This window comes from Rhinoderma darwinii, chromosome 2 (assembly GCF_050947455.1).
Source record: "Rhinoderma darwinii isolate aRhiDar2 chromosome 2, aRhiDar2.hap1, whole genome shotgun sequence".
Taxonomy (NCBI): domain Eukaryota; kingdom Metazoa; phylum Chordata; class Amphibia; order Anura; family Rhinodermatidae; genus Rhinoderma; species Rhinoderma darwinii.
The window spans coordinates 182,336,367-182,611,658 of record NC_134688.1 but is presented as its reverse complement, the minus strand read 5'-3'; the positions used below and the strand labels follow the sequence as shown (position 1 = coordinate 182,611,658).

Genomic DNA, 275,292 nt, shown 5'->3' with positions numbered 1-275,292 from the left:
ACAGGTTCTGTATCGACACCCGGGGTTAATCAGCCCTCATCAGCTCCAAGGTCTGCTAGAGTGACGCGATCTGTTACCACTCAGGCTTGCAGGCTGAGGAGAGGGAGAACCTATCACAGCCTGGCCTGACTGTTCTAGCTCCCGCCCTTGGTCTATTTATACCCTCACTTGCAGCATGCTCCTTGCCTGTGATTGTCTGGTTTCCTGGCTCTGCGATTTCTGCTATTCACCCGATTGACCGCTGTTACTTATTGACCCTGACTTGCCTGACTATTCTCCTGCTCTGATTTTGCTACTACGTACACCCCTGGTTTGATTCGGCTCATTCACCACTGCCTGTTGCTCACGGTGTCTCTGTGGGCAACTGCCCCTACCCCCCCTTGCTTCTGTGTGCCCTTGTCTTGTGTTGTCTGTCTTGCACTTACTGAGCGTAGGGACCATCGCCCAGTTGTACGCCTCACTTAGGACGGGCCGTGCAAGTAGGCAGGGACTGAGTTGCGGGTAGATTAGGGCTGACCTGTCCGTCTCCCTACCCCGATTCATTACAATAAGGATGCTATCTCCCTCCAAAACGGCTGAATATTTGCGCAGGCCCAAAGGCCATAATAGATGTCCGTTCTTGGGGTATTGCACCTAGGACAGAATGTTTTCCTATGTGGTTTGGATATGGATGGGGTTAAAGTGAATGCATATATTGCTTGATGGATGATCTTCAATTGGGTTTCCCTCCAATTCTCATTGTGAGCCCTGAAATCCACCAGCCCCATTTCAATATGCTTTTCAATACCTGGCAAGCTAAACAGTTTTTCCCATCTCCCAAAGGCCTGTGCAGGGGACATCTTCAGTAGTAACGGTCTGAGAGTACGATAGAGTTGTGAAATGGAGCGTCTGTGAGTCCCCCCGAGAACCACGAGTCAAACAAGTTAGAAGGAACCTCATCAGCTATATCTACAAGTTTAGTTTTACAGTGAGTTAGTATTTGCAAATATTGTAAATGCTGATGCTGTACCAAATTATATCTGGTTTGAAGCTCCTGCAGGGTCAACCACCTCTTCTCCTGTTCATGAAACATATCCCCCAAAGTTGCTATCCATCCCTCGCTCCATTTTGACAATAGTTTGTTAGATCTTCCCGCTTCAAACTCCGGGTGCTGCCATAAGGACATAAGTTTTGATATACGGTAAGAAAGATTATAATGTTTGCGCAATATTTTCCAGGCAATGATGGTATCTTGTAACAGAGATGACTTCTTAACGGTCTTCGGGAGAAATGCAAATTTTGTGTGCACCAGAGCCATGAGATCCCAAGGTTCTGCTAGCTGTCTCTCCAATCTAGTGTTAGAATGAAACCCTGTGTCATGCTTCCAATCTAGCAGGTGTCTGCTCAAACACGCCAGGTAATACCCCCGGATGTTGGGAAAATTCACCCCTCCCTCAGCCTTCAGCATCATGAGTTTTGTGAGCGCTATTCTCGGTGTATCCAAAAGAGGGATGGTCTGAAGTGGATAAAGCAGTTTCGCAAACCCCGACATTTTGACCAAGCAACACCTTCCCAAGAGTGAAAGAGGTAAGCTGTGCCATCTCAGGAGATCAGCTTAGATGTCATGAATCAGAGGAGGATAATTAAAATCATAAAGGGAGTTAGGTACCCGACCCACCTTGATACCCAAGTAGGTTATATTAGATTTCGCAATCTCAACATCTAAGGTGGCTAGGGACCACCTAAATTTGGAATCCTGCGTACCTAAATCCAATAACTGACATTTTGACGTGTTAACTTTGTAACCTGAATATCTCCCAAAGTCATGCAATGCCTGGAAAATACGCGTAACATCCTGTAGGGGATTTGAGAGAAATAAAAGTATGTCATCTGCACATAACGTTTCCTTGACCTCCATCTTCCCTACCATTATACCCCTATACAGATTGGAAGACGCCAAGTAGCGTGCCAGAGGCTCCAAAGCCAGATTGAACAATAGAGACGACAGCGGACATCCCTGCTTAGTACCCTTGTACAAACGCAATGGTTGAGATAAAGAACCTAGGGTGGAAATTCTAGCCTTAGGGGCCTTGTAAATGTGGTGTAATAAAGCCCTGAAAGTCCCAGTTATTCCCATCTTATCCAAGACCGCATCCAACCATTTCCATCAGACATTGTCAAAAGCTTTCTCCGCATCTAGTAAAACTAATGCTGGATGTTCCTTAGGAAAAGGACTATGATGTACTCTAACACTGCAAGGACCGTCCTGATATTCGTGACCGCCGACCTGCCATTAATAAAGCCTACTTGTTCCCGGGCTATGAGATGTGGCATTATAGTCGCTAACATATCCGCAATAATTTTAGAAAGGAGCTTGGCATCTACATTAATAAGCGAAATGGGCCTATATGACCCTGGCAATAGGGGGTCCTTTCCAGGTTTTAACAATAATTTCACATAAGACATGTCTGCTGATGGTGGTAATCCCTCCTCTCCCAAAGCATTGTTAAATAAAGAGACCAAAGTCTCAGTCACCTGTTCCCTCATTGCTTTAAAAAATTCTCCAGTCAAACCATCGGGGCCAGGCGCCTTCGCATTTTTCAAGTTCCTAATAGCCCCATCTACCTCCTCCTTAGTAACCCTGGCTTTTAGGAATTGTAATTGTTCCGTGGAGATGACCGGTAAGGTGGCCTTGTCTAACAGTGTGTCATCTAACTGAGGGGAAGATTCATCTGAGTATAGTTCCTCATAAAAATTTGCCAGAACAGCATTAATACGAGAAGGATCGCATGTATCTCGCCCGGTATGATCTTGCAATTTCGCTATGTGTTGTGTTGGACGTTTTCCCTGAGCCACAGTTGGCAGTAACTTTCCCTCCTTATTACCAAACCTGTGTACATCGTGTTCCAAATTATTATGCACATTGGATTTAAGTGTCATAAACATTTAATTATTAGTTTTTCAATTAATCTCATGGATGGTATTGTGTCTTGGGGCTCTTTGGATCATTGTAATCAATTTCAGACACCTGTGATAATTAGTTTGCCAGGTGTGCCCAATCAAAGGAAAACTACTTAAGAAGGACGTTCCACATTATTAAGCAGGCCACAGGTTTCAAGCAATATGGGAAAGAAAAAGGATCTCTCTGCTGCCGAAAAGCGTGAAATAGTGCAATACCTTGGACAAGGTATGAAAACATTGGATATTTCAAGAAAACGTAAGCGTGATCATCGTACTGTGAAAAGATTTGTGGCTGAATCAGAGCACAGATGGGTTCGTTCAGATAAAGCGATAATGAGGAAGGTTTCTGCCAGACAAATTAATAGGATTAGGAGAGCAGCTGCTAAAATGCCATTGCAAAGCAGCAAACAGGTAGTTCAAGCCGCTGGTGCCTCTGGAGTCCCGCGAACCTCAAGGTGTAGGATCCTCCGGAGGTTTGCAAGTGTGCATAAAGCTATTATTCGGCCACCCCTAAAAAATGCTCACAAGCAGAATTTGTTGTAGTGGGCTCAGAAATACATGAAGACTAATTTTCAAACCGTGTTGTTTACTGATGAGTGCTGTGCAACCCTGGATGGTCCAAATGGATGGAGTAGTGGATGGTTGATGAATGGCCACCATGTCCCAACAAGGCTACGACATCAGCAAGGAGGTGGCGGAGTCATGTTTTGGGCTGGAATCATGGGGAGAGAGCTGGTAGGCCCCTTTAGGGTCCCTAACGGTGTGAAAATGACCTCTGCAAAGTACGTAGAGTTTATGACTGACCACTTTCTTCCGTGGTACAAAAAGAAGAACCGTGCCTTCCGTAGCAAAATTATCTTCATGCATGGTAATGCACCATCTCATGCTGCAAAGAATACCTCTGTCATTGGCTGCTATGGGCATAAAAGGGGAGAAACTCATGGTGTGGCCCACATGTTCCCCTGACCTCAACCCTATTGAGAACCTTTGGAGCATCCTCAAGCAAAATATCTATGAGGGTGGGAAGCAGTTCACATCAAAACAGAAGCTCTGGGAGGCTATTCTGACATCCTGGAAAGATATTCAAGCAGAAACTGTCCAAATACTCACAAATTCAATGGATGCAAGAATTGTGAAGGTGATATCAAAGAAGGGGTCCTATGTTAACATGTAAATTGGCCTGTTCAGTTTTTTTGATTGAAAGAGCTTTAGATTTCTGTAAATATGACCTCCTGATGCTGCAAATTCAACAAATTACCACTTTAGTTCTCTTTACAACCTTTAAAATGTTTTGATCTCTGTTGTGCATAATAATTTGAAACCGTGCATTTTGCGTTTTTTACTTCTAACAAAAAATCTGTTATCATTAGGAGATTTGTTCAATAAAATTTGCATTATACTCCAACAGTTGAGGGCTTGAAGATTATACTGACTGTCATTTGCATAGACTATTTAGGAAAATCAGCGAAAAATAACATTTGCATAATAATTTGGAATGCGGTGTAGAATAGCTTCAAAATCACTGTTATGCAACATTTCTTTCTTAGAAGCCCATTCGTCAAAGGATTGTTTAGCCTGAATCCAAGCCTGTCTAGCCTCTAATGTAGAATGTGTCAAGTATGCTGTATAAGCTGTCCTCAATGCAGCATTAGAGGAATTACATTTTTGCGTTATCTCCCTTTTTTTTTCTCACTGAGTATGCAAGTATGCTCCCCCCTCAGCACAGCCTTGGCCGTATCCCAGAAAAGTGAGGGATCATCCCTGTGCCCTGAATTAGTTGAGGTGTATTTTAACCACCATCCCCGCAACAGTCTTACAAAAGTGTCATCAGACACTAAATGGGCCGGGAATCGCCGTATAAAATCTGACCCTCTGGGATAGGTTTCCTGAAAAGATATCCGTAACGGGGCATGATCTGAGATCACTAGATCTCCTTTATCAGAGGACCCAAACTTCGGTTTTAATGCTGGAGACATTAAAAAATAGTCTATCCTGGACCAAGACTGTTGAGCAGGGGAGTAATGAGTAAATTCTCTGGCATCAGGGTTACCTATTCTCCAAGGATCTATTAAGTGCGTGATTTCCAGCAAAGTTCCTAACACTCGGTCATGTTCTCTGGGGGCCCTTGTAGGAATGGACTTAGGGTTGTGTTTGTTGTATGAGCGCCTATCCTCTCTGATCAAGAACAGAATTAAAATCTCCTCCCACTACTTTGCGCTGGACAGTATCTGACAATAAGGACCTTTCCAAACTGTTAAAGAATGAAACATTATCGCTGTTCGGTCCATACACATTATAAATGCTTAAAACCCTGCAAGGTGTGCTTAGAGCAACATGGAGCAGACGTCCTTCCGTATCCAAATCTGTATGTGTACCACCAGGTTTTCATTAATCAAAATAAGTACCCCCGCCTTACGGCCACAAGCTGAAGAGCCGTACACGGAGCCCACCCACAATTTTTTCATGAGGTGGAAGTCACTCTCCTCCAAATGAGTCTCCTGAAGGAGAGCGATATCTGTATGAAGTTTTTTTTAAGTGGCGGAGTACCATCATTCTCTTATTAGGGGATCGAAACCCTTTACATTCCAAGAGGTCAGCTGCATAAACTGTCACCGAAAGGTTCAATAATGACCGGTCATAAATATCTATGGCTAGGCAAGAATGCCTCACTACTTTGGTAGCCACTCGGTGGTATCTGCTCCAGTCTGCTCCCAACATTACAATAACAACAAAAACAATCAACACAAGAAAATTGACATAACCCATAAGAACAAAATACCCAACCAGGAATGTCCACATCAATCCCAGTGAAATAAGCATCAGTTCGGCATACATGACTTCACTTTTTTCTGATCTGTGACCCATCCCCGCCTCTTGCAAGTTCCAGACGTAAACAGCATATTCCAAAACAAGTTGGTCAATCTAAACAGTAGAAGAACAAATGCCTATGTCTAATAAAGCAGGAACCTCTTCAAGTAATGGTCATCCAACCCAGTGACCACATGTATGTAAGGCACAATCAAATGCAGTTTTTCATCACACATGATATACTTAACAGTCCGGGATGTTTGCAATCAGCTTGTCCAAGCATTGTCGATGTAGAGTCTTGGACGATTCTGCCCGTTGTTGCTTGGGTGAGGAAGCACGAGCTATATCAGACCAAGTACAGTCCCATGGACGAGAAACTGATGAAGGAGGACCATTCCCTCCAGTGCCTTGACTCGTAGTCTCCGCTCCCGACACTCTCTAGGGCTCAGAGAACCAGGGATCTTGTCCACGTATATTGCTGCTTCCTCAGGCGTGTGAAATGCCTTGATGGAGCCATCCATCTGTGTGATCCTCAGGGTAGCCGGATATTGTAGCTGAAATTAGATTTTGCGTTTGTAGAGGGAGGTGCAAATCCCTCCAAAGGCTCTCCGACGCCGCGTGACCTCTGCTGAATAATCTGCAAACAGGATAATTTTTTTTCCCCTTAAATGTAAAGGGGTATTACGATTACTGAAAGTGTGCAAAAGTTCCTCTTTATCATTATAATCCAAGTAGCGCATGATCACCTGACGTGGTCTGGTTTGCGGCTCTCCTTTTGCATTGGCAATCGGACCCGGAGGGCCCACTCGATGCGCCTTTTCCACTCTGCATGATCTAGTCAGACCCAACGCTTCTGGCAGCTCCGTCTCACAAATCCCCTGGAGAAGCTGTGGTCTAATATGCTCAGGTAGTCCGACAATCCACAAATTTATTCCTTGTGGAACGATTTTCGAGATCTTAAAAACGATCCCTGAGCTCTAATGCAGATATGGGCCCCTGCAGATTCATCTTCCATGAGACCAACACGCTGTTCCAGCTCATCTAATCGGGTGCCATGAGATATCACCTCATTTTGAGGTTTCTGGAGTGTCGTTGTTACTGTGGCTATTAGGGAATCCTGAATATCAGGGGCCAGCTGAGTAGCAACCTCTATCGCCAACTTCCTGTAATCCAGCTGTGAGTCAGTAACTACCGACCGCATTATCACCTCCCCAGGGAGTACTGGGCTTTGGGGCCGGCTCTGTGGGAGTGATGGCTGCAGCGGTGCCGCCATATTGGATTGCGCCTCACCTCGTGTGCTGTGTTCAGCCGGGCGGGAAACCTCTCTGCTGCCGCTCCAAAGAAGATATCTCTCCATAAACTCTCCGGTTCCTCTCACTGAGCCCTCAGCTGAATGCTGAGGCAGTTAAATCCTGCGGGTGCGTGGCGGCGAAGGGTCAGGGGATCAGGGCTTCAGGAGCTCACGTAACCCCGACCTCACATCCCAGCGCCGGAGCCGGAAGTTCTACTTCCACCGTTCTTTTTGCAGGTTTAAATTGGCATGGTTTACCATGTGGTATAGATAACGACATAATAATTTTATTCTCTTGATCAGTACGATTATAGCGGTACAAAATGTATATATTTTATTTCTTTTATGTTTAACAACTTTTCTGCAGTAAAAACGTTTTTTTTTTTAATTATTTGTTTTCGTGTCGCCGTATTCTAAGAGCCTTAACACGTTTTTTTTTTTATTTTGCCATTGATGTAGCTGTATGAGGGCTTATTTTTTGCAGGACGGTACCATTTTGAGATATGTACGACTTTTTGATCACTTTTTATTGCGTTTTTTGGAAAGCGGGATAAACGTAGAAATTTTGGCATTGTTTGGGCACACTGCCAGGCTCAGTTGGACCACCATTTGGCTTTTGAAGTGCAGATTTTGCTTGGTGTTTTACTGATATTTCAGTTTATAATGTGGGGGCATATGTAAGCTGGGCGGAGTACATCAGGGTATATGTAAGCTGGGCGGAGTACATCAGGGTATATGTAAGCTGGGCAGAGTGCATCAGGGCATAATAGCATGATTTAATGATGGGGTGAATGAATAATCCATGGATTGGTGTGGTACGCTTTGAACCAATCCTTATGCGCAGGCTGGATTTATTGGGTATTATACAAAATATCTGCGCTCCAGTATTGCCTAATCTTTGACTTCTTCACTAGCCCTATAAGCAGCACAAGGCCCTAAAGTTTCCTCATCTCCGCTGCATCTACAGGGTCCACCTGTGGGGTCCAGCACATGACGATGTGGGGTATTTAGTGAAATTCTACTGGACCTAAAAAATTTGTCTGTGCCGTCATTTAGCATAACTTTGCATCATTGCGTTTTGAGAGTCATAACGTGTTATTTTTCCGTTAACGAAGCTGTGTGAGGACTTTTGTTTTTTGTGGAACGAACTGTAATTTTTATTTGTTCCATTTTCGGGTACATGGGATTTTTTTTTTTTTTATCACTATTTTTTAAATTTTTTGGGAGATGAGGAAACCAAAAAACAGCAATGCTAGCACGTGTTTTTTTTTTTTTTTGTTTTTTTTACAGTGTTCACTGTGCAGTAAAAACATGTTAATTTTATTATGCAGGTTGATACGATTACAGCGACACCAAATTTATATCGTTTTTTTACGTTTCACTACGTTCCGACAATAAAAATACTCTTTTCTAAAAAAATCATGTTTTAGTGTTGCCATTTTCTGACAGCCATAACTTTTTTCTTTTTTAGTTGATATCGCTGCGGGAGGGCTTGTTTTATGCATGACAAACTGTAGTTTCTATTGGTACCATTCTGCATTACTTGCAACTTTTTGATCACTTATTAAAAATTTTTACGGTGTTCACCTTGCAGTAAAAATAATGTGATCTGTTTATAGATCAGGCTGTTCCGAACGCGATGATATCTATTATGTATATATTTTCATGTTTTCATTTTTTTTCTAATTATAAAGGAGTTGATCAGGGATACAGGGCAAAACTTTTTATTTATTTATTTTTCTTTAACATTTTTTTTACCTATTTCACTTTTTTTTTACACTTACCTGGGGACTTGAAGATCTGGTCTTCTGATCCTTATGTAGTGCAGTGTATTGTAATCTAATAGGCTTCCATACCTGGGCAACCAGGAAGCCTAGCAACGGCTTCCTGGTTTCAATAGCAACCATCGCCACCCGCGATCCATCGCCGGCGGGGCACAGACGGAGCCCCCTCCCTCTGTCAACCACTTCAATGCGGCGGACGCGATTGACAGCCACATTGAGGGGGTTAAACGGCGGCGATCGGCGGTAACTGCCACAGCCGCCGTTGCAGCGGGATGTCAGCTGTGTATTACAGCTCCTGTGCCCGCTTCATCTACAGGGTGTAACTCTATGCCCTATTGCGGGAATGCACTTTGAATCTGGACGTACAGTCACGCCTAATAGCGGGAAGGGGTTAAGGGTAGGAACACACACAGCGTAAACACTGGATTTTACGCAACGGATTTGTAATGACGGGGTGGGGAGACAGACAAGTGAGCCCTAATCTACCCGCCACTCAGTCCCTGCCTACGACCCGCTCTAGGCGACGGGGTACAACTGGGCGACGGTCCCTACGGGCAATAAGTGTACGACAGACAAACAGACAAGGGTACACAGAGCTAGGGGGAGAAAGGGGCAGTTGCCCACGGCAACACCGTGAGCAACAAGAGAAGTGAACAAGCCGAGTCAAACCAGGAGAGTATGAGGTGCCAAACGCAGAGCAGGAGAGTAGTGAACAAGCCGAGTCAAACCAGGAGTGTACGAGGTACCAAACGCAGAGCAGGAGAGTAGTCAGCAAGCCGGGGTCAATATGAAGCAAGGACAAATAGTACAAGAAGCTACAGCAGGGCCAGGAAACAAAACGAGAAGAATCAGAAGCAAGGAGGAACAGGAAAGGCAGGTATAAATAGACAGAGGGCGGGAGCTAGCTCCGTCTGGCCAGGATGTGATAGGTTCTCCCACTCCTAAGCCTGCCACCCTGAGTGGTGGAAGATGGAGTCAGTCTCACAGACATATAAGCAGGTGCAGACTGATTATCTATGGGCGTTGACCCCGAAGCTGTGCCTGGCAGATCCTTTACAGGATTAATTGCGGAAAATTCGCAGCGTTTTACAGTAGCAGCAGTGTGGGTGAGATTTCAACAAAACTCGTCCCCGCACTGCGGAAAAATGCTGTCTATAAAAACGCACAGAAATTGACCTGCGGTGCGGTTTCTTAAATCGCAGCATGTCAATTAATGCTTTGGAATCGCAGCTCTTCTGTTGCAGGTTTACCATTTAATTCAATGGGGTGCTTAAACCCGCAACAAAGTGGAGTGTGTTGCGATATGTACGAATAAAAAAAAATAAAGTCATACTTAGGCCGGATTCACACAAGCGTGTGTGTCAGCAGCATATGATGCGTGGCTGCGTGATTTTTGCGCAGCCGCCATCATTATCACAGTCTGTATGTTTGTAAAAAGAAAAGCACGTGGTGCTTTTCTGTTTTCATTCATAGTTTTTACTGCTGTTGCGCGAATCACGCGCGTCACACGGAAGTGCGTCCGTGTGGCATGCGTGATTTTCACGCACCCATTGACTTCAATGGGTGCGTGATGCGCGAAAAACGCACAAATGTAGGACATGTCATGAGTTTTACGCAGCGGACACATGCTGCGTGAAAATCACGGACTGTCTGAACGGCCCCATTGACTAACATAGGTCCGTGCGAGGCGCGTGCAAATCACACGCGTTGCACGGAAGTATATCCTGTTCGTCTGAATAAGCCCTTACCCAGAGTTGCCTGTTTCTTCTCCAGTCCGACCTCCCTGGTTGACGTAGCAAGCCATGTGACCGCTGCAGCCAATCATAGGCTGAAATGGTCACATGGCCTGCAACTTCATCCATTTGCGAATTGACAGTGTGGTGTGGGTGTTCGGACAGCATTTCCTGCGGTCTTCAGGGCAGATACGCCATGCAGCTTGATGCAGTGTATCCACCCTGAATACGCTGTTTGTGTTCCTACCCTAAAAGTGAGCTTTTGACCTCATACTCAAGGCATTCAATGGAGCATAACACAATTAATTTTTCTATCAGATTCTGTGTGAATCCGATACACACAAAAAATTTGTATTAAATCTGAGGCATACATGCAGCATGGCATTACAAACATCTAGAAGTGCCATATTGGCTCCGTAGAATGCATAGCTTACGCAGTGATAATACATGCATAAAAATAGGCGCCACACCTAATCAGGGCCGGCCTTAGGTTGGATGGCGCCCTGTGCAGGACTCTATTGCCGCCCCCTACACAAACAAAAAATTAACCACATATATAGACACGCACATACTAGAACATATATACAGTGCATACATAAAGACAGATATTTAGACATACAGGAAAATATACATACACACATTCTGGAATATACACATACAGGTAAATATATAGACATACAGACACATATACACACACACTGGCTGATAAATACACAGACGGGACATGTACAAATACATTAAAGGCACATATATACCCACACAGGTACATATACATACAGTACAGATAATGTAGTAGATGTTACCTGCAGTCCTATGTAACTCCACAGATAACACATTGATAAGTCTCTGACTACAGATAATGTCGTGATTTCACGTGCAGCCCTATGTAACACCACAGATAACACACAGTAATAACTGAGTACAGACAATGTAAAATTCTTCAAGCATATAAATGCAAAAAAGCCCAGGTCTGAACATGTAGGACCCTTAGATAGTGGTAATGGGGAGTTGGTCACAGGGGATCAAGAGAAGGCAGAGTTACTAAATGGGTTCTTCCGCTCTGTATATACAACAGAAGAAGGAGCAGCTGATGTAGCCGCTGCCGGTGCTGTTAATATATCAGTTGATATACTGAATTGGATGAATGTAGATATGGTCCAAGCTAAATTAAATAAAATAAATGTACACAAGGCACCGGGACCAGATTGGTTACACCCTAGAGTTCTTAAAGAGCTTAGTTCAGTTATTTCTGTCCCCCTCTTCATAATATTTAGAGAGTCTCTCATGAGTGGTATAGTGCCAAGGGACTGGTGCAGGGCAAATGTGGTGCCTATTTTCAAAAAGGGCTCTAGGTCTTCGCCGGGTAATTATAGACCAGTAAGCGTTAACATCAATTGTGGGGAAAATGTTTGAGGGGCTATTGAGGGACTATATACAGAATTATGTGACAATAAATAGTATTATAAGTGACAGCCAGCATGGTTTTACAAAGGACAGAAGCTGTCAAACCAACCTGATTTGTTTTTATGAAGAGGTAAGCAGAAGCCTAGACAGAGGGGCCGCTGTGGATATAGTGTTTTTGGACTTTGCAAAGGCATTTGACACTGTCCCTCAGACATCTAATGGGTAAATTAAGGACTATAGGTTTAGAAAGTATAGTTTGTAATTGGATTGAGAATTGGCTCAAGGACCGTATCCAGAGAGTTGTGGTCAATGATTCCTACTCTGAATGGTCCCCAGTTATAAGTGGTGTACCCCAGGGTTCAGTGCTGGGACCACTATTATTCAACTTATTTATTAGCCCCTTCGCGCTCAGGTCAGTAATAGTACGTCCTGCTAAGTAGAACGTTCGCGCTCAGGTCAGTACTATTACTGACCTGAGTAAACACGGCGCCATTTAATCCCGGCGCGTGCTTGAGCTGTGATACCTGCTGTTTCCGACAGCAGGCTATCACAGCTTAGTGTGCAGGGACCGATTTGCGGTGGTCCCCGCCGATTAACCCCTTAGAAGCCGCGTTCAATAGCGATCGCGGCTTCTTAGGGGTTAAGCTGCCATCGCCGGCCTGCTACACGATAGCGGGCCGTGATGGCTACTATGGCAACCAGAATCCTAACAATGGACTCTGGCTACGCCATCGACGGAAGCCTAGTGGGTCCCGACAAAGTCAGGACCCACTATGCTTGCTGTCAGCGAACAGCTGACAGCTCTAATACACTGCACTACGTATGTAGTGCAGTGTATTAGAATAGCGATCAGAGCCTCCTGCCCTCATGTCCCCTAGTGGGACAAAGTAAAAAAAGTGTAAAAAAGTAAAAAAAAGTTGTGTAAAAATAAGAAAATAAAAGATTTAAAAGTAATAAAAGTAAAAGTCCCCCTTTTTCCCTTATCAGTTCTTTATTATTAATAAAAATCTATAAATAAACAAATAAACTATACATAATTGGTATCGCCGCGTCCGTAACGGCCTGAACTACAAAACGATGTCGTTATTTATCCCGCGCGGTGAACGCCGTAAGAGAAAATAATAATAAACCGTACCACAATCACAATTGTTTGGTCACTTCACCTCCCAAAAAATGGAATAAAAAAAGATCAAAAAGTCGCATGTCCCTAAAAATGGTACTGATGGAAACTACAGTTCGTTACGCAAAAAATAAGTCCTCGCACGACTTTCCTGATGGAAAAATAAAAACGTTCTGGCTCTTAGAATAAGGTAACACAAAAAGTAAATGATATTTTACAAAATGTATTTTATTGTGCAAACGCCATAAGACATAAAAAAAAACTATAAACATAGGGTATCGCCGTAATCGTATCGCCCCGCAGAATAAAGTGAATATGTCATTTATAGCGCACGGTGAACGCTGTAAAAAAAATTGAATAAAAAACAATAGTAAAATTGCTGTTTTTTTAGTCACCACGCCACCTAAAATTAGAATAAAAACTGATCAAAAAGTCGCATGCACCCCAAGAAAACTACAATGGATTCCTCAAGGTCTCTAGTTTCCAAAAAGGGGTCACTTTTGGGGGGTTTCCACTGTTTTAGCACCACAAGACCTCTTCAAACCGGACATGGTGCCTAATAAATTAAATTAATTAAATGTCACCTCTACTTTGCTCTAAATTCCTGTGAAACACCTAAAGGGTTAATAAACTTTTTAAATGCTGTTGTGAATACTTTGAGGGGTCTAGTTTCTGAAATGGGGTGTTTGATAAGGGTGTCTAATATATGGGCCCCTCAAAGCAACTTCAGAACTGAGCTGGAAACTAAAAAATAAAATAAAAATGAGGCAATGCTTCGCTTCTTACATTATACTCATAATGAGCCGCGCCCACCCCGAGATGACTCCAGTTTTGACCGTTTGTATAAACGGAGACCCCTATTAGACCGTTTCAGTGCCCAGTTTTCCCAGCATTCACCCCCGAGAAGTGTATTTCTATAGATGAATCCCTGGTACATTTGAAAGGGAGGCTTCAATTCCGCGAGTACCTGCCGGGTAAGAGGGCAAGGTATGGCGTGAAGATGTATGAGCTGTGCGAGAGTGCATCAGGGTATACCTACAAATTTAGGATATATAAAGGGAAGGACACCAGTACTCAGCCCCCAGAATGCCCCCCCCTTACTGGGAGTTAATACAAAAATTGTGTGGGATTTGGTGCACCCACTGCTGGACCAGGGTTACCACCTCTACCTGGATAATTTTTATACCAGCGTCCCACTCTTCAACTGCCTCGCTTCCAGGAGTCCTGCGGCATGCGGCACTGCTAGAAGAAACCTGAGAGGCCTCCCTAAGACTCTGCTTGGGCAAACACTCAGAAGGGGTGAGAGCAGGGCACAATCTAGCAGCAACATATTGTGTGTCAAGTACAAGACCAGGGAGATGCCACACCAGTACCCATGTACCTGTACGAGGTACCAGTACAGAGACCCCCAAACCAGACTGCATCCTGGACTACAATAGGTACATGGGAGGGGTGGACTTGTCAGATCAAGTCCTGAAGCCTTACAGTACTTCTGGAAGCGGGGCCACAGGCATCGTACCAGGGCAACACTTTTTAGGAGAAGTTCCCCAAACTGGCAAGAAGGGAAAAAGTCAAAAGAGGTGCAGAGTCTGCTATAAGAGGGGGATAAGGAAGGACACAATATATCAATGTGACACGTGTCCCGAAAAACCAGAGCTCTGTATGAAAGAGTGTTTTAAAATTTATCATCCATCCCTTTATTTTTAATTTACCCCAGTTTTACTCGCTCTGATCCACTTCGCACAGCTTACCCCTCCTCATCTTTCCCCTCTGAGCCCTGCTGTGTGCCCAGGCAGCTGATAACAGCCACATGTAGGGTATTGCCGTACCCGGGAGAGCCAACATTACAGTTTATGAGGTGTATATCTCTGGTGGCGCATGCTGGGCACAATATATCGGACACTGAATTGGCATATATGTATAGAAAATTGCAAATTTCACTCTGCACCAACTGCTGCACATTATCTTTTACACAATACCTGTGGGGTCAAAATGCTCACTACACCTCTAGATGAATGCCTTAAGGGGTGTAGATTTTAAAACAGGGTCACTTCTTGGGGGTTTCAACTGTACTGGTACCTTAGGGGCTTCTGCGTACAAGACTTAGCACCAGAAAAGCTCCAGTAGGCCAAATGGTGGTCCTTTCCTTCTGAGCCCTGCCGTGTGCCCAGGCAGCTAATAACAGCCACATGTAGGGTATTGCCGTACCCGGGAGAGCCCACATTACAGTTTATGGGGTGTATGTCTCCGGTGGCACATGCTGGGCACAATATATCGGACACTGACATGGCATATATATAGAAAATTGCAAATCTCACTCTGCACCATCTGCTGCGCATTATCTTTTACACAATACCTGTGGGGTCAAAATGCTCACTACACCTCTAGATGAATTCCTTAAGGGGTGTCGTTTTTAAAATGGGGTCACTTCTCGGGGGTTTCAACTGTACTGATACCTCAGGGGCTTCTGCACACACGACTTAGCACCAGAAAATTTCCAGTAGGCCACATGGTGGTCCTTTCCTTCTGAGCCCTCCCATGGGCCCAAACGGCAGTTTATCACCACAAATGGGCTATTGCCGCACTCAGGACAAATTGGGCAACAAATTGGGGTATTTTATTCCTTGTGAAAATAAGAAATTTTGAGCCAAAACTACCTCTTATTGGAAAAAATTAAATTTTTTTGAATTCACAGCCCAATTCAAATAAATTCTGTGAAAAAACTGTGGAGTCTAAATGGTCACAACACCCATAAATGAATTCCTTGAGGGGTGTAGTTTCCAAAATGGGGTCACTTCTGGTGGGTTTCCATTGCTTTGATACCTTTGGGGCTCTGCAAATGCGACATGGCACCCGAAAACCAATCCAGCAAAATCTGGGCTCCAAAGAACACATAGCGCTCCTTTCCTTCTAATACCTCCCATGGGCCCAAACGGCAGTTTATGGCCACAAATAGGGTATTGCCGCACTCAGGACAAATTTGGCAACAAAATGGGGTATTTTATTTGTTGTGAAAATAAGACATTTTGAGCCAAAACTACATCTTATTGGAAAAAAGTTTTTTTTTTTAAATTCACAGCCCAATTCAAATAAGTTCTGTGAAAAAACTGTGGGGTCTAAATGGTCACAACACCCATAAATAAATTCCTTGAGGGGTTTTGTTTCCAAAATGGGGTCACTTTTGGTGGGTTTCCATTTCTTTGATACCTCTGAGGCTCTGCAAATGCGACATGGCACCCGAAAACCAATCCAGCAAAATCTGGACTCCTAAGAACACATAGCGCTCCTTTCCTTCTGAGGCCTCCCATGGGCCCAAACAGCAGTTTATCACCACACATGGGGTATTGCCGCACTCAGGACAAATTGGGCAACAAAATGGGGCATTTTGTTCCCTGTGAAAATAAGAAATTCTGATCAAAAATGACATCTTATTGGAAAAATTGTCATTCTTTTAATTTCACAGCCCAATTCAAATACGCGCTGTGAAAAAACTACGGGGTCAAAATTGTAACAATAACCATAAATTAATTCCTTGAGGGGTGCAGTTTCCAAAATGGGGTCAGTTTTGGGGGATTCCTACTGTTTTGGCACCTCAACACCTCTCCAAACCTGGCATGCTGCCTAAAATATATGCTAATAAAAAAGCACCACCAAAATGCACTAGGTGCTTCTTTGCTTCTGGGGCTTGTGTTTTAGTCCACGAGCGCACTAGAGCCACATGTGGGACATTTCTAAAAACTGAAGAATCTGGACAATACATATTTAGTTGTGTTTCTCTGGTAAAACCTTCTTTGTTACAGAAAAAAAAATTGAATAAAATTGAAATTCAGAAAGAAAAACGAAATTTGCAAATTTCACCTCCACTGTGCTTTAATTCCTGTGAAATGCCTGAAGGGTTAAAAAACTTTCTAAATGCTGTTTTGAATACTTTGAGGGGTCTAGTTTTTAAAATGGGGTGCTTTATGGGGGTTTCTAATACATAGGCCCCTCAAAGCCACTTCAGAACTGAACAGGTACCTTAAAAAAAAGGCTTTTGAAATTTTCTTAAAAATATGAGAAATTGCTGTTTATGTTCTAAGCCTTGTAACGTCCAAGAAAAATAAAATAATGTTCAAAAAACGATGCCAATCTAAAGTAGACATATGGGAAATGTGAACTAGTAACTATTTTGGGTGGTATAACCGTCTGTTTTTCAAGCAGATGCATTTCAATTCTGAAAAATGCTATTTTTTCTAAATTTTCTCTAAATTTTGCAATTTTTCTCAAATAAAGACTGAATATATCGACCAAATTTTACCACGAACATGAAGCCCAAAGTGTCACGAGAAAACAATCTCGGAATCGCTTGGATAGGTTTAAGCATTCCGACGTTATTACCACATAAAGTGAAATATGTCAGATTTGAAAAATGGGCTCTGAGCCTTAAGGCCCAAACTAGGCTGCGTCCTTAACCCCTTCCCTCTTTAGCCACTTTTGACCTTCCTGACAGAGCCTCATTTTTCAAATCTGACATGTGTCACTTTATGTGGTAATAACTCCGGAATGCTTTCACCTATCCAAGCGATTCTGAGATTGTTTTCTCGTGACACATTGGACTTTATGTTACTGGCAAAATTTGCTCGATATGTTCAGTATTTAATTGTGAAAAACACTAAAAATTAGCGTAAAATTGCAAAAATTAGCATTTTTCTCAATTTAAATGTATCTGCTTGTAAGACAGGCAGTTATACCACACAAAATGGTTGCTAATTAACATCACCCATATGTCTACTTTAGATTGGCATCGTTTTTTGAACATCCTTTTATTTTTCTATGACCTCACAAGGCTTAGAACTTTAGCAGCAATTTCTCACATTTTCAAGAAAATTTCAAAAGGCTATTTTTACAGGGGCCAGTTCAGTTGTGAAGTGGCTTTGAGGGCCTTATATATTAGAAACCCCAAAAAAGTCACCCCATTTTAAAAACTTCACCCCTCAAAGTATTCAAAACAGCATTTAGAAAATGTCTTAACCCTTTACACTTTTCACAGGAATTAAAGCAAAGTAGAGGTGAAATTTACAAATTTCATATTTTTCTGCAGAAATACATTTTTAATACAATTTTTTTTATAACACAGAAGGTTTTACCAGAGAAATGCAACTCAATATTTGTTGCCCAGTTTCTGCAGTTTTAGGAAATATCCCACATGTGGCCCTAGCGTGCTACTGGACTGAAGCACCGGCCTCAGAAGCAAAGGAGCGCCTATTGGATTTTGGGGCCTTATTTTTGTTAGAATATATTTTAGGCACCATGTCAGGTTTGAAGGGCTCTTGCGGTGCCAAAACAGTCAAAATCACCCAAAAGTGACCCCATCTGGGAAACTAGACACCTCAAGGAAATTATCTAGGGGTGTAGTGAGCATTTTGACCGCACAGGTTTTTTACAGAAATTATTGGAAGTAGGCCGTGAAAATTAAAATCAACATTTCTTCAAAGAAAATGTAGGTTTAGCGATTTTTTTTCTCATTTCCACAAGGACTAAAGGAGAAAAAGCACCGCAAAATTTGTAAAGCAATTTCTCCCGAGTAAAACAATACCTCACATGTGGTAATAAACGGTTGTTTGGAGACACGGCGTGGCTGAGAAGGGAAAGCGCGCTATTTGGCTTTTGGAGTTCACATTTAGCAGGAATGGTTTGCGGGGGCCTTGTCACATTTACAAAGCCCCTGAGGTGACAAAACAGTGGAAACCCCAAACAAGTGACCCCATTTTGGAAACTATACCCCTTGAGGAAATTATCTAGGGGTATAGTGAGCATTTTGACCCCACAGGTTTTTTGCAGAAATTTTTGCAAGTAGGCTGTGAAAATGAAAATCTACATTTTTTCAAATAAAATGTAGGTTTAGCTAATTTTTTTTCATTTCCACAAGGACTAAAGGAGAAAAAGCACCATAAAATTTGTAAAGAAATTTCTCCCGAGTAAAACAATACCCCACATGTGGTAATAAACGGCTGTTTGGACACACGGCGAGGCTGAGAAGGGAAAGAGCGCCATTTGGCTTTTGGAACTCAAATTTAGCAGGAATGGTTTGCGGAGGCCATGTCACATTTACAAAGCCCCTGAGGGGATAAAACAGTGGAAACCCCCCACAAGTGACCCCATTTTGGAAACTACACCCATTGATGAAATTATCTAGGGGTATAGTGAACGATTTGACACCACAGTTTATTTGCAGAAATTATTGGAAGTAGGCCCTGAAAATAATAATCTACATTTTTTCAAAGAAAATGTAGGTTTAGCTAATTTTTTCTAATTTCCAGAAGGACTGAAGGAGAAAAAGCACCACAAAATTTGTAAAGCAATTTCTCCCGAGTAAAACAATACCCCACATGTGGTAATAAACGGCTGTTTGGACACACGGCAGGGCTTAGAAGGGAAAGAGCGCTATTTGGCTTTTTGAGATCACATTAAGCAGGAATGATTTGCGGAGGCCAGGTCACATTTGCAAAGCCCCTGAGGGGACAAAACAATGAAAACGCCCAAAAAGGGACTTCATTTAGGAAACTACACCTCTTGAGGAATGCATCTAGGGGTGTAGTGAGCATTTTGACCCCACAGATGTTTCATAGAATTTATTAGAATTAGGCAGTGAAAATAAAAACAGTCCTTTTTCTTCAATAAGACGTAGCTTTAGCGCAAATTTTTACATTTTCTCAACAAATAAAGGAAAAAAAGAACCCAACATTTGTAAAGCAATTTCTCCCGAGTACGGCAATACCCCATATGTGGTCATAAACTGCTGTTTGGGCAAACCGCAGGGCTCAGATGGGAAGGACCGCCATTTGGAGTGCAGATGTTGCTGGATTGGTTTCTGGGCGCCTGTGGGCCCAAAACAGTGGAAACCCCCCAGAAGTGACCCCATTTTGGAAACTACACCCCCCAATGCATTTACCAAGGGGTGTAGTAAGCATTTTAACCCTGCAGGTGTTTTGTAGAAATTAGTGTGCGCTCAATGTTGCAGAGTGAAAATGGGATTTTTTTCCATAGATATGCCAATATGTGGTGCCCGGCTTGTGCCACCATAACAAGACAGCTCTCTAATTATTATGCAGTGTTTCCCGGTTTTAGAAACACCCTACATGTGGCCCTAATCTTTTGTCTGGACATATGACAGGGCTCAGAAGTGAAGAGTACCATGCGGAGTGGAGGCCTAATTTGGCGATTTACAAAGTATTGGTTCACAACTGCAGAGGCTCAGATGTGAAATAATAAAAATAAACCCCTGATAAGTGACCCCCACTATGGAACTGCACCCCTCAAGGCATTAATTAAGGGGTGTAGTGAGCATTTTCACCCCACAGGTCTTTTCCATAAATGAATGCGCTGCGGATGGTGCAAATTAAAAATTTATATTTTTCCCTAGATATGCCATTCAGTGGCAAATATGTAATGCCCAGCTTATGACGCTGGAGACACACACCCCAAAAATTGTTAAAAGGGTTCTCCCGGGTATGACGATGCCATATATGTTGAAGGAAACTGCTGTTTGGGGACGCTGTAGGGTTCAGGGCCGAGGGAGCACCATTTGGCTTTTGGAGAGCGGATTTTGCTTGGTACTATATTTGTTTGAGTATTGCTGGTGTTTTATAATGTGGGGGTACATGTAAGCGGGGCGGAGTATATAAGGGGCATAGTCAGGTGGTATAAAAAAATAAAAATAATCCATAGATGTGTGTTACGCTGTGAAGCAATCCTTTCCGCACAGGCCAGTGTCGCACTGATAAATGGTGTCATTTCTTATCCCCCTTTTGGTCCACACTCCGCGCCTTTGTAGTTTGGGGAATTTTGCTGGGAAGTGTTGTCCTGGTATAATACGGGCACCGTCGCTTCCAGCGGATATGTTTGGGCCCTCCCCTTCCTGGTTCCCTAATTTTAGGTCCTTGATAAATCGCCTCTTGAAACAGAAGAAATGTTCCCCTCGGGCACAACTGCATATTTTTTTATTTCCTGACTTATTGGAGCCATAACTAATTTTATTTTTCATAGACGTAGCGGTATGAGGGCTGGTTTGTTGCGGGACGAGCTGTAGTTATTATTGGTACCATTTTGGGGTACATGCAACTTTTTGATCACCTTTTATCCTATTTTTTGGGATGCCAGGTAAACAAAAAAACGCAATTCTGGCACAGCTTTTTTAGTTTTTTTTTATACAGCGTTCACCACGCATTATAAACTACATGTTAACTTTATTCTGCGGGTCAGTACGATTCCGGCAATACCTAATTTATAGCACTTTTTTATGTTTTACAACTTTTTGCACAATAAAATTACTTTTGTAAAAAGAATGTATTTTTTCTGTCGCCAAGTTGTGAGAACCATAACTTTTTAATTTTTTTGTTGACGGAGTTGTATGAGGGCTTGTTTTTTGCAGGACGAGCTATAGTTTTTATAGGTACTATTTTTGGATACGTGCGACTTTTTGATCACTTTTTATTGTAATATTTGTAGGGCAAAGTGACCTAAAAACAGAAACTCTGGTAAAGTTGTTTACGTTTTTTTTTACGCTGTTCACCGTGTGCAATAAATAATATAATATTTTGATACCTCCGGTCGTTACGGTCGTGGCGATACCAAATACATATGGTTTATTATTATTTTTCAATAATAAAGGACTTGATAAGAGTAAAAGGGGGATTGTGTGTTATTTGATTACTTGAAACTTTTATTGTTTTCAAACTTTTATTTTTTGCACTTTTTTTTACACTTTTTTTATACTTTTTTTACACTTTTTCTCAAGTCCCACTAGGGGACTTGAAGGTCCAACGGTCAGATTTATTTTTTTCTAATACATTGCACTACCTATGTAGTGCAATGTATTAGATCTGTCAGTCATTCACTGACAGCAAGCCGTTTAGGCTTCGCCTCCCGGCGGGGCCTAAATCGGCTTCCGTAATGGCAGAGCAGGAGACCATTGTGTCTCCTGTTGCATAACAGCAGTCGCCAGTCCCGATTGCCTATCAGGGCTGGCGATCTGCTAGTAACCGCTACGATGCAGCAATCGCTTTCGATTGCTGCATCGAAGGGGTTAATGGCAGGGATCGGAGCTAGCTCCTGTTCCTGCCGTTACAGGTGGATGTCAGCTGTACAGTACAGCTGACCTCCACCGCTGATGACGCCGGATCAGCTCCTGACCCGGCGCCATCTTGCCGGCAGCTACGGAAGCCGATCAGGCTCCGCCGCCGGGCGGATCTTGACCGGCTTCGGTGCTAGGCAGACCGGGAGGCCAGTATTAGGCCTCCAGTTGCCATTGCAGCCACCGGAACCCCGGCAATTTCATTGCTGGGGCTCCGATGAGCTGCAAACACCTTAAGTGCAGCGATCGCGTTTGAGCGCTGCACTTAAGGGGTTAATGGCGGGGATCGAAGCTAATTTCGGTCCCCGCCGTTACAGTCGGATGTCAGCTGTAAGATACAGCTGAGATCCGACGATGTTGGCACCGACTCAGCTTCTGAGCCGGTGCCAAACTTTTGACGTACATGTACGGCATTTTGCGGGAAGTCAATGCTTTCCATGACGTACATGTACGTCAAATGTCGGGAAGGGGTTAAGGGGTTAATGATATAGAGGATGGGATTAATAGCACTATTTCTATTTTTGCAGATGACACCAAGCTATGCAATATAGTTCAGACTATGGAAGATGTTTGTGAATTGCAGGCAGATTTAAACAAACTAAGTGTTTGGGCATCCACTTGGCAAATGAAGTTTAATGTAGATAAATGTAAAGTTATGCATCTGGGTACGAAAAACCTGCAAGCATCATATGTCCTAGGGGAGCTACACTGGGGGAGTCAATTGTTGAGAAGGATCTGGGTGTACTTGTAAATCATAAACTAAATTTCAGCATGCAGTGTCAATCAGCTGCTTCAAAGGCCAGCAAAATATTGTCGTGTATCAAAAGAGGCATGGACTCGCGGGACAGGGATGTAATATTACCACTTTACAAAGCATTAGTGAGGCCTCATCTAGAATATGCAGTCCAGTTCTGGGCTCCAGTTCATAGAAAGGATGCCCTGGAGTTGGAAAAAATACAAAGAAGAGAAACGAAGCTAATAAGGGGCATGGAGAATCTAAGTTATGAGGAAAGATTAAAAGAACTAAACCTATTTAGCCTTGAGAAAAGACGACTAAGGGGGGACATGATTAACTTATATAAATATATGAATGGCGCATACAAAAAATATGGTGAAATCCTGTTCCATGTAAAACCCCCTCAAAAAACAAGGGGGCACTCCCTCCGTCTGGAGAAAAAAAGGTTCAACCTGCAGAGGCGACAAGCCTTCTTTACTGTGAGAACTGTGAATCTATGGAATAGCCTACCGCAGGAGCTGGTCGCAGCAGGGACAGTAGATGGCTTTAAAAAAGGCTTAGATAATTTCCTAGAACAAAAAAATATTAACTGCTATGTGTAGAAATTTTTTACTTCGCCTTTCCCATCCCACTTCCCCTTTCCCATCCCTTGGTTGAACTTGATGGACATGTGTCTTTTTTCAACCGTACAAACTATGTAACTATGTAACTATGTAACTTTACCTACAGTCCTATGTAACACCACAGATAACTCAGTGATAACTCTCTGAGTACAGATAATGTAGTAGATGATAACTATACCCATAGACACATATAAACACACACCCAGAGGCATATATATGTGTGTATATATATAAAAGGACAGCAGAGTTTATAAGGGGCAGCAGAGTATATATAGGGGAAGCAGGGTATATAAGGGGCAGCCGAGTATATAATTGGCAGCAGGGCATATAGGGGCAGCAGGTTATATAAGGGGCAGCAGAGTATATAAGGGGCAGCAGGGTATATAAGAAGCAGCAGGATATATAGGGGCAGCAGGGTATATAGGGGGCAGCACAGATATCTTCGTTTTATCTGATCTACTCTAATATTGAACACACACTTTTACAAAGAGACACACACACACACACTGTAACATATACACATACTGTATACACACACAGACATACTGTATACACACACAGACACACACACACACACACTGTAACATATACACATACTATAAACCTATAGAATATAGGGCACAATTAACACAAATAACTTGAAAAATGTATACATTTTATTGAATATTACAACCTTAAAAGATGAGTCATACTGAGCAAAAAACACAGAAGACGTCCGACACATACAGAGAACATACAGAAAAAATGGTAAATGACAATATCACGGGTATCAGTATATATCTGTCCTTAGGTAATGTTGGCCCTATAGCTAGTAGTTAAAGCCTCTATATATTTAAACAACCACTTTTGCCAAGTGGAAAAAATGTGTGTATACAGCTGAAAAGAGGCTGGAAAGTCAGACCCATGTGCCCAATGCACAGATATAACAAAAAAACTGCAGGCTTGAAGCTGAGGACTGGTGTAGAGAACACAGCATGTCTGCAATAATGATAAAGGCAATTGGAATGAACAAATACCTAGGGAGAGAAGATGTGTAACATACCCATTTGTAGTCCTCTGCATGGAGAGAACGTCAGTACCCGACGCGTGTTTCGGCGAAATGCCTTCGTCCGGGGGTGCCGTCTCTCCAGCAGGAACCTCCCCTTTTGAAACATATAGCCGTCCAATCATGTCAACATTTAGAGATCACATGGGGCAGTGAATGTGTAAATACTGGCGTCATGTGTCGGAAACGGGAAGACTCGTAACAATCCCCCGACTGCGCGTCATCAAGGGGGCGTGAACCAACGGCGACTGACGCCGTAGATACACGCCCACCCAGATGCAGACACACGAGTCAGAGGGAAGCCGAGGAAACCCTCCCGGCGCAAGTGCACGAACAAGCACTGCTACGAAAAAAATGTATCCCATGAGATATACAGAGTGCAGAATCAGACAGCAGATATGAAGTCGGTAGGGCATGAAATACAATGTTTAAACAGTAATGACTATACATTGGATCAAGTGCGACAGCTATAAGCATATTTAACATGCAGTTGGACAGTATGAAGTTCAATAAAGAGCAATGTAAATAAGACCAAACAACATATTTAAAAATGTTACAAAATATATGTCAATTTACACTGTATACAAAAAGGCAAATATGTCATATTAGAGATAGATCATATGTCTCATACATAACCACTGTGACAAAGATAGTAGCAACATCTATTTGATCAAACTTATATAGCTATATATCCAAATAATTATAGATAAATAAGACTACATATACATTAGTTGTTATATATATATGACAGAGATGTTTAAACAATAAATAAAGAATAATATATATGAAATATATATAAAAAATTGGTCTAAAAGACCTGAATAGATAACATTTAGAGAAATATATACGTACAATATCTATGTGAAATGAAATTATATAATAGATAGAAGAAATAATAAAAAATAAATGAATAAGAAATAAAAAATATATATATGTTGTACATGTATATGTGTAATGAGAAATAAATTATATACGTATCAAATCTAAAATACAACAATTTAATAATTGTGAATTGTGAACCGAAAAAAAAAATATATATATATATATATATATAATAAATAATAAAACGATGTAATGTGTGTAGTATAAAACAAATAATTATGTATATGTATAGTGTATACTTATAAGAGTGATAAAAAACTACATATAATGCTATACAATGAAACAAAAGTGTAGTGGATGTTGCAAAGCACCATATTAAATTTTATTAATATATTAATTCGAATGGATATCACAAAGCATGTGAAACGAAAATAAAAAAAGTGATGAAGGAATAATGAAATAAATAATAAAAAAGTGCATATGTGTGAATATTAATGGACAATTACCCATAATAGATATAAATAAACCGTGATAATAAATGGTTAAAAAATAATAAAGATAAGATATAAATAAATGTAATTAAATAATTACTGATTAATTGATAATTGTGCATTTAAACGAAATAAAAAATGAGTAGTAGAAAGTGTGTGGTGTAAAGAATGTATATTCATATGAATATGACGTACATGAATATAGAATAAGTGTCATAGACATGCGATGAAATAGGAGCGTTATGTTGGTGAATATACAAGGACGCACTATATTGTGTATAAGAGATATATATATATGTAATTCGAATATATATCAAAAACAAATAAACCAACGAATGTAATATAAGAATACTAAAAAAGAAAAGAAAAAGAAAAAATATATATATTGTAAATATTTATAGACAAATAAACACAACAGATATAAAGTAGATGAATGAAAATAGTAAATAATAGATAATACATAAAGAAATAAAGAATATATATAGTGAGTATATATATATATATATATATATATATATATATATATATATATATATATATATTTGACTACATAAGGTCATAGTAACGACCATTAGGCAAGGAAAATACATAGCGTTCTTCATTGGATGTAAATACATGTTCATCGCACTGTATTCACGACCTCTCATTCTTCAAAGTGTATCAGGACATAGTAAGTTCTATAATGAAAGGGGAGGTAATTAGACACATAAACAAGTGAAACATATTTAAAATATTGAAAATAACCCACTGGAGGTTAATGGTCAAAGGAATGGGGTGAAATTAAGGTTCTCATTGAGCCCAGAAGGAGACATAGTCCCCAGAGTCCAGATCCACTTGGATTCACACTTTGCCAATCTTTTAGATATGTCACCCCCTCTAATATGTTTTTCGATACAGTCGATTCCTCTAACCCTAAGTTTTGTTGAATCGCATGCATGGTATGCCTTGAAATGTCGGGCGACAGGTTTCAAGGTTTCGGGGTTCTCAGACGTTTCAGCCAACGTGATGTCACGGATGTGTTCCCTAACTCGAATTTTGAGTTCACGTGTAGTGAGTCCGACATATATTTTGGGGCAGGGGCAGGTGGCATAGTAGACAACTGCCTTAGTTGAACAACGTTTGTCGACTCAATGGGCAAACGTACATTCACTATTACCCACTCTATCACTTGTTCAACTAAGGCAGTGATATCCATTCGAATTAATATATTAATAAAATTTAATATGGTGCTTTGCAACATCCACTACACTTTTGTTTCATTGTATAGCATTATATGTAATTTTTTATCACTCTTATAAGTATACACTATACATATACATAATTATTTGTTTTATACTACACACATTACATCGTTTTATTATTTATTATATATATATATATTTTTTCGGTTCACAATTCACAATTATTAAATTGTTGTATTTTATATTTGATACGTATATAATTTATTTCTCATTACACATATACATGTACAACATATATATATATTTTATTTCTTATTCATTTATTTTTTATTATTTCTTCTATCTATTATATAATTTCATTTCACATAGATATTGTACGTATATATTTCTCTAAATGTTATCTATTCAGGTCTTTTAGACCAATTTTTAATATATATTTCATATATATTATTCTTTATTTATTGTTTAAACATCTCTGTCATATATATATAACAACTAATGTATATGTAGTCTTATTTATCTATAATTATTTGGATATATAGCTATATAAGTTTGATCAAATAGATGTTGCTACTATCTTTGTCACAGTGGTTATGTATGAGACATATGATCTATCTCTAATATGACATATTTGCCTTTTTGTATACAGTGTAAATTGACATATATTTTGTAACATTTTTAAATATGTTGTTTGGTCTTATTTACATTGCTCTTTATTGAACTTCATACTGTCCCACTGCATGTTAAATATGCATATAGCTGTCGCACTTGATCCAATGTATAGTCATTACTGTTTAAACATTGTATTTCATGCCCTACCGACTTCATATCTGCTGTCTGATCCTGCACTCTGTATATCTCATGGGATACATTTTTTTCGTAGCAGTGCTTGTTCGTGCGCTTGCGCCGGGAGGGTTTCCTCGGCTTCCCTCTGACTCGTGCGTGTGCATCTGGGTGGGCGTGTATCTACGGCGTCAGTCGCCGTTGGTTCACGCCCCCTTGATGACGCGCAGTCGGGGGATTGTTACGAGTCTTCCCGTTCCCGACACATGACGCCAGTATTTCCACATTCACTGCCCCATGTGATCTCTAAATGTTGACATGATTGGACGGCTATATGTTTCAAAAGGGGAGGTTCCTGCTGGAGATACGGCACCCCCGGACGAAGGCATTTCGCCGAAACGCGCGTCGGGTACTGACGTTCTCTCCATGCAGAGGACTACAAATGGGTATGTTACACATCTTCTCTCCCTAGGTATTTGTTCATTCCAATTGCCTTTATCATTATTGCAGACATGCTGTGTTCTCTACACCAGTCCTCAGCTTCAAGCCTGCAGTTTTTTTGTTATATCTGTGCATTGGGCACATGGGTCTGACTTTCCAGCCTCTTTTCAGCTGTATACACACATTTTTTCCACTTGGAAAAAGTGGTTGCTTAAATATATAGAGGCTTTAACTACTAGCTATAGGGCCAACATTACCTAGGGACAGATATATACTGATACCCGTGATATTGTCATTTACCATTTTTTCTGTATGTTCTCTGTATGTGTCGGACGTCTTCTGTGTTTTTTGCTCAGTATGACTCCTCTTTTAATGTTGTAATATTCAATAAAATTTATACATTTTTCAAGTTATTTGTGTTAATTGTGCCCTATATTCTATAGGTTTATATTAGTCGTTTAGGGCAACACACCAAGGGTTACTTGGCACACTGAGGTCTAGCTTTTATGTACAGGCACTAGTATAGTGTATATTTATATGTATACTAATTAGACCCCTTTCCTGCATGTATCAATAGGTTTACATATACACATACTGTATACACACACACAGACATACTGTATACACACAGACATACACACTGTATACACACAGACACATACTGTATACACACTAGGGATGTCACGATACCAGAATTTGTACTTCGATACCGTACTATGTGTAGTATTGCGATTTCGATACCAAAACAATACTTTTGCCAACAATAATAATAATTTAAAAAAAGTTCTTTCGTTTTCTGATGTAAGGCACGTGGTGTGATGAATTTTGAACCTCCACGTGCCCCACATTAATAGTAATTGACCCCATCATGTTCCTCAGTCATAATGGACAACATTGGGTTAATGTGTGAGGTACATTATGGGGTTAATTACTATTAATGTGAGGCACATGGAGGTTCAAAAGTCATAATACCTCGTGCATCACATTAATAAGTGAAAGAAAGAAGTTTTTATTTTTTTAACAGCGTAAACATGAATGACACTATAAATGTGTTATTATGGTCGCGACGATACCGAATATGTGTATATTTTATGTATCGAGACTTATTTTAATGTTTATTGTAATGTGTGTTTTATTTTAAAATGTAACATTACTTTATTTTTTTACGTTATTATTTTTAAACTTTAATGTACTGGCATATATCTATATGCCAGTACATTAGCCTGTGTACTAATAGTACACAGGCAGTTGTTAGGGCATACCTCAGTATGCCCTAACAACAGGAAATATGGTCAGACAGCCCTGGGGTCCTTCAATGGACCCTGGGCTGTCTGCCCATATATGGTATGGCCCTCGACCGCGTCACAGGAATTCCCTGTGACGCGATCCAAAGGGCATCCCCCTTCTCATTTTCCTCTGAATGCTGCGGTCAGCTTTCATCGCAGCGTTCAGGGGAATAAAGGCAGAGAAGAGAGGTTTCTCTGATCTCCGCCGTTACAGCGGGACTGTGGCTGTGTAATACAGCCATTGGCCCACTCCTGACAATAAGTGTGCGCACGGCCAGCATGAGGTGATGCGGCAGGCGCTGCACTAATAAGCGGCGGGGCAGCATCGAAGACAGAACGTGGGGTGTGTTTTGTAGTGCGCCCATATGTTCTGTCTTCAGTGCCGGCAATCATTAGTGCAGCGCTGTCCGCATCACATCATTCTGACCCCGCACGCACTTGTCAGGACTCAGGAGCGGGACAATGGCTGTATTACGCAGCCGCAGCCCCGCTCTCATACAGTCATGTGTTACTATACTGAGCTGTGCGGCTGCACAGCTAAGTATCGAAATACATGAAATAACGGTATTGAACCGTTTGAGGGTGCACGGTATCGGAACAGTATCGAAGTTTCGATGCATCGTGCATCCCTAATGCACACAGACACTGTATACACACAGAAACACATACTGTATACACACACAGAGACACATACTGTATACACACACATACACATACCGTATACACACAGAGACACTATACACACATATACACACAGACACATACTGTATACACACATATACACACAGATACACATACTGTATACACACAGACACACATAGATACTCACCATCTCTACATGCTGACAGGATCACAAGCTTCTTGCTGGACGGGCTGTGGGCGGAGCTTCCTCCTCGTCTCTTGTTCCTCGGCTCTTATTTACTCTGTGTGTGTAACTAAGAACAGAGCACAGAGTAGAGGCAGAGCCCAGTGGCGCCCCCTACATGCTGGGAGGGTGCAGCGCCCTGTGCGCTCGCACATCCCTAAGGCCGGCCCTGCACCCAATATATATGCATTGGGGGCACTGGTGTACACTAACCATTTCCCTGTGTAAACAGGTCAATGATTAGCTGATGAACAAGCTCATTGTTGTTTCAAACAGCTGACCCCATGCCTGCAACAGCTGGGATAGGAAATAGCTTCAAAGCTGGTCGTTTAACTCCTCAGATGCCTTGGTCAATAGCGACCGCGGCATCTGAGCAGTTAGACAGAGGCAGGGGACTCCTTCTGTCGCCCATATTGGCTCGTGAGGAAATAGTGGGGAGCTGATCAGTTGCCATGGCAGCTGGAGTCCTTTTGATGGCATCTTGCTCTGCCATCAATGATGTATTATCAGGCCTTGCCAGAGGCTATGCTTAACCCAGAGAAAGTTGAGCCAGCGCTGTTGGCGTGTTTAAAAAGGAATCATGTTCCTATTTTTATTTGGTATGAAAAGCAAAATCACACGAACAAAAAGACGTGGTAACACGGCAGTTTCAGGTAGGTATTCGGAGCCTACGCGTTTCGAACACTCGCAGTGTTCTTAGTCATGGCTATTATTCCATTAGTCTGTTTGTTCGTCTGATTTTACTTTTCATACTAAATAAAAATAGGAACATGATTCCTTTTTAAACACGCCAACAGCGCTGGATCAACTGTCTTTGTTTTTCATTGCTGCCTGCCATGGACCGTCGCGGATATCCGAGCGAGTCAGACGTGGGACTGGTGAGCTGGAGGTTTCCTCCCCCTGCTTCTTTGCTATGCTTAACCCCTTAGTGACCACCAATACGCCTTTTCACGGCGGTCACTAAGGGGCCTTAGGCTAGGCTGTCGCCTTTTCACGGTGGCCCAGTCTAAGTCCTGCATGGGTGTCCCAGTAAAAAAATGTATAAAACCATTTTTTTCCATAAAAAGTGGTTTTATTTAGTAAATGTGTAAAAAATAAATAAAAGTACACATATATGGTATCGCCGCGACTGTAATGACCCAAACAATAAAATTAATATGTCATTTAAACCGCAAAGTGAACACCGTAAAAAAAATAATGCAAAAAAACCATGGTGAATGTGCTTTTTTTTTTTTTTTAAATTGCCACCCAAAAAAGTCATTTTAAAAGTTAATCAATAAGTCCCATATACCCCCAAAACAGTACCAATCAAAACTACGTCTTGTCCTGCAAAATACAAGTACTCATATCACTACATTGACAGAAAAATAAAAAAAAAGTACAGCTCTTGAAAAGCGATGATGCAAAAATAAATAATTTTAGTTCAAAACAGTTTTTATTGTGCAAAAGTCTTAAAACATAAAAAACCTATACAAATGTGGTATCGTCGTAATCGTACCGACCCATACAATAAAGGTAACTTGTTATTAATGCCGCAGAGTAAATGGCGTGAATTTAAATAAAACGCATAGAACTATGGCGGAATTTCAGGGCTTTTTTCTATTCCCCCCCCACACAAAAAAAAGTTAATAAAAGTTAATCAAAAAATGATATGTACCCCAAAATTAAAAATTACAACTAATCCCGTAAAAAACACATCCTCATACAGTTATGTCGACAGAAAAAGAAAAAAGTTATATCTCTTTGAATGCGACTATAGAAAAACTGAAAAAACTGAAAAAATAGCGTGGTCACTAAGGCCTAAAATAGGCTGGTCACTAATGGGTTAATAGTAGAACACGGATAAAGGGAATACACTACCATGCAATACTTGTGTTGCAAAGTCCCCTAGAGGGATTAAAGAAAAAAAGTCTAAAAATGTTTAATACATTTTTAAAATTTTTTAAAAAAAACTAAAATTTTCAATGTAAGCAATAAAAAAAGTAAACATAAATGGTATCGCCTTGTCCGTAAAAGTTCAAACTATTAAAATATCACATTATTTAAAGAGTAACTAAACTTTCAAAAACCTTCTGACATGTCATAGTGACATGTCAGAAGGTTCGATCGGTGCTGATCCCCCACGATCACTAAAACAAAGCGCCAGAAGCGCTTGGGTGAGCGCTGAGCCGCTTCTTTTCTAAACGGCTTTTCTCACAAAGCCGAGGAATTGGTGTACGAATTCTTTCCGAGAAAAAACGATCAGAAACTAAGCGGCTCAGCGCTCACACGAGCACTTCTGCCGCTTCGTTTTAGCGATCGGTGGGGGTCTCCAGTGTTCGGACCCACCAAGATCAAAACTTCTGACATGTCACTATGACATGCAAGAAGTTTTTTGAAAGTTTAGTTACGCTTTAACCTACTAGGTGAACGCTGTAGGAATAAAAATTCACAGTGACAGAATTACTGGGGTTTTTTGGCCAATAAAAACTACAGCTCGCTCCACTAAGAACAAGCCCTCACACTGTTCCATTGACAGAAAAATATAAAAGTTACGAGTCTCAGAATATTTCTTTTTTTTTTTTTTTTTTTTAAAAAGGGAGCTTGTCATCTCCAAAAACAGACGCTGATTCCAGTGGTCTGTCACTTATGTGCTAATGTGAACCCTCTACCGAGAACTTACATATAGAGGCTAGGCAGCACAGCCAGAGACGAGCTGCCCCTCGCCCTGCCCACTCTCTGCTGTTTCCACCTACTCTCTGTTGATTGACAGATGTCTCCCTAATACTGTACATAGCGAGATGTCTGTCAATCAATGGAGAATGGGAGCTAGCAGAACTAGTGGAGAGTGGGTGGCGCTTGCGGCGGCTAATAGATAAGTTGGACTCATCTAGATGATTGTTCCCTTTTAACAAAGTGTTTTTACTTAGTAAAAGATAAAGAAAAGTATATCTATTTGGTTTCGCCCTAATTCTATTGACCTGTAGAATAAAGTTACCATGTAACTTTTAGCCCGGGTTCCCACGTAGCATAAACGCTGTGGAATTTTCTGCAACAGAATTCTGTGCGGAAATTCCGCAGCATTTACAGTAGTAGCAAAGTGCATGAGATTCAGAAAATCTCATGCCCAAAGTGCGGAAAAAAACACCTGCAGCATAAACGTTAATAAATTGACCTGCGGTGCGGAATTTAATTCCGCAGCATGTCAATTTATGCTGCGTTTTTGTTGCTTTTCTGCTGCGGGTTTTCCCCATTGAATTCAATGGGGATGCAAAACCTGCAACAGAAAGCCAAGCATTGTGACTTTTGCGGCGTATTCGCTATTACACTGCAAAAATCTTAATTATGGAAAAAAAACAAAAAAACATACTCACCCAGACTGGCAAAAAAACATACTTCCTGCAGTCCGGCCGCCTGGGTTGACGTTACAGCCAATCGCAGTGCAACGTTAGTCATATGGGATGATACGTCATCCCAGAAGGCCAGCCTGGATTATGTCAGAGGCCGGCCTCCAGGGACGATGTTACATCCCATGTGACCACCGCTGCAGTGAATCACAGACTGCAGCGGTCACGTGGGCTGCAGCATCATCCAGGGAAGCTGGACCGGACTGCGATGGAGGGACGCGTCGCCATAACAACGACCTACGTAAGTATGAGCAGTTTTTACCGCTGCTCTCCGCAGCGGAGATTCCGTCCGAAAGAACGCACCACAATGTGGTGTGGTTTTCGGACGGAATGTATTGCAGGCTCCGGGTCGGATACGCTGCATGGTTTTTACGCAGCGCATCCGTCCCGTGGAAACCCGGACTTACTTCCTGCACATTGATCACTGTCAAAACAAAGCCCAAAAAACAATGGAGGAATTACTGGGTTTTTTTTCCATTTCATTTAAAAAAATAATTTTCAAAAGTTTGTCAGTAAATGATATGGTACATTAAGGGTATGTGCACACACACTAATTACGTCCGTAATTGACGGACGTATTTCGGCCGCAAGTACCGGACCGAACACAGTGCAGGGAGCCGGGCTCCTAGCATCATAGTTATGTACGATGCTAGGAGTCCCTGCCTCGCTGCAGGACAACTGTCCCGTACTGAAAACATGATTACAGTACGGGACAGTTGTCCTGCAGCGAGGCAGGGACTCCTAGCATCGTACATAAGTATGATGCTAGGAGCCCGGCTCCCTGCACTGTGTTCGGTCCGGTACTTGCGGCCGAAATACGTCCGTCAATTACGGACGTAATTAGTGTGTGTGCACATACCCTAAATAGTACCACTGAAAAATACAACTCGTCCCGCACAAAACAAGCCCTCATATGGCTATGTCGATGGAAAAATAAAAAAGTTATGGCTCCTGGAATGTGATGATGGAAAAACGAAAATGAGAAAAATAATATTGGCTGAGTCTCCAAGGGGTTAAAGGGAATCTGTCACCAGCATTTCACCTATTGAACTTTACTTATCCCTCACTGGCCGCTGCTATCAAAAGTTCATTGCCGTTATCCCCTCTCCTAAACTCCGCCCACCCCAGGATAGGACATCAATGCACAAGCGCAGGATTTAGTTTGCTGGGGGAAGGCGAGGAGCTGTCAATCAAAAGTAAGGAGGCGGAGTAAACTCGGAAAGACTTGAGGAATGAAGATATGACTCTTTTCTGCTCATCAGCATACGGTGCGGGAACACTAAAAAACTGAATGCTAAAGCTACAGAGCCGACTAAGAAGATTATGTAGAAATGATTTTTCACCCTCTATCACCAGGTATTGCTGGTTTAATAGGTGAAATACTGGTGACAGATTACCTTTAAGGCCAAAATCCGCACCTAAAAGGCTAAGTTCGCACATGGCGGATACACTGCGTAGTAGCACGCAGCGCATCCGCCCTGTCTGCTGCAGGGAATTCCGGGCAAAAATGCACACCAAACCGTGGTGTAGTTTTCCGGCCGGAATGTCCGCTCCGAAAAACTGCAGCACTAAAGCCAGCCGGCCTACTGAGATGACGTTTTATCCATGTGACCACCGCTTCAGCCTGTGATTGGCTGCAGCGGCGGTCACATGAGATGAAGCGTCATCCCAGGAGGATGAAACACAGACTCCTAGGTAAGTTTATTTATTTTAGTTTTTTCTGAGTCCCATTTTATGTGGCGGGATCGCTGCGAATCTGCCGCAAAAAACAGAACTGCTATTTGAAGCAGGATTTACATCCCCATTGAATTCAATGGGGAGATTCCGCAACATATAATCAGCATTTACATAAAGACAATTGACATGCTGCGGAATGAACTTCCACACCGTAGGTCAATTTCTGAGCGGTATTTCCGCTCAGTATTTGCGCAGCGTGTGGATGAGATTTGTTCAATCTCATCAACTTTACTGCTACTGTATTTGCTGCGGATTTTCCTGCAACTAATTCCGTTGGGGAAAATCCGCAGTATTTGCGCAACGTGTGACCTGGCCCATACGAAATAGGTCCTTTTTTTTATGTTGTGTATTTGGGTGCCTTTTTTTTTTGTTTAAACTAGTCAGATTTAATTCGTAAGCGGAAACGCAAGATAAATTGATATGCTGCGTGATCATTTGGCCTCAAAGGGAATGTGTCGTGACTTTAATTTCTTTTTTTTTATTAAAGAGGCTCTGTCACCAGATTTTGCAACCCCTATCTGCTATTGCAGCAGATCGGCGCTGCAATGTAGATTACAGTAACGTTTTTATTTTTAAAAAACGAGCATTTTTGGCCAAGTTATGACCATTTTTGTATTTATGCAAATGAGGCTTGCAAAAGTACAACTGGGCGTGTTTACAGTAAAAGTACAACTGGGCGTGTATTATGTGCGTACATCGGGGCGTGTTTACTTCTTTTACTAGCTGGGCGTTAGGAATGGGAGTGTATGATGCTGACGAATCAGCATCATCCACTTCTCTTCAGAACGCCCAGCTTCTGGCAGTGCAGACACACAGCGTGTTCTCGAGAGATCACGCTGTGACGTCACTCACTTCCTGCCCCAGGTCCTGCATCGTGTCGGCCACATCGGCACCAGAGGCTACAGTTGATTCTGCAGCAGCATCAGCGTTTGCAGGTAAGTAGCTACATCGACTTACCTGCAAACGCCGATGCTGCTGCAGAATCAACTGTAGCCTCTGGTGCCGATGTGTCCTCGCTCGTCCGACACAATGCAGGACCTGGGGCAGGAAGTGACGACACAGCGTGATCTCTCGAGAACACGCTGTGTCTGTGCACTGCCAGAAGCTGGGCGTTCTGAAGAGAAGTGGATGATACTTCTCGTCAGAACGCCCAGCTAGTAAAAGAAGTAAACACGCCCCGATGTACACACATAATACACGCCCAGTTGTACTTTTACTTTTCAACACGCCCAGTTGTACTTTTACTTTAAACACGCCCAGTTGGACTTTAGAAAGCCTCATTTGCATAAATACAAAAATGGTCATAACTTGGCCAAAAATGCTAGTTTTTTAAAAATAAAAACGTTACTCTTATCTACATTGCAGCGCCGATCTGCTGCAATAGCAGATAGGGGTTGCAAAATCTGGTGACAGAGCCTCTTTGAGTTACTTTTTTTTTAAATTGTTGGTGTTCTTTTTTTCTTCCAAGTTAGGAATTATTAAAAAGTAAATAATAATTTGTAATGTTTCCTATGTTTGCTACCAGAGGGAGCATTTCCCATAATTACTGCAAGGTGAATCAGACAAAGCAACCCGACTAATGGTTGCTGTAAGGGCGGATTTACACGAGCGTGTGTGTTTTGCGCACGCAAAAAATGCGGCGTTTTGCATGCGCAAAAGGCACTTAACAGCTCCGTGTGTCATCACATAGGATGTACGGCTGCGTGATTTTCGCGCAGCCGCCATCATTCTGACATTCTGTTTGGATGTTTGTAAACAGAAAAGCACGTGGTGCTTTTCTGTTTTCAATCACACTTTTTACTGCTGTTGCGTGAATCACGCGCGTCCCATGGAAGTGCTTCCGTGTGCTGCGCGTGATTTTCACGCACTCATTGACTTCAATGGGTGCGTGATGTGCGAAAAACGCAGAAATATAGGACCTGTTGTGAGTTTTACGCAGCGGACTCACGCTGAGAAAAATCACTGACAGTCTGCACTGCCCCATAGACTAGCATAGGTCCGTGCGACGAGCGTGAAAAACACGCGCGTTGCACAGACGGATTACACGTTCGTGTAAATCCGCCCTAAATGTGGGAGGGACACTGTCCCTACTAGTGACCACACACAACATCTGTCCCTATATTTGTCTACAAGACAGGAGGGGTGTCTTCAAATTGCCTAGAAGGCCGAGTTCACACATAGCATAAACACTGCGGATTTTCCAAAACGGATTTCATTGCGGAAAATCTGCAGCATATTTGATGCTCAAAGTGGATGAGATTTGAACAAAAAAAGTGTAATGATAGGGGTAGGGAAACGGACAAGTGAGCCCTAATCTACCCGCCACTCTGTCCCTGCCTACTTGCAACGACCCGCCCTAGGCGACGGGGTACAACTGGGCGGCGGTCCCTACGCTCAGTAAGTGCACGAGACAAACAGACAAGGGTACACAAAGATAATGGAAATGGGGCAGTTGCCCACGGCAACACCGTGAGCAACAAGAGAGGTGAACGAGCCGAGTCAAACCAGGAGTGTACGAGGTACCAAACGCAGAGCAGGAGCGTAGTCAGTAAACCGGGGTCAATATGGAGCAGGATCAAATAGTCAGAAGTTGTAGTTGGGCCAGGAAACCACACGAGAAGAATCACAAGCAAAGGAGGAACAGGAAAGGCAGGTATAAATAGACAGAGGGCGGGAGCTAGCTGAGTCTGGCCAGGCTGCGATAGGCTCGCCCACTCCTAAGCCTGCCAGCCTGAGTGGTGGAAGCTGGAGTCAGTCTCAGAGACATAGACTGATTACCTATGGGCGTTAACCCCGAAGCTGTGCCTGGCAGATCCTTTACAAAAAGATTTTGTAAAAAATGGACAGCCCAATGTGACCGGGGCTTACTAGAGGTCACGTTGAAAGTAGGTCACTGACCTACTTTCAATGTGACCACTAGTAACCCCAGGAAAGTTAAAGAGTTAAGGAGGCGGCGATTCAAGTGAATTGCCGAGTGGTCCTGCATTCACAGCAGGCGTGGCCGGACAATTCATATGTATTGGAGGCAGCTCTTTATTAAAGTTAAAACAGCGCCCATTTTCTCTCTAGAAGCGAGGGTCGCTGTGAACAGCACATGCCACAGTACACGCGCAGTTCACAGCTAGAACGGCTCCGCTTAGGAGATAAAGTCGGCTCCCCTCCCTAGTCTCCTATGCTCTGGGTATGCCATATAGCACCTGTTTATGTGTCGTGCAGAGGCATACAGATTCTAATAAAGATGGATGCCCCCACAAAGGTAAACACATATTAATAAATACAGATAAGTTAGGGAACACACTAACATTATTTGAGAAAATAGGCCCATATCTTAAGACACATCAAATAAAATAAAAAAAAGTGTGACATCTTAACATTCTATCTGGCACTAATTATAAAGGCCCTCCAGTTGTCATTATGAGCATACCTCCCAACTTTTGAATTTGGAAAAGAGGGACATTTTAAGCCACGCCCCCTAACAACGCCAAATATTCAGCATAAACACATCAAATCACGGCCAGATCCTTCTTCAAATAACACGCGCACATTCTCACTGCGGATCTCTAGACTGTCTGGATATCACAGATATTATATTTCAGGTTATATCGTCTTTGTGTTACTTTTCCTATCTTGGGTATAACATTTGCTCATCACGGCGGCAGCAGGACAAAACAAAAGGCTGAGAACAATGAAAGTCAAGAGGGAGACCCTGTGGTGGATGACTTTTCAATTGACAGGTAGCAGGGATTTTTTTTTCCAGTTGTGTAACTCTGCTACTGGTCAATGGAAAAATCATCCACATGAGCTCCCTTGTAGATAGCGCAAGACACAGCCCCCCCTGTAGATAGCTCCACACACAACCCCCTGTAGATAGCTCCACACACAGCCCCCCTGTAGATAGCTCCACACACAGCCCCCTGTATATAGCTCCAGATACAGCCCCCCTGTACATAGTGCCACACACAGCCCCCTGTAGATAGCGCCACACACAGCCCCCTGTAGATAGCGCCACACACAGCCCCCCTGTAGATAGCGCCACACACAGCCCCACCTGTAGATAGCGCCACACACAGCCCCCTATATATAGCTCCACACACAGCCCCCCTGTAGATAGCTCCACACACAGCCCCCTGTAGATAGCGACACACACAGCCCCCTGTAGATAGTGCCACACACAGCCCCCTGTAGATAGCGCCACACACAGCCCCCCTGTAGATAGCGCTGCACACAGCCCCCTGTAGATAGCGCCACACACAGCCCCCTGTAGATCGCTCCACACACAGCCCCACCTGTAGATAGCGCCACACACAGCCCCATGTAGATAGCCACACACAGCCCCCCTGTAGATGGCTCCACACACAGCCCCCCTGTAGATGGCGCCACACACAGCCCCCCTGTAGATAGCTCCACACACAGCCCCCCTGTAGATAGCGCCACACACAGCCCCCTGTAGATAGCTCCACACACAACCCCCCTCCCCCTTGTACATAGTGCCACACAACCCCCCTCCCCCTTGTACATAGTGCCACACAACCCCCCTCCCCCTTGTACATAGTGCCACACAACCCCCCTCCACCTTATACATAGTGCCACACAACCCCCTTATACTTTGTGCCACAATACCGCCAGAGCGGAGAGCGGCAGAGGTAGCCGGCCCTACTGCTGCCACTCTCCGCTCTGCTTTGATGTCACTCACGGTCAGAAGAAGGCAGGAGTCTTGCAGCGGCATTCTCACTGGTGTCGATGCCGGCTCGGGAGTGGACCAGTCCAGTCACCTGACCTGTCCAGTGAGGTCAGATGACAGGTCATGTGACTGGACTGGTCCACTCCCGGGCAGGCATCTGTAAAGGATCTGCCAGGCACAGCTTCGGGGTTAACTCCCATAGGTAATCAGTCTACACCTGAATCTACGTCTCTGAGACTGACTCCAGCTTCCACCACTCAGGCTGGCAGGCTTAGGAGTGGGAGAGCCTATCGCAGCCTGGCCAGACTCAGCTAGCTTCCGCCCTCGGTCTATTTATACCTGCCTTTCCTGTTCCTCCTTTGCTTGTGATTCTTCTCGTGTGGTTTCCTGGCCCAGCTACAACTTCTGACTATTTGATCCTGCTCCATACTGACCCTGGCTTACTGACTACTCTCCTGCTCTGCGTTTGGTACCTCGTACACTCCTGGTTTGACTCGGCTCGTTCACTTCTCTTGTTGCTCACGGTGTTGCCGTGGGCAACTGCCCCATTTCCCTTAGCTTTGTGTACCCTTGTCTGTTTGTCTCGTGCACTTACTGAGCGTAGGGACCGCCGCCCAGTTGTACCCCGTCGCCTAGGGCGGGTCGTTGCAAGTAGGCAGGGACAGAGTGGTGGGTAGATTAGGGCTCACTTGTCCGTTTCCCTACCCCTATCATTACAGCATCGATCCCAGTCAGAACACCGCCGCAAGACTCCTGCCTTCTTCTGATCGCTGCTGCAGACGTCCGGAATGCAGGGCGCCTGTCAGCAGCGATGAGCTGTTTTGATACAGCTGCAGCGCCCAGCGGGATATTTTGCAGACCGCTCAGGACGGCGGGACAGCGGTGAGAAACCAGGACTTTCCCGCTGGATCCGGGACGGTTGGGAGGTATGATTATAAGGATGTGGTCAATATTTGAGGAAGGGGCTTATTAATAAATATATATTTCCGTACCCACCACATCTACAAGACCATTCATAATAGTTGACAAGAATGATTTTTAGCATTGACAGTACTTTTTAAAAGGGGGGGGGGGGTGAGTGAATGGAGTAACTGCAGGATGCGACTACACAGGCTGTGCTTGTTGTCTGTAACCTAGGAGACAGAGCTCTGCAGAGGGATATTTTCAATCGAGGCTATTTGTAAAGTTGTGTCATGTTTTATTTTATATGCATTGGAGCGATGTAAAAGCCACATAGCCCAGCTGCTGTTTCTTTTCCCTCAGGTGCAGTATTGGTGCGGCAAATGACCCGCTCTCCCTCTGATCCTTCCCCTCTCTCATGTGATTATCTTTTTGATAAAGTTGGTTGAAAGAGCCTGTCACATGTCCTTGCTCCTGACAACATCCTTATGCAGCGGCGGTGGCGGAAGCAGGAAGCTGGCAGAGCTGGAGTGACGTCAGGCTCGGACTTGCGAGCAGCCCGCTGGGGACCGATGGAGATAGCGGCCCCGCCAGCAGGAAGGCGAGTGACGGGTCGCATAGGAGCGGGAGGCAGGTAATGTGCCGTCCTATGTCACTACATATGAAGTTTACAGCCGCCACTGTAGCGTCCTGCACTATGTACCTGCATACACGGTACGACATGGGATGTAAACAGTTACCTGACACGTGATTATGTGGAACCTATGGTGCGTGACGGGAGAACTTTATTAATGAATGACCTCCAGCTGTGGATCCTGGGGTCGGGCTCGGTGCGGTTTTTGGCAAAGTGTCAAGAGATCTAGTCGCTAAACAGCCCCTCTTTTAATGTGGAGATCTTTTAGGTGATCAGGTACATTGTATTTGGCTGATTGATCACATGAACAGCTGCTTTGTTTTTTTTTGTAAAGGTACTGTCCATGTGATCCCTGTCAGCCAATGGGAATGTTCTCATTACAACATAGTGCCCTCTCTGACTTTGGGTGGTTACAGTAGCACCCACTGGGTCATGTTCATTAGAGCAAGTGAAAGATCTGGTCACTTATAGAGGTTCTGTCCGCTGTCAGTCAGAGGTGCTCTGCTATGAAGCTGAATGCCAAAAAGGGTGCTGTATAGTTTTGGAAATTAACAAGGGTCTATCCTCTGCCAATGTGATCATCTAACATGGGTTAGAAGTGGGCTTGAATTTGTATGGAACCTGACCTATGGACAGAAAAATGTTCTATGAAATGGTAAGCAAACATGCGTCTTATAGCGCAAAGGTTATCCTGCGGCGTAATCCGGCCGCGTGCATGAGCCCTAAGGGTATGTTCACACGGCAAACTAAAAACGCCCGTAAAATACGGAGCTGTTTTCAAGGGAAAACAGCTCCCGACGTTCAGCCATTTCTTTTTTGTGGCGTTTTGGAGCTGTTTTTCTATTCAGTCAATGTAAAACGGCTCAAGGAGTGCACTTCTTTTTACACGGCTGTTTTTAAAAACGACCACGTAAAAAAACGCCCCGTTGGAACGGAACGCCGTTTTTTCAGTTGAAATCAATGGGCAGATGTTTGGAGGCGTGCAGACCATGCATTTTTTGCCGTTTTTCAGGGCGTTTACTGCTCGAAAAACGTGTGAACGTACCCTTCCAGTGCTGTCAGCCGTAGTATTAGCGGTATGCGCTACCAGAATATACCTCTGTTGTTTTCTGCTGGTCCAGAAATGAATGTAATGACTAACCTATAAATGACAGTAAAACAATTACGTGGCGTCCGGGCTGATCTGTTATTCTGCCAGCGTGTGGTAATAACTGTGCTGCCAGGGGAGGCTGTATTAATTAGTCAGCTGCCTCATTGTGGCGCTCCCCGGAGGTCACGCTGCTCCTCCAGGATCTACTTCCTCATAATGAGCTGGTCACCGGAGAGATCCCCAGCATGGTTTAGTCTTGTAGAACCAGGAGGACATATGTGACTGTGATGACGGTGTCTGCTCTGTGTTCTTGTCATACTCTGGTGCAACAACGGGATCATGATTATACTACTGCACTTGTAAATCTTCGGACAAACTGATGACATGTCCCCCTGAGATAAGTGAGACCGCCCTAGATTTTATTGTTCGCAATGGGGCACCTGCAAATTTTCTTATTAGTGCCACCGCAGGGGAAGGAAGGCATTACAGGTTGTATATTATTTTCCCTAGAGATAGACTCAAGGCAGGAGGATTTAGAGGGGGGGGGGGGGGGAATCTACCTTTTTAGATCAACATACCCCAGTGTGTCATATAAGGGCATGGCCAGACGTGGTGTATTTCTGCAGACACTGTCCGCATCAATGCCGCACATAATCTGCGTTGCAGATTCCGTTGCGCCTTTGCCTAAAATGTGAAGTAAAATACTGCGGATTAGTAGTTGCGTATTCAGGTGAAGAGTTCATCCTGCTCTCTTTTTTTACAACATTCCATCTCCGTCTAGCTATAGACCTAGAAATGCATAGGTCCAGCCAGAATGATGAAATATCCTGTTCGCGAAAGCAATCCGCAACACACATAACATCTGTGGCTTTCATCGCAGAATTTTTCAACTCCATTGAGAAATTACGCCACAAGTACGCATCAAGTCCGCAACAGCCAGTGTATGCTGCGAAAACCAAATTCCGCACCGCAGTCTATGGTCCACAGCGGAGTTTTCCGCAACGCGTGCACGAAGATAACTAAAAAGGTGTGGAAACCAATGGACAAACTGTCTGCTGCGGATTTCCACAGCAATTCCGCCAAGTGTGAACGTGCCCTAACAAGACTGTCTGGAGACACCTTTCTCTTTGTGTTTGTTTACATCCTCCCATTACTATATTTATGTGTATTTCACTGAACCCCCCTGAATACTGGCAGCAAAGTATTTAATTTGACATCAATGGCACTTTTTTTTTGCACCAATAACACATACTGATACCTGCAGCTCACAATGCAAGGTCGCATGACGTTTTAGAAATCCGATACATATGACAGTGTCAACTCCTTTGTGCATATTGAAGTGTGGTAAGCGCTGCAATGTGCCTCTCCCTAAATATTGTGAAATATTAACAATGAGCTCTGTTTCATAGTTACCTTTTATAGGATGTTACAAGTTTGTCTGAATATTCTCCATCTGCTTTTCCTCTTATTATCCACTATCGGCCCTACAAATAGCTGTACAGATCTACTATTGCTAGAGCGCTCCATATAGTGCTAATCTATAATCTGAATTCCCTTGTGGGACTCTCGTAGTCCAGGTGAGTACACACACACACGAGCTCTTGCTGCCAGGTACAGTCGGGAAGTCATTGATTTACTCCACCATGGCTCATATCTAAGTAAACAGACGTGTCAATGTAAATACCGCAGAGCACACGAGTGAGAATGTACTTTCTGGTTGCTGAATACAAAACATAATGCGGCAGATGAAGTCATAGTCTTAAGTGAGAAATTGAAGTAAGACGGACCTGAGGACTGTTACATGTCATCTGCGTAATATAGTTGCGCTCTTTTTGGGACTGTTAAAAAGAAAAAAAAAAAAAGCCCTGTCTGCTTTCCGATTTTTCGGGATGTTTACGGCACAAAAAACGTCTGAAAACACTGTGTGTGAACATACCCTTAGGCTTTATTCAGACGAACGGGAAAAACGTCAGTGCAACGCACGCGCGTTGCACGGACCTATATTAGTCTATGGGGCCATGCAGACATGTCCGTGATTTTTACTCACCGTGAGTCCGCTGGAAAAAAGTCACGACATGTCCGTTCTTTGGGCATTTTGCGCGAATCACGCACCCATTGAAGTCAATGGGTGCGTGAAAACAACGCATGCCGCACGGAAGCAGTTTCGTGCGAACTGCGTGATTCGCGCAACACCTGTCAAAAGGATGAATGAAAACAGAAAAGCACCACGTGCTTTTCTGTTTACAAACATCCAAACGGAGTGTCATTATGATGGCGGCTGCGCGAGAATCACGCAGCCGCGCATCATATGCTGCAGCCACACAGAGCTGTTAAGTGGCTTTTGCGCACGCAAAAGGCCGCGTTTTTGCGTGTGCAAAAACGCCACGCTCGTGTGAACCCAGCCTTAGAATGATGAAAGTGAAGTGAATGACTTTTCAATTGACAGGTTCACACGGTGTGTATTTGACAAGGTTTTTTTGCGCATTTTACGTGCCAAAAACCGCATCAAAAAACTTTTGAGTACGCTTTTTATGTACATAATTGGTAAAGTGCGCGGTTAGTACATACAATGTGCTTTTTTACACGTGTTTTTAAACGTGCGTGCACAGCCCTTCTGCGCGCGCGCACAGCCCTACGAAAAACAGCCGCGTTAAAAAAGTCTGCGAAAAAGTGCATGTCACATCTTGAACCGTTTTTCATTGATGCTATAGAAAAACAGCTCTATAAATGGCCGTAAAAAATGGCGCAATAAATACGAGTTGCTTAAAAAAACGTCCGAAAACCGCTCCGTATTTTCAGATGTTTTTTGCTAAGCGTGGGATCATACCCTACACTGGTGTTTTATATGCCAGTCTTAAGGGGGTTTTACACAGGACGATTATCGTTCAGACGAGTGTTAATATAACGCTCGTTGCCGATTGTTCCCCTGTTTACACGGTAATTATCAGCAGATGAACGAGAAAACGCTCGACCATCTGCTGGTCGTATCGTTTTAAAAAAGTTAAATATTATCGTTGTCGGCAGCACATCTCCCTGTGTAAACAGAGGCGCTGCCAACATGATGATCGATGGTGACGAGTGATCGGAGTAATGACCGCTCGTCCCCATCCATAGCTCCGTGTGACAGGAGTAAACGAGTGCCGATCAATGATGTCTCGTTGATCGCCGCTCGCTGCATCAGACGCTTATCGGCCAGTGTAAAATGGCCTTTAGTATGAAGCCCGCAAAAGTAAGATGTGGCTGATTTGTTAAGAGATACCTCTTAAGTTTTTCGCATCTTCTGCTGTCTCTGCACCAGAAAGGGAAACCTACGTCAGCTACGAACTAGCGTAGATTTCCCCCTATAGTTTACGCCGCTAAGCCCCATCCATTTTTTTGCTAAAAGTGGCGTAAATGCGTCAAAAGTTGCAAATTGCGACTTTGCTGTTGTAGAAAGTAAGCTTGTCAAACATATGCCATAGAAGCCTAAGGGGAACATTAGAAATAGGTATACAGTATTTTGGTGGCATATGGACATATATGTCAAACGTGAACCGAGCCTTAGAAATTTATAATGCTGTCACGTTCTTTGCAGAAAAATTTACATAATGCCAAATGTTATGCCTTTGACCCAGGGCTGGACAACTAATTAAAAAAAAACGAAATTTAACAGACGTCATCTTGTGGATTTCGTTTTTGTTTTTTTCTCCTGGTTTCAACTATCTGCGTCCTCAGGACAAAGATACAGGTGAATCCAGTGGTAGAGCGGGGAGTCGTAAGGTCCCTGCTCTACCATTTACTATGTATCGCCAGACGCTCATGGCTCAATGCAGACAGGTGTGATGCAGTGATGCCATCGCACCTGTCTTCTGAGCCACACAGACCAGAGGAGCAGATAGATCTCCTCCACTCGTCGTTGGAACGGGATATGTGAGTATGTATTTTATTAGGCACTATGGGGCATTATACTGTGTGGGGGGGGGCAGTTATGGGGGCATTATACTGTGTGTGGGGGGCAGTTATGGGGGCATTATACTGTGTGGGGGGGCAGTTATGGGGGCATTATACTGTGTGGGGGGGCAGTTATGGGGCCATTATACTGTGCGGGGGGCAGTTATGGGGCCATTATACTTTGCGGGGGGCAGATATGGGGGCATATGGTGCAGGGGGCAGATATGGGGGCATTATACGGTGCGGGGGGCAGATATGGGGGCATTATACTGTGCGGGGGACAGATATGGGGGAATTATACTGTGCAGAGAGCAGCTATAGGGGGCATTATACTGTATATTGGGGGCATTATAATGCGTGGGGAGCACGATGGGGGTAATATACCATGTAGTGTCAGTGTGTGTGTGTGTGTGTGTGTGTGTGTGTGTGTGTGTGTGTATATATATATATATATATATATATATATACACATACACTACCGTTCAAAAGTTTAGGGACACTTAGAAATTTCCTTATTTTTGCAAGAAAAGCACAGTTTTTTTCAATGAAGATAACATTAAATTAATCAGAAATACACTCTATACATTGTTAATGTGCTAAATGACTATTCTAGCTGCAGACGTCTGGTTTTTAATGCAATATCTACATAGGTGTATAGAGGCCCATTTCCAGCAACCATCACTCCAGTGTTCTAATGGTACATGGTGTTTGCTAACTGTGTTAGAAGGTAGAGGTAGAAGGTAGAAACAGTTTTGCTTTTTAGAGGAGCTATAAAACTGACCTTCCTTTTGAGCTAGTTGATATTCTGGAGCATTACATTTGTGGGTTCGATTTAAACTTTCAAAATGGCTAGAAAAAGAGAGCTTTCATGTGAAACTCGACAGTCTATTCTTGTTCTTAGAAATGAAGGCTATTCCATGCGAGAAATTGCCAAGAAACTGAAGATTTCCTACAACGGTGTACTACTCCCTTCAGAGGACAGCACAAACGGGCTCTAACCAGAGTAGAAAGAGAAGTGGGAGGCCCCGCTGCACAACTGAGCAACAAGACCAGTACATTAGAATCTCTAGTTTGAGAAATAGATGCCTCACAGGTCCTCAACTGGCAGCTTCATTAAATAGTACCCGCAAAACGCCAGTGTCCACGTCTACAGTGAAGAGGCGACTCCGGGATGCTGGCCTTCAGGGCAGCGTGGCAAAGAAAAAGCCATATCTCAGACTGGCTAATAAAAGGAAAAGATTAATATGGGCAAAAGCACACAGACATTGGACAGAGGAAGATTGGAAAAAAGTGTTATGGACAGACGAATCGAAGTTTGAGGTGTTTGGATCACACAGAAGAACATTTGTGAGACTCAGAACAACTGAAAAGATGCAGGAAGAGTGCCTGACGCCAACTGTCAAGCATGGTGGAGGTAATGTGATGGTCTGGGGTTGCTTTGGTGCTGGTAAAGTGGGAGATTTGTACAAGGTAAAAGGGATTTTGAATAAGGAAGGCTATCACCCCATTTTGCAACGCCATGCCATACCCTGTGGACAGCGCTTGATTGGAGCCAATTTCATCCTACAACAGGACAATGACCCAAAGCACACCTCCAAATTATGCAAGAACTATTTAGGGAAGATGCAGGCAGCTGGTATTCTATCTGTAATGGAGTGGCCAGCGCAGTCACCAGATCTCAACCCCATAGAACTGTTGTGGGAGCAGCTTGACCGTATGGTACGCAAGAAGTGCCCATCAAGCCAATCCAACTTGTGGGAGGGGCTTCTGGAAGCATGGGGTGAAATTTCTCCCGATTACCCCAGCAAATTAACAGCTAGAATGCCAAAGGTCTGCAATGATGTAATTGCTGCAAATGGAGCAGTCTTTGACGAAAGCAAAGTTTGAAGGAGAAAATTATTATTTCAAATAAAAATCATTATTTCTAACCTTGTCAATGTCTTGACTATATTTTCTAGTCATTTTGCAACTCATTTGATAAATATACAGTGGAGGAAATAAGTATTTGATCCCTTGCTGATTTTGTAAGTTTGCCCACTGTCAAAGTCATGAACAGTCTAGAATTTTTAGGCTAGGTTAATTTTACCAGTGAGAGATAGATTATATAAAGAAAATCACATAGTCAAAATTATATATATTTATTTGCATTGTGCACAGAGAAATAAGTATTTGATCCCCTACCAACCATTAAGAGTTCAGCCTCCTCCAGACCAGTTACACGCTCCAAATCAACTTGGTGCCTGCATTAAAGACAGCTGTCTTAAATGGTCACCTGTATAAAAGACTCCTGTCCACAGACTCTATTAATCAGTCTGACTCTAACCTCTACAACATGGGCAAGATCAAAGAGCTTTCTAAGGATGTCAGGGACAAGATCATAGACCTGCACAAGGCTGGAATGGGCTACAAAACCATAAGTAAGACGCTGGGTGAGAAGGAGACAACTGTTGGTGCAATAGTAAGAAAATGGAAGACATACAAAATGACTGTCAATCGACATCGATCTGGGGCTCCATGCAAAATCTCACCTCGTGGGGTATCCTTGATCCTGAGGAAGGTGAGAGCTCAGCCGAAAACTACACGGGGGGAACTTGTTAATGATCTCAAGGCAGCTGGGACCACAGTCACCAAGAAAACCATTGGTAACACATTACGCCGTAATGGATTAAAATCTTGCAGTGCCCGCAAGGTCCCCTTGCTCAAGAAGGCACATGTACAGGCCCGTCTGAAGTTTGCAAATGAACATCTGGATGATTCGGAGAGTGATTGGGCGAAGGTGCTGTGGTCAGATGAGACTAAAATTGAGCTCTTTGGCATTAACTCAACTCGCCGTGTTTGGAGGAAGAGAAATGCTGCCTATGACCCAAAGAACACTGTCCCCACTGTCAAGCATGGAGGTGGAAACATTATGTTTTGGGGGTGTTTCTCTGCTAAGGGCACAGGACTACTTCACCGCATCAATGGGAGAATGGCTGGAGCCATGTACCGTCAAATCCTGAGTGACAACCTCCTTCCCTCCACCAGGACATTAAAAATGGCTCGTGGCTGGGTCTTCCAGCACGACAATGACCCGAAACATACAGCCAAGGCAACAAAGGAGTGGCTCAAAAAGAAGCACATTAAGGTCATGGAGTGGCCTAGCCAGTCTCCAGACCTTAATCCCATCGAAAACTTATGGAGGGAGCTGAGATCCGAGTTGCCAAGCGACAGCCTCGAAATCTTAATGATTTACAGATGATCTGCAAAGAGGAGTGGGCCAAAATTCCATCTAACATGTGTGCAAACCTCCATCAACTACAAAAAAAAGTCTGACTGCTGTGCTTGCCAACAAGGGTTTTGCCACCTAGTATTAAGTCTTGTTTGCCAAAGGGATCAAATACTTATTTCTCTGTGCACAATGCAAATAAATATATATAATTTTGACAATGTGATTTTCTGTTTTTTTTTTCTTCATATAATCTCTCTCACTGGTAAAATTAACCTAGCCTAAAAATTCTAGACTGTTCATGTCTTTGGCAGTGGGCAAACTTACAAAATCAGCAAGGGATCAAATACTTATTTCCTTCACTGTAAGTGTGTTTTCATGGAAAACACAAAATTGTCTTGGTGACCCCAAACTTTTAAACGGTTGTGTGTGTGTGTGTGTGTGTGTGTATATATATGTGTGTGTACACACACACACACACACACACACACAGGCTCGGGATAAATATTAACTCTGGCATAGCATGCACACAGGGCGTGGTATACAAAAAGTAGTGTGGCCTAAATCTCATTCATTAGTCGTAATCGAGGTTACATGTTCGATTAATCTTGATTTTGATTTAGGTCATAATCGTCCAGCCCTACTCTGACCGTGTGTCATCTGATCTATCAAAATATTCACTGTTACATTGACTGTCAGTAGATTGTCATTAGTATGACAGGAAGATCAGACATAAAAGCTTTGGTAGGAATCCCTTATAACGTAAATCACTCTGTTTTTATACCCTGAATACTGACCGCTGCAACATTTCAAATTTTTGCCTTCAAGGGGTGGGGCTAGGAATTGACGCTTTTGAGACAAACTTATCTCCAATCAAAAACGTCTCTACCTGCTGTGCACCGTACCCATGTCTGATGGCAGTTCAAGGTGACATATAGCGTAATGTTTTATATTTTCCTAAATGTGTTGCAAACTCTAGAACTTTGATATCCGCAAAAAAAAAAAATCATTGGCCTCATTATTTGGCTCCCGGTCACAGCCTGCGTTGTGGCAGTAGTGGCTTTTTAGTAAAGTCAGGAGCACATTGGCCGAGCATTCAAGGTCATCCATGATCGAGATTAGAAATTGCTGCAGTCACTGGTTACTCCCATGGACTACTGAATGGTTTACGTGAAAGGTTATAGACGGGCTCGACAATTCCTATATTGTGCTGGTCGTGGGTGTTTATGAATTCACATTTACTCCTCTTCTCTACAGATATAACAGAAGATTCCTGTCAAGAAGTTAATGAGTGCGGAAATCCATCTCCGTCTACCCACATCCGCGTCTGTGATAAAAACTAACAGCAATTCAAGATGGGTCAAGACAAAGGAAAATATGACTTTTATATTGGGCTCATACTGGCGATTAGCTCAAGTATTTTCATCGGTGGCAGCTTCATATTGAAAAAGAAAGGGTTGCTGCGACTGGCAAGGAAGGGTTCTATGAGAGCAGGTATATAATGGGTTTTGTACTGGTCGCTGCTCATTGCTGGGCAATTCTGCCACTTCTTTATATGTGGAGCCAGTGTTGGGGTATGTTCACACGCAGTAGCAAAATACGTCTGAAATTACGGAGCGGTTTTCGCCTGAATACCGTTCCTGATTTTCAGACTTTTTTTGTAACTACTCGTGTTTTTTGCGCCGTATTTTACGGACGTTATTGGGGCTGTTTTTCAATGGAGTCAATGAAAAACTGCTCCAAAAAATGTCCCAAGAAGTGAAATGCACTTCTTTGACGCGGGCGTATTTTACGCGCCGTCTTTTGACAGCGACGTGTAAAATTACACCTCGTGGAAACAGAACATCGTAAAACCCATTGAAAGCAACGGGCAGATGTTTGGAGGCGTAAAGCGCCCGAATTACGTCTGAAAACAGTTCGGGTGAACATACCCTTAAAGGGAACCTGTCAGCAGTTTTGAGTCCTTTAAAACTGCTGACGGCTATATACTGAGATGGGCGTGCAACATAAGGGTATGTTCACACAGTTTTTTGCAGGCTGAAAATTCTGGCTCAAAATTCTATCTGGAATTTTTAAGTCAGATTTTGATCTGCCTGCACGCCGTTTGCTGTGGTTTTTCGTGGCGGTTTTTGCCCTCGGCCATTGAACGCCGCAGGCAAAAACGCCACGAAAAACGCTTTCTCCCTACCTCCTAAGTCAGAGACGTAAACCCCCTGAAGATAGGACATGTCGCTTCTTTTTTAAATCAATGGGAGGCTTTTTTGGTGCATATTCCGACGTGGTTTTTGCGTTAAAAAAAAACGTGTCAGAACACTGTGTGAACAGGGCCTAACTATACCTATGCTGTTTTGAAGTCCCTGAAGCCGTGGTCGCAAGTTCCAATCTCTGCTCTGAGTGACAGCTCTAGCGATCACCTGATTGGATGCTAGAGTCTTCACTGAGAGGGGAGTGGCTGGCAGCGTTCAGTGCAGGGGGCCCGGAACAATGAACAGGAAGGGACTGCCTCCGTGGCACTTGCGATCGTGGCACTGGGGACATCTAAACCGATTTCTCAGTCATGCAACCTGATCAAAGTGATCAAAAAGTCTTATGTACCAATATAGATACCAATAAAAACCACAGGTCATCCAGCAAAAAACAAGCCCTCACACGGCGTAGTCGACCGAAAACTAACTTAGCGGCACAAAACAATTGAATTTTTTTAAGTGTAGTTATTTTTCAAAAGTAATAGAACAGAAAATATATACATTTGGTATTACAGTAGTCTTACTGAGCCACGGAATAAAGGTAACATGTCATTTATACCTCTATAATGTACGCTGTAAAAACAAAACCCCAAAAAAGTCTGTTTTTTTTTCCATTCCCCCTCTCAAAATTTTTTTATATGTATTTCATACATTATATGTACCCCAAAATGGGTGCATTCAAAATGTAAAGCTTGTCACGCAAAAAAAAACCAAGCAGTCATACAACTACGCTGAAGGAAAAATACGAGAAATTTTGGCTCTTGTGATGCAAAAAAAAAATGCTGCGTCATCAATGCCCAAAATAGCTATGTACTTAAGGGGTTAAAGAAGCGGTTCTAAAAAAAAATCCCGGAGTTTCTACAGAAAAGTGCATCATGGTACCGAATGTAAACCACAATCATGTTTTTTTCTTTAACTCCTTCCCGCTCTACGTCATACTATTACGGCACAGTGATGGTGCGGTCATGGGAGCTGGGCCCGTGCCATCACTTGTGACTCAGCTGTGTTAGTGAACACGGCACCCAAGGAGTTTGATGATCGTAGGGTACCCATGGGTTATCATGGCAGCCATGGGTCTAACAAAGGCCCCTAGTTCTGCTGCAGGTAGATATCTATTCGGCATTGCCAGAGGTCACAGGGCATAAGGCTTTGAAATGCTAAGTATTCCAGTGCATTATATAATCTATTAACAGATTGCCGCTTGAAGCCCCCTAGCGGGACAGAAAAAAAAATGTGCAATATAAAAAAATGGCCAAAATAAAATAACCCCCTTTATTCAGTAAAAAAATATTTTATTTACTAACAATAGTTCACCATAAAAAAATACATATAAGGTATAGCTGCATTCACAATGACCTGTAGAAGAAAGATCCCATATCATTTAAACCACGCAGTGAATTTCATAAAAAACAAAATGTCCCACAAAATTATGCAGCTACTCAAAAAGGATTCTTTCCATAAAACATGCTTTTATTGTGCAAAAGTACTAAACTATAAATACAGTAATAATTCTAGATTTGACGTTTGCTGGTTACCCATTTTAGTGAAAGATTGAGCTTCACTTTAATGTGATGTTTTACTGTATTCTCTTTGTAGGTCAAGGTGGTCATGCGTATCTGAAAGAATGGCTGTGGTGGGCGGGGCTTCTCTCAAGTAGGTGTCTTAAGAAATAAATGACTTGCTTCTAAGGCTATATTCACACGAAAGTGGCAAAAAATGACCTTTAAAAACTGATCAACTCTGCGTTTTTCATGGCCGTTTTGCATCAGTGTATCTCCAAATTTTCATCTAATTAAAGTCCTTCTGATAGTTTTTAATGGCCGTTTGCCATTTTTTAAATTTTTTTTATGCCCGTTTCTCATTGTAACACTCTGGCCGGGGATTCTGATCCTGGAGGGAGCCCCTGACATCACTGTCAATACATGGGCATTAATGTTAGGGGCACCCTCCAAGAGGAGAATACCCGGCCAGAGCGTCGGCAACGCTTTGGCCTGGGATTCCGCTCCTAGAGGGAGCCCCTGACGTCATTGTCCATATATGGACCCTGACGTCAAGGGCTTTCCCAAGACAGAAGTCCATAGTTGAAATCCCAGACATCACTGTCCATGTATAGACAGTGATGTCAAGGGCTTCCCCAGGCTCAGCGTTTAAAGTAGCACTGTGTCCAGGGTCTCCTCTTGTGAGGGCGTGGATCAGTTTTTATCAGCTGTCACAAGGATTGATTTCTGAAAAACTGTGCTTAAAAACTGACTTCTATGGGGGCTGTCGGGCCATAAAAACGGCCAAAAATAGAACATGTTCTATTTTTATTTTTTTCGACGGCCAGTGTTCATGGGCCGTTAAAAAAAATAAAAAAAATTATAATTCAAAAAAGCGGCCATGTGAGTATACCCATAGAACTTCAGAGTTCTAAAACCATCCGTATGACAGGTGTTAAAAAAAAATAAAAATATCTCTTTTCACTGTGTGACTGTAGCCTTATAATTTTACTTGCATCACAACTCTCTTCAGCCATTTGTATAATTGTGTTTCTCTATTTTTCTTTCAGTGGGAGCAGGTGAAGTAGCAAATTTTGCTGCATATGCCTTTGCACCAGCAACACTTGTGACCCCTTTAGGAGCGTTAAGTGTATTAGTAAGGTAATCTTCCCAAAAAGTATTAATGTTCTGAATTGTGAAATGTTAGGCTTTTCAGATGCTATGGATTTGCTATAGACAATGGTTCTAATATGCAGCTTAATGTGTGATGTATTTTAAAATATTTACCTGAACTTGTAAATTGGGTTTCAAATCTGTGGCGGAACGGCATTACTCAATTATTTGTTTATCGCGTTGTTGTTTTTTTTATTTTTATTTTTTAAGTCATATGGTTTCCATAGACTTGAATGACATCTTTTCAACCTTGGTGATTGTATTTTAAAGGGTTGTCCTATTAGGGCAAACCCTGTCCATATGCCCTATTGACACATATGAATGTCCGGATTCCAAGACTGTATATATGCAATGTTCTGCATTTAAAATTCTGCATATCATCATGCTCCCTGACAAAAAGAAACATTTTAATTATTTCCCTTGTAAAAGCACTCCATCTCCCTGACCCGTTACTTATCTTTGTCCCTGGTGAAGTGGAGCGGGCGGGCAGCAAAGAGCAATGCTACAGTGCTGGCTTTACATCCTGTTATACAATCCTGAGCCTGGCGCCAAGGTTTATCTATACGAATACATCTTTCCAGTCACTGCTTGTCATTAGTGCACATGGTATCTGTAGTTGCCAAATTCTTGGGTGCTACATACAAAGTGCCATAGAGCGTCTTGTGGCTTGCAAGTCACTGGTTAAATAGTTTATCCGTACCATGAATAAGTTCTATTCTTAAATTCCAGAAAGGCCTTTAACCCCTTAATGACTGCCGATATGCCTTTTCACATCGGCCACTAATGGGCTTTATTCTGATGCATACGCCTTTTCACGGCGTTGCATCAGAATAAATAAACTGAGCAGGGAGCCGTTAAATCTCCCTGCTCTGCTACCAGAGGTAGCTAAGGGCTGGTGGCATCCCTGCTCGAACGGGTGAGATCGATATTCGTATAGATCTTACCCGTTTAACCCCCTCAGATGCGACGCTCAATAGCGAGCACCGCATCTGAGTGGTTTTGGAGAGAGGGAGGGAGGGAGGGAGGGAGCGAGCTCCCTCTCATCCCACTGACACCTGACGATAAGGTCGCCGAGTGTCTGTGTCTCTGATGGCAGCCGGGGGCCTAATAAAGGCTCGCAGGTCTAAATGTATTGAATGCCTGCTAGGCCATGCCAGAGGCATGTCCTAGCAGATGCTGTCAGTTTTAAATGGACAGGTAGTAATACACTGCAATACAAAAGTATTGCAGTGTATTATAAAAGCGATCGGAAAAAAGTTCAATAAAGTTAATATAAAAAAATGTGAAAAAAAATTAAACCCACATTTTCTCCTTACAAAATGCTTTACTATTAAAAAAAAAACAAACAAATATGTGTAACTTTTTTGCTTTATTTTTTATCGCTGCGTCCGTAACGACCTCGACTATAAAGCTATACATTATTTAACCCGCACGGTGAACGGCGTAAAAAATAAAATAAGACAATGGAAAAATTGTTTTCTGTGAATCCTGACTTATAAAAAATGTGATCAAAAAGTCGCATCTACTCCAAAATGGTACCAATTGCATCCGCGGAACAATAAAAAAGTTATGGCTCTTCAAATATGGAGACACAACAACAAATAATTTTAAAAAAAGTGTTTTTACTGTGTAAAAGTAGTAAAACGTGCAAAATCTATACAAATGTGGTATTGTTGCAATCGTAACAACCCGCTGAATAAAGTTATTGTGTTATTTATACCACACGGTAAACGGCGTCGATTTAGGACGCAAAAAAAAGTGGCGAAACGTCAGGGTTTTTTTTCTTCTATTCTCCCCCCCCCCCCCCAAAAAAGTTAATAAGTTAATCAATAAACATGTACCCCAAAATGGTGCTATTAAAAAAAAAAAACTTGTCTCGCAAAAAACAAGACCTTATACAGCTATGTCGACGCAAAAATAAAAAAGTTCTAGCTCTTCAAATGGGACGATGGAAAAACTATAAAAATTGCTTGGTCATTAGGGCCCAGAATGCAAGCAGGGGGAAGGGGTTAATAGTGGTTAAAGTTTTTCGGAGTGTTTTTTTGTTTTTGTTTTTGGCATATAAAAGTACATCTCAGCTTTATTTGCTTCCCTTTTTCCTCATTTGTGCTGCTGTTAATCTTCTGGGGATGCAAAATCTTTTTCCTTCCCCCTCTGGCAACTGACAATATAGTCCCTTCTTACTTTCCCTGCAGAGAGAAAATATGGAATCCAGAGTAGTGAACGTATATATATATGTGTGTGTGTGTGTATATGTATGTATATATATATATATATATATATATATATATATATATATAGTAAAACGAAAAGATTCCACAGCACTGGACTGCAAGTGGGTGCACGCCTCAAATAGACCTGGTCTGCGGTCCTGGATATCAAGCAGACAAAAAATGGACAGAGGCAGCACTTCCAAAAAGAGCAAGAGCTATTTATTCACCCATGCGACGTTTCAGTCCAACTGGACTTTTTTCAAGCATCAAAAAGTCCAGTTGGACTGAAACGTCGGACTGAAAAAAGTCCAGTTGGACTGAAACGTCGGACTGAAAAAAGTCCAGTTGGACTGAAACGTCGGACTGAAAAAAGTCCAGTTGGACTGAAACGTCGGACTGAAAAAAGTCCAGTTGGACTGAAACGTCGGACTGAAAAAAGTCCAGTTGGACTGAAACGTCGCATGGGTGAATAAATAGCTCTTGCTCTTTTTGGAAGTGCTGCCTCTGTCCATATACTGTGTGACATCTACCGTATGCAATTCCTTAGAAACCAATGAAAATATAATAAACTAAAACAAATACATAAAATAATAAAAACATAAATAAAACAATAAAGGGCTTGTGCAGGATTCATATCCGCTGTCACAATGCAGAGCTTCACAATCCTAACAAGCTGAGAAGTCTTCTCATGAATTTTACCATTCTACTGCAGAGGCTCCGCTCCTTCCCTGACAAGAAGGTTAGAAAGCTATTTCTATTGACTACAGTGAAGAGGGGATCACTATGCAGAGACCTGGCTATGGGAAGTGGGACTGATCAGGTGTGTCCATCAGCACTACGTTCATTAATGATCTGTGGGGGTCCGACACGCGGACCCCATACCGATCAGCTGCTCATGCTGCCTCCGGGCACCGCACGTCCATTCCGGAAGCAGATGGCTCCAGTCACAGAATAGCAGCTGAGCTGCAGCTCTGCTCCTATTCAAGTGAATAGGGGCAGAGTTGCAGTTCCGTAGCATGGCCGCTGTGCAATGGACGGAGCCAACTGCTTCCAGCTCTGAACACTGCACACCGTGCGTAACATCTGGTATATGGAGGCAGCCGGAACAGCTGATCGGTGCGGAGTCTGGATGTCGGACCCCCACAGATCATAAACTGGTGACATATCCTGTGGATAAGCCATCAGTAGTCTGTGCATGGACAACCCCTTGCACATTGCTATACACTTTGAACACCAGGTGGCACCCTACTCTAAGTAAATATAACTTCACTGGTTTTTTTTTGTTTGTTTTTTAACAGCATGTAAATGGCAAACATTGATCATTTCAATGAACCTGATATTTAGTGGAGATACAACTCCTTTAAGAAACTATGTATAATAGTTGTCGTCGAGCCTCTTCCTAGTGGTTTTGTGAGACATTTTTTAATGTTTGGTTGACCTCTCATCTTTTATATTTCAGCGCGATCCTATCTTCATATTTCCTAAGTGAGAAACTAAACCTCCATGGAAAAATCGGGTGTCTGCTGAGTATATTGGGATCAACAGTAATGGTCATCCATGCCCCTCAGGAAGAGGAGATTGAAAATTTAAATGAAATGTCCATCAAGTTAGCTGATCCAGGTAATATGTGGGTAATGTAATATTAATAGTTAAAGGATCTCCGCAAATGAAGCTGGTTCTTAATATAATCTAAAAGTTCTAAACATTTGTCAAAATCTCTGCTTTTTTTTTTTTTTTTTACATCCAATAAAGCTCTATTTACTTCCAGTGGATAAAATCTGTCCTGGTCATGGGATCGGCACACCGGTGCAGGATTGAATAGTTACAGTAGTTATCAGTGCTGTCTTGTCACGAGCCCTGCACCTGTGTGTCCAAGACAGAGCTCTGATAATTGTACTGTAACTAATCAGTCCTGCACCTGACCACTCATCACATGACCAGGACCGTTTAAGAACCTGGAAGTTAATATTTCATGACTGCAAGCAGAGATCTTCGAAACAGTGACGAGTTGATACCGAAAGTAAATAAAGTTCAGCTGTCGCTGCACGCTGGACTTCAAATGAAGAATGGAAAGTTTCCTTCATTCATTGTACCAGGAGCCATAAACTGAACCTTATGTACTGAATGCGGAGCCTAGGAGAGAGAGAACAAATGCTGTCTCCACTTCTCTATTTTATGTATGGCAAGCATCAAAAACCATAGGCAGTCTGCTCTGCTCTATATCGCATGGGAAGAAAATGGCTAGAAGTAATATTAGGGTATGTTCACACGCAGTGTTTTCAGGCGTATTTTGGTGCGTTTACGCCTCGAGAAACGCCAGAAAAAAACGGAAGCTGAACACCTACAAACATCTGCCCATTAAAATCAGTGGCAAAAACAGCATTTAGTTCACGTGGCATCTTTTTACGCCTGTTTTAAAAAAAAAAAAAGAGAGCGTAAAAAGTAGCGCATTTCACTTCTTGAGGCATTTTTTGGAGCTGATTTTCCATTGCACACTATGAAAAACGCCTCAAAAGTAGCTCAAAATTAAAAGAAGCTTCATTTTCAGCTTCAAAAACGCCTGAAAATCAGAGGCTGTTTCCTCTGAAAACAGCTCTGTTTTTAGTTAGAGGCTCTGTCACCACATTATAAGTGCCCTATATTGTACATGATGTGATCGGCGCTGTAATGTAGATTACAACAGTGGTTTTTTTTATTTAGTAAAACGATCATTTTTGACGGAGTTATGACCTATATTAGCTTTATGCTAATGAGTTTCTCAATGGACAACTGGGCGTCTTTTACTATATGACCAAGTGGGCGTTGTGGAGAGAAGTGTATGACACTGACCAATCAGCGTCATACACTTCTCTCCATTCATTTACACAGCACATAGCGATATCGCTATGTGCAGCCACATAAACACACTATAACGTTACTGCAGTGTCCTGACAATGAATATACATTACCTCCAGCCAGGACGGGATGTGTATTCAGAATCCTGACCACTCTGTAGCGTCTGTGTGATTTACAGCACAGCGAGATCTCGCTGTGGATGACTGTTTACAGCGGAATCTCGCGAGACTACGCCTGCTATGCTGTAAATCACAGAGACGCTACAGAAGTGGTCAGGATTCTGAATACACATCATGTCCTGGCTGGAGGTAATGTATATTCATTATCAGGACACTGCAGTAATATTAGTGTTTGTGTATGTGGCTGCACACAGCGATATAGTTATATCGTTATTTGCAGCGTAAATTAATGGGGAGAAGTGTATGACGCTGATTGGTCAGCGTCATACACTCCTCTGTACAACGCCCACTTGGTCATATAGTAAAACACGCCCAGTTGTCCATTGAGAAAGTCATTAGCATAAAGCTAAAATAGGTCATAACTCCGTCAAAAATGATCGTTTTTCTAAATAAAAAACACTGCCGTAATCTACATTACCACTCCGATCACATCATGTACAATATAGGCCACTTATAATGTGGTGACAGAGCCTCTTTAAGCGTGTGAACATATCCTTAAGTCACTGCAAGGGAATCCCAGCTCTTAACTGTTGATACATAGGTGCACTTATAAATGTAGCTCAGTAGGTTTTAAATTGAAAGTAAAGAGATGCCTTGTTTTGTTTCTCTCATTTTCCCGATTTCCGAACTGCTGCAGAAATGTATTTATTGTTCTTGCCATGGGCGTGTCCGTTGACTAAGGGCTCATTCACACGAACGTGATTCTCGTCCGTGTGCTGTGCATGGAAATCACGCACAACACACGGATCCTTTGATTTCACACATGCAGGAGTTTTCAGGCAGCGAGAGTCCGTTGTGTGAAACTCACTGCAGGTCCTATATTTGTACGTTTTCAGTCAATGGGTGTGTGAAAACCACGCATAGCACACTGATGCACATCCGTGTGCTGTGCGTGAGTTGCGTAGCAATTCCATTTAAAAAAAAAACAAAACTGCTTTACGAGTGCGTGAAAACACATCCCACTCACAAAGCACAAAAAAACGCAACGCACACGGACCAGATTCATGTGCGTAAATCTGTCACGCTCGTCTGAATGTAGCCTAAGGCTCTGTCCACAGAGTCATGGCTTTCATGTATAAGTGAGCCATGACAGACCGCATTGACTTATAATGAAATGCTACCAGTACCTGTTGAGGTTCTGGTATTTTTGACCGGATGACCAGCGCTGACAACTTTTTGCTGTCAAAAATACTGGGAAAAAAAACCGAATGTAAGGAATGTCTATGTGCACAGAGTCTAACTCTTGTGTGCAAGGGCATGCTTTCATGTGATCGCCACCCATAAGAACACATTTATAAGGATATATAGGAGTGAGGAGATGGAAACCGAACAGTGGCTATATTATGTATCGTTATTCTACCACAAAGAATCCATGAAAATACACTACACTAAGACAGTACAGATTCCTTTTTACCACTAGGGGCAGTGCATGCGGTTTATGGTAGAGATTAAAGAGTCTTTGATTAATGCCAATTTCTTGTTGTTCTTGCAGGTTTTTTGCTCTTTGCTACAGGGGTGGTTATTGTCTCACTTATCCTAATCTTTGTGGTCGGACCAAGTCATGGACAGTCAAATATATTGGTCTATATCTCCATATGCTCTGTGATTGGAGCGCTGTCTGTCTCGTGCGTTAAAGGACTGGGCATTGCTATTAAGGGACTATTTGCTGGAGAACCCGTTCTGAGGAATCCCTTGTCCTGGATCCTATTGATCAGCCTTATTGTGTGTGTGAGCACTCAGATTAACTACTTAAACAGAGCTCTGGACATATTCAACACCTCATTAGTGACACCCATTTACTATGTGTTTTTCACCACCTCAGTGCTTACTTGTTCTGCCATTCTATTCAAGGAGTGGCAACACATGTCTGCCAATGACATGATTGGCACATTCAGTGGTTTTATGACAATTATCATTGGAATTTTTTTACTGCATGCCTTCAAAGATGTATCTCTAACCCTATCCAACCTGCCCGTTTCTCTACGCAAAGATGAGAGACTGGTGAACGGGAACCTCTCTAACATGTATGAGCATTTGAATGGTGATGAGGAGCGCCACCTTGACACTGATGTGCAGATAAATGAGAACATTGCTTCTCGACGCAATGGAAACCTAACATCATTTTAAAGTACAATGATATCATCTTCGCTGCCAGCAAAACCACACACCTGATCCTAAACTGTTCTGATGGCTTACTGGGTGAAAATTTAAAGTCGTTGAGGCAATTCACATATTAAATGTATTGCCTTCTGGGTATCCACGTGACCATTCTGCTCCTCTTGTTCTGGACCAATATGATTGCTGGCAGTGTGTCTACAAAACAAATATAAAGATTCAGTAAAACCAAAATATTTTCATATTCTGCAGCTATGCCACTGAAAGTATTTATATTTAAAGGGGGTTTTCACTATTGCTGTGTCCGTGCTCCGCTCTGGCGTTCCGTCGGAGCGTCCCATCAGAATGGAACCCTGACCGAAACAAATGGAAATCGTAGGTTTCTGTTCATTTGCACCATTGAAATCAATGGTCATACAGTTTCCATTTGTCACTGTTCTGCTGTTTTGACATTTTCCATTGGATCCGTCACCATTGAAGTCAATGATGATCCAAACCCAAACCTATGGTTTCTGTTTGTTTGAGTCTGGGTTCCGTTCTGATGGGGAAACGCCGATGGAATGCCAGAACGGAGCCCTGGTGCAGATGTGAATGAAGCCTTAATCTTTGGTTTTCCATTTGTGAATAGAGCAGCGGTTCCACGTAACTTTTCTATTACTTATGCCGGTGTGGATGTAGCTGCATAGGCTTTATCCAATAAAGACCCAAAGGTTTATGTCAGCTTCACACCCAAAAGCAGAGAATGTCTTCAATGAGATATTTCAGCAGACGTTATTGCCCTGAATGAGTCCTACTTTTGTAGGCACTAGCTGGCAGACAATGCTGGGACTTGTCCTTATCCAGCCTCTGGGAGACCTAAGTTTGTATTATACATGGAGGCACTGCATGTTGATGTCTATAGTGGAAATCTCCTTTAAGGTGAACCATCGTTGATTTAAGGCAGAATTACACGGCTATGGTCTTGTATTCTGTGATGGCACAGCACATACGCTTGCTTTTTTATTTCTTTACCATAGAAATCATGAATCCTCTGACAGAGAAGATTATACATTAAGGGCAGACCTGGATGCAGATATAAGACCAGTATTTGTCAGGTGGCCTATGACCAGTAGATGACAATTATGAGGCCATACCAGCTCTTTTTCTGAACTGATAGTCTATTGTTAAAGGCCTTGTACACCTTTGAAATTGATCCGCTTTCTCAGAACCAGTCAGTGCCGCTGACCTCACAGGGACAGGATTCAGCTGCTCTGTATACAGAATACAGACCAGCTGTATCTCATAAAGTAAAAAAGATTTTTAATAAAAACTAATTTGAAAGTTGCACCAAACACAGATATATATATATCTATCGATCTCAAACAACACTTTTTTAAAGGTTTACATAGTCTTTAACCTTTCATTTTGAGAACTGGTATGTATTTGGTAGTGGCCTGCATGACTGACTGGATCATCACTTGAATACTTTTGCCATCTCAATAAGTTTTCATATCATTAGATTTTTTTTTTTTATTCCACCCGGCTGTGTAGACAATCATTTTAACCTTGATTTTGGTTGGACCAAATTGAGTGCAGTTTTATTTTGCCTTACATGTTCATTTTCATTTGTTCTTGATTTGAGCATGAGAAACTACAGAATTTTGAAGGTTTGTTCTAAAATATGTTGCACTGGTAAAAATGTTAATTGTATATAAGTATGTGGCTAGATTTTGCCTCTTGATGTATAATGCTGTAGATTTGTCCTCTGTATGTTAGATTTGCTGCGTTTGTATAAAAGGGGAGTGGGTATTAACTTGTAAAACATAACTTATTTTGAAATAAAATGTTTCAGAATTTACTATAGGTAGAATGTATTATTTTTTTTTTTAATTGTGTGGGTAGTTGATAACCGCTAGCAACGGTCACCCCTTAATAACTACATTTCTCGAAGCTCCATGTTGTGTAGTGGAACATAGGCATGTCAGTTTTGGGTGCCTAGTGTAGCTCCAACAGTAAGTACTGTTCAGTGTATTTTAGACCCTGATGGTTTTGATCACTTTTGTAACAAAAACAGTCAATCGTGTGTGTGTGAGTGAAGCATCTCTATTGGGCCACATAATACAGCAGGAGGCATCTTATTTTCATGGTGGTTTAAGTCCAGCAAATTACTGAATGTTCGAGAATGAGATCTAATCTTACAAAGCACTGCACTTTTTTTTACTGAAGATAATCTTGTATGGAGCTACTTTACAGCCATCTCAATACCGCACAAGTGATGGTGTTTCTGGAAGGAAGTAGTCATGTTTTTTTAATTTCATACATCCCAATTTAAGGCGAGGGTGACACGGAAGTCGCAGTGATGCAGTGCTTTTACGCAATGTTTCTCTCTGGGATAAAAAAAATAAAAGCTGTGCGTGACCTTCCGCAACGTATTTCATTGCTGAGAAGCCGCAGGGTAATACAGTAAAATGCAATTGTAATGTATCAAATATAAAATGTATAAATTTTATTGAAAATACTAAAAGAGTATATAAAAAGGTCCACAGACCTGTAAATGTCCTGAACAACAGTTGAAAAATCGGAAGCAGAACGCCTACAAACATCTGCCCATTGATTTAAATGGGAATGACTGTTCTTTTTGACAGGGCGTTATTTTACGCCTCTTTTAAATAAAAGTGCGTAAAAACACGTCCCGTAAGAAGAAGTGCATGTCACTTCGAGCTGTTTTTGGAGCAGTTTTTCACTGACAATAGAAAAACCGCTCCAAAAACAGCCGCAAAAAATGCTAGTTTAAAAATGTCTGAAGATCAGAGACTGTTTCCCTTGAAAACAGCTCTGTATTTTCAGCTGTTTTTTTGTTAAGCGTGTGAACATACCCTCATACATTGCCATGACTATGGCCGGGGTAAGTAAACTTTTTTTTTTTCCCCTCTGTATTCCTGTAGGATTTGGTGCACAATTTGGTGGAGTTTTGTCCAATGGAATTCTCTGTGGGTTTCAGGGCAGCTACGCTATGTAGTTCTAAGCAGAGTATCAGGCTAGGAACGCACTAGGCAAAGACTCAATGTGGTAAATCTGCAGCATAATACAGTACCAGCAAAGTAAATGAGATTTCAGGAAATCTCATGTATACGCTGTATTTTTTTTTCAACACGTAAATTGACCTGTGGTGCGTATTTTAAGATCTGCAGCATATCAATTTATCTTACAATTCGCAAGCGGAAACGCATCTGTCTAGTTCTGAGAAAAGACGCACCAAAAAGCAATTAGGTGTGTTTTTTTTCTGCCGCGAAATACACGTGTGCATGTAGCCTGAGGGTATGTTCACACGCAGTGTTTTCGGACGTAATTTGGGCGGTTTACTCCTTGAATTCCGCCTGAAAAAACGCTCCTAATACGCCTACAAACATCTGCCCTTTGCTTTCAATGGGTTTTACGATGTTCTGTTCCCACGTCGCTGTAAAAAGACTGTGTGTAAAATGACGGCTTGTCAAAAGAAGTGCAGGACACTTCTTGAGATAAGGGAGGAAAGGCAGAAAAAGGATGATCCTGGAAGGCGCTGCACCATGTGGCGCCATGCTTTTTGTTATTTCCAGGACACTTCTTGGGACGTTTTTGGAGCCGTTTTTCATAGACTATTAAAAACAGCCCTAAAGACGCAGCGAAAACGCGAGTTGCTCAAAAAACGTCTGAAAATTAGAAGCTGTTTTCCCTTGAAAACAGCTCCTGATTTTCAGATGTTTTTTTGTTAAGCGTGTGAACACACCCTAAGGGTGGATTCACAGACAAATTTCTGCTGTGACTGAAAATCAGTTCCATTGATCTGAATAAAGCTCGCAGAAATCCATACACCCGCTACAGAAACATCTCCCTTCAGATGAATGGAACGCTTTTTCAGAAATTTCTGCAACAAAGTTTGCAATGTGTGAATCAACCCTAATGCCATATTCACACGGCATGTATTTTTCAGGCTGAATTAGAGAGAAAACGGGCTTTGAATCCAGGCATTTTTGATCATTGCAAGCGTTCTTAAAAAGGACCTGTCATTAGGTCATATAACTTGAACTAGTTAACGGTCCTGAATAGCACTGTCTCCAGCACTATTTTTCTTTTTTTCCTGGACCCCGCATTCCAGAGATATGGCCCAGTTGTGTTGGCTCCCTACATTTGCTAATTTGTTGTATTTAGCCAATGGGGTGGAGCTAGCTTCCCTGTGTCTGATGCGGACCAGGCAGCTCGAGGGTAGTTCACATGCAGCAAATTAGCATATAGGGAAGCAACACAACAGTGGGCCATATCTCTGGAACGAGGGTCTAAAAAAAAAAAAAAGGGAAAAAAACCCCGCTGGAATCAGGGAAAAAGCTATTCGGGTCAGTAAGCCAGTTCAACTTAAAAGGACATAGTGACAGGTCCTTTTTAAAGCATATTTTGATGTTTTTTTTAAAGTGTCACTGGGAAAAATCAGGTAAAAATACGCTTCAAACTACAGTATATTTCATAAAGCATTTTACGCTCAAAAAATAAGCAGTGAACATGCCCTAAGAAGAATGGGTCAGATTTACTACTGTGTCTAGAATGCGTCGAAAAAACGTTTATGCTGGCTAAATGTTAGCTTAGGAAATCTGCACCAATATTTTTAGGGAAACCTGTCACTATAGTAAATAAAGACAGAATGCAACACACTGTTATAGACAAAAGGATAGAAGTGGATCCAGCGCTGAGTTGTATGTGTCCGTTAAAATAGGAAGCTTCTTCCAAATTTTATTCGAAGACAATTAAAAAATATTGAAAAAATGTGCAAGTGTTTCCCCAGTACAGAGAGTGGTTTGGTGGCATCGAGCGGTGCCTACGCGTTTCAGGCGCTTACTGCATCCTTAATCATGGCTGGTTGACAATGGTTTCAATATTTTTTAATCATCTTCGAATAAAACTTGGAAGAAGCTTCCTATTTTAACGGACACATACAACTCCGTGCTGGATCCACTTCTTCTATCCTTTTGTCTATGCTGCCCGTGTGCCGACACGAGGACCCGTGCGCTATCAAACAACTCATGCCTGTGATAAGGTGAGCTGCAGGACCACTCCTATTTCTTTGTTCTAACACTAAGGTTATGTTTACACAGGGCGGATATGCTGTGTAAAAGTGCACAGCGCATCCGCCTTGGTACACGCAAATTGTGGTATTTTTTTGGTTGGAATGTCCGCAGCGGAAAACAGATTAAAAAATTACGCACTTACCCGTAGCCATGGCGACACATCTCTCTGCTGTCCTGCAGCCCAGCCTCCTGGGATGACGTGTCATCCTATGTGACCGCTGCAGCCTGTAATTGGCTGCAGCAGTCACATGGGATTACATTTCATCCCTAAAGGCCGGGCTGGACGCATAACCAGAGAGATCTGGGTAAGTATAAAATTTTTTTCATTTTTTTTTTTTCTTCAGTGAGTTGCAATTTTTGCGGCAGAATCGCAACATCTATTTGTTGCGGGTTTTACCTGCCCATTGAATTCATTGGGAAAACTTGCAGTGCCTAAATTGACATGCTGTGGACAAAGGAAAAAAAAAAAGCACTGCAATTTTATTTTTCAGCTGATTTTTTTAACGTGATGTGCTGCTACTGTATTCTGCTGCAGATATTCCACAATGAAATCAGTTGTGGAAAATCCGAATTGTTTATGCTACGTGTGGACGTATCCTAATTAGGCTGGGTTTACACGACCTATTTTCAGACGTAAACGAGGCGTGTTATGCCTCGTTTTACGTCTGAAAATAGGGCTACAATACGTCGGCAAACATTTGAATGGGTTTGCCGACGTACTGTGCAGACAACCTGTCATTTACGCGTCGTCGTTTGACAGCTGTCCTCGTCAAAAGAAGTGCAGGACACTTCTTTGGATGTTTTTGGAGCCGTTTTCTCAGACTCCAATGAAAACAGCTCCAAAAACGGACGTCAAAAACGCGAGTTGCTCAAAAAACGTCTGGAAATCAGGGGCTGTTTTCCCTTGAAAACAGCTCCGTATTTTCAGACGTTTTTGGTCACTACGTGTGCACATACCCTAAGAGTTATAGTGGGTACAATTAATCTACTAAACAGCCCACCAAACTGCCACACAAGAGGGGGTGAAAAGGAAGTACTAACTAGTCTTGGGGAAAACAAGCCGGTATTACATTAGTAGGATTTTTGTGACACTATCGGACTCTTTATTTTGAATAGGTTTGTCATTGTGTTCTTAGCTTCACATTATGTACACAAGAGCCATCTGGTAGGTGGCTCATAATCTAATATTCTCCAATAATTAAAAAAAACAAAATTTTATGCAATGGCTGTTGCTTTTGGTGATTGTTTGGAAGGCTCTGCAGTTTACAGGTACCCAGTCCTATTACTGACCAGCCAAACCTCAAACCATAACCTTAAAGAGGCTCTGTCACCAGATTTTGCAGCCCCTATCTGCTATCGCAGCAGATAGGCGCTGCAATGTAGATTACAGTAACGTTTTTATTTTTAAAAAACGAGCATTTTTGGCCAAGTTATGACCATTTTCGTATTTATGCAAATGAGGTTTGCAAAAGTACAACTGGGCGTGTTGAAAAGTAAAAGTACAACTGGGCGTGTATTATGTGTGTACATCGGGGCGTGTTTACTACTTTTACTAGCTGGGCGCTCTGATGAGAAGTATCATCCACTTCTCTTCAGAACGCCCAGCTTCTGGCAGTGCAGATCGGTGACGTCACTCACAGGTCCTGCATCGTGTCGGCACCAGAGGCTACAGTTGATTCTGCAGCAGCATCAGCATTTGCAGGTAAGTAGCTACATCGACTTACCTGCAAACGCCGATGCTGCTGCAGAATCATCTGTAGCCTCTGGTGCCGATGTGTCCTCGCTCGTCTGACACGATGCAGGACCTGGGAGTGACGTCACAGCGTGATCTCTGGAGAACACGCTGTGTCTGCACTGCCAGAAGCTGGGCGTTCTGAAGAGAAGTGGATGATACTTCTATACACAACGCCCAGCTAGTAAAAGTAGTAAACACGCCCCGATGTACGCACATAATACACGCCCAGTTGTACTTTTGCAAGCCTCATTTGCATAAATACGAAAATGGTCATAACTTGGCCAAAAATGCTCGTTTTTTAAAAATAAAAACGTTACTGTAATCTACATTGCAGCGCCTATCTGCTGCAATAGCAGATAGGGGTTGCAAAATCTGGTGACAGAGCCTCTTTAAGAAAAAAAAGGAGGGTATAACCGTTACAAAATAAATCGTACAGATATGGAGTATCAGAATTGCTCCCTGATGGTTGCAATAATAGAAAAGGATACAGACCATAAAATTACTTATTCCTTGACCCTTATAATAAAGCAGAGCAATCAACCCAAAAATGATAGCCCAGCATTTAGTTTCCCCAAAATTGGCATGGTTGAGAGAATCCGCTAAAATACAACTTATTACATATATATTAAAAATGAATAGCTTAGGGTTTCACTTGAGAAACATCAGGATAAACGTTCCTTTGCTTACAACGGATAGCAGTGAGGTTGAGTTTGGGAACACTATTTGTCTGCAATGTTCGAATACCCTGTTAATGGCCCCGCGTTTGTGGGTAAAACAGCCCTTTACCTGCAAAATCGTGTGGGCATAAAGGGTGTATTAATTAATGGCCACACGATTTTGCAGATAAGGGCCATTTTACCCACAATAACGTGCGGCCATTAACAAGCTATTTGACAGCCGCGCAGAACTCGGTGACGGCGCAGTTGTTAGCCGCATTGTGGCCGGGTCAGGGCAGCTCTGTGTGGCCTTACCCTAAGGCCTAATTCATACGAGCGTATTTCACGCCCGTGTTACGCGCGTGAAAATAACGGACGTCACACGGACCTATGCAAGTCAATGGGGCCATTCAGACATTGTGTTTTTCACACAGCGTGTATCCGCTGTGTGAAACACTGCATGTCCTACACTTGTGCGTTTTTTGCGCATCACGCATCCCTTGAAGTCAATGGGTGCGTGAAAAATCACGGACAGCACACAGACGCACATCAGTGTGCTGTGTGTGATTCACGCAACAGTTGCTAATGGAATGATTTTGAAAAAGAAAAACACCTCCCTCAGTTCATTTTGCTGACGTGAAACGCGTGACATACGCGTGTAAAAAACGCAGACACACCATACACTGATGTCACACGGAACTGCAACGCAGCGTTTTTACGCGCGCAAAACTGACACGTTTGTGTGAACAAGGCCTAAGACTGATGGGCAAGAGATAGATTTCAGACTAAAATGTAGCTAATCTGCAGTCACTGATCATAGTTGTACACTACTGGAGCAGAGCTAAAGCAGCCACCACTAAAAAGTGTATGTATGTGTGTGTGTATATATATATATATATATATATATATATATATATATATATATATATATATATAAAAAAAAAAAGCAAGAATCACCGATGGGGTAGTGGCGTAAATATAATTTTCAGATGTGCCTTCTTAGCAGCCAAAAAGGAGTTCAGAAGAAAATAAATAAAATAAAGTCATACATGTTAATATAAACTTTTATTGAAAATGACATAACATGAAATTCTTGATTATTGGAGATTACATTTTTACAAGTCAGAGATACATGGCTGTTAGAAAGTACATTCTTAAGAACCCAATAATTACAGAGCGTTATGCATCCTTATCCCAGAATGTGAAAGTGATTTCTAAAAAGAGATTTATGGGTGGGACTGGTAGTGTTATACAGCAGTAAATATAGAATTGGAAAAATAATTTAAATTGCAGACAATGCAAATCTATGCTAAGTGTACTAGCCTTGTATAGCATCCCTTTTCCTACCTTTTCAGAGGAAACACTTTTGCGGATTATTTATAAGATTTCATTCTTGATCATAATTATGGCTGCCTAATTTGCAGTCTCTACCAGTGAATACAGTATAAAGGGTCATTATACAGTGGTAATGCCAAGTGTATATTACAGTGAGAAACACCTTAGTTGCTGGCCAGTGACTGGTGAATGGGAGGCTGAAAGCATCGGACATGTTCCACGGATGTATTTTCTCCATCTCCAGCCTTCAGGTACTTATCCAAAATGAAAAAGATCTCGTCATTGATAATCTGGAACTTACGGATACGTTCAACCATTTTCTTCAAAGGCTGCATACATTAAATCAAGATGGTTAATTAAAGGCACACTAACAGGTAAATGGCAGTAACATCAAATACTACACTTCCTATCTTCTTCCCAGAAATTCTGTGAAGAGCACAAGACCAGCATTTTTGCAATCATTCTGTAAGCCTTCCACATGAACCCTTTCACCGCCAAGGACTTATTTGATACGTCATGACTTTAAACACTTGCCACGACTAGACTTACAAAGCTAAGTCTTCGTATTATATTAAAGCCCAGAATCTTTGCTTTCAAATGCTACAAAATCTCTAAGTGCAATATCAAGGAGCAGAAGTTGTATGAAGTTCTAGTTTTGTGCTTGTATAAGGGAGGGGTGGGAAAGAGGAAGCTACAAGTGACAGCATGAAGAATGATCACAACCTGTTCCGGTCATCCCTACCCCGTACAGCCTTCAGTGACCACAGGGAGTAATACAGGAACTTTTCTTCATGTTATCACTCTTACCAATGAGAGGAGATATGTGCTGTCAGTCTAAGGTTAAGTGGCATGTAACTTTTATTTTTAGGAGGTGTTGTGGGTCTCTCAGGCTTTGCTTCGATCAGACTTTTAGCCCCAAACAGGACTAGTCATTTTTTGCACGTTACGACAATGCGAAATTGCACTTAAAGCACCCAAGAGTGTAAAATGGGGGTGGCATTTGTACGAAGCGTAAGATGTCTACTTTCACAAAATTACCACCAGAATGCCCACGGTGGAGAGAGTTGTATGGAGTGGTGGGCAAGCCTGCACGCTGATGCTCCATACAACTCTACAGGAGGTACAGAAACAGCTAAGGACTATCGCGTTTATTAAATATAGGCAACTTTCATTGCTGCTGGTTACTATGGTCAGGGGATGAATTGTGTCACGGCTTGCCAGTTATCATTCTCGAACCTCATTTTCCAGAAGACAATATGATGATCATGTCAGTCTTACTAGACAAAGATCAATATAAAACACCATAGCATGTACAGCATTTAAAGAAAACACTTGGGAGTATGGGAGCAATTTAAAGAAAGGATTCAAAAATTAATTTGAATAATTTTTCAAACACATTTATAAGAACAATGGCTGTAAAAAGTATGTTGGGGGTGGGGTAAACCTTGGGATATGTCAAACTGGGGATGTCATGATATCAGAATTTGGACTTCGATGTCGATACTTTGTGTAGTATTGCGATTTCGATACTAATTCGATACTTTGCCAACAGTAATAATAAAAAAAAAAGGTTCTTCCATTTTCTGATGTGAGGCGTGAGGATGAATTTAACCTCCACGTGCCTCACATTAATAGTAATTAACCCCATCATGTTTCTCAGTCATAATGGGTTAATGTGTAAGGTACATGATGGGGTTAATTACTATTAATATGAGGCACATGGAGGTTAAATTCATCACACCACGTTCCTCACAATAAGGCCGGATTTACATGAGCGTGTGCGTTTTGCACGCGCAAAAGGTACTTAACAGCTCCTTGTGTCACCCTCGTATGATGCGTGGCTGCGTGATTTTCGTGCAACCGCCATCGTTATGACACTATGTTTGCTTTTCTGTTTTCCTTCATAGTTTTTACTGCTGTTGCGCGAATCACGCGCGTCACACGGAAGTGCTTCCGTGTGCTGCGCGTGATTTTCACGCACCCATGGACTTCAATGTGTGCGTGATGCGCGAACAATGCACAAATATCGGACATGTCGTGAGTTTTACGCAGCGGACATACACTGCGTGAAAATCACTGACCGTCTGAACGGCCCCATAGACTAACATAGGTCCGTGCGAGGCGCGTGAAAATCACACGCGTTGCACGGACGTATATCATCGTCTAAATAAGCCCTAAGTGAAAGAAAGTAGTTTTGATTTTATTTTTTTTACAGCGTACACATCATAAACGACGCAAAAAAATTGTTGTGCAGGTTATTACGGCCGCACCAATACCGAATATGTGTATGTTTTATGTATTGAGACTTATTTTACTGTTTATTGTAAAAAAAAAAAACAAAAAAAAAAAAAGGTGTATGTGTATTTTATTTAATTGAATGTTACTTTATTTTTAAACTTTAATGTACTGGCATTTATCAGATCTGTGCCAGTACATTAGCCTATGTACGTATAGTACACAGGCAGTTGTTAGGACATACCTAAGTATGCCCTAACAGGAAATATGGTAAGACAGCCCTGGGGTCCTTCAATAGACCCTGAGATGTCTGCCCATATATGGTATGTCCAAGGGACATCCCCCCTCATTTTCTCCTGAATGCGGCTGTCAGCTTTGATCGCTGCATTCAGGAGAAGAACGGCGGAGATGAGAGATTTCTCTCATCTCCACTGTTATAGAGCGGGGCTGCGGTTGTGTAATACAGTCATTGCCCCGCTCCTGACATTAAGTGCGCGCGCGGTCAGCATGAGGTCATGCGGCCGTCGCTGCACTAATGAGTGGCGCAGGCACAGAGGACAGAACATGGGGGTGTTTTGTAGTGCGCCCGCCATGTTCTGTCTTCAGTGTCGCCGCTCATTAGTGCAGTGCTGGCCATATCGCATCATCCTGACCCCGCGCACTTGTTGTCAGGACTCAGGAGCGAGGCAATGACTATCACACAGCTGCAGCCCCGCTCTCATACATTCATGTGTTACTATACTGAGCTGTGAAGCCGCACAGCTTAGTATCGAAATACATGAAATAACGGTATCAAACCGTTTGGGGATGCAGAGTATCGAAACAGTATCGAAGTTTCGATGCATCGTGCATCCCTATGTCAAACCATTAAACTTTGGTGCACAGGATTGTTCCACAACTACCACCTCAATTGTTTACGTACCACGCTCTTGATGATTTCATCCTTGCTATCATGCTTCTGAACCTTTAGTAGGTGATAGCAGAAGTCCAAGACATCAAATCGTCTGTGTTGTCCCAGGAGCACAATGATCATACAACCAGCCCAGTGCAGTCCATCACCAAAGCACTGCCTATTACCCAGGAACAAGTTTCAGTCAATCAAGGATGTGCACAAGTCAATGCTGTACATTTTTAAGCCATGTCTTCCAAGCTCCTAATATAATGTATTCATACATAGTTTTCCTGGTTATGGGGCTGATATTTTAAATATTAACATGTAAGTATTAGACTGGATTCACACATGCCGTCTTTTGTTGTTGTTTTTTTTTTTTATAGCCAATGCCAGGTGAAGATCCAAAAGTATAAAAGAAAGGCTTAGGCTACATTCACACATTGCAATTTGTTGCAGATTTTGATGCAGATTTTTTTGAGCCAAAAGTGGATCCAGGAAGAAGTTCTTATATTTCCTTTTGAAACCACTCCTGGCTTTGGCTCAAAAATCTGCAACAAATTGCGATGTGCGATTATAGTTTTCTAGAAAAAAACTGCATCACAAACATACGTGTGAACCCAGCCATACGGCTCCATTTGAGAGACGTATATTTAGTGCAAATAACAGGATCAGATCAAGGGAAAGCAGAAAAATCATTTCCAAGGTTTCTATTGGGACACCTTTAGGCTGGGTTCACACGTGGCGGAATTTCACTTAAATTCTGCTGCGGACACTCCGCAGCGTTAATCCGCAGCGGAGCCGTTTGTCCATTGACTTACACTTTAATTTAGCAGTGTTCGTTTAGACGAGGCGTAAAATTCCGCTGCGGAGCATAGGCTGCGGAGCGGAATTTGGTGTCCGCAGCATGCTCTGTCTGTTGCGGAGCAGTGGCGGACTCATGGCGGAATTTCTCCATTGACTTCAATGGAGATTCTAATTTCCGCAATGAAGTCCGCAGCTGTCATGCACATGTTATGTGTGCTGCGGATCCGTCTTGCTTTTTTAACTTGACATTTCTTCATTCTGGCTGGACCTATGTATTTCGAGGTCTACAGCCAGACTGAGGAAGTCAATGGGGCTCCCGTAATGACGGGAGCGTTGCTAGGAGACGTCAGTAAATAGTCACTGTCCAGGGTGCTGAAAGAGTTAAGCGATCGGCAGTAACTGTTTCTGCACCCGGGACAGTGACTACCGATCCCAATATACATCTATCTGTAAAAAAAAAATGAAGTTCATACTTACCGAGAACTCCCTGCTTCTGTCTCCAGTCCGGCCTCCCAGGATGACGTTTCAGTCTAAGTGACGGCTGCAGCCAATCACAGGCTAATAACAGGCTGCAGCGGTCACATGGACTGCCGCGTCATCCAGGGAGGTCGGGCTGGATGCCGAAGGAGGGACGCGTCACCAAGACAACGGGCGGTAAGTATGAATTTCTTTGACTTTCACAAGGGAAAGTGCTGTTCCTTCTCTCTATCCTGCACTGATAGGGAGAAGGGAAGTACTTTTACCGCAGTCCGCAGCAGCTAGTCCGCATCAATTTACTGCACATTTTGTGCAGATCCGCAGCAGAATCTGCAACGCAGATTCTGTGCGGCATTGATGCGGACAGTTGCGGAGGAAATCCGCCACGTGTGGTCATGCCCTTATCATGTAACAAAAAACATTTAGGACAGTTCTGAGAAACAAAGGGGCAGATTTACGAAGATTGGCGTTCCATATGCCAGTCAGTCTGAAGCCTGGAGGAGTAAGATGTCACAAATTTGTTAAGAGGGGAACACCTCTTAATAAATTTGTCACATCTTGTGCTGTCTGTGTGCCAGAAAGGGAAATCTACACAAGCTACAAGCGGACGTACCTTTCCGCTCCAATTTCTGGTGTAAATGAAAGTAAATTTGCTGACTGTGGTGGCCCCGCCCCTTCCGCTAAGCCCCACTTTTTTTTTTTAAAGTGGCATGAAGTGCAAACTAATGTGCTTCAAGTTGCAATGCATTTCACTAATATTGTATACGCCATAATCAGCAATTTTTTTTAATTGCCAGAAAACTGTTGTAAAGCCCTTCATAAATTCCCCCAAAACGGTCTCTGCCGGTGCTCCACTTTAAAAGAAATTTTGTCTGACAGACATTGATAAATACCCTGTACAGGTGAGAATAACAAGCCTCACCCCATGTCAGACCCATTGTGAAATGCAAAAGTCAACATGTCCCAGCTCTTGATAAATATGGAATAAAGAACCTCAGAGAGTTTGCAGGACATTTTTAGGCCAAATTCACATTTCAATAGTTTTTCCTGCAGAATTTTTTTTTTTGCAAAAGAGAAAACTGCAGAAAGACCTTATGTAAAGTCTGTATGCTGCAGTTTCTTAAAAACATTGCATTCCTTTTCTGCCATGGCTTTACCACAGATTACTCCCATTGGGGAATAGGTTAACTATGTATTATACACAGTTTTGCTTCCATAATAGGTGTGAGGCCATGGTGTCCCCTGTGACACCATGTTCTGCTGTATGGTGCTCCGTCAGGTGCTGTACGATATGCTCCCCTAGAAGCAATGCTTCTAGAGGATGAACGCTCCATACATACGGCATCAGATAGAGCATGCCACAATTTTGTATCTACTGGATCCGTACAGAATCCAACAAAAAAAACAAAAAACCTCTGTATGAAATCTGAGGCCTCATACACTTCTATGGATAACCTATTACAGCTCCGTAAAAACTGGAGCAGTAATACGGCCATGTGCATGAAGCTTTCATTCCAGATTTACAGCGGAGACACAGTATAGAGTAGAATGGATATAAATGCTGCTTACTCTACAGTGAATTCGTGTGTGCCCACAGGGATACAGTAGACAAACTGCATAGCACTCCAGAGCCGATGGAATTCTACACACTCATCCACATGCATCACACCATTGCTGGGCAGTGGTCCACGCCAGATAGGATCATCAAGGAAGGTGCGAACTCTGGTAAGAATCACTTCAAACATTGACAGGCCACAGCAAAGTCGCTCTTTGGTCAGCAAATCTCCTTCCCTAGCTATGGCAATTTGCTGAAAAAATACAATAAAATTAAAACCATCTTGTGTCCAATGTTTCCTCTTCAAATAGCAGTCTTGCACAATGTATAGGACTACACAAGTCAGAGAGGACCCTTTGTTTTATTCAATGTATATGTTACATGTAATGATCCTTCACAGGATTTATGGGACACCTCTTAAATCATTTTCTCATACTTATGCCTTTACCAGGTCATTCACTATGCGAGCAACAGGTCTACTGCACCTCAGCAACAATGTCAAATGGGCTCTTAATAGAGGATAGGAGACAAAACATGGCAGCTTTACTGAATGGGTATGGAAAGCAGATGCAGGACTAAAACCCTTTAATATTTACTATAGTGTGTGTCCATGATGGATCATAGAAAACAGCAATATCCGATATTAATCAGCACGTACCTGAGGAGTCCCCAATCTCTCTATGAGAGGCACCAGATGAAGTGGAGCATACTTTGATTCTAACCTCTTCATCTTCGCTTCCAGCCGTTCTCCGTCTTATGTCAAACAATACAAAAATGGAAAGAATCATATGTAAATGTAACTTCAGGCTAAATATTGCCCAAACCATACAGAATCATTGTAATAAGATTCTTACGAACAGCCTGATTTTGCTTATGTTGTAAGTTTTTCCTCAAATAAAAAACAGAGCATGGACTATGGCTTTAATGCTTCCTGACACTCCTTAGTTTAAAGCTTGAGACTAAAATAGATTTAAAAAAAAAAAAGACCAGAAATAGGGAACCCAAAAAAAAAAAGCTCTACTGCATATGTGTATTGTTCCATATATAAATCTCTGTTATTTAATTTACACATGAGTGATTCTTCCCATCAGAAGAATACAGGTGATACAGTACAAAATACATGACAAACAGCGCCAATATCTCGCTGTCAGCAGCTACATATAAATAGTAGGATAACAGATTTCCTTGCCGCCTTTAATGATAACTATCTATTGAGAAATGATTCACAATTCTGCTGTATAAAATGTAACATGGCCCCATACCAGGGTTTTACAGGGAATGGTAGCAGACCAACGCCACTTGTCACACAGAGGCATACCTTTAACATGGACCCTGGGAAGAATGTTCTGGAAAGGTGCAGCATGAAGCAGGTCACACACCTCTTCTAGGGACTAAAAATAAATAAATAAAACCGGTAATTTCACTTCCAATAAAGAGGTTATTTCGATAGATCCTTTACAACCATTTTTCATACACGTCCCAAAAATTGCTGTCACATTGAGCTTTTAGTTATTCTGTGCTTGTTAAACTAGCAGCCAATAAATAATAACATCTTACAATTAGTGTCTAATGTTCCAGCTAAATTGCTGCACTCCAGTGACTCGGCTAATTCTGTTGCTACGAAACAGTGAGCTTTGAAAAGCAATGTGAGTAGCCCGTCATTTTACAGGACTATTCAGCCCTAGAATCATAAATCATAACATCTCTTGTAATCCCACAGCAGGAGTGCTCTCAGATTGCCGTGATTTAGTAAATGCAGAATAATGTTCTGCCAAGGTGACCAAGCCACACGTCATACGGTCACTTATGTTTGCACAAGAACCTTGACAAGGTCACCAGCTGACATGGTCATATAGCGGAGAGATCAATGGAGAATAATAGGAATGATATCACCATTATATGCACGATTATAAAAGGTTTATTGAAGATGGCAGACCATTATCAGAATTGCAATTATTTCTATACCAAACGGGCTGTTCTTTCATGAAAAGAATCAAACATGATTAAGCACTGTAAAGCAATAATAAGTAAAAACAAAAACAGTCAATAGTGCCATATCATACGTAAATAGATGTATACTGCAATGTGATTGGACCCAAAAGACCTATCATGTGTTTATAAAAGACAATAAATGATTACATCAATGAGGCAGACAATTGGATTTTTGTACCTGTAAAGTCCGGTAGATCGGTAGAATCATTGAGAAACAACACCATGAATGAGCGGAGAGGTAGATGCGTACAGCCCTCACCACAAAGTCTGTAAAGCATGCACTCCTGCGGGTGGAGCAAGACAGAAGACAGAAAGAACAATGTCCTTGTTGATATGAAAGGCGAAAAACCAAAGAAAATATGGGACATAATACCACCTTATAGTCGTGAAGGACAAGGAAGGAACACTTACAGGAGCGAGCTTCCAGTTTCAAAACCCTTCTAATGGAGGTAATAGTCACAAGAATAGCAACCTTCCAGGAAAGAATACTTGTAGGAGGATCATATAGGGGTTCAAACGAGGAGCTTTGCAGAGTATCCAGGACCAAATTAAGATCCCAGGGAGTTCACCGGAGGGTGAATGGGGGTACGCAGTGTGCAATTCCCGGAAGGAAGGTCTTTTATCGGAGCATGAAAAGCGAGGGTTTGTTGGAACAGAACAGATAAAGGAAGATTTGCCTCTTCAGGAAGGCCAAGTGGAGAACCTGCTCTAAGCAAGACAGGAGGAAGGACAGGCTTAGGAGTGGAAAAGAGGAACTCACGCCAGTGAAAGTAGGCCTTTTAGGTACGATGCTATACCTTTGCCGATTGGGGTTTCAAGCTCTTAACATATTCTGTATAACAGACTCAGAAATTTCCCAAAACCTCTAACGAAGCTACTGTTAATGCTGCTGTTCAAACACAGCGGAGGTAAAAGTCTGGTGGAATAGTGGACCTTGGGATAGGAAATGGGGACAATGTACCTGCAAACTCCAAGGGGCTTCCACCAGGAGATTGATGACCCTGGCATGCCAGACTGGGCATGGCCTTTCTGGTGTGTTGAGAATGGTAAGGCCCTCTGAGAAGATAAGGGGACAGATATAGGAAAGTGAACTTGTCCTACAGGGTGTAGAGAGAGACCACGGTGACCGTAAAATGTTTTTGAATCCTGGACACTAACCGTAGAACTTTGTGTTTCAGACATGAAGCAAAGAGGTCCACGTCTGGGGTCCCCTGCTAGCGTCAGAGTTGAAAAAAAACCAACAACTCTATAAAAGGAGACCACTTACCTGGATTGAGCTACTCCGGTTTGAGAAAATCCACAGCCCAATTGTCCATGCCAAGAACGTGGAACACGGATATATCCAAAATGTGGGCCTACGACCAGAGTAGAATCCGAGGATTGCTGGATGTGGTTTATCCCCTGGTGGTTCAAGTATGCCACAGACATTCAATTGTTGGGATTGACATTCAATCCCAGAAAGTTTAATCCTGAAGACGACGACCCTGGAGTCTGAGGGCCGAATAAGTTAAACAAACAAAAAACCCCAAAAACTATCTTTGGGATCCCTTAGGAGCGTATAATCCCAAAGGCGATTTTGGGGGAGAAAAAAAAAACAACTTTTTCTCTGTCACCTCAGCAATAATTTCTTCCAGGCGCTTTGCAAAGAGCCTACTCCCAGCAAAGGAGAGACCGGTGAGGGTCTTCTTATAAGAGGATTGCCAAGATAGCTGCCATGGCTTTTGTGAAAACTCAGGGCGAGGTAGCAAGTCTAAACACAAGATGTAGATAAATCCAAAATGCTGAGGCATAGGTACCGCTGATGTACAGGGTAATAGGTGTTGCAAATGTTAATGGAAGAGGAAAAACTCACCCTTTTCCAGCAACCGGACTTGGATGTGAAAAATTCTTGAATCGTTTTAGAGTTCTGGACTTGGAAAGGGAGTAGCGAGTTCCTGAGTAGAAAGGGAATCTATGGCAGAGTAAAGCCATCACATGAGTGTGTTGAGTAGAAAAAAAAATAGGAGGAAGGGTGAAGAATTCTATCGTATAACTGAATGACCTTACAAACTCTGGCGTTGTCCACATGAAAAAAAAACAGACCTCGTGGAAAAGAAGATGTAACCCCCATCCTACACCACACGGGCCAAAGGAGTTCTGGAAGTGTTCCATTTAGTGGTACATGCATGCAGCTGCCATGATAATTTAAACTAGAAAGATGGCCTTCCAGAGTCTAAGGGTAAAGGGGACGACTTCTCTGCCCACAAGAAGTTGACGCCACAAATAAAAATAGCCCATGGTGCAGCTGCCTAGCCCAGACAGTGCAGGCTTTGCTAACCCAAAAGAAAGCAACAGTTTGCCAACTCAGCTCTCTGGCCGTCACAAAAGCTAACTTTGAGAGAGAATCCAGCTTTTATCAAGGGGGTTACTGAGCGAAGCAACATCAGATAAGGAAAGCATGGTTCTTTTAATCACAAAAATGGAGGATCCACAGGAGGGAAGATGTAACACCTGGCCACCAGGTCTCCTAGATAAGAAAACTGTAAATATGGACAAACGACAGTATGGGCACATCCATTCCTTGGAAAGAATATCCTAAAAATCTTCATAAAATGTGAACAGCAGCAGGTGGATACCAGGGACGACGGAAGGAGACCTCCTTCTGGACAGAAGATGGATCCGTCCTTAACTTAGTGTGTTTCATACTGACCAGATCCGATCCTGCATAGCAGAGACCAACCTGGAGTCCGTGGAGTCGTCAGATGAAGCAGACAGATGTTGACCAGAGAAAACCTTCTCGCAAACAGATCTGCAGAGAACATCTCAGCCTCAGCTGAGGAAGACGACAAAGACCAGACTGGTGAAGTCCTGGGTTACTTTGTGTACTAGCCTTTGGAGAAGTAATGTAGCAGACTTGCTAAGTGGGTGGTGTCTGCCTCCTACAGACACTATGCTAAACTGATAAGCCTGGTGCCCGCAGGAGGGGGTATAGTCAGCATAGGAGGCAAAAACTTTTTTCAACCCAGTGTCAGCCTCCTAGTGGCAGGGACTATTCCCATGGTGCTTAGTCTCCCATTGATATGAACCAGATTGTATTACAATATACTGTATAAACATTAAAAAAAATGGACACATTTACTCATTGCGGTGAATGTCACATCATATTAACTAGTCTGTAGCAGAAGTGACCTTAAAGTCTATGGACACATTTTGTGCAACTTCTTTTTTTATTACAAGCATTCTAGGCTTGTAAGAGGTTATTTTTAAAAATGGTGACATGTGGAAACAGGAACACAGGACAATACTAGACATGAAATTTGCATCCTACATTTACTGGCAGCAGCAGGCAGGAAGGCCATAGTACAGGTCTGGAATCACACCCAGGCCCCGCATCTCCATGCTTTCTTGGACAAATTATCTTTTTATGATGAATGTGGATTGGGTGGAGGCTTCCTACCACAAGGCGAAACGGGTCCAGACGTTCTTTCAGATATGGGGGGGGGGGGGTTTCATATCTTTATTATCTCAACGCATAAAGGATAAAATACGTACATGCTTCCAACCCACGACATGGTATCAGGAACAGAGGTTAGTGGGGGAAACGCCGCTTTTAGGCTTCCATTTATACCAATACTGTGAGTCAAATGGTGATATGTAGGTAGTTGGGGACACGGGATGGATGACACAGACTTCTAAAAGGAGGAATAGGGGGACACCACATGGTAACAGGAGAGGCGGCGGGCAATGGAGGTTTAATTTTTTATTTTTGATATTAACTTATGTTATTCTGTTTGTTTTCTTTACTTGATTGTCGAATTTGGCCCACAGTTGTGTGGCCGATACGCAGGCTAGGCTGCATGACTATTCCCTTTCTGAGACGAGATATGCACGGAGGCGACAGTTGTGTTGATGGCCGCACTGGAATTTCCTTTCCACTGGGAGGTCTGAGTAGAAGATCTCCCTCCTAGTCTGTTGCTTTGCTAATAAACCATCTTGAGGTCATGTAGAAGTACTCGTTCTGCTTATAGGCAAATAGAGCATACTGTTTGAATGTATCTACTTGCCTGACTTGCATGTCAGTATATGCTTTTCAAATGCGCTGGGTCGCTTGCAACAACAATATGTTGTTACTTTGTTGTTTTCGATTGCAATAATAAAAACAATAAAAAATAAATAAAAAGCCATCTACTGTCCCTGACCAGCTCCTGCGGTAGACTATTCCATAGATTCACAATTCTCACAGTAAAGAAGGCTTGTCACCTCTGCAGGTTGAACATTTTTTTTCCAGACGGAGGGAATGCCCCCTTGTTTTTTTAGGGCATTTTACATGGAACAGGTTTTCACTATATTTCTTGTAGATGCCATTAATATATTTATATAAGTTAATCATGTCCCCCCTTAGTCATCTCTTTTCAAGGCTAAATAGGTTTAATTCTTTTAATCTTTCCTCATAACTTACATTCTCCATGCCCTTATTAGTTTCGTTGTTCTACTTTGTAAACTGTCCTTCATGTGAGATATTCCCCTTAAAAGGAACACTCCAGAAAAACGGACGCCCTGTGTTTTGCCTAGTGAAAGGCCTGGGAACTACACAAGTCTAAGCTTAGTGTATAGGTTTTTGCCAAGAGTGTTACCCATTAACAGTCAGCTGAAAAATCTTCCTGGTCAGTATTGGTAAATGTTAATGCCACTCATGGCAACATTTACATTTGCAATGCCTAGCGCACGGCTGTCGGCAGAGTCGTTTCTAAGCAATGATGATGATGCTTTTCCCAGATTATTGTTGGGATAACAAATGTCCATCAGACACTCTGGAGACCAAATGATCAATGGTTTTAAAAATCTTTCAGTGTCAGTCTGAGATATTTTGTTATCTGAACTACTCGATGTAGCGTAACTAGAAACATGGCATTAACTTATTAAAGAGGTACATTTTCCACATGTAGTTTTACCTAGATTACTATATATGAATTCAAAACGGTCTTACAGAATGTGTTATTGGAGACTCAAGAAAGATGTGGTTATTTCTGTAAATGGGCTATGTATAGAGATTCAGCTTATTCTACATACCAGGCTTTGTTCTATCAGAAGGCAGAATAGGAGGGCATTGCCTACTTCCCTCAGATTTTGAAAGCACACAGTCTTCAACTCAGCATATTCAACTATATCCTTCAATTGATGATGGAAAAACTCCAAGATACCTAATGTGCAACACAAAAAAAAATAATTTAATTAATATTACGTAGATCATCGAAATAGAGGAAACACCAGTACCAATTACGGATTGTCACACGTGAACAGACCCAGATTTACACTAAGTTAATAACAGGGGAAAATAAATCTTGGGTGACCAAGAACACCCCGTTACCATATTTATAACATGCATAAAAGAGTGAAACATCTAAGTATAAAATAGTTTGTATATTTTATTACATCCTGCCAAACCTTTAAGTAATTTGTGGACAGGTAAGTCGCACACTATAACTGCTTTTATTTATTTTTATGACCATGTAATTAAAGAGGCTCTGTCACCAGATTATAAGCGCCCTATCTTCTACATAATGTGATCGGCGGTGTAATGTAGATTACAGCAGTGTTTTTTTATTTAGAAAAACGATCATTTTTGACGGAGTTATGACCTATATTAGCTTTATGCTTCTGACTTTCTTAAAGCCCAACTGGGAGTGTTTTACTTTTTGACCAAGTGGGAGTTGTACAGAGGTGTGTATGACGCTGACCAATCAGTGACCAATCAGCGTCATACACTTCTCCCCATTCATTTACACAGCACATAGTAATATAGCTATATCACTAAGTGCAGCCACATACACACAAACTAACGTTACTCAAGTGTCCTGAGAGTTAATAGACATTACCTCCAGCCAGGATGTGATGTCTATTCAGAATCCTGACACTTCGGTAATGTTTGTGTGAGATTTACAGCAAGGCAATCGTAATCTCGTTTTAAATGACAGTTTACGCTTGCCTTGCTGTAAATCTCACAGAAACGTTACCGAAGTGTCAGGATTCTGAATACACATCACGTCCTGGCTGGAGGTAATGTCTATTAACTCTCAGGACACTTGAGTAACGTTAATGTGTGTGTATGTGGCTGCACATAGTGATCTAATAAGATCACTATATGCCGTGTAAATGAATGGAGAGAAGTATATAATGCTGGTTGGTCACCGATTGGTCAGCGTCATACACTTCTCTCCACAACGCCCACTTGGTCAAAAAGTAAAACACGCCAGTTGTCTATTAAGCAAGTCATTAGCATAAAACTAAAATAGGGCATAACTCCGTCAAAAATTATTGTTTTTCTAAATAAAAAACACTGCTGTAATCTACATTACAGCGCCGATCAGATTATGTAGAAGAAAGGCCACTTCTAATGTGGTGGTAGAGCCTCTTTAAATGCCTACAAATAGGTGAGTGAACAAATGGACAATGTGACAGGAAGTGTCAGAGCGCAAGAGACACCCTGCACATTTGCCAAGAAAAATTAGGGGTGTTAAAAAAATTGTGTGGCTGATTTGCATTTTTTTTTAACTTTTGGAATTGGTTTACATCCTGCAACATCCATGGGCATTGTTTAGTACGTTCAGTGAGAGATTCAAAGGGGATGACTGTATCCATGAACCTTCTAGATTCCGACTTTATAATTGTGAAAGCATTGTTATTGATCAATGTTTGAGCGGCATCAAATCGATGAACTTACATCATGTACCTTTGCCTCAATGTCAAACGATGTCCTACCTAGCAATTTAATACTTTGGTTTAAAAAGGATGGGGAATATTTATCAATATATTTATTTACACCAGTTTTCTTGCATATATACTCTGTCCACATTCTGTATTTACAAAGGCCCTTTGCCACTTATTCCGATGTTGGGATGTGTTGGGAAAAATGAAGGGGACTTTAGTATCACACATAGTATGACTTTTATCAGCAATCTGTTAACTAGCATTGTTTTTACCCTATGTCACATTCATCAACATGGCGTGTGCCCAGTTGACAAAGGTGGCGATCACTGCACGAGGAGGTACACGGTGTGCTAGCATTAATAAATCGTCCCCAATATTTCAATGGAATCATTTCAGTATGTTTACTAAAAAGTATACGGACATGTTCAATCTACATAAGGAAATCTTCTGGAATGTACTACACAACTCAGACTCAACGCAGACTAAACATCATGAAGTTCGGCAGATGAATTATCTAAAATCCAGAAGTGTTACATGCGAAATTCATGCGAGTGATTTCTCCTGTAATGTTTATTTCAGATCTATGCAAAAAATATATATCCAGAAACATGTACAGGATTAGTACAAAGGATTAGGACCTCAGCCCCATCTCTAGATCACAAATCCCCTGACACGACAGATGACACATTTTAGCCCTGTATCGCTGATTTTCAGTAAAGCCCAAAAAACTGTTTAAAAACTGGCCTTTATAAATTAACAGCACTTTTTTTTTTTTTTTTTTTTTTTTTTATACTAAAGTGTGGGGCCAGTAACTGGGATAAGTGGCAGATTAATTTGCTGAAAAGGCTTCATCCATAGTATGCATGTTGTGAGGAACTACTCATTTCTGCTTGATAAGAATAACATTACACCTTGACTTCCAGACCCCAAAATTTCACAAAGCATCTGCATAGTTTTTCTATCATGCTGGATTCTATGTATTTCTGGACCGATGTGAAAACAGTTTAGTATCTGCAGTTTGCACCCTTAAAAAAAGCACTGTCTTTCTACATTGGTAAAGGTAGCAGCATGTGCGAATCTTGCCATCCAGTTCAGAAACTAATTTAAGGTTGTCTAAATCACATTGGACAAAATCCAAGCAATAAGAATTCTGGCTGATAAATTCAACTGTTACCATCATCACTTTGGCCGGATAGTGAAGGTGAGAGGGCACTGCACACTGGATTGAAGAGCACGGACCTTTTCATATAAAATCCATATATACCGAAAAATAATACCTCCGATATATCAATTTTTGAACACTATGGCAATGATTATTATCCATTCAGCCACTGACGTGGGGGTGATAAAATTTAATTCCCAGAGCTCTCATCTTTGATGCGTTCAAGGATGTGAAAACAGGGCTTTGTGCAGACTAGTCAAGCTCGAACACCAAACCTGGCAAACTGCATGCTCCTGAAATAAACTAGCTATGTCAAAATCTTGCAGAGGTCACAGGTGCTCATTTTCAGAAGAAGGTTTGTAGGGCAGGCGTATTCTTCTATTGTGGACAGCCAAAGGCAGGCTGGCGAGATAGAGATGGAAAAATTGACGATCTCTTACAGAAGAAATAAAAAGGAGACATTTCTAGATCTATTTTTTAATTTTTGTGTGTATTATTTACAGTATGAATTTGGCTTGGCATGGGGAATGGCATTCCTTTTTGGCTATGGCTTGGTCATGGAAACCCAACCCATGAAGCTCCTGAATGATGCGTTCACAGGTAGTTTGGAACTCAAGTGTTACAACAGAGAATAGACAATGTACTTTAACAATTTATAGTGGAGTAGCAGATTTACATTTTGCCTAAGATTTTAGTTGGAAATCAAAGATGGATTATTGAGTTTTTATTGTATTTTGTTACTATGGATATCAGACTGTAAAACCAACCTTTCAACACAATAGGTAAAAGATCCAGTTTTTGCACTCTGATCAGTGTATAGACTCGTCCACCCACCAGCATTCTCTGGAAGAATAGTCACTGACATTCTGTTTTGTTCAGTGCTGCATTACATCCGTGCCGACATGAAGGTTAATGCTGTGCTATTTTAAGAAGCAGCACAATATGACAGGCAGCTCAATGTGGAAAACACAAATGTGAAATGAAAATTATTTACCCAACAGCCTTCTAAATGAATGCCCTCAACAGGCATGGAAGAAAAAGTCTGATGAAACAATTGTGACATACATATGAGGCAGCAATTTACGTTTTGTCCAATAAGCTAGTTCTGCATTTTTCCACACAAATGCTTAGCTGCATTTTTATTAGTCCAAGCCATGGGGCATTTCACACAATTTCAAAAGCTAAGCAAACAATGTCTATTAATTGTTAATAAGGAATTTGAAAACAAAAGAAAAAGCAAAGGGGATGTCTGATTTTAGCCCACCGATTAGAATAGGAACAGACTTCTGTCCCACCGATCTATCAAAAAGGAATCGTCCAAAGAGGACCACCCATTTAACGTCACAGTAAAGAAAATGGAACAACTTGATTCATTACATACAAAATACTTTTTACCTTCTGTGGGCAACTTTACAAGCCTTATTTTCTTCTATAAATACTTCAGCCCTTATTTGTAGGAAAAACTGGCCTTGAATGGCCGCAATTATTTTTCCGAATAGTACGAAATTCAACACTGCACACACAACATTTTCATTATGATAAGCATACAAAACAGGAACACAATGTCCTCATCTGAAGTGAGCTTTTTTGACAAAATTACAAGAGAACAAACCTGGGGAGCCATACTCGTGTCTGGGCAGCCTGCAGATCTTAGGCATCACTTCCATCAGCGTATGGACATACTGGAGAATGGTACCTTGCAACTACAAGTAATACAGCCATTGTTAGTCACATAATAGTTCATGCATGAGTTCATATAAATAAATGAATAAAATATGAGATCCTTCACATGTCATTCATTTTAAACATGCAATTAACTGGTCTGTGTAACATTATATGTTTTCTTTAATGCCGCTGTTACAGGAATGCACATATAAATAAAAACGAAGGCCCTGTGCGTAACAAGTTTATGCCCTATGTTTAGCGGAAAAGCACGCATAAGGTTCATTCAGTTCGATAGAGGCCAAAACCTTGTCCTGAAGGTAGGGTGGCCTCTGCTGCATCAGGAAGCACCAGTGTAACTTTCAATATAGGGACCGCTACGTCACTTGGTTCTTCACAACGTATTCGTTAAACAGAGGCCAGGGACGGGAATTTGTAGGAGCTGCACACATCATAATCATGTCCATTATTTTTCTAGCCATGTCTAGGTTAGTAAAGAGTTTTAATCAGTTCTCACAACATGTAAACACCATCATGCAGTTTATTACACAGTATAGTGCATTTACTACATGCGTTCTTATTCTATAATTATCCCTGGCCTCTATAAAAATTACACTTCCGCCATTTATATAAATAAACGTTCCTCCATCAACAGAAGGCGACATTTCGGCTATACACAGGATGAGGAAAAGCCCCCAGAAGTATGGAAATATCTGCCAGCCTCCCTTGGTGTAGCATCACTGCGGGCTCAGGCCACAGCATCCAGGGTCCGAATTCTAGGACTTTTCTTATCTGCAAGCGCATGAGTCCAAGTTCAGCATGGGGTTTGGCAGGCAAACAATGTGCAGCGTGTCCGCTAAATAATAAAGCAATTTTTTTTAACCTACAGTGCAAATTAGCGGTTGCCCAGGCTAGTCACAAATGGAGACCAGAGTATAAATTGATGTCCCTATTTGCAAATTTCTAGGTTTACAATGGTTTGGGATGCCATCTGGAGCCCTGACTGAAAGAATATCAGACAACCAACTTGTTGCAGTAGCATGCTGCCACAGGATAAGGTCAGGGCTTACAGACTAGAGTCACCATGTATACCAGCACAATAAAAGTGACTCCCAATCTGTATATGGCTCCTAGAGCAGATAACAATCAGACTACTCCTAATTGGGTGCTCAAATGTAAAGTTCCTGAGGGTGTAGTAAACCGCTGTACAGGACCATGGAGGAGATAACGGTGCATTTGATGGAGGAGATATATGTGCATTGGCACTGCTGTAGCAAAAACTACTCTGTGGACACTGCTATGTCATTATTTTTTAAGAACTTTCAAAAATTGCATCCATTAATGATGATACAAAAAGAACTACTCACCAGGCTCTTCACAACTTTCAGCAATTCTTCCATCACTACAGCAATACCTTGGTATCCTAAAAGACGGCAAATCACTTTAAAGTGTGGAGGACCGACAAAGTTCCGGTAGTTACTAAAGATGCTGTTGTATGCCAGGTTCAAATTCTGTGAAGAAAAAGTTTTGCGGAGATACGGACACTAAGATTAAGTTGTAGACGTGCAAGAAAAGGACTGCTCAACAGATCGCAACGAGATAATAGTAAACTATAAATGGGTAACACTTGCTTTGGGGTGAGAACATGGGTGACATTTTATTAGTAATAACGTTAATAATGATAATATTCTAGATGTTTCTGGTGAGCGAGAAAAGCAAAGAAGAATAAATAAAACATTGGTTTGGCTCCTATGGATATTAACAGAGTTTGGTGCAATAATGAACTGTCCTGATTTTTTTTTTCTCAGAACCATTAAAAGATAAAATTATCTGATATTTACACCCCTTAGTAAACATATAGATTTCCATCTATATTTGTCTCTCGCCCTCTTTATACATTCAAATCTATATATATACTAGACATAGGGTGAGCAGTTACATGTGCCTGGTTTTCTTTAATTTCTAATGAACGCTTAATATAGCAGATGCTGTACAGATTAAGCATGACCCTGTTCTGAAAGATTGCTTTGGCAAACGGAGCTTTGATTGTATTTAATTAAAAGCCTCAACCATGTCAAATCAAGCCTCAGCAGAAGAAGAGACTGAGTGCGTAAAGGAGCGGATCCTTGGCCATCTCACCTCTTATAAACTCTAATTCTAAATATAATATGTGGTAAAAAACAACAACATCCAATCCACAGCTAATTGCGGTATCATAAAATACAGAAACTCAAATATTAAAACAGAGCTGAAACAAACTTTACATATCACAGCTGAAAAGAGGGGAGAACCTTTACCCAATTATGTAAAATCGCCCACTATTTCCACAATATGAAAAATGATACCCAAAGTATGATGTCACCTAATAGTTATTACATGTATATAAGCTGTACGGTGGATTCATGTACATAATTATCAATATCAAGTGTGCAGGCACCGTGAAGTTTGGATGGTTCTATCTTTTCACTCTTATTTCGTTTCCAGACAAGTGGCACCAGGCCAACACTACCTGGAGCCACATGACTGGAGACCGTGCAGTAGATGTTTTATCTATTATACATGGCAGCTGCCTGAAGAACTGTGGATGTACACTGGCAACAGGGAAACGCATCGGGAGGAAAAGAGCAGGTGTAAGTCGAGTCCAGTCATCGTTTGGTAAGGGCACCCATGTCGGTGTGTAATTTTTGGCAGTTAGGAAGGGCATAATAGATGTACAAGAATAGGGATATTTAACGTTCTATTGTAAATACTGGAACAGCAATTATAATTTTGGCCCTGACGACTGCCATGAGAGAAGCCGCATCTGAAACAAATCATGTACACATGGGAAAAAAAACAAAAACACACATAACTACTATGGCTGTTGAAAATAAAAGGGAAAAGAAAGGAACATCCACATCAGATAGTGTCCTGGACATGTGAACTGATGTTGGGGAACAATGGACATGACCCAACCCTATACCTTGTATACATCTAATAACTATTAGGTGACATCATACTTCAAAATCACCCAAAAAACAAAAATGGATATGCAAAAGTAAGGCTCAGTTCACAAGTTGCGTAAATACTGCGGATTTTCCGCAACGGAATTCATTACAGAAAATCCGAAGCAAATACAATAGCATCAAAGTGGATGAGATAAAACAAATCTCATCCACACGCTGCATAAATACAGAGCAGAAAAAAAACGCTCAGAAACTTACACGCAGTGCGGAATTTTATTCTGAGGCATGTCAATTTTATTTGCGTGAACGCTGCTCACTTGTTGCGTGTTTTCCCCATTGAATTCAATGGGGAGGTAAAACCGCAACAAATAGCAGTTTTTGTGGTTTTTCCAGCGATTTCACAGCACAAAACACAACTCAGAAAAAAAATAAAAATCTGATACTTACCCAGGTGTCTGTGTTTTTTCCTTCAGGCCAGCATCCTGGGATGATTCATCCCATGTGACCTCTGCAGCCAATCACAGGCTGTAGCGGTGGTCACACGAGATGAAATGTCATCCAAAGAGGCCGGCCTGGATGACGTCAGAGGGCCGGCCTCCTGGGATGACTCTTCAGACACTTCATCCCATGTGACTGCCGCTTCACCCCAGGGAGCACAGGGCAGATATGCTGTGTGCTTTTGCTTTGCCTATCCGCCCCGTGTGAACTTAGTCTAAAGCTTATGTTTTAGCCTTTTTTTAAAAAATATTTTTCATCTATTCAGCTGTGATACATAAATACATTACTTAAGCGTTCAGAAAAAAATAAAAACTATACTTCAATGCGATGTATCTGTAGTTTGCATGCTTCGTCTGCTGACCAAACGACATAAGGTCATAGGACGGAAAAGGATTATTTAGATACAGATTTTGCAGCACTCCAAGTTCAAAGTATAAATTGTGGATTATTCAGACATCAAAAAGGTGCAACGTTTCAATCCCACATGCTTGAGAAAGATCCCAATGTGGGATTGAAATGTTGCACCTTTTTGATGTTGTCTCAATAAACCACAGTTGTATACTTTGAACTTTCAGTTCTGCAAGATCATGTTGAATGAGAAACAAAGTTCCTGAATATTCATATTAAAAAATAAGAAAACATTTTGACTCACCATTATATGTTTGTGGAACAGCGCCTGAACTGGTAGTGTCCCATTTAAACATTAGATTTAATTATGTAACCTTTAGGCCAAATGCACACAATGCGTATTCGGATTGTAATACAGAACCAGGAAAGTAAATGAGATCTCAAGTAATGTCATCTAGACGTTGCAGAATTTTTCCACACGTACATTCACCTGCGGTGCGTATTTTAAAATCCACAGCATGCAAATTTATTTTGTGTTTCCACTTGCAAATTGTATGACAATTTAATAAAAAAAAGCACCAAAATATGCAACATAAAACCATACCTACAGATTTCCACATCAATATGTAAAAACCGCACCTAAAAAAAAAACCTGCACTATTAGGTATGGATTTTACCTGTTTTGATGCAGATTTTCTGCACCAAATTACACAACGTGTGCATGTTTTTATGACATGTAAAACCGTTTATTTTGTTTTAGATACTACTGCACTATGAGGGGCCCCGTGTTTGTGTGTCCTTTTTCATAAGTTTAGCAACGAGGACGTTTCAGTCCAGTCTTGAACTCAATGGTCATCAGAGTGTGGTGGAGCCCGAAGTATTGGTCTAGAGCAGGGGTCTCAATCACGCGGCCCGCATGCGGCCCCTGGGGCTGTCATCTGCAGCCCGCGGGACACAGAGTCGCTAGTATCGGCTCTGCTCCGAGACTCTGGAATTCCCTGACATCGCTGTCCACATATGAACAGCGATGTCTGGGGCTTCCCCAGAGCAGGAGTCCCGGGCAGAGCACTAGTACAGGCTCTGCTCCGGGACTCTCTGGAATTCCCTGACATCGCTGCCCATATATGGACAGTGTGTCAGGGTCTTCCCCAGAGCGGAGTCCCGGGCAGAGCGCTAGTATCGGCTCTGCTCCGAGACTGGAATTCCCTGACATCGCTGTCCACATATGAACAGCGATGTCTGGGGCTTCCCCAGAGCAGGAGTCCCGGGCAGAGCACTAGTACAGGCTCTGCTCCGGGACTCTCTGGAATTCCCTGACATCGCTGCCCATATACGGACAGTGTGTCAGGGTCTTCCCCAGAGCGGAGTCCCGGGCAGAGCGCTAGTACAGGCTCTGCTCCGGGACTCTGTGGAATTCCCTGACATCGCTGCCCATATATGGACAGTATGTCAGGGTCTTCCCCAGAGCGGAGTCCCGGGCAGAGCGCGATTATCGGCTCTGCTCCAGGACTCTGGGGAAGCCTCTGACATCGCTGTCCATACATCGACAATGATGTCAGGGGCTTCCCCAGAGCAGGAGTCCCAGTGATGTCAGGAGAACAGCTGGAGTCCCAGGAAGAGCCTACTAGCGCTCTGCCCGGGACTCCAGCTCTGGGGTTGCCCCCGACATCTGTCCATATATGGACAGTGATGTCAGGAGCAGAGCTGGAATCCCAGAGTGCCAGAAGCGGCTCTGCTCCGGGACTCCAGCTCTGGGCAAGCCCCTGACATCACTGCGGCAGCACCCACAGAGGGCACTGCGGCAGCACCCACAGAGGGCACTGCGGCAGCACCCACAGAGGGCACTGCGGCAGCACCCACAGAGGGCACTGCGGCAGCCCAATCTTGACATGTGTGCTAACTGAGCCGCCGGACTGCATTTAGCGACACTTAAACTGGATTGTTGAAATAAGCACGTGGAGAAATATCTCAAATTTTAAACCTAGCGGTATTATTATAGTAATGTAGTATTATTATTATTATTATTATTATTATAGTAATATAGTGTTATAGTAGTTCAAATAACTAATTGATTAACAATAATTTTGTATTGTATCAAATTTGAAAGTAATGCGGCCCGTCAACTTCCCATTTTTTCTATATGCGGCCCACTTACCCGGCTGAGTTTGAGACCCCTGGTCTAGAGCATTAGTATTACCATAGTCCACTGGTTACCTATGGTTTTTGTGTCACCCCACTGAATGACACATCCTTCCCCTTCTCCGCTCCAACGAATCTGGAGCAGAGAAGGGGAGTTCTTCTGTTATAAGACGTAAATATTATGTAAATATGTAGTGCCTCGACATTTTGGAGACAATATTTGCAGGCATATATTGGGGGGGGGGGGGGTGAAAACCTGTTAAAGAATTTTAGTTTAAAAAATTTATTGTAAATGTTGAGAAAATTGTATAAATACAGCTTGCGGCCAAAACACGCTCATTCTCTGCTGGATGAAACGTCATTTTTATCATCTAGAGCTGAGGCACCTTCTGTATTATAACAGAAGACCGCCCCAAGACCTACCCATGCTCTTCATGCTAAACCATTGAGCAATATGTTGAACCGTAGAGCTGTTTATGCACAAGGGGTCATATTTAGCGATCATGTAAACCCACTATGCACAACACGGACAGGTTTAATTTTGAAATTAAGAGTTTAGCAAATAAACCTATACTCGCCTTTTAAATCCCTAGTGCCAATATATTTTCGAGGTTCCTGCCAGGCTTTGTTTACATTGTTGCGGCGATGACGTGCCATATCGTTACGTGATCAGTGCAGACAATCACTGGCCTCAGTGGTTATGTCACTAGGTAAGGCACGTGACAGCTGCAGCGATGTAAACAAACCAAGAAGTGAGGATAGATGTTATTTTTTTTAAACTCTGAAAGAGATGGGGGAAACCTAGTGAAGCTGTTAATACACTTAGAAAACAAAAACCAGTAGGTCAGTGCAGACCATTTTCTCTAAATCTAGGATCGCAGGTTAATGCCTGTCAGTTAGAATAGGTTATTTATTAAATCACCATCATATCCTGCAGCGCTGTACAGAAACTAATGTGAATGCAATAGGGCTGACCTTCTAATATTCCTGCCTCAAATCTGTTGTCACTTAGAGGACATGGAAATAAAAAAGATACAAGCATACAAAAAAATTAGATAAGAAGATAGCAATAAGGGATCACAAGAAAATGAGAAAGTCATTTGTGGCACTGCTCATGAATAGCCTGCAGTGCCTGTAGTAGTGATCTGCCTTGGAAAGAAAATCTGTCCTATCCTAATGACAGCTAGCTCCTGTCTGTCTAGTGATGATCTCAGAGAGAGGGGGGCAGTTCCAGAGTTCAGTGCTCTCCTCTCCCTAAATAAGAGGACATAAGGCGATGTGAGAGAGGAGCTGAAGAGGGGGAGGGTTAAAAAGGAAAAAAAAAATCTTTTTATGTCTTTTAAAAACCAAGGCAACCAAGCACTTAGAGAATATGCGCTCACATGTGAATTCATACAGCAGAGACAAAGGAGTCGTTTCACCAGTGTCCCTGGAGAACGAGAACACAAGTGATGGGCACAGGGAGCTGGCAGACTGAGGAATGCAGGAACGGATAAGCCACAGGTGCAAATCACATCAAATATATTACAGCGAGCAGTGAAACCAGAGCCATCCATTCTGAAGACGACAAGTTCACGTCTGAGGTAGGCAATTACTTTTTAACTTGGACCATGATAATTCAAGAAGGATTGAGTATCCCACCAAGACTGATATTTTCCCAATATGTTATCATTGTGTTATTATAATCTGCTCATCTGCTGGAATCATACATTCCATTTAAAAATCTTTCAAGCGATCATTTGCGCTAAGCTCCTCATTAAGAAATGAAATCTGTCTGTTGTGCATAGCGAGTTTACATTATCGCTAAATCTGACCACCTTGTGCAATGGTGCAGTCACCAACGCACAGAATAATTGGACCATCTAGTGCTTGTGACATCTCCATGTGTATGGAAAGAATATGTCTACCAAACCAGTACCGAACTAATAAGAAATGTACAGAGTATATCATTCGGAGCATATATTGATTTTATTAATAGCAGACAACCTCTCAAACAGCAGACAGGATATTATAAACCAATAGCAGGTTCACAAACCTTAACTCTATAACAATGGTATTTCATTTCTGTTATTTTCTTCACACAGACATGCTGTACAGCTGTGTCTGTAAATAATTCGGGAGTTAAAGCCTTTGCAGCTTAGCCCCCTATTGCAGCTGTCTGAATATAACTTTGTCTCTGACATAAGCATGTTGGATCTTGAGAGAATACTTAGCATAGATTAATAAAGCTCAAGTGGTACATTAAGTATAATGGATCTATTTATACAATGTTGAAATAAGATGTGGTCCACGAGATAACGATTTACAATAGAATTCCAGATCTAAGAACACAAGAAAAGCAATTCAGGTCAAAAGGACCAAAATTACCCTTAAAAAACCCCCCCCAAAAAACAAACAAACTATAAGTTTGTATTTGTTTTGATATATTTTGCTCCTTTGATCTAAATAACAATAGTAGAAATTGGCAATTGTAGGGAAGCTGGTTAATTTTGGTGTTTTTTTTTTTTATTGGTGAGATAACGGAGGCACAAAAAAATCTATATAATAATTTTTTATCAGCAACACAATCTAGTTTGCTCAAGTGACAGAATGAGCATAGCTTGTTGAATTTACCGTAAGACTGGAGTTTGGAAAAACTTTTCAGAGAACAGCTCGTTTCCTTGCACAGGAACAGAAGAAGTGTTTTTTTCTTTAAACAAAATTACTCTATAGTCACAGACGCTGGATAACTAAATTGTCTCAAAATGATTATCTGCCAATTTATAACAAAATACCATAAACTAGGAGACTATCTTGCATGTTGATATATAAAATTATACACAGATCGTGGACAGAAGTTATTTAATTTTTTTTTCTTTTTCTAAAGTTTTTAGCTGGCGCCCCATTATTGAGCTCATCTGAAAGCATTAGAACACTACAATGGTGATCTCGGTCCAGAACATCACTGCTAACACAGCCATGGTCATCTGGCCAACAATCCCTAGCTGCGTCGACAGCTTCTACAGCATCATGTACCAGTCTAACTGGAACACAATGATGTCTGGATACTCCAGAGAACACTTTCAAAAGCAAGAGAGGATTCCAGCAAGTCGGACATTCTATATTGTTGAAAACCTCACCCCTCTCACGACATATATTCTGTGTGTGACCTGTCAGTCTGCCAACCCCACCAGTGACCAATGCAAGATCTTCCATACTTCAGCACAAGATCCAGCATCAGTCAACAGCAAGAAAAAGGATCTGGCTTTAGGCATCTGGCTCACTAGCAGCATCATACTCCTTATTATAGCCTGCATCCTCCTCTATGGATGCCTGCATATATGGTGGCGCAAACGTCAAGAACGTGCAAGAGCACAGAATGCAGAAAGCAATGACAGAGACGACAAGAGGCAAGCATGGGTGAGAGATGAAAAATCTGTTGAGAATTATGAAAAGCCAGTCCTGCTACCTGTGAATGAGGACAAGAGAGAAGAAACAAGCATAGATGGGACCCTTGTGGCCCCCACTATCAAAGATCCATTAACTGCTGATGAATTTAATAGCCTTAGCCCTACTGATGATGAAGAAGTAGCTGTACAACCAGCTGCAGTGAACTGATCTTTTAGTAGAATCATATACCATAAAATACAATAATCATATACGTACATATATTTCCATACATGTATGGATTAAAAGCAATGCATGCCAGTATATCTGTTATGTGAACAAGAATATTTAATTATGCTCCAAGAGTCATTCTGTATTTAGCTTTACACTGGTATATATTCTAGTCGGGACTAAGGGGCCAGAAACGTATAGTACTAGAAACTACTTTCTGAGCAACAGAGACATTAAAATATGCATTGAAGAAGTGGTAGATATTGTGGACTCTCTAGTTTACTCAGCAACAGATTTTTTTTTTAATAAAAGTGTATGAATGTGTAAATGGCTGACAAAACAAAATATTTTTTTTTAATTCACATTGGAACAAAAATGGTCCCAAAGCTCAAAGTCAAGAGCATCGATTGCAATTGAAAGAGGACAACTGATGCCGAGATGTTATTGGGGAAGGTACTAGAAATTTCTTCTGATCATAGTAAAGCTGGCCCATACAGGATTTTTAAATACTAAAAATAGAATAGTCCCTTCGTGCGAACAAATTACAATTAAAATTGAACATCTGATGAAATTATTTCCCAACCCGATGGTATTTCATCAGGTAATTGATGCTGGGAGAGCATGGTGTGTTGTTCTTTGGCTTAGCAAGCAGGGTAGCCCGCTCTATGAACTATCAAGGCGTCACAAATAGGCTTCTACCTGGCTATACACGTTGTGCCTCATGATGTACACACTATCCCTCCATGTTTCACACACTTGCACCCCATTATCCATTTATTTCTATTGAGGCACTTCACTCATTACTGCCCCCTATATTTCACTTATAGTATTACACTTGCACACAAACCATTTATTATTTCTTACTACACATCCCATGCACCACACACCACTCCCCTCAAGACTAGTGGGAGTGGCTATTCTTATTTAAAGCACCTGCTCACACTCCATCAGTGTTTCTGAGCTGGCTGTGTCCATTTGTAAGTATGGCCTTTTTCGGTGTTTTTGTATATGTCCCCTTGTTTTTATCGTTTTAATTGAAAAATGGTTGTTTGTACTATTCCAATTATAAGATAATCACACATTTTCATTAAATCTTCCTTACACCTGACGAAATATTGTTGTGTATGGCCAGCTTAATATCCAGTAATCCAAACAATAGGTCTGTAGTTAGAAGAAGTAAATCTGCTCAGGATCACCCTCTATGAGCTAAAGTGAAGAGCCGCTGAGTATCATATAGCACATGGAAGGACACGACCGCCATATAATATTTCAGCTGATTTCCGCGCTGGCTACACTGTCAGAATGGGTTGTTGTGATGGGAAAACCCCTTTAAATGAAAGGACCTAGCAGTGTACAAACCTCTTTCCAGTCACAGAAACTGGCAGTAAGGGCCTGTTCACAACAGCGTTCCGGGGTTCCGTCGGGTGACACTTGCCAGATATGGACTATAATATCTTATATTACTATTATATCTAAGGGCCTATTCACATCAGCGTTGGCTTTCCGTTCCGGGGTTTCTTTCGGAGGTTTCCGTCGGGTGAACCCTGCAACGTAAAGTCAAACTGAAACCACGGCTTCCGATTCAGTCACCATTGATATCAATGGTGACGGAAACATTGCTAATTGATACCGTTCGTCACCATTCCGGCAGGTTTCCGTTTTAACAACGGAATCAATAACAGATATCGGATAATGGAATTATTGATATCAATGGTGACGGAAACGGAAGCTGTGGTTTCAGTTTGACTTTCCGTTGCAGGGTTCACCCGACGGAAACCTCCCACGGAACCCCGGAACGGAAAGCCAACGCTGATGTGAATAGGCCCTTAGATATAATAGCAATATAAGATATTATAGTCCATATCTGGCAAGTGTCAAGCAAACTTCAACAGAAACCATCAGTACAGAGAGGCACAGATAAGTCTGGCAATATCATCCTCATCATTTATGAGAGTGTGAGAAAGCAAGAGAGCGACTATTAAGGGTTTTGTGAAATTACCCTTTACCCTATTCTTAATAGTTCAGACTAGGCTACGCTGACATACATTCATTGATAGAAGTGGCTGTTAAAACCTTCACCTTTTGACAATGATCACACTATTCTGTTTTGTTCTTTGAAAGTTTTGATAAACTATTAATTTCTAGGGTGGTAGAGTATAATTGTCTGATTGTGGCCGTATATGTCGGATGTGTATAAACAATGCATTACCATGAGCCACCACAGAATATATTACAGGTGATAACGGTCGAACAGTGCAATAATGACTGTGCGTTTTATCACATGGAGCCCGTGCCTGATAAGATTCTTGCTTCTATCCTAATATGAGATTGAGGACTAGCCTGCAGTATAGGTGCAAAAACGGCAAAAATATTGGTTAGGGAAAGAGAGTCCAATAAATAAAGGAAAGACAACAGCAAACAACATTTTTCAAAGAAGAAAGGTGAATTTCTTCTGTCAGCAGGCAATTTGCTACCCTGCATTAATATAACCGGTCCTTATCGAAACGTAAACAAAAAAAATATGTGTGTAATTATATACACACACACACACACACACACACACACACATATATATATATATATAAAATTATTTATTACACACACATTAATTTTTATTTCTGTCTCTTGCAATTCTTTGATTTATAATTTTATAATAGGATTTGTTCTTTTTTTATCTATGTGTTATTTGTTTCCCTAGATCACTGTAGCAAAGCGATGGCAGAAGGCTTTTGTCAATTCACTAAGATAATTAACGTTGCTAGGTACAATAATTAAAACCTGTAGGGAAGCCCCGGGCTGCAGGCTATAAATATTCAAGAGACTGGGCAAATTAGAAAAAATAAAAATCGATATGGTAATTGTGTAGATAAAGAAAAAAAAGACCGTGGTATACCAGCAGGCTCAATGTTATGAATGTGTACATAATACTTTCTTGTGACTTGTAATGAACAACATTATCTTTTGTACCTCTGTGCATACATACATACATACATATATATACACAATGATTCATAAGGACTGTGTTTTACACCGTAATCGGCTGCCAAGTTGAACTTCAAACGCTTTAGCCATGGCATTAGAAAAAGCTATTAGTTATGAAGTTGAATATTCAACATTTGTAGCAATACTGCAGGGATGATTGTGCATCATTCCTAAATATCAGACCCTTGACAATCATTCAGAGGATTAAAGGGGTTGTCGGACATTAAAAAAAAAAAGAATTAACCTCCCCATCCGGAAATAGCATCACACTTGTCCATGGGCTGTATCCGATATTGCAGTACAGTTCCATTCTAACGCATGGCTCTGAACTGCATTACCAGGCACAGACCACAAACAGGCGTGGTGCTGTTTCTGGCGAAAAAGTTGTTGTCTAATCTCAGACAACTCCGTTAAAGAGACTTTTCAGCTAATAACAGGTTTTTGCTCATTTAAATGTAAAGGGAGACTTACATATAGATGGCAGCTCTGGCGTTCAGATGCACCATTCCACCGATATAAGCGCCAGTCACGTGATCATGGAACTCTGTTTTTCTTTCAGAGGGCTTTTCAATGGGTGGGTCAATTACATTCCACGCCGCACGAACCCCTCCCTCTCCTCTACATCTTGCTGCTTGCAAGCAGGATACATTTGGTATAGTATGATGCGCTGACCACTGGGGGCGTGTTTAGGATAGAGACAGGTGGTCGGAACTACTGACTCCCAATGAAAAGGCAGAGCGGATGTAATCACGTGACTGGTGTGGATAACGGGAAATGGGGTGGAACGGCGCATCTAACCACTGGAGCAGCCATTTATATGTACGTAACTCTCGCTTTACATTTAAATAAGCAAAAACACGTTATTAGCTGGAAACCCCCTTTAAAGATGCTCTGTCACCAGATTATAAATTCCCTATCTCCCACATAATGTGATTGGCGCGGTAATTTAGATAACAGTGGTTTTTATTTTGAAAAACGATCATTTTTTAGCAAGTTATGAGCTATTTTAGATTTATGCTAATTAGTTTCTTAAAGAGGCTCTGTCACCACATTATAAGTGGCCTATCTCCTATATAAGGAGATGGGTGCTATAATGTAGGTGACAGTAATGCTTTTTATTTAATAAAACTATCTGTTTTCACCACTTTATTAGCGATTTTAGATTTATGATAATGAGTTGCTTAATGCCCAACTGGGCGTATTTTTACTTTAGACCAAGTGGGCGTTGTACAGAGGAGTGTACCAATCAGCGACCTGCACTCCTCTCCATTCATTTACTCAGCGCATAGGGATCCTGCTAGATCCTTATGTGCTGTCTTATACTTACACATTAACAATACTGAAGTGTTTAGACAGTGAATAGACATTCCATGGAATGTCTATTCACAATCTCTGCACTTCATTACTCTGTCTGTGGTAGTTACAGCAGAGGAAGCGTGAACTCGCTGTAAATGACAGGTTACAACGAGATCACGCTTCCTCTGCTGTAACTACCACAGACAGAGTAACGAAGTGCAGAGATTGTGAATAGACATCCCGTGGAATGTCTATTCACTGTCTAAACACTAACCTACTGGTACATGCAGGAGAAGTCTAGTTAAAATGTGTATATATTATATATATATATATATATATATATACATATCATATCAATACCTATATCTGAGGCTAGACTTTAATAGAGCCAAGTAAACCTTGGTGTCTTGCCCTATACACATGATAAAGAACCTATAAACTGTAGGGTACAATTAACACAATGTAATTTCGGCGAAATGCCTTTGTCGGGACTGACGTTCTCTCCTTGCAGAGGGCTATTATGTGTAGGTTATGTGTCCTATCCTCCATGTACTACTTTGTTTAAACTGCCTGTACCATTACTGACTGCACTTGCATTTATCTGTTAGTCACCACATGTTGATTCCCAGCAATAGGCTGGTGTTTGATGCTATATTCCAGCTGACTGCAGTCGGTTTCAGCAGAGTTCCTCTTGCTTCTATACACACGATGCACTTTGCATGTTACTATTTACATAGAGGCTGCAACTATTCTCTTGGTTAGGCCAATTGGGCTTGTAGTACACCAATATACTCATTGTATTGTTATTTATTGTCATTTGTATGTCCTCTGTAATTGACAGACGTTTTTATTCATGCTCAGCATGACTCATCTTTTAATGTTGTTATATTCAATAAAATGTATACATTTTTCTCTAAATTACATTGTGTTAATTGTACCCTACAGTTTATAGGTTCACTGTCTAAACACTTCAGTATTGTTAAAGTGTAAGTATAAGACAGCACATAAGGATCTAGCAGGATCCCTATGCGCTGAGTAAATGAAGGGAGAGGAGTGCATGAGGCTGATTGGTCAGCGTCATACACTCCTCTGTACAACGCCCACTTGGTCTAAAGTAAAAATACGCCCAGTTGGGCATTAAGCAACTCATTAGCATAAATCTAAAATCGCTAATAAAGTGGTGAAAACAGATCATTTTATTAAATAAAAAGCATTACTGTCACCTACATTATAGCGCCCATCTCCTTATATAGGAGATAGGGCACTTATAATGTGGTGACAGAGCCTGTTTAATAAACAACTGGTTGTGTTTTTACTTTTTACCAACTGGGTGTTGGTAAATCAGCCCAGCGTGATTGTGCACAGTGTGAAAGAAGCTGGGTTGGAACAATGAGAAGTGTATGACGCGGATTGGTCACTGATTGGTCAGCGTCATACACTCCTCTGTACAACGCCCAGTTGGTAAAAAGTAAAAACACGCCCTGTTGTCTATTAAGAAACTAATTAGCATAAAACTAAAATAGCTCATAACTTGCTCAAAAATTATCGTTTTTCAAAATAAAAACCACTGTTGTGATCGGCGCTGCAATGTAGATAACATTATGTAGGAGATAGGGCACTTATAATCTGGTGACAGAGCCTCTAATGTTTGGACGTGTAAATGAACTAGTAGCCAAGACCAGCAATTATGTAAAAATCACATCACAGACTTAACCCACTTTCCTTCTTTTTTTTTAAAGCTTTTATGTAGTGCATTTTTGCATCAAATAAAAACATCAAACTTGAGTCAGCAATGCGTATTTATTTGCAAGTAATCAAGGACAACCCTGGGATTGAAATAATATCCAATTACTAAAAATTAGAATGTGATAGATTCAAATAATTCAGCCTAAAATATGCAAGCATGCATGCCTGTGTCGAATATACGGACAACAAACCCATCCATTGGGAGTTACATTTTGATACCCCAAATAAAATTTTGTAAAATGCAGTACATCAGTGACACATCCCTGCACTTGATACACTCACACAGGTGTTAGGATAGTGATCGTATATATGAATAAAGGGCAAAAATTGTAAATTTAAAAAAAGAAAAAAAAACACATAGCAAAGGAAGCACTTCAGAAGACCGTTTTACAGTCATAATGCCTGACTTGGCCAACAGTCATCTGCCAAGATTTCCCCATAAACACGCACACTGAGATCAGCAAAACATTCATGTTGATTTCTATATATATATATATATATATATATATATATATATATATATCCCTGCTCACCACCTCCTAACTACAGCAGCTATGATGAATGTTCCACCACATTTTTATTGTTGCTACACCATTTTATACGGTTACTGACTACACTAGGCCTTAAAAGTTTCCATAAGAATAGAAAAGAATCTGTCCAGAGAAGTGTTTCACTGGTGTTCAAGTATTTTGGTAATTTCAGTTCTATTAAAACCTGCTAGTAATGCCAATGCAGTCAGAGTGAAAGAATTCAAATAAAATATAATCTTCCATTTTTAGTGTACTCATCTAAAACAAAACTTTATCCGGAGTGGTGATGACCATTTAAACTTGACCATTTAAGTCTGCAACATTCCAAATTACTGGACTGTTCCAAACAGAACATTGTATGGATCATGTACAGACTTGCAGAAGTACTTACTTTAGAGCCATACAGATACTGTGGCTGGGCGTTTGGTTGCTTGTCACGCTGAAATTCCTGAGAAAAAGGTAGAACTGTACGAACAAACCTGGATGGATGAAATGAGGACGTTATTGAGCAATGACATACTATCTACTGGCATGTGCGGTTTGTCATTTAAAGTTTGTTTCTATTACTTTAAAATAATTACAACGAAAATCTTGAATTGTGCCATTGTGCCTTAGCAAATAAACGCCAATATATTGATGAGGCTGTGTGACAGTCCTGAGCAAAAAAGCTGATGGGAATTACATTTTAAAAAGTTGATAATCTGTCTGACTACAAAGAAAGGGAGTGAGTCCTTAGTAAACCTCCATTGGCAGTCTATGGACAGCAAAAACATCCTAACTGGCATTATATTCTAATGCTTTGGTTAGGGGTTGGTTTTTTCATTAATAAAGAGGAAAATATTGAGTGGTTAAAGCTAATAAGCCCACAGATCTCCAGTATAATTTATAACAAAGCCAATGTAAAAACTTTCTGAAAAGTGGAACACCCCCCACCATGTAAAAAAAATATTCACTAGTTCTCAAAAACTGCAACAAAAAATAAAATTCAGTGCTACAATGACATTTTGAGACCATTCTTAACATAAATGTGTACATGAATTAAACAAAAATGTATTTGAGATTAAAAGAATATTTCTCACATTTATTATTCCCAACTAGAATACACGGATTATTATGTAATAATCAGCGGGGAAATGTTTCAAAATCAAAAACTGGAGACATTTCCGAAAGTAACCAATCAGGTCGTTGCTTTAATTTCCAAAAAGCCTCTGAAAATGAGAGCTGAAATCTGATTGGTATTCATTAGTAATTACTCCACTTTTCCCTTGCACTAGTAATGATAAATCTAACACATAGTCTTTTAAAAAGTTGTATTTATAACAAGATATACTGTGTTGCAAGCAAAAAAATGTTGGTGACCCATTGATGGTAATTATGAATTTATAAAAATAAATAAGTACCTGTAGGTAGAACCGTTATAGCAATAGTTGGGGAGGAAATCATAGTTGAGCTCCCAGAACACATGTAGGGTGATCCTGCCATAGGGAGCAGAAACGTTATGATTGGCTTCTCGGAACATGGCATCAAAACTATCCAAGGTCAGGTATTTGCTCAACAACTTATGAGTCATTCGGTTCACCTCAATAAGGCCTTCTAGCTCCTAAGGTGTAAAGAAATGAGATGCAGTAGTGAAAGTAGTATATTGAGCCTGGTGTATTAAAGCTTAAATTCCATAGAGAGACAATTCTCATAACTCACAAAAGGTTATTTTATGATAATCTTTTTAAGTAGATCTGTCACTTTGTACATATGCCACACCATTTGCAGCAGCACGTTACAGATTCAGGAACACGTATGGTCTAATTAAAAAAAGAAAGAAAAAGAAATAACACTGTAGTTGAACCTGGAAACATGCAGGCTTGGTATGCAAACTAGCATGCTTCCAGTGCCAAGTTTGGGCACGAGAACTACCTCCGCTCACCATTCGATGATTGACAGCCTTCTAAGGTCAGCATGAACATGGTGACATGTCCGCATAAACACAAAATTCATCATGTTAAATCCAAATCTTAACAGATGTATATCGCAAATTTACAGTATTGCAAAAGCTCTTTTGAATGAACATTTTGTTAAACCCAAAGCCCCTTGAATAAGAAACTAATGACATTTTTAATATTTTCTATTTGTAACTGATCTATTAAAATCTCAGTTGGGTTGTACATAACAGGATTTTTTTATTAAATCCTTTTCTCGTCCAGTCCATTGGGGGACAGAAAGAATGGGTATATGCTCTTGCCACTAGGAGGCGGGACACTAAGAATTAAAACGTGTTGACTCCTTCTACAGTATATACACACCTCTCCTACAGGCACAGAGCTAGTCTGTACAGAAGCAGTAGGAGACACAGAATACAAGATAATAGAACAACATCAGAACTAGATAAGAAAACCATGTCTGACGGACAACCTTAACATTATAACGAAAAAAGGGATGGGATTTGTGTCCCCCAATGAACTGGAAAAAAAGGGATTTTAACAATGAGTACTTAAAATGTCTTATTGGGAGACACAGACCATGGGACTTCCCAAAGAAGTTCACATGGGTGGGAACAGACAGAAACGGATGTAATAATTTACTCCACAGATGAGCAGAGCACCTTGCGACCAAGGAAAGTATCTCTGGAGCACCACCCTTTTTGATGGACGGACAGACACAGTGCGACAAAACAGAGCGGTCAGCTTGGTAACCCCTCCATACAGAGGTCACCGCCACATGAACACTAGCCGCAACAAGATGTTCGAAAGAGGCTCAAACGGAACTGACTGGAATCTGTCTTTCGTTCTCTCTGCAATGCAAAGAAGGATTTGGTGGCTGATAGGGGCACTGCATGTCCAGACCCTTGCAATAGAATTTTCACATCATACTTGGACGCCAGAGGCCTATTGAAAAAAATAGACAATGTTGACATCTCCCCTTAAGAGCGCTAAGGGCAAGTCCACAATCCAACCTCCTCTAGAGGAACGCCAGAAACCAGGGCAAGGGAAAAAACAAAAAAACAAACAAGGGAGGAAGAGGTTTACCCCCACCAAACTTAAGATACGTCTTCGAAGTACGGTGATAAATGCGGACAGAAGGTGATTTCCGCGCCTTCAACACGTTTTTAATCATCCACTGCGATCAGCCTTGAGTCTTCAGTACTACAGGTTTAACAGATGAGCCGTTAAACACTCTGGTGGACAATAGGACCTTGGGAAAGCACAGGTCGTGCCAGGGAGGTAAGTAACAGGCAAATTCGGCTAGTAGAGCCACCACGTCAGCGTACCAACACTGGCCCTGGATGGGCCAGTGACCCTAGGCTGAGAGAATTCCAGGAGGCACCTTTCCAACCCAAAAGACTAGCGCACAGGCAGAGGACTTGCCAGCAGAGCGGTAGGAAGAAGCAGCTCTGGGGGGAAAAAAATCGCTGGGCAGGAGAGCCACCCGAGAAGAAACCAGTGGAAGCAGGATTCGGTGGTCCAGGGAATCCAGGAAGCGATTCCGCCGGGAAACAAATTTCCCTTTGTAGGGGACGTGTACAAAACTGGGTAAGACTAATGGCCTCGATGGAAGCCACCATGGTGCCCAGCACAGTCATGTAAAAGCAGAGATAGGTGGGAGTGCCCAGTCATTGGGGAAAGACCTGTTGCAAGGCGGACAGTGTATACGAGAGGAGGGACCCCCGATCAGAGTCAAAAACAATTTACCGGAAGACTAGTCTACGATAAAGGGTCAGATAGGACATGGACTGGTTGACAATCCAGCGGAAGTAAGCCAGAGTGATCTGTAAACAGGTTAAATTAACTTCTCGGGATGAGGAAATGATTAGGTGCCGATGACAGGCCAAATGGGAGCACTACAAGTTTTGAATGAAAAGGGAGAACTGCAAAGTGCAGGAAACGTGGTGGGACGGGCAACTGGGGACATGTAGGTACTCATCCTTGATGTCAACTGAGGAGAGGAAGTCTTCCTGTTCCATTCCATGGAGGCAATTACTGACCTGAGGGACTTCATGCAGAAATGACTGACTTTGACAAAGGCATTCAACTGTTTGAGGTCGAGGATAGGACAGAATGATCCGTTCTTTTCGAGAACGATGAAATTGTCATAAAATCTGTGAAATCCTTGTTCTGAAGGAACTTGGATAACTCCTTGACTCAAGAGTGAGTCCACTGACTAAAGAAAAGGCGGCTGCCCTAGAATGCGACGGAGTTGGAGAGGACTAAAAAAAACACCTGTTGGGTGGAAGGTGTCCAAAATTGGATCTTGTACCCTGAAGAGATTATGTCTCGCACCTTGATGTCCGAGATGTGAAAGGCAGATGTATTTGAAATGCAGAACCCTGCCCCCACTCTTGACACAAGTGGGGGCACTCTTTCAGGCAGAAGTTGTCTTTCCCACTGGCTTAGAGGCCTGGGGTATGGGCGCCATGAGGAAGAGTGCTTGAAGCAAGGCCTGTTATCGGAGTCCACATGGGACTGCTGATCGGATGTCTGAGGCCAGAGGAATCTGTGAAAGGGATGGAAACGAAGGCCTGGTTTTCTCTTTTTAAAAGGTAGGCAAGTGCTATTCTGCCTGTCGCTTCTATGATAATCTCATCCGGACAGGCTCTAAAGAGATGAGAGCCAAAAGGAAACTTTTCGAAGTGGACCAGCACTTTAGCCACGCCATTCGGCAAACAACGAACCGGGGAGAGAATGTCAAACTACAAGGTCACCTGCATTCAGGGAAGCTTGCTGGGGGTGGCTGATTGGGTCACAGGGAGTGCGTCCACAGATGTTGAACCTGGAGGCCGGCATGCATCGCAGAGGAGTAGGTTGACTACATGTCTAAAATGTTGTCACATGTGAAACAAGCACAATGTGTTGCATAAGGTAGCTGTCAGTTGGTTTCTCTTCTTGTGTTTGACATGGCATCACAAGGGTCACCACGTTCCACAGTTACCCTGGGAGAGCTAGTAACTATAGGTCCACACAATACTGCAGAAGGCAAGGCTTGACTCCCTTGGAAGGCTGCGATGGTAGTCTGATGGTACCTAGTGACTTCGGTATCTGCTTCTTTACTGTCCTGATCTCATTCCAGTACAGTGCCCATTAGGGAGGAAGGTGAGGTGTGCCAATGGCAGATCCTATCTATTTGGAGGAGGTGAAACACGCGTTCCCGGTGCCAAAAGCAGCAGGTCCTCTAAAGGTCCTGTGATACTGAGTACACGTTCTGTGTGCAGCAGGGTAGCGGGAGATTGAACTTCCACACCCTTGTGCAGCGATTGGCTAACAGCAGTCACCTGATTGCCACCTCCCCAATAGCAGCTAGAGGAAAGGACAAAAATCCCACACCATGTAAGGAGCCTGAAGATGGCAGCCCACACAGTGAAGAAAAGTGTGGTGCATGTCGCCAAATACCTGATCCAGATGAGGGGGACCGTGTCCCTACTAAGTATCTCCGTGGGGAGGCGTCCGCAGCCCCTCGGCAGCAGTGCTGCAGTGAGATCGACCAAGAAGCGCGATTGTGTGCCAAGCTTGTGTGCCTTCTACAGACACTATGCTAAAACTGACTAGTTCAGGAGGAGTAAACACTTTTTTAAATTCTTAGTGTCACACCTTCTAGAGGCAACAGCATACACCCATGGTCTGTGTACCCTAATGAGGCGAACAAGAAATAACAATTTTCGAAAGGCAAAACGTACTGGATACTCCAATTTTCACATTGTATTGCTTATGTGAACAACCTAAAACTGTATTCTTGCTGCAACTAGTCTTTAATCAAAGTGGATTGAGAAGAAAAGCAGACTTCTGCCATGATGTTCATATAGAATTATCTATTAAGCAAAACTTTTAGCAGCCTTAAAACACCAGTGTAAATATATTGTGGAATGTAATAATGATTTGAGTTATAGACCTTACAACAGCATAATCACAATTGTAGAATTTGTAATCATTCCACCAAGTAGAGATTTTTTTAAAAAAAACCTCTGACATTAGAGGCACTCAAAATGTTATTTACGTATTATGACTGGATACAAAAGGTGATCAACTACTACAGACTTAACAGCCAAAGCAAAATGAAGATATGACTAAGGCCCCCTTAACATCACGTTTCTCCCCTACCACCATTAGCTTGTACGTCGGAAGAGCTCCTGGCGTACACGTAAACGTGTACATAAGGCTTCATTAGCCCGTCAAAAGCCAAAAGAGCGTCCCATTTGCCTCCATCAAATATATATGTTAGTATATCTTTGTTTTTATTGAGGTATGAAATAGAATTCCTTATGTCATTGATGAACAGAACGTTCTTATGCGGATAAATTTAGACATGTAGCAAGTGTGCAGTTTACAAGTACACACAATCCCATTCACAGCAGACTTAAAATTCCAAACGTCTTAAAAACAAATACAACCCAATGGCCAAGGCATGGTAAGACTTTAGGTTTACATTTCAGCTAAAGCAGCTGTAAAAACAACTGCTATGTAACCCAATATCATCCAGTTGCGAAATACACGTTGGGAACGAGTCGTTTATATATAACTTAGGGCTTCACAAACGTTCACAATGTAATTAAGACTCTGAATATCCGGACAGCAAATTGATTGAAAAATGGGACAATTCTACTTCTTTTAATGGACATCCTTTGTTTCACAGCGTGCACCAAAACACCAAGTGCAAGCACTTATACAAAGCTTGTGTCATTACCTTCCAGGGATGTATAGGAATAGTGTTGCTTTTTTTTTTTTTTCAACTACTACTTTTCATTTTGTGAAGTGTTTTGGCCCTAAATGATCAGACATTTTTTTTTAATTCTTCACGTGTGATGGTTTAATGGCACTAACTAAATCATTTGTTGGGCTACCAAAAAATGTCCTCCCTTTCCTTTTGTAATTTTTATTTTAAAAGAGACAAAATGTAATATATATATATATATATATATATATATATATATATATATAAAATTTTGCCTTTTTTTCGGTCATTTTGATCGTATGGTCTGGATTGGTTTAATTTGTATTACATTTCATTTTTCACACACTTACACGACAATGGCAGAACTCCCAAATAGAAAACCCCCCAAAACACACTACTTTATTCACCCATATGTTCACATGAAACCATATGGGTGAACAAACAATCTTTTTTTTTTTTTCTTCAATATCTGGGAAAGCGGTCATCTATTTCAAGTTGGATTCTGGAGCTAGATCCTACGGTCATGCACCCCTTGCTTCTGAGTTTGCTGCTGCTTTAACCCCTTCCCGTCGTATACAACTTTCAGATTTAAATGTTCGTTTTTTCCTCCCCACCTTCCAAAAGCCATAATGTCTTTATTTTTCCGTCGATATAGTACTATGAGGGCTTGATTTTTGCGGGACGAGTTGTAGTTTTTCGTAGCACCATTTATTTATGCCATATAATGTACTAGGAAATGGGGAAAAAAATTATTTGTCGGGTAGAAAATGAAAAAAACAGCGATTCCTCCATGGTTTTTGGCGTGACGTTTTTATGGAATTCACTGTGCAATTAAAACATATTAACTTTATTCTGTGGCTCAATACGATTATGGCGATACCAAATATATAAAGTTTTTTCTATATTTTACTACTTTTACAAGTAAAAACCTAAGTGTAAAAAAGAAAATGTATTTTGTGTCGCCAAATTCCGAGAGCCATAACTTTTTTATTTTCCGTCAATTAAGTGGCATGAGGGCTTATTTTTTGCGGGATAAGCTGTAGTTTTTAATAATACCATTTTGGTGTACATGCGACGGTTTGATCACTTTTTATTTCATGTTTTGTGTGAGATTAGGTGACAAAAAAATAGACATTCTGGCGCTTACAATTTTTTTTTACGCCGTTCACCGTGCGGGTTGAATAGTGATATATTGTAATAGTTCAGACTTTTATGGATGCGGCGATACCAATTATGTTTATTTATTTTTTTACTATGCTCTAGGGGGAAAATGGGAAAAGGTTTTTTTTTTAAATTTATAATATTTTTTTACACCAAAAAAAAAAAATACATTTAATTAAATTTTTACTTTTTTTTATTAGTCCCCCTAGGGGCCACAACCAGCAATCGTTAGATCGCTTGAATGATATACTGCAATACTAATGTATTGCAGTTTATCGTGATTCTGACAGGCATCTATTAAGCCCTGCCGGAGGCCGGGCTTAATAGGTGCACAAAGATGGCGGACCTGGGGGCCTTCATTAGGCCCCCAGGCAGCCATATCAACCATCCCCCCCGCGATTGCATTGCAGTGGGCGCGATGAGCTGTTAGAGGGGGCCGCCCCCCTCTTTCTAACGATTTAAATGTTAAGGTTGCTGTTGACCGCAGCATTTAACGAGTTAAACGAGCGGGAATACCGTTTGTTATTCTGAAGTGTCGGCTGTAACATACAGCCGACACCTGCATCGTATGGAGCGGCTTCACTCCGTGAGCCCGCTCCATACTTCCCCTACCCGGCTATGACGTAACTGTAGGTCATATGTCGGGAAGGGGTTAAAGCAATTTCTGAAGTGCTACCTGATCTTTGGAATCATATTTTTTGGTTAAATATACAAACATCGCTCCCCTGTGTTGGAACCGGAATCTAAAGTTAAATCTTTCAATCTGTGCCTAACGTATTGTTTTAATTCAGGATACTTTCTGAAGGCCTGATCAACAAACGCTTGTACAGTGTCTGAGACTAAATTTAAACAGTACTGTTTTTTTATATTTTTATTATTTGTAAATTCTTTATTTTCAGAATTTTTAGTTGACATCAATAATACAGTGAGTTCATATTTTGCTGGCCGGGAGCATCATACCTTACTGGACACAGAGGATTGACATCACTAGTCATAATGATTTTTATTGCAAATCATTTAAATTGTAAGTGACATGATTTTGTCAGTAACAGCAATGTTGATCTTCTAAAATCTTTATTGCCAGCAAGGACAAATAGTCTAAAAATATTTTTCCCTAAACTTGGTTCTGGTGGATAGAAAATATACTTACCACTATGGATGTCAGGTCTTCACTTTCAAACCGTCCAATTGCCAACTCCAGAGATTTATACATAGCAGCAGTAATTCTTTGAGTGATCAAACGGTTAAGATCAATAGATCTGCCCAATAACTGAAAGCATGTAAACAGAATAGGAGTCACTAATAAACACTTTCTGAAGAAGGTTTATGTATATATAACAACGCGGTGAAATCACATTTGTCAGACTCTGTTCACATGTGCATTGGAGGCTCCGTTATCTTCTTGCCCGGAATCATGGAAGTTGAATTTCTAAAGTTTAAAGAGGACTTGTCAGGTGACATGTCTGTTTTAGTAAGGCCATGTTTACATTTGCATTGCAGGCTCTGTTTGGACCCTCCATCAGCAAGCCTTTCAGACTTGACAACAAGAATAACATAGCATGCAGTATTCTTCTTGCGGTCAAAAAGAAAAAAAGACAATGGAACCCCCGACAGGCACCATTTTAAGTCAATAGGGTCCATCAGGTGCTGTTGGAATCAGTCATACGAATGGATTATGAACAGAAGCCAAAAAACACATTATCTGAACAGTGCTTCAAATGGCTCCGTAAATTAACAATTCTGGAACATCTTTTCTTAGAACTTTGCTTTGTGCCATTCCTCTGTCTCTCTTCCTGTAAATTAATGAATAAACTGACAACTGGAGTCACTTTTCCTGAAAAAGGACCCTGTGCCCACATAGCCTGAAACTGTCCAATTAGTGCTGACAGTGTCAGACTGTGTAGGGACATACCCTACTGCCAAGGGGAATTTTAACACCCAGTTTTGCATTTATTGATATACTTCCAGGAGGAATAAAAAGATCAATGGCAAAAATGAAAAATCTAAAAAAAGATGCTCCAGAATTGGTATTTCGTGGAGAACATTTAGTATAACAGATATGTCAGGAGAGCGAACTAGTCCTTTTTAAACGTAAGAAATTCAACTATTATTCAGGCCAAGAAGATTGTGCTCCACAAATGTGATCTCCAACTCCACTCTGAAAATAATCAAATTCAAGAACGTATCCCCTACCTCAAAAAAAAAAAAGGAACATCTCTTGAGCGCTTATGTATTAGAAATCACAGCTAGGTTATTATGGGAGCAGATAAACATTGATCACATTTTATGCTATTTGCCCTGTGGATATGTCAATAATGCCCCTCGTGGGAAAACCCCTTTAAGTAATGTTCATCAATAAATTGCAATTTCAGACTGCCTGCAGTGCTTTATTAAATGGCAGATATAATACATTGACTTCTTGTTTCACTACAATTTCATTCTAGCCTACCAAGGTTATGCAACATGTAAATGGATATAACCTAATATTAGTTTATTATATTGTGAATTTATTGTTTAACATGTCCCTCCAATTATATGTTGGATCAGTGCTGCCGTTTTAAGTCAACATGTCCTGGGGGAGACGGAGCAGGCGGTTCTGTATTCAAGGTAGCTAGAAGCCTCTCCTTATAATTATTAGGAACCTTAATTGGCAGCCCTGAACCATAAGGGTATGTGCAAGCAAAAACTACAATTACGTCTGAAATTACGGAGCTGTTTTCAGGAGAAAACAGCTCCTGAATTTCAGACTTAATTGCATGTACTCGAGTTTTGCGGGGCGTCTTTTACGGACGTAATATGGAGCTGTTCTTCATTGGAGCTCCAATTACGGCCCAAGAAGTATCCTGAACTTCTTTTGACGAGGCTGTAATTTTATGCGCCGTCTTTTTACAGCGACGCGTAAAATGACATGTCGTCGGCACAGTACATCGTAGAGCCCATTGAAAGTAATGGGCAGATGTTTGCCGACGTATTGGAGACGTTTTTTCAGACGTAATTAGAGGCGTAGAACGCCTCCATTACGTCTGAAAATAGGTCGTGTGAACCCAGCCCTACATAACAGCGGGTACATTATTCATGTAGAATATAGGCTCAATTCAAACTTACAGGAACTCTATACAAGCCCTTAGATTTGATGTAAAACCACCATACATTAAGCATTGGTGAAAAAACACAAACCTGAACATGGCGCTGCTTCAGTAACGTATCATAACGGTTGGATGCCGGTTGCGTAATATTGACTCCCTGATTTTTACAATCTGCTCGAAGTCGCTTTTCCAAGAGTAAACTGCAAAAAAGAGGAACAAGTCAGCACCCAAATTAACCAACATTAAGCGGCACTAGAGTTCAATGGCAAAGTACGTACCTGCCAGCTACAACTTTATAATGGGCAAATATTTGGTCAGCTAGTTTGTACACAAATTGGTCAAAACAGAGATTTACCTGCGGGCAGTTAAGAATAAACAGTTACATTTTTAAATTATAGTGGAGCACATTTGTTAGTTTGAAGTTCTGCTATATTAAATTATGCCTACAGGGTCACAAATAATTGACAGGGTTAACTTACTTCAGCTTCAATTTCATCATAAAGAAACTGTTTCTTAAACTTTGTGAGGGCATAGTGTGCACTGTCATTATACAGATCCAGAGAATAAAGAACATACCTGGAAAATCATCCAAGAAATGCAGTAAATTAACTTGAGTTTAAACATGTTGTATAAATGCAAAAAGAAATATCAGTGAGCTAAATTACCAGCGCCAGTGATACAGTGCAGGAGCGGTCAAAAAGACCTGTATGTGAAAAATAAACAAACAATGCTTACTCCATCATTGATGCTTCTTTTGTCTCTAGAATGTGATCAGTCAAAATCCAAGGCATGGACATCTCGATAGGGAACTGAATTCTTCGACCCATAGTCAGCTCCAAGAAGAACTCTCTGAACCACAGCTGGGACAGATCGCAGCATTGCTGTAAGGTCCCTTTAGGAAGACGCAAACATGGTATTAGACACGGAGACCCCTAAACTAGTAATAACACGGGTATACTAGCAAGGGCTGCAAAGAGAGCAGTGAACAGTCAGGAAGTTACTCATACTGAATTATCACACAGTAGGGAATTATTGCAAAGGAACAGAGGACGTGACAATGACAACAAATCAGTTATTTAACCCCTTTAGGACGCAGTCTGTTTTGGCCTTGTGGACACAGATGATTTTTTTCAATCCTGACATGTGTCACTTGGAATTAGTTTGTGAAGATGAAAATCGACTTTTTAGGAATAAAGGAGAAAAAGCACTCCAACATTTGTAAAGCAATTTCTCTCGATTACGGCAATGCCCCATATGTGGTAATACAATGAGGTTTGGACCCACAGCAGGGCACAGAAGGGAAGGAGCGCCATTTGGATTTAGGAGCGCAGATTTTGCTGGAATGCTTTTCGGTGCCATGTCACGTTTGCAATGCCATGGAGGGACCAAAAAACAATGGAAACCCCCCATTTTGGAAACTGCACTCCTCAAGGAATTTCTCTAGGGGTACAGTTTGCATTCTCACCCCACAGTTTTTTTGTTGAATTTAGTGGAATTAGGCCGTGAAAATGAATATCAATATTTTTGTCCACTAAAATGTCGAATTTTTTACGTTTTCACATGGGATGAAAGAGAAAACGCACCCCAACATTTGAAAAACAATTTCTCCCGAGTACGACAATACCCATATGTGGTCATAAATGTTTATTAGAAATTAATTAACCCTTTCAGGACTGATCCTTTTTTGCTTTTTCATTTTCGTTTTTCACTCCCTGCCTTCCAAGAGCCATAACTTTTACATTTTTCCGTCAATAGAGTGGTGTGAGGGCCTAGTTTTTGCGGGAAGAGTTGTATTTTCTATTGACACCATTATCATATAACATACTGGGAAAAAAATTATTTGCGGGCTGAAATTGGAAAAAAATGGATTCCTCCACTGTCTTTGGGGTTTTGTTTTTAGGTCTTTCACAGTGCGGTAAAAACTACAACTTAATTTTATTCTGCGTCTCAATACGATTACGGTGATACCAAATTTATATTGTTTTTTTTATATTTTACTACTTTTACAGAGAAAAGATAATTTGTTACAATTTTTTATTGTTTTGTATCATCACATTCTGAGAGGCATAACGGTTTTATTTTTTAGTCAATTGAGTGGTGTGAGGGCTTATTTTTGGCGGGACGAGCTGTAGCTTTTATTGGTACCATTTTATGGTACATAAAACCTCTTGATCACTTATTGAAAATTTTTTAGGGCTAAGGTGACCAAAAAAACTGATTTTGGCATTTTAAATTCATTATTTCTTACGCCGTTCACCGTGCGCAATAAATTACGTTTTACTTTATTCTTCAAGTTGGTATGATTACGGGAATACCATATGTATATAGGTTTTTTTTTATGTTTTGCAGTGTTTGCACAATAAAGTCACATTTTGATAAAATAATAAATTTTTTGTGTCACCATATTCTGAGAGCCATAACTTTTTTATTTTTCAGTCAAAAAAGCTGTGTAAGGCCTTTTTTTTGCGGGACAGTTGTTAGTTTTTATTGGTACTATTTTGTGGTACATGTGACTTTTTGATGACTTTTTATTCTATATCTTGGAAGGAGTGGTGACCAAAAAATAGCAATGCTGGCATCGTTTTTCATTTATTTTTTTTGGACGTGTTCACAGTGTGGGAAAAATAACATTATAGTTTTATAGTTTGGGTCATTACGAACGCGGTGATACCAAATATGTGAACTTTTTTTAATGTTTTTATTTTTTTCCTATAATAAAAAAACTTATTGTAGGAAAAAAACCTACTTATTTTTACACTTTTATAAAACAATTTTATTAACTTTTCACACTTTCTTTTTTGACCTGTAGCACTGATCGCTGCTAGAATACATTACACTACCCAGTAGTGTAATGTATTCCAACTGTCAGTGTGACGTCACTGACAGCAAACCTATGAGGACTAGCCAGAGGCTGGTCCTCATGGGCTTCCATACATGGCAGACCCGGAGGTAGTTGTCTGGCCTCCGGTTGCCATGGCAACCCCCACGATTACATGTGGGCTGCCGATGTGCTACAAACCCCCTAAATGCGATGATCGCAATCGATCGCTGCATATAAGGGGTTAATTGCCGAAATCAGGCGTGATGAGCCGCTGATCGGCAACACTAGAGTGCCATCTGTCGGGAACAGCTGTCCTCCCGGTTACCGACGCACACTGTCGCCGACAGTGTGCATCGGGAATGAGACAGTGACTTCCAGGAAGTCTATCAGTATTACCCGGAGGCTGGTCCTGATAGGCTTCCGTCCATGGCAGGCACGGAGGCCATCGTTTGAAAGTTTTGATAAATCTCCCCTATTATTTTATAACAATACTGAGCAGCACACTAAATTGTCACTAGAACATGCCACATGCAATAGCAAAACATGCAAATTGGACGTACAACTTGCAGAAAGGTCTAGAGGCCCGAATTCCTAGACTAGGGCTGGTTAACACGGTGGGATCAAAATCTTCAAGTAATAGTGGCAATTGCTTCATTAATACATTTTACCCCTTATCCCAATATTTCAGCAGAATGTAAAAGCCCATTCATACAAAAAGTCAGTTTCCCCAACAAATTAAATGTACGTACCATAAAACCTTTTATGTATTAAATCGTTAAGTTCTTTCATATTAAAGTGTATCTCCTCTTGTGATTTCCCACCCGAGTTGATGTGTGTGTATGTATGTATGTATGTATGTATGTATGTATGTATGTGCGTAAAGGCGCTCCTGAATGCTGGGTGCCACAGTTGCCGTGGCAACTGTACGACTCCGAAGAGTAGGGTGCACGGGTCCAAGTCTAATTTATATGCACAAGGTATACTTTAAGGAAAGAACACTTAAAGGGAAGGTGTCACAAATTTTTATTTTTTTTATATAGCTTTTAATATGATATTTACATACATTTTATTTATTTGCGATCTCATGTTCTACTTTTTACTCCTCTATGGGGGCTGCCATTTCAATTAACGACACATACAGAGATGGAATACGGCACATACAACCCCATAGAGAATGCGAACGGGAGCCGTTCCGTTTCTCTGAAGCGTACGCCGTCTGTGTGGGAATGGCGCATACGCCGCTCCCACACAGACCAAAATGGAGCTCGTTCGCAGAGCGAAATCCGGCGCCATTTTCATGTGGACCGGAAGCCGCGGCCGGACAGTAAGATGACGGCTTCCGGCCATATGTTCAAGGAAGCAAAGGCGCAATGAATAGAAGCGGAGGCAGGAGAAGGTAATTTATGTTCGTGTATGTGATGTGTGTACTATGTTCGTGTGATACTGTCTGCTAAGCACTGTATCTAACCCACCTACACTGTGCAGTCGGTCAGAAAATGGCGACATACAGTGTAGGTTTGAAGATTCAAACCCCTCCTTCTCCTGGCACTAGCTAGAAGAAGGGAGTGGGGATTGTGTGTGGACACGAGAGAGAGAGTGTGTCTACCCCAAATTTGCAGCATAAAGCAATGAGGTTGCTTTTCCACATTGACCATGCTGCAATTTAGGGAACTGCTCCCTCTAGTGGCCAGCACATGGAAATGTTATAAATTAGAATCTAATTGATAATATTTCCTGATTTTTGAAAAAATTAAAACAATGTGTAATCACTTAAATAATAATTGTTTAAATAAAACTGCTTTTTAACAATCCTAAAAGGTGGCCATACACTTTAGATAGATGTTGGCCATACACTTTAGATAGATGTTGGCCAAACACTTGATGGCCATTTCTCCCAACACAGAGATATCTGGCAGCTGCTTATTTCCCTCTCCCCATTAAAAAAAACCTTTACGCTCGGCCATTTGTGCACGTTTATCTGGACCATAAACATGCACAAACGGCCGAGCGTAAAGGTTTTTTTTAATGGGGAGAGGGAAATAAGCAGCTGCCAGATATCTCTGGTAGTGGCTTATCTCCCGCAAAAAATAAAGGATCAGAAATGTTGACATTTAACATGTTCGATCATTCCACCCCTCCCCCAACATATGCCGTCGAGAGGAGAGTCGTGAGACCCATATATGTATTAGATTGTCGGCCGGTCCCGGTGTGTTAGGCTGACTCATCTAATGTGTATGGGCACCTTAAGGAATCGGGTAACTTGGCTATCATACTGTAAGGTTGAAACCCTCTGAATCTTCCATTGGATCATTTGGTGTCTAAACGTATGCCTTAGCAAATGCATAAATGACTTTAATTCAGTTGTACCCTGCAGTATCAGCACATCTCCTTTGTGCCATATTCAGGAACAAGCAAAGCAAGCAGCTACAATAGAATGAACCCACTGGGATTAGCGACAGGAAACACACTGGCCATGTGGTTAGGGGACTAAAAAGGACATATTCGCAGCACACCGTTCATTCCATAATCTTACCACTGAAATTAAGCAAGTGTGTGTAGAAGAATGATTCACGGTGAAATTTTTCTATATCCAAAATGGTAGGGCCTTCTAGGCTACTTCTCAGCGTTTTCTTGGAACCACTTTTATCAGCAATGAGTGACTCTAGCATGGTTCTCACCATATAAAGCTGTGTCATTTAAAAGGAAAGGCATTCACAGAAGAAGAAATAAAGAAAGAAGAAAACAGACACAGTACATTAAAACAGTGGCATCATCAGACAAACAAATTCAATTTTACCACCCTCAACGTTCAGTCCCATACCATTTATATATCATACTTTGGGAAGGCCAAATATCACTCATCCATGCACTGGGGACCAATGGTTCAAGACTGAGTGCCCATGGCAACAAATCACAGCCCATTTATTCACGGAAGTTTTTCAACTCTGATACGCAAAGGTCCTTGTGAATGGATCGACTGCAGCAACATGTTAAGGGAAAAAGTGGAAAGCGCTTTGTGAACCATGCAAATACATGGAAATGTTATTATTTTATAACTCGTAACAAGTAAATGGCAGACTGGAGGTAAGAGGGTTGGAAAATTGAATACATCTTTCACTACAATTTGCATTTGTTTTAAGAGAAGACCTGCACACGCATATGGTGAACATTTTCTAAAAACAGGGTAATATAAATATCGTCTTACCACCAAAGTTTAAAAGAGTTGGATAGGAGTAGGACTGCCTCAGAAACTTTTTTATCACAAGCAACAACTTTTCCATCCCCATAGACTTGAGCTGTTTGAACAGCTCTGCAGAGCTCAGGGATTCTGCCATTGTGCGCACCATGAAGAGCTGGAAACCAATGTGAAGGGAAGAAAGGAGACCAAGTACATACGGAAAGAAGAGGTAGGAGGAGAAAATCCAGAAAGGAAAGATTAGTGTGTTAGCGAAACAAAGCTATGTCCAATAGTTTTTGTTTTACTCAAATTTGGCTTTGTGTAGAAAATAAACTCTAAATGTTAATGAAACGGACTTGAAGCCACTTTTAACATTTTACATCAAGGAACCGCATTAAGAGCAATTTCCCAAGATACCATTACCAAAATGTATTGTTTTCCATATCAGAGTGGGGAAGGAGCCATCAAGAGCAGAAAATTTAGCCCAGTTTTAGGCAAGTTCAGATGCAACGGACGCTTTTTCTGCAAATTCAAAGCAAATCCATACTCCAAAGTGAAATCCACAGCAAATCCGCAACTTAACCCGTTAGTGACCGCCAATACGCCTTTTAACGGCGGCCACTAATGGGCTTTATTGTGATGCATATATGTCTTTTTACGGTGCTGCATCAGGATAAAGTAAACAGAGCAGGGAGCCGTCAAATCTCCCTTCTCTCAGCTGCCAGAGGCTGGGGGTGTCCCTGCTCTGCCGTGTGAGATCGATATTAGTATCGATCTCATTCGTTTAACCCCTTAGATGCGGTGCACAATAGCGTGCGCCACAGCTGAGTGGTTTTGGAGAGAGGGAGGGAGCTCCCTCTCTCTCCCGACACCCGGCGATAAGATCGCAGAGTGTCTGTGTTTCCAATGGCAGCCGGGGTCCTAATAAAGGCCCCCAGGTCTGCCTGGAGTGAATGCCTGCTAGATCATGCCGGAGGCCTAGCAGATGCCTGTCCGTTTTAAACGGACAGGCAGTAATACACTGCAATACAAAAGTATTGCAGTGTATTATAATAGCGCTCGGAGAATCGCATATTAAAGTCCCCTTGTGGAACTAGTAAAAAAGTTAAAAAAAAGTTTAATAAAAAGTTAATTAAAAAAAAATTTTAAAAAAAAATTAAAAACCCACCTTTTCCCCTTACAAAATGCTTTACTATTAAAAAACCAAAATAAAGTAAAAAAGTTACGCATATTTGGTATCGCTGCGTCCGTAACGACCCCGACTATAAATCTATTACATTATTTAACCCGCACGGTGAACGCCGTAAAAATTTTAATAAAGAACTATGGAAAAATGGCTGTTTTCTGTGAATCCTGACTTTAAAAAAAATTTGATAAAAAGTGATCAAAAAGTCGCACCTACTCCAAAATGGTACCAATAAAAACTACAAGTCTTCCCGCAAAAAAAAAAGTCCTCATACAACCGCATCGGTGGAACAATAAAAAACTTATGGCTCTTCAAATATGGAGACACAAAAACAAATAATTTTGAAAAAAAAATGTTTTTACTGTGTAAAAGTAGTAAAACATACAAAAACTATACAAATTTGGTATCGTTGCAATCGTAACAACCCGCTGAATAAAGTTATTGTGTTATTTATATGACACGGTAAACGGCGTAGATTTAAGACGCGAAAAAGAGTGGCGAAATTTGTTTTTTTTCTATTCCCCCCCCCAAAAAAAAGTTAATAAAAGTAAATCAATACATAATATGTACCTCAAAATGGTGCTATTAAAAAATAGTACTTGTCCCGCAAAAAACAAGACCTTATACAGCTATGTCCACGCAAAAATAAAAACGTTATAGCTCTTGGAATGCGACGATGGAAAAACTTAAAAAATGGCTTGGTCATTAAGGTCTAAAATAGGCTGGTCATTAAGGGGTTAATAGGTAATCCGCAGCATGTCCTGATATGCACTGGCTCTTTTTTCCGCTACGTGTGAATGAGGTTTTAAAAAAACCCCTATCACACGTAATGTACTATACTTCATGGCAGTTTTTTTTTATGCAGAATCGACATAAAACCATCTGCAACAAATCCACCATATCTGAATGTGGTCTTACAGTAGGCCGTCAGTGAACAGAACAGAGGGGCTGTGACAATATTCTGATATTTTTACATCAACAAGCTGTAAACACATTGATGGGGCTCGGGAGAGCCAGAATGGAAAAACTAAATTAGATTAGAAAATTGCTCAGAAATATTTAAAGTTTACCTCCAATTATACAGAAAAAGAATTATAGCGCAGGATTTAGTAAAACATTTTTTTCCCTATATAAAACTTGTTTATCAGATTTGTTCTAAATAGCAGCACGGCTCACATTATACACTCCAGCAGTTCTGGCTCCCGTACCGGAGAGTTATGAGTAGCCCGCAGCACGGACCGCAGCCCTTTTCTACTGTTATTTAGAAGCAGAATCTGCTTAACAACTTATATAGAAAAGCTATTTTGCAAAACCATGCACTAAAATGGTTTCTCTATATACGCTGGAGGTACACTTTAAAAGTGGCTTCAAACCTAAGTGTCACTTTGTTTTGAGAATCTCCTACTGTAAGCACATTAGGAGGGCACGGTTACGTGTTAAATGCAGTAATTATCGTATTAAAAACGTGTGAAACATGGATACGTTTTTATTTGTATCTGAAGTGTAACATTTTGTATTCAATAAAATGACTTCTGTTTCTAGAATTAGGTCATTTTGAGTGAAAATGACATGAGCATGCAACAGCGGTTATTGATAATTTGTAGAATTTGCATATTGTTTAGTATAGTTACCAGATGAAAATAACAGCACAAGGGTCGTTAGCGGTAAAGCGACAGACAGAAGATTGCAGAACAGTGCCCAGAGAGATGCACATCCCTTCTTTCAGCCATCAAAAGCAAAGCAAGAGGAAAAAATAAAATAAAAGAAGAAGAAGAAGAAAACATTGGTGGTAACCGATTGGTTCAAATGGAGGAATTAACCTTTTCACCCTTGTATTAACTGAAGCAGCTGAAATCACTCCATCCCCATTTCCCATCCATCAATTCATTAAAAGTGCAAACCAAAAATACAATTAAGTAAAATTAATTGAAATTTATATATTTTTAACACACCACATACAATTACATAATGGCTAAGACTTAAAAACATGTATCCCAAATAACAAATGTAACATGAACTGGAGCCATTAAAATTAAATTACTAGTTTCTATTGTTTGAGGGGTAATGATCTATATGTCATTACATAAGTATAACTTAATAGTAAAAGTATAATTGCTATAATTTATATAAATAAATGTTCATTCCTGTCACTACCAAAGCTACAATGTTTCTAAAATCAACTCAAAGTGGAAAATGAGTAAATATGTAAAAACAATATAGTTTTATTAATAACATAACTATCTGCTATATAAAAAAAAAGGTATCAAATACTGTCCTGGGCATCAGTAAATCCTAAAAAAAAGTGTGTACCTGAGTGCTGGATGGTCCTACAGCACGCCTGGGAACTTTGATATCAAAACCAGTTTTAGGATCTTTCTCTCCTCTAAGAGCAGGGTCGTTAAACGGTTCACATCCTGCGCCCCAGTCACAAACCGTTTTTCTAATTGCCTGAAGGACACTAAAATAGATATGTATATTATTATGCAACTCAGTGTCAACATCTGCATGGAGTTTGTATGTTTTCCCTGGGTTTGCATGCGTTTCCAACCTCCTTCCACACTCTAGTCACATACTGATAGGATAACTAACTTGAACCTATGAAATTGGCCCTAGTGTGCATGTGTATACTTGAGATGTGGATATTCAATAGCGAACCGCACTGCGGACAGGGACTGTTAAGGCCCTTTTACATTGGACGATCATGCAGAGGAGCGTTCATATATAACACTCGTTGCCGATAATTGCCTTGTGTGAAAGGGCAGCGATCAGCAGATAAACGAGCAAACGCTCGATCATCTGCTGGTCGTATAGTTTAAAAAAAGTAAAAGATAATAGTTGTCGGCAGCACATCTCCCTGTGTAAACGGAGAGAAGCGCTGCCGACATGATAATAATGGATGGGGACGAGCGATTGGAGTGACGACCGCTCGTCCCCATACATGGCTCTGTGTGACAGGAGCAAACGAGCGTCGATGTCTCGTTGATCAGCGGCCGGTGTAAAAGGCCCTTTACCAAACTTTGTACAGCACTGTGGAATATGGCGCTATATAAGCAACAGGAAATCAAACAAATAAAAGGCAATTTTGGATGAACTGTTTGATGATTTAACCCCTTAATACCAGAGGTATTTTAAACCTTAATGACAAGCCATTTTTTTAAGTTTTTCCATCTTCTCAGTCAAAGAGCGATAACTTTTTTATTTTCCCGTTGACATAGCTGTATAAGGGCTTGTTTTCTGCGGGACAAGTTGTACTTTTAACAGCAGCATTTTAGGGTACATATAACTTATTGATTAACTTTTATTAACTTTTTTGATGGGATAATGGAAAAAAACTGAAATTTCACCATTCTTTTTTGCTTCTTAAATTTACGCCGTTTACCATGTGGTATAAATAACGTTATTCAGCAGGTCGTTAAGATTGCAACGATACCAAATTTATATAGTTTTTTTATGTTTTACTACTTTTACACAGTAAAAACACTTTAAATTATTTGTTTTTGTGTTGCCATATTTTAAGAGCCATAACTTTTCTATTTTTCCGCCAATGCAGCTGTATGAGGGCTTTTTTTTTTTATTGCAGCACGGCTTATAGTTTTTATTGGTACCATTTTTGAGTAAATGCGACTTATTGATCAAGTTTTTTTTTAAAGTAGGATGAACAGAAAACAGCAATTCTGGAATTGTTTTTTATTTTATTTTTTTATGGTGTTCACCATGCGGGTTAAATAATGTGATCGTTTTATAGTTGGGGTCATTATGGACGTGGTGATACCAAACATGTGTAACTTTTTTTATACTTTTTTTTTCTTAATAAAGCATTTTGTAAGGGTTTTTCATTTTTATTTTTTTCACTTTACAATGCGATCTTTTGATTGCTTTTATAATACAGTGAAATATACTTGTGTGTAAAACGGACAGGCATTTGTTAGGCCATGCATCTTGGGCTAACAGGCATTTACTAAAAGTAGACCTGGGGCCATTTGTTAGGCCCCCCTGGCTGCCACAAAAACAATCTGCACCCTGCAATTGCATCACAGGGTGCCAGCGGGGTGAGAGGAAGCCCCTCCCTCTAAAACCCCTCAGATGCGGCGGTCACTATTGTGCTCTGCATCTGAAGGGTTAAACATGATCAGAGACCACTGCTATTGGTCTCCGATCGTTGCCCAAAAGCCCAAGGCTGTTAGCAACAACCTGTGCTTCACAAGCAGAGCACCAGATTCGGGTGCAACATGTTCTGAAGTGCCGCAGTGAAAAGGCAGCGCTTCAGAAGAACTACCCTGAGTGGCCACCCTAAAAACACTATACAGCGGTCGTTAAGGGGTTAATAGCGTTTAATGGGGGACATTGATGACCGATCCTGAGAGCGCTGCATTCCATTTGATGTTTATATAGGCACAGGGGTTGTGTGATATATAAAAACGTAACTTAATTCTTCTATGAAACAAATCCTCTACAGAAAACTAAAAACGCAGTGTAATGCATGTGGTTTTCCACACAATGTTGAATTCGGTTCTCACATACCATGGACTTCCTATATAGGGAGCTCTCACCTTTGGATGACATTCTTCTTTTTCTTAATAGCTTGTCTCAGTGGTTCTCGTAAGGTAACCTGAGCAAAATCCTGCAATGCTGCATATATAGTATGACGAATGGCATGGTTAAATACACTCTCCATCCGGCCCATCAGAACTTGCAAGCCTTTTATCATGGCAATCACCTACAGACAAAAAAATTGCCAATTAAGTCATACAAGACACTGCTCCAGCAAACCCTTTATAGCTGTGAAACATCCATTTTCTTGACAGCAAAGGGGTTTTCACGGTTATCTTTCCCCAAGTTACCATGTTCAAGAACTGTTTAGGGGGGGGGGGGGTACATGTGCTCTACGGTGTGAATTTAGGTTTAACTGCACCCCGATCTATCCCTCTATACCAAAAGCAATACTTTCAAGTGCCGAGGAAGCCGAAAAAAAGGGGAATTGTTTGCAAAGTCGTCATGCTACAGAGCTGGCGGCTAACTAGGATTTTGTTTTCCTGACTAACAAAATAGTTGTTCTGCAGGGAAAGGAAGTCAGAGGTGTATTATTTTTGACCCTGCAAAGCCATTAATTGAGAGTCAGAGATGAAAAATAATCTCTGCAGCACAGTAACCCTACTAAAATGCCTAGCCATATCTTTGCTTCATGGACCCATGTCAGTGTAACCAGGGTTTCGCAAAGGGAATATTGATGTAAAAGCATTTACATCTGAATCTTTAGGTTTTAAGTGTAGAAAGGCTGTAACTACTTCTCCCTGCTTATATTCAGGTAGTTAAAGTAAAAATAAATAATGAGTCAGGTTTTCTTTCCGCATAAACACAGCTTGCGTGAGACAAGCAAGGTAGAGAAATGCAATTCGGTGTTCGGGTTAGTTCACCACATGTGCATGGACACAGATCTCTGGCTTCTGAAAGAAGAGAAAACCATGAACCTTTCTCCTCCTGTGCAGCGACCAACAGTAGAGAAGGTGAGAGGGATCCAGTTGAGGCACAAGTGATGTGACTAGAAAGACTGTTTCCTACAAGCCCCATAATGCCTTGCGTGTGCCTCTTCCTGATTGGTTCCTGCAGTTTCTAAAATGTGCATAGATATGCAACATAATATTGCAGAGTGCATAACAGTGGCCAGCAAACTACTGTTGATTTCTTGTTTGCAGCCCTTTCTAAGTCATAGAAAGTAAGCCAGACCTGCTTTGAACCTCCCTATATTTACATGGAGAATGGACCTCTCATTTGTATGAACGCACTGTCTCTCTCTGCCATATATCAGCTGTAGGAGACAGCAATGCGTGACTTACAGCTCCCGCTCTATTATTGTAAGGCTTCATGCACACGTTTGTAGTTTTCATCCGTAATTATGTATCCGTATTTGCAGATAAAATACTGACACATTCAAATCAATCGGCCACGGACACCTTACCGTATATTTACAGGTGTGTCCAGGCTGTAGAAATGAGCCGCAAAAAAACAGGACATGTCCTATTTTTCGCATTTACGGACCGTGCTCCTTTACTTATAACTGTGATAACAGTCCACATATGCGGATGAATCTCCACGGCCTGTTCGTGCGGTATTTATTGACCGTAAATACTGCATGGACGTATGCATGGGGCCTTAATCTGTGCAGTTATTTTCTCTAATGCTATTAGCAATAAATTCAGTCCCTATATCCCTGCCAGGACGGCATCCAAGAATGTTTTCCCGGTAGTTGTAAGCTTTGTCAAAGGGTCAGGCAGATGAGTATAATCTGTTTTCTGGGCAATGGGATACCAGCTGTTAAAAATGTGTATCACTATGCTGGGATTGCGGAGATAGTTCCGTGTCCCACCACAGCCTCATTGTAAGGACATGCACAGACCTGCAGCTGAGGCAGAGCAGGGGCCGCCAATCACCGCTTGTAAGTTCGATATCAACTTTTTTTTTTTTTAAAGCTTCCATTGGGGAGTTATATAGCTCCTCTAATGCTTACTCTGTAATTGATGTTTTAACATATTTACAAGATCTCACATTCCCGACTCTTTCATATGAGCAAATTTCTAGATTAGAATCCCCATTTACACGGACAGAAGTTCAAGACGCAATAAGAGATATGGCCTTGAATAAATCTCCTGGCCCCGATGGCCTGCTGATAGGAGTGGGGCTATTGTGTCTAAATATCTTCTGTATACTTCTATTAGATACGCTCCCTTCCATCTACATTCTATGATGCTACGATCATAGTGCTACTAAAACCTGACAAAGACCATCTTGAGTGTGGCTCATAAAGACCCATATCACTAGTTAATGACTATAACATTTTGACTAAGATACTAGCCAGAAGACTAAACAAGGTTATTCTTTCTATAATCCATTCGGATCAAACTGGGTTTATGCCGGGAAAGTCCACAACTGTAAATATCAGGAAAGTGCAAACTATTATACAGTTAGGCAGAGCACATGATATGCCATGGGCGATTGCTTCTTTAGATACAATGAAGGCATTCGATTCTGTGGATTGGTTGTTTTTATCGGCCTGCTTGACACGTTTTAGTCCCCAGTTTCAAATGTGGATTCAGCTAATATATGCATCCTCTATGGCCAATGTGGTTGTTAATAACATCTGCTTCCCTCCCTTTCCCTCTGGCCCGTGGCACAAGACAGGGATGTCCACGGTCTCCGGCTTTATTTGCTATAGCCATAGAAGCGATTGTAGTGGCTTTATATGCCGATGACATGGTCCTTTTTTTGAGAAATCCCTCTGAATTATTCCACTTAGCTGTCCGATCACTTAATACTTTCTCACAATACTCAGGACTCGGGTAAATTGGCAGAATTCGGCCATACTATACACGGCCAGAAATCCCACTCCTGACCCATTGCTATTACAATATGGTCTTGAAACAGTTTCCGTTTAAATATCTTGCAATCCATATGGTTCTTGATCATAAACTGTTGCCCCATTATTAGGACAGGTAGGAGCTAAATTTAGATTATGGTCCAAATTACCGCTATCCGTTGCAGGCCACATAATTTTAGTTAAAATGGTAGCACAACCAAATGTACTTATGTATTGCAACATATGCCTGTCACAGTGCTTATGTCTTTCTTCCGATCCCTTAATTCTTTAGCTATTAAATACATATGGGGTTCGTCCAGATCAAAACAAACTAACTACCTTGCAACGTCCTAAAACTGATGGAGGTATGGCTTTGTCAGACTTTCATTTATATTACTTGGCTGGTCAACTCCGTAATATACTAATTTAGTCCACGATACCCCTCTTTCTGATGCAGATTATTATTTGGCTTCTCTGGTAGCAGGTCATAGTTTGCTTAGAATATCCAGGATCCAAGCGAACTACCTTACTCCCTCTACACACTCTTTGCATTAGAAATTTGGTGTACATCTAAAAAAATACTTACCTATAAGGGACACCATTCCTGAATTGCCTTTGTGGCATAATCCTACTTTACCCTCCATCCAAATGCTAGCGGACTCACAAGTCTGGCAAGACCTGGGAGTAGTTCGACTTGGTGATGGTTATGACAACGGCTCCTTCCTTACATTCACACAACTGCAAGATACTTACCATATCTCAGGGTTACAATGGCACAGATACTTACAACTTCGCCACGCCTTACAGGTACAATTTCCACCAAGCACAACCATTATATCCAAATACCCCGTTATTGGCGAATTGAAGTCTCAAGGCCCCAGAGGTCTTATTTCGGCCTTTTATACTCATTTGCTCTCAGCCAGGATAAACTCTACTCCACTCCCAGTACTTGATAAGTGGAAAGTACAAATTCCGGATCTTTCCCCCGATGACGTAAATGACTTGTTATATTCACATTTGTCGGTATCTCCGGCAATTAATAATAGACTTCTTCAGTTATATTATTATCCACCAGACTCATCTTACTCCTATACGTCTACATCGAATGGGTAGAACTCCCAAATCTGATTGCCACAGATGTTATCGACCTGAGGTGGACATCTGGCACCTCATTTGGAAATGTCCATTTATCTCGGCTCTTTGGAAACTAGTACATTACACTATTACACCAATGCTACCATCCCCTTTGCCGTTTATCCCGAAAATAGCCTTGTTGGGTCTTCTGAATGAAGAACACTGGGCACATCACACTTGTGCTTTTCTGAAAGAAACTTTATTTTTAGCTAGGAAAACGATAGCTATGCACTGGATGGCAGACACTCCACCATCGCTATCGGCTTGGAAAACGCTTGTTACTACTGTTATTTCATACGAGCAATAAAAATATCACCATCGGGGCTGCTCTAATAAATGTAACTAAATTTGGGGTCAATGCTTGGCTAGGTTTGATGTTTCTGATGAAAACTCTCTTTCAATAACATAATCCTGTTCCTGAATGTGTTGATAACCTGACGTATACCTGTTATACATGACAAAGAATATGACATAGGCATTATGTTCTGTTCAAAGGTCTACTTTTGGTTTTGTAGACTGTTTTCACTCCTCTCACTTTATATAATTACGTTATGTAGATTTACAATTGGATGACTTATTCATATTTGTTATATATGTATGTATCATTATTGAACATCGCTTATCTGATGATGATGATGAGATTATTGTTCTCATGAAATACTCTCCAACTGCTTTTCATACTGTATTTGTAAAATGTTGAATAAAACGAATAAAAAAAAAAAAAAAAAAAAAAATAAAAAGAGCTTCCATTGGGGAAAATTATTAACTTTTTGAAAGGAATGAGGTCATCAGAATATGCATTCGTGGGACAAACCCTGTAAGCAATTAGGAAGAAAGCCCTAAAAGGTCTTCAAAACAATAGATGCTACAGAACAACTCCAACTTATATGATTCCTTTGAGATTACAGTTACTTCAGATCCAGTAAAGCTCATTCTGCTTTTTTATATATACACACACACACATAAATATATACATACAAAAAATAAAAACTGCATACTTCCACAAGAGCAAACTTCTCTTCGCTGGTGTAGTTGTAACGTGTAGCTCTCTCATACTCCTCGGCATTGTCTGGGCAGTCTTTGTTGGAATACTTATCAGTTGGGTGCACAAGCTTCCATGAGTACTGTTAAACAAAACACAGTAAAGCCATTATTTTAATATAAAGTTTCATTTTTTTTTTTTATATTGTTGTTGAATCTACCTAATGCTATCAAATACACAATTACACCAAGTAAGAGGTGAAATGAACGCATTCGCTATGGGCCCACCCTCTAGCAATTAATCAGGTCTAATTTGAGGGATTCCTTGCTCAGTACACCAAAATAGTTTGATGCATTCACAATTAATAAAAAAAACATTCTAAAAACACATTTTAAATGGGTAGCCTTACCATACAGCTCCCATGACAATCAATAGGAGCACTACAGCAATGTTAACCATACAGAATGGAGAAGACTTAGAAACAGAACTCTGTTAACATTTTTGCAATGTGCGCTGCACAAACTAAAAGTTGTGTCCAGCTGAAACTTGCAACTTACATGGAGAGAACAAAGTTCCATAAGTGCAGGAAAGCATATTTACATCCATGTGTTGACACTATATTGTTGAAAAGGCTCTTTAAGAAGTAACAGATCGCATACCTTCCAACCGTCCCGGATTTATCAGCACAGTCCCGGATTCCTGGCGGTGTCCCGCTATCACGGGTGGACGGTGGTATGTACCTGTGCCTACTGTGTCTGCGTCCTGAGGACGCACTTACAGTTCAATCGAATGCTAAAGCAAGGAATTGTCAGCTCCCTGCTTCAGCATTCAATGTGTAAAGCGGACATGGGCCACTCGGCACAGACAGGCGCGATGCAGTGACGTCATCGCGCTTGTCGGTGCCGAACCATTCATAGTATAGAGCAGAGGAACAGAGGGATCTCCTCCACTCATCGTGGGAAGAGGGCTAGGTAAGTATTTATTTTATTATTTTTTTTATTAGGCACTATGGTGAATTATACTGTATGGTGACAGCTAAGGGGGCATTATACTGTATGGGGTAGCTGTAGGGGCATTATACTGTATTGGGCAGCTAAGGGGGCATTATATTGTATGGGGAAACTAAGGGGGTATTCTGTTGTATGGGGCGCATCTGTGTTGGATTTATACAGTATGGCGGCATCTTTGGGGGCATAATAGTGTGCGGGGACCGCGAAGGGTGCATTATACTTTGTGGGAGGCACTATGGGGTATTATACGGTTTGGCGGGTAGCTATAAGAGCATTATACTGTGTGGGGTTCTATGGGGGCATTATACCGTGGGGAGGCATTATAGCAGCATGTTGCCGTGTGGGCTGAACCGAGTGTGTAAGGGCAAAGATTGGGCGGGGCTAGAAAGTTGGGAGGTAAGACACTAAGCGTGATGTGACCTTTTTCCCTACAATGCAGTTTTTTTTATGAGGTGGTAGAAGGGATTGTTAAGTTCTTTTGTAGGACTTACCACTTCCATAACATGTGCACTCCATTGTGACAACAGCTGAAGTCCTTGCAAGGACAGGTCAAACAGTTTACGGTACTCTGCATCAGTCTTCTGCGCTTCTTGGCGACCAGAACCAGTTACCACCTAATGAATGGGGGGAAAAATTACTAAAAAATTGGAACGTGTGAAAACTATTAAATATTTACCAATAACGATACAATTATTATAAATGTTTTTAATGGGTGCCAGGATTTTAAGGAAAGTGTTAATTTTTTACTAAAAACAAAGACAGCCAGGACAATTTTCACACTTTTGACCTATGCAAACCTGTACAAAAGATAAAAATAAAATGACAAAAAAGAGCTGGGCGATTATGACCCAAATCAAAATCACGATTTGAACATGTAACCTCGATTACGATTAATAAAAGATTTAGGCCACACTTTTGTTTTACTTGGCAGCAGCACTCTACACATTTGACCCAGCTGATTTTAATTCAGGAATGACCTCATAAGTGTTCCTGCTCTTGCTTGTGCTCTCAGTTGGCCACTGGGGGCACATGGTAAGGCGAGCTCATTCCATCTGTTCACATGTTGTGGTGCTGTATGGTGGGGTCTGTTGCTGTAGTGCTGCACTTGTGGGGGGACGTGGCCCAGAGTGAAGGAGGCTTGGCACGTTCTGAAAGCATGGGTGCTTTTGGACCACTGGGTTGCTCCCTCTGCGGGAGCGGTGCTGCGGTGACGGGGGCCACCATGCGGTGCTGCAGCCCATAGAGTAGGGACCCACTTTAAAGGACAGGTGTCGCGAAAAAAAATTTTTATATATAAATTTGCTTTTAGTGTGTTATTAAAATACATTTTATTTATTTGTGTTTTTGCGTTTTACTTTTTTTCTTACTTTTACTTCACTATGGGGGCTGCTATTTTTTTTTCATCTCTGTATGTGTTGATTAACGACACATACAGAGATGGAATACGGCACATACAACTCCATCGAGAATGCGAACGGGAGCCGTTCCATTCACTATAGTGTACGCCGTCTGTGTGGGAACGGCGCATGCGCCGCTCCCACACAGTCCAAAAAGAAGGTCTTCGGCCGAGCGACATCCGGCGCCATTTTCATGTGGACCAGAAGCCGCGGCCGGACAGTAAGATGATTACTTCCGGTCGCAGATTCCGGACATATGTTCAGAAGCAAGCGGTGGCAGGAGCAGGTAAGTTATGTTTGTGTTTTACTGTGTGATTACCACTGTATGCAAGCCTACTACACTGTGTATTCGCACAAAAAATGGCGGCACACAGTGTAGGAGGTTTGAACATTCAACCCCCTCCTTTCTCCTGGCACTAGCCAGGATAAAGGAGGGGGATTAATTGAGCACACTAGAGCGAGTGTGTCTTCTCCAATTTTGCAGCATAAAGCAATGAGGTTGCTTTACCACATGCCAATGCTGCAATTTTGGGAATTGCTCCCTCTAGTGACCAGCACATGAAAATGTTATAAATTAGAATATAATTTATAGTATTTCCTGACTTGTGAAAAAATTTAAAAAATCAGAACAATGTGTAAACATGTATATACTAACTGTTTAACTAAAAAAAAAAATGTTCTAGCGACACATTCCCTTTAAAAAGAGGTCGCCGTGTAGTGGCAAGTGGGCTTATACAGTTTGATTAAAATGTTTACAAAGAACCTCATGTTCATGTTTCTAAATTATGCGGCTCAGATCAACGTATATATTGTTGATGTGCGGTCCATGTCTAGTTTCTCACAATGTTGAAAATCTGACAACTGCAATTGTCTTGACATGCTATTGGCAGTCATCTCCAAGTTCATGTAACTTTGTGACAAACAGGAATTATTTTTAAAAAATTGCATTAAAATGTACATTTGCGCCTAAAACTCACCTACAAGCAGACGTCTGTACACAAATACAATATAATAATAGATCAAACTGTGCAAAGTTCATATACAACACATATCCTCATAAACAAGAGCTTGCGCTCTAAAATACGCTGAAACAGAGGCCATGCAATATTTGACTATTATCCACAAATGTGTACAGAAAATATATTATTGAACATGGCAAACAGCTCCTGTGCTACCAATATCTAGATTTTGAGAACATAGACTATTGTGTATAGAAACACAACTTTGGCTCAAACAGCGATTATAAGCAAAAATTCCATTAAATTCAAATTTACGACTAAAATGTTTAATCAAGTAGACTCCTTATACAAACAAAATGTACTCTGAATTGTAAGATGTTAGGACTTCACGAATTCCACACAAGTCTATGTTCACAGGTGTGTGTTAAAAATACGCCAAAAACGGCAGGAATGAATGTTCCAATTCTTCCATGCAAATTAAAATTGGGGATTATATAGGTATATCATTTTCCATCCCCTTATATAAACACTAATGCGGTGTTCACACATTGCTGTTAAAAGGGGTTGTCCAGGCTCGGGGTTTCTTTCTTTTTATACTCATGACCTATCCACATGTGCCGGAAGCAGATAGCTCCGACCACTGTATAGCACGCGTGCTGGGTTACTGCAGCTCTCCTCCTACTCGCTTCAATAGGAGCAGAGCTGCAGTAATGCAGCACGGCCGCTATAGTGCGTACGAAGCCTTCTGCTTCCGGCATTGACCCTGCATAGCTTACGGCGCCCGGAGGCAGCCGGTACAGGGTCAGGGTGTCTGACCCCCACTGTTCATATACTGATAACCTATCCTGTGGACAACCCCTTTAAAGCATATTGGTAGTTACTATTTGAAAAATGTAAAAAATTACCCGCGATATGTGAACAAAGCCTAACCCTAATCAATAGTGTGAAGGGCCGGTTCACATCAGCGTTGGCTTTCCGTTGAGGGGTTCCGTCTGAGGTTTCCGTCGTGGAACCCCTCAACGGAAAGTCAAACTTCCGTTTGCATCACCATTGATATCAATGGTGACGGAAACATTGCTAATGGCTTCCGTCTGTCACCGCTCCGGCAGGTTTCCGTTTTTTCGACGGAATAGCGCAGTCGACTGAATGTTCTACAAACCCTAGCAGTACATGCTATAGGAGAGGTTTTAACCAAACATGTGGAAACAATGTAGTTGGTATTGAAAAGTAGTATTCATAATAAGACATGATAAAACCACATTACTGACCCATAATGTATGGTGAAATGTATAGGTGATGTCCGCCCACCTCACCCTCTAACTCGACTAGACTAGATCGCACCTAAGAATTTTAGATTTAAAACAGCACCTAGAACTCTAGCTGCGATCTAGTCTGAACTAGAGTCTTTAGTAGCAAGGATGCATCAGATATGCCCTTGGCTACTGAAGTATCCATCTGCTAGGAAATATGAGATACATCCTTGGCAGGGAAAGGGTTAAAAAGTGCAAAACTCAATGGGGCACCTTTATTATTACGGTCAAACCAAGACAGCTTAAAACTAGACCGGGCAGATGTCCCAAATTTAATCACAGCAATGCATGCTGTATGATAGATTTGGCACATCTCGCTAGACCTGTTAGAAACTTTTCTCTTCCTTGCGCCACCTCTTGGGTTGGCTTACTTTAAATTAATATTTTGCACCAAAATTTTGTGCATTTTAAGCTCTCTTTTCTAGACACTTTTCAAAATGGCCTAGTGAGGCACAGAAATTTTCCAAAACACATAATAGATCTTGCGCAATGCATGTATGCACTAAATCATACCTGTGCTTTACAATGTGTAATTCCTTTAGTTATTGAACCTAGTTAGCTCTCCAACTATTAAGAACACAGAGGGCTGGGTAAGGAACGTACCTCACTATTGCTGTAACGTGCCAGTTCCGAGATAAAGCGCATGTGGTCTTCTTTAATCTGGATCATCTGCTCACAGATGTTGTACTGAGGACTGCTGCTGGACGACGTACATGTCCATCTGTTTGACAGTACGAATAGGAGCGTTACAAAAAAACAAAACATGGTATACTTAGAAATCGAGAGAAATACAGTTCCTTTACAGAAATAATTTTTTAATTAGTTTACTATAATTAATTGGACCCATGCACGATACTCCCTGGGTGTCATAAGGTTGACACGGCAACAGTACTGCCCTGCGTGCAGGAGCGTCTGTCCACGGCCGATGTTAGTTTGGGCAGGAGAGTATAACTGGACTGACACTTTAAAATAATACTTAATGATAATAATAAAGATGATGATGAATTATGATCGTAAAATACAGAATATCAAGGCCCCCTGTACATCACATTTTTTCCTTATGCTTACCGTGTAAGTCGGGAAAGCTCCTGACGTACACAATAAACGTAGATCGGGCTATATTAGCCTGGTGGAGGGATAAACAGTGTCCTTGTGGTCTGAGTCAAGCTGGTTTACGTAGGTATACCCCCCTTTTTTTTTTTTTTTTTAAGGTAGGGAATAGCGTAATAGACTACGATATCTCATTCTGAGAAATCCCGCAATTAAAAAAAAAAAAATGTATACCACGCAGTATATATATTTTTTATTTAACATGGGAGCCTATGGATAACTGATGCCACTGTATGGCATCAATCACAAGTATACGTATACGTCGGGAAGCTGCAAGTGACGTAACCGTCCATATATGGACAGTCTGCCACTGGAGCTTCATGCGGTAGCGCTCTGCCTGGGAAGCTCATGACGTCAGACATCAGCTTTCCCAGGGCCGGTGTCGTCGGGCAGAGAAAGCATCAGGTAGTGCTCTTTCCGGTGACTCGGACCCTGGGGAAGATCCTGAAGTCACATGGACAGTTATGTCACTGGAGCTTCGTGTGGTAGTACTCTGCCCGGGCATTCCAGCCCTGGTAAAGCTCCAGTGACATAACTGTCCATATATGGACAGAGTCATCAGGAACTTTCTCAGGGCGGTTGTCTTAAGGCACTCTGCAAAAGGCTCCAGACTGTTTGGATGAAGTATCCCACTGTATGCAAGTACAGTCAACTACATTGCAGCCTCCCCTTGGAGATATACATAGGGAGTCCTCCTAGCTTATACCTCTGACGGAAGGCAAATAACGCGATGTGATGGGGACCTAACAAAATATTTATTACTAGACAAAAAGCAAAGAAAAGATAGTTCTCTAAGTAAAAACAAAAAGATATAAAAAATAAACATTATGGTACAATCAGAGATGTCCTGTCTACCTAGTTACAAACAGCGATATAAAGCATAGGTTTATAATTGCAAACTCACCAAGAGTTACCAAACATATGTTTATTAATGTTCTTTCACCCTTTAGGACTATTCTTATCATACAAGCAGGTTGGCATGTATATGAATTGATTGAGAGAAACTACAGAAAATTTTAATTCCCCTAGCATTCATTTGCAATGGCCTAATATGTAAGTATATGCGCAATGGACAAGTGAAAGATTATTACAAATCTCCATATTACATTATTAGCATTATCGCTGGAAGGCACTAGGAACCCTTACCTAGATTTATTCTCCTCGTAATGTGCACTGGTTTTAATGTATCTTGCAAGTTCTATTTGCATGTCCCCAAATAGTGGCACCACCTGCAGCTGCTGTACTCATGAAACGGATAACAAAAAACAGTAGGATGATTGACACTGAGAAAGCATGGAAGGATTGCTCAACAAATATAACAACTGAGTGAGCCTCTGCTGGACAGGTCGACACAATAGTACATATAATTACTATTAACCCTTAGAAGACATCTAGCATAAGCAGTTATGTATTTGTGGCTACACATAACTAGATCACAGCAATATGTCTATTTAACTACAAATAAGAGGATGTTACATTAAATATATGCTTAGACTAGGGGACAAAATCAAATAGCACAAGCAGGCTTATAAAAGCTACATATGGAAAGTTATTTAGAACCACACAAGTTATTTCAGTTCATTTTTGTTTTCCACTATTTGGTATTGCATGAAGTTTAAAGGCTGACGCCTTCTAGGGCATTTAAAAAAAAATATATATAGATTAGTCAGTGTGTTTAGTGTAGCTTTGTAAATTGTCTTCATTAAAAAATAGTTTTACTTTTGGAGATACAGCTGTTCTGTATTCTCTATACAGAGCAGCTGTATCATTCGTTTTTACACTGAATCAGTCAGTCCCTCGGATCCTCAGACACGCAGGATCGAGCGGTTATCGATCACATCTAAGTTGTGAACTTAGATGTGATCGATTACAGGTGGATCTTGCGTGTCCACTGATACTGACGGATTCGGTGTAAAACGAACAATACAGCTGTTCGTTTATTAAATTTAAAAAAAAATGCCCTCAAAAGGTGTCCATAGCTTTAAAGAACAAACATTTTTAAAGGATTGTCTTGGACTAGAAGAAAGGGTCTGCTTTTTTTCCCCTTCAATAAATAGCACAACTCTTGTTCATGGGCCGTGTCTGATATTTACAGCTCATCACTATTCAAGTAAAAGTGGGCTGAGTTGCAATACCAGGCACAGCCCATAAAGTGTCTCTGCTTATTTAGGAAAAAAATAAAAAATAGACCAATTTCTAATCCTGGAAAAACCCTTTAATATCAAGTCATACAGATTGTCAAAGGGGCTAATCAATGTCTATCATGAGTTTTACACCAATGCTGTAAAAAGGAATCTTTGCTGAACATATTAAAATCTTTATTGTTTATATTGCTACCTTAAAGAACTTGTCTATTTTCGTCAGATTAATTCTCTTCTTAGCATCCAGTTTGTAGACGTTACTCAAGCTCCCATCCATGAGATACAATCCAAATCCCATAACCTAAAAAAAATAAAAATAATTTAATACGATGAGACGTCAAGATATTGGTTTTCTGAAATTCAATAAACTAATAGAAACAGGTTTTCCATTTTCAGCAAATACATTTTATTTTTTTGGTATAAATGAAAAGTTTTAGAATTTTTCAAATATACTTTCTGTATCAATTCCTCACAGTTTTCAAGATTCCTTGAGGTCATGGTTTAGTTCTAGTAGATACAAATTTGTATTGTCCTGTGATGGACACACATGAGCTCGTCTAGTTACAGTATGTGTACCAGAGTGGTGTCCTCTAATGAGCCATGCACTGGAACAGAATTTTATCTACTGGTAGTAGACAATAAGTGTATTCTTCAGACAGGTAGGACTTTATAGAAATTACTGTAGAATAAAATGGTGGTTAGCTTCTGAACTGTTGAATAAGGCGGTATTCACTTTTCTGGTTTTCCGTTGTTCTGCTTAGTCATAGGAGCATAACAAAAAAATGGCAGCGCCGGATCCGTCGGCTCCAGATGGAACACTTTGACTTTAATATGGACTTCCACCAGGTTTTAGTTATGGTGTCCTTCGTTTTGCTGAACAAACTAGCGCAGCATGTTGTGCTATTTTTCAACCATTTTTCCTAATGGAGCCCCCAACGCAGATGTGAACAAGTCCTAAGCTGAAGAGAACACTGTACTTTTGTGGGTTGCACTCTTTTGCCAAATGCCGAAATGATTTACACAGCCAAGATTTCTAGGTGGATACAATCTCCAACTACTTAGTCCCCCGCAGGAATATTCACAACACTAAGAACATTACTTTTGATGCGGGAATATTCACAATAGATGTGAATAAGATAATTTGCTCCATATACTATTTTCTGAGATAATCAGAAAGTTATACGTTTTATACCACAAACCCAATACACTTGGACACCAAACTGGCTTATTTTTTTTATACAAAATGAATAGAGTGAAATGACTCTTCCATTACCCACTCACAAAGTAAAATACAGTACGGCAGCTTCCTTACTTTTAGTAACATGTGTTTCTCTCCAGGCGTCAAGTACATTTTGTTGTCATAGTAGTCAACACATAAGTTCACTATATCGGCAAGAAGTTCTTCATAGCCAGGAATGACTTCCAGCTGTTGCTGTAATGACTGAAAAAAAAAAAAGAACACTACAAATGAAAGGGTATAGGATTGTAATGTGAAAACCAAAATGCAGTCTGAAATGCTGTGTTTTGTCACACCGATAACAAAAGGAAATTAAAAATTAGTTCATTATATGGCACCCTCAACCCAATTTATCAGGATTCTATGCTGGCTGTATGAACAGGAAGAATTGCACAATGAAACACTATTAAGAGCTAGGGAGACTTCCACTTAAAACTAAGGCCATACACTTTAGATAGCTTTGGGCCTAACGTTCAGGCGACAACTATTCCTCCTGATTCCCCATACACATGTACGTCCGGTATTCTGAAGAGGAGAGTAACCCACGTCCAGACACCTCTGGTGGAGGCTTATCTCTCCTAAGGACAAAAGGTTCAGGGATGTTGAAATCAACTGCCTGATCCAATTCAAGAGGGCACCATACACATTAGATGGTCAGCTGTTCCCGCAGAAATTGGCAGGTACGGCCATCGTTAATGTAACGTGTATAAAGTCCTTAAAGAGGCTCTGTCACCAGATTATCAAATCCCTATCTCCTATTGAATGTGATCGGCGCTGCAATGTAGATAACAGCGATCTTTTTATTTGTTTTTTTAAAAACGATCATTTTTGCCCAAGTTATGAGCAATTTTATATTTATGCAAATGAGCTTTTCAATGGACAACTGGGCGTGTTTTTACCAACTGGGCGTTGTGAATAGAAGTGTATGCCGCTGACAAATCAGCGTCATACACTTCTCATCGTCTCTAGGGAGTTTACTATGCTTACCTGCACACGGTGATGCTGCTGCAGATTCAACTGTACCCTCTGACGCCTGGAGCCGATGTGTCTTCTCTCGTCCGACGCCAAGGTTGAAGGATCTGTGGGTGACCTCATAGTTCCCACCAAGCTTCTTTCACTGCAGACACCCAGCTTGACGTCACCCACAGGTCCTTCAACCTTGGCGTCGGAAGAGAGAAGACACATCAGCTCCAGGCTTCAGAGGGTACAGTTGAATCTGCAGCAGCATCATCATGTGCAGGTAAGCATAGCAAACTCCCTAGAGACGAGCATATTAACCTTTTGGACGCCTGGAGCCGATGTAACTTCTTTGTCCGACGCCAAGGTTGAAGGACCTGTGGGTGACGTCACGTTGTGTGTCAGCAGTGAAAGAATCTGGGTGGGAACGATGAGAAGTGTATGACGCTGATTTGTCAGCGTCATACACTTCTATTCACAACGCCCAGTTGGTAAAAACACAATACACGCCCAGTTGGTAAAACGAGAAAACACGCCCAGTTGTCCATTGAAAAGCTTATTTGCATAAATATAAAATTGCTCATAACTTGGGCAAAAATGATCGTTTTAAAAAAAAAACAAAAAAAAAAAAAAACTTTGCTGTAATTTACATTGCAGCGCCTATCAAATTCAATAGGAGATAGGGATTTGATAATCTGGTGACAGAGCCTCTTTAAGACTCAGGAAACACAAGACCCTGGATGAGTGCCACAAAAATAATAAAAACACAGTATCCAGATATATTCTTTTTTTTTTTTTTTTTTTTTTTTTTTAAAGCAAGTGTCAATGGCCGAAGAATACAAATGTTGCAATCCAATTTTTGCAGGAAACGGCAAAAAATGTATACAGCAACTGTATGACAAAAACATTGTATAGACCTAGTCTTAACTACCTCTGATCCCCAATGTGCCTATACACTTTGGTCAACATGAAAGGGGCTTCAGCTTTCATGTATCTGTCTTTACATCCTTTCACCAATGTGTTTTTACTTATGCAGATACTGGTAATTTGGACTCCATTTTTACTCTCTCAAGAATTACTCACTTATAAAATTCCACACAGTCAGTTCTATGGCATCCCACTGGCTCCATTTACAAAGCTGCAGCAGTGATCTGTTGACCTTACTGCAGTCACCGCTGCAGACAGCTGTTGGGTGCTTCATTGCTGTAGACTTGTAAACAGACTGACCGGGCCATGTAACCATAGGCACGAAAGCTTTTTTTTTATTTTAACATAGATCTAGCGATTTCAAGAATTTGTAAAAGCCTGTGAAACTGAAGCAGAAAACTAAAACCATCAATGCCTTGTCACATAAACTTAATATAAAAATTAATAAAATGCAGAATCTCCAGTCCTTATTTCTGTTGCTTGCTAAATTCTACAATTTTCACACTGTATAGAACATAATGACCCTCAGTTGATTATTGGTGGCATTTTAAATAGAGATACAGAAAGTGCATAATGTTGGTTACAAAACAATGGCATGCAATGATACTGCAGTAAACACGTTGTACACACCTGAGTTATCTTATTATGATTGGCGAGAAACATGGACAAGTTCTGCGACTCTTGGATCGACTGGGGATCTGCCATTTTTCGCAAAAACTGAGCAGCCCTGTAATTAAATAAAATTCAGGAAAAGTCATTACATTAAAGAAACTCTTGACTTGGCCATCATTTAAAAGCATTGGTCCATCTCCTTCGTCCAATTCACTTTGGCTAGAGAATAGCAGAGGTGCGGAGCATTCCTAAATGGTGCAGGGCTTTTCATACCGGGTCCGTCATTGTAGAAAAATATGTGGGAGAAGGTTTCTAAAGCAGCAGCCAGCCTCCCAGAGGATCCCATGCTAGGCTTTTACCAACATTTTTCACATGCTCCAAAACTAGGTAAATACAAAATGGTTTCTTCTGGGACCCACATAACATTTAATTTTTTTTTTAACACTAGTTATACGGAGATGGGACAGAACATGTTCAGGGAAGAGAAACATTTTCTATATGTCTGAGCTAGTCTATATAAAATTTTAACTTTAGTATCCACTTAAAGGTATATTCCGTTTACTGGTAATAGGAGTGAGTTAGCTATGTTATGCATTGTAAATGTATACTGCTATTCTCATAATGAAATTACAACTCATTTCCTATAAAGACAAAATTGGGGGGAAAAAAAGAATGGGAACAGTTCTTGCCTCATGTGAAGAAGACGTAATTATGGAGCATTACATAATGCATCTAAAACATAGATCATAATACATCACTGAAGCATTTTGTTATTAAATTGATACCTGGAAAAGTGGGGGAGAGAACAATGGGTACCCATGAACGTCTCACCTCTTGTATGCCGAATGATCATTTTTCACGCTGCACTTCATATTTTTCAGCTCATCCAAGACGGCAAACATATTGATGAATTTTCCAAGAGTTAATAAGTAAGCTTCAGACACAAAGTCTTTTCTTCTCTCCGCATGGCAAAGACGTTTCATTTCGGCACAAAAGCGTTCAGTAGCATTTCTCTGTCACCAAAATCAAATAAATATTACACCAGTGAACTACTTCACATCAAATAAAACTAAGGAGCAAGAAGGTTATAATCCTCACTAAGGAAATAGTCAAAATGCTCACCTGATATGGAACATATACATGTGAGAAGATTACATTGGTTAAATCTAGGATTGTGAACCATAACTGGATAGGGGTTCTATAGAACACTTATAACATCGTTGGTACTGCTCATAGGTTTCGGTTACTGAAAATCTGATAAAACACGCTTTGTATAAAAGGCCATTCATGCCATCATGGCAACCCCAGAGAAAGAACAATACTAACATAAAAGCATCAGTCAAAAATGGATGTATTGTTTATTTTCTACAGGCGCAGCAGAACATTATTCCTCATTTAGGAGGATTAATTTTATTGCAAAAGTTTTCAGAACTTATTTGTGTAAAGCCAGAAACTAATACCTGGAAATACATGAAGTTCATTAGTTTGGTGACCTCTGGTTCCAGAACTTCCACAGTTTTCTCATAAATTTCTACACGGTTAGGCTGTTCGTTGCATTTAACCTTGAAGTAAAATAAAATAATCGACATGTGTTACATTCACTAATTCAGAAATCCGCAAAGCTTAACTATAGAAAAATATGAAAGCCAATGTTCATGTAATTATAAGAGTGATTCAGGCATTGCATTACTAAGGCCTTATTCACACGAACATGTCCTTTTTGCGTTTTCCTTGCGTTGCAATTCCGTGTGACATCCGTGTCTGTATTTTTTACGCGCGTATGTCATCCGTATGTCACGCGTTTTTTAAGTCAGCAAAGTAAACTGTAGGTGTTTTTCCTCATCATTCCTTTAGCAACTGATGACGCCCGTGTGCTGTCCGTGAATTTCATTAATCCATTGACTTCAATGGGTGCGTGATGCCAAAAAACACACAAGTATAGGACATGCAGTGAGAAAAACACTGAATGGCCCCAATGAATTGCATAGGTCCGTGTGACGTCCGTTGTTTTAACATGCAACTGTGCTGAAGTGCAAATAAAGTCACATAATAAGTTTGCCAAAAATACTGTTTAGAACACACTGCTGATCGTTTTCTTAAAGTGGGCAACCCCTGTAATAACGGTTCAACTATGTAACAAATACTTCAAGACAAGCTTGATCTAAACTGGCATCCAAACAACCTTGATGGTTGATAGAAAAGAAACAAGGAACACAAACGAAATGTGTCTGCTGACAAGCAAGCTTGTAATAAATTATCCATTTATGGTAACAAAATTATACTGTCTGTTCAGTTGGCTTGAACTTTATCAGGCATGCTAATAAAAATTCTTCTGGTGTGGGTCATTATGGGCAATCTAACATTTGTTATGCAAGGCAATTGCAGTGTTCAATCATTCTGATATTATTTAGAAGATCTGAATGATTTTTCACGGCAAAAAAATCGTTTTAGAACTAATGTTTTGATAATAAAAATATTTAAAGACTCACCAGGTAGTGGCGTATTGCAGCTAAAGGCCCTTTTAGACAGGCGGATGATCAGGGGAACGGAATACTCGTTCCTGATCACTGGTCCGAGTTAGGCTATGTTCACAAGGAGTATTTTGGGGGAGGAATATCTGCCTCAAAGCTCCAAACTGAATTTTGAGGCAGATATTCCTCCCCCAAAATACTCCGTGTGAATAGCAATTATCTCGCCGTTTTTCGCCCGCGGCCATTGAGCGCCGCGGGCATAAAACACGCTTTCTCCTGCCTCCCATTGAAGTCAATGGGAGGTCGGACGCGGAAGCGCCCGAAGATAGGGCATGTCGCTTCTTTTTCCCGCGAGGCAGTTTTACTGCTCGCGGGAAAAAGACGCCGACGCCTCCCATTGAAATCAATGGGAGGCGTTCTCGGGCCGTTTCTGCCGAGTTTTGCGACGCGGTTTCCGCGTCAAAAAACTCGGCAAAAGACCCCGTGTGAACATAGCCTTAAAGGGCCTAGAAAACAACTGACAAACGAGAAAAGCGCTCGTATGACAGTGGATTGCTTCTTTCATATATCTGCCGGTGTAAAAGAAAACCAAGACTTAGACAGGACTTCCACCATAAATGTAAAATTGGCCGCATGCTACAGTAATGATAGCCAAAGATAGTATATTTAGCTTTTTACCTACAAGAGCTACAACAAAAAGTTCAGCCAAAGGTTGTCACTCTTCAATTAGTTTCTCAGTAAAATATCACTTTATTATGGATAGAATATGGCGATAAAATGAGAGTTGGTCGTTCGTAGTTTCTGAGAAATGAATTCAAACGGGTCAACCAATAAGGCTGCATTTGTTACTTTTGCAGTAATGGCAGGCACAAGAAATCAGAAAAAGGCCAAGGTCTCTAAGCAAAAGAAACATATTTGCCTACCGCTCTAACATCTGATTTGTTAGCGTATGGCCATTTTTACATGTTATGTGGAAATCCTCTTAAAGGCTACATACACTACTTATTCAGTCCTATTTTATCTGCCCCAATCATCTACACCAAGTGTTACGGGGGGTATAAAAGCTGCACCTAAACTACGTTTTGTGAGCAAAGCTTAAACTGTTTAACATGCTTATATACACATATATATCAGCTTACAAAATAAAATGATAAGTATGATTTAGGTACAAGGTTTCATAAGGGAATCTGAAATAAAATGTAATTAAAGGACACTGTAAACAAGAAAATACAACAGAAAAAAAAAAAAAAAAAAAGTGACCTCTGCATTAACCAATAGCTGGTCAATAAATCTTCAAGCCAGGATTAGGATAAAAAGTTACCTGTGGTATAGCTCTTGAGCAGCTTCGCCACGTGTAAAGCATAATGGCATACTCCTGCCCTTCTTCCAGCATTTCATTCTGTAATGGAGAATAAAGAATTCAGACTATTATCTTCACATAATTTACTAAAAAAAAATAATTCTGTCTTCTCTTGTGATGGTCAGTGAATCATGGGTGGTATGGCACCAAGTTTCAGTCTCTCAGGTTTTCAAGGCTGCTACCTGGGATTCAGTGCAAACCTTCATGAAGCTCTACCAAATTCATACTGTGGCTTCCACCAATGTCAGCCTGGGTCGCAAGGCACTTCAGGCTCTGTGCGTTAGGCAGGTCACATGGAAGATTCCTTCTCTTTCCCCCCTCCGAAATTGCTTTAGGACGCCCATTGGTGCTCTATCCCCCAATGGCTTTAACAAGAAAATTGGATTTTTGTACTCGCCGTAAAATCTTTTTCTTGTTGAATTTAATGGGGGATACAGATCCCGCCCTCTTGTTTTACTGGACCTGAAGTTTTTGTTCTGGTTGTTACATTTTTGTTCTCACTAGATCTGTTGTTATCTTTTCTTTTACTGCTTCTGCACAAACAGATTAGCTCAGTGTCTGTGCAAAAGGTATGGCCTGTCCGGTCGGAGCCAATTTCCTGATTCCTACCTAGTGTCAGCCTCCTAGTGGTAAAGGGCCATTACCCATGGTGCGTTCTCCCACAATTAATTCAACAAGAAAAGGATTTTATGAGGAGTAAAAAAAATCCAGGTAAATGCTGCAAAAACTGCAACAGAAAACCATTCGGCTTTCACTCATATAGTTATCAGTCAAACTGGCTTTACAACAAACATGGGAATTGAAGGCTATTAAACATCTGAAGCAAACAGTTTGTATTTTTTCAATAAAATCAATTTTTCAATGATTTAAATCAACTTTTAAATTGACTTATTAAAATTATATAGAGGAGACAGAAGCTATATCTTAAAAAATTATATTATTTAATAACAGTCAATTTAAAAGTTATTTTAAATCACTTTAAACATTTGCTTCAAAAAGGTACAGATAGCCTTTAAGTTTATTTCTAGCAACATTTAAATTGTTTAAACATATGGACAAAAAATCAATGTAATGAATGTTTCAACACACTAACCACTCACCATGCTAGAATGGACTGTAGCCTGTTCAATGTATCGCGCAATGCCAGTGACAAAGGCATTTCTGTCCTCAAAGTTAGTGTTAAAGTTTGGCTGCAAAAAAATGTAAAATGAATAAACTCTAAATAACACGTATGCAGGAGATTAAAGCATGATTGTTTATATCTCTGCTAATCTAGAAATGTTCTCTGCAAATTTACTGCTAAAAAAAGTAAATGTTAAATCTAGGAGGTCAGAATCCTTTGGATAGCTGTTCATATTATAGCTTCAGATAAATAGTCCTCTGTATAGAATAACTTCCATGATTAAAATATGAAGATAAACTTCTAGGATTGGGGAACGCATACTGGGTAAACTATCTCCTACAATTAAAGCATCTCTTCAGGTATTGCAGGGCATGTCTAATAATGCCTCTATTCTCCCTCTTAGGCGTAGCATGGTCTCTTTAGCTATGGTGCAACGTTTTATATCTAATTCTAATTTCTCTGACTGGATTACTAAAGATATTGTGTCATTGGAAGTATTATATGACAATAATCTGCTGCTATCCTATTCTATAATATGTTCCAAATATGGTCTAAGTCCTAGAGACTTCTATAAGCATCTTCATTTCCTTTCCTCTGTTAAATTTACAGCCACTGGCCCGGATACCAGCTATGAACAATTATTTTATAACCCTAAACTAACATCTAAAGGTATATCTAAAGCTTATGAGGCGATCCACCAGCATGAATCTTCTCTGTTTACCCTTAATTTCATACAAAAGTGGGAAGTGGAATTGGGGAGTTCATTTAGTGCTGGGCAGTGGGAGGCGGTGTTTCAAATTTGTTCCAAGGCATCTCACTGTGTAAATCATTTGGAAGCTTCCCGGAAGTTGCTCTACAGTTGGTATATGACTCCATACCGCCTATCTAAATTGTTTCCTACCGTGTCTCATAACTGTTGGCGATGTCAAGCCTCCATTGGCTCTCTATTATATGTCTGGTGGAGATGTGATCTCATAGTTCCCTTCTGGGCAGAGATACAACAATTGTTGACTAGTATAATTGGCTTCCCTGTTCCTTGGGGACCGGAGGTAGCGCTGCTTTCCCTGACCCTGGAGGATATAGGCACTGAGAACAGCGCGATTGTGGCTCATGTGTTGGCTGTACCAAGAACAAGTATTGCTCAGAGATGGAAGAGTGCTTCTATTCCGACTAAAGCAGAAATTATGCGTAAGATTAATTATAAAACTGTGTCATGGTGAATTTAATCTCCACAAGACCACATAAGCCACAGGTATTTGTAAACCATTAAAAGCGAGCTGTTTGGACCATTTATAAGCAGCTTCCTTCATAGAGAGATTGTGACCTTCTAGAACCTCATTAGGTTTCACTTGTACATTTCCAAATCCTAGAGCAGGGATTTTATGTCTGTTCTATTTTATTTGTTAAAACATTTTTTGTTTTTGATACATCTTTTTGAATATTGGAGGTCTGTAACCCGGCGTAATTCAGTCCTTGGAGGTTATGCCTTTTGTCTCTGTGACTTCACTACTCTGGTTACATTACCATTTACAGATACTATGCTTATTTCATTCTGTATCCAGTGTGCTTCTAATGCATGTATGTGTACACTGATTTTGCATTTCTATGCTTTTGTGATCACCTACTTCTGTCAAATTCAATAATCATGTTTATTTTTGTATAACCTTGAAAACTTTCAATAAAAAATTTGTCTTAAAATATGAAAATAAATGTACCTCAAGATATTTGTCCCAGGAGACACAGTTTACTTTACTTTTCAATAGTTACTTCCAGACTAAATACATCCGTAAATTGGATGTGAATGGCCAGATCATTTAGATAAATTTTAAACACCTCTGCTTTAAAGGATGGGTGTCACGAAAAAAAAAAAATTTAATATCAATTTGCTTTTAGTGTGTTATTAAAATAAATTTTATTTATTTGTGTGTTTTACTTTTTTTTTTCTTCTAACTTTTTCTTCTCTATGGGGGCTGGCATTTTTTTTTTCATCTCTATATGTGTCGTTAATCGACACATACAGAGATGGAATACGGCACATACATCCCCATAGAGAATGCGAACGGGAGCCGTTCCATTCACTACGGTGTACGCCGTCTGTGTGGGAACAGCGCATGCGCCGCTCCCACACAGTCCAAAAGGAAGGTCTTCGGCAGAGCGACATCCGGCGCCATTTTCTTGTGGACCGGAAGCCGCGGCCGGACAGTAAGATGACTACTTCCAGTCGCGGCTTCCGGACAGGTGTTGGTCTTCTCAAAGAGATGGTCTTTTTGAGAAGGTTTCACTGTATATCCTAAGGGTGAGTACTTTGTGCGTTCATACTATTGGACCGTTGTGCCCTCTTTACAACAGGCACACTATTGGAGTCAATGCAGCAGTAGAATCAGCAAGTATGAAATAGCAAGGAAGATTAATGAAGTTGTATGATGGTACATCTTGTTGCCTGTAAATCGTGGTAAGATGCAGCATTTCCGTGCCTATAGACAATCTATTCCAGAGTGTGTGTGTGTGTGTGTGTGTGTGTGTGTGTGTGTGTGTGTGTGTGTGTGTGTGTGTGTGTGTTATATTTATTTATTTTTGTCAGCACATGATCTAGGATAATTCTACCTGATACAGGAGAGAAGAAGGTGGTGGCTCAATACAGGGCTGCTGGTCTGGTAAAGGCAGCTCTTCCAACAGATCTACATTGGAGAGGGCATCCTCGAGTGTCACCTGTGTCGTCATTTTGAAGCTGTAAAAATTAAATAAACCAAAAAAGTTAGCATTTTATATTAGGTGATGTTCACATCAACGTCGTGGTTTGCATTTATAACTAAAACAATGATACAGTGCCGGACCGGTCGTACGACAGGTACTTCCGGTGCCCGACAGCCCCTTTAGCTTATGATAGGGGCTGTCTGGTTCTTTTGTGGTGTCTGTCATTTTGACTGAAAAAATAGCAAGCAGCGATACCCGTATACCCGTCCAATCTGATGTAATATGTGATAGAGGTGCCGAATGGATCGCCAACACAGATGTAAAATGAGCCTTAAAGAGGCTCTGTCACCAGATTTTGCAACCCCTATCTGCTATTGCAGCAGATAGGCGCTGCAATGTAGATTACAGTAATGTTTTTATTTTTTAAAAACGAGCATTTTTGGCCAAGTTATGACCATTTTTGTATTTATGCAAATGAGGCTTGCAAAAGTCCAAGTGGGCGTGTTTAAAGTAAAAGTCCAAGTGGGCGTGTATTATGTTCGTACATCGGGGCGTTTTTACTACTTTTACTAGCTGGGCGTTCTGACGAGAAGAATCATCCACTTCTCTTCAGAACGCCCAGCTTCTGGCAGTGCAGATCTGTGACGTCACTCACAGGTCCTGCATCGTGTCGGCCACATCGGCACCAGAGGCTACAGTTGATTCTGCAGCAGCATCAGCGTTTGCAGGTAAGTAGCTACATCGACTTACCTGCAAACGCCGATGCAGAATCAACTGTAGCCTCTGGTGCCGATGTGGCCGACACGATGCAGGACCTGTGAGTGACGTCACAGATCTGCACTGCCAGAAGCTGGGCGTTCTGAAGAGAAGTGGATGATACTTCTCGTCAGAACGCCCAGCTAGTAAAAGTAGTAAAAACGCCCCGATGTACGCACATAATACACACCCACTTGGACTTTTACTTTAAACACGCCCACTTGGACTTTTGCAAGCCTCATTTGCATAAATACAAAAATGGTCATAACTTGGCCAAAAATGCTCGTTTTTTAAAAATAAAAACGTTACTGTAATCTACATTGCAGCGCCTATCTGCTGCAATAGCAGATAGGGGTTGCAAAATCTGGTGACAGAGCCTCTTTAAAGAGGCTCTGTCACCACATTATAAGTGCCCTATCTCCTACATAAGGAGATGGGCGCTATAATTTAGGTGACAGCAGTGCTTTTTATTTAAAAAAACGATTTATTTTTACCACTTTATTAGTTTTAGATTTATGCTAATGAGTTGCTTAATGCCCAAGTGGGCGTATTTTTACTTTAGACCAAGTGGGCGTTGTACAGGGGAGTGTATGACGCTGACCAATCAGCATCATGCACTCCTCTCCATTCATTTACACAGCGCATAGGGATCCTGTTAGATCCTTATGTGCGGTCTTATACTAACACATTAACAATACTGAAGTGTTTAGACAGTGAATAGACATTCCACGGGATGTCCATTCACAATCTCTGCACTTAGTTACTGTTTCTATGGTAGTTACAGCAGAGGAAGCGTGATCTCGTTGTAACCTGTCATTTACCACGTAATCTCGCGAGATTATGCGTCCTCTGCTGTAAGTACCACAGACAGAGTAACGAAGTGTAGAGATTGTGAATAGACATCCCGTGGAATGTCTATTCACTGTCTAAACACTCCAGTATCGTTAATGTGTTAGTATAAGACAGCACATAAGAATCTAACATGATCCCTATGCGCTGCCTAAATGAATGGAGAGGAGTGCATGATGCCGATTGGTCAGCGTCATACACTCCCCTGTACAACGCCCACTTGGTCTAATGTAAAAATACGCCCACTTGGGCATTAAGCAACTCATTAGCATAAATCTAAAAACGCTAATAAAGTGGTAAAAATAGATTGTTTTATTAACTAAAAAGCACTGCGTTCACCTACATTATAGCACCCATCTCCTTATGTAGGAGATAGGGCACTTATAATGTGGTGACAGAGCCTCTTTATGACCCTTTTACATGGGCTGTTCAGGGGAACAAAACGCGTGTTACAATTATCGGCCCATGTAAAAGGGCCCAGGGATCGCATCTTTTATGCGGTAATAAAAATCATAGCTGTCGACAGCACATCTCCTGGTTTAAAAAGGGGATGTGCTGCCAACGATGATGCAAACTGTGTGGGGACGAACTATCTCATTCATTCTAATACAGTACAATTATTGCTCCATGTAAATGGAGCTAAACAAGCGCCGATGGACGTGCTATAATGCTTTATCGGCCAGTGCAAAAAGCCATTTACACAAATATCTGAGGAGGACCTGAATGTGGCTTTTCGGTGTTCACATCAGCGTTCCTTAGCACTGAGAAGTTCCGTCTGAGGATTGTAACTTGTGATAGATTGGATACACGATTAAATACTTGTTACGTACCATGTCAGGGCTCTCCTTCTCTGCTACGGCCTCAGCGCTACACTGAAGTCTGCCACACACATTGTAATGTTATGCGTGTCATATTCAGTGCAGCGCCAAGGTTGGTGCCCAGAGAGCACACAAGGCAGCTGCTGTCCACTGACCTCACCTCAGATCTTCAAAGCCTTATGAGCCAGCAAAGACGCCAAACACTAGCCCTAACTTCAGGGCACCCAACACCACACAGGGATTGCAGTTTCACACAGCAGGGTGTGCGGATGGCGCCACCCCGCGCCCCTCTGCAGATGGCGCCAGCCCGCGCCCCCCCATGCAGACGGCGCCACACCGCGGCCCCCCTGCAGATGGCGCCACCCCGCGGCCCCTGCAGATGGCGCCACCCCGTGCCCCCTGCAGATGGCGCCACCCCGCGCCCCCTGTAGATGGCGCCACCCCGTGCCCCCTGTAGATGGCGCCACCCCGTGCCCCCTGCAGATGGCGCCACCCCGCGCCCCCTGTAGATGGCGCCACCCTTTTTTCCTATAGGTGGTGCCACACCCCCTGTAGATAATGCCATATTACCACGTGTAGATAAACATCACACAACCCCCTGTAGATAGTGCCACACAGCGTCCACTGTAGATTGTGCCACACAGTGCCCCCCCTGTAGATAGCGCTACCCCCTTCCCCTGTAGATCGCGCCTGTGAAACTCCCTCTAGCAGAGGAGTCCCCGGCCAGAGCATTGCCGACAAAGTGGCCAGGGATTCCCTCCAGGACGAACCGCTGTCCGTATATGGACAGCACGTAGAAGAAACCTAAAGCACTCTAGGAACACTTGGGATTGATTTTCAAAATTATTTTATTCCAAACAGTGTTTTTTGGAAAAGCGATTTTCCAAAAAACACTGTTTGGAATAAAATAATTTTGAAAATCAATCCCAAGTTTTCCTAGAGTGCTTTAGGTTTCTTCTACTTACTTATAGTGTGGGTTTCCAAACCAGAACCTATATGGCACCAACACAGTCAATTTGGAGTGCATCCTTTCATATTCCGTATATGTACAGTGACATCAGGGGTTACTCCCTTAACGGAACCCCCAGTCATAGCATTGGCGACGCTCTGTCCGGGGGTTTCCTCCAGGAGCCCTAGAAGCCACTGTTCATATACACTGCAGGTAAAGTTCTTGTATCCAGCTCCTGCACAGATCCAGCGCCGTACGGAGCCACAACTAATGTCCCCTGTGCCAGAACAGATTCCATAGAAAGCTATGGGATCCATTCTGCAACACGCCGAAAAAACTAACACGAGAAACGGACATATGTGAATGGTCCTTTAGAGGGTTGGAGCTTTGATAATTGCGCAGGGATTAACATGTCCGTTCTGGGAGTGGTAGCGCAGGGGCTGATGGTGCAGTTTTGGTCAGTCAATGGCCTTACAACCAATGACCGGTTTGTAAGGAGAACGCTTACTCCTTCCAGACATTCGATGTGTGCAGTGGGCTAACGGACTGAGTCTGCTCCATACTCAGCGGATGTCAACTGTATGTTTACTCCAATCCCAGTCTTTTAACCACTAAAATTAGACTAACATTATGGCTTTTAGAAGGTGGGGAGGAAAAGATGAAAATAACACCAACAGAAAAATGCTGCAGGGGCAAGGGATTAAGGGATAAAAGGCTGAAATATTTTCGGGCATTTTCTATTGTGCTTCTAAAAATACTAAAACGGCGGAAACAAGCCACAAAAGGAAAGATATGCCTTATAGCTTACAATACAAATGAGTTGGAAGAAATTATGAAGAAGCAATAGCTAAGGAAAAATGTACATACATAAAGTACACAAAACAGGGGGGTGGTGTACGAGCTTGCTCTTACAAGACACCTTACCTCAAATAACCCCCTTGCCTCCGCAGCCAATATTTACCTTCCTGACAGAGCCACAGTTTTTAAATCTGACGTCTCACTTTATGTGGTAATAACTTTGGAATGCATTTACTTAACCAAGTGATTCTGAGATTGTTACACAGTTATTTATGTTAGTGGTAAATTTTGGTCCATGCATACATTTGTGAAAAACACCAAAATGTATATTAAAAAAAAAAAAGTTAAAGATCTGAATTTTTCGCAATGTAAATTTCCCTGCTTGTTAGACAGATAGTAATACCACACCAAAAATAGTTACTAATTAACATTTCCCTTGTGTCTTTTGGGACGTTAAAAGTTTAGCAGGCATTTCTCACATTTTCAAAAAAAATTCCAAAACCTATTTTTCTAGGTAACAATTAAGTTCTGAATTGGCTTTGAGGGGTCTATATGTCAGAAACCTGCTATAAGATTGCCCAATGTGCACCCTTCAAAGTATTCAGAAAAGCATTTTGGAAGTTTCTTAACAAAGGCATTTCAAAATGTATTGAAGCATATTGAAAGTGAAATGTGAACATTTCAATAGTTTTTTCAGATATTTAATTTTAATTATTTTTTTCTTTAAACACGTGTTCGAGAAAAGCAACTCAATATTTATAGAAATATCCAATATGTGGCTCTAGTGTGCTACTTGACTGAAATAGAGGCCTCAGAAACAAAGGATCACTTTGTGGATTTTGGGCCCTCCCATTTTATTAATATCTAGGCACCGCTATAGGTTTGCAGAGGCCTTGTGGTATCCCGCCAAAAATTTTTGGGGGGAAAATACACCCAAAGGCATTTATCAAGGGGTGTCTAATGATAATTTAGACCCCACAGGTGTTTTCCATAAGTTAATATGCAGTGGATGGTGCAAAGTGAAAATGTTATTTTTCCACTGATATGCCATTTTAGTGCGCAATATGTGGTACCCAGTTTGTGCCACTAGAGAGACATACCCCATAAATCGTTAAGCGGGTTCTCCCAGGTATGGCAATGACATATGTGGAAGTAAACTGCTGTTTGGGCACACCGTATAGCTCAGAAGGCAGGGAGCGCCATTTGGCTTTTGTAGCGGGGATTTTGCTTGGTAGAAATTTTGGATTTGGATTTTACTGGTATTTTCGTTTATAATGTGGGGACACATGTAAGTTTTGCGGAATACATCAAGGCCTAATAAGGTGGTATAATAATGGGGAAAATAAATAATAAAATTAAGAATCCATAGATGTGTGGCACGCTTTGAAGAATCCTTAAAGAGACTCTGTCACCCATTATAAGTGCCCTATCTCCTACATAAGGAGATGGGCGCTATAATGTAGATGACAGCAGTGCTTTTTATTTAGAAAAACGATCTATTTTTACCACTTTATGAGCTATTTAGCTTTATGCTAAGGAGTTTCTTAATGCCCAAGTGGGCGTTTTTTTACTTTAGACCAAGTGGGCGTTGTACAGAGGAGTGTATGACGCTGACCAATCAGTGACCAATCAGCGTCATACACTTCTCTCCGTTCATTTATACAGCAATAGCGATATAGTTATATCGCTATGTGCAGCCACATAAACACACTATAACGTTACTGCAGTGTCCTGACAATGAATATACATTACCTCCAGCCAGGACGTGATGTGTATTCAGAATCCTGACCACTTCTGTAGCGTCTCTGAGATTACAGCAAGGCAAACCTAATCTCGTTTGAAATGACAGGTTACATCGTAATCTCGTGAGATTACGCTTGCCTTGCTGTAAATATCACAGAGACGCTACAGAAGTGGTCAGGATTCTGAATATACATCACGGCCTGGCTGGAGGTAATGTATATTCATTACCAAGACACTGCAGTAACGTTATAGTGCGTTTATGTGGCTGCACATAGAGATATAGCTATATCGCTATCTGCAGTGTAAATGAACGGAGAGAAGTGTATGACGATGATTGGTCAGCGTCATACACTCCTCTGTACTACGCCCACTTTGGTCAGCGTCATACACTCCTCTGTACAACGCCCACTTGGTCTAAAGTAAAAACACGCCCACTTGGGCATTAAGAAACTCATTAGCATAAAGCTAAATAGCTCATAAAGTGGTAAAAATAGATCGTTTTTCTAAATAAAAAGCATTACTGTCACCTACATTATAGCGCCGATCTCATTATGTAGGAGATAGGGCACTTATAATGTGGTGACAGAGCCTCTTTAATGTACAGGCCAGCATGGCACTGCTAAATGGTGACCTTTCTTATTCCCCTTTTGGAACACACTCTGCACCTTTTTCATGATATTTCCGCCTTTGTAGTTTGTGAAACTTTGCTGGGAAAGTGTTGCCCTGGTGTAATACAGGCGCCCTCACTACCAGCAGATTTGATGGGCCCCTTCCCTTCCTGGTTTCCAAATATTAGCCACTTCTTGAAACGAAAATAAATGTTCCCCTCTGCTCTACACAACAGGATGTTTTTTCATTCCCACCTTAAAAAAAACAACGTTCTGGGTCTATTTAGCTGTATTACGTCTTTTTTTGTGTGGCACTAGCTGTAGTTTTTATTGGTACCATTTTAGGGTAAGTGCAACTTTTTATTCCATTTTTTGAGAGGCAAAGTGACCAGTCAACAGCAATTCTGGCATTGTTGTTTATTTTTATTACAGCAATCACCGTGCGGTATAAATGACACGTTAACTTTATTTGGCAATATCAAATTTATATTGTTTCTTTTCACGTTTTCCTGCTTTTACACAACACAAAAAACATGTTTTATGCGCCGCCATATCTTTTTAATTTTTCAGTCGACTTGCTTTTGGCAAGACAATCTGTAGTTTTCATTGTTACCGATTTGGGGTGCATGTGAATTTTTGATCAATTTTTATCCTGGAATTGTTTACATTTATTTTTTGCGACTTTCACATTGTACCATAAATGACAAGTTAACTTTATTCTGCGGGTCGAGATTACAGCGATGCCAAATTTATATTGTTTTCTTTATCTTTTACACAATAAAAATCACTCATTAAAAAAAAAAATTTTAATTCGACAAAGTGAGTGAGGGCTCTTTTTTCGGAATGTGATGTAGTATTTATTGGCAACATTTTGGGGTAAATGGTAAAGAGGCGAGGTGATCACAAATGAGCAATTTTGAAAAAAAAATTCGGCGTTCACCGTGCAGGATAAATAACGTAATCATTTTATAGTTCAGGTCTTTAAGGATTCGGAAATACCAATGGTGTATCATTTATTGTATTTTTTTTTTCAATAAAATACTTCTTATAGGGAACTAAAAGGCAATTTTTCATTTTTGAACTTGAAATACCTTTTTCCTATAACATTAATTTTTACTTTTTTAGACCAATTAGGGGACTTTAATGTATCGTACCAGTGAATAGGCAGTTAGGCCTCATGCACACGACCGTGTTCGGTCCGTGATATACGGTCCGCATGTCGGCTGCATGTCCCGGACCGAACACAGTGCAGGGAGTCGGGCTCCTAGCATCACACTTATCTATGACGATAGGGGTCACTGCCTGTCCGCGGAACTACTGTCCCGTACTGTAATCATGTTTTAGTGTGTGACAGTAGTTACGTGGATAGGCAGTGACACCTAGCGTCATAGATAAGTATGATGCTAGGAGCCCGGCTCCCTGTACTTTGTACGGTCCGGGACAAGCGGCCGACATGCGGACCGTATATCACGGACCGAACACGGTCGTGTGCATGAGGCCTAAGACATTAAGCTACTTCTGTAGCGTTATGTATTGTAACGGTGAGTTTTACAGTGACAGGCAGCCTTTTAGGACCTGCTCTAATGTGTTTCTATACATGGCAGACTAGGTGGTCATTTTTAGGTTTCCTGGAATCCACAACAGCCATCAGCACCCTGCAATTGTGTCGCAACATCTAAGAGGTTAAAAAGCTGGTGGACAATACAGCGGACACCCACTGTTGATGGCACGGGCTCAGTTTCTGAGCCTGCTCCATCAGCATTCAGTAGTTACGGAAAATTGCGGGAACAGTTTGGAGACCATGGCGTACATTTACATCAAATGTCAGCAAGGGGTTAATTGAGCTCTTAAAAACCGGTTGTGTGGACTGACCCGGCCCTACAGCGTCAGTACAGTCTCCTAACTTTTACAGTTGGCTCATAGAACTGGCTAAATGTTTCCCACGCCTAAAAACACACACACAGGCAGGCAGGTGTCTTTTAAAAGTCTACGTAATAGCGATCATTAACAATCTGAACGATTTTATAACCATTAACTGATCAGTAGGAACACTTAGTCCCTGTTCACACCACAATTTTTGCTTCCTGCTGAAGTTCTGTTTTTTGTTTAATATTCATTTGTGAAATTTACAGTTAAAGAGGCTCTGTCACCAGATTTTGCAACCCCTATCTGCTATTGCAGCAGATAGGCGCTGCAATGTAGATTACAGTAACGTTTTTATTTTTAAAAAACGAGCATTTTTGGCCAAGTTATGACCATTTTCGTATTTATGCAAATGAGGCTTGCAAAAGTACAACTGGGCGTGTTGAAAAGTAAAAGTACAACTGGGCGTGTATTATGTGCGTACATCGGGGCGTGTTTACTACTTTTACTAGCTGGGCTTTCTGATGAGAAGTATCATCCACTTCTCTTCAGAACGCCCAGCTTCTGGCAGTGCAGATCTGTGACGTCACTCACAGGTCCTGCATCGTGTCGGCCACATCGGCACCAGAGGCTACAGCTGATTCTGCAGCAGCAGCCACGTTTGCAGGTAAGTCGATGTAGCTACTTACCTGCAAACGCTGATGCTGCTGCATTATCAACTGTAGCCTCTGGTGCCGATGTGTCCTCGCTCGTCTGACACGATGCAGGACCTGTGAGTGACGTCACAGCGTGATCTCTCGAGAACACGGCTGTGTCTGCACTGCCAGAAGCTGGGCGTTGTGAAGAGAAGTGGATGATACTTCTATACACAACACCCAGCTAGTAAAAGTAGTAAACACGCCCCGATGTACGCACATAATACACGCCCAGTTGTACTTTTACTTTTCAACACGCCCAGTTGTACTTTTGCAAGCCTCATTTGCATAAATACAAAAATGGTCATAACTTGGCCAAAAATGCTCGTTTTTAAAAAATAAAAACGTTACTGTAATCTACATTGCAGCGCCGATCTGCTGCAATAGCAGATAGGGGTTGCAAAATCTGGTGACAGAGCCTCTTTAAACCTGGATGCAACATGACACAAAGATAATACAGGTTGCTTTTATTCTGTCCTGTTGAAGAACAGTGATTCTGTTTCTTGTTACCATTAAAAGTCAATGGCAATAGGATAGACATCCTATTTCAAAAAGGTACCTTATTTTCTAATCTTGAAAAAATAAAATAAAAGTACCTATAGACAGGATGCAAAACACAGCATGAACAGCCCCTTATTCGTGCATCAAATTTAATGTAAAGACGGAAAAGCACCATTATGTGAATTGTTCATATTAAATACAAAAACATACAGTAAGAAAAAAAATCTTTGACCATCTGACCATCCCATCACTAGAGAGCCTGACCGCTCCCTTTCCTTTGAGAAAAAGGCATTACACAAGAGCAAATCATCTGAATCTGAAACACTCCGTGTGACAGTAATAAGCCAAATGTGTGACGATAAAAATAAAACACACTGAATATTAGGGTTGCACGATGCATCGAAACTGCAATACTGTTTAGATACCGTGCACCCTCAAACGGTATCATGTATATCGATACTAAACTATGCGGCCACAGCTTCGTATTGTTACACATGAATTTAGTCAGAGTGGGGCTGCGGTTGCTCCTGAGTCCTGACAAGTGTGCGCGGTCAGCATGATGTGATGCTACCAGCGCTGCACTAATGCGTGCCGACACTGTAGACAGAACATGGCGGGCGCACTGCAAAACACCCCCATGGTGTCTTCAGTGCCGATGCTCATTAGTGCAGCGCCGGCCGCATCACCTCATGCTGACCGCACTGCAGCCTCGCTCTAACAGCGGAGATCAGAGAAAGCTCTCATCTCCGCCGCTATTTCCCTGAATGCTGTGATCAAAGCTGACCGCAGCATTCAAGAGGAAAATTAGAAGGGGGGGGGGGGGGGTTTGCCCTTTGGATCATCACGTCACAGGAAATTCCTGTGATGCGATCCAGGGACATACCACATATGGGTTGACAGCCCAGGGTCAGTTGAAGGACCCCAGGGCTGTCCTATCATATTTCCTGTTAGGGCATACTTAGGTATGTCCTAACAACTGCCTGTGTACCATCAGTACACAGGCTAATGTACTGGCATATAGATATATGCCAGTACATTAAAGGAACAGTGTCACCCAAACTTTTTTTTAATATGTTAAAGATGTTAGTGCTTTATTAAAAACGTTTGGATTAATTTGTGTGTTACTTTTTTTTATTTTTACACTTTTTCTTCCCTATGGGGGCTGCCATTTTTTTTTCCATTTCTGTATGTGTCGATTAACGACACATACAGACATGGAATACGGCAGCTCCAGTCCCATAGGGACTGCGAACGGGGCCCGTTCCATCCACTATCGTGCACGCCGCTGTGTGGGAACGGCGCATGCGCCGCTCCCACACAGTTCAATTTGAAATGCGCGCCGTCCGGCGCCATTTTCCTGTGGACCGGAAGTCGCGGCCGGACAGTAAGATTACTACTTCCGGTCGCGGCTTCCGGACTTGTGCACATGGAGCAGCGGCAGACGACGGACCGGAGGGAGCGGCGGCGACTGGAGCAGGTAAGTTATTTCTATGTATGTTCGTGTTTCAGTGTGTTTTACTACTGTATGTTAACCTTCTACACTGTGTGTTAGCTCAAAAAATGGCGACACACAGTGTAGGAGGTTACATAGTTACATAGTTTGTACGGTTGAAAAAAGACACATGTCCATCAAGTTCAACCAAGGGATGGGAAAGGGGAAGTGGGATGGGAAAGGGGAAAGTGGGATGGGAAAGGGGAAAGTGGGATGGCAAACCCCTAGTTTCTCCCGGCACTAGCCAGGATAAAGGAGGGGGGGGATTCTGAGAGCTCACTAGAGCGAGGAATTTTTACCCAATTTTGCAGCATAAAGCAATGTGGTTGCTTTACCACATGCAATGCTGCAATTTTGGGAATGGCTCCATCTAGTGACCAGTGCTGGGAAATATTAGGAAATATTATAAATTGGATTCAATTTATAATATTTCCTGACTCGTGAAAAAAATAAATAAAATTAGAACAATGTTTAATCACCTATACACTAACTGTTTAACTAAAAAAAAAAAACATGTTTTGCTGGCAACACATTCCCTTTAAAGTTTAAAAATAAAAAAGTAGTAAAAAAAAATAAGTAAAGTGAAATAAAAAAACAACACATTTTTACAATAAATACATTAAAATAAGTCTCAATACAGAAAATACACATTCTGTATCGTCGCGACCGTAATAACAAATTTATAGCGTCATTTATGATGTTTACGCTGTTAAAAAAATAAAATAAAAACTTCTCTCTTTCACTTAAGGTTAGGTATTATGAATTTTGAACCTCCATGTTTCCTTAGTCTATTCATTACTATCACAGCCTCGATGTGAGTCTTATAGGAATGAATGAAGAAACTGACTTCCTGTCCACACATGAGACGCTGTGGCAGTCGGAGAGTCCTATTACTGGTCACATGACACAGCTGAGGACCAGAAGGGAGTGGATAACTCACAAATACAGCCACCGGTAAGAAGATTACCTTCACCACAATACACATAATGTGCCTTTCCAACCAGAGATTACATTTTTTTTTTTGTGGGAGTGCTTCTTTAAGGATCCCAATAATTATGAGCATTCATAACAATAAATGTTCAGTGTAAATTAATACAAATCTAAAAATAGAAGTTATGGTTTGCAAATGTGATCATTCATAGAAATGTCAACAATTATCAATCTGCACGTTAGACATAAACATGAATAGAAAGAAATTACTACTTGGCATTTGTATAGACGGTATATTGACACTAAAATGACAGCTGAGATGTTTTTACATTATTTTCTCTGTCCACTATTCCAGTAGGCAAACGCAGAAAGAACACCCAAGGGGAAAACAATGAAGCTGAAATAGAAAGAAAGCTGTACGATTAGAAAGTCCTACAGCCATATAGGAACAGAGCGGCTGATGCTCGGAGTACTGGTAAATATCCAACTTTTGTTCACATACTTGACAAGAGAAAGAAAACGGAACCAACAGCTTCCTGTAAGTTTGTAATCTATCACCACATGCTGTACTTCTGATCCTCAAACCAGAACACAAATGTACATTGAATCAACACTTTCTACTTATTCAAGAATAGAATTATTGTATAAAATATGTTATATATGACGTAACAAAGAGAGAATACATTGTAATATCTGACTACAGTCGGCCATACACTTTAGATATCTTCCCTGACTCCCCCCATTGTGATTGTGTGTGTGTGTGTGTGTGTGTGTGTGTGTGTGTGTGTGTGTGTGTGTGTGTGTGTGTGTGTGTGTGTGTGTGTGTGTGTGTGTACACACTGGCCGAGCATGCACCTTAAAGAGGCTCTGTCACCAGATTTTGCAACCCCTATCTCCTATTGCAGCAGATCGGCGCTGCAATGGAGATGAGTAACATTTTTTTTTTTTTAAAAACGAGCATTTATGGCCAAGTTATGACCATTTTTATATTTATGCAAATGAGGCTTTCTAAAGTACAACTGGGCGTGTATTGTGTATGTACATCTGGGCGTTTTTACTTCTTTTACTAGCTGGGCGTTGTGAATGGAAGTGTATGATGCTGACGAATCTGCATCATCCACTTCTCTTCACAACGCCCAGCTTCTGGCAGTGCACAGACACACAGCGTGTTCTCGAGAGATCACGCTGTGACGTCACTTACTGCCCCAGGTCCTGCATCGTGTCGGCCACATCGGCACCAGTTGATTCTGCAGCAGCATCAGCAGCATTTGCAGGTAAGTAGCTACATCGACTTACCTGCAAACGCCGATGCTGCTGCAGAATCCGCAGAGCACGGATGCACCTCGGACATAAAAAACGCCGTTTTTTCAGAACCGAGATGTGCAACGCCGTGTGAATCTAGCCTTAGTACGTGTTTAATTTTTATTACACGCCTTTAGAAAGTCATGCCGCATTTGGCAAGTCTTAGGGGGGATTCACACGAATGTGATTTGCGTCCGTGCAGCCCGCATGGTTTTCACGCGGGTCGCACGGACCTTTGCAAGTCTACAGGGCAGTGCAGACTGTCCGTGACTTTTGCGCAGCGTTAGTCCGCTGCGTAAAACTCACGACATGTTCTCTATTTCTGCGCATCACGCACCCATTGAAGTCAATGGGTGCGTGAAAATCACGCATGCCCCACGGAAACGCACATCCATATGAACAGGGCACACGGAGCTGTGAAGTGCTTTTTGTGCGCGCAAAACGCAGCGTATTTTGCGCGCGCAAAAACGTCACGTTCGTCTGAATCAGCCCTTAATCCAACAATACACTTTAGATATCTTGCAACCAAATGCTCTTTTGGCCAACAGCTATCTCTTCGACTCCTCTATAAACATGCCTGCTCAGAGCAATCATAGGGAGAAGGGAATAAGCACAGCAGACATCTCTGATGCCACTTTTCCACTGGGTAATTAAGGATTGGCGTGCTCGATCATTGTTTGATCTTATGGCACAAAAAAATAAAATAAAAAAATCAGGCTAAAATTTAGGCCAGCTTAGAATACATAGAAATAAATGAATAGGCAATAGCGATATAGAAAGCACAAATATAATGAGGCCAAAAGCACTTTTCACTTCTGTGGTTTTTTACTTGAGTAGACACCTGAGCCCAGTGTGTCTAAAAGACATTGTGGTTAGTCATTTATTAGTCACACATGGTGCTAATAATACAATACTATAAATGTTAAACGGGTTATCTGGGGACCACAAAAAAAAAACCCTGCCTGCACAAAATGACATGTTCCAATACTCACCGATTGCCGATAGAACACTGTAGCAGCTCACAAAAATGTTCAGGTTATTAAACTGAACAAGCAGTTTCAATGCGCTCTTGAAACTACAGTTCCCATCATGCCCTTCTTTCGCTTTTGTTGCTGTATCACACTATTTTTTAGTATCTCCCTATGGGAATGTATATTGCGGAAATTCGAATAAAGCGAGATTGAATTAAAAAAAAGTAAAAAAAAAAACGATAGTGTAAGTTCACACGTAGCACATGTACTGCGGATTTCCCACAACGGAATTAGTTACGAAAAATACAGGAGCATAATACAGTACCAGCAAAGCAGATGATATTTAAACAAATCTCAGCCAAGAAATTGACCTGCGATGCTGCTTTTTAGTCCGCAGCATGCCAATTATATTTGTGTAAATGCTGCATATATGTTGCGGGTTTTCCCATTGCACGTCATCCCAGGAGGTCAGGTTGCAGGACAGCAGAGGGAAGTGTCGCCGTGGTTGAGCAAGTATGTTTTTTGGAGTTTTTTTAGGTGCAGTTTTCCGCAGCGGACATTCCGACCGAAAAACTGCACCACAATTCTGCGGTTTTTCGTCCGGAAATAAGTGCAGTGCACAGGACGTGTACACTGTATGCTTTTATGCAGCGTATCAGCCATGTGTGAACAAACCCTTGAGCCCTACCCGCACGAGTCAGTAACTATACGTTGTTGCGGGAGGTTACTTCCCGCATGAGGACGTATAGTTACTGAGTCGTTCCCGATGCATACTGTCGGTGACCGTGTGCACCGGGAAGTCAGCTGTCCCTGACAGCTGACACTCCCCTCTTGCCAGTCCGCGATCCATGCAGCTCAGGGGTTTGTAGCAGATCGCCAGCCCCCACAATGCGATTTCGGAGGCAGTATGGCATGTATGGAAGCCTATGAGTATCAGCCTCCGGCTGGTCCTCATACGCTTTCTATTATGTCACTGTCAATCTGACAGTTGGAATACATTACACTAGATAGGTAGCGTAATGTGTTCTAGCAGCGATCAGAGCTGCAGGTCTTCAAGTCCCCTAGTGGGACAAAAAATTAAAAATAGGTAATAAATATGTTTTAAAAAAAAGTGTAAAAATAAAAAAAAAAGTTACAAAAACTGCATTTTTCCCTATAAGTCTTTTATTATAGGAAAAAAACTGAAAACGTTAAAAAAAAAAAAAAGTACACATATTTGGTATCACTGCGTTCGTAACGACCCAACGTATTTTTACGCACGGTGAACACCTAAAAATAACAATGCCATAAGCGCTATTTTTTGGCCACCACCCCTTACAAAATATTGAATAAAAAGTGATCAAAAAGTCGCAGCTTCTTTGACTAAAAAATAAAAAGTTATGGCTCTCAGAATATCGTGAAACAAAACAGTTTTTCCTTCTAAAAGTAGTAAAATATAAAAAAAATATATATAAATTTTGCATCACTGTAATATTGAGCCGCAGAATAAAGATAAGTTGTCATTTTTACCGCACGGTGAAAGACGTAAAAACAAAACCCAAAAACCAATGGAGGAATCAGTTTTCCCTAATTTCAGCCCGCAATGAATTTTATTTTCAGTTTCCCAATACATTAAATGGTACTTTAAATGATATTTATAAATGTTATAGGAACTATTACTGCTCCTGCAAAAAATAAGCCCTCACACGGCTCTATTGATGGAAAAATAAAAAAGCTATAGCTCTTGGAAGCCATAACTTTTTGGGGGGTGAAAAACTAAATTGGAAAAGCAAAAAAAGGATCAGTCCTGAAAGGGTTTATTCATTTCTAATGAAAAAACATTTATGAACACATTGCCGTAATCGAGAGAAATTGCTTTACAAATGTTGGGTTCTTTTTTTTCTCCTTTATCCCTTGCGAAAATGAAAAAGTTCAACATTTTAGTGGAAAAATGTTAATAATCATTGTCATGGCCTAATTCCACTAAATTATGCAAAAAAAAAACCTGTGGGTCAAAATTCTCACTATACATCCCTAGAAAAATTCCTTCAGTGGGGTAGTTTCTAAAAAGGGGTCACTTTTGGGGGGGGTTTTGGCACCACAGGACCTCTTCAAACCTGACACGGTGCCTAAGATATATGCCTTTAACAAACAGTGGTTTTAAAAGATATGAGTACCTGATGGATATTTCCATTAGTATGATCATTGCACATGCTACCATAGCAACAAACAAATCGTAACTATTATTGCTACATGTAAACATAGCTTTAAAGATATAGTAACAGCTTTAATTAAAATAGGCAATTAGATAGGCTACGCGTTTTGACGCCGGACTAGCGTCTTCATCAGGCCGGGTGAATGTCATGGCCTGATGAAGTCGATAGTCCAGCGTCGAAACACGTAGCCTATCTAACTATTTTATTTACAACCCAATAAATCCCTTTTATTACCTCCCTGTCTGGACTTTTTTGGTTCTAATTTTTCTCCTTATATGTCCTTTTAACAAGAAAAGATTAAAGAAGAAAACAGCATAGAAATAATTGATTATCACCGGCGGATTGCGCACAGATTTTAGGCTATGTTCACATGGAGTATTTTGCAGGCAGAATTTCTGCCTCAAAATTCCGTTTGGAAGTTTGAGGCAGATTTTCCTCTCCCTGAACACCGATTTTCGCTGCGTTTTTCGCCCACGGCCATTGGGCGCTGCGGGCATAATACGAAGCGAAATACGCTTTCTCTGCCTCCCATTGAAGTCAATGGGAGGTCAGAGGCGGCAACGCCCGAAGAATAGGCATGTCGCTTCTTTCTCCCGCGAGCCGGTTTTACTGCTCGCGGGAGAAAACCGCCCCCGTCTCCCATTGAAATCGACGGGAGGCATTTTCGGGCCGTTTTTGACAAGCTTTTTGGCGCGGTTTCCGCGTCAAAAAACTGTGTGTGAACTTAGCCTTAGAGTCTCCATTAAAGAAAATCGTGAGATTCCTTCTGACTTTAATAGGAGGCAGATTTCAGCACGTAATCCACGTGAAATCCTCAAAATGGCCTTGTTATAACTTCTATCTGGTGAGAATTCACAGAAATGAAAAGGTACAAAAGAAAATCTCCACACTGAGGCCCCATGCACACGTCCGTATTGTTGTCCACCCGTAAATACGGGTCCTTGGTCACACGTATTCGACCCGTATTGCACCAGTATTTACGGACCCGTGCCCGTAAATACGGGTCCGACGTCACCCGTATTCCACCCGTATTTACGGGCACATTTTTGGCTGCAAAATTGCACTGCACTAAATCGGCAGCCCTTCTCTCTATCAGTGCAGGATAGAGAGAAGGGACAGCCCTTTCCGTAATAAAAGTAAAAGAAATTCATACTTACCCGGCCGTTGTCTTGGTGACGCGTCCCTCTCTTGACATCCAGTCCGACCTCCCTGGATGACGCGGCAGTCCATGTGACCGCTGCAGCCAGTGATTGGCTGCAGCGGTAACATGGGCTGTAACGTCATCCTAGGAGGCCGGACTGGAGGAAGAAGTAGGGAGTTCTGGGTAAGTATGAACGTCTTTTTTTTTTTTTACAGCTTTATCTATATTGTGATCGGTAGCCACTGTCCAGGGTGCTGAAACAGTTACTGCCGATCGTTTAACTCTTTCAGCACCCTGGACAGTGACTATACACTGACGTCGCCTAGCAACGCTCCCGTAATTACGGGTGCACACACGTAGTCACCCGTAATTACGGGAGCCCCATAGACTTCTATGGGCCTGCCCGTGCCGTAATCACGGCCTGAAATAGGACATGTTCTATATTTTTCAACGGCACGGGCACCTTCCCGTAAGCATACGGGGAGGTACCCGTGGCCAATAGAAGTCTATGGGCCCGTAATTACGGACGTTTTTACGTTCGTGTGCATGGGGCCTAAGAGCATAGAAATATTTGTTAGCATAAGGCTGGATTTACACGAGCGTGTGCGTTTTGCGCGCGCAAAAACGCGGCGTTTTGCGAGTTTTTAACTTCAATGGGTGCGTGATGCGCGAGAAACGCACAAATATAGGACATATCGTGCGTTTCACGCAGCGGATATACGCTGAGTGAAAATCACGGACTGTCTGCACGGCCCCATAGACTAACATAGGTCCGTGCGTTGCACGGACGTATTACACGTTCGTGTAAATAAGCCCTAAAGGCGACATGGAGAAACGTAAACCTCAGTTGACGTAGAAAACCAAAAAATCTTTCATACAAATAATAAAGGGTTTTTTCCATAGTCATTATTTATTACCTATCCACAAGATAGGTGATAAATATCCGATCGGTGGGGGTCAGATCGATGGGACCCCCACCGATCACGAGAACGGGCTTACCTTGACATTCCTGGGATCCCCATAGGAATGGAGACACAGTGCGCATGCTTGGCCACTGCTCCATTCATTTCTATGGAGCTGTCGAGCGCTATCTTCACCAGCCCCATAGAAATGAATAGAGCGGTGGCAGAGCACACGCACTACCGCTCCATTTCTATGGGGCTCCCAAGAAGGGCACGTTAAGCCTGTTCTTGTGATCGGTGAGGGTCCCAGCGGTCGGACCCCCACCGATCAGATATTTATCACCTATCCTGTGGATAGGTGATAAATATTGATTATTGGAAAAAAGCTTTTCATGTGTATTGATCTATGGAATAGGAACTTTGCTACACATTTCCGTCAACAGCTGGCCCAAGTCATATCACATAACTGACGGCAAGATAAAATCTCAAATCAGAAGGTTCGTTAAAGAATGAAATTTCAGCAATGAATCTGCCACAAGTGAATATAGCCCAAGAGCGCATTCAGACGAGCGTGTTCCTCGCATTTCAATGAGGCTATTCAGACATGCGCGAGTCTTCACGCAGAGAGTGTCCGTTGCGTGAAACTCACTGCATGTCCTATATTGGTGCGTTTTTACGGATGTTCTCACCCATTGAAGTCTATGGGTGCGTGCAAAACACGGACAGAACATGGACAACATCAGTTGCTAAGAAATGCAGAGAAATAAATACAATTAAAAAAAAAAAAAGGAGTGCTTGCACGGACGTGAAAAAAGCATGCCACATACAAAGCACACGGATGACACACTGATGGCACAAGGATATGAAAAGCAAGAAATACGCTCCTTTTTTTGTGCATGCAAATTGAACACGCTTGTGTGAATGTAGCCTAAGGGCTTGCCCACACGTAACAAAATTTCTGCAGCATTTCCAATTAAACTAGCAGACAATCAGCTGTGGGAAAAACCGCACCATTTCCTGCATTGTCTACTGCAGAAGACAGTGCAATTTTGCTGCGATTCTTTTCTAAGGCTTTGTTCACTTCTGCGCCAGGGTCCAGTTCTGACGGAACCGGACCCTGACTGACACAAACGGAAACCAAAAGTTTTCCATTTCAATGGTATGAATACCGTAGTCTACGCTATTGATTCGGTCAAAACAACAGAACCCTTGCACAACTAAGACAAACGGAAGCCATTGGCACCGAATGCGTCATCATTGAAATCAATGGTGATGGAAACGGAAACCTTTGGTTTCCATTTGTGTCAGTCAGGGTCCCGTTCCGATGGAAAGCTCAGATGGAACGTCGGAACGGTACCCTGACGCAGATGTGAACAAAGCCGAAGTCTGAGAGACAGTGATATCTCCCATGAAAAAAGCAGAAATTCGGTCCACTTTCCGCAGAAGTAATAGACGTGCTGCGGAACAAAAAGGTGAATTTCTGGACTGAAATATTCCGCAGCGTGTGGATAACATTTGTTGATTCACATGCACATTGCTGCTACTGTATTCCGCTGCATATTTTCCATCCGCAATTCCAGACGGAAAATACGCAGTAGTTCCGTTACATGTGGACAAGCCCTAACTGTTCCTTTTCTGGCTTTGAAGGTTCAGTATGTGATGTCCATTTAGAACGGGGAAAAGTATTACAAATCCCTATGCTGGATTCTTAAATGTTTATAACTTCGATCATATCTAAAATGCACTAGGACGACAATTAATTGACGCCTGAAAAGATTTAGGGCAGGGCTACACCTAGACTTCATGGGGTGCTGCTGATTGATTATAACTATTGAGCTACAGTTCAAGTGAATACATTGAGTTGCATGCCACCTTGTGGTCTGCAGCTGTCACTCAAGAGTTAAAATCAATCTATAGCTTGTTGGAAGTCTAGGTGTAGCGCTGGCCTCAGAAAAATTTAACAAGCCTTAAAAAGGCTCTGTCACCAGATTATAAGTGCCCTATCTCCTACATAATGTGATCGGCGCTGTAATGTAGATAACAGCAGTGGTTTTTATTTTGAAAAATGATCATTTTTGAGGAAGTTATGAGCAATTTTAGATTTATGCTAATTCGTTTCTTAAAGACCAACTGGGCGTGTTTTTACTTTTGACCAAGTGGGTGTTGTAAAGAATTGTATGTGGCTCACCAATCAGTGACCAATCAGCGTCATACACTTCTCATTGTTCCAGCCCAGCATGATCCACACACAGCACAGTGTGATTGTGCAGTGAAAGAAGCTGGGCTGGAACAATGAGAAGTGTATGAGGCTGATTAGTCACCGGTTGGTCAGCCTCATACACTTCTTTACAACACCCACTTGGTCAAAAGTAAAAACACGCCCAGTTGGTCTTTAAGAAACGAATTAGAATAAATCTAAAATTGCTCATAACTTCCTCAAAAATGATCGTTTTTCAAAATAAAAACCACTGCTGTTATCTACATTACAGCGCCGATCAGACTATATAGGAGAGAGGGCATTTATAATCTGGTGACAGAGCCTCTTTAAAGAGGCCATCACTAGGTCATATAAGTTAAATTGGTTATCTGACCTAAATAGCACTGTCTCCCATATTCCAGCACTGCTTTTTTTTATGGACAGCCCGTTCCAGAGAGAAGGCCCACTGTTGTGTTGGCTCCCTCTATGTTAATCTGCTGTAGTTAGCCAAAAGGGCGTGAACTACCCTCAAGCTGCCTTGCGCTGATTGGTCAGCATCAGAGGCGGAGTAGCTAGCTACACCCTGTTGACTAACTACAGTAAATAAGCATAGAAACAGTGGGCCATATCTCTTTTACTGGGGTGACAAAAAAACAAAAACACAGCACTGGAGTCAGGAAGACTGCGCTAGTCAGGTCCGTTCACCAGTTCAGGTCCTCTTTAAGGTGGATCTGTCATCAAACTATGCTGCCCTATGTAACGGCAGCATAGTATGGGGACAGGTCCACTCTCATATTTGCCAAAAAAAAGGTACAAAATCATGTGTTTGACTAATAGGATCAATCAAAGAATACTCATTGTTAGGAGTCCAGTGTATTCATGAGAGGTGTGCTCCCCCCTAAAAACTCTCCTCCTTCCCCCTTGATGGCTGGCTATTGAGTACCTGCATTCACAGCAGTCCGCCAATTACTGTGAGGAGGGAAGGGCAGGCAGTGTATTCTTTGATTGCTCCTATAAGCCACATGCCACATATTTTCTTGTGGCATTTTTTCTAATAGGAGAGTGGAGGTCTCTCCATACTATGCTGCCCTTATATAGCGCAGCATAGTCTCTAAGGAAGTAGAGACTAAGGCCCCATTCACACGAACGTGCTTTTGCGGCCGCAATTCCCCCGAAAATCCACGGGAGAATTGCAGCCCCATTCATTTCTATGGGGCCATGCACACGACCGTAGTTTTTACGGTCCGTGTATGGCCCGGGAGCCCGCACCGCAGAAAGAACGGACCTGTCTTATTACGGCAGTCTTCTGCGGTCCGGGCACATTGAAAATAATGGCCGCGGCCATGTGCATGTCCCGCGAATTGCGAACGGCTCGTGGCGGACAGTCCGCAGCCGGCCGACCCGAAAATCACGGCCGTGCACATGGCTACGGTCGTGTGCATGAGGCCTAAGACTCCAGGTTTTTTAGTGTTTAGGTCTTTGCTATTTCTGCCTTTTATGGTATGTCATCTTGTGAACTTTTTCGTATTTTTCTAAGCACTGTTCCTTTTATATTAAAGCGTAAAACTTTTATAGGTTTGGTCCTAATATGATCTAAAGAATCCATGCAATTGTGGGGGCTGCTGATGTGCTACAAACCCTGAACATGCGGAGATCGCAATCGTGCCCCGCATGTAACGGGTTAATTGCCGAAATCAGCGGCAATCAGCCGCTGGTCGGCAACAGTGGAATGTCAGCTGTCAGGGACAGCTGACCTCCCGGTTCCCGATACACACGGTCACCGACACTATCGCCGACAGTGTGCATCGCGAACGGCAGTGACGTCCTGTCACTCTGACAGGAAGTCTATCAGGAGACTGGTCTTGATAGGCTTCCGTACTTGGCAGACACGGAGGCCATTACTTGGCCTCCGATCGCCATGCTAGCCATCTGCAAACCACACGATTTCATTGTGAGGTCTGCCGATGTGCTAGAAACCCCTTAATGCGGTAAATGCAATCGATCACCACAATTAAGGGGCTAATTGCCGAAATCAGCGGAAATAATCCGCTGATCGGCATACAGTGGAGTGTCAGCTGTCAGGGACAGCTGGCCTCCCGATTCCCGGTGCACAAAGTCGGCGACAGTGTGCACCGGGAACTGCGCAGTAACTGTACGTCCCCGTGCGCTAAGACACTGACCACATGGCTGTACAGTTGCGTCGTGGTGCGCCTAGGGGTTAAGGAGCAGATACGTTTTTTCATTTTTGCCTCTGCCTTTAAGCAGCTATAACTTTATTTTTTCAATGACGTATCTTTATGAGGCCTTGTTTTATGCAGTAGCAATTATATGTTTTTCCTACAGTTTGGGGGTACAAATTTTTTTTTACTGGGTAAGTTATGTCATTTCTTTTTGCGGTGTGAATATAGAAAACAAACATGAGCAGAATAAAAAATAAATGAATAAAATGCAGAAAATCTCACGTTAAATAACCTGTTCAATTAATTCTTCGGGTTATTACAGTTTAGTAGATAACCACATAATCCATACAAATTGGGTATGTATTTTATGGGCAATAAAATATATTTTATGGCCAGTTCACACAGAGCTTTTTGTGACGTTCGACGGGGAAACCGCATCAGAAAACGTGCCGAAAATGCCTCCCATTGATTTCAATGGGAGGCGGAAGCGTTTTTTCCCTGCGAGTGGAAAAACCGTCTCACAGGAAAAAGAAGCAACATGTCCTATCTTCGGGCATTTACATCTCTGACCTCCCATTAACATCAATAGGAGGCAGAGAAAGTGTACTTTGCTGTGTTTTTTGCCCGCGGCGCTCCATTGCCGCGGGCGAAAAACGCGGCAAAAAAACGCGGCAAACAGCGTGCAGGCAGATCAGAATCTGCCTCAAATTTCCTGACGGAATTTTGAGGTAGAATTTTCTGCCTGCAAAAAAAGTGTGAACATAGCCTTATGCTAAATAATGACTTTTTGTTGATTCTTTTTTGTAACATTTTTTTAATGGCACGAAGGAATAACTTTAGCAACTTTACTTTGAACTTATAATGTATTAGCATACTCGAGCGGTCACCGATCACATTTAAGTTCATAACTTAGATGTGATGGATAACAGGTGAATCCAGAAACCCACTGACACTGAACCCGTTAATCCCGCTGACCTGACGGATTCAGGTCTCAGCACAACATACAGCTGATCTGTATACAAGCTACAAAGCAGCTGTATCTCATAAAGTAAAAATTATTTTTAGTAAAAAGTATTTAGAAAGTTGCACAAAACACACGGATAGACATTTTTATAGAAAAAAAAATAATTTCAAAAGGGTACATAGCCTTTGAGACTCTTCAAAATATTGCCTGCGCCAGTTTTTATAAATCAGCCCCTCTGTAAACAGGACTATAGAATATGTTGGTCCCACTAATTAATAAAAATGTGAGTTGAAGCTGTAACATGCAGCACCAGTAGCTCAATCGGGAAATGAAACTTATACAGTCCGAAAAAAATACTGCTGACAGTGCGACACGGAAATACGTAAAGTAACAATGCAAGGAAGAAACACTATTGCACACCATGGGAACCCAAAACAGTTCCCCTTGATCTACACCACAACTATTAGGCCATTACACCACTAGAGGGGAAATGTAGTATTACATAGCGGCCATTCAGATGAATCGCCATCCATGTACAATATAGAAAGCCGGGACAGGAAGCGCTGTTTGTTAGCGGCACTCTGCTCTGGCTCATAAGCAGGACAGTTGTCTTTAGATTTTTCACATCAGTCCCTGTCGTCACTAGGGCTTGCAATTCAATTACCACATCATGCAGACAAGTTGGTGCCAACTTCGTAGAAAGTCAGTTGACCTACCAATATGCTTTTAAAAAACTATAGTACCCAAGTGAAACCCATACAAACAGAAAGAAAAATCAAAATTCCACGCACATTTTGCCTGAACGGATTTGGGGTAGCTTATATATCCCTGAACAAGGAAAATTTGCCGAAGTAGTGGTTACACATTTCACAGCTGGCTTACAGATGACTAGAGGCAATGTAAACACATTGCAGAGATTAAAGTGGAGAGGTTGTCCCAACTGGAACACACCTGTCCACATGTGCTAATAGGGCATATGGAAATCACAGTGGTAGGTGCCCCATTCAAGCCCCCCTCTATTAGTCAGAACGGACAGCCACTGCAAATAGACGATCCAGATCTGGTGCAACTATACAGTACATGGCTGCCCATTAATTTCAGGATGCTTTCATACGTCTGTCAGCAATATCTAATGATCGCTGAAGGTTCAGCAGCCAGATCCAAGGCTACCAGGCTGGCAACATTTAGATACCTGACCTGTTTAAAGAGGTTCTGTCACCAGATTATAAGTGCCCTATCTCCTACATAATGTGATCGGCGCTGTAATGTAGATAAGTTGTTTTTATTTGGGAAAACGATCATTTTTGACCAAGTTATAAACAATTTTAGATTTATGCTAAGTAGTTTCTTAATAGACAACTGGGCGTGTTTTTACTTTTGACCAAGTGTTGTTGTAAAGAAGTGTATGAGGCTGACCAATCAGTGACCAATCAGCGTCATACACTTCTCATTGTTCCAGCCCATTGTTACTGTGTGATTGTGCAGTTAAAGAAGCTGGGCTGGAACAATGAGAAGTGTATGACGCTGATTGGTCACTGATTGGTCAGCGTCATACACTCCTCTGTACAACACCCAGTTGGTAGAAAGTAAAAACACGCCCAGTTGTCTATTAAGAAACTAATTAGAATAAATCTAGAATTGCTCATAACTTTCTCAAAAATGACCGTTTTCCAAAATAAAAACAACTGTTATCCACATTACAGCGCCGATCAGACTATATAGGAGAGAGGGCATTTATAATCCGGTGACAGAGCCTCTTTAAATGAAATCTACAGATATTGCAGAACTTCGTTTTTCAAAGTAGCAGAGTTGAATCAATCATTTTTGCACAACTTGTAACAATAAGCTGTTTTTAAGTCTGGTTTTGCATAGGACTACAGGAAAACCTACTACACCTTAAATAAAAGTGTGAATCAGTATGATTGGTGCAACTTCCTAAATACATTTTATTAAAAAAAATGTTTACTTTTTGAGCTGTATCGTTCGCTAAGACGTGAATCCGTCAGGTCCATAGGACAGACGGGATCAGTGTCAGCGGGTCCTGTGTGTCTCTGACATGCAGGATACACCTGTTATTCATCACATCTAAGTTATGAACTTAGATGTGATCGCTAGTGCTTATTCAGACGAACGTAGTATAAGTCCATGTGACGGCTGTCACACGGATGCATGTATTACAATGAGGCCTTTCACACGGCTATTGTTTTAACGGGCCTATTTTTGTCCATATTCTCGGATTTCTCAATAGACTGAGTTTGCACTCGTTCGTGTGAATCTGCCCTTAACATCTCGATCCCGCGTGTCATGGACGCACAGGACCCACTGACACTGACCCAGTGAATCCCGCGGACCTGACTGTTATAGGATTCAGTGCAAGATGCAGCTGCTCTGTACAGAGAATACAAAGCAGCTGTATCTCAAAAAGTTAAAATAATTGTTAATAATCTGAATTTAGGAAATTGCACCAATCACACAGATGCACAATGTGGCATCCCCATAATGGGGTTGCCATACTGCACCTCCAATTTCAAAGGCATACATTTTTTTTCAGTCATATATACCATATGAATAAGACACAGAAAACAAATTGTGGCATGCTGCAGTAAAAGTATGATTCACTAGAAAAATTGCTTCTTGGAGAGAATATATCCATACCTACTGCATCCAAATGAGCCATATGTCCCCTGTGTAAAGCCATACAGGCTTTGTGCCCATGTGCATGAGCCCTAACTGATTGCTGTCACAAAGCAGCCCTAAGGGTATGTTCACACGTAGTCAACAAAAACGTCTGAAAATCCAGAGCTGTTTTCAAGGGAAAACAGACCCTGCTTTTCAGACGTTTTTTGACCAACTCGCATTTTTCGCTGCGTTTTTCGCGCCGTTTTCGCGGCGTTTTTTACGTCCGTTTTTGGAGCTGTTTTCATTGGAGTCTATGAGAAAACAGCTCCAAAAACGTCCAAAGAAGTGTCCTGCACTTCTTTTGACGAGGCTGTATTTTTACGCGTCGTCGTTTGACAGCTGTCAAACGACGACGCGTAAATAACAGGTCGTCTGCACAGTACGTCGGCAAACCCATTCAAATGAATGGGCAGATGTTTGCCGACGTATTGTAGCCCTATTTTCAGACGTAAAACGAGGCAAAATACGCCTCGTATACGTCTGAAATTTGGCCGTGTGAACATACCCTAAAATGTTACGAGACAGGTTTAGTAGTTTTAAAGTGCTGTGCATTGCAACAAAAATAAAGAACAGAGCAAATTGTGGAAATTGTACGCCCAATAGAAATGTGACGTTACTGTTGTACATCACTGTCAGTATCAGATCATACGATTACTGCCAATTGCAACTTCTGGTAGCTGCGTTGTGCCTGTACCAACATGCAAGAGCAGCGTCTTGTAACTAGTCAGACTCCATATAACCAGTCTACAAGTAACGTCATACATATAGATTACAATTAAACCTAATGACTTCCCCTTCTCAGGCGACGGCGACTTATGTCATCCAATGCCCAGTGCAACTATGCCAGAAGTGAATGGCTCTCTATTAACTCCTTTGTGGCGTGACATTTTTTGCACAAACAGTTCCCATCAGCTCCAATATTTGTTAAATGATGTATTGCAGACACATTGGGGAGATAAGTCAATGCAATTCTGTGTTTTCTAGTGTAATTGAAGTGAAAAAGGTGTTCGGCGTGGAAGCCATCAGCGGCATTTTTCCGATACCCATGACAATTTTTATTTGCGTCTGGAAAAGGGGTTGTTGTTCTCAAGCTGCCCCTAATACCATTGATTTCATTACATTTTCCCTTCAGAAAAGTGGCAGCGAACATTTGTGCACCAGTGTATTGGGGAATATGGCACATTAAACACCTGTAAGTCACACTGGTGCAACATATTAGTGAATGTGCCCAACTGTGGAATGCAATGTAACAGCGCAGTCATGCCAAAGTTGCATTTATCATCAACCTTGGCACGAGTCACCACAGTGCCAATTCAATAGAAGTGAATAGGGTCTTAGGCAGTCACACAACTTTTCCCACCTATGCCATGTCAGCAGCTGCACATCCCATACATATTATTCGAGTATGGCTGCTTCCCCACCTGGTCATTTGGTGTGGGCGGAAGAGCATTAGCAGCACCTATGACCCGATACATGGAAACCTCAGAGCCGTAATCTGGGCCACACAAGCGGCAGTGATACAGTCTCTGCACGCTGCGTCTAAGGGGAAGTACAGCCCCTGGGGGCGCTGATTTCTCTCACCCGGAATGCGCTGCTTCTCCGGCCCTGCAGACAGCGATGATCACCTTCCCGGGAACCCCACCAGCTGCCGCTCACATCTACCGCCTGTCCGCCGCCTTCCTGGGAGCTCAGGAAACGGCCTCTCTACAAGTCTTTACTCCACTTTCACCACAAGAAGCCACTACGAGACCGAAACTTCCTACAGACACGGAGGAAACACCCTTCCTCCCAAGCCGGAGAGCAGTGGGCAGGGACGCGGTTCCTCCTCCTCCAGATCCCGGACTCAAACCACTCCTCCATGGCTTTGCAGCTACAAGGCCTGCGCCCGACGCTTCCCACTATAGTGCTATGTTATCCCGCGACTGTGTCATGGACAGTAGGAGCTCCTAAACACGCAGCCAGCTACAGTCCTTGTCCGACACCTTCTACACTGGGGACAATGCTGACATTTATTTCTTATTCAACGGGAAAGTATTTTTATTTTTTTCCTGGTTCGCTGCTTTCGTCTGTATTCTCCATAGGGCACCCAGGTAATTGTAAGAAACAGAAACAAATAAAAATAGTTTCCCATTGAATAAGAAACCAACTTTATGTTCACACAGAGTATTTTGACGTGGAAACCGCGTCGCAAAACTCTGCAAAAACGGCCCGAAAATGCCTCCCATTGATTTCAATGGGAGGCGTCGGCGTCTTTTTCCCGCGAGCAGTAAAACTGCCTCGCGGGAAAAAGAAGCGACATGCCCTATCTTCGGGCGCTTCCGCCTCTGACCTCCCATTGACTTCAATGGGAGGCAGAGAAAGCGTATTTCGCTGTGTTTTATGTCCGCGGCGCTCAATGGCCGTGGGCGAAAAATGCAGATTGGCGTGCAGGGAGAGGAAAATCTGCCTCAAACTTCCAAACGGAATTTTGAGGCAGATATTCCTCCTGCAAAATACTCTGTGTGAACATAGCCTTAGAATCGTAGTCCTCTGCTAAATTGCACTATATCTAGGCGGATTTGTCTTTCAGAAGGCTGGGGAACTTGCACTCCGTAAGGGCACGTTCAGATGTGGCGGACAATTTATGCCGCAGATTTTGATAAAAATTCTTGGAAAACCTGCATATGTTACATATAGATTTGGTTGCGGATTTAGCCTGAAAGCAGGGGCGTAGCTAAAGGCTTATGGGCCCCGATGCAAAGGGGCCCATAAGCCCCCCCCCCCAAATTTCTCATGGCCGATGGCCCGCAGCTTTCAGCTGCATCGCTGGGTCTTCTAAGTGATCCAACAATGCAGCACTAGCAGCCGGAGCGTCACTAAGGACTTAAAACATCAGGGGGAATAGTTCCACTACATATGTGCCCCCCCCCCCCAAAAAAAAATAAATGTGTATGAGTATGTGCATATATATATATGTATATGAGACAGCATATCTATAGCACTACGACCCTAAAGCTATGGATAAGATTAGATACATTGGCCTAGAAGACAGTAGCACACATAATAGGATTAGATAGTGCCTCAACAAACAGTATCACACATGATAGGATTAGATACAGTGGCTCAGCAGACAGTATCACACATGATTGGATTAGATATAGGGCCCAACAGGCAGTATCACACATGATAGGATTAGATACAGTGGCTCAGCAGACAGTATCACACATGATTGGATTAGATATAGGGCCCAGCTTGCTGACATTGCAGCTCCAGCTCTGGACCCAGGAAAGGTAAGAATAATAATTATTTTCCTTTTTGACGTGATACTAATTATTTTTGTGTGTTTGTGTTTTTTTTACAAGTTCGGTTGTTGGACTACTTCGGATTCGAGGACGACTTCGATAACTGCGTTTTTTTTTATTCTCAATAAGATGGATTACGAGGGTTGTGTGGAATTTTTATTTCAATAAAATATTTTATCTATGTCTTTGTATTTGTTTAAACTTTATAACTACCGCCATAGTAATTGTCGCTGGCTGATTCACAACGCCCATTACTAAGAGGGGGGGGGGGGGGGAACGAAATATTAGACATGAAGAGGTTAACACTAATCCCCATTATTACCCTGGTACCCAGCACCACCAGGAAGGACCGGGTATGATCTAGTACCCGACCATCTGTAGTGACAGAGGGGCACTGGGGCGGCCGCAGTCTGGTATTATTAGGCTGGAAAGGCCAAAAACAGTGGCCCTTCCCACCCTGGAAATGCTAGTTTGCTGCTGCTGTGTTGTATTTGGCTGGTTATAAAACTGGGGGAACCCAACATCGTGCTGTCCAATTATTTAATAAAAAAAAAAAGACGTGGGGGTCCCCCCCCCCCCCTATTTTTCATAACCAGCCAGATACAACACAGCAGTAGGCTAGCATTACCAGGGTGGGAAGTGCCACTGTTTTTGGCCTTTCCCAGGCTAATAATACCAGCCTGCGGTCACCCCAGTGCACGACCATCACTACAGATGGTCAGATACTGGATCATACCCGGCTCTTCCTGGTGGCGGTGGGTACCAGGGTAATAATGGGGGTTAGTGTTAGTGTTAGCCTTTTCACCGGCTAACACTAAGCCCCGCCATAGTAATGGACGTTGTCAAACTGTCAGCGGCCATTAGTAAGTTGGCAGCGATAAAGTAAAAAAAAAATACAAAGACATAGAAAAAATAGATTTATTGAAATAAAACACCCCCACACAACCCTCATTAACCATTTTATTAAGAATAAAAAAGCAGTCATTGAAGTAGTCCTCGAATCCGACGTAGTCCAACGACCGAACCTGTAAAAAAACACAAAAAAATATTACTAAGGGCCTGTTCACATCACCGCTGCCCTTCCCTCCACTTCAGTTTCCCTCACCATTTTTCTCAATGGTGACGGAAACGTTGCTAAAGATTTCCGTTTGTCACCGTTGTGGCAGGGTTCTGTTGTTTTGCATTATCCACTGCGCTATTGATTCCGCTAAAACAAAGGAACCCGTTCACAACGGTGACAAACGGAAACCATTAGCAAAGTTTCCATCACCATTGAGATCAATGGTGATGCAAACGGAAGCTAAGGTTTCCGTTTGCCTTTAAGTTGAGAAGGTTAACCAGACGGAACCCCTCAACGGAAGGGCAACGGTGATGTGAACAGGGCCCATGTGCATGTGTGATACTGTTTGTTGGACCCTGTATCTAAGCCTAATGTAGGCTTAGATACAGGGTGCAGCAGACAGTATTTTTATGCAGTATAAGCTGGGGCCTTGTATCTAAGCCTAACACACGGTAGGCTTTAAAGGCTGTCCAGTCCCTAAACATTGATGTCCTATCTTCAGTATAGGCCATCAATAGCGGATGGGTTGGGGTCAGACATCCGGGACCCCCGCCAATTAGCTGTTTTGAAGGGGTTGCAGCCGCTCGTAAGAGTGCTGCTTCCCCTTCATTTCCCTCACTTGCTCACACTGTCAATCGCTGACACGGCCATGTCGGCGATTCAGTGTGAGAAAGTGACCGGAATGAAGGGGAAGTAGCACTCGTACGAGCGGCTGCAACCCCTTCAAAACAACTAACTGGCGGGGGTCCCGCGTGTCTGACCCAAACCCATCACCAAGACACTAAAATTAAACTTACCTCCTCTTCGGCCGCAGGTCCTCACTCCATGAAGTGTCGGGATGCTGTGCGCAGCGCATAGCATCGTGATGTTATGAGCTGCGCACAGCGCTCTGACGTCAGAACTTCTGATGCGCTCCAGGAAGAAGAGGGTAAGTACGGTCAGTTACTATAGTAACAGGGGCCCGTGTAGTTTATTACATAGGCCCCAGTTACTATAGTAACTTTTCATTGATGTGGTGCGGGGGGCTGCGGGCCCCCCTGGCTTCTGGGCCCGGTCGCAGGGGGCTGCGACCCCTATAGCTACGTCACTGCCTGAAAGGCTGAAATCAACAGTGAATATCCGAATGACCATGCTGCAGATTTTAAAATATGCCACATGCTCTGCTGTCATTGCAGGTTTTCCACTATATGTGGATGGGGTTTTGTGATTCAGACCCTGCACTGCAAATCCGCAGCAAAACCGCCACATCTGGACGTACCCTTAGGGGAGATTCACACGAACGTTGCGTTTTTGCGCGCGCAAACAACACAGCGTTTTGCGAGCGCAAAAACCATTTGACAGCTGCGTGTGTCATGCGTGTCTGATGCGCGGCTGCGTGATTTTCGCGCAGCCGGCATCATAGAGATGAGGCTTGTCGACGCCCGTCACTGTCCAAGGTGCTGAAAGAGCTAACTCTTTCAGCACCCTCGACAGTGAATGCCGAACACAACAGCGAAAAACCTGTAAAAAAAAAAGATAAAGTTCCTACTTACCGAGAACTTCCCGGCCGTTGCCTTGGTGACGCGTCCTTGGTGACGCGTCCTTGGTGACGCGCCTCTCTTGACATCGGGCCCCACCTCCCTGGATGACGCGGCAGTCCAAGTGACCGCTGCAGCCTGTGATTGGCCTGTGATTGGCTGGAGCTGTCACTTGAACTGAAGTGTCATCCCGGGAGGTCGGACTGCAGGAAGGAGACAGGAGTAATCGGTAAGTTAGAACTTCGTTTTTTTTTACAGGTTCATGTATTTTGGGATCGCAAGTCACTGTCCATGGTGCTGAAACAGTTTAACTCTTTCAGCACCATGCACAGTGAATCTCTCCCGACGTCGCGGACCGGAATTTTTTTGCCGGGTTCGGCCAAAACGAGTTTGGCCGAACCCGGTGAAGTTTGCCTCGGTTGTCGGGGTTCGCTCCTCGCAAAGACACTCCGTTTGGATGCTTGGAAACAGAAAAGCACGTGGTGCTTTTCTGTTTTCATTCATCCTTTTCACTGCTGTTGCGCGAATCACGCTCGTCCCACGGAAGTGCTTCCGTGTGGTGCGCGTGATTTTCACGCACCCATTGACTTCAATGGGTGCGTGATGCGCGAAATACGCAGAGTTATTGAACCTGTCGCGCTTTTTGCGCAGCAGACAAACGCTGCGCAAAAAGCACGGACTGTCTGTACTGCCCCATAGACTTGTATTGGTCCATGCGTGCCGCGTGAAAACCACGCAGCCCGCACGGACCGAATACACGCTCGTGTGAATCCCCCCTTAGGGTCAGTTCACACAGAGTTTTTTTTACACGGAAACCAGGTCGGAATCAGCATAAAAAAAACATCCCAAACCGACTCCCATTGATCTCAGCGATTACATGGTCGGAAATTGCAAAGTGGCTCGGAAGGCAACAGGAACCGAGAAAGGTAAAACTCTGCTCCTATTCACTTAAATAAGAGAGGAACTGCTGTACTACTGCTATATAGTGGTGGGTGCCGTAAGCAGAAGGCTCCGATGACTGTATAGCAGCTGTGCTGGGTTACTGCAGCTCTTCTATTTACTTGAATAGGAGCAGAGCTGCAGCACTGCCGCTTTATACAGTGGTCCGAGCCAGGGGTGGATTAAGGGTACCATGGGCCCCGATTACTTTATCAGGTCTGGCCCCCCTGAACTCCGAAGACACTGTACCGTGTATATTTGCAGATTTCTGTTTAGGCGGCCGCTGATCTGGAACGGTTTTAATTTAGCTGTAGAAGCAGAATGAGCCATATAGAAGAAAGAAGCAGAATACCTTGAAACACTGAAGTGGTCAGGAGCTTTATAACTTTTTATTTTTACGTCAATGGAGTGGTGTGTGAAGGATTATTTTTTTGCGGGAGGAGTTGTAGTTTTTATTGGCACCATGTAAAGTACCATATAATGTGTGAATTGGAAAAAACTGAGATTCCTCCATGTTTTTTTGGGTTTCGTTTTTACTGTATATATTTACCTTCTCTTAACCCCTTTAGGACACAGCTTGTTTTGGCCTTGTGGACACAGATGAGTTTTTCAAATCTGACATGTGTCACTTTATGTGGTAATAACTCCGGAATGCTTTTACCTATCCAAGCGATTCTGAGATTGTTTTCTCGTGACATATTGTATTTTATGTTAGTGAAAAAATTTGGTCGATAAATTCAATATTTGTGAAAAACTTCAAATTTTAGCAAAAATTAGCATTTTTCTAAATTTAAATGTATTTGCTTGTAAAACAGATAGTAATACCACACAAAATAGTTACTAGTTAACATCCCCCATATGTCTACTTTATGTTTGCATCATTTTTTTTTCACATACTTTTATTTTTCTAGAACGTTACGAGGCTTAGAACTTTAGCAGCAATTTCTCATATTTTCAATAAAATTTCAATAGGCCATTATTTCAGGGACCAGTTCAGTTCTGAAGTGGTTTTGAGGGCCTTATATATTAGAAAGTCTCCATAAATCACCCCATTTTGAAAACTGCACCCCTCAAGGTATTCAAAACCACATTCAGAAAGAATTTTAACCCTTTAGGCGTTTCACAGGAATTAAGGCAAAGTAGAGGTGAAATTTACAAATTTCATTTTTTTTGCTGAAATTCATTTGTAATAAAAAAAAAATCTGTAACACAGAAGGTTTTACCAGAGAAACGCAACTCAATATTTATTGCCCAGATTCTGCATTTTTTAGAAATATCCAACATGTGGCCCTAGTGTCCTAATGGACTGAAACACAGGCCGCAGAAGCAAAAGGAGCACCCAGTGGATTTTGGGGCCTCCTTTTTTTAGGAATATATTTTAGGCACCATGTCAGGTTTGAGGTCTTGTGGTACCTAAACAGTCGAAACCACGAAAAAGTGACCCCATTTTGGAAACTACACCCCTCAAGGCATTTTTCTAGGGGTATAGTTAGCATTTTGACCCCATAGTTTTTTTGCAGAATTTAGTGGAATTAGTTTGTGAAGATGAAAATCACCTATTTTTCTGTGGAAACATAGAATTTTTTCATTTTTACAAGGAATAAAGGAGAAAAAGCCACCCAACATTTGTAAAGCAATATCTCCCGATTACGGCAATACCCCATATGTGGTCGTAAACTGATGTTTGGACCCACAGCAAGGCTCAGGAGGGAAGGAGCGCCTTTTGGATTTTGGAGCGCAGATTTTGCTGGATTGGTTTTCAGTGCCATGTCGGGTTTGCAACGCCCCGGAGGGACCAAAACAGTGGAAACCCCCCAAAAGTGACCCTATTTTGGAATCTACAACCCTCAAGGAATTTTTCTAGGTGTATAGTGAGCATTTTGGCCCCATCTTTTTTAGAGCTAAGGTGACCAAAAAACAGCGATTTTGGGGCTTTAAATTCTTTATTTATTACAGCGTTCACCGTGCGCAATAAATTACGTTTTAATTTATTCTGCCGGTCGGTACGATTACGCCGCTACCATATGTGTATAGTTTTTTTAACGTTTTGCAGCGTTTGCACATTAAAATTACGTTTCTATAAAATAATTTATTTTCTGAGACACTATATTCTGAGCCGTAACTTTTTTATTTTTTCGTCAAAAAAGCTGTGGGAGGTCTTATTTTTTGCGGGACGGGTTGTAGTTTTTATTGGTACCATTTTGGGGTAAATGCGACTTTTTGATCACTTTTTATTCTATATCTTGGAAGAGGTGGTGACCAAAAAATAGCGATGCTGACAGTTTTCAGTTTATTTTGTTTGCGGCGTTCACCGTGCGGAAAAATGAACATTATAGTTTCATCGTTTGGGTCGTTACGAACACGGCGATACCAAATATGTGTACTTTTTTTTTAACGTTTTATTTTTTTCCCTATAATAAATGAGTTATTATAGGAAAACAAATCCTTTTATTTTTACACTTTTATAAAACATTTTTATTAACTTTTTTTTACTTTTTACACTTTATATTTTTGTTTATTAACTTTTCTTTTACTTTTTACACTTTCTTTTTTGACCTGCAGCTCTGATCGCTGCTAGAATACATTACACTACCTAGGTAGTGTAACGTATTCCAACTGTCAGTGTGACGTCACAGTCACTCTGACAGTTGGTCTACGAGGATCAGCAGAGGCTGATCCTCATAGGCTGACATACATGGCAAACTTGGCGGCTGTTGTCTGACCCCCGGGTGCCATCACAAGCATCAGAAGCCCCCACGATTGCATGGGGGCTGCTGATGCGCTACAAACCCGCTACATGCGGAGATCGCAATCGAGCCCCGCATGTAACGGGTTAATTGACGAAATCAGCGGCGATGAGCCGCTGATCGGCAACACTGGAGTGTCAGCTGTCGGGGACAGCTGATCTCCAAGTTCCCGATGCACATTGTCGCCGACAGTGTGCCATCGGGAACGTCACAGTGACTTCCTGTCACTCTGACAGGAAGCCTATCAGGACCAGCCGAAGGTTGGTCCTGATGGGCTTCCGTCCATGGCAGACCCGGAAGCCATTGTTTGGCTTCCGTTTGCCATAGTAACTATCGGCAAACCCCGCGATTTCGGACCGGGGTCTGCCGATATGTTAGAAACCCCCAAAATTCGCCGATTGCACCTGATCGCCGAATTTAAGGGGTTAATTCGCCGAAACCAGCGGCAAAGGACCGCTGGTCGGCAAGAGTGGAGTGTCAGCTGTCGGCGACAGCTGACCTCCCTGTTCCCGGTGCACACTGTCGCCGACAGTGTGCAGCGGGAAAAACTCAGTAACTGTACGTCCTCGTGCGGGAAGTAACCTCCCGCGAGGACGGACAGTTACGTCCTGGTGCGGATAGGGGTTAAGGTAAAAGTAGATTTAACATATACCTTTACCTTAAGAGAAGGTAAATAACCAAGCTCAGCACATATATACAGCCCCAAAACCAAGCTCAGTACATATATACAACACTAGAACCAAGCTCAGTACATATATACAGCACTAGAACCAAGCTCAGTACATAAATACAGCACCAGAACAAAGCTCAGTACATGTATACAGCGCCAGAACCAAGCTCAGTACATATATATATATATAACTCCAGAGCCAAGCTCTGTATGTATATATATATATATATATATATATATATATACATACACACACACACACAGCACCAGAACAGAACCAAGCTCAGTACATATATACATCCCCAGAACCAAGCTCAGTACATGTACATAACTCCAGAACTAAGCTCCGTGTATATATACAGTGAAGGAAATAAGTATTTGATCCCTTGCTGATTTTGTAAGTTTGCCCACTGTCAAATACATGAACAGTCTAGAATTTTTAGGCTAGGTTAATTTTAACAGTGAGAGATAGATTATATTAAAAAAAAAAAAAAAAAAGAAAATCACATAGTCAAAATTATATATATTTATTTGCATTGTGCACAGAGAAATAAGTATTTGATCCCTTTGGCAAACAAGACTTAATACTTGGTGGCAAAACCCTTGCTGGCAAGCACAGCAGTCAGACGTTTTTTGTAGTTGATGATGAGGTTTGCACACATGTTAGATGGAATTTTGGCCCACTCCTCTTTGCAGATCATCTGTAAATCATTAAGATTTTGAGGCTGTCGCTTGGCAACTCGGATCTTCAGCTCCCTCCATAAGTTTTCGATGGGATTAAGGTCTGGAGACTGGCTAGGCCACTCCATGACCTTAATGTGCTTCTTTTTGAGCCACTCCTTTGATGCCTTGGCTGTATGTTTCAGGTCATTGTCGTGCTGGAAGACCCAGCCACGAGCCATTTTTAATGTCCTGGTGGAGGGAAGGAGGTTGTCACTCAGGATTTGACGGTACATGGCTCCATCCATTTTCCCATTGATGCGGTGAAGTAGTCCTGTGCCCTTAGCAGAGAAACACCCCCAAAACATAATGTTTCCACCTCCATGCTTGACAGTGGGGACGGTGTTCTTTGGGTCATAGGCAGCATTTCTCTTCCTCCAAACACGGCGAGCTCAATTTTAGTCTCATCTGACCACAGCACCTTCTCCCAATCACTCTCAGAATCATCCAGATGTTCATATGCAAACTTCAGACGGGCCTGTACATGTGCCTTCTTGAGCAGGGGGACCTTGCGGGCACTGCAGGATTTTAATCCATTACGGCATAATGTGTTACCAATGGTTTTCTTGGTGACTGTGGTCCCAGCTGCCTTGAGATCATTAACAAGTTCAGTCATTTTGTATGTCTTCCATTTTCTCACTATTGCACCAACAGTTGTCTCCTTCTCACCCAGCGTCTTACTTATGGTTTTGTAGCCCATTCCAGCCTTGTGCAGGTCTATGATCTTGTCCCTGACATCCTTAGAAAGCTCTTTGGTTTTGCCCATGTTGTAGAGGTTAGAGTCAGACTGATTAATTGAGTCTGTGGACAGGAGTCTTTTAAACAGGTGACCATTTAAGACAGCCGTCTTTAATGCAGGCACCAAGTTGATTTGGAGCGTGTAACTGGTCTGGAGGAGGCTGAACTCTTAATGGTTGGTAGGGGATCAAATACTTATTTCTCTGTGCACAATGCAAATAAATATATATAATAATTTTGACTATGTGATTTTCTTTTTTTTTTTTTTAATATAATCTATCTCTCACTGGTGAAATTAACCTAGCCTAAAAATTCTAGACTGTTCATGTCTTTGACAGTGGGCAAACTTACAAAAGCAGCAAGGGATCAAATACTTATTTCCTTCACTGTACATAGTATATGCAGTACAGTAAAAAATAGGTTTTTATAAATGCATAATGCAAAGCAAATATCAAATATTGGGCATCCTATTAAGGAAATATTCCACTGAGATTATATTTGGTCCCCAACAGGATCTAATAAGTCCGAAGTCACTATAGTACAGCGATACTCCAAATGTACCCAACCTTAATATAAAATGCTAAGTGCAGACAGTTCCAAGGTATGGGATAGAGAGAGATATACTAACCCATCATGGTAAGGCCCCATCACACAACCGTGCCCGTAATTACGGGCAAGGCCGGCCGCGGACAGCCATCTGCATTTACGGGCCGTGCTCCCATTATAAAGTATGTAATAATTTGCGAACTTTAAAAGCCTTTGAAGGGCTTTCAGGGAAGCAGGCCGAACCCATTCAGATATCGCCTGGACCTTGGCAGGATCCATGCGGAAATCCTCAGGGGTAAGGATGTGTCCCAACAAAGGCATCTCTTGAGTACCAAAAATCCTTTTTTTTAATTTAGTGAACAAATTATTCTCCCTGAGAATTTGGAGTACAGTCCTGACATGTTTGACGTGCGAGTCCCAGTCTTTGGAAAACACCAAAATGTAATCCAAGTATACCACCAAGAAGAGCCCCATATAGTCTCTAAAAATATCATTTACGAAAGTCTGGAACACAGCTGGCGCATTACATAGACCGAAGGGTGTTAAAGGCAATCTTCCACTCATCCCCCTTACGAACTCTAATCAGGTTATAGGCCCCCCACAGGTCAAACGTAGAGAACCATTGGGCCCCCTGGACCAGATTACAGAGATCGGGGATGAGCGGAAGTGGGTGTTGGTACTTTATGGTAATATTGTTAAGCTGACGGTAATCGATACAGGATCGGAGCCCCCTGTCTTTCTTCCCCACAAAGAAGAAACCACCTACAGGTGATGAGGAGGGACGGATGTACCCCTTGGCCAGGCTCTCCTGGATATACTCGCTCATCGCTTCACGCTCAGGGCAAGATAGATTAAAGATTCTTCCTTTGGGGAGCTTGGCTCCAGGTACCAGGTCGATGGCGCAATCGTGTACTCGATGAGGAGGTAACTCTTCAGAGTCTCTTTTTGAAAAAACATCACTGAAGTCCTGAACAAATTCAGGATGAGTGTTCCCTTCCTCAACAAGACTGACCCTTAATGTGGACATACAAGATGACAAACACTTCTTACCCCAAGTAACAAGTTCCCCCGTCACCCAATCGAAGACGGGGTTATGCTTGTGCAACCAGGGGAGACCTAATAAAATCTTGGTGGGTAGCCCCTTAAGGACAAACATAGCACATTCCTCCAAGTGAATTGAACATCTTTAAACAAATCACGGGTAGACTGGAAAACATGCCCGCAAGCTAATGGGGAGGAGTCTACCCCTACCAGGGGAAGAGGAACAGACAAATCAATAAGCGGTAAACCAAATCGACAAAGCAAAACTGTGGGAAATAAAATTGGCAACAGGGAAGAGTAGGTAAAGGGTCTGTAATTCTGTCATGAACAAATACACAGTAAACAGTGAGGTCCCTGTTCTTCCCAAATCTCTGCCCCAACCTACTTGTACGACCCGACCTAAACAACGGCGCACAACTGGGCGGCGTTCCCTATACTGGTACAAGTGAAGCTGACAAACAGATAAGACAGAGACAGTACAAAATAACAAAGGGTCCCCTGGGAAGTACACAGAGGAAGAGGCAGGGCAATTGCGCAGCGGACAAGTCCGGGTGGAAAAGGCGGAGTCAGGCAGGCAGAGTCAAATCGGGAGAGTGCGGAAAAAACAAGTCAGAAGGCAAAGAAAAGTCAGGTCCGGTCACAAGGAGTCCAGCCAGCGTCAGGTCACAAGGAGTCAAAATGCAAGTCGCTCAGGGGAGTTTGAAACAAGGGAAAACACGAGGCAAGGTAACTCCAATTACAGACAAAGGCATACTATCCCAGGCTAAACTAAATAAGGAGAGGGCGGGACCTCAGGAACATCAGCCAGGCTTTGATTGGCCTGACGCTCCTGAGCTCCTATTGGCTGCAGACTGCCTCAGTACTATAAGATTACCGTCTGCTGGACCCTGTATCTAAGCCTACCTTGTGGTCGTTGGACTACGTCGGATTCCAGGACTACTTCGATGACGGCTTTTTTTATTATCAATAAAATGGTTAATGAGGGTTGTGTTTTTTTTTTATTTCAATAAAATATTTTTTCTATGTCTCTGTGTTTTTTTTAAAACTATATTACTACCGCCTTAGTGTGACAGCGGCCATTGCTAAGGCGGGGCTTAGTGTTAGCCGGTGCAGAGGCTAACACTAACCCCCTTTATTACCCCGGTACCCACCACCACCAGGGGTGCTGGGAAAAGCCGGGTACGATCCAGTACCTGACCATCTGTAGCGATGGTCGGCACCGGGGCGGCCGCAGGCTGCTATCAGGCTGGGAAAGGCCAGAAACAGTGGCCCTTCCCCCCTGGTAATGCTAGGGTGCTGCTGCTTTATTGTATCTGGCTGGTTATGAAAAATGGGTGGGATCCCACTTCATTTAAAAAAAATAATAATAAAAAATAATTGGACAGAACGATGCGGGGTCCCCCCCCAGTTTTCATAACCAGCCAGATACAATACAGCAGCAGGCAGCATTACCAGGGTGGAAGGGCCACTGTTCTTCGCCTATCCCAGCCTGATACTACCAGCCTGCGGCCGCCCCGGTTCCGAACATTCACTACAGATGGTCGGGTACTGGTTTGTACCCGGCTCCTCCCAGTACCGTGGGTACTGGGGTAATAATGGGGGTTAGTGTTAGCCTCTGCACCTGCTAACATTAAGCCCCGCCTTAGTAATGGAGGTTGTCAATCAGCCAGTGTCCATTACTAAGGCGGTAATAATAAAGTTTAAAAAAATACAAAGCACATAGAAAAAATATTTTATTGAAATAAAAAAAACACAACCCCATTAACTATTTTATTGAGAATAAAAATACGCTGTCATTGAAGTAGTCCACGAATCCGAAGTAGTCCAACAACCGAACTTGTAAAAAAACACAAACACACAAAAATAATTAGTAACACATAAAGAAGCAAAACAATTATTATTCTTACCTTTCCTGGGTCCAGCGCTGAAGCCGCAATGTCAGCGAGCTGGGCCCTATATCTAATCCTATAATGTGTGATACTGTCTGCTGGGCCCTATATCTAATCCTATAATGTGTGATACTGTCTGCTGGACCCTATATCTAATCCAATCATGTGTGATACTGTCTGCTGAGCTACTGTATATTATCTCATCATATGTGATAGTCTGCTGAGCTGTGTATCTAATGCTATCATGTGTGATACTGTCTGCTGGGCCCTCTCTATAATCCTATCATGTGTAATACTGACTGCTGAGCCACTGTATTTAATCCTATAATGTGTGATACTGTCTTCTGAGCTGTGTATCTAATCCCATCATGTGTGAAACTGTCTGCTGCGCTTTATATCTAATCTTATCATGTGCGATACTGTCTGCTGAGCCACTGTATCTAATCCTATCATGTGTGATACTGTCTGCTGGGCCACTGTATCTAATCCTATCCATAGTTTATAGGGTCGTAGTGCTAAAGATATGCTATGCTGTCTCCTATACACACACACATTTTTTTGGGCGGACAGATATGTATTGGGGCTATTTCCCCTGACATTTAAAGTCCTTAAAGGGAATGTGTTGCCAGAAAAACATGTTTTTTTTTTAAAAATTAAACATTTAGTGTGTGGGTGATTAAACACTGTTCAAATTTTTTTTATTTTTTTGCACGAGTCCAGGTAATATTATAAATTATTTCTAATTTATAATACTACCCATTTTTGGTCACTAGATGGCGGTGTTCCCAAAATTGCAGCATTGCAACATTGGGTTAAAAGCCCTCGCTCTAGTGAGCTCTCAGCATCCCCCCCTCCTTTATCCTGGCTAGTGCCGGGATAAACGAGGGGTTTGAACGATGTAACCTCCTACACTGTGTGTCGCCATTTTTTGAGCTAACCCACAGTGTAGTAGGTTTACATACAGTAGTAAACACACACAAACACGAACATACATTGAAATCTCTTTCCTGCTCCTGCCGCCGCGGCTCCCTCCGGCCCGTCCGCTCCGTTTGCTGCCACTGGTGCAAGTGCACAAATCCGGAAGCCGCGACCGGAAGTAGTAATATTACTGTCCGGCCGCGACTTCCGGTCCACAGGAATAGGACTGTGTGGGAGCGGCGCATGCGCAGTTCCCACACAGACGCCGTACACTGCAATCAATGGGACGGGAGCCGTTCGCAGTCCCTATGGGACTGTGGCTGCCGTATTCCATGTCTGTATGTGTCGTTAATCGACACACACAGAAATGGAACAAAAAATGGCAGCCCCCATAGGGAAGAAAAAGTGTAAAAATAAGAAAAAGTAAAACACAAACACACAAATGAATATAAACGTTTTTAATAAAGCACTAACATCTTTAACATATAAAAAAATAATTTGTGATGACACTGTTCCTTTAATGAAGCACCTGGCTGTTAGTGCTGCATTGTTGGGTCACTTAGGAGACCCGGCGATGCAACTTAAAGCTGCGGACCGTCGCCAGGAGAAGTTTGCAGGGGGGTGGGGCAATAAGAACTTTCACATCAGGGCCCATGAGCCTTTAGCTACGCCCCTGCCAGGTGTGCATGTTCTGAAGGCTTACATATATATTGTTAAAATACTTTTTCTTAGCCTGATAGTCCAGAATATATACAAGGTTGTCGCACGTTGAGTTGGTGAATGTATTACAGTTCGAATTGGCGGTGTGCCCCTAATTCTTTCTCACATTGTGGGCAAAAAATAGGTAATCTGTTGTAGTAAGAAGATGAATAGTGTACTAATATTGGTACCAGAAGAACGCGCGTCCAAAGGATGAAGAGGAATGTGGCGCTATGCCCCCGTCGGGTCATGGAAAATCACATTTAGGTAGATATGGACACCAATTGCGTTCGAGAGCGTCAGACTTTCTGGGCCATCAGGCACTTTCCTATCTTTTACTAACAAGATAGGAAACATTGGTGTGATAACACTTCTAAAAAATGCATCAATTCTGGAGATGAAATGGCCGGCTGAAAGGGTAGGAGGCTGGATTTTTTTTAACACCATGTCTGCATGTTCTGAAGGCTTACATGCATGTTGTTAAATTACTTTTTCTTAGCCTGATAGTCCAGAATATATACATGGTTGTCACACGTTGAGTCTGTGAATGTATTCCAGTACGAATTGGCGTTGTGCCCCTAATTCTTTCTCACATTGTGGGAAAAGAATAGGTAATTAGTTGTAGGAAGAAGAGGAATAGTGTACTAATATTGGTGCCAGAAGAACGCGCATCCAAAGGATGAAGAGGAATGTGGCGCTATGCCCCCGTCGGGTCATGGAAAATCACATTTAGGTAGATATGGACACCAATTGCATTCGAGAGCGTCTGACTTTCTGGGCCATCAGGCACTATCCTATCTTTCACCTACATGATAGGAATTCTTGGTGTGATAACACTTCTAAAAAATGCACCAATTCTGGAGATGGAATGGCTGGCTGAAGGGGTAGGAGGAGGCCGGATTTTTTTCTTTTAACACCATGTGTGCATGTCCTAAAGGCTTACATACACGCTGTTAAATAAATTTTTCTCAGTCTGATAGTCCAGAATAAGTAGAAGTTTGTCGCACGTTCAGTCGGCGAATGTGTTTCAGTTCGAATTGGCGTTGTCCCCTAATTCTCTCACATTGTGGGCAAAGAATGGTTAATTTGTTATAGTAAGAAGAGGAATAGTGTACCAATATTGGTACCAGAAGAACGCGCCTCCATAGGATGAAGAGGAACGTGGCGCGCTAGGCCCGCGTCGGATCACGGAGAATCACATTTAGGTAGATATAGTGTAATGTCGGGGTAGGGAGACCAACAGGTGAGCCCTAATCTAGCCGCCACTCAGTCCCTGCCTACTTGCACAGCCCGTCCTAGGCGACGGCGTACAACTGGGTGACGGTCCATAACGCTCACTATGTGCTTGACAGACAAAACAAGAGAAGGGAACACAGAAGTAAAGGGAAGTGGGGCAGTTGCCCACAGCAACACCGTGAGCAACAAGAGTAGTAGACGAGCCGAGTCAAACCAGGAGAGTACGCAATGACAAAAGCAGAAGAGGAGAATAGTCAGACAAGCAGGGTCAATATGAAGCAGTGGTAATAGCAGGAACAGCAGAGCTAGGAAACAAGAGAATCACAGGCAAAGGACAAGCAGCAGATGAAGGTATAATTAGACCAAGGGTGGGAGCTAGAACCGTCTGGTCAGGCTGTGATAGGTTCTCCCACTCCTCAGCCTACCAGCCTGAGTGGTAGCAGATCGAGTCACTCTATCAGACCTAGGAACAGATGCAGACTGATTAATCACGAGCGTCGACACAGAAGCCGTGTCTGGCAGATCCTTTACATATAGACACCAATTGCGTTCGAGAGCGTCGGACTTTCTGGGCCATCAGGCAATATCCTATCTTTCACCTATATGATAGAAATTTTTGGTGTGATAACACTTCTAAAAAATGCACCAATTTTGGAGATGGAATGGCCGGCTGAAGGGGTAGGAGGCCGGATTTTTTTCTTTTAACAGCATGTGTCAATGTCCTGAAGGCTTACATACATGTTGTTAAATACATTTTTCTCAGCCTGATAGTCCAGAATATATAGAAGTTTGTCGCACGTTCAGTCGGCGAATGTTTCAATTCGAATTGGCGTTGTGCCCCTAATTCTTTCTCACATTGTGGGCAAAGAATGGGTAATTTGTTGTAGGAAGAAGAGGAATAGTGTATTAATACTGTTACCAGAAGAACGCGCCTCCATAGGATGAAGAGGAACATCGCGCTACGCCCCCATCGGATCATGGAGAATCACATTTAGGTAGATATGGACACCAATTGCGTTTGAGAGCGTCGTACTTTCTGGGCCATCAAGCACTTTCCTATCTTTCACCTACATGATAGGAATTTTTGGTGTGATAACACTTCTTGCTGATTTTGTAAGTTTGCCCACTGTCAAAGACATGAACAGTCTAGAATTTTTAGGCTAGGTTAATTTTAACAGTGAGAGATAGATTATATTTAAAAAAAAAACTGAAAATCACATAGTCAAAATGATATATATTTATTTGCATTGTGCACAGAGAAATAAGTATTTGATCCCTTTGGCAAACAAGACTTAATACTTGGTGGCAAAACCCTTGTTGGCAAGCACAGCAGTCAGACGGATTTTGAAGTTGATGATGAGGTTTGCACACGTTAGATGGAATTTTGGCCCACTCCTCTTTGCAGATCATCTGTAAATCATTAAGATTTCGAGGCTGTCGCTTGGCAACTCGGATTTTCAGCTCCCTCCATAAGTTTTCGATGGGATAAATGTCTGGAGACTGGCTAGGCCACTCCATGACCTTAATGTGCTTCTTTTTGAGCCACCCCTTTGTTGCCTTGGCTGTATGTTTCGGGTCATTGTCGTGCTGGAAGACCCAGCCACGAGCCATTTTTAATGTCCTGGTGGAGGGAAGGATGTTGTCACTCAGGATTTGACGGTACATGGCTCCATCCATTTTCCCATTGATGCGGTGAAGTAGTCCTGTGCCCTTAGCAGAGAAACACCCCCAAAACGTAATGTTTCCACCTCCATGCTTGACAGTGGGGATGGTGTTCTTTGGGTCATAGGCAGCATTTTTCTTCCTCCAAACAAGGAGAGTTGAGTTAATGCCAAAGAGTTCAATTCTAGTCTCATCTGACCACAGCACCTTCTCCCAATCACTCTCAGAATCATCCAGATGTTCATTTGCAAACTTCAGGACGGGCCTGTACATGTGCCTTCTTGAGCAGGGGGACCTTGCGGGCACTGCAGGATTTTAATCCATTACGGCGTACTGTGTTACCAATGGTTTTCTTGGTGACTGTGGTCCCAGCTGCCTTGAGATCATTAACAAGTTCCCCCCGTGTAGTTTTCGGCTGAGCGCTCACCTTCCTCAGGATCAAGGATACCCCACGAGGTGAGATTTTGCATGGAGCCCCAGCTCGATGTCGATTGACAGTCATTTTGTATGTCTTCCATTTTCTTACTATTGCACCAACAGTTGTCTCCTTCTCACCCAGCGTCTTACTTATGGTTTTGTAGCCCATTCCAGCCTTGTGCAGGTCTATGATCTTGTCCCTGACATCCTTAGAAAGCTCTTTGGTCTTGCCCATGTTGCAGAGGTTAGAGTCAGACTGATTAATTGAGTCTGTGGACAGGAATCTTTTATACAGGTGACCATTTAAGACAACGGTCTTTAATGCAGGCACCAAGTTGATTTGGAGCGTGTAACTGGTCTGGAGGAGGCTGAACTCTTAATGGTTGATAGGGGATCAAATACTTATTTCTCTGTGCAAAATGCAAATAAATATATATAATTTTGACAATGTGATTTTTTTTTTATATAATCTATCTCTCACTGGTAAAATTAACCTAGCCTAAAAATTCTAGACTGTTCATGACTTTGACAGTGGGCAAACTTACAAAATCAGCAAGGGATCAAATAACTATTTCCTTCACTGTACATGTTGTTAAATAAATTTTTCTTGAGGAAAGAGGGTGGCGCCTGCGCACCACTGTCTTGATTCTGTTCAATGGGCGTTACGGAAACAGCTGAGCAGCGCTTGCTCATCTGTTTCCAGAACTGCCATTCATTGCCAGGATTCTGCGACCGCACCAGGGGATACGGGGATTGGGAGGCCCCCATTCTTGATATAGTTGAGGTCCCAGAGCTGGAACCCACATCTGTCAGACATTTATGGGAAATCCCTTTAAGTTATGCATCACCAAGAATGCTTGCTTGCGACACACCCACGAAAAATTGCTGATGCTTTTTACAGATTACCATGCTTTGTACGATTTAAGAGGATTTTGCTACATTAAAGGCTTTCCCTTTATTAACCTCGACATTTCTGGAGTCTGTCGCTGCTGATGCGGTCTTCAGATAGTTAGATAGTTACATAGTTAGTACGTTTGAAAAAAGACACATATCCATCAAGTTCAACCAAGGTACGGGAAAAGGGAAGGTAAAAATTTCTACACAAAGGAGCTAATATTTTTTTGTTCCAGGAAATGATCTAAGCCTTTTTTAAAACCATCTAATGTTAATCATTTTCCGCCTTAGGCATCTTTTTTCAAGGCTAAATAGGTTTAATTCTTTTAATCTTTTCTCACAACTTAGATTCTCCATGCTCCTTATTAGCTTCGCTGCTCTTCTTTGTATTTTTTCCAACTTCAGGGCATCCTTTCTATGAACTGGAGCCCAGAACTGAACTGCATATTCTAGATGAAGCCTCACTAATGCTTTGTAAAGTGGTAATATTAGATCCCTGTCCCGCGAGTCCATGCCTCTTTTAATACACGACAATATCTTGCTGGCCTTTGAAGCAGCTGATTGACATTGCATGCTGTTATTTAGTTTATGATTTACAGTACACCCAAGTCCTTCTCAACAAGTGACTCCCCCAGTGTAGCTGCCCCTAGGACATATGATGCATGCAGGTTGTTGGTACCTAGATGCATAACATTTATCTACATTAAAACTTAATTTACCAAGTGGACGCCCAAACACTAAGTTTGTTTAAATCCGCTGTAATTCACGAACATCTTCTATAGACTGAACATTACTACATAGCTTGGGGTCATCTGCAAAAATAGAAATAATTAATAAATAATTAATAAATAGGTTGAATAATAGTGATTCCAGAACGGAACCCTGGGGTACACCACTTATAACCGGGGACCATTCAGAGTAGGAATCATTGACCATAACTCTCTGGATACGGTCCTTCAGCCAATTCTCAATCCAGTTACAAACGATACTTTCTATAGTCCTTAATTTAACCATTAGACGTCTATGAGGAACAGTGTCAAATGCCTTTGCAAAGTCAAAAAACACTACATCCACAGCGTCCCCTCTGTCTAGGCTTCTGCTCACCTCTTCATAAAAACAAATCAGTTTGGTTTGACAACTTCTGTCCTTAGTAAAACCATGCTGGCTGTCACTTATAATACTATTTTTTGTCACATAATCCTGTATATAGTCCCTCAATAGCCCCTCAAACATTTTCCCCACGATGGATGTTAAGCTTACTGGTCTATAATTACCCGGGCAAGACCTAGAGCCCTTTTTGAAAATAGGCACCACATTTGCCATGCGCCAGTCCCTAGGCACTATACCAGTAACTAGAGAATCTGTAAATATTATAAAGATGACCTTTCTAAGCTGAATTGCCCAATCACTAATTTAGATATTTTGCAAGACCTAAAAATATCTATCTAAGTTGGATCTGATGGATATGTTGGGGAGTATTATGTCTTTCAGCATTCCCTACTCCCCTATTTGAATCGCTTATTCAATCACATTTCTACTTCAAATTCTGCCAAAGATGCTATATGTCACAGTTGTCACTCCCTAGGAAAATCACCAGGAAAATCTCCACATTAGCCAGCTAATTTCCAGCCTCTCTCTCTGTTAAATACGGATCGTAAGCTTCTTTCTAAAAATTTGGCATCCAGAATTCACAAATTGTTACCTTCCCTTCTATCCCCAGATCAAGTAGGGTTTGTAGAGGGGAGACAGTGTAGAGATGGCACAAGAAGAATAATGAATCTTCTCCATGTAGTGAAGTTTTCTAAAACTCCCAGGGAATTCCTGTCTCTTAAAGAGGCTCTGTCACCAGATTTTGCAACCCCTATCTGCTATTGCAGCAGATAGGCGCTGCAATGTAGATTACAGTAACGTTTTTATTTTTAAAAAACGAGCATTTTTGGCCACGTTATGACCATTTTTGTATTTATGCAAATGAGGCTTGCAAAAGTCCAAGTGGGCGTGTTTAAAGTAAAAGTCCAACTGGGTGTGTATTATGTGCGTACATCGGGGCATTTTTACTACTTTTACTAGCTGGGCGTTCTGACGAGAAGTATCATCCACTTCTCTTCAGAACGCCCAGCTTCTGGCAGTGCAGACACACAGCGTGTTCTCGAGAGATCACGCTGTGACGTCACTCACTTCCTGCCCCAGGTCCTGCATCGTGTCGGCCACATCGGCACCAGAGGCTACAGTTGATTCTGCAGCAGCATCAGCGTTTGCAGGTAAGTAGCTACATCGACTTACCTGCAAACGCTGATGCTGCTGCAGAATCAACTGTAGCCTCTGGTGCCGATGTGTCCTCGCTCGTCCGACACGATGCAGGACCTGTGAGTGACGTCACAGAGTGATCTCTCGAGAACACGCTGTGTGTCTGCACTGCCAGAAGCTGTGCGTTCTGAAGAGAAGTGGATGATACTTCTCGTCAGAACGCCCAGCTAGTAAAAGTAGTAAAAACGCCCCGATGTACGCACATAATACACGCCCAGTTGGACTTTTACTTTAAACACGCCCACTTGGACTTTTGCAAGCCTCATTTGCATAAATACAAAAATGGTCATAACTTGGCCAAAAATGCTCGTTTTTTTAAAAATAAAAACGTTACTGTAATCTACATTGCAGTGCCTATCTGCTGCAATAGCAGATAGGGGTTGCAAAATCTGGTGACAGAGCCTCTTTAATGCTGAAAAAGCATTTGACCGGGGGGTTCCTGAAAGCACTTTTGCATAAATTTGGTTTTCTTGGGGAAATTGTAAATGCCATTATGTGTCTATATTATAGACCTGTAACCCAGGCCTCTAGGTTTCTATCCAAGCGGTTTGACATTTCTAATGGCGAGCATTAAGATTGCCCACTGTCTCCTCTTGTTTTTGCTCTTATAATGGAACCTCTGGCGGAAAGATTGAGGACCTCACGGGAGAAAAGACAGTTGAGGGTGGGCACCAAAAAACAGGTTATTGGTTTATATGCTCATCACGTCATTCTGTCCTTGGCCGGAGATTTCCTTGTCAGGAGCAACTAGTATTCTCATGGAATTTTCTTCTGTATCGTATTATAAACTGAATGTTTCCAAATCCCATATCTTGCCTTTTTATATTCCGGAGAGGACAAAGCACGGGATAGTTATGCATCACAAATTGCAGTGGGTCCCCAATCATACCTTCTATTTGTGGATTCTCTTGTCGAATACTATGGGCAATTTTATTACTACTTTCAAGTCTTATCGGCTGAATTGAAAGCCGATTATGCGAACTCTAAACACCATCTGTCATGGATTGCAAGAATTAATGCTGTAAAAAGACTTATCTTGCCTAAGATACTATATGAATTTAGAAGTCTGCATCTATGTAAACCAATGACACTTCTTCACCAACTCCAAACTGATATGCTGCATTTTATTTGGGGATATTCCAGACCTATAGTTAACAAATCTGCATTGTACCCATCTATACGACACTGTGGGTTGGGGGTGATAAAACTACCCAGGTATTATAAGGCTAACTTAGTAATCAAATTAAAGCATGGTGGCCACCGTCTAGTCCTCAACAATAACTGCATTTTGAGGAGTCATTTGTTGAAGGGTCATCTCTTAAATAATTTTTAGCTGCTCAAGCTCTTAAAGCATTGTTTCCAACTAATGCTATCTACTATGCAAGCCACCAGTTCTATGTGGAGGTCTATTATACTTACAAATACGTTTTTTTTATTCCTTCCCCGTCGGATATTCTTTTGCACGTTTTTGGAATACCATATACTTTTCTTAGATCTTGGGGAATGGAATTCGAGAGGTATTGATACTTTAGCTCATCTGTATAACAATCTTTTATTCTTCTTGATTTTTCCTAACCAAACTCTGTGTTTTACCAGTTCCTGCAAATTAACTATGGTTGAAAGAAAAGGTCTAAACAGCACCGTAATTCTCAGTATCCGCTCATTGTTGAATGTTTCTTGGGAACATGTATGGCTGTTAGAGGATTATCTTTGACTTCTGCTTCTCTAGGAGCTCAGGCCTCTCCCAATAAAAATGTATGGATAAGTGGGAGGAGGAGCCTCAAACCACGTTCTCTATGGACGAGGGGAGAGAAGCTTTTTACTGGTCAAATTAAATACTTGCATTGTATAAATCATGCAGAACAGAATGATACAATTGCGATGGTATTTAACTCCTGTAAGATTGTCCCATATTTTTCCTAATGATCAGTCTACATGTTGGAGAGGTTGTTGACATACTGGAACTATGCTACATATGTGGTGGTCTTGTCCTTATCTGGCTCCATTGTGGAAGACAGTATTTAATCTCTCAAATTACTGGCTTTAATATTCCACACTTGCCTGCATTAGTAGTATGTTTAGGCCCAAAAAAATATTCATATAAAAAAAAACATTTTAACGGCTTCTCGCAAGGTGATTGTAAGTGAAAACTAGCTCTTACCCAACTTACGGAGGTGGTAGCTCTGGTGAACCAACATATGTAGCATCAGATCATATATGCACGTTGTAATGATGGGGGTAGGGAAACGGACAAGTGAGCCCTAATCTACCCGCCACTCTGTCCCTGCCTACTTGCAACGACCCGCCCTAGGCGACGGGGTACAACTGGGCGGCGGTCCCTACGCTCAGTAAGTGCACGAGACAAACAGACAAGGGTACACAAAGCTAAGGGAAATGATGCAGTTGCCCACGGCAACACCGTGAGCAACAAGAGTGGTGAAAGAGCCGAGTCAAACCAGGAGTGTACGAGGTACCAAGCGCAGAGCAGGAGAGTAGTCAGTAAGCCAGGGTCAGTATGGAGCAGGATCAAATAGTTAGAAGCTGCAGCTGGGCCAGGAAACCACACGAGAAGAATCACAAGCAAAGGAGGAACAGGAAAGGCAGGCATAAATAGACAGAGGGCGGGAGCCTGCCAGCCTGAGTGGTGGAAGCTGGAGTCAGTCTCAGAGACATAGACTCAGGTGCAGACTGATTACCTATGGGCGTATACACAGAAGTTGTGCCTGGCAGATCCTTTACAGTACCCCCCTTTTATGAGGGGCCACCGGACCCTTTCTAAGTGGACCTGGTTTATTGGGGAAACGAAGGTGGAACTTCCTGACCAATACATCAGCGTGAACATCCCGGGCGGGTACCCAAGTCCTCTCCTCAGGCCCGTATCCTCTCCAATGGACCAGGTACTGGAGGGAGCCTTGGACCATCTTGCTGTCCACAATCTTGGCCACCTCGAATTCCAACCCCTCAGGGGTGAAAACGGGAACAGGAGGTTTCCTCGAGGGAGCCAAGGACGGGGAGCAGCGTTTAAGGAGGGAGGCATGAAACACGTCGTGTATTCGAAAAGATGGGGGCAGCTCCAGTCGGAAGGAGACAGGATTGAGGACTTCAATGACCTTATACGGCCCAATAAACCGGGGAGCAAACTTCTTGGACGGAACCCTAAGGCGCAAGTTCCTAGACGATAACCATACCAGATCCCCGACCATAAACAAGGGGTTAGCAGAACGTCTTCTATCAGCCTGAGTTTTTTGTACGCTCTGGGACGCCTCTAGGTTCTTCTGAACCTGGGCCCAGACTCTGCACAGTTCCCGATGAACGACATCTACCTCGGGATTGTTGGAACCACCAGGTGAAACGGAGGAGAACCGTGGATTAAACCCAAAATTACAGAAAAAGGGGGAGACCCCTGACGAGTTACTGACCCGGTTATTAAGGGAAAATTCGGCGAGGGGAATGAATGAGACCCAATCATATTGACAGTCCGAGATAAAACACCTTAAATATTGTTCTAGAGATTGATTAGTCCTCTCAGTTTGGCCATTAGTTTCAGGATGGAAGGCAGAGGAGAAGGACAGATCAATCTCCAACTTTTTACAGAAGGCTCTCCAAAACAATGAAACAAATTGTACCCCTGTCCGAAACAATATTGACAGGGACCCCATGGAGACGCAGGATGTGTTTGACAAACAAGGTAGCTAACGTCTTGGCATTGGGTAGTTTCTTGAGGGGCACAAAGTGGCACATCTTACTGAAGCGGTCTACTACAACCCACACCACCGACTTGCCTTGAGATGGAGGCAAATCGGTGATAAAATCCATGGAGATATGGGTCCAAGGTCTCTGGGTAATGGGCAAAGAACGTAGTAAGCCTGCTGGTCGGGACCTGGGAGTCTTGGACCTAGCACAAACCTCACAAGCGGCGACGTAGGCCTTAACGTCTTTAGGCAACCCAGGCCACCAATAGTTTCTGGCAATGAGATGTTTGGTACCCAGGACGCCTGGATGACCAGATAGTGCGGAGTCATGATTTTCCCTAAGTACCCTTAGCCGGAATTGCAGGGGAACAAACAGCTTGTCCTCAGGAAGGTTCCCGGGAGCTGAACCTTGATCAGCCGCAATTTCAGAGACTAAATCAGAATCAATAGAAGAAATGATTATACCAGGAGGCAAAATACAAGCAGGATCTTCCTCCGACGGAGGGCTGGCCATGAAGCTACGCGACAGTGCATCGGCCTTAATATTTTTAGACCCAGCCCTATTAGGTAACCAAAAAGTTGAATCTGGTAAAAAATAGCGCCCATCGAGCTTGTCTCGGGTTTAGCCTCCGGGCAGATTCTAGGAAAACCAGATTCTTGTGGTCGGTAAGGACCGTTACCTGGTGCCTAGCCCCCTCCAGGAAGTGGCGCCACTCTTCAAATGCCCATTTAATGGCTAAGAGTTCGCGGTTGCCAATATCATAGTTACTCTCAGGGGGCAAAAACTTCCTGGAGAAGTAGGCACAGGGACGGAGATGGGTGAGGGACCTGGTACCCTGGGACAAGACAGCCCCCACTCCCACCTCGGATGTGTCAACTTCCACGATAAATAGCTCCATTTGGTTGGGCTGAACCAGCGCCGGGGCCGAGATAAAGCCCTTCTTAAGGACCTCAAAAGCCTGGACAGCCTCAGGAGGCCAGTGGAGGAGATCAGCACCTTTGCGAGTGAGGTCCGTAAGAGGCTTAGCGATGACCGAAAAGTTAGCAATAAATCTCCTGTAATAATTAGCGAAGCCCAAGAAACACTGTAACGCCTTCAGGGAGGCAGGTTGGACCCATTCCGCCACAGTCTGGACCTTGGCGGGGTCCATGCGGAATTCATGAGGAGTGAGGATTTGACCCAAAAATTGTATCTCCTGTACCCCAAACACACATTTTTCAGTTTTCACAAAGTTTGTTTTCCCGAAGGACCTGGAGCACCTTCCTGACATGCTCAATGTGGGAGAACAAGTCCTTGGAAAACACCAGTATGTCATCAAGGTACACTACAAGAAATACCCCCAGGTAATCTCTTAAAATCTCATTTATGAAATTCTGGAAGACCGCAGGATCATTACACAACCCAAAGAGCATGACGAGGTATTCGAAATGCCCTTCGGGCGTGTTAAACGCAGTCTTCCACTCATCCCCCTCTTTGATGCGGATAAGGTTATACGCCCCCCGTAGATCAAACTTAGAGAACCATTGGGCCCCCTGAACCTGATTAGAGAGATCAGGAATCAAAGGAAGGGGATACTGGTTCCTTACAGTGACCTTATTCAAGTTACGGTAGTCAATGCATAGCCTAAGACCACCATCCTTCTTCCCTACGAAGAAGAAGCCAGCACCTACCGGAGAAGTAGAGGGGCGAATGTAACCCTTGGCCAGGCATTCCTGGATATACTCTCTCATGGCTTCACGTTCGGGACAAGAAAGATTAAATATCCTACCCTTAGGGAGCTTAGCTCCTGGTACCAATTCGATAGCGCAATCGTATTCTCTATGAGGAGGTAACACTTCGGAGGCCTCCTTAGAGAAAACATCAGCGAAGTCCTGAACAAACTCAGGTAGTGTGTTCACCTGCTCAGGGGGAGAAATAGAATTAACAGAAAAACATGACGTCAAGCATTCATTACCCCATTTGGTAAGCTCCCCAGTATTCCAGTCAAACGTGGGATTATGCAACTGCAACCAGGGAAGGCCTAAAACCAAATCGGACGATAATCCCTGCATCAACAGTACAGAGCACTGCTCCAAATGCATGGAGCCAACAAGGAGTTCAAAAACAGGGATATGCTGTGTAAAATAACCATTAGCAAGAGGAGTGGAGTCGATACCCACTACCGGGACAGGTTTAGGCAAATCAATAAAAGGCATAGCTAGAGACATAGCAAATTCCACAGACATGATATTAGCAGAAGACCCTGAATCCACGAAGGCACTGCCGGTAGCAGACCTACCACCAAAAGAGACCTGAAAGGGAAGCAAGATTTTATTACGTTTCATATTTACGGGAAATACCTGTGCGCCCAAGTGACCTCCCCGATGATCACTTAGGTGCGGAAGTTTTCCGGCTGCTTATTCTTACACCTAGGACAGGTGTTCACTTGATGCTTGTCATCCCCACAATAGAAGCAGAGACCATTCTTCCTGCGGAACTCTCTACGTTGTCGGGGGGACACGGAGGCCCCGAGTTGCATAGGTACCTCCGAGTCTTCCGTGGAAGAGCGAAGCAACGGGACCTCGGGAGGCATCATGGGGGAGTCAGAGGGGAAAACACAAAAACGTTCAAGTTGTCGTTCCCTGAGACGTCGGTCAAGTCGTACCGCTAAAGCCATAACCTGGTCTAGGGAGTCACAAGAGGGATAACTAACTAGCAGGTCTTTCAGGGCGTTCGACAGACCCAACCTAAAATGGCACCTTAACGCAGGGTCATTCCACCGAGAAGATACGCACCACTTCCTAAAGTCAGAACAATACTCCTCAACAGGTCTCTTACCCTGACGTAAGGTCACCAGCTGACTCTCGGCAAAGGCAGTTCTGTCAGTCTCGTCATAAATGAGTCCGAGAGCAGAAAAGAAACGATCAACGGAGGAAAGTTCAGGGGCGTCAGGAGCCAAGGAGAAGGCCCACTCTTGGGGCCCTTCCTGGAGCCGGGACATAATTATACCCACCCGCTGGCTCTCAGAACCTGAGGAGTGAGGCTTTAAGCGAAAGTAGAGCCTACAACTCTCCCGAAAGGAGAGGAAAGTCCTCCGGTCCCCTGAGAACCGGTCAGGCAACTTGAGGTGGGGTTCAAGAGGTGAGGTGAGGGGCACTACCATGGTAGCGTCAGGCTGGTTGACCCTCTGAGCCAGGGCCTGGACCTGTAGGGAGAGACCCTGCATATGCTGGGCCAGGGTCTCAAGGGGGTCCATAGTAGAGTCAGGGACCAGGGTAGACTAGGTATATGGGCTTGTGATTATGTAATGATGGGGGTAGGGAAACGGACAAGTGAGCCCTAATCTACCCGCCACTCTGTCCCTGCCTACTTGCAACGACCCGCCCTAGGCGACGGGGTACAACTGGGCGGCGGTCCCTACGCTCAGTAAGTGCACGAGACAAACAGCCAAGGGTACACAAAGCTAAGGGAAATGGGGCAGTTGACCACGGCAACACCGTGAGCAACAAGAGTGGTGAACGAGCCGAGTCAAACCAGGAGTGTGCGAGGTACCAAACGCAGAGCAGGAGAGTAATCAGTAAGCCAGGGTCAGTATGGAGCAGGATCAAATAGTTAGAAGCTGTAGCTGGGCCAGGAAACCACACGAGAAGAATCACAAGCAAAGGAGGAACAGGAAAGGCAGGCATAAATAGACAGAGGGCGGGAGCTAGCTCCGTCTGGCCAGGCTGCGATAGGCTCTCCCACACCTAAGCCTGCCAGCCTGAGTGGTGGAAGCTGGAGTCAGTCTCAGAGACATAGACTCAGGTGCAGACTGATTACCTATGGGCGTATACACAGAAGTTGTGCCTGGCAGATCCTTTACACACGTAACTTGCAACCTAGGACAAAACGGTCTAACCAATGGGGATTGTGGATGGAGAGTCCACACGTAACTGGCTTGCCCGAATCTGTACTGACAGGTGTGTTGCCTATAGGTGGAGAAATCCCCATTTGTAACCATGTATATACATATCATATACATATGTAGACATGGTATTTGTTTTCTAGACATTGCCATTATTTTAGCTGGTTGCATCCAGTCCTGTTGTCGTTTTCTTTGTGTACACACAAGCTATTTTTTTCTTTCTGTTCATTAAATTATTTTGTAGATGCTTGCTACGGGCCTAAGACAGTGTTTTGCATGTATGTTTCACCGATCTTTTACTAACCTTGGTATGTGACATATGCTGCTGTTCTTATATCCTGGATTTTATATGAAGTACATACGGTTGGAAACAGAATGTCTTCTTACAATAAAAATTGATTAGATTCAAAAAGCGATCAAATAGCCGTATCTATCCAACAGTGGCACCAATAAAAACTACAATTTGTCCTGCAAAAAAATAAGCCCCTATACAGCTACATCAGCAGAAAAATAAAAAGTTCCTCTACACCTTCCAAAAACCATAATTTTTTTATTTTTCCATCAATATAGCCGTATGGGGACTCATTTTTTGCATGACAAGTTGAAGTTTTTTTACTGCACTATTTATTGTACCATATAATAGGACACTGGAAAAAAAAATTGCTGGGCATAATGGGGAGAAAAACCTGATTCCTCTATTTTATTCTTGGATTTCGTTTGAACAACGTTCACCAAGCGGTGAAAATGACATTTTTGATGGGACAAGCTGTAGCTTTTATTCGTACCATTTTTTTTTTCTAACATTCTTTATTTTTGGGTCTTTTTCAATACACCTAAATCATAACAAGCCAAAAGTATACAGCAATACAGAAAATATACGCATCCATCTTACATATTGAATCAGCAAAAAAAAAAAAAACACGCATAGAGCATCAAAAAATAAACAAGCCGTTTTATGCATATGACACATTTCTATAATAAAACACAGACCTCTGTACCAGCAGAGGCGAAGTTAATACAATGGACAGGGTACCCGGACATCTAGGACACAGAGCTATACATTACCAACGATACTGAAAATCCGTCCAGGACAGTGGGCACCACGGCAGGCGGCCAGGTAGCACAGCTTGTGACGAAGCATCACGTACGTACTCCACATCGGATAGAGGAGAAAGCAAGCAAACAGAACCAGAGGACCCAGACTCTCATTCTCAACCTCAAGGCGGATCAAGCCAACACTCCCCCCTGCTATGTCCTATAAGGCCTATGCATAGAGGAGATATTCTTCCGACTCACAGAACTCCTGCCACTTCTGCCATACCAAATCTTCCCGCTCTCTGACATTCTCGCTGGGCCTGTGTTGCCTCCTCCATTCTCTGCAGCAACAAAATCTCCTGAAACCATTCAGTGATGGTTGGCACACTACTGGTTTTCCCATAACCGTGGAATAACTGTGCGGGCTGCGATCAACAGAAAACTGATCAGAGTTTTCGAATATGTTTTAATCGCTCCAGGGAGCATGGAAAGAAGCAACACCTCCGGGGTGTTGGGGAGCACTTGGCTTGTGATTTTTTGTATAAGGTCCACCACCATTGCCCAGAATGAGTGAATCAACGGGCACTCCCACCAAATGTGCAGCATCGTACCCCCTACTTTGCCACACCGCCAACATTCATCTGGTACCGCCGGGTAGAAGGAATTGAGCAATGCTGGTACCCTATACAAGCGCGACAAGATTTTATAGTTTGTTTCCTGGGCCTTGCAGGAGATGGAGAAACTGTGACACATATTAAAAGCTTTTGACCAATCCGCCGACGATGGAGGCGACGTAAGCTCTCTCTCCCATCCTCTCACATAGGAAGGTGGAACCTCATTATGTAATTCTTGCAAACACTTATAGAGAAGGGAAATAGCCCACTCCGGAGGGGAATCAGCAACACACAGCTGTTCTATCGGTGTTAGGTTTCTGTTCAAAGACAGCCTCTCCCTATTAGCAGTCTAGAAGTGTTGTAGCTGTAAAAAATCCCAGCGCCCAACCGATGATCTCTCTGGCTCCGAGACAAGTGCCTCAAAGGACTTCAAACCCTGACCCGTCAGAACATGACGAAACGTCAGTGGCAAAGGCCTGGACGAAAAGGACAAGAAGGTAGACTGCTTACCCGGCGGAAAGTCCGCATTATGAGATATCGCCACTAATGGGCCATCGGGAGGGATCCCCATAGCCAGACTTCGATAGCGTTTATAGGCAAGTACCACCTGTCCCGCCACCAAAGGGAGCATAGCGTTCTCCCTCCCCTTAAAGTACCTCCCCCGGAGCCACAGAAGGACCGTGAGAGGCACCAGCGCCAGAAGATTCTCCAGCCTCACCCACAATTTAGAGTCCGCATGATGGAACCAATCCAAGATCCTAGCACTCACTGCCGCAAAATAGTAGGCCAAACAGTCAGGCAATCCTAACCCCCCGTTCCGCTTACTCTTGAACAGGGTAGCTTTTGCTATTCGCGGTGGTCTGCCCCACCAAACAAACCTGGCCAGTGCTTTGTTTAACTGAAGAAAAAAAACCCTGGGCAAGATACACGGGACCGTCTGAAAAATATACATTAAGCGCGGCAAGATATTTATCTTTATCACGCTTATTCTACCCAACCACGAAAAGTCCTTGGGCTCCCATTTGTCTAAGTCGGCTCTGAGAGTTTGAAGGATAGGCAGAAAATTGAGAGAGTAGGAGTCCGCAAGAGCCACAGGTATCTGCACCCCTAGATATTTCAACGAGCCCGTCTGCCATGAAAAAGGATAGTTGCTACGTACCTGCTGGGCGTCCTCCCCTGATAAAGATATGTTCATAGCCTCGCAATTAGACATGTTCATCTTGTAGTTACTATAATAGCTATACGTTCGAATGGCTTTCATCAGGGGCGGCAATGTGAGGTGTGGGCTTGTAATATAAAACAATAAATCGTCAGCAAACGCTGACACCTTAAAATGCATCTCCCAAACTTGCACCCCCTGAAGGTCAGCATTGTGTCGAACTGCTACCAAAAGATGCTCCATCACCACCGCAAACAGCAGGGGCGACAGTGGGCAGCCCTGTCTAGTCCCATTACTAATCCTAAATGGCGAAGAAAGAGATCCATTAACCCTAACCCTCGCCTGGGGATCATTGTAAAGGGACATTATACGCGTCACCATTAGGCGACCAACTCCCATCTGGCTCAGAGCCGCCTCCAAAAATCCCCAACCCACCCGGTCAAAGGCCTTCTCCGCATCCAGCGACAACAGCATACAGGGCATTCTATTCTTGGTCACATGATGAATCAAAGAGAAGGTCTTTATTGTTTTGTCTCTGGCTTTGCGTCTTGGGATAAATCCCACTTGATCCGGGTGAATCAGGGATCCCAGGAACCCGGCTAATCTATTTGCTATCAATTTAGCGTACATCTTAGCGTCTGTGTTAATGAGAGAGATTGGCCTGTAGTTCGCACAATGTTGCGGATCCCTACCCCCCTTCGGTATGACCGTGACACGAGCCTGTAAAAACGAAAATCGGGGAACTTCACTTGTTCCGAAATAGAATTAAACGACTCCTGCAGCGGCGTCACTAAGTCCTCTGCCAGGGATTTGTAAAATCCCGCCGTGTACCCATCGGGCCCCGGGCTCTTCCCTGCCGGTAATGCTTTAATAACCTGCAGTAACTCCTCCCTGGAGAATGGTGAATCCAGGCCCACAGCCTCCTCCGCAGACAACGGAGGCAACGCTGTGTCCCTAATGTATTCAGCTAACGAGAGCGGTGTTTCGGTCAGAGCAGTACCCAGGGTAGGAGGGCAGGTCATAAAGCGAGGAATAATACTCGCAGAAGACCGATGCTATATCCTCAGTCTTAAACGCCAAGTCCCCTGCTACAGTTTGTATCGAGGGAATAAAGGAAGACGCCCCCCGTTCCCGCAATGCCCTCGCCAACGCCTTTCCCGCCGTATTACCCCACTCATAATAATAGCGGGGACACACCTGACGGAGCCGAGCACTCTGCTTATCTAGCAGAAGTTGGATCTCATGGCGTGTCCTAGAAAGCTCCCTAAGAGTGCGCTCTTGTAACGTCTGCTTATGCTGGGATTCTAGGGACTGTACGCTTACTAAAAATGCCTGTAGCTTCGACCCCCTCTCCCTCTTAAGGCGAGCTCCGTGATTGATGAGTACTCCCCGAAGCACGCATTTCAGAGCCTCCCACTTCACCGCTGGGGCCGTGTCATCTCTAGCGTGATCCCCCCCTAAAATTCTCCACCGTTTGTTTCAATTCTGTCCTACACAATAGGTCCTTCAGCAAAGATTTATTTAAGCGCCAAGTAAAGTCACTGCGACGCTGCGGTGAAAAACGCAGTACACAAGACACCGGAGCATGGTCAGATAGAAGCACACTACCGATAGAGGACTCTTTCACAAAAGACAATAGACTATGGTGAACCATAACGTAATCTATCCTGCTGTAGGAGTTATGTGCGAACGAATACAAAGTGAAGTCCCTATCGTCTGGGTGGGTCAGCCTCCACACATCACAAAGCCGCATATCTCTAAGCCTCTTCCTCAATTTGTTTAATTTATTGTAGGCCAGGGAAGTCCGCCCAGAGGACGTGTCAAGCAATGGGTTAAGGGCCAGATTAAAGTCCCCACACAGGATAGGCGCACCTGATGGGAAAGCGCTCAACTCTGCCAACATCTTCAGGAAAAAAGGAACCTGGTTGGTGTTTGGGGCATAAATATTGGCTATCGTGACCGTGCGGACCCCCACCTCACATTTCAGAAATAGAAACCGTGCCTCTGAATCCACATAGGTATCTCTCTACCCTGAAATGGCTTAAGCAGAAAATAGACACCCCCCGAGTCTTGCCCTGCGGATTACTGCAGTGGTATACCACCGGATAGTATTTATTGCGAATAGTTGGAACCTGATCCGCCCGGAAGTGAGTTTCCTGAACACAAAGCACATCTGCCCTCTGTTTGTGTGAAGCATACAAGATCTGAGACCTCTTTTCCGGAACATTAAATCCCTTCACGTTCAGGGATGAGATGGTGAAATCAGCCATTATCCCTGAAGTCAAAGTGACTCAAGATGCATCTTATCACGAAATACCTGTATTCGCCAGACATTGCAGCCATGCCCACCATCCCGTCAAAGACACCAAGCACATCGCACTCCGTCCATGTATACACTGCATTGCCTAAAAAATAGAAAATGGATAAGAAAAAAAAAAAAAAAAACACAAAATGTCAAGGACAACATCCTGACACGCACTATACTAATTTTTGCCACTCAGCACTTGTATCACTGGTTAGAACCAGTCCAGCCGCAGCGATATTCCTATGTGGGGGTCACAGAGGACTACCGAAAAACAATACACTGGTACCTGATAGCAGAAAGTATAAATACCTAACTACATTCCCCAGCCTTTAATATCAACGCCTGCTGAAACATTTGCAAAAAGGAACAGACTTCTCTAGAGTAAACAACATACGGGGACTATAATTGCCGAACATAAGCCCACTCCGGGATGTGTCTAACCGCCCTAGAGCCTAACTTCGCTTAGTATATTGAGACCAGGGCCCTACATCCACCCATCAGGAAATAATAACCTTGCGTTTCACAGACTCACAAACACACCAACGTGACGGGCTCGGGCATCCCTGCATGTGTGAACACCTGCAATACAACAGGGTTAAAGAAAAAGCAGATTCATCACATCACATCAACGCTCCCGAAATCTTGACAGGGACGCTCTCTGACGATGTTGCGGTCTCTGCGGCAACGGTGATCCATCTCTCTCCCGCCTCCCAAGTGCGGGTCTCCCAGTCCAGTGTTCCCGGCTCCCGTACTGTATCCATTTGGAAAGTCTCCCAGTCCGGCAATGAGATGACAGGCAATCCAAGGGCCCTCAGAAATCCCGGGAGTTCTGCATGTGTATACGACAGTTCTGTCCTCCACTCGCACATGCAGGGCAAAGGGGAATCCCCATCGATACGATATGCCCCGTTGTTGCAACACAGAAAGTAAATGGCGCATCATCCCACGCTGTCTCAAGATGCGTCTCGCTAGATCTGGAAACAGGAGCAGTTTGGCCCCATCAAAATCAATCTCCGCCTTCAATCTCGCCTTCTGTAGAATCTTTTCTTTTAGGCCATAGTAGCGTATACATCCCGTGGCCTAGCAGCATCAGCACTCTTCGGACGCAATGCCCTGTGAGCTCTATCTATTTCAATATAGGTATCCAGAGGGCGGTTGAGCAAGGTGTTAAAGATACCTGTCAATGTCGGCATTAAGTCAGCAGTTCTAGTTGCTTCTGGTAAACCTCTCAGACGTATATTATTCCTCCTGTTCCTGTTTTCCATGTCGTCCAGTTGCCCTTGCAGTTGCTGTGAGCCTGACACTCTCTGCGCCTCCGTTAGCTGTTGTATAGTTGCCGACACAGAGTCCTTCTATGTTTCCAATGCACCCACCTTAGCTCGCAGGGCAGATACTTCAGATTGGACCACGTGTAGATCCCGGCGCCACGCCACTTTCAAATCAGCAGCCATCTCTTCCATGTCCCTCTTAGAGGGGAGAAGTGCCAGCAATGCTTGCAATTCCGGATGACCCCGGAGCGTTTGGGCCGACCGGTCCGGCGGCGGGAGATCTCCCATCAGTCTCCCACCAGCAGAGGAAAGTGGGGAGGACCTCTCTCCCACAATCCCCCTAAGTTTCTGACGCCTGCAGGTTTCTGGGGGTATCCCCCCTTCTTCCGAGGAGAACTCCTCTCCCTCTGCTTCATCAGGCTCTTCCTAAACCTGGTCAGACTTCTGTTCTGACAGCATCTCCGGATCAGTCATCTGGGCCACCATACCAGTCCCTCCGGGCGATCTGCACAGGAGAGCCGGCTGACAGACTGCCTCTCTCCCCTCCAGCGGCATCTTCCTGCCCCCCTGCAATGCTCCGGTCACGGTCGCCATCTTGGCTCCACCACGTGTCGGCAGAAGCAATTAAGTTGCAGCTCCTGCTGCTCTTAGCCTCTCTCGGGCTCTTCTCCTGTCTCCCCGTCTCCTGCGCCAGCAACCTCCTCTGCCTCAGTACAAGCTGAGTCGGCCCGCTTCTGAGGGGTGGCTCGGCATCCGCCATCACATGCGGTGACTCACCCCAGTCACGGCCGCCATCTTTGCTCCTCCTCGAGGTCCCCGCCGACACGGGCGTCCGACCTCCACTCCTCTCCCAGCCGTCCTCTCCAGCCAGGAAACCGGGGGCCTGCGATGCTGCTCTCTCTCCCTGCGGTGACATCAGCTCCTCCAGGCTGAGAGCCAGCCGGACGGGATTACACTCCACGCTGCCTGCCGGCGGCTCCATCAAGGGCGGCGTCTCGGCCGCCTAAAAAACCTCTGAGTGCCATAGGTAGGAAAAAATGTGAAATCGGGGTATCTGCACCCCCTTGCGTCTGGGTACCCCGTAGGGCGTTTTTGGAGCGGGTTTTCCCCATTTAAGTGCCCGGTCTGTCCCTATTTAGCACAGGCCTAGGGAGAGCTCTCTCAAGTACATCTGCTCTCCAGCTCGTCCAGCCACGCCCCCCTATTCGTACCATTTTTGATGAATTTTTGTTCCATTTTTTTTTGTGGGAGATGTGACTAAAAGACAGCGATTCTGGCATTTTAATTTGTTTTACTGCGTTGACCATGCGGGTTAAATAATGTTACATTGTAATAGTTTGATTTTTACGTACGCAAAGATACCAGTTATGTTCATTTTTTTATTATTCCCCCTAGGGGACTTGAACCAGCGATCGTTAAATCGCTTGCACAATATACTGCAATACTAACGTATTGCAGTAATCGTCATTTTTACAGGGCTTAATAGGAGCACAAAGATGGCAGATCTGGCGGCCATGACATGCGATAGCTTCACAGTGGGGGGGGGGGGGATGGGACTACAGAGGGGGCTACCCTTCTCTTTCTAACTGCTTAGCTGCCACGGTGGCTATTGACCGTGGCATCTAAGGGGTTAAGCTAGCAAGATTCTGCTCATTGCAGTGAAGCGTCGGCCGTCACATACAGCCAACACACGCAAGTTATAGAGCGAGCCCCCTCCATACTTTCCTTCCAAGCTGTCGCTATATATTTTGATCAAAATGTGCACTAAGAACCTCCCTATTTGTAAGTAGATTTAGCTTTAGTGCATATTTATTTATATTTAGTGGTTTAGGTGGCATTAGTGTCGCAGGGTGCTGTCACCATTCTGTTTGCTGTATATCTGCAGTCATGGGTGTTCTTGCACATGCATACATTTTGTATCATTTAGTTGGAATGTGCTGTTCAAATTTTTGTTGTGTTTATGGTATCCATATATGTGGGGTTAGTGACTGCCTCCACTTGTTGTTCTTGCACTCCTCCCATTCTGCCCTGGGTGATTTTAATCAGTTCAATGCTGGATCCTACCATCCCCAGGTATATATGTAGGCTTAGTCCCAGTTCTGGGTGTATGTGCAGCGTAGGTTCCCACCTTACAGAGGTCGCCTTGTCGTGGCAGGTGGGCTAACACTTTTTGATCAAAATGTGCACTAAGAACCTCCCTATTTGTAAGTAGATTTAGCTTTAGTGCATATTTATTTATATTTAGTGGTTTAGGTGGCATTAGTGTCGCAGGGTGCTGTCACCATTCTATGTTTGCTATATATATATATATATATATATATATACACACACACACACACACTCAAGTCACATTATTATGACCACCAGCTAATATCCAGAGTAACCGCCGTGTCTGGCCAGCAGCTAGACTGGCTGGGAGCGACTCAATACGGTGCAGGTAGGTTGTCTCGGGTATCTGGAGCCATGCGGACTACAGTGCATTAAACAATTGCTGGAGGGTGCGTGGAGGAGGATCCATAGAGCGAACAAGATTATCGAGGTGGTCCCACAGATGCTCAATTGGGTTCCAGTCTGGCGAATTATGGGGTCAGGGAAGTACTGGTCGTGCTCTTCCAACCACTGTCGGACATTTCTAGTTGTGTGACAGGTTGCATTGTTTTGCTGGAATATTCCATTTGCCCCAGGGAAGACAAAAAGCATGTATGGGTGGACGTGATCTTCAACGATGGATTCATACCAAATAATCTTTACATCAATAAACGACTATTACATGTTCTATAAATCCGCTGCAACAGACCGTGATCAAATATTCATTACTTCAGCATTCAGGTCCTGTTCACACCACATTCATGGGCTACGCAAATAGAATATAGTTGGATAGAAAAGGAGCTTTATTCTCACACACTGATTACATACTGTTTGTTCTGAAGCCTCTCCTGCATTGTCATATTCCAGAATAGCTTTATATAGGGTATTTAATAGATTAGATGCTCTCAAAACGTTTCTGGTGTCCGGAGGCACCTCTGCAATGCCAGTGCTGAAAACTTGATGCAGGAATTTGAGCTGTGCAAGCCGAGGCGCCAACTTGTCAATCACCATTACCAAAGTTATTGTTTCATCTTAATACACAACATGAATACAAGAAAACATACATTAACAATTATTACAATTTCTTTAGCACAATCTAGAGTGCCGTCATATCAAATATTGTAGAATTACCTTTATTAACCCCTTCCCGCACCTTGACGTAACTGAACGTCGTTGTGTGCAGTAACTTCGTGCACCTCAACGTGCAGTTACGTCAGTGCTTTGACAGTTAACCGCCGCACGGCACTACACCGCAGCGGCGGTTAAGAGTGCAGGGTGTCTGCCCTGCATTCCCAGTTGCCGATCAGTGGCCCATCGATGCGTATTTCGGCAGTTAACCCCTTAATTGCCACGTTTGATTGCAATCGCCACACAAGGCGTTTAGCGCAGATCGGCAGCCCCCACGTGAAATCAGAGTAATTTTCACTCTGCACCATCCGCAGCGCATTAAACCCTTCGCGCACCATGACTTAATAGCATGTCGTGGTGTGGGGGGGGGGCGTGATATATGGAACGTCTCAAGCGCTGAGCCCGTGCCATACACTGCGGGTGTCAGCTGTGTATTACAGCTGAAACCCGGGACTAACGGACAGAAACGGCGATCACGCTGTTACAGGAGCCTGTATAAATCACAATATACTGCAATAAATGATTATTGCAGTGTATTCTACCAGTGATCTAATGATTGCTGGTTAAAGTCTCCTATGGGGACTAATAAAATATGTAAAAACAAAAGTAAATAGTTATTATTAGTGGAAAAAATTAAATAAATATTTAAAGTCCAAAAAGAAACCCTTTTCACATTTTTTCTCTAAAGCAATGTAAAAAAAAACAAAAAAAAACAACAAAAACACAAAATTGGTATCGCTGCGTCCGTAAAAGTCCAAACTATTACAATATACCATTATTGAACTCGCCAGGGTGAACGGCGTGAAAAATAAAGAATTTTAAACTGCAAAATCACAGTTTTTTTGTCACCTTGGCTCTACCAAAAAATGTAATAAAAACTGCTAAAAAAGTCGTATGTACCAAAAAATGGTACCAATAAAAACTACAGCTCGTCCCGCAAAAAATAAGCCCTCAAACCAATCTATTGATGGAAAAATAATAAGTTGTGGCTCTCGGAAAGCGGGGAGGAAAAAGAAAAAAGCAAAACATGGATCAATTCGGAAAGGGTTAATTACTTTCTCATGAAAAAACATTTATGACCACATGTGGGGTATAGCCATACTCGGGAGAAAATTGCTTTACAAATGTTGGGGTGCTTTTTACGCCTTTATCCTTTGTGAAATTTAAAAGAATTCAACTTTTTAGTGGAAATAAAAGTTGATATTAATTTTCACGGCCTAATTCGAATCAATTCTGCAAAGGACGTGTGGGGTCTAAATGCTCACTATACCCCTAGATAAATTCCTTAAGTGGTGTAGTTTCCAAAATGGGGTTCCTTTTGGGGGGCTTCCAATGTTTTGGTCCCTTGGCAGCTTTGCAAATTCGACATGACACCCAAAAACTATTCCAGCTAAATTTGAGCTCCAAAAGCCAAATAGCGCTCCATCCCTTCTAAGCCCCGGTGTGGGTCAAAACAACACTTTATTACCACATATGGAGTATTTACGTAATCGGGAAAAATTATTTGACAAGTCTTGGGGTGCTTTTTCTCCTTTACTCCTTGTAAAAATTAAAAAGGTGTACGTTTTTACAGAAAAAAAAAGTAGATTTTTACCTTTACAGACTAATTCCAATGAATTTAGCAAAATAACTGTGGGGTCAAAATGCTATCTTTACCCCTAGAAAAATTCCTTGAGGGGTGTAGTTTCCAAAATGGGGTCACTTTTGGGGGTTTCCACTGTTTTCATCCCTCCATTGGATGAAAACTATTCCAGCAAAATCAGAAATCCAAATGGTGCTCCTTCCCTTTGGGTCCAAACAGCAGTTTATAACCAATTATGGGGTAGTGCTATAATCAGAAGAAATTGCTTTACATATGTTGGGGTGTTCTTTCTACTTTATTCCTTGTAAAACTTTCTGTTTTTTCACAAAAATAAGTAGATTTTCATCTTCACATACTAATTCAAATAAATTTAGCAAAAAAACTGTGGGTTCAAAATGCTAACTATACCCCTAGATAAATTCCAGGGTGGTTTCCAAAATGGGGTCACTTTTGGGGGATTTTCACTGTTTTGGCACCGCAAGAGCCCTTCAAACCTGACATGGTGCCTAAAATATATTCTAAAAAAAAGGAGGCCCCAAAATCCACTAGCTGCTCCTTTGCTTCGGAGGCCGATGTTTCAGTCCATTACCACACTAGGGCCACATGTGGGATATTTTAAAAACTGCAGAATCTTGGCAATAAATATGGAGTTGCATTTCTCAGGTAAAACCTGTGGTACAGAATTTTTTTTTATTACAAATGAATTTTGGCAAAAAAAAAAAAAAATGAAATTTGTACATTTCACCTCTACTTTAATTCCTGTGAAACACCTAAAGGGTTAAAACACTTTTTGAATGCTGTTTTGAATACTTTGAGGGGTGATTTATGGAGACTTTCTAATATATAAGGCTCTTAAAGCCACTTCAGAACTGAACTGGTCCGTGAAAAAATAGGCTTTTGAAATTTTCTTGAAAACATGAGAAATTGCTGCTAAAGTTCTTTGCCTTGTAACGTCCTAGAAAAATAAAAGAATGTTCAAAAAACGATGCAAACATAAAATAGACATATGGGAAATATAAACGAGTAAGTATTTTGTGTGGTATTACTATCTGTTTTACAAGTAGATACATTTAAATTTCGGAAAATGCTAATTTTTGCTAATTTTCTCTAAATCTTGGTGGTTTTTTTTTACAAATAAATATTGAATTTATCTACCAAACTTTTTTCCTAACATAAAGTACAATATGTTACGAGAAAACAATCTCAGAATCACTTGGATAGGTAAAAGCATTCCAGAGTTATTACCACATAAATTAACATGTCGGATTTGAAAAATCGGCTTCGTCCTCAAGGCCAAAACAGGCTCAGTCCTGAAGGGGTTAATAATACATTTCTCAATCTCTGCTTTAAAGCTCATGAAGTACTTCTACAAAGCCCACATAAAGGCCTGATATGTTCGGAATGGAGCTTCAGCACCTTTCTTGGTGGTTGGATGGGTCCCGAGCAATGAATTCTCAGCACAATGACCGGTGACGTCATTCATACATTTCTGAAGTCTGAACACAACTTGGCCATATGCGGCAATTTGTTCAAGCACAGACCTAAGGCAATTCTGAAGAGAAAAATTAGAAATACAGTTTTTACAAACATTTTAGTATTGGAATAGTGCAAAGAAAACCCATTACTTTATGCACTTTGTATTAACTTGAGTGAGACTTTGTAATGATCATTCCCACCCCATGTAAATAAGCGATCGTGTATAAACGACAGTAATCTTTCAGATCGTAACAATAAATCGCTTGATGTTGAAGAGGCTAAAATTTACTAATCCACGTCATCACAGTATCATATAAATCATGAAACACTATCTCCAAATCCCATTCTTGTAATATGCACACTATGGCATGCCTATTCTTTGGAGAAGTGCATCAGTCTTTTTAGTGTTCATGCTTTAACCAAAACTTATTATAGCAAAAACACTGTTGCCATGATGGGAGCAAAGTCAATTTACTGCTACAGAAATCACACCACAGGGATCTCTACAGCAGCCTATAAACCATAAAACCATGACTTATAAGTTCTAGGAAAACATGTTGAGCATGTGGAGATTTTATTTCTAATTACACGTGCAAAATCATCCGCAATCAATTTAGAAACAAGATAGGATAAAAAATACGTTTGTAAACTTACATGTGTTATTCCGGACGGTGACTTTCCAATCATTTAACCCCTTAAAGCCGAAGGACGGATATATCCATCCTCTGCAGCTGCTAGTTCGCGCAGGAGGACGGATATATCCGTCCTGTGATGGCGCGGGTACTGCCACTGTACCCACGCGATCAGTGGCAGGAGCATGGCTGTTATACACAGCCTGGCTCCTGCCGGAATCGAAGCACGCTCCGATTCCGGCAGTTTAACCCATTAAATGCCACTGTCAATAGTGATAGCGACATCTAATGTGTTTGACAGAGGGAGGGAGCTCCCTCTGTCACCCCATCGGCGCCCTCGCCGGGTTTCCAGGGCAGTCGGGGGTCTAACAAAGACCCCCAGGTCTGCCTTCAGCATCTGCCTGTTAGGTCATGCCAGTGGCATGACCTAATAGATTGCCTGTCAGTTTTACACTGACAGGCAATAATGCTTCAGATCGCATAGTGAATAATGCTTCAGATCGCATAGTGAAGTCCCCTGGTGGAACTAAAAAAAAAATGTAAATCAGTTAAATAAAGTTCGTGAAAAAAAAATAATTTGTCAAAAATCAAATAAAACTAGTGGTTTTATATAGTGGTTTTATATAGTAAAAGTGTCAAAACAAATAACACATACATGGTATCCCCGCGATCGCAACAACTTGACCAATAAAATGAACACATTAATTAAACCGCTGGATGAACGGCGTCCAAAAAAAAAAAACGCAAGACACAACGGCAAAATTCTCTCTTTTCTCCCATTCCCCCCGTAAAAAATAAAATAAAAGTTAATCCATAAGTCCTATGTACCCCAAAATAGTACTAATGAAAACTACACATTGGCCCACAAAAATCAAGCCCACATACGGCCACATCGACGGAAAAATAAAAAAATTACAGCTCTTGGAATGCGGCGATGCAAAAACAAGTAATTTTTTTCTAAAAGGATTTTTATTGTGCAAACGTAGGAAAACCTAAACCTTGACATATTTGGTATCCCCGTAATCGTGCCGACCCATAGAATAAAGTTAACATGTTATTTACGCTGCATAGTAAACGGCGTAAATTTAGAATGTTAAAATTAATGCTGGAATAGCTGCTTATTTTCAATTCTCTCCTAAAATAAAGTTAATATATTATAAGCATCTAAAAATGGTACAATTAAAACATACAACTCGTCTCGCAAAAAACAAGCCCTTATACGGCTATGTTGACGGAGTAAAAAAAAGTTACGACTCTTGGAATGTGACCGTGAAAAAACAAAAAATAATCCTTGGTCATTAACGTGCAAAATGGCCTGGTCATTAAGGGGTTAAATGAAAGATGAAAAGCTTCTTCACACCTTAAAGTAGCCTAAGGCTGGGTTCACACGACATATTTTCAGGCGTAAACGAGGCGTAATATGCCTCGTTTTACGCCTCAAAATAGGGCTGCAATACGTCGGCAAACATCTGCCCATTTATTTGAATGGGTTTGCCGACGTATTGTGCAGACGACCAGTAATTTACGCGTCGTCGTTTGACAGCTGTCAAACGACGACGCGTAAATTGACTGCCTCGGCAAAGAAGTGCAGGGCACTTCTTTGCAACGTAATTTGAGCGGTTCTTCATTGAACTCAATGAAGAGCAGCTCAAGATTTACGAAAGTCTCAGACGCCTCGTATATTACGAGGAGGAGCATTTACGGCTGAAACGAGGCAGCTGTTTTCTTCTGAAAACAGTCTGTCATTTCAGCCGTAAATGCCTGCTATCGTGTGAACATACCCTAAGCGTATGTTCACACGGCCAAATTTCAGACGTATACGAGGCGTATTTTGCCTCGTTTTACGTCTGGAAATACGTCTCAAATACGTCGTCAAACATCTGCCCGGTCATAATATTATTATTTCCCATCTGAAAATAAAGGTAATTTCTAAAACAAGGTTATGTATAAACATGAAGCAGTGTAATTTATGGATTCACACACACACACACACACACACACACACACACACACACACACACACACACACGAGTGAAGGAGGAAAATAACTGGAGTAAAACCAGACAAACACTGTACAATTCTCATTTACAAAGCAAAATATAAATAAGGAAAATAAGGTTGGTTATACTGTGAAACATTCATCCACATATCCACTAAATATCTACAGGAAAAATAAGCAAACCTTACTGATCTGTTGGCTATAGCTTTAAGGGCTTATTCAGAGGAACGTTGCGTTTTTGCGCACGCAAAAAACGCAGCGTTTTGCGCGCGTCAGCAGCGTGTGGCATGCGTATTTGGACCATGTGTGCGTGTATTACGCGCGTAAGACATGCGTTTTTCCTGCGCGTGTAAAAAACGCAAGCAGGTGTTCTGTTTACACCAGCCTACAAAAAGGCCAAGAATGCAACACCCCTGCTTGATGTGTGCACCTGTGTTTCTGAATTTGTGTGCTTTTGCTGCAACACAGTATTCAAACGAGTATTTGCGGTTACTTTGTATGCCACACTGCATTGATGCCACCTAGCTCCCTGGCCCGTGTCCTATTAGCATGGATGGTATCCCGGAGGTTTGGCCAACGCCGTAGCATGCTACTGCCACACCGGCGGACATCAGGTAGGATGTGGGTTCACCCAATAGTGGCCCAACGCACCTCTAAAGGGCATTTTCATACCCTCTATGCTGACCTCCGTCGTCACCCAGAGAAATTTCGCTCCTTTTGCCGCCTGTCTGTGCCTGCCTTTGATATGCTGCTGGAGCTGGTTCGGCCTGGAATAGCCTATCAGGATACCAACATGCGGCGCTGTATTTCCCCAGAGGGGCGTCTTCTTGTCACCTTACGGTATGTGTGGTTTCTTAATCAAGGTTACACATTGTTTTAGGTGCTTCATGTCCTACCTAACATGTTGGCTTTGTGGTTTGTGTTCCTGATTTCCTGTAGATTTTTGGCGACCGGCAATAGCTACCATTCCCTTCATTTTGAATTTCTTCTTGGAGTGTCCACTATTTCCGGCATTGTCCCAGCAACCTGTGTGGTCCTGTGGCTGAGATTGAAGAGCAGCGTGATCCCTCAGCCTACGGCCCAACACTGGCTTCGAATAGCCCAGCAGTTTGAAATCAACACTCAATTTCCCCACTGTATTGGTGCACTGGATGGGAAGCACATCCGTGTCCAAAAATCACCCCACTCTGGGTCTTGATACTTCAACTACAAGCAGTTTTTTTCAATAGTCTTGCTGGCCTTGTCGGACTGTAATTTGTGCTTTACCATCGTGGACATCGGGTCCTATGGAAGCTCTGCGGATGCCCGCATATTTCGCTCGTCCAGAATGGGCCAGCGTCTAATGTCTAACCAACTTGATGTTCCCGAGCCTAGCATCCTCCCTGGCACCAGCGGTCCACCCGTTCCTTATGTTATGGTTGCAGATGAGGGTTTTGCCCTCAGCAGACAAGTCATGCGTCCATATGCGCGTAGGGGCATGGATAACCGTAGGCGCATTTTCAATAACCGGCTAGGCAGAGCACGGAAAGTGGTGGCATGCGCCTTTGGCATCATGACCAGCAAGTGGAGGGTCCTGATGACAGAAATGCAAATGTCGCCGTCAAATGTGACATGTGTGATCAAAGCCTGTGTTGTACTGCACAACTTTACCCGCATCCATGATGCAGCTCATGATGGGGAATAATGTTAACAACTGCACCCACCACCAGCCTCGCCCAGGCTGCTCGGCCAGGGCGGCCACCGACATCTGGCCTGCGAGTGCGCCAGCAATTTGCTGAGTATTTTGACAGCCAGCCTGGAGATGTACCCTGGCAGAACGTAGCCATTTGAGTTGTGGTGAAGTTAGTATTATTTTGTCGAACGTCTGTTTATCCGTCTAGTCCTTTTTTGGTTTGGGGGGGGGGGTAGGGTTAGGGACTCGCAAAACTTGAGGCCCCTTGACATGGGTTGCGAGCTTAAAGCTCGGGAGGGGTTTGGAATACCCTTTTTTTAAGCCAACAATTCCCAGACATAACATCCTCTTGTGTAGACAAAGGATTTCCTGCCCTATATGTCAGCGCCCCTTTCTGCTTGAGTAAAGGTAGGTATGGGCAAACAATAACTATACTAATAACACCTCAGTTCCTGGTATTCCTAACCCCTTCCGATCAGCAAAGACCTCAACGATGTTGTGGAGAAATGTCATACCGTCCAAGCCTCTTATGCCATGGCACCTCATAGCGGTAGAGGCTGTAGAAATCGGTGAGCTATGCAACAGAAGGATTGTCCACACGGGAGTGAAATATATAAAACTTTGGCGTTTGTTATTTGCACATACACTCCATAACACAAAAAAACACACGCGGGAGAGCATACCCCAACAAAAAATGGCACCAACATGATGCATTGCATAAAGTATCCTGGAAGGATTCCTAGGCTGTCATGGCTTCTTTACATTTGGCCTTAGAACACACGCTCCCCTACAGATTGTGAAAGGCATGGGGCGGCGAGGTGTAAGCAGACATATCAGCACCACTATGCTGTCCCCGGGCCTGATGAGGATGTTCCTGCACAGCATAGTGGGGATGATACTGGGTCTGGTAGCCATGAGGCTGCATGGGAGCCTGTAAACTTGGGGCAGGTAGGGAGTATGGAGGGAAGTGACGGACAGGGCCAGCCATTGGGCCAGGGGAGAGGTATCTTGGCCCTGGAGGATATTGCGGCATCTGCGATATGCCAGGGGCAGGTTGTGAGGGCCCTGGCAAATGGACCCCCGCGGAGGGCATAAAGACACTACGCCACTGCTCGATAGCTGTGAAGCACCGCCCTGGACTAAGCGGGGGTGTAGCACTGTCGAGTAGCGACAGCATGTTGGATTGCAGCCGCGCCAGCCTATGCACTGGTACCCGGCGCATTAAAGGTGCCATGCTGCGACAAAAAAATTAGTGGTTGTCCTCATCAGCTGCACGCCGCAGGTACTCCAGAACACGCGCGTCCACCTGTGCACCTGCGGGTGGGTTGACAGGGCGTCTGCGGCGGGGTGCTGCATGGCTAGGTGGCACTTGGTCCGGTGGCCCAGTTTCAGGCGCTGAGGCAACGAACAGGATCCTCTCTGGTGGGGTCCGGGGTTAGGGTGACCAGGGGAGCGGCGGCTTCGGACGCCTGGCTAGACTCGGGCCGTGCCTCCTCTTCCGACGCGTCAAGAGTGTCGCTAGTTCTAGAATATAGGGGAGACGTCAGTTGAGGAACACAATTTACTGTGCAAACACAAAGCAGCTTTGGCTTATCTGACATTTTTGGGAGGTCACGTTTGCAAAAAGGGACAACAACGAGTACTTACGGTCGCATGTCCATTATTTCCCGCAGGAACAACAGCTGCTCATAATAAATATAGCGGCGCTTCCTGGTGCCACCTTCTCCGCTGCGGCCGCCGGAACCATATTCTCTCCGGAACTGGTCACTTGTACGTCGCCACCGGCTCTTTACATCGTCCACTGTATAAATAATAAAGAACACATCATTCAAGAAACACACCAGATGTTACTGCGCACACAGACAGTGCATATAAACTACTGTACCACACGTCCACACAAGAACACACCTTACTTTCTGATACTATAAAGATGCCACTGAACGGAAACGTTGCCAATGACAGGCATTGATTCAACAGGGACGCAATAGGCAATATTGATGGCATTATACACATATATGTCGACACACATATATACACTCACCAATGCGTTGGCGGTCACGGGTGCGGCTGTCGGCCCACTCCTGCTCGAACAGCGCCTCGGCAATATGCTCCCATGCTGCCTCCTTGACTGTCCAGTCATGGTATGACTCCGCATGGGTGTTCCATACCTCAGGACGCTCCTGAACTAAAGCGATGAGCTTAGCAACATCCATCTGGCGAGGCATGGTGCAAGCTGCTTGTGGTGCTGGAGTAAACGGTTTGGCCTCTTTTTGAAAACCTGTTCTCTAAGCTACTTCCTGCTTTTCTGCTGGTTTCAACTAGTTAGGTCAAACTCCTTAGCATAGAGACAACGTGTCCTGCGTGAAAAACGCGCGTTCGGCGCAGGTGCCACCGTATGACATGCGTGATTTTCACGTGCCCATTGACTTCAATGGGTGCGTGATGCGCGAAATACGCAGATATTGAACTTGTTGCGTTTTGTACACAGCGAACAAACGCTGCGCAAAAAACACGCACTGTTTGAACTGCCCCATTGACTTCTATTGGGCTATGCGTGGCGCGCAAAAAAACCGCGCCCTGCACGCACGCAAATCATGCTCATGTGCATCCCCCCTAATAGTTAGAGTATGTCTACCTTTGCAACCAATTTTAGTTCATTGTTTAAAAGCATCTAAAGTGGAGACTGATTGCAAACCAACCAGGTGTAGTCTTATCCTTCAGTCATATATCCTTCTATGGGTAAGTTCACACAAGGCAGATTTGTTGCAGAAATTAATGCATCTGAATAGGTTTTGTAGTAAGTCATGAACCTGCTACAGAAACATCCCCATTCACATGTATGGTATTGAGTTTAAAGAGACTCCGGCACCTTTGAGAACACCCTAAAACTACAATAATCAGTAAATCGCTTGAAAACGCTCAATTCCGAATCTGTAATGTTTATCTTTGTACTCATTTGCATTCACCCGATGTAAACCTGCAAACAGGCCGTGCGCTGCATGCTGATGCACAGAAAGGACTACAAAGCTTGGCGATATAATGGAGAGGACTCCAAGGACTTATAAGCATGCAGCGCACGGCCTGACACAAGGGAATGCAAGTGAGTAGAAAGATAAAAATTACAGATTCTTAACTAGTGTTTTTAAAGCTATTAACGGATTATTGTAATTTAGGGGGGGGGGGGTGGGGGGGTGACAGAGTCCCTTTAAGTTCTGCAGCAAATCTGCCACATAAGAACTTAAACTATTAGTCCTTTTATTCCTCTGGCCAGAGGTCGCATTACATATTTTCCAAAAGGGTAAAAATACTCTGCTTAGCATTTTTGAGGAGTATTTTTAGCCGAGGAGGAGTACATAATTTACAGTAAGGGTATGTGCACACACACTAATTACGTCCGTAATTGACGGACGTATTTCGGCCGCAAGTCCCGGACCGAACACAGTGCAGGGAGCCGGGCTCCTAGCATCATACTTATGTACGATGCTAGGAGTCCCTGCCTCGCTGCCGGACAACTGTCCCGTACTGTAATCATGTTTTCAGTACGAGACAGTTGTCTTGCAGCGAGGCAGGGACTCCTAGCATCGTACATAACTATGATGCTAGGAGCCCGGCTCCCTGCACTGTGTTCTGTCCGGGACTTGCGGCCGAAATACGTCCGTCAATTACGGACGTAATTAGTGTGTGTGCACATACCCTAATTCAAATCAACAATATGTAGGAATACGTGGTGTTAAAAAACCCAAATTTATGCAGGTAAATATTAACGCGGTAACAGGACTTGCTAATAAGAGGTGTAGATAGCTTTTATTAAATGGATGTATTTGTTTTTTATGCAACTTTTAAAATAACGTTTCGCAAGTTTTTTTTTTTTACCATACAGTTTCTATGTGTCCTGTATACATAGAAGTTGCATCGTCTTGTTTGAAATCGCTCAACTGAAAGCTGGCCCTGCGTGTTCACAACTTAGATGTGATAGTTATTAGCTGGATCTTGTGTGTCAGAGGCACGTAGGACCAGCTTTCAGCTGAGTTGTCAGTTCAGCTAAACTGCCAAACGCGGATCAGACCGGACGATACAGCTTCTATGTATACAGGAATTAAGACTTTTTTTTTTAATAAAAAGTGAATTAAAAGTTGCATAAAAACACTAAACACAGGCTCTAAATTAGTAAAAAAAAATTGCAAATTTACCTCCATTCACATCCAGAGCTGCACATCACTCTCAGCTGGTCTGTACTGGAGATCAATAAGTGAGGAAAACGTGCTCCATCAACCCTCACTCGCCGGACAGTAGGCCAGCATGTCGGAGAAAGTGTCTTCATAGTAGAGCTGCTAAAAGCCTGCTCAGGTGCCAGAACCACTGGGCTGCAGCAATAGACGTCACCAGCTCAGCCTCTGATCGGCTTATTCAGCTGGCAGCATGGTGATAGAGGTTACGAGCTCAGCCTCTGATTGGCTTATTTAGCTGATTACGTCTAGTGCTGCAGCCCAGTGGTGTCGGCACCCATGCGGTCTTTCAGCAGCGGTGTTATCTCCGGTATGAAAAGGAGTTAAGTCTCATGCGTGGAAATACAGATTTAAAAGCATCCCCTCAAAAGTATTTGAACCCTTTAGGCGTTTCACAGGAATTAAAGCAATGTAGAGGTGAAATTTACCAATTACATTTTTTTTGCTGAAATTCATTTGTAATAAATTTTTTCCTGTAACACAGAAGGTTTTACCCAAGAAATGCAACTCAATATTTATTGCCCGGATTCTGCAGTTTTGAGAAATATCCAACATGTGGCCCTAGTGTCCTAACGTACTGAAGCACAGGCCTCAGAAGCAAAGCAGCACCTAGAGGATTTTGGGGCCTCCTTTTTTTAAGGACATTTTAGGCACCATGTCAGGTTTGAAGTGGTCTTGTTGTGCCTAAACAGTTGAAACCCCCAAAGAGACCCAATTTTGGACACTACACCCCTCAAGGCATTTTTCTAGGGGTATATTTAGCATTTTGACACCAGTTTTTATGAAGAATTTAGTGGAATTAGTCTATGAAGATGAAAATCACTTTTTTTCTGCTATGAGTAAAGGAGAAAAAGCACCCCAACATTTGTAAAGCAATTTCTCCCGATTACGACAATACCCCATATGTGGTCATAAACTGATGTTTGGACTCACAGCAGGGCTCAAAAGGGAAGGAGCGCCTTTTGGATATTGGAGCGCAGATTTTGCTGGAATGGTTTTCGGTGTCATGTCGCGCTTGCAATGCCCTGGAGGGACCAAAACAGTGGAAACCCCCCAAAAGTGACCCCATTTTGGAAACTACCCCCAGAAAAATTCCATGAGGGATGTATAGTTAGCCTTTAGACCCCACATGTATTTTGTAGAATTTAGTGGAATTAGGCCCTGAAAATTAATATCAACATTTTTGTCCACTAAAATGTTTAATTTTTTAATTTCCACAAGGGATAAAAGAGAAAAAGTACCCCAACATTTAAAAAGCTATTTCTCCTGAGTACGGCAATACCCCATGTGGTCATAAATGTTTTTTTATTCGAAATTAATTAACCCTTTCAGGACTGATCCTTTTTTGCGTTTTCAATTTAGTTTTTTACTCCCCGCCTTCCAAGAGCCCTGGCTTTTTAATTTTTCCGTGTGAGGGCTTATCTTTTGCGGGAGGAGTTGTAGTTTCTATCGACACCATTTAAAAGTACTATATAATGTACTGGGAAACGGAATAAAAATTATTTGCGGGTTGAAACTGGAAAAAACTGATTCCTACATAGCTTTTGGGGTTTTGTTTTTACGTGTTTCACCGGGCGGTAAAATTGACAACTTGGTTGAGTTGTAGCTTTTATTGGTACATACAACTTCTTGTTCACTTTATTACTTTTTTTTTTTTTTAGAGCTGAGGTGACCAAAAAAACAGCGATTTTGGCGGTTTAAATTCTTTATTTCTTACGGCGTTCACGATGCGCAATAAATTAAGTTTTACTTTATTCGGCAAGTCGGTACGATTACGGCAATACCATATTATATCGTTTTTTTTATGTTTTGCAGGGTTTGCACAATAAAATCAATTTTCTATAAAATAATTTATTTTCTTTGTCACCATATTCTGAGAGTCATAACTTTTTTATTTTTAAGTCAAAAAAGCTGTGGGAGGTCTTGTTTTTATTAGTACTATTTTGGGGTACATGCGACTTTTTGTTCTATGTCTTGGGAGGGGTGGTGACCAAAAAATAGTTTTTCCATTTATTTGGTTGGCATAGGTTTTCATTTATTTTGTTGCAGTGTTCACCGTGCGGGAAAAATAACATCATAGTTTAATAGTTTGGGTCGTTATGAACGCAATGATAAAAAAAAAAAAGTACACATATTTTGTAACGGTTTCAACAGACTTATAGGAAAAAAAAAAACACCTGATCGCTGCTAGAATACATTACACCACCTAGTAGTGTAACGTATTCCAACTGTCAGTGTGACATCACAGTAACTCTGACAGCAAGCCTGAGGCTGGCCCTCATAGGCTTCTATGCATGGCAGACCTGGAGACCGTTGTCGGGCCTCCGGTTGACATTTCAAACCCCACGATTGCATGGGGGCTGCCGATGCGCTACAAACCCCCTAAATGCGGCGATTGCCGCATTTAAGGGGTTAATTGCCGAAATCAGCGGCGATGAGCCGCTGATCGGCAACACTGGAGTGTCAGCTGTCGAGGACGGTGTGCATCAGGAATGAGACAGTGACTTCCTGTCACTCTAAGAGGAAGCCTATCACACATTATTACTACTTGCACATGATACACTATTCATTTACTTTTTACTACATATCCCATGCACCACACGCCACTCCCCTCAATGCTAGTGGGAGTGGCTATTATTTAACACACCTGAGCACTTTCCTTCAGCAGCATTTTTGACCTGGCTGCGTCCTGTTGGGATTATACCTGCCCAATTTGTGAGTATGGCCATTTTTTGTGTTTAATATTATAGGTCCCACTTTTTTTCTGTAATATCGATGTGGGTTAAGACTTAAAACAGTATTACAGGGGTCAGCAACCTTCGGAACTCCAGCCTGTTGTGAAACTACAATTCCCAGCATGCCCTGACAGTCTTTGGCTGGAATAATAAGTCCTTTGATTGTCAGTAGTAGTTTCGCAACAGCTGGAGTGCTGAAGGTTGTATTACTACTCAGTGCTGTGACAAGCTCTCATTCTATACCATAAAAATATGGGCTAATGTTAATGAGATGACATCACAGTCACTCTGACAGCAAACCTGAGGCTGATCCTCATAGGCTTCCATGCATGGCAGACCCGGAGACCGTTGTCGGGCCTCCGGTTGACATTTCAAACCCCACGATTGTATGGGCGCATTTAAGGAGTTAATTGCCGAAATCAGCGTCGATGAGCCGCTGATCGGCAACACTAGAGCGTCAGCTGTCGGGGACGGTGTGCATCAGGAACGAGACAGTGACTTCCTGTCACTCTAAGAGGAAGCCTATCAGGACCAGCCAGAAGGTTGGTCCTGATAGGCTTCTGTGCATGGCAGACACGGAGGCCATTGTTTGGCCTCCGTTTGCCATGCTAACGATCGGCAAACCACGCGATTTCAGAGCGGGGACTGCCGATATGCTAGAAACCCCTAAAATGCGGCAACCGATCGCCGCATTTAAACGGTTAGTTGCCGAAATCAGCAGAAAAAGGACCCCTGGCCGGCAAGAGTGGAGTATCAGCTGTCGGTGACAGCTGACCTCCAAAATCCCGACCGTCTCAGTAACTATACGTCCTCGTGCGGGAAGTAACCTCCCGCCACGATGTATAGTTACTGACTCGTGCGGCTAGGGGTTAAGAGGTTGTCCCACCACAGCAAGTGCTAATAAAACGATCCCATGTCAAAAAGTTAGTTATGTATCTATTTAAACGCATTACAAAATCTGTATTAATCCATAGACATGACCCCGTTTCCTTATATGGCGCCCCCTGCTGTTTTGCGCGTATGCCGCTGTGCACTTCCGTCCAGTAATGCTATAGCTGGATACATATGTGAAGTCTGTTTCAGCGTGCGTCCGGATCTAGAGAGCACCTAGCGACGGATGAATTCACTAGATGCTCTTTGCCTAGTGTCTTTGACTGATCTTTCTCACGGTATAGCATCCTGTGTGCAGTAGTGGATCCCTGCTATGCCGATATTCAGAACATCATAGGATTATTTATAATGGTTTGTAGTGAGCAGAGCAGGGAGGGAGAATCATACTCCGGCAGCGATATGGTGGCAGGGGAAGGGGCTTGTAGGAAAGTGTCTCGCAAGATCCGTCACGTGTGCCACCATAAGATCCATCCTAATGTTAAGGGCCCCACAAGATATCGCTTGGGGGACACGTGGGGGCACGAACCTCCTAAGGTTTTATAGTGGAAAGCATGTGTTTTTGTGTATGTTTTCTCTTAGGGTATGTGCACACACACTAATTACGTCCGTATTTGACGGACGTATTTCGGCCGCAAGTACCGGACCGAACACAGAGCAGGGAGCCGGGCTCTTAGCATCATACTTATGTACGATGCTAGGAGTCCCTGCCTCGCTGCAGGACAACTGTCCCGTACTGTAATCATGTTTTCAGTACGGGACAGTTGTCCTGCAGCGAGGCAGGGACTCCTAGCATCGTACATAAGTATGATGCTAGGAGCCCGGCTCCCTGCACTGTGTTCGGTCCGGTACTTGCGGCCGAAATACGTCCGTCAACTACGGACGTAATTAGTGTGTGTGCACATACCCTTACCCTTCCCTCTTTTCTCCCTTCATGTCTATATTTTTAGAATGGTACTTACTGTCTTGGCATCCCCTGTGTAAGCTGTGGTGGTGGCATGAGGCGGTTCCAGATGTTTCTGTCTCCAGGCAGATTATTCTTTGGTTCCAGGTGATTGGACCTGGGTCAGCAATGCATTTGCAGGTTCCAGAACTTTCTATCTCTAGGAAGATTTTCTGCTGGCATCAGCTGATGGGACATTTGAATTTCAAAGGCGGGAAAATGGGCCATAAAAAAAGCCGTCGTGTTCAAGCAGTTCATTTTGAAGATTTGGACCGACGCACACCCTCCCTCCTTCAGGTCTTTGATTTCCTTCTTGTCGTTATATTTTTTTAGAGGGGTTTGTCACCCTGCTAATGCTGGGCGAACTTTTTATTTTATTGGTTTAAATATTGATATTTTATTAGTTTAAGATTTCAATATATCGTTATTCTGTTTTTAATTATTATTATTATATGTTACTCTGGATAAAAAATGGCCACAAAGTTTATTAACCCCTTAAGGACGCAGCCTAGTTTTGGCCTTAAGGCTCAGAGCCCATTTTTCAATTCTGACATATTTCACTTTATGTGGTAATAACGTGGGAATGCTTAAACCTACCCAAGCGATTCTGAGATTGTTTTCTCGTGACACATTGGGCTTCATGTTCGTGGTAAAATTTGGTCGATATATTCAGTGTTTATTGGTGAAAAATTGCAAAATTTAGAGAAAATTTTGAAAAAATGGCATTTTTCAGAATTTAAATGCATCTGCTTGTAAAACAGACGGTTATACCACCCACAATAGTCACTAGTTCACATTTCCCATATGTCTACTTTAGATTGGCATCGTTTTTTGAACATTCTTTTATTTTTCTTGGACGTTACAAGGCTTAGAACATAAACAGCAATTTCTCATATTTTTAAGAAAATGTCAAATGCCTTTTATTTAAGGTACCTGTTCAGTTCTGAAGTGGCTTTGAGGGGCCTATGTATTAGAAACCCTGATAAAACACCCCATTTTAAAAACTAGACCCCTCAAAGTATTCAAAACAGCATTTAGAAAGTTTTTTAACCCTTCAGGCATTTCACAGGAATTAAAGCAAAGTGGAGGTGAACTTTGCAAATTTCATTTTTCTTGCGGAATTTCAATTTTATTCATTTTTTTTTCTGTAACACAGAAGGTTTTACCAGAGAAACACTACTAAATATGTATTGTCCAGATTCTGCCGTTTTTAGAAATGTCCCACATGTGGCCCTACTGCGCTCGTAGACTAAAACACAAGCCCTAGAAGCAAAGAAGCACCTAGTGCATATTGAGTCCTCTTTTTTATTAGAATATATTTTAGGCAGCATGCCAGGTTTGAAGAGGTATTGAGGTGCCAAAACAGTAGGAATCCCCCAATAGTGACCCCATTTTGGAAACTACACCCCTCAAGGAATTGATTTATGGTTGTTGTTACCATTTTGACCGCACAGTTTTTTCACAGCACCTATTTGAATTGGGCTGTGAAATGAAAAAAATGTCATTTTTTCCAATAAAATGTCATTTGTGATCAAAATTTCTTATTTTCACAGGGAACAAAATACCCCATTTGGTTGCCCAATTTGTCCTTAGTGTGGCAATACCCCATTTGTGGTGATAAACTGCCGTTTGGGCCCATGGGAGGGCTCAGAAGGAAAGGAGCGCTATATGTTTGTTGGAGTCCAGATTTTGCTGGATTGGTTTTCGGGTGCCATGTCGCATTTGCAGAGCCTCAGGGGTATCAAAGCAATGGAAACCCACCAAAAGTGACCCCATTTTGGAAACTACACCCCTCAAGGAATTCATTTATGGGTAATGTGACCATTTAGACCCCATAGTTTCTTCACAGAACTTATTTGAATTGGGCTGGGAATTAAAAAAAATATATATTTTTTCCAATAATATGTCATTTTAGCTCAAAAATTCTTATTTTCACAAGAAATAAAATACTCCATTTTGTTGCCCAATTTGTCCTGAGTGCGGCAATACCCCATTTGTAGCAATAAACTGCCGTTTGGGCCCATGGGAGGGCTCAGAAGGAAAGGAGCGCTGTGTGTTCTTTGGAGTCCAGATTTTGCTGGATTGGTTTTCGGGTGCCATGTCGCATTTGCAGAGCCCCAGAGCTATCAAAGCAATAGAAACCAATCACAAATGACTCCATTTTGGAAACTACACCCCTCAAGGAATTCATTTATGGGTGTTGTGACTATTTTGACCCCATAGTTTTTTCACAGAACTAATTTGAATTGGGCTGGGAATGAAAACAAAATTATTTTTTTCAAATAATATGTAGTTTTGGCTGAAAATTTCTTATTTTCACAAGAAACAAAATACCCCATTCTGTTGCGCAATTTGTTCTGAGGGCCGCAATACCCCATTTGTTGTGATAAACTGCCGTTTGGGCCCATGGGAGGGCTCAGAAGGAAAGGACCACCATTTGGCCTACTGGGGATTTTCTAGTGCGAAGTCATGTATGCAGAAGCACCTGAGGTACCAGTACAGTTGAAACCCGCAAGAAGTGACCCCGTTTTAAAAACTACACCCTTAAGGCATTCATCTAGAGGTGTAGTGAGCATTTTGACCGGAGACCTACACCCCATAAACTGTAATGTGGGTTCTCCCGGGTATGGCAATACCCTACATGTGGCTGTTATCAGCTGCCTGGGCACACAGCAGGGCTCAGAGGGGAAAGACGAGGGGGGATAAGCTGTGCGGAGTGGATCAGGGTAAGTAAAATTGGGGTAAATTATAAACCAAGGGATGTATGATAAATTTTAAAACACTCTTTCATACAGAGCTCTGGTTATTCGGGACACGTGTCACATTGATATATTGTGTCATCCCTTATCGCCCTCTTATAGCAGACTTTGCACCTCTATTGACTATTTCCCTTCTTGCCAGTTTGGGGAACTTCCCCTGGAAAGTGTTGCCGCCCTGGTACGATGCGTGTGGCTCCGCTTCCAGAAGTACTGGGTGCCCCCCCTTCTTGGTCCCTAAAGATTAGGTTCTTGATAATCACCTCTTGAAATTCCAGGAAAGTTCCCGTCTGGCCTGCACATCGACGTAGCACGTACGCATTGTACAAAGCCATCTGTATGATGTGCACGGCCAGCTTCTTATACCACACCGCATAGCGCTGTAGGGCTTCAGGGCTTGATCTTACAAGTCCATCCCTCCCATGTACCAATTGTAGTCCAGGATGCAGTCTGGTTTGGGGGTGGCCTTTCCTTCATATATCCTAAACCTGTAGGTATACCCTGATGCACTCTCGCAGCTTATACATCTTCACGCCATACCTTGCCCTCTTACCCGGCAGGTACTCGCGGAATTGAACCTTCCCTTTAAAATGTACCAGGGACTCATCAATAGAAATACACTTCTCGGGGTGTATGCTTGGGAAAACCGGGCACTGGAACGGTCTAATAGGGGTCTCCGTTTATACAAACGGTCAAAACTGGGGTCATCTCAGGGTGGGCACGGCTCATTATCAGTATAATGTAAGAAGCGAAGTATTGCCTAATTTATTTATTTTTTTAGGTTCCAGTTCAGTTCTGAAGTTGCTTTGAGGGGCCCATATATTAGAAACCCCTATGAAATACCCCATTTTAGAAACTAGACCCCTCAAAATATTCACAACAGCATTTAGAAAGTTTATGAACCCTTTAGGTGTTTCACAAAAATTTCGAGCAGAGTAGAGGTGAAATTTACATTTTTTTTTGTCAGAAAATCCTCTTTATACCATTTTTTTTATAACACAAAAGGATTTATCAGTGAAACGCAAATTAATACGTATTGCCCAGATTCTGCAGTTTTGAGAAATATCCCACATGTGGCCCTCGGGCGGTAATGGACTGAAGCACCGGCCTCTGAAGCAAAGGAGCACATAGTGGATTTTGAGGCCTCTTTTTTATTAGGCACCATGTCCGGTTTGAAGAGATCTTGTGGTGCCAAAACATTGGGAACCCCCCAAAAGTGACCCCAATTTGGAAACTAGACCCCTTGAGGAATCCATTGTAGTTTTCTTGGGGTGCATGCGGCTTTTTGATCAGTTTTTATTCTATTTTTAGGTGGCGTGGTGACTAAAAAACAGCAATTCTACTATTGTTTTTTTATTGTTTTTTTTTTTTTACAGCGTTCACCGTGCGCTATAAATGACACATTCACTTCATTCTGCGGGGCGATACGATTACGGCGATACCAGATGTTTATAGTTTTTTTTATGTCTTATGGCGTTTGCACAATAAAATACGTTTTGTAAACAATCATTCACTTTTTGTGTTACCTTATTCTAAGAGCCATAACGTTTTTATTTTTCAATCAATAAAGCCGTGCGAGGACTTATTTTTTGCGTAACGAACTGTAGTTTCGATCAGGACCATTTTTAGGTACATGCGACTTTTTGATCTCTTTTTATTCCATTTTTTGGGAGGTGAAGTGACCAAAGAATTGTGATTGTGGTACGGTTTATTATTTTATTTTACGGCGTTCATCGTGCGGGATAAATAACGAAATAGTTCTGTAGTTCAGGCCGTTACGGACGCGGCGATACCAATTATGTATAGTTTATTTGTTTGTTTATATATTTTTATTAATAATAAAGGACTGATAAGGGAAAAGGGGGGATTTTTACTTTTAAATCTTTTATTTTTACACATCTTTTTTTAACTTTTTTTATACTTTATTACTTTGTCCCACTAGGGGACTTGAGGGCAGGAGGCCCTGATCGCTATTCTAATACACTGCACTACATGCAGTGTATTAGAACTGTCAGCTACTCACTGACAGCAAGCATAGTGGGTCCTGACGTTGTCAGGACCCACTAGGCTTCCGTCTATGGCATAGCCGGACGCCATTGTTTGGTGTCCGGTTGCCATAGTCACCATCGCCGGCCGCTATCGTGTAGCAGGCCGGCGATGGCAGCTTAACCCCTAAAAAGCCGCGATCTCTATAGAACGCGGCTTTTAAGGGGTTAATCAGCGGGGACACAGCGATCGGTCCCCGCTGTAGGAGCTGTGACAGCTGCTGAACAAGACAGCAGCGTCACAGCTCCTGTATGTGTCGGGAGGACGGCCGAAACGGCCGTTACTCCCGTGACGTACTATTACGTCATGGAGCGCGAACGATACAGCTGCCATGACGTAATAGTACGTCAAGGAGCGGGAAGGGGTTAAAAGAAATTGTTGTCTGATTTATTCTAGTTGGTAAGTTTTAGTGGGGTCTGTGATACTATGGGATTACTGTGTGTTGCATATCAGCAGTGAAATACCAATACAAAAAAAAAGGAGATGGAAACGGTATTTTGGGAGCCAATACAGCTCATTAAATTCACTTTATAACGCGTTTAGGAGGTTTAATTAGAGGAACAGGTGGTGGGATAACCGCTTGAATTATAAGATGACCATCCAAAATATCATGAGATGGATAGCAGACAGGGGCACAGGAGTTTGCGCAGACAGACAGACCAAATGATAGCACATAGTTACCTTTCCATGATACAACAGGAGCAGCACTCTTTTTTTTCCCCAATCATCTAGTGGGGTCCTATCAACCTGAATTCATGAGTCCTCCCTACTAAGGGTCTCTTGATCATCTTCCTCCTCACGAATATCAGACCACTCCTGAAATCATATTTAACTAGCAGTCAGTCCACAAATTCCACTTTACCATAGGATACAAATGTTTCAGTACATGCCAAGTGCACGGCTGATTTTTTTTGTGGGGTTGGCAGAATGTGTAGTGATACATTTTTATCATTGACCTTTATGGAACAATGGAGTGCACATAGTAATATTGTCGCAATACGAAGTCTACATGGACATAAGAGGAGATAAAACTTACCGGTGTGTCGTCTGCACTGAGACCAATGTCTTCCCCTTCCATCAAGTATTTTCCCCAATCAAATGGCTCCTCTTCCTCTATGATTAATCCACACAACAGGTCAGGAAAATGTAATGATTTACATCGATTTGACTGTATATTCTCAAGTATCGGTCTTGTTTTTTAGGTTTTAAATAACATTAAAACAAAACATTCATTACAGTTATTAAAGGACGGGTGTCGAAATTTTTTTTTTTATATATAATATTGCTTTTAGTATGTTATTAAAATACATTTTATTTGTGTGTTTGTGTTTTACTTTTTTCTTTCTTTTACTTCTCTATGGGGGCTGCCATTTTGTTTTTCATCTCTGTATGTGTCGATTAACGATACATACTGAGATGGAATACGGCAGCAACAGTGCATAGGGCACAATGAACGGGAGCCGTTACATTGACTCTGCTCTCTGGCTCTGTACTGCGCAGACGCAGGTCAGAGTCACACAGCAGATCAGCTGTTTGCAGGGAGATAGCAGGCGCCATACTGAAGACCAGCTGCACTGCAGGTAAGATGTGTCTCTGTTTGTCCCACTCTCTATCTCACAGACCCCGCTCTTGTGAACCCCGACGGGCCCCCCCCACCGATGGGCCACCACCCCTAACGGCCCCCCCCTGTATGAAGGACACATGATGCAACTGTACAGGGAAAGCCCTGAACGGTAAATCTCTCTAGTTGTGCTGAGACTGTTTGGGGATGTGACTAATGAACCTCTCAGTCTCAGCACAACTAGAGAGATTTACCGTTCAGGGGTCTGGGAAAGCTGGGTGACCACCATTACCCCTCCTACTGGAGTGTGAGAGGTTCATTAGTCACATCCCTAAACACACTCCAGTAGGAGGGGTAATGGTGGTCACCCAGCTTTCCCAGAAGCAGATATAACCAGGAAAGGTCTGGATGGACGGGCTGAGGGTGCACAGGGTTTTTGGTGACCCCCCTCTGTCATGTGATCGGACCTAGGTTACCGGTTCATCGACGGGGTTCATGTGACTGTAAATCTGTCCATAACAAGAGACAGTGCACTCAGGACAAGCCCTGTCCTCATGCCGTAGGTTTGTGGTTCTGTCTGAAGTGATGGCGGTGGGTGGCTCTGACACCCGCCTCCCCCGTCGGGTCACCTCAGGACAGAAGGAGTGTCTGGATTGGAGACACACCTGTCCTCAGGTTGTGTCTGGTATTGCAGTTCACCTCCATTGAAGTGAATAGGACAGAGCTGTAATACTACACACGACCTGAGGACAGGTGCGGCGTCATGTTTTCCTGGACGACCCCTTTAAGACTTTTCCCGTGTGTGTGTGTGGCAGGCAGAGCGGAGTGTGCACGGGCGCCGCTGATACTTCATAGCCGCAAAGACCTATATTAGTCTATGGGGCCGCGCTGACAGTCCGTGTTTTTTGCGCAGAGTGAGTTCGCTGCGTAAAAGTCACGACATGTCCGTTCTTTGAGCGTTTATCGCGCATCACGCACCCATTGAAGTCAATGGGTGCGTGAAAACCACGCATGTCGCACGGAAGAACTTCCGTGGGACGCGCGTGATTCGCGCAACAGCTGTGAAAAGGATGAATGAAAACCGAAAAGCACCACGTGCTTTTCTGTTTACAAACATCCAAACGGAGTGTCATAATGATGGCGGCTGCGCGAAAATAACGCAGCCGCGCATCATACGGGGCTGACACACGGAGCTGTTAAGTGGCTTTTGCGCAGGCAAAACGCAGCGTTTTTTGCGTGTGCAAAACGCACACGCTCGTGTAAACCCGGCCTAAGGCTGGATTCACATGAGCGTGTGCTTTTTGCGCACGCAAAAAACGCAGCGTTTTGCCTGCGCAAAAGCCACTTAACAGCTCAGTGTGTCAGCCCCGTATGATGCGCGGCTGCGAGATTTTCGCGCAACCGCCATCATTATGACACTCCGTTTGGATGTTTGTAAACAGAAAAGCACGTGGTGCTTTTCGGTTTTCATTCATCCTTTTCACCGCTGTTGTGCGAATCACGCGCGTCCCACGGAAGTGCTTTCGTGCGACATGAGTGGTTTTCACGCACCCATTGACTTCAATGGGTGCGTGATGCGCGAAAAACGCTCAAAGAACGGATATGTCGTGACTTTTACGCAGCGGACTCAAGATGCATGAAAATCACGCACCTGTCTGTACTGCCCCATAGACTAATATAGGTCTGTGCAATGCGCGTTGCACGGATGTATATCCCGTTCGTTTGAATGAGCCCTAAGGGTAAGGCCACACACAATGTTTACAGCTGAAAAATGGGAAGCAGAACGCCTACAAGCATCTGCCCATTGGTTTCAATGGGAAATATGGCGTTCTGTTCAGACAGGGCGTTTTTTACGTGGTCGTTTTCCAAAACCGGCACGTAAAAAGACGCCCACCAAAATGAAGTGCGCATCACTTCTTGGGACGTTTTTGGAGCCGATTTTCATTGACTTTATAGAAAAACAGCTCCAAAAACGGCCGTTAAAAAACGCGAGTTAGATTAAAAAATGGCTGAAAATCGTGAGCTGTTTTCCCTTTGTGTAGTAAGCGTGTGAACATACCCTCAGCCTTTTGGTGTGTCCTATAACACACCCAAAATGGCTGCCGGACACTACTTAGCAATTTGAAGACACCTTTTCCTGGCTTGTGGGAGGGGGGGGGGGGGTGAGATTCCCTCCCACATTTACAGCAGCTGTGAGTAAGGTTGCTTTGCCTTATTCACCTTGCTGTAATTCTGGGAAGTGCTCCCCCTGGTGGCCAACATAGGAAAATATGTCAAATTAATATTTGATTTTTAATACTTTCCACCATATGGAAGAAAAAAAAATACAGCAAAAAACGTAAAAATATATAATAGAAATAATTAACGACACTTAAAAAAAAAAGGTTTCATTCGCGACACATTCACTTTAAAAGGGCTTGTCTGACATTTATCCATACCTATAAGAGAAGAAAAGTTGTTTTTTTTTGTAATCTACTCATAGGTAAAAATAGCGTATTACCGTGTTAGTCAGAAACTATATGCAATGTTAACCCCTTCGCGCTCAGCGACGTACTATTCCGTCGCGCTAACCAACACGTTCGCGCTCAGCAACAGAATAGTACGTCGCTGGGAAAATGAATCGCCATTTTCCATCAGCGCGTGCACGAGCTGCGACAGCTGCTGTTTCCGACAGCAGGCTATCACAGCTCAATACGCCGGGACCTGGCGCGATGGTCCCGCCTCCACGATCGCCACTATTGGTCAGTTAGTGTGTAACTGTCCAATAGTGGCGATCGGTCACTTCACTTCCTCTCCCTGACCTCACATCCTGCCGCTCCCGCCCTGAACGCCTCTGTTGGAGATAGCGAGGCGTTCGGAGCGGTTGTGAGAGAGAGAAGATAAAGTAAAAGAAAAGTTAAAAAAAAAAGTCTAAAAAAAACAGCTTTTTTCAGCATCCCACCTCTCCCATCCACTACCCATTCCTGTACCCTTCCTCCTTGTGTTCCCCCCACATTTTTGGTCAGTGATAGGTGATACTTGTTAGTCTTCAGGACCAATTTATTGGTCCCTGTGGATTATTTTTTCTTTATAAAAAAACATATAAAACAAAAAAAAAAATATATAAAAAAAAATAAAAAAAATTGTTAGTTTATCCAATTTTGACAATTTAACTGGTTAGTTTAGTATTAGGGTTAGTGTCAGGGAACCATCAAAAAGCGTAGTTAGGTATAGCGTCAGGGAATTTAGCGTCCAAAAATCCGTCACCGTAGGTAGATCTAGCGTTAGGGATCCATCACCGTAGTTAGGTTTAGCGTCAGGGAAGCTCGTAATAATCCAGTTAGGTTTAGTGTCAGGGAATAGTCGCCTTAGTTAGATTTAGTCTCAGGGAAGTTCAAATAAAATCTAGTTAGGTTTAGTGTTAGGAACCCTCGCCCCAGTTAGGTTTAGTGTCAGGGAAGCCCACTCGTTCTATAAAAACATAATATTTTTGGCTGGTTTAGGTAGCAGCCGATTGCCCCTAGTTAGGGAAGAAGTCAAACATGTCCAAACGGACATTTAGTGCCGAAGAGGCATATTCATTACTTGCCTCCGACACAGAGTCGTCGGGTGGTGAGACTCTGTTTTACTTATCCACCTCCTCATCCAGTGATGGAGAGGAACCCCCTAGGAGACGCCCAAGGACCACCACCACAGTTGAAGCCCCCTAGCGAGATGACCCTGCCGCAGTTCAATCCCCCGAGCGAAGTGACCCGATTTGGACCCCCACACCAGACATTTATGAGCCCCAAATCCCAGAGTACACGGGCAGTTCAGGGATAAAATTTAATACGGCAGGGCTCAGTGAAATTTACTTTTTCAAGTTCTTCTTCACTGATGACTTTATAGATCTTATGGTCTCCCAGACGAATTTATATGCCCAACAGTATATTACTAAGAACCCCACATCATTTTATGCCCAATCCCACAGGTGGACCCCTGTAGATGCAGCAGAGTTGGGCAAGTTCTGGGGACTTCATTTGAACATGGGGCTTCTGAAAAAGCCGTCCATTAGGACCTACTGGAGCACGGACATCTTATACCACACCCCGATGTACCTGATGGCCATGTCCAGGATGCGTTATGAGGCAATACTTCGCTTCTTACATTATACTGATAATGAGCAGTGCCCACCCCGAGATGACCACAGTTTTCACCGTTTGTACAAACGGAGACCCCTGTTAGACCATTTTAGTGCCCGGTTTGCCCAAGCATATACCCCCGAGAAGTGTATTTCCATTGATGAGTCCCTGGTACATTTTAAAGGGAGGCTTCAATTCCGCCAGTACCTGCCGAGTAAGAGGGCACGGTATGGCGTGAAGATGTATAAGCTGTGCGAGAGTGCATCAGGGTATACCTACAAATTTAGGATATATGAAGGGAAGGACAGCAGTATTCAGCCCCCAGAATGCCCCCCCTTATTGGGAATTAATGCAAAAATTGTGTGGGATTTGGTGCACCCACTGCTGGACCAGGGTTACCACCTTTACCTGGATAATTTTTATACCAGCGTCCCACTCTTCAAGTGCACTGCTAGAAAAAATCTGAGAGGCCTCCCTAAGACTCTGCTTGGGCAAACACTCAGAAGGGGCGAGAGCAGGGCACATTCTAGCAGCAACATATCGTGTGTCAAGTACAAGGACAAGAGAGATGTCCTTGTATTAACAATACATGGCCACACCAGTACCCATGTACCTGTACGAGGTACCAGTACAGAGACCCCCAAACCAGACTGCATCCTGGACTACAATATGTACAAGGGAGGGGTGGACTTGTCAGATCAAGTCCTGAAACCCTACAGCGCCATGCGGAAAACGAGGGTGTGGTATAAGAAGCTGGCCGTGCAGGCCAGAGGGGAACTTTCCTGGAATTTCAAGAGGTGATTATCAAGAACCTAATCTTTAGGGACCAAGAAGGGGGGGCACCCAGTACTTCTGGAAGCGAGGCACACGCATCGTACCAGGGCAACACTTCCCCAAACTGGCAAGTAGGGAAAAAGTCAAAAGAGGTGCAGAGTCTGCTCAAAGAGGGGGATAAGGAAGGACACAACATACCAATGCGACACGTGTCCCGAAAAACCAGGGCTCTGTATGAAAAATTGTTTTCGAATTTATCATACATCCCTTAATTTTTAATTTACCCTGATGCACTCCGCACAGCTTATCCCCCTCATCTTTCCCTTCTGAGCCCTGCAGTGTGCCCAGGCAGCAGATAACAGCCACATGTAGGGTATTGCCGTACCCGGGAGAACCCACATTACAGCTTATGGGGTGTATATCTCCGGTGGCACATGCTGGGCACACTATATCGGACACTGACAAGGCATATATATATATATATATATATATAAAATTGCAAATCTCACTCTGCACCATCTACTGCGCATTATCTTTTACACAGTACCTGTGGGGTCAAAATGCTCACTACACCTCTAGATGAATGTCTTAAGAGGTGTAGTTTTTAAAATGGGGTCACTTCTCGGGGGTTTCAACTGTACTGGTACCTCAGGGGCTTCTGCATAAATGACTTAGCATCAGAAAAGCTCCAGTAGGCCAAATGGTAACCCTTTCCTTCTGAGCCCTCCCATGGGCCCAAACGGCAGTTTATCACCACAAATGGGGTAGTGCTGCACTAAGGACAAATTGGGCAACAAAATGGGGTATTTTGTTCCCTGTGAAAATAAGAAATTGAAATAAAAAAATGACATCTTATTGGAAAAAAACACTTTTTTAATTTCACAGCCCAATTCAAATAGGTACTGTGAAAAAACTGTGTGGTCAAAATGATAACAACAACCATAAATGAATTCCTTGAGGGGTGTAGTTTCCAAAATGGGGTCACTATTGGGGGATTCCTACTGTTTTGGCACCTCGACACCTCTTCAAACCTAAAAAAAGAGGCCTCAAAATGCACTAGGTCCTTCTTTGCTTCTGGGGCTTGTGTTTTAGTCCACGAGAACACTAGAGCCACATGTGGGACATTTCTAAAACCTGCAGAATCTGGACAATACATATTTAGTAGTGTTTCTCTTGTAAAACCTTCCGTGTTACAGAAAAAATATTGAATAAAATTGAAATTCAGCAAGAAAAATGACATTTGCAAATTTCACCTCCACTTTGCTTTAATTCCTGTGAAATGCCTGAAGGGTTAAAAAACTTTCTAAATGCTGTTTTGAATACTTTGAGGGGTCTAGTTTTTAAAATGGGCTGTTTTATGGGGGTTTCTAATACATAGGCCCCTCAAAGCCACTTCGGAACCGAACAGGTAGCTTAAAAAAAAGGCTTTTGAAATTTTCTTAAAAATATGAGAAATTGCTGTTTTTCTGTTCTAAGCCTTGTAACGTCCAAGAAAAATAAAATAATGTTCAAAAAACGATGCCAATCTAAAGTAGACATATGGGAAATGTGAGCTAGTAACTATTTTGGGTGGTATAACTGTCTGTTTTACAAGCAGACTCATTTAAATCCTGAAAAATGCTATTTTTTCAAAAATTGTCAATTTTGCAATTTTTCACTAATAAACACTGAATATATCGACCAAATTTTACAACGAACATGAAGCCCAATGTGTCACGAGAAAACACATTCTCAGAATCGCTTGGATAGGTTTAAGCATTCCGACGTTATTACCACATAAAGTGAAATATGTCAGATTTGAAAAATGGGCTCTGAGCCTTAAGGCCCAAACTAGGCTGCGTCCTTAAGGGGTTAAATACTTTGTCAAAAAAAGACAAAAAATATTGTAGATAGGATACCTTTTTTGGCGAATGAGACAAAAGTATTTAGCATTGCATACTTGTAGTTAAAATTCTTAAAGGGTAACTAAACTTTTAACATGTCACAGGTCAGGTTTGATCGGCGTGGGTCCGAGCACTGAGACCCCCACTGATAGTTGAAACTAAGCAGCAGAAGTACTTGGGTGAGCGCTATACCGCTGCGTTTCTGATCGGCTTTCCTCGGAAAGACGAGTAAGCGGTGTACAGATTCAGACTTTCTACTGAGCCGGTACACCGCTCCGAGGAAAGGCGATCAGAAACAAAAACGGCACAGCACTCACCCAAGTACTTTGCCACTTCGTTTTAGCGATTGGTGGGTGTCTTAGTGTTCGGACCCACACCGATCAAAACTTCTGACACGTCATTAGTCAAAGGTTTTTTTCAAAAGTTTAGTTACCCTTTTATATCACAACATGCTACAGTTACAGTGACATTTAGCAAAGTGACAAACTCCTGCAGTAGCAAATGGACGGAAGCAAGGTAGTTCGTTCATATCCAGCCCTCAAGGTGAACCAGAGTTGGTGGCAGCATGGGAATGGAGAATTTTAACTAGAAGTTTAGGGTATTTTGGGATCAACCCTTTTAAAGGGGTATTCCCATCACTGACATTTATGGAATAGACACGAAAGATAGAACCAGGTCCCACCTATTCTACCTGCATTTATCTTTACAATGGGTTCCCCTGACCCCCGTAATACCGTCTCCCACTGTCGCTGCTCTCCGGCCAATGGGTTAGGAGATGGCCAGAGTACGGAAATAGCCAAGCTATGCTGTTCCGTAACTCCCATAGATGTGAATGGGAGTTGCAGAAACAGCATAGCACAGCAAGCTAGGTCGTTTACATAATCCCGGCCACCTCCTAACTCAATGCGATCTACCTAATGATGGCTCATTTGGTCCATAGGGAGGGTAACAGCGGGGTGCTGTCATAGGTTCTTAAAAAAACGCTTACCGGTAAGTAATCAATCTTTTACCCTTTCACCTATGACAGCACCCCTGGAGATGTAAAATAGAAATCAGTATTTAGGGTGGGACCACAGCTTGTAGCACCTTTCTACCAAAGGCCAAGTCAGAGGCTGTATGCAGTTGTAATCGGTAGTGCTTGAAAAAGGTGTGAGGAGAACTCCATGTGGCAGCCTTGCATATCTGGTCTAGAGATGCCTCTGCTCTCTCTGCCCACGAAGTGGACACAGCCCTGGTGGAGTGAGTTCCGAAAAACTCTGGGGGCTTGAGCTTTTGATTTATGTAAGCTAATTGTATGGCCTGCTTAATCCACCTCGCTATAGTGGCTTTACTGGCTGCCGAACCCTTGTTATGACCCAGAAACTGGACAAACACATTTTCTGAGGATCTTAGATCCTGGGTAATCTTTAGGTACTGGACTAGGCATTTTCTTACGTCTAGGCAGTTAAACTGTTGTTCCCTCTGATTTTTTGGGGAATCACAGGAGGGAAGAACAATATCTTGTTCTAAATGAAAGGGAGAGACCACTTTAGGAAGAAATCCTGGTAAGGTTTTTAAGAGGACTATCGTCTAACAGTAGGGTATGTGGAGGGAAGGCAGAGAGGGCCTGAATCTCATTCACTCTACGGGTTGATGTAGTGGCTAACAAGAACGTAATTTTGAGTGTCAGCAGTTTCATGGAGATAGAGTCCATTGGATCAAATGGTGGATTTATCATAGCCTGGAAAACCGGATTTAAGTCCCAGGGAGGAACTGGGGATCTCATCTGGTTTTTGAGTCTGCAGGCTGCGGTTAGGAATCTTTTGATCCAGGGGTGTTCTGCTCATTTAGAATTAAAGAAGGAACTTAAAGCAGAAATCTGAACCTTTAAAGTAGTAGGCCTAAGATTTTTATTTAACCCTGCCTGGAGGAAATCCAATATTAAAAGGGATATCTGGTTTGGTTAAAGCATTAATATCCTTGCCTGCAAAATTCAAGAATGCTTTCCAGAACCTCAGATATATTTTTGAGGTAACCGGTTTCCTACTGGCTAGTAGGGTGGAAATGATGGATTCGGAGAATCCTCTTTGCCTAAGGATTAGCCTTTCAGTTTACAGGCTGTCAGATGGAGTTTCTGAATGTCAGGGTGTATTACTGGGCCTTGATATAGGAGATCTGACATGTTCGGGAGAACCCATGGTTGGTCTGAACACATTTTCCTCAACCACGTGAACCATGGTCTCTTTGGCCAGAAGGGGGCTATTAATATCACACTGGCCTTGTCTTCCCTGACCTTTTTTTATTACTCCAGGGAGGAGGCTCGGGGGGGGGGGGCGTAGCCCCTCTCTTGACTCCAAAACTGGGAGAATGCGTCTATTTCTGTTGGGTGGTCTAAAGGGTTTAGGGAGAAGAATCTTTGGGTCTTTCTGTTTTCCTTGGATGTGAGTAGATCTATTGATGGGGTCCCCCATTTGAGGATAATTTTCTGAAATACGGTTGTATTCGGCACCATTCTGATTGGCGAAGCCTTTCTCAGCTTAGGAAGTCTGCCACCTGGTTGTCTTTCCCCTTCAGGTGGACAGCCGATAGGGTCAATAGGTGGCGTTCTGCCAGGAAAAAAAGATCTGTGAGGATAAGTCCATCAGCGAGGCCGATTTAAGACACTGTGGGCGTGTTGTCGGAATAGATCTTTAAGTGTCGACCTGAAATTGCTGGCATGGATCTCTTGAAGGCCTGAAGAACTGCCGCCAGTTCCCTGAAGTTGGAGGATCCCTGAATGGTCTGTTGATCCCACTGACCCTGAAGAAAAGAGGAGTCGTAATCCCCAAGGACTCGCATCTGTGGTAATGTTGAGAGTAGGGGTTAACTTCCATGGAATACTCAGCATGAGGTTCTCTCTGTTCAACCACCATCTGAGAGACAGCCTTGCTGCGGATGAGATGTGTAGGGGTTGATCTAGGGAGAGACTGCTCCTGTCCCACCGATTTAAAATGTCCCACTGAAGGGCCCTGGATCTGAAGTGAGCCCATAGTACAGCTGGGATGCATGATGTCATGAGGCCCAGGACAGACATCTTTCCTGAAAGAGGTCATATGGACTAGGTAGACCTCTGATATCCTATCAGGGGACTGATTTTGTCTTCTGGAAGGAAGGACATCTGCTTGGAGGTGTCCAGCAGAGTTCCTAGGAATACACATCTTTTTGATGGGTTTAGATTTGATTTTTTTAAATTTATGTTCCATCCTAATTTTGCTAGTATAGCGCAAACTATTTGTATTTGGAGGGTCAAGTTTTGAGGTGTTTCTGCAACCAACAAAAAGTCGTCCAGGTATGGGATCAGGAGGAAGTCGTTCGTCCTGATGTAAGAGGTAATTTCCGCTATTAGTTTTGAAAATACCCTTGGGGCTTGTGAGATGCCAAAGGGGAGGGCTCTGTATTGTAAGTGAATTAAGGACCCGTTGATTGTCGCTGCTACCCTCAGATATCTTTGATGATGAAGACATATGGGTACGTCGTAGTAAGCGTCACGTACCCCATTTTTAGGATTCCTAGAATCCAAGGATTCGCTGATATCTTCTGCCAATCCCTGAAAAACCGGGAAAGACGACCCCCCCCCCCCACCATAGATTCTATGGCGTCATTGTTGGTCCCTATTTTTAGGGTCCTTTTGGGGCCTAAAGAGAAAGGACTTATTTTTCCTCGTAAATCTTGAGGATCTAAAGTCCTGTCCCCTAGGGTTAGGTCTTTTGTTATTAGGCCCTTTGGGACGAAAGGAATCTCTTGTTGGCCTTGCTTGTGCAGGGAACCCCTTCTTGCTATCTGATGCTTATTCCAGAAGGTCATCAAGCGGGGCCCAAAGAGATAATCTCCCGAGCAGGGAATAGCGCACAGTTCCCTTTGGATCCGGTGTCCCCTTTGCAGGTTTTCAGCCAGATAGCTCGTCTAGCCGAATTTGACAGGGCTGCTGATCTGGCGGAAAGGCGTACAGAGTCTACTGAGGCATCTGCCAAGAAATCTGTGGCCTTGGAAAGTGTTGGAAGGGAGGAAAAGATTTGATCCCGAGGGGTCTTGTCTTCTAGATGAAGCTTCAATTGTGCGAGCCAAATTTTCAGAGATCTGGCCACACAGGTGGCTGCAATGCCTGGTTTGAAGGCCCCCGTAGAAGCTTCCCAGGTCTTTTTTAGAAAGAAGTCGGCCTTCCTATCCATAGGGTCAGACAAGGAGCCTAGATCTTCAAAGGGAAGGGAGTGTTTCCTTGAAATCTTAGCTACTGGAGCATCGAGTCTAGGGGTGTTATCCCAGTCCTTACATACCTCGTCCTCAAAAGGGATACTTCCTTTTGAGGAATTTGGGAATACCTGCTTTCCTATCAGGATTTTTCCATTCTCTTTTAATGAGGTTAGTTATGTTCCTATGGATGGGAAAGGTTTAATTCTTCTTAGGTCCTATGCCTTGAAACATTATGTCCTGGACGGACCGAGGTTCCTTAGGATCATCTATGTTCATAGTAGCCTTTACCGTCTTAAGGAGTATGTCTACGTCCTCTGTTGGGAACAAATTTCTTTCTCCCTCATCCTCACCTGAGGAATCTAAGGAGCTGTACTGCCCTTCTCCTAGTTGAGGATCCTCCTCAGCTGAGGAATCGGAAACTATCCTGCTAGAGGAGGTAGCCGGAGGACAGGAAACCTGACTGGTGTGTGTGTGGAGAGGTGTGTCCTTTTTATATCCTCAGGTTTCCTGTCCAGCGGATGGGACGTCTCTCCAGGGGTGCTGTCTTAGGTGAAAGGGTAAAAGTGGTTTCCAATTATCTGCTTGTTAATTCAATAAAGCCATTTTTGGGTGAGTAAGAGAAACAAAGTAGAAGAGACAGTATGGCATAATGCGCATCTGTCTGAGAAAAATAAAATAAAAAAAAGAACAGATGAAATATATAAAAAATACAAAGAGAGGGAGGAACACCACAGTGATAAAATATCAGGTCAATTCCCACTAACCAGGTACTAGGACAATGTTTTCCCAGTGCTGGATTTGCAGGATCAATGGGTGGCAGATTACCGTTTATGTCTATATTTGTTGCCCTACACTGCTTTATATTATTATATATTATCGTTAATGTATTTTTGAAGAACAAATCACATTAGCTCCACAAAATAACACATTTCATTTTTTTCCTAAACATCTGTCTGTGTCATTGAAATTCAGGAAATAAACAGAAGACAACACAATGGGAGTTACCTGTGTCCCCTCTATGCTGGGAAGAGGAAGATTCAAGAACTCCCCTGTCAGTCGCGTCCAGCTCTCAGCTTTACTCAGATCTGAATGGATCACAAACTTTTCATAGATCCTGTAAACAAAGCTCATTTTTTATGCTCCTTCATAGTAGTGTATATGGACGCTCTAACAAATAAAAAGTTACCCGTCTAGGGTCCTGTGTATGTTGTGGCTGCTTACATCAAGATACTGATGGAATCTACAAAGAAATGAAGACATACAGATGAGAAACTATTTACATGTCAGTCACAATGCAGAGGTGTACAATATTTATGGGGAACATCCATATGATCACCCTTTTGCAAGACCTGTGATGAACCCAAACGAATAGGACCAGTGGAAGTAGCTTCCTAGAGAAAGATCTGCACAGGAGATGTCCCACTAGCACTGAACGAGACATCTGTCTATGGACCTTTCTTCTATACCTAAGCCCTCATGCACACGACCGTATTTTTTCCCACCCGTAAATACTGGCGTATATACGGGTCCGGTGTCACACGTATTCGACCCGTTTTGCACCAGTATTTACGGACCTGTGCCCTTAAATACGGTTCCGGAATCACCATTATTCCACCCGTATTTACGGGCACGTTTTCGATGCAAAATTGCACTGCAGTAATCGGCAGCCCCTTCTCTCTATCAGTGCAGGATAGAGAGAAGGGGCAGCCCTTTTCGAGGTAATAGTAAAAGACATTCATACTTACCCGGCCGTTGCCTTGGTGACGCGTCCCTCTCTTGACATCCAGCCCGACATCCCTGGATGACGCGGCAGTCCATGTGACCGCTTCAGCATGTGATTCGCCTGTGATTGGCTGCAGCGGTCACATGGGCTGAAACGTCATCCAGGGATGTCGAGAAGGACGCGTCACCAAGGCAATGGCCGGGAGACCGGACTGGAGGAAGCAGGAAGTTCTCGGTAAGTATGAACGTCTTTTTTTTTACAGGTTACTCTATATTCTGATCGGAATTCACTGTCCAGGGTGCTGAAAGAGTTACTGCCGATCAGTTAACTCTTTCAGCACCCTGGACAGTGACTATTTACTGACGTCGCCTAGCAACGCTGCCGTAATGACGGGTGCACACATGTAGCCACCCGTCATTATGGGAGCTCCATAGACTTCTATGGGCTGCCCGTGCCGTTATTACGGCCTGAAATAGGACATGTTCTATCTTTTTCAACGGCACGGGCACCTTCCCGTAAGAAAACGGGAAGGTACCCGTGGCCAATAGAAGTCTAGGAGCCCGTTATTACGGGTCGTAATTACGACCCGTAATAACGGGAGTTTTTACGGTCGTGTGCATGAGGCCTTAATGAGTTAGGATCACAGGAGGACATCGTGGCACATTAGTCATCAATATCTATAATACGGTCAGATTTCTAGAAATGCTGCAGACCTACTCTTGGGTTCACCCACCTAATTTTACAGTGTGCCATGCGTCATATAACCCAAGGAGCTGTATGATGCTGAACAACACCAGGATATACAATTGGTGTTTGCATTGAGGAAAGGTCAGCAGACCCTGAAACATCAAGCATTTGTCTTCCATTCTTTATAATGTCATTTTGTCAGACAGCTGGCATTAATGCATTGGTAAATCTGCCCCATAGGAATATTAACATATAAACAAAGCAAGTCAATTTCTAGGCACAACCTAGACCTCTGGGTTTGTCCGGCTGGCAAAATATATGGACATATTAAAAGGGTCTGACCTTCCGATATCCAAACGTTCATCTGATTGTGGCCAAATCTTTGTGTCTAGGTCTTTCTTAACCCCTTAAGGTCCAGCCTATTTTGGGACCTTTTCATTGCCACATTCCGAGAGCCATAACTTTTTGGTTTACCTGTTGGCGCAGCTGTAGAATGACTTATTTTTGGCAGGAGAAGTTGTCGTTTTTATTTTCACCATTTTGGGGTGCATATAATTATTAAGTAACTTTTTGCTTTTTTTTGTACGCCCCTTGCACACGGGTTGATACTACATATGTATACTAAGGTTTTTTTTAAAAATAGGAGCCTATGGGTGACGTATGCCACTGAATGACATGTCACAGGTATAAATTTAGCATATAGGTCATGTGCTTTTCAATATATTAAATGGATACCATTATAGCCTAATAGTGGCATGCGTCACTCATAGACTATAACAATACCCGTTTAATGGATACATCAGGACCCCAGTTCTTGACGTATACGTTTAACTAATACCATCAAACTCTATGGTAATGGATGCCATTGTTAGGCATTTGTCAAAGCCCACGTTTGACGAATACGTTGGTAATTTTTCCTGACGTACATCAAACATAGGCAAAAACGTCTTGTGAACATAGTCTTAGGCTCCATGCACATGGCAGTAAATTTTGACCCATTCAATTCTATGGCTGACGGACACCTTCCCATATATTTACGGGAAGGCGTTCGTGCAATAGAAAGGCTCCGCAAAAGATAGGACATGACGTATTTTTTTGGTTTTTACGGACCGTGCTCCCATACTTTATATGGGAGTGTGGCCCCGCAAATGTGGGTGGTTACGGGTACGGTCGTGTGAATGGGGCCATACATTCATGCGAAGAAACCGCATACAGACCCAATACATCAAGTCTTGGCGATATTCTATAAGTATACATTGTAGCAAAACACAAGACTAGGAAGGTTATTTGTGCTGCTGATACGTTGCAGCAAACCTTCAGCTGTGGGAATTATCAGGTTCTGCTCGGTATTTCAAAGATAGATTCACTGCGGAATGGATCCTAATGGATCTTATTGACTTCATGGGTCCATCGGGTGGCCATTATTTTATGAAGTGTAGAAAACTACACCATTCAGGCCATCAGAGAGCAACACAGCAACAATACCGTTCCACTTTACTGACAGCAAACAGAGATCTTAAAAATATTGCGGAATTGAAATACAAATGGTATTATAAAGCTGCAGAACTGTTTGCAACAATAACACTTCATTTTACAGACAGAAGGAGGTGATACAGAACTAGGAGCAAGTCACCGTCTCCCCTCCCATTATTAATGACGTGAATGCTGGGACTTGTAGTTCCACAACAGCGGCAGATAGTGTGCGACCAATAAGCACAGACCTGAAGTTTGACCCGGAGTACTGCAGCGCCAGCTGGTAGTTATTGTCGCTCTCATCGTCCAGGCCGCTCAGACTGGAGATCAGCTTCCTGACATCCTTCTCCTGCTCTCTTTCATAGCGGGTCCAGTGCGCCATGTCCCGTACATTAGCAGGCAGCCCGGCAAATGTCACCTGACCACGGATTGGACAGCCATACACCAATCACCAATCTTCAGTACGTTAGCCGACAGCAGCCAATCGTCTGTAGAGAACGGCACGTTTGCGTAAGGGGGTGGAGCGACTGTAAACGGACAGATTTGATTGGGTCTAAATATGATCAACGTGTTTAAACCAAGCAGACTGTCGCCATGGTGAGACAATGTATGAGGCGTTTGAAGTAATCCAAGCTCGTACACCAGCTCCTCAGACAGTAAATACACAAGTTCTAGTCCTGATCTTTTCATATTAACAAGCGTGTCTCTATGTACAGTATATTTTACGTAACTTTTCATCTTCTCTAGAGTTTTAAGACTCCAGAAGTTTTCAGCCATGCTGTTTGTTAAACAGTTATATACAGGACCGATTCTAGCTTATCGCCAACCTGCTCCCCTAAGAAGGAAGAAGTCAATATAACAATTTTATCAATCACCACTTTATAACTGCCCTATCTTCTACCTAATCTAATCGGCGCTTTCATGTAGATAAGTAATGTATTGTTTTGGTTTTTTTTTAAAAACGTTTATTTTTTACAAAGAGGAGCATTTTAAGGGTATGTGCACACACACTAATTACGTCCGTAATTGACGGACGTATTTCGGCCGCAAGTCCCGGACCGAACACAGTGCAGGGAGCCGGGCTCCTAGCATCATAGTTACGTACGATGCTAGGAGTCCCTGCCTCGCTGCAGGACAACTGTCCCGTACTGTAATCATGTTTTCAGTACGAGACAGTTGTCTTGCAGCGAGGCAGGGACTCCTAGCATCGTACACAAGTATGATGCTAGGAGCCCGGCTCCCTGCACTGTGTTCTGTCCGGGACTTGCGGCCGAAATACGTCCGTCAATTACGGACGTAATTAGTGTGTGTGCACATACCCTAAGTGTTATGCAAATTCGTTCTTAATGAACAAGTGGGCGTTTTTTTAACTTTTCACCAAGTGGGCGTAGTAAAGAGAAGTGTATGACACGGACCATACGTTATCTATAGGATCAGTTATAAACTGGTGACAGCCTCTTTAAACTAGTACAATAAAATCAGTGTAAAATACTTAAAATGTGCACCTATGTAAATTCAAAACTTAGTCTATAGAAGTGTAAATTACTGCACTGACGAAAAAAACATATAATGAAATCCAGGCTTGCCACATTTGTAACCCCTTCCTACCACAGCCATTTTTCAGATTTAAATTTTTTTCTCCCCACTTTCCAAAAGCCATAACCAGTGGCGCAACTACCGCGGTAGCGGCCGCTACGGGGCCCGCTGGTTGAGGGGGTCTGTACCGCCAGCCGACACGCCCACCCATATGCCCAGTGGCGCCGCTCGCAGCCGTTATGGCTGCTACAGCGGATGGAACCGCAATTACAAGGCCCACGCCGCCAAGGCTCCAACAAGTATGGGCCGGGACGACACAGGCCCTCTCATGCCTGTAGGCGTTGCTAGCACCGGAGGGGGCCCAGGTGCTAGCGACAGAAAATACATGCATTAGCGATGAATGGACGGGCATGTTTTGTGCCCGACCATTCAGCGCCTTGCAATGACGCTGATTGGCGGGGCAAAATTACTTGCCCCGCCAATCAGCGCCTTTCAACGACGCTAGCAGCGCAATGACATCATCGCGCCGCTTTCGTGCTTGAAAGGCGCTGATTGACGGGGAAACTCATTCTGCCCTGCCAATCAGCGTTATTGAATGACGCGTCGCTCAGCTCCAGCAGACCTTCTCAGAATAGAGCAGGTCTGCATTGCCATTGGACAGTGCGGGAACGGGATCATGTGAGTATGTAACTTTTTTTTGGTTTTCTCTAATAAAACTGTGAGTGGCATTATCTATAGTGGTGGCTCTATATACAGGGGGGGGGGTCGTCTATATGTGGGGAAGTGGGCCACTATATACAAGGGGGGTCTATATGTGGGCCACTATATACAGGTGTGGTCTATATGTGGGCCACTATATACAGGGGGGTCTATATGTGGGGATGTGGGCCTCTACAAGGGGGAGTCTATATGTGGGGATGGGGGCAATTATATACAGGGGCGTCTATGTGAGGCTGTCACCAGTTTATAACTGCCCTATCTTCTACCTGATCTAATAGATAACGTATGGTCCGTGTCATACACTTCTCTTTACTACGCCCACTTGGTGAAAAGTAAAAAAAACGCCCACTTGTTCATTAAGAACAAATTTGCATAACACTTAAAATGCTCCTCTTTGTAAAAAATAAACGTTTAAAAAAAAACCAACAAAACAAAACATTACTTATCTACATGAAAGCGCTGATTAGATTAGGTAGAAGATAGGGCAGTTATAAAGTGGTGATTGATAAAATTGTTATATTGACTTCTTCCTTCTTAGGGGAGCAGGTTGGCGATAAGCTAGAATCGGTCCTGTATATAACTGTTTAACAAACAGCATGGCTGAAAACTTCTGGAGTCTTAAAACTCTACAGGGGGTCTATATGTGGGGCACTATATACAGGGGGAGCTATATGTGAGACACTATAAAGGCGTGGGCTATATGTAGAGCACTATCTATAGGGGAGCTATTTTTAGGGCACTTTTTCTATAGGGGTGGGCTATATGTGGGTCACTATATACAGAGGTGGGTTACTTGGGCACTAGCTACAGGGGGCTATATGTAGGGCAGTGTCTATAGGGGTGGGCTATATGTGGGACACTATATACAGGGGGAGCTATATGTGAGACACTATCTACAGAGGTGGGCTATACATGGAGCACTATAGGGGAAGCTATATGTAGGGCAACATGGTGGCTCAGTGGTTAGCACTATTGCCTTGCAGCTCTGGAGTCCATATGTGGGCACTATCTACAGAGCCTCTATGGGGGTCACTATCTCCGGGGGGCTATTGGGGCACTATCTACAGGGAGGGCGAGGTGTGTGTATGACAGTGTATGGTTCTATTATAATCAGGGACACTGTATGGCGCTATTATAGTTAGAGGTGCAGTGTATAGCGCTTTATTATATTTAGAGGTGTTGAGAATTTTAACTTTGTTTATAGGTGCAGAAATGTTTTAAAAGTGAGAAGCTGAAGACATCTGAGCAGAAAACTGCAGAAATGGGTCATGGCCGGGAGAAATCCATCTTAAGGTCTGGACCGGATGGAGAAGAAAAGAACTAGAATCTGAGATGTCACCGGTGAGTCACTTAACCCCTTCCCAGATTTTCACGTACAGTTACGTGATGGGAACTGGTGTTTTCACGCAATTCCACGTAACTGTACGTGAAGGAGATGGAACTGGCTCAGGAGCTGAGCCAGCAACATAACCGCTGGGTGACAGCTGTATGTTAGCTGGCACCCTAGGGTATCAGCCAGGACCGGAGCTAACCTCCGATCCGAGCGATTAACCCCTCACATGCTGCGTTCAATAGAGATCATAGCATGGGAGGAGTTTATAGCCACCGGCACCCCAGCAACGTGATCGCTGGGTTGCCGGTGGCTGCTAAGGCGATCGGAGGCCTAATACTTACCTCCCGGTCTGCCAGCAACAAAATACTCCTATGCCCCGTCGTCGGCGGGGCCCAAAAGGCTTCCGGTACCATCAGCAAGATGGTGCCGGCTCAGCTTCCGGCTCAGAAGCTGAGCCGGCGTCATCAGCAGTGGGTGTCCGTTGTACGTTACAGCGGACATCCCACTGTAAAGGCAGGAACCGGAGCCAGCTCCGATTCCTGCCACTAACCCCTTCAATGCAGTGATCCAATGCGATCACTGCATCAAAGTGGTTTGTATCAAATCGGCAGCCTGCCATGCGATGGCACGGCTGGCGACTGCTACTATGGCAACAGGAGGCCTAACATTGGCTTCCTATCTGCTTCCTTCCTATATAGGTAGTGCTTCCTTCCCACATAGGTAGTGCAATGTATTAGAACATCAAACAAACAGTTGGACCTTCAAGTCCCCTAGTGGGACTAAAGAATAGTGCAAAAAAAAAAAGTGTAAAAATAAAAGTTGTAAAAAATACAATAAAAGTTTCAAGTAATAACATAAAACACAATCGCCCTTTTTCCCTTTTCAAGTCATTTATTATTGAAAAAAATAATAAAGCCATACATATTTGGTATTGCTGCGACAGTAACGACCTGAACTATAAAAATATTATGTTATTTATTCCGCACAGTGAACGCCGTAAAAAAATAAAACTAAAAAATACTGACATAATTGCTATTTTTTGGTCACTTTGTCTTCCAGAAATTTAAATAAAAAATGATCAAAAAGTCGCATGTACCCAAAAATGATACCTATAAAAACTATAACTCATCTCGCAAAAAACAAGCCCTCATACAGCTCAGTTGACGAAAAAATTAAAAAGTTGGCTCTCACAACTTGGCAACAGAAAAAAATCCATTCTCTTTACAAAAGTAATTTTATTGTGCAAAAAGTTGTAAAACATAAAAAGTGCTATAAATTAGGTATCACCAGAATCGGACTGACCCGCAAAATAAAGGTAACATGTAATTTATAACGCTTGGTGAACACTGTATAAAAAGAACTAAAAAACTATCCACAATTGCTGGTTTTTGGTCACCTTGCCTCCCAAAAAAAAGAGGATAACAAGTAATCAAAAAGTTGCATGTACCCCAAAATTGTATCAATAAAAACTACAGCTCGTCCCGCAAAAAAAACAGCCTTCATACGACTACCACTTCATACCACTACGTCTATGAAAAAAGTTAAAATTAGTTAAGGCTCCAATAAGTCAGGAAAGAAAAAATATGCAGTTGTGCCGACCCGAGGGGAACATTTCTTCTGTTTCAAGTGGTGAAATATCAAGGCCCCTAAAATTAGGGAACCAGGAAGGGGAGGGCTCAAACATATCCATATATAGCTGGAAGCGAGAGCGCCCGTATTATACCAGGACAACACTTCCCAGCAAAATTCCCCAAACTGCAAAGATGCCGAGTGTGGACCAAAAGGGGAATAAGTAAGGACCATTTATTAGTGAGACACCGGCCTGTGCAGAAAGGATTGTGTCACAGCGTAACAAATATCTATGGATTATTTTATTGTTTTTTTTTACCCCATTATTATACCACCTGACTATGCCCCTTATATACTCCGCCCAGCTTACATGTACCCCCACATTATAAACTGAAACACCAGTAAGACTCCAAACAAAACTACTACCAAGCAAAATCCACGCTCGAAAAGCCAAATGGTGCTACCTCCCTTCTGAACCCTACAGTGTGCCCAAACAGCAGTTTACTTCCACATAAATGGCATCGCCATACCCGGGAGAACCCTTTTAACAAATTTTGGGGTGTGTGTCTCCAGTGGCACAAGCTGGGCTCAACATATTTGCCACTGAAATAGCATATCTAGGGAAAAATTGAAATTTTTACTTTGCACCTTCCGCAGCGCAATCATTCATGGAAAAGGCCTGTGGGGTGAAAATGCTCACTACACCCCTTAATAAATGCCTTGAGGGGTGCAGTTTCTAAAATCGGGTCACTTTTCAGCAGTTTCTTTTATTATTTCACATCAGAGCCTCTGCAATTGTGATCCAAAACTTTGTAAACGGCCAAATTAGGTCTTAATTTTACATGGTACATTTTCACTCCTGAGCCTGGTCGAATGTCCAGGCAAAAGATTAGGGTCACACATAGGGTATTTCTAAAACCGGGAAAAACAGCATAATAATAAGCGAGCGGTCTTGTTATGGTGGCACAAGCTGGGCACCACATATTGGCATATCTATGGAAAAAAATCCCATTATCACTCTGCAACATCGAGTGCACACCAATTTCTCCCAATCACCTACGGGGTTAATATGCTCACTACACCCTTAGGTAAATATCTTGAGAGGTGTAGTTTCCAAAATGGGGTCACTTCTGGGGGGGGGTCCACTGTTTTGATCCCATAGGGACTTTGCAAATGCGACATAGCGCCCAGAAACCAATCCAGCAAAATCTGTACTCCAAAAGCAAATGGCGCTCCTTCCCTTCTGAGCCCTACTCTGTGCCCAAACAGCAGTTTATGACCACATATACGGTATTGCCGTACACAGGAGAAGTTTACAAGTGTTGGGGTGCTTTTTTTAATTTATTTGTTGAGAAAATTAAATTTTCAGCTAAAACTACGTCTTATTGAAGAAAAAGGATTTTTTTTATTTTCACTAATTCTAATAAAATCTATGAAACACCTATGGGGTCAAAATTCTCACTACAACCTAGATGAATTCCTCAAGGGGTGTAGTTTAGTGAATCGAGTCACTTTTGGGGAGTTTCCACTGTACTGGTACCTTAGGAGCTTTGCAAAAGTGACATGGTGTCATGAAACCACTCCAGCAAAATCTGTGCTCCAAAAGCCAAATGGCACTGCTTCCCTTCTGATCCTTGCCGTGTGCCCAAACAGCAGTTTATGACCACAATTGGGGTATTGCCGTACTCCAGAGAAGTTGCTTTACAAATGTTGGGGTTCTTTTATTCCTTTATTTGTTGAGAAAATGAAACATTTTGAGCTAAAGCTACGTCTTATTGGAAAGAAAGGATTTTTTTTTTATCTTCACTGCCCAATTTTAATAAAATCTATGAAACCCCTGTGGGGTCAAAATGCTCACTACACCCCTAGATGGATTCTTCAAGGGGTGTAGTTTCCTAAATGGAGTAAATTTTTTGGCGTTTTCACTGTTTTGGTCCCTTAGAGGCTTTGCAAATGCAACGTGGTCTTCGCAAACCGATCCTGCAAAATGTAAGCTCCAAAAGCCAAATGGCGCTCTTTCCCTTCTAAGCCCTGCCGTGTGTCCAAACAGCCGTTTATGACAACATGTGGAGTATTGTTTTACTCGGGAGAAATTGCTTTACAAATGTAGTGGTGCATTTTCTCCTTTAGTCCTTGTGGAAATTAGAAAAAAATAGGTAAACCTACATTTTCTTTGAAATGTAGATTTTCATTTTCACGGCCTAATTCCAATAATTTCTGCAAAAAACCTGCGGGGTCAAAATGCTCACTATACCCCTAGATAATTTCCTCAAGGGGTATAGTTTCCAAAATGGGGTCACTTTTGGGGGATTTCCATTGTTTTGACACCGCAAGAGCCTTTCAAACCTGACATGGTGCCTAAAATATTTTCTAATGAAAGGGAGGCCCCAAAATCCTCTAGGTGCTCCTTTGCTTCTGAGGCCTGTGCTTCAGTCAATAAGTGCACTAGGAATTCACTGTATTAAATGATATATATAATTGTGCTCCCACAATATAGAAAAATTTGGAAATTCACTGAAGTGACAATTGAGTAAAATATACCTTTTATTATAGTAACTCGCTAAAAACAGGGGTAACACACCACTGTGAAAAAAGCCCCACCGTGTATATTAAAAAATGTATTAAACAGTAAACACTGAATCATTTGGATAAGTATATCTCAGTGTTTATAACGATATTCACCGGAATCAGCATTTAACCTGGGCACAACAATAGTACAAGCCCCAAGAACACACCAGGATCCGTGATCAACACCGGAATCTCCTAGCGCTGGGTCCACCACAATGCTACTGTCCCCTATGCAACAATCCCATATACAAAAACGACCCTACGCGTTTCAAATACTCATCCTCAGGGGTCTGTATCTTGGTCACTCTGGCCCAATTACCAGCGATAAAATATTCAACAGCAGATATTCTGCTGCGCATCACGGAAGGATGCTCGCGTCGATGTCAGCGGCATACTTCATTTCGGGCACTGAGTTGCTATAAGCACCAAACTCCACCCCTCGTACTTGGCGGCGCTGTACGAACTAACCAATCACAGCGCCCCCTGAATTCGTGACACCTGTCCATGTGACTCCCGGCCGTCAGCTGACAACCAAGAATCATCATCGACCGCATCTGAACGAACACGCAGGCGCAGTGGAAGCCACGGACACATCGCCCATGCTGCCAAGAAAAAGCAAGGTAAGAGCATAACAATATAGAATATGGAGTATATCTTGCGGGACAGTTACCCACCGCAAGTGGACTACCTCAAAACAACTCTTATTGTAAACACATATTGGATAGATGAATGCGGTTTCCCTCACATTACGAAATTTGGATTAAAAACCTGTTGTACACGACCTAGCCAATTGGCCATATCAATCAGAGTGCACTATGCAGAACACCCACCCACCCGTTAAAGCAACCAAATATTAGCCCGGCTGCTTAAAGGAACAGTGTCATCACAAATATTTTATTTATATGTTAAAGATGTTAGTGCCTCAATATAAACGTTTATTTTCATTTGTGTGTTTGTGTTTTACTGTTTCTTTTTTTCACACTTTTTCTTCCCTATGGGGGCTGCCATTTTTTGTTCCATTTCTGTGTGTGTCGATTAACGACACACACAGACATGGAATACGGCAGCCACAGTCCCATAGGGACTGCGAACGGCTCCCGTCCCATTGACTGCCGTGTACGGCGTCTGTGTGGGAACTGCGCATGCGCCGCTCCCACACAGTCCTATTCGAAATTGGCGCCGTCCGGCGCCATTTTCCTGTGGACCGGAAGTCGCGGCCGGACAGTAATATTACTACTTCCGGTCGCGGCTTCCGGACAAGTGCACATGGGACAGCGGCAGCAAAGGGAGCGGACGGGCCGCGGCGGCAGGAGCAGGTAAGCGATTTCAATGTATGTTAGTGTTTGTGTGTGTTTACTACTGCATGTAAACCTACTACACTGTGAGTTACCTCAAAAAATGGCGACACACAGTGTAGCAGGTTAAACCTTTCAAACCCCTCGTTTATCCCGGCACTAGCCAGGATAAAGGAGGGGGGGATGCTGAGCGCTCACTAGAGCGATAGCTTTTAACCCAATGTTGCAATGCTGCAATTTTGGGAACTAGCTCCAAACAGCTCCATCTAGTGACCAAAAATGGGTAGTATTATAAATTTTGAAAAATTTGAAAAAATTTATAATATTTCCTGACTCGCGAAAAAAATAAAAAAAATTTGAACAATGTTTAATCACCCACACACTAAATGTTTAAATTTTAAAAAAAAAACATGTTTTTGGGGCGACACCATGCCTTTAAAGATGGATGATATTGCATGTTAAATAAAGCACGTGTAATTAGTCTGCTCGTTTAGACCCGCTGGTTGTGTACATGCCAGTCTGTGGATCCATTGGGCTTCCTTGCGTAGAATTAGGTTGTCCCAGTCGCCTCCTCTTTTTGGAGGTCTAATAAGTTCAATTGCTTGAAACTTTAAACATTCTGCACGACCCTGGTGTTTAGCATGTACGTGTTTCGATATCGGGGTATCCCTAGCATGGACAATATCTCCAACATGCTCCCTTATCCGGCGCCGAAATTGTCGCACCGTTTTACCCACATAATTAAGGGGGCATGGACATGTGATAAGGTAAACCACCCCCGCTGTTTTGCAGTTAACAAAATCACGAATGTCGTACTCCTCTTGTGTTGCGACACTCGAAAACCTGTTCCCTTTGAGGATGAAGTCGCAGGCCTTGCAGCTACCACATCTATATGTACCTGGTGTTTGTCTATCCAGCCATGTGCACCTCGGTATAATAGGGTCAAAACAACTATGCATGACTCTGGTGTGTTCTTGGGGCTCGTACTATTGTTGTGCCCAGGTTAAATGCTGATTCCAGTGAATATCGTTCTAAACACTGAGATATACTTATCCAAATGATTCAGTGTTTACTGTTTAATACATTTTTTAATATATACGGTGGGGCTTTTTTCACAGTGGTGTGTTACCCCTGTTTTTAGCAAGTTACTATAATAAAAGGTATATTTTACTCAATAAGTGCACTAGGGCCACATGTGGGGTATTTCTAAAAACGGCAGAATCTGGGCAATAGATATTGATTTGCGTTTCTCTGGTAAAACTTTCTGTGTTACAAAAAAATAGATGAAAAATGAATTTCTGCAAAAAAAAAAGAAATTTGAAAATTTCACATCTACTTTGCCTTAATTCCTGTGAAACGTCTAAAGGGTTAAGAAACGTTCTAAATGCTGTTTTGAATGCTTTGAGGGGTGATGTTTTTAAAATGGGTTGACTTATCGGGGATTTCTAATATGTAAGGCCCTAAAATACGCTTCACATCTGAACTGGCCCCTGTAAAAATAGCCTTTTGAAATTTTCTTGAAAATGTGAGAAATTGCTGCTAAAGTTCTAAGCCGTGTTACGTCCTAGAAAAATAAAAGGATGTTCAAAAAAATGGTGCCAACATACAGTAGACATATGGGGGATGTTAATTAGCATCAATTTTGTGTGGTATTACTATCTATCTTACAAGCAGATACATTTAAATTTAGAAAAATGCAAAGTGTTTTTCACAATTAAATACTTAATGTATCGTGCAAATTTTTGCAGTAACATAAAGTCCAATGTGTCACGAGAAAACATTCACAGAATTGCTTGGATAGGTAAAAGCATTCCGAAGTTATTACCACATAAAGTGAAACATGTCAGATTTGAAAAAATTGGCTGTGTCCTGAAGGCCAAAACAGGCTGTGTCCTTAAGGGGTTAATATAAATGTTCTGACTTTAATCAGTAATGTAGTCACTGTATGAACTGCAGCGAGATGATGAGTGGTTTGATTATGATATGATTTTTTTTTGTGAAACAGCATCTCCCAGCATATCCTTACCATTGTTCGTGCCATGCTGGGAGCTGTCGTTTTACGCCGTACAAACCTATACGGCAGGGATTGCACTAAATTGAGCTGTATTTGTTCTGGTGTTGTATATATGTACTGAGCTTTGTTCTGGTGCTATATATACACGTATGAGATTTGTTCTGATGCTGTATGTAAGTACTGATCTTTGTTCTGGTGCTGTATATATGTATGGTTTTGGTGCTGCATATATGTAATGAGCTTGGTTCTGGGGATGTATATATGTACTGAGATTGGTTTTGGTGCTGTATTTATGTGCTGAGGTTGGTTCTGGGACTGTATATATGTACTGACCTTGGTTCTAGTGCTGTATTTATGTACTGAGCTTGGTTCTGGTACTGTATATATGTCAGAGCTTTGTTCTAGTGCTGTATTTATGTACTGAGCTTGGTTCTAGTACTGTATTTATGTACTGAGCTTGGTTGTGGTGCTGTATATATGTCAGAGCTTGGTTCTACTGCTGTATTTATGTACTGAGCTTGGTTGTGGTACTGTATACACCGCATTCCAAATTATTATGCAAATGTTATTTTTCGCTGATTTTCCTAAATAGTCGATGCAAATGACAGTCAGTATAATCTTCAAGCCATCAACCGTTGGAGTATAATGCAAATTTTATTGAACAAATCTCCTAATGATAACAGATTTTTTTTTAGAAGTAAAAAACTCAAAATGCACTGTTTCAAATTATTATGCACAACAGAGATCAAAACATTTTAAAGGTTGTAAAGAGAGCTAAAATGGTAATTTGTTGAATTTGCAGCATCAGGAGGTCATATTTACAGAAATCAAAACCTCTTTCAATCGAAAAAAACTTAGCAGGCCAAGTTACATGTTAACATAGGACCCCTTCTTTGATATCACCTTCACAATTCTTGCATTCATTGAATTTGTGAGTATTTGGACAGTTTCTGCTTGAATATCTTTGCAGGATGTCAGAATAACCTTGCAGAGCTTCTGTTTTGATGTGAACTGCCTCCCACCCTCATAGATATTTTGCTTGACGATGCTCCAAAGGTTCTCAATAGGGTTGAGGTCAGGGGAACATGGGGGCCACACCATGAGTTTCTCTCCTTTTGTGCCCATAGCAGCCAATGACGCAGAGGTATTCTTTGCAGCATGAGATGGTGCATTGTCATGCATGAAGATAATTTTGCTACGGAAGGCACGGTTCTTCTTTTTGTACCACGGTAGAAAGTGATCAGTCATAAACGCTATGTACTTTGCAGAGGTCATTTTCACACTGTCAGGGACCCTAAAGGGGCCTACCAGCTCTCTCCCCATGATTCCAGCCCAAAACATGACTCCGCCACCTCCTTGTTGACGTCGCAGCCTTGTTGAGACATGGTGGCCATTCACCAACCATCCACTACTGCATCCATTGGGACCATCCTGGGTTGCACGGCACTCATCAGTAAACAACGCGGTTTGAAAATTAGTCTTCATGTATTTCTGAGCCCACTGCAACCGTTTCTGCTTGTTTAGGGGTGGCCGAATAAAAACTTTATGCACACTTACAAACCTCTGGAGGATCCTACACCTTGAGGTTTGCGGGACTCCAGAGGCCCCAGCGGCTTCAAATACCTGTTTGCTGCTTTGCAATGGCATTTTAGCAGCTGCTCTCCTAAACCTATTAATTTGTCTGGCAGAAACCTTCCTCATTATGCCTTTATCTGAACGAACCCAGTCTGTGCTCTGAATCAGCCACAAATCGTTTCATAGTATGATGATCACGCTTACGTTTTCTTGAAACATCCAATGTTTTCATACCTTGTCCAAGGTATTGCACTATTTCATGCTTTTCGGCAGCAAAGAGATCCTTTTTCTTTCCCATATTGCTTGAAACCTGTGGCCTGCTTAATAATGTGGAACGTCCTTCTTAAGTAGTTTTCCTTTGATTGGGCACACCTGGCAAACTAATTATCACAGGTGTCTGAGATTGATTACAATGATCCAAAGAGCCCTAAGGGTATGTGCACACGGTAGCAGGCTTTTACGTCTGAAATGACAGACTGTTTTCAGGAGAAAACAGCTGCCTCGTTTCAGACGTAATTGCTCCTCCTCGCATTTTGCGAGTCTTCTCTGACAGCCGTAAATTTTGAGCTGTGCTTCATTGAGTTCAATGAAGAACGGCTCAAATTACGTCTGAAAGAAGTGTCCTGCACTTCTTTTGACGAGGCTGTATTTTTACGCGTCGTCGTTTGACAGCTGTCAAACGACGATGCGTAAATGACAGGTTGTCTGCACAGTACATCGGCAAACCCATTCAAATGAATGGGCAGATGTTTGCCGACGTATTGTAGCCTTATTTTCAGACGTAAAACGAGGCATAATACCTCTCGTTTACGTCTGAAAATAGGTCGTGTGAACCCAGCCTAAGACACAATACCATCCATGAGTTTAATTGAAAAACGAATAATTAAATGTTTATGACACTTAAATCCAATGTGCATAATAATTTGGAACACGGTGTATATGTCAGAGCTTGGTTATGGATCTGTAATAATATAGGATATATTTATAATAAGCAGGGCAGATGGAATTGTTCTCAATTCATTGTATATTTCATGGGAACGTGTCTGGTAGTTTTAACCCGTTGAACCTCCACAATGCAGTAATACATGACCTGACAATATTCCTTGTATGTTTTTTTCAGATGCAGCAAAATCTTTAAAATCCACTTTTAAAACGGCGCACACTATATGCTAATTACTCATTAAAGGGCCATGGGGCGTTGACGCTATCCAGAAGAGTCACATAGTCCTGCCTCCAAACCCATCTTTCCATGTTTGAGTGACATCTCCCTGGCTGATACAACTTTCTCGGATGCGCCATTGCCTTGTGACCTATGACCGAATAAACCATTTAACTTTTATTTTGAGTGCTGGATATACCTTCATCGTCTACTTCTATTACCTTGCATACCTGCTGTCAAAACAGGACCTCGTTGGAGGATATTTTCAAGCACCGGCCGCATTTGGACTATATTCACTTGAATCAATTAACGCATTGAAAACGCATTGGAAACGTGGTGAGTGAACTTTCTGTAATACATTTCTCTTTTTGTGTAGCACTATACACAAGGGGGAGCTGTGTGGCACTATACACATGGGGGAACTGTATGGCACTATTTAAGAGGGGGAGTCTGTGCGTGGCACTATCTACTAAAGGGGGGGCTGTGTGGCACTATATAGAAGGGAGGGGGGCTGTGTGGCACTATATACAGTGGGAGCTGTATAGCGCTATATACAGTGGGGGCTTTATGGCGATATCTGCAGGGGGCTGTATGGCACTATCGACAAGTTGAGGTGGGGGCGCTATCTACAAATGGGGTGTGACACTGTCCATAGGCGGGGCTATACAGCACTGTCTACAGGGGGCTGTATGGCACATTCTACAGAGGGCACTATTTATAAGGGGGGCTGCTTGTGGCACGCTGTTGGGGGGCCCCGGTCGAGAGTTTGCTATGGGGCCCAGTCTTTCGTAGTTACGCCCCTGGCCATAACTTTTTTATTTTTCCAACGATATAGTCCTATGAGGGCTTCATTTGCGGGACGAGTTGTCGTTTTTCATGGCATCATTTATTGTACCATATAATGTACTAGAAAACGGGAAAAAAAATATTTGTGGGATGGAAAATAAAAAAAACCATACCAATTTATATAACTTTTTTTATGTTATAGTACTTTTACAAAGAAAAAACTGACTAAAAAATAAAATGTATTTTGTGTCGCCAAATTCTGAGAGCCATAACTTATTTATTTTTCCGTCCATTGAGCAATATAAGGGCATATTTTTTGTGGGACCAGCTTCGGTGTACAAGCAAGTTTTTAGATTACTTTTTATTCCATTTTTTGTAGGAGATGAGGTGACCAAAAAACAGCGGTTCTAGCATTTTATTTAATTATTTTTTACAGCGTTCACTGTTAAATAATGTTAGATTGTAATAGTTCAGATTTTTACGGACGCGGCTATGCCAATTATGTTTATTTTATTTTTTTACAACGCTTTAGGTTAATATTGGAACATTTTTAATATTTTAATATTTCTTTGTACATAAAAAAAACTTAACTGATTTTGACTTTTTTTATTAGTTTCTCTAGGGGACTTGAACCAGTGATCGTTGGATCGCTAGCAGTGTATACTTTAATACTAATGTATTGCTGTAAATAGTGTTTCTGACAGGCCTATATTAAGATTTGCCTTTCAGGATTCCAGGAAAGCTGGGTAACGAACCATGTGAAGGTGTAATAGAGACATCTGAATATTAAACCTACCTAGATAAATACCCCTCTTTGCTACCAAATTGTGCCAAAGCTAGGAAGATTTGCCTTTCAGAATCCCAGGAAAGCTGGGTAACAAACTATGTGGAGCTATAATAGAGATCTGCTGAATACTAAATCTACCTAGATAAATCCCTCTCCTTACTAACAAATCGTGCCATAGCTAGAAAGTTTGCCTTTCAGGATCCCAGGAAAGCTGGGTAACAAACCATGTGGAGCTATAATAGAGATCTGCTGAATACTAAATCCCACTAAATAAATGCCCCTCCTCACTACCAAATTGCACTATATCTAGGCAGATTTATCTTTGAGAAGGCTGGGGAACTTGCAGTCCGTAAGGGCACGTTCAGACGTGGCGGACAATTTACGCCGCAGATTTTGATATGAATTCTTGGAAAATCTGCATATGTTACATGCAGATTTTGTTTCGGATTTAGCACCAGATTTGTTGCTGGTTTCAGCCTATGCAATGCAAAGGCTGAAATCCACCGTGAAAATCAGAGGCTTCGGCACAACAGAATGAGCATGCTGCGGATTTAAAAATACGCAGCTTGCCCCATCAACTTGTATTGTACTGTAAATTGCTGCGGATTTGTGATGTAGAACCCGCATGGCAAATCCACCGCAAAACTGCCACATCTGGATTCAGCCTTAGACGACCTTCACACAAACGTGCAGTTTTTCACGTCCGAGGTTCACCTGTGAGCGACGCGTTATCACAGATCCCCCCATAGACTAGAGTCTAGGGAGGGATGTCTGACACGCAGGAAAATATCATGAATAAATATTGGTACATTTTACACACTGATCCGTTTTTAAAAAATAGCCTACCTTTAAAACCAATGATTACTTTTAAGAGAGCAAAAACTATGAAGAACATTTTAGCACCGAGTAAGATAAATTTTTCTGGAAGACAAACGATGCCCCAACAAAATACTATGTCCTCAAGTGCATATTTAAAGGGGAGCTCCAAATGCAGGAAAAATAAATGTTTATGTTGTCTTAGTATACGCACTACAGATTCTTTTAAATCAAACCAAACAAAAAACGAGTACCAAATCGAAACACAGTTAAATTGCCAGTCAAATTACGTTATCTACCTCATTGACTGTGTCTGCGGTCTACAATATGTAGGAAGAACAATCCAATTCTTGCATTGTCGGCTAAATAAACATCGTTCTAACTGTAAGAAAAAATTCCTCTTGCACAGTGTCTCCAAACACTGTACTTTGTTTCATAATAATGACTTTAGTTGTTTCCATATTACACCAATTGAACATATAAATGACAACCGAGCGGACAGATATGATTCACTGTGCAAGAGAGAAATCTTTTGGATATACAAATTGAAGACCCTAAAACCTGCAGGTTTGAATGAAATGACAGAGATGATAATTTAATATAACGAATTTACTTTAGATAAATCCCATTATATGGAAATAAATGGGAAATTCGTTATATGTAATTATATATGTGTATACATATACAAAGCTCCTCAACAAGTGGTAAATATCGTATCGAAAGAAATAATCAGTTTGACATTAAAAATCAAAACCACCAAACTTTGATCATTTGTGAGTAACACCAAGACCAGTACAATGATAAAACTGGCACTATTATAACTTTTGACGAAAATAGTATAGTTATGCGCACATCATTTATAAAAATATATATATATATATATGTGTACCAATATAGAATCTGCACAAAAACTATCTTAGTTTGGTATTTACGAATTTGTATAGCAAAATAGACAAACTGAATAAAATGAGCAAAAGGAGAATCTATCTTTAATATTACGTCCAGAAATAACGATTACTAGAATGGTACTCCACCTGTAGCCCGAGTTTTCTTTAGGACAATTATATTCAGGAAATGAACTAACATAGACTCTAAAATAGTCAGAAAGGAAGCTATGTTTTAAGCTTTCCCCTTTTTAAATGTGCTTTTATATCTTCTTGTATCAATAAATCCTTTCAACACCGACTATACCGTTATCCTTGAGGAACTTGGAATACACGTCCTTTGGAAGATCCTATTGATCAATAGCGCATAGAAGACACCCGTTTTTTTGGCTTTTTTGCTTTTATTCCTTCATTCATTATTGAGACTTTGTACTTCAAGTTCTCAAACCGGGTCCTATGCTGCAAGCTGATCCTGCCACCAATCTACCGTGGAGGCTACCTAAGTGGAATTTGTTACACTGGATGTTATGCTCCCAGCATAACCCCACCAGGTGAGCGTATTTAGAACCTTGTTCACACGTGTAAAATCACAGTGTCACGCACTATTGTGCGCTTTGTGTTTTTTCTAGCTTTCTCCACGCAGGAAAATAGGACATGTCTTATTTTTTCACTGACCCTTCACACGCTCCGTTGAAACAACGGTCGTGTAAACGGCCCCATTGAAATACATGAGTCTGTGTTACAGCCGTTGTTTTAACGCCCATCACATGGACGTGATACACACTCGTCTGAATGAACCCTAAGGCGGGATTCACACGACCGTGTCGCTCCCGAGCCCGAGTGTCGGCCGGTAAAATCGGCCATTTTGCCCGGCCGGTTTGCATAAAGTTATGCATCCGTGCCGGGCCGGGCAGATCCGGACAGTGACATCAGCGGCAGCTCCTGAAGGGGAATCCCCATGAGTTCGGGGATTCCGCTTCAGGAGTTTCCCCTGATGTCACTGCCCAGATATGGACAGAGACATCAAGCGATCTGTCCAGGAGCGGAATCCCCGAAAACACGGGGATTCCGCTCCTTCAAGGAGCTAAAGTGCGGCTAGCACATAGCAGAGCGGGGAGATACCTCCCCGCTCTGCTATAGTGGCGTCGCTACAGTAGTAGCAGCCGCAGCCGCAGCAGCTGCTGCTGCTACTACTACTAGCGGCGCCATCGAAGGTGTCGCCGAGCCAGGGTGCTTTTAACAAGCAGGGGAAGGGAGCCAGCGCAGCGCTCCCTCCACCTGCTGTACACCCCGGCCCTGCAACACAGTGTACAGCGATGCCATTCGTCAGAATGGCATCAACTCCTCCTCCTCACATGCACTCTGCGCTGTGAGGAGGAGGAGATAGAGCGCAAGCGCCGGGAAACCCGGCCATCACTCGGAACACATTCCGGTGATGGCCGTGTAATACCCGGCCCCATAGACTTCTATGGGAGCCGGGCGGCCGGGTGTCCGGGCAAAGATAGAGCATGTCCTATTTTTTGACGGCCGGATTTTCCGGCCGTCAAAAAATCGGTCGTGTGAATAGCCCCATTAGGGGTCTATTATTCCTAATGCAGCCGGGTGCCGGCCGATTTATGAACGGCCGGCACCCGGCCGGGAAACCCTGCCGTGTGAATGAGGCCTTAGGCCTCATTTACACGACAGGGTCCGAGTGTCGGCCGTTTTTCCCGGCCGGTTTGCATCCGTTTTGCATCCGTTCCGATTCCGTTCCGGGCCGTGTTGCCGTTTTTAACGGCCGATTTTGACCCGTTCTGCATCCATTTTTTTCCCTGTCCGTTTTAAAATCGGATGAATTTCATTTAAATTTGTTGCCACACACAGCCCTCTGTAGATAATGCCACAGCCCCCCTGGTAGGTAATGCCACCCAGCCCCCTGTAGGTAATGCCAGCCAGCACCCTGCAGGTAATGCCACCCAGCCCTCTGCAGGTAATGCCACCCAGCCCCCGGCAGGTAATGCCACCCAGCTCCCTGTATGTAATGCCACCCAGCCCTCTGCAGGTAATGCCACCCAGCCCCCTGCAGGTAATGCCACCCAGCCCCTGCAGGTAATGCCACTAAGCCCCCTGCAGGTAATGCCACCCAGCCCGCTGCAGGTAATGCCACCCAGCCTCCGGCAGGTAATGCCACCCTGCCCCCTGCAGGTAATGCCACCCAGCCCTCTGCAGGTAATGCCACCCAGCTCCCTGTATGTAATGCCACCAAGTCCCCTGTAGGTAATGCCACACAGCCCCTTGTAGGTAATGCCACGCAGATCCCTGTATGTAATGCCACTCAGCCCCCGGCAGGTAATGCCACCCAGCTCCGTGTATGTAATGCCACCAAGTCCCCTGTAGGTAATGCCACACAGCCCCTTGTAGGTAATGCCAAGCAGCTCCCTGT

At 42.5% G+C, this 275,292-nt stretch overlaps 4 protein-coding genes across 7 annotated transcripts; 2 read left to right on the top strand and 2 right to left on the bottom strand.

The window, feature by feature from the left end:
- Positions 1 to 41,633: 41,633 nt before the first annotated feature.
- LOC142742624 (magnesium transporter NIPA2-like) lies at positions 41,634 to 64,104 on the top strand. Its single transcript, XM_075852577.1, has 6 exons — positions 41,634 to 41,803; positions 51,286 to 51,522; positions 53,871 to 53,927; positions 54,823 to 54,913; positions 58,598 to 58,758; positions 61,645 to 64,104. The coding sequence occupies exons 2-6, from the start codon at positions 51,384 to 51,386 to the stop codon at positions 62,277 to 62,279; spliced, it is 1,083 nt and encodes a 360-aa protein (XP_075708692.1). The 5' UTR covers positions 41,634 to 41,803; positions 51,286 to 51,383; the 3' UTR covers positions 62,280 to 64,104.
- Positions 64,105 to 70,783: 6,679 nt separating this feature from the next.
- On the bottom strand, positions 70,784 to 179,836 carry CYFIP1 (cytoplasmic FMR1 interacting protein 1). 2 transcript variants are annotated; one of them, XM_075852575.1, is made up of 31 exons: positions 179,591 to 179,836; positions 151,387 to 151,510; positions 148,760 to 148,849; positions 147,621 to 147,698; positions 145,289 to 145,390; positions 144,660 to 144,841; positions 143,847 to 143,943; positions 141,408 to 141,536; positions 140,292 to 140,396; positions 139,101 to 139,192; positions 137,448 to 137,565; positions 133,670 to 133,792; positions 132,185 to 132,310; positions 127,252 to 127,418; positions 125,012 to 125,159; positions 120,871 to 121,024; positions 116,252 to 116,408; positions 115,996 to 116,092; positions 115,795 to 115,871; positions 115,608 to 115,716; positions 113,581 to 113,700; positions 106,016 to 106,215; positions 105,007 to 105,094; positions 89,902 to 90,045; positions 88,485 to 88,575; positions 84,073 to 84,203; positions 78,350 to 78,422; positions 77,690 to 77,784; positions 77,046 to 77,284; positions 74,226 to 74,373; positions 70,784 to 71,397 (listed from the first exon to the last, which is right to left on the bottom strand). In XM_075852575.1, the coding sequence occupies exons 2-31, from the start codon at positions 151,501 to 151,503 to the stop codon at positions 71,233 to 71,235; spliced, it is 3,762 nt and encodes a 1,253-aa protein (XP_075708690.1). In that variant the 5' UTR covers positions 151,504 to 151,510; positions 179,591 to 179,836; the 3' UTR covers positions 70,784 to 71,232. The 2 variants fall into 2 exon arrangements, with proteins under 2 accessions (XP_075708690.1, XP_075708691.1); XM_075852576.1 differs by lacking the exons at positions 125,012 to 125,159; positions 127,252 to 127,418; positions 132,185 to 132,310; ... (10 more) ...; positions 151,387 to 151,510; positions 179,591 to 179,836 and adding an exon at positions 121,543 to 121,608.
- On the top strand, positions 95,690 to 98,389 carry FNDC9 (fibronectin type III domain containing 9). The gene is made up of 2 exons (XM_075852573.1): positions 95,690 to 96,047; positions 97,331 to 98,389. The coding sequence occupies exon 2, from the start codon at positions 97,384 to 97,386 to the stop codon at positions 98,059 to 98,061; it is 678 nt and encodes a 225-aa protein (XP_075708688.1). The 5' UTR covers positions 95,690 to 96,047; positions 97,331 to 97,383; the 3' UTR covers positions 98,062 to 98,389.
- A 46,464-nt stretch (positions 179,837 to 226,300) lies between the features above and the next one.
- LOC142740885 (gamma-tubulin complex component 5-like) lies at positions 226,301 to 256,292 on the bottom strand. Of its 3 annotated transcripts, XR_012880905.1 has the most exons (7): positions 256,077 to 256,292; positions 253,132 to 253,185; positions 252,951 to 253,059; positions 240,455 to 240,529; positions 240,100 to 240,234; positions 227,472 to 227,625; positions 226,301 to 227,348 (listed from the first exon to the last, which is right to left on the bottom strand). XR_012880905.1 is itself a non-coding variant. In XM_075850310.1 (5 exons), exons 1-5 carry the CDS (start codon positions 256,208 to 256,210, stop codon positions 240,172 to 240,174), a joined length of 435 nt encoding a protein of 144 aa, XP_075706425.1. In that variant the 5' UTR covers positions 256,211 to 256,292; the 3' UTR covers positions 239,948 to 240,171. The 3 variants fall into 3 exon arrangements, 1 of the variants encoding a protein (XP_075706425.1); XR_012880906.1 differs by lacking the exons at positions 240,100 to 240,234; positions 240,455 to 240,529 and having other exon boundaries at positions 226,302 to 227,348; XM_075850310.1 differs by lacking the exons at positions 226,301 to 227,348; positions 227,472 to 227,625 and having other exon boundaries at positions 239,948 to 240,234.
- Positions 256,293 to 275,292: the final 19,000 nt, after the last annotated feature.

Bases quoted from the DNA above. Each gene is read 5' to 3' on its own strand.
- LOC142740885 (XM_075850310.1), bottom strand. From the start codon at position 256,210: ATGGCGCACTGGACCCGCTATGAAAGAGAGCAGGAGAAGGATGTCAGG. The intron at 253,060-253,131 runs GTAACTTTTTAT...CTTTGTTTACAG, and splicing joins ATACACAGGACCCTAGACGG to GATCTATGAAAAGTTTGTGA. The intron at 240,530-252,950 runs GTAACTCCCATT...TTAATCATAGAG, and splicing joins CCAGCATAGAGGGGACACAG to GAAGAGGAGCCATTTGATTG.
- CYFIP1 (XM_075852575.1), bottom strand. From the start codon at position 151,503: ATGACGACACAGGTGACACTCGAGGATGCCCTCTCCAATGTAGATCTG. The intron at 132,311-133,669 runs GTAAGTCCTACA...TTTGTTTAACAG, and splicing joins GTGCACATGTTATGGAAGTG to TACTCATGGAAGCTTGTGCA. The intron at 78,423-84,072 runs GTATGTAGAATA...ATTTATTTTTAG, and splicing joins TTCTGATAGAACAAAGCCTG to TCCCTAGAAGAGGTGTGTGA.
- FNDC9 (XM_075852573.1), top strand. From the start codon at position 97,384: ATGGTGATCTCGGTCCAGAACATCACTGCTAACACAGCCATGGTCATC.
- LOC142742624 (XM_075852577.1), top strand. From the start codon at position 51,384: ATGGGTCAAGACAAAGGAAAATATGACTTTTATATTGGGCTCATACTG. The intron at 54,914-58,597 runs GTAATCTTCCCA...TTTATATTTCAG, and splicing joins GCGTTAAGTGTATTAGTAAG to CGCGATCCTATCTTCATATT. The intron at 58,759-61,644 runs GTAATATGTGGG...TTGTTCTTGCAG, and splicing joins CATCAAGTTAGCTGATCCAG to GTTTTTTGCTCTTTGCTACA.